We start from the raw sequence: 288,358 nt of genomic DNA on the forward strand, positions 1-288,358 counted from the left end.
AACCGATAACTTCATTTAACATTATATATAAGGTGGAAGTACTGTCTTGATTAAAGGACAACACTGTGTTGGAGTCTGAAACTTGGAGTCCATTTGCTAGGCAGTCAGGCAGGATCACAAGATGGCAGATACCTCAGTAGAAGCGGCCGACACTCCACAGACATGGACTAGATTTATATCTGTTTTGTTACCCCTGATTTCAGAGACTGCATATCTGCTGTATGTCTAGTGAGGTCCTACATCACAGAAGTAAATCCATAGTGTACTGACCAATAGTGATAACGCTTGTTAGTCACTTATGATTTGTAATAAAACTGATGTGATGTACTAACTATACCTTAATCAAAACTATATATTGAGCAGGGTGTGGTGGTGCATACCTGTAATCCCAGAACTTGGGAGGCAGAGGTAGGAGGATCACTGAGAGTTCAAAGCCACCCTGAGACTACATAGTGAATTCCAGGTCAGCTTGAGCTAGCATGAGACCCTACCTAGATAAAACAAACAAGCAAACAACAACAACAACAAAATCAACAACAACAAAAAAGACAAAAACTACATATTGAAGAAAAAAGCTAGAGCAAAAGTTAAGCAAAAAACATATTGAAAAAAAAATATATATTTTAAAAGTTACAGGGCTGGAGAGATGGCTTAGCAGTTAAGGAACTTGCCTGCAAAGATATAGTACCTACCTTGGAGTCCCCAGGACCCATGTAAACTAGATGTAGAAGATGGTGCACAAATCTAGAGTTTGTTTGCAGTGGCTGGAGGCCATACCCATTTTCTTGCTCTCTCTCTCTCTCTCTAACTACCTCTTTCTCGCAAAGAAATAAATAAAACTAAGTTATAAAAAGCATGGAGAAATATAAAGATGCAAGTATATAATATAATATGAATGATATTTCAAGTTAGACAATTATGTGACCTTTCAGTATACATAAAATATACATAACAAACTAAAAATGATACAGAGAAAGACTGAAATTATATCATGGATGTAACTCATGGGTTTTCAAAGCTACTGATATATTCTTTTCCTTTGAGTGGTAGGTAAACATACATTGATTGTATTTATTTTCTAACTTTTGTATATTGACATATTAAAATAATGTATCCCTCATTTCATCATACCAAAGTAAAAGTTTCAGATCAGACTCAGCAAGATTCTGAATGGAAGGCTTTGGACTACAAGAGCACAAGGGTATTCTGAAGGCCTAGCAGAACAGTGGGGAGGCTGACTTCCAACAAGAAGTAATAGCAACACTGATTCCAACAAACCTTTAAACTCAGGCAGCAGTTTCATTTTGTTTTAAATATATATAGATGAGTCTCACCTAAGGAATTTATAAGATACATGTAATGTATGTGTGGGAACTTAGAGATAGTTAGATATTGCTGAAAATAAATAGATCTCCACAGTAGGGCAACATAGATTAGGTATGACTTCCTTCATGATTAATGGCAAGCATAAAGACCATGAAACTAGAATGTTAAGGTTTATTTATTTTTAAACACAAAAATGGTGATTGATAATTTATTAATGGAGTCAATAGATTTTTTTTTATTTTGCATTTCGTAGATTATTTCAAGTCCGTAGTATAATGGAAAATGCCCAAGATTTCCACTTATTCTGAAATATCCTGCCTTGGTGGAAAATATGACAAATAATGTAAGGAGACATTGATTTTCAAATGGAATACACTACCTTCTAGTTTACATAAAAATTAGCAGTGATTTAAGACGGAAAATGTAAAACAATGTTTATGAAAAAATATTCTAGACCACTTTTTAAAAGTAGAAAATGATATTTTCCTATTTGTACATCAAAGGATTTACCTTTAAAGTTTGGGCAGGGTAGAATGCAGGCCATACAGTCATCCCTTTTATCTTCAAATAACATAGTTGCTTTCAGAAGCCTTTTGAAAGGTTACTGGTTTTTGTAAGGTGCAGTAGGCCTTAGAAGCAAAAGTTTGTGTCAAGGATAAAATGAGTTTTACCTTTTATAACAAATCAAAACCTTATGTTTAATTAGTACTCATTTATGAAATATATAAAATGGATATATTATGGTTAGAATTAAAACTATTGCTAACCAGAAAGGGCTCAGGGAGTGCACAGGAGCTGATTTTGTGGCACTTGATTTTGGCAAAAGCAAGTCTTATTGTTGAACAATAAGGATGCCAAGAGTTATGGTGAGAATTTGTAGTAAGAGAGTAGAAAAAAACTGCTTGTTGATTGACTAGAATAATGATTTTGTGTTTGTTCACGCATAAAGCCATCATAATTATTGCAGGTCATATGTGGGGAAAGTTTTATGTTGTGTTCAGGGGATTTTTGAACTTGTGACATCAAAGGGAAACTGACTGGATGAGCTGACTTCTTCCAATGTCCATTCTGGTAAGGATGGTTTTAAACCATATTTGAGTAGATATTCAGGCTTCCTCAAGGAAGGCATGAGAACTTTTGTTATCTAAGAGGTCTACATCAAGGTACGGCTAAGCCTTAGCAGAGACTACAGTATGAGATATCATATGAGAAAGTTTGATTGTATTGGGTTAAATAAAGATGTATGTTTAATTTTTTTTATCCTATACTCAAAGAAATAAAATTTGGTATAGCAAGTAATATCACTTAATTATACTTACAATGTATAATTACATTTCCTATCATTTCTCAAAAGCTCTTAATTCTACAAAATATACACATAAGCGCACACAGAAAATGTGAAAAATGTTTTTCACATATATCATTGAGTTTATTTTGGTAATAGGAAAAGATTACTATCATTTATTAGTTAATATTATAGAGAAGCTAAAAGTTCTTTCTAGTTCTTTTATGTATCTTTTAAAAATGGTACCTTCATATTCTCTAAAATTTGGCACTATGAGGGAACTGGCTTGTATAGCTTATTTTATCCTGAGTTGTCAGCCAAAATAAAAGTCATCTCTTAAGTCACACCTCGGAAGTATTAAATAAGCTTGTCATACACTATCTAAAAATTCAATAAGTCAACTGAAAGAGTTATTTTTCTTTGAAAAGTGGCTTGGCAGATAAAAATGTCTAACTTTTAAATTACTGTCAAGTATAAGAACTGTGTAAAATAGACCATCTACTGATTTCTGTTTAAATGGAACAAAGCGTACAATAGCAGAAAGATGATCCTTTATCCAAATTTATTATAAAAGAAATAGATGTTTAGTAATAGCATAAATAGAAATTATTCTATGTTCCTTTAATTAATCATGAATTATGACACAGCTTCTTTCTTTTATTCCCCTCCTTACTTGACCAAAATATCCACAGAATGTTGGACAAGGCCATTACACTGGTGATTTCAAAGTATGTAATAGACTTTAAAAAATTATACAAACTTAACAATTGTCTCTAAGGTAAATGAGTAAGTAGTGCTTAGAAATAATCAAAGATTGAAATACTCTATCTCTTTTCTTTTAAATCTAATGAGAAGTTAGGAAATGTCATTGTTTGCCATGTTCCCTATCATGAGAGTAGTCAATCTTCAGCATGGAATTACATCTTGAATTTCCCTTTTAATTGATTACTTCTGCTTTCATTTAATAAGTATGTATTATAAACTGTTATCATTTTACCATTGAAGTTGCAGATGTTAATCCCAGTGGAAAATGGCAGTGGTAATGGAAGAATATGACTCTAGAAGCAGATGAAGATGTTTTTGTAGCAGCTACTGACTTGCTGGTAATGAGTCAAAATAAATCTGTTTTCTCACTAGTAAAATAAGTATTAATAATAGACATTCCAGAAAGTGGGATAAATAGTTCAGTGGGCAAAGTACTTGCAAAAGCATAAGCATCTAAGAATGAAATCCAAGTTCACTCAAAAAATGCTGGCTTGGTTATGGTTATATGTGTCTGTAATCCCAACACTAGGAAAGTAGAGATAGAGACAGATAGTGGAGATAGCCAGGAGCTCACTGATTAGCTAGTTGAACTGAACTTGTGAAATCTAATATAGAGATATCCTATTTCTTCTCTCTCTCTCTTTCTCTTTCTCTCAGTTAGATATCACTCTCACCCAGGCTGACATGTGTCCCCCAGGCTGTACACAAACTCATAGCAACACTCCAACTTCAGTCTTATGAGTGCTGGGATTAAAGGCATATGTTACCAAGCCCTGCTCCAGAGACCCTGTTTCAAAGACAACAAAGTGACACCCAACATGGGGCATGGTGGCCCACACCTTTAATCCAAGCACTCAGGAGGCACAGGTAGGAAGATCACTGTCAGTTTGAGGGCACCCTAGGACTAGAGTGAATTCCACGTTAGCCTGGTCTAGAATGAGACCATATCTCAAAAACAAAACAAAACAAAAAAAGTTACACTTGGGCTGGAGATGCGGCTTAGTGGTTAATGTGTTTGCTTCCAGAGCCTAATAACCCTGGTTTTATTTTCCCGTATATACATAAAATCAGATGCACAAAGTAGCACATGCATCTTCAGTTTGTTTGCAGCAGCCAGAGGCCCTTGCATACCCATCCTCTCTAGCTTTCTTTCTGCTTGCAAATTAAAAAATAAAAATTAAAAAGCAAATACAGAAGAAAAAAATACTAAAAAGAAAGAACAAAAGTGGAGATACTTTAAGGAAGACAAATAGTATCTACCTCTGGTCTCCACATAAATGCTCATATGCATGTGTGAGCACACACACACACATACAGAATTTTATTTTTTTAGCCTTCTTTTTTTTTAAATTTTTATTTATTTTTATTTTATTTTATTTTTTTTAATTAAAAAATTTTATTAACATATTTCATGATTATAAAATATATCCCATGTTAATTCCCTCCCTCCCCACCCCACACTTTCCCATTTGAAATTCCATTCTCCATCATATAACCTCCCCATTACAATCACTGTAATTACATATATACAATATCAAACTATTAAGTATCCTCCTCCCTTCCTTTCTCTACCTTTTATGTCTCCTTTTTAACATACTGGCCTATGCTACTAAGTATTTTCATTCTCACGCAGAAGCCCAATCATCTGTAGCTAGGATCCACATATGAGAGAGAACATGTGGCGCTTGGCTTTCTGGGCCTGGGTTACCTGACTTAGTATAATACTTTCCAGGTCCATCCATTTTTCTGCAAATTTCATAACTTCATTTTTCTTTACTGCTGAGTAGAATCCCATTGTATAAATGTGCCACATCTTCATTATCCATTCATCTGTTGAGGGACATCTAGGCTGGTTCCATTTCCCAGCTATTATAAATTGAGCAGCAATAAACATGGTTGAGCACGTACTTCTAAGGAAATGAGATGAGTCCTTTGGATATATGCCTAGGAGTGCTATAGCTGGGTCATAAGGTAGATCAATATTTAGCTGTTTTAGGAACATCCACACTGTTTTCCACAATGGCTGGAACAGATTGCATTCCCACCAGCAGTGTAGAAGGGTTCCTTTTTTTTCCACATCCCCGCCAACATTTATGATCATTTGTTTTCATGATGGTGGCCAATCTGACAGGAGTGAGATGGAATCTCAATGTAGTTTTTAATCTGCATTTCCCTGATGACTAATGACATAGAACATTTTTTTAGATGCTTATATGCCATTCGTATTTCTCCCTTTGAGAACTCCTTATTTAGCTCCATAGCCCAATTTTTGATTGGCTTGATTGATTCCTTATTATTTAACTTTTTGAGTTCTTTGTATATCCTAGATATTAATCCTCTATCAGATATATAGCTGGCAAAGATTTTTTCCCATTCTGTAGGTTGCCTCTTTGATTTTTTCACTGTGTCCTTTGCAGTGCAAAATCTTTGTAATTTCATGAGGTCCCAGTGATTAATCTGTGGTTTTATTGCCTGAGAAATTGGGGTTGTATTCAGAAAGTCTTTGCCAAGACCAATATGTTGAAGGGTTTCCCCTACTTTTTCCTCTACCAGTTTCAGAGTTTCTGGTCTGATGTTAAGGTCTTTAATCCATTTGGACTTAATTCTTGTGCATGGCGAGAGAGAAGAATCTATTTTCATCCTTCTGCAGATATATATCCAGTTTTCAAAACACCATTTCCTGAAGAGGCTGTCTCTTCTCCAATGAGTATTTTTGGCATTTTTATCGAATATCAGGTGGCTATAGCTACTTGGGCTTACATCTGGATCCTCTATTCTGTTCCAATGATCTACATGTCTGTTTTTGTGCCAGTACCATGCTGTTTTTGTTACTATGGCTCTGTAGTACAGGTTAAAATCAGGTATGGTGATATCACCAGCCTCATTTTTGTTGCTCAGTATTATTTTAGATATTTGAGGTTTTTTGTGATTCCAAATGAATTTTTGGATTGTTTTTTCTATTTCCATGAAGAAAGCCTTTGGAATTTTGATATGGATTGCATTAAATGTGTAGATTGCTTTAGGTAAGGTTGCCATTTTCACAATATTGATTCTTCCAATCCAGGAACAAGGGATGTTTCTCCACTTTCTAGTGTCTTCTGCAATTTCTCGCTTGAGTGTTTTGAAGTTGTCATTGTAGAGATTCTTTACTTCCTTGGTTAGGTTTATTCCAAGGTAATTTATTATTATTATTATTTTTTTGATGCAATTGTGAATGGTAGTGATTCTCTGATTTCATCCTCTGTGTGTTTGTTGTTAGCATATATGAAGGCTACTGATTTCTGTGTATTTATTTTGTATCCTGCTACATTGCTGTAGGTTTTGATCACCTATAACAGTTTGCTAGTAGAGTCTTTAGGGTCCTTTATGTATAGAATCATGTCATCTGCAAATAATGATAACTTGATCTCTTCCTTTCCAATTTGTATCCCTTTTATGTGTGTCTCTTGCCTTATTGCTATGGCTAAGACTTCCAAAACTTTATTAAATAAATTGGGGACAGTGGACACCCTTGTCTTGTTCCTGATTTTAGTGGAAAAGCTTCCAGTTTTTCTCCATTTAGTAATATGTTGGCTGTAGGCTTGTCATAAATAGCCTATATTATATTGAGATATGTTCCTTCTATTCCCAGTCTCTGTAGGACTTTTATCATGAAGGGATGGTGGATTTTGTCAAATGCTTTCTCTGTGTCTAATGAGATGATCATGTGATTTTTGTCCTTCAACCTGTTTATGTAATGTATTACATTTACAGATTTGCGTATGTTGAACCATCCCTGCATCTCTGGGATAAAGCCTACTTGGTAAGGGTGAATGATCTTTTTGATATATTCTTGTATTCTGTTTGCCAATATTTTGCTGAGAATTTTTGCATCTATGTTCATGAGGGAGATTGGTCTGTAATTTTCTTTTTTTGTTCTATCTTTGCCTGGTTTTGGTATCAGGGTGATGCTGGCCTCATAGAAGGAGTTTGGTAGAATTCCTTCTTTTTCTATTTCCTGGAAAAGCTTAAGAAGCAATGGTGTTAGCTCTTCCTTAAAATTCTGGTAAAATTCAGCAGTGAATCCATCCGGGCCTGGGCTTTTTTTAGTTGGGAGATTATTGATAACTGTTCGGATCTCCATGTTTGTTATAGGTCTATTTAAGTGATTAATCTCATTTTGATTTAATTTAGGTAGGTCATATAGATCAAGGAAATCATCCATTTCTTTCAGATTTTCATACTTTGTGGAGTATATGCTTTTATAGGATGCCTTTATGATTTTTTTGAATTTCTCTGGAATCTGTTGTGATGTTACCTTGTTCATCCCTGATTTTATTAATTTGTGTCTCTTCTCTCTTTCTTTTGGTCAGATTTGTTAAGGGTTTATCAATCTTGTTTATCCTTTCAAAGAACCAACTCTTTGTTTCATGAATTCTTTGGATTGTTCTTTTTGTTTCTATTTCATTAATATCTACCCTAATCTTTATTATTTCTTCCCGTCTAATGATTTTTGGTTTGCCTTGTTCTTATTTTTCTAAGGCTTTAAGTTGAAGCATTAGGTTGTTTACTTGCGACCTTTCTAATTTCTTAATATAGGCACTTAAGGCTATAAATTTACCTCTTAGAACTGCCTTCATTGTGTCCCAGAGATTTTGGTATGTTGTATTCTCATTATCATTTGACTCTATAAAGTTTTTGATTTCCTTTTTGATTTCTTCATTGACCCATTCATCATTTAGTAGTGTATTGTTTAGTTTCCATGATTTTGTGTATGCTCTATAGCCTTTCTTGTTACTGATTTGTAGTTTAATTCCATTGTGGTCAGATAGAATGCAAGGAATTATTTCAATTTTCCTGAATTTGTTAAGATTTGCTTTGTGTCCTAATATATGGTCTATTTTAGAGAATGTTGCATGTGCTGCTGAAAAGAATGTATATTCTGCAGCCTTTGTATGTAATGTTCTGTATATATCTGTTAGGTCCATTCCTTCTATGACCTCATTTAGTCCAGATGCCTCTCTGTTGTTTTTTTTTTTTTTCTGGGATGACCTGTCAATTGATGAGTGTGTGGTGTTAAAGTCACCCACCACCACTGTGTTTGGTGTTATCTGTGACCTTAGTTCTAATAGTGTTTGTTTGACGAATTTGGGAGCCCCCATGTTAGGTTCATATATGTTTAGGATTGTAATGTCCTCCTGTTGGAGTGTTCCCTTAATCAATATAAAGTGACCTTCCTTATCTTTCTTGACTAACGTTGGAGTAAAGTCTACCCTGTCCGATATTAGGATAGCAACCCCTGCTTGCTTTCTAGGCCCATTTGCTTGAAACACTGTCTTCCAACCTTTCACCCTAAGGTAATGTCTATCCTTTGTAGAAAGGTGATTTCTTGGAGACAACAAATTGTAGGATCCTGCTTTTTAACCCAATCTGCGAATCTATGTCTTTTTGTTGGGGCATTGAGGCCGTTGATATTAAGAGATATTATTGAAAGGTGTGTATTTATGTTTGCCATTTTTTGTGTGTGTGTGTGTGTATTTCTGGTTCTACCTGTGCTCTCTTATGTTAACTAGTATTTGAGTATTACTTGTTTTTTCTAGGTTCCTTATATGAGTGCTTTTCCTTTTCTTCAGCATGGAGGATTCTATCAAGTATTTTCTGTAGAGCTGGTTTTGTCTTCAAATACTCCTTTAACCTGCTTTTGTCATGGAATATCCTTATTTCTCCGTCTATATGAAAGGATAACTTTGCAGGATAAATTAACCTTGGTTGACAGTTGTTATCTTTCAGACCTTGGAATATATCACCCCAAGCCCTTCTGGCTTTGAAAGTTTGTGTTGAATAATCTGCTGTAATCCTGATAGGCTTACTTTTGTAGGTAACTTGATTTTTCTCTCTAACTGCTTTCAATATTTTTTCTTTGGTGTGTGTGTTTGGAAGTTTGATTATAATATGGCGAGGAGAGGTTCTTTCCGGGTTTTGTCTGGCTGGGTTTCTAAAGGCTTCCTGTATCTGTATTGGCACCTCTTTCCCAATTTGGGGGAAATTTTCTTCTATGATTTTGTTGAAGACACCTACTATGCCTTTTGAGTGAAATTCTTCTCCTTCTACTATGCCCTGAATTCTAATATTTGATCTTTTCATAGTGTCCCGAATATCTTGAAATTCCCACTCATACTTTTCTATAAGTTTGTCTTTCTCTTTGTTGGACTGTATTAGATCTGCCACACGGTCTTCTAGCTTAGATATTCTGTCCTCTCCTTCATCCATTCTACTGGAGAGATTTTCTACAGAGTTTTTTATTTCATTAACTGTGTTCTTCATTGCTAGTAATTCTGACTGGTTTTTCTTTATTATTTATATTTCCTTATTTATGTCTTGTATTGCCTTCTTTATTTCATGATATTGGTGTCCTGCATCTTCTTTGATTCCTTTGATTTTCTCTTTAAGTTCCTCTTTGACTTCTTTGATTTGTTCTCTGACTTCTTTGAACATATTTACAATCATTCTTTTGAAATCTTTTTCAGGCATTTCCTCTAACTCTTTCTCACTGGAGCTCATTTCTGATGCATTAATATTTTTAGGTGGATTTATATTGTCTTGCTTTTTAGTGCTTCTTGTGTTATAATGTATATATTTTTGCATCTTGGATTAAGTTAATGCCTGGATTTTCTATCTAGCTGGGTATTCTTAGCTCTATCAATTGATTTGATGTTATATATTTTCAGGGTAGGAGCTTAAGGTGTTAGATGTGTCTCTTAAGTCCCTGAGAGTATCTACAAAGGTGCTCCTAGGGGTTGAGTTTCCCTGCTATGGGAGTATTCAAGTAGGCTTGGATGATTTTGGTCTCAGTCAAGTTGCTGCCTGAGTCGTCGGGCTGCTGTTCTGATTTCTGGAGCTGGGCACTGGCTTTTTTTGCGAGGCAAACCAAGCCTGGCAACTGTGGCCCTGCAGATCAGCACCCCAGCTGCTGGAACTGCTGCTGCTTCTGGGTCTGCTTTTGTTGCTGCTCCTGGGTCTGCCACTGCTGACGCTCCTGGGTCTGCTGCTGCTGGGGATGCTGGTACCGGTTCTGGAGCTGCCAATGTTGCTGCTGAACTCTGCTCCTGCTTGGGTCCCGCTGTCGGCTCACGTTGGCATGGCCGGTCCCGGGAAGCTGCTGTATTTGCTGGAGCTGGGCTCAGGCAGTGGGGGAGGGTAGGGAGCTGCAGCTGCTCTGGTTCTCTTGGTGCTCCGCGTGTTCTTCTACCTCGCGGTCTGCTCCTCCACTGCTCACTGCCGCTCTCCCTTCACGTTTCCTGAGTTGCGGAGAGCACGGTGTGAGGAGAAGCTCCCACACCTGGCTTTTCCTGTGGATGGAGCCGAATCTGGCGGCTTTCTGGTGCGCCCTGCTGCTGCGGCAGTTGGCGGAGCTGCCGGGGCCACTTTTGCCGGCCTGTGCAGGCTCCGGATGCTCTGGATTTCTCCTACTTCTCCGCTGCCGCTTCAGTTTACTATACACCTCACTTTTTAGTAAAAGTGTGTATTTTGCTGAGGTTTTTTGGTCTTTTTTCCCCCCAGGCTGCTTTGGCATGGTACCTACGCTGCCATCTTAACCGGAAGTCTCCCATACAGAATTTTTAAAAGAAGACACTCCACATGGTACTATGATTGTAGTATCAGTGGTTCAATTGCATTTAAGAGAAATGTGTTACAGATGGGAAAGTTTAACCGAGAATGAAGAATGTGCTTTTCAAAAAAGTTTCTATTTTATTCTTTAGGCATTGACAGGTAAAACATGCATTTGAAAAGGTACAAACTTCTATATTTACATTGAAATGGATGACAAGTTGGAAGGTTAGAAAAATATATCAATGTACTTCCAAAATACTACATAACATATCACAAAAATAAGCATATTCATATACATTAAATTATTCAGTATCATTTTCAATATCTTTGCCATTGTTCCACTTCATTGTTGCCACAATAATTTTGAAATTTATAATTCATATAGAACCCTCTATTTAGATGAAATCTTAGCCAAGAGCATAAACAATACAGATAAAAGTAGTGATTTCATTGAAGTTAAAAGTAAATTAGAGGGCAGTTTTGGCTGCAATACTAACAGATCTCTTCCTTCTATGAATTTCAATAGTACTCAGCATCTGTATCTTCTACTTCATGACAAATTGCATCCTCCCTTACATTTTTTTCTTATCTATATGCATAGTATTACTTTAAGTTGTGAGATCTTTGTGACAGGGACCATGTCTTCTCAAATTCTGCAGCTCCCTCAAAATAACATATCCAAATATATCTTTTTCATAGTACTTATTTCCCAGTATGTACATGTTTTCAAACAAATGACTATAATAGTGAATATGATTCCTTACAAGTAAAAACTCAATTCACTTTTAAAGATTTTTATGATGTATTCCCTTAGGGTTCCTAAATCCACACATGTGGGAGGAAAACCCATGAAATGATTTGTGTAAGAAATATCAAGTAATACCTTTTAGGAAAATGAATTGTTTATAACTTTATTGAATGAATCTCTATAGAAAAGCATGAAATTGATATTTTTTTATATAGTGCAGTCACATTGTTAAAATATATTAAGTGCAAAACACACACACACACACACACACATATAACAGCAACGTCAAACCCAACCAATTTGTAGTTCTGTAAAAAGATAGAAGACTGGTACAGTTGGATTAGCATAAGTAATCAGATATTGAACTAAAATGATGAAGGTGTGGGCTGAAAGAAACAGAAAATGTAAGAAATATGTTCTCCTTTATTCCTAACTCTATGTTGAGATAAGCTTGTATACACTCATGAAATCAGTAGAATAACTAGAAACATATCTTAAATGAAAAATTGTCAGGTTAATCATAGCTCTCTCTATGCTCTCAAATTTATATAAAATTAATTTTGTGCAGCACAAAGAAATTACTACATGCTTACTTCAATTACATAAATTCAACTAATAAATCATTAGGAATGTTCTAAAGATATATTCTAAATGGTGGTCTATCACAGAGGAATATGTATATTGCTATGATCTGAATATGATGCTTCTTCTGTAATTAATTTTACTGGAACTTTGTTAATCTTGATTGTTAACATAATTCAGTTCTGAAAAAACTAGGAGATTGTAGAGTATACCTTTAAGTGTGTCTGTGATGATGTTTCTAGACAATCAGATCATGGAGGTAATACTTAGCTGGTGATGTGTTTTTGGGGGGTGTATTGTACCATGGCCTCTTACTGTATGCCTTTATTTTGTACTTTCAGTCACCATGAAGTAAACTGATATGCTCCACCATGCCTTTCTTATAATGATAGACTAAGCTCTGATTCCATGAGAAAAATAATTCTTCCATTTAAGTTATTCATTAGATAGTTTGGACCCAGAAAGAAGGAAAGTTAACAGTAACAAAGAAACCAATGCAGTACAACAATACTGAAGTGAAGTTTTAGGTGGGTTCTTCCCTTATGGGATTAGAACAGTAACCACAGTTTTAGGGAAGAAGTCCCAGCCCCACAAGTGCTGAAAGCTAGACTCAGACATACATCTTAACTCAAAAATTAAAGAAAGGAGTAATAGTCTAAAGCAAAGAAAGGGGAATTAGCCTATGACTTGGGAAGAACAATAAATTAATATTTCCAGTGAGAGGGACTTACTGTAAAGATGGTGGACTCACAACTACACTAGAGCTCTGGGCATGAAGTGAAGCAAGAATTTTGGTTGGGGGGGGGTGGGTAGGGGAGTGAGGGGGGTACTCCAGTACCAGTAGGCATAAATGAAATTGAGCAGAATCATGTCTTATAGCACACAGCTTTCCTCACTAGGCTTAGCAAAGTGGAGAAAACCCAGAGAGTTGTCAAAGGAGAGATAAATGAATTGAGGATGACTCAACAAATAGAGGATATCAATAACCAACTAAACAAGCAAATGAAGACATGTTTAAATGCAAGAATGAACTCCAGGAAGAATCAAGAAAGTCAGATCTTATTGTGAAATTGGGCATCAAAAAATAGATGGCGGGCTGGAGAGATGGCTTAGTGGTTAAGCCCTTGCCTGTGCAGCCTAAGGACCCCGGTTCGAGGCTCAGTTCCCCAGGTCCCACGTTAGCCAGATGCACAAGGGTGCACACGCGTCTGGAGTTCGTTTGCAGAGGCTGGAAGCCCTGGTGCACCCATTCTCTCTCTCTCCCTCTATCTGTCTTTCTCTCTGTGTCTGTCGCTCTCAAATAAATAAATAAAACATTAAAAAAAAAAATAGATGGCTCCTGAGGTTTCACAGGCAAGCACCTTAACTACTAAGCCATCTCTCTATGTTTGATTTCTCTCCTGATCCCACATAAGCCAAGCATAAAAAGGTAAAGCAAGCATAAGGTTTCATATGCCCACTAGGTGGTGCAAGATTCTGGTATTCAATTGCATCAGCTGAGGCCCTGGCACACCAATTCTCTCTCTCTTTCTCTCCCTCTCTCGTTCTCTTGCTCTCACTCTTTATAAAAAAGAATAGAGATGGATATGATGCTGAAAAAAACAACAGATAACAAGCATCAAACAAAGCAAGGCATGGTGGTGCACGCCTTTAATCCCAGCACTTGGGAGGCAGTGGTAGGAGGATTGCCATGAGTTCGAGGCCACCCTGAGATTACCGAGTGAAATCCAGGTCAGTCTGAGCTGCTGGGCTCCTTACCGCTCAGGTAGTGCCAAGGGAAGAACCAGGCCTGCTGGTTCCTCCCTAGGGGTTGAGGGAGGATGATGAGTGTTGGAAGACCCAGAAACCTCTCCTGGCCACCAGTGAAAAACCACACTGAGTCAGGAGTCTTTCAAAGCAGGAACTCACTCTATTGTTACAGGTGGGTGTTTATATAATGTTGAGAATGAAGGCGGAGACTTTAGGGTGGGGTGAGATGTAATGGCCAATAGCATACAGGGACCTCCAAAATGATTGGTTCTAAGCATGCACCAGCGAAAACTCTAACTTCCTGTGTGGAAGGGGCAGGCCAGAGGCCATTTGGCCCCCTGATGAGTCATAGCTGTGTGGAGGCAGTTAGGCTCAGGAAGTTCCAGTAAGGTCTCAGGTGGGCTTCTCAAGGCACAACACTGGGCTATAGTGAGACCCTACGTTGTAAAACAAAACAAAACAATAACACAAAAATGTCAAATAGAGCTTTCAAAAGATAATGGCATTTAAAAAAAAAAGACTAATGGAGAGAGGGGATATGATGGAAAGCAGACTTGTGAAGGGGAAAATGGGGGAGGTGAGAAAAATATCATGGTTTATTGTCTGTAAGTACAGAAGTTGTCAATAAAAAAATTGTTTTAAAAAGCATCTGTGGAAATCCTCAATAACAAAGTCAAACATGTACAGGAAAGACCTCTGTTCTGGAAGACAAGATGGATAATATTGATCAGGCATCCAAAATCTTTGATAAGGTCAAAATATCATATAAACAGAATGTGAGGGAATTCTGTTATACACGAAACAACCAAACATCCAGATCATGGACATACCAGAAGGTGAAGAATTCAGGCCAAAGTAATGGAAAACATATTCAGCAAAATTAATCAAGAAAATTTTCTCACCCTCTCAAAGAAGAGACCCAACCAGATAAAAGAAACTAACATAACACCAAACAGAATGCATCAAAGATGCAACTCTCCAAGACATATCATAGTTAAAACTTTACACAATGAAAACAGTGTGTTGAAAGCATCAAGAGAAATAATTCATTGCATACAAAGGCAATCCTTTCAGTTACCTCAGATTCTTCAATGAAAACCATGAAAGCAATAAGGACTTGGAATGGAGAGCTACTGTGCCCAGCAAAAGTATCCCTCATTATAGATTAATTAAAGGAAAAGTTTTCATGATAAAAGCTATCTCTATAACTATTTGAACACAAAACCAAACCTACAGAAACTATATTAGGGAATAATCCACACATAAGAGTCAACCAATCATTCTGAAGAGCCTTCAAGAGGAAGAACAAAATAACAAAAGCTTGAACAGACACACAAGCATATAAAGTCCAAGAAAGCACCAAACAATATAAAGATCCACAACTGACAGAGATTAAATTGAATCTCATAATTGTAATCTTAAATATTAGTGGTCTTAACTCACACATCAAAGCACACAAGTCAACAGAGTGGATAAAAAAAATGGATCCTTTTATCTGCTGTCTTCAAGAAACCCACATCAACTAAGGATATACCCCTCCTCAGGATGAAAGAATGGAAAATTACATTTCAAGCAAATGGAAATAAGAAAGAAGCAGATGTGGTAGTATTAATATCTGACAAAATAGACATCAAACCAAAAGTAACCAGAAAGGACAAAGAAGGCCACTTTTTATTTATAAAGGGAATGATCCACAAAGAGGACATCACAATGATAAAACCATATTCATCAAATACTGGTGCATCACATTTTATAAGACAAGACATTCTTGACATCAAACCAGAAATAAATCACAATACAATCATATTAGAGAACTTTAATACCTCACTATCATCAGTAGACAGATCATCCAAGCAGAAAATCAAAGGGAAATAACAGAGCTCAACCACAACAACAATAGATCAACTACAACTAAAAGACATCTGTAGGATATTCCACCCCAATTCTACACAATACTACACATTTTTCTCATCAGCCTATGTAACATTCTCCAAAACAGATCATATATTAGGGCATAAATCATGCCTCCATAAATTTGGGGAAATTGGGCTACTTCTTTCATCATATCAGATTACAATTTGTTAAAGCTAAAAATTAACAAGAAGAGACACAGCAGAAATTACACCAGAACCTGGAACTGAACAACACACTTTTAAATAATGAATGGGTTGCGGAAGAAATAAATAAGGTAATTGTAAATTTTGTAGAATTGAATGATAATGAAAACACAACATACTGAAACTTATGGGACATGAAGACGGCAGTCCTAGGGGGAAAATTCATAGCACTAAATGTCTTCATAATAAAGACAGAGACATATCAAATTAATAACTTGGCAATATACCTAAAGCATTGGAAAAACAAAAACTATCCAGTTTTAAGAGCTCCAGACAGAAAGAAATAATAAATATCAGAGCAGAAATTAATGAATTGGAAAGTAAGAAAAAAAATGAGACAATTGAAGAAGAAAAAATCAGGTTCTTTGAAGAAATAAACAAGATTGAAATGGAGAGGTCACAAAAGATATGCATGTAATTGGAAGAATCATAAGAACATATTTCTAAATTCCCTACTTCACAAAATCGGGTAACCTGGAGAAATGGATGAATGTCTAGATACATGCCACTTACCAAAACTAAATTCCAAGTAGATAAATCTCTTAACAAACCTATTATAACCATCAAGATTGAAACTGTAATGAAAAACTTCCTCAAAAGGAAATGTCTGGGACCTGACAGATTCTCAGCCAAATTCTACCAACCTTTATTGGAGTACTGAAACAGTTTCTTCTTAAGCTCTTTCTCATAACCAGACAACAAGAAATACACCCAAACTCCTTCTATGAAGATAGCATCACCCTAATTCCAAAATCCTACAGAGATACAAGAAAACAACAGACTTATATCCCTGATGAACATCTCTGATGCAAAAATTCTGAACAAAATCCTCACAAACCGAATTCAGCAACACATCAAAAACATCATCCACTTCCATCAAGCTGGCATGAAATTCTTCCCAGGGATGTATGAATGGTTCAATATATGGAAATTGATTAACATAATGCATCACTTAAGTAATATTAAATGAAAGAACCACATGATAATTTCAATAGACACAGAGAAGGCCTTTGACAAAATAAAGCATGACTTTATGACTAAAACACTGGAAAGACTAACATGAAGCATTTATATCACAACATACTACAGGCTATCTATAAAGCACCTAAATCCCAATCATCCAAATGGGAGAAGATTCAAGGAGTTCCCACTGAGATTGGGGACAGAAGATGGGTGCCCACTTTCACCACTGCTCTTCAGTATAGTGCTAAAAGTCCTAGCCATCACAAAAACACAGGAGAAAGACACAAAAGGAATACAAATTGGAAAAAGAGAAGTCAGCAAGCACTATTTGCAGATTACATGATCCTATACATAAATGACTCTATTATAAAACTTCTAAATGTGATAAATTCTTCCAATAAAGTGGCAGTATACTAAATTAGCACACAAAAATCAGTAATCTTCCTATATGCAAAGGACAAATATATAGAGAAAGAAATCAGCAAAACTGTTGCATTTTCAATAGCCATGAAAAAAAAAAATCAAATACCTTGGAATAATACTAACCAATGATGTGAAAGAACTAAGTAATGAAAACAGAAAACCACTCACAAAACAAATTAAGGAGGACATGAGGATATGGAAAGACCACCCATGCTTCTGGACATGTAGAATTAATATTATGAAAATGGCTATTCTACTAAAAGCAATATACAGATTCAATGTGATATTAATAAAAATTCTAGCATCATTCTTCACAGAGATAGACAAAATAATCTCAAAATTCATATGGAATACCATATGGTCCCATATATCCAACAATATCTACAGCAAAAGAAACACCTCTTGAGATATCACAATACCCAATCTAAAGCTACACCATACTACAAAGCCATAGGTAACAAAAACAGCATGGTACTGGAATAAAAACAGGTATGTATACCAGTAGAACAAAGCTGAAGACAAAGCTCTTAGTATAATAACTACAGCTACTTAATCTTTGACAAAGATGTCAGCAATATATACTGGAGGAAAGACAGCATTTTTTAAAATTTTATTTATTTATTTATTTGAGAGCGACAGACACAGAGAGAAAGACAGAGGGAGAGAGAGAATGGACGTGCCAGGGCTTCCAGCCTCTGCAAACGAACTCCAGATGTGTGTGCCCCCTTGTGCATCTGGCTAATGTGGGACCTGGGGAACCGAGCCTTGAACTGGGGTCCTTAGGCTTCACAGGCAAGTGCTTAACCGCTAAGCCATCTCTCCAGCCCAAAGACAGCATTTTTAAAAAATGGTGCTGAACTAATTAGATCACTACATGTATAAAAATAAAACAAGAACTAATCTTATCACCATGCACACAAATAAAATCCAAATGGATTAAAGAACTCAAAATAAAACCTGAATCTTTCAAAGTACTTGGTAACAAAATATGGGGAACTCTCCACCATACCCAAGTGGGAAAGTAAAAAACAATCAGTGGGATCTCATGGAGCTAGAAAGCTTTTGTTATATATATATATATATATATATATATATATATATATATATATAACAAAATATATATATATATATTGCCAACAGACTACCACAGAATGGGAGAAGGTCTTTGCCAGATATACCACTGACAGAAGCCTACACATTTTGCTCTTGGTTTGGAGAGATGGTTTAGTGCTTACAGATGCAGGCTTGCTTACCAATGTTACTCATCTCAGGCTTTTAACCAATGCATTGGAATGCTCTAGACAGGCTATGTTTAATTTTACCATTGATGGAGACATATCTCCTGCCTTTTTACTTTCTATTCTTCTTAAGAGGACAAAATGTCAGAGTTACTTGTACTCCAGAACTTAAGTAAAATCATATCTTTGTTTCATAAGCAGTTTTGCTTGCCCACAGTATGTGCATGTCCATCAATATTTTCAGTCAGGAATAAGACAGCCACTAAAATATCCTCTTGAGTTTAACCAAGAAGCTCACTCAATGGCTGTAACATGCATCTCCTTCTTCTAATGGTCTTGAAGTCTTGCCTGCTTCTGAGCATCTGCGTCTCTCTCTTATGTTCAATACATTTGCTTCTGAAACAATGAATTCACAATTCACAGAGTTTTTCTCAGCAACCTTATAAACATATTGCATATATATTATGATCATGATCATAGTAGAAGTCTAATTTCTCTTTGGCCATCATGTTTCAAATGTGTATTTTCCTTCATTAACATCAATTGTAATAACCTAAAATTGGGCAAAAATTCCACAGCTTTTTACAACATGGATTGAGAAACAAGAATAGGTTTTATGGAAAAAAAGTAAAAAGTATAGGTCTTAAGGAGAAACTTGGTAATTAGCATGCTACAAAAATAGAAAACATGGTCTTGGCTCTCACTTTCATGATGCAGACCTGGAAGCATGGTTTTCTACACATCATGTTACAGGTCTACATCTCAGGAAAACAACTGCATCACCTTACTTTACTCTCTCCTTAGCCATTGTCAAATAATCTGACTACAGTGGAGTGAGTCAGTACCGGGAAGATACAGCCAATTGAACTTGAGGATATGGGCTTCTTGTGACTCTTTCTGCATCAGTCTTTTGAAAGGCTCCACTATGGTACATCCTGTTCTTCTGGATGGAGCAGCAATTCATGGAAAGAGGAATGTTCCCAAGTAGCTTAGCATCCAAACAACCAAGTGTAGGTTGTTGAGGTGATTTTCTGACAAATCTGCCATCACACCAGCATTTATGGAGGTTTTGTGAGAGCTTAGCCACCTTTATACTATAAATAGACAGAAAGTTGTATGGAATTAATATTAAGCACACAAGTAGGTCGGACCATTTTTTTTCTGAAATAGAAGTTTTTAACATTTTATCAATAATGAATCTCATTAAGAACCTGCTGAAAGCTTTACATAAAATCTTTGAAATAGGGGCACAAGCAAACTTGCCAAGCCTACCACATTCTGCAATTTCAAGGGTGATTATGACTTATAATTTTATTTCACATTACATTAAAATTTATTAAAGGAAGAAATGAATATATAAGTGGCCACATGTGCTAATCATAAGCTAAAATTTGCCCTTGGTGAAAGTTAATTTCAAATGTTCATTGCATAAATAGCCTGTATTCAAATTTTATAAATTATTTGTAAAATGAAACTCATTATAGCTGTGATATTTATTTTATTAATTTTATTGCATCACAGTGAAAAATAGCATTAGTCTATCTTGAACTACAATATTATTATTATTATTATTATTATTATTATTATTATTATTTCTTTGTTTTTTCAAGGCAGGGCCTCACTCTAGACCAGGATGACCTGGGATTCACTATGGAGTCTCAGGGTGGCCTTGAACTCATGGAAATCCACTTACCTCTTCCTCCCAAGTGCTGGGATTAAAGGCATGTGCCACCATGCCAGGCTTAAACTATTGGGAGAATCATCAGGACTTATTTCAAAAACCTCTACTCCACAAAACTGGATAATGTGGAGGAGATGGATAAATTACTGGACACATACCACCTATCAAAGCTAAACTCAGAGCAGATTAATCTCCTCAATGAACCCATCACACTCCTGGAGACTGAAAAAGTAACAAAAAACCTCCCCCAAAAGAAGAGTCCAGGACCAAATGGCTTCTCAGCTGAATTCTATCAAACCTTCGTAGAAGAACTCAAACCAATCTTCCTCAAACTGTGCCACACAATTGAAGAACAGGGAAAGCTACCCAACTCCTTCTATGAAGCTAGTATCACCCTAATCCCAAAACCAGGCAGAGATGCCACAAGAAAAGAAAACTATGGGCCTATTTCCCTAATGAACATAGATGCAAAGATCCTGAACAAAATACTCGCAAACCAAATCCAAAAACACATCAAAAGCATTATCCACCTTGACCAAGTGGGATTTATCCCAGGAACACAAGGGTGGTTCAACATACAAAAATCTGTCAATGTAATATACCACATAAACAAGGTTAAACATAAAAACCACATGATCATTTCAATAAATGCAGAAAAGGCCTTTGACAAGCTACAACATCACTTCATGATCAAAACATTGGAGAGAATTGGCATAGTTGGTACATATCTTAACATAATAAAGGCAATATACAAAGCTCCAAAGGCCTAAATAATACTTAATGGAGAGAGACTGGAGGAATTTCCATTAAGATCAGAAACAAGACAGGGATGTCCTCTCTCACCTCTGCTTTTCAATATAGTACTGGAAGTCATAGCTCAAGCAATAAGACAGGAGAAGGAAATAAAAGGGATACAATTTGGAAAGGAAGAAGTTAAGTTAGCTCTATTTGCTGATGGCATGATTGTATATGTAAGAGACCCTAGAGACTCCACCCCCAAACTCCTGAAGGTGATTAACTCCTATAGCAAAGTAGAAGAATACAAAATCAATGTATAAAATCAGTAATCTTTCTATATGCAAATGACAAAGATACAGAGAAAGAAATAAAGGAGATAGTCCCATTTTCAATAGCAACAACAAAAAAATACAAAAAAAAATCTTGGAATAACAATATCCAAGGAAGTGAAAGATCTATACAATGAAAACATAAAAACACTCAAAACAGAAATTGAGGAGGACTTGAGAAAATGGAAAGACCTCTCCTGCTCCTGGATAGGCAGAATTAATATTGTGAAGATGACAATCCTACCAAAGGCAATATATAGATTTAATGCAATTCCAATTAAAATCCCTACAGTGTTCTTCACAGAGATAGAAAAAATGATCTCAAATTTTATATAGAAAGGCAGAGGGCCTTGCTTATCCAAACATATCCTCAGCAAAAGAAATACCTCTAGTGGCATCACCATACCTGATCTAAGGCTATATTACAAAGCCATAGTAATAAAAACAGCATGGCACTGGCATAAAAACAGGAGTATAGACCAAAGGAATAGACTTGAGAACCTGGACTTTCGGTCAAGCAACTATACCTACTTGATATTTGCCAGAGGCCCGTATAATATAGGCTGGAAAAAAGACAGCATCTTCAACAAATGGTGCTGGACAAACTGGATAACCACATGCAGGAAACTGAAACTTGATCCACACATTTCACCATGCACTACACTCAAATCCAAATGGATCAAAGACCTCAATATAAGACCAGAAACCCGAATACTACTGGAAGAAAATTTAGGAAGTACTTTCCATGAAATAGGAATGGAAAAAGACTTCCTGAACAAAACCCCAGTAGCTCATGATCTAAAACAGTCACTCAACCATTGGGATCATATGAAGCTGAAAAGTTTCTTTACAGATAAGCATACATTAAACTACAATTTTAAAATAACATGTCTTATGAAAATTTAAAAACAAATTGAAATGGAGAAAAGTGATTAATAGTAGTGTTGCAGTCTGGTTCACATTGCTGGTAGAAATCACCCAACCAAGAGCAGCTTGTGGGAAAAAGAGATTTATTTTGGCTTACAGGCTCGAGGGGAAGCTCCATGATGGCAGGGGAAAATGGCTTGAGTAGAGGATGGACATCACCCCTGGCCAACATAAGGTGGAAAATAGCATCAGGAGTATGTGCCAAATGCTGGCAAGGATAAAGCAGCTATAACACCCATAAGCCCACCCCAACAACACACTCCCTCCAGGAGGCATTAATTCCCAAATATCCATCAGCTGGGAAACTAATTTAGACATCTAAGTTTAAAGGGGACATCATAATCAAACCACCACATTCTGCCCCTGGCCCTCATAAACTGATAACCATACATGATGTAAAATACAATGCATTCCTCTAACTTTAAAAATTCCATACTTTTTATCCATTCCAATGATGTTCATACATCCCCGTAGTCCAAGATCTTTTAACTGAAACAATAATTCCAAAAAAAAACAAAAATAATCTCAAAAAACCCCATAATGGCACAGAATAAACATTCACACTGCAAAAGATGGCATTGGGAATAGCAAAGAAACATTCAACCAATACAATATTTAAAACAACCAGGGCAAACATCAAACTCTAGCTTCAAGTCCAACAACTCTAGCCAGTGACAAATCTCCAAGTCCGATAATTCCAACCGGCAACAAGTCTCTGGCTTTCTGATCCCACCCCTCCAGCTAGGCTACTCACAGTCCTGGGAAACTTCATCAGGGCCGGCAGCTATTCTTGGCAGCCATCTTGTGGTCTTAATATCTCTACTGGGTCTCTACTGCAATCCCATGGTTCATCCTCATTGCTCCATCGGGTCTCCTTGCAGGCATCCAGCAAACCTGCTTCACACTGCCCATGGCCATTTCCAAAACACAAACTGTGTTGTAAACTAAATGACCCTCTTTTTCCTGCATTTCTTTTACTCCACAATACCAGGTAGGGTGCCAGTTTGGTAATCCAGGGGGGAATAAAGCAGACTTTGAAGAACAGGACACTCCTTGAGCACTCAGTCCCCTTCAAAATAATCGGCATTCTTTCTGTTGCCCCAGTGCAGGTCAGCTAGCCCAGTCTCAAAGGTTGTTATCGCTCAGTTGCAGCTGAACAGGCAACAGTTCATCCACAGATTTTTCTTTCTGTGCCATATCCCTCTGCTCATACCAGTTCATTTCTATGCAAAGCAACCCTGCACAACTTCTCAGGACATGGGCACAAGAGCAAGCTTCTCACACAAACTGCTAGCCCAGTCCAGGCACAGCTCTTTCTCACCCTCATAAGCCAAACCTCACAGTCCATAGTTCTTACTGCATTCAGGTCTTTCATCTCTGACCAGAATAGTCCCTCAAGCTGTACTTACAGCACTGCAAGGCATCTCTTAGTCCATGGTTTCAAATCCTTCCACATTCCTCTTGGAAATCAGCTCCAAGAGGCCAAAGCCACACAGTGAGGTGTCTAGCCCTTTACTGTTGCAGTCCAGTTCACATTGCTGGTAAAAAATCACCCAATCAAGAGAAGCTTATGGGAAAAAAGAGATTTATTTTAGCATACAAGCTCTAGGTGAAGCTCCATGATGGCAGGTGTTGCAGTCCAGTTCGCATTGCTGGTAGAAATCACTCAACCAAGAGTAGCTTCTGGGAAAAAGAGATTTTGGCTCACAGGCTCGAGGGGAAGCTCCACAATGGCAGGGGAAAACGATGGCATGAGCAGAGGGTGGACATCACCCCCTGGCCAACAGAAGATGGACCACAGCAACAGGAGAGTGTGCCAAACACTGGCATGGGGAAACTGGCTATAAAGCCCATAAGCCCGCCCCCAACAATACACTCTCTCCAGGAGGCATTAATTCCCAAATATCTATCAGCTGGGAACCTAGCATTCAGAACACCTAAGTTTATGGGGGACACCTGAATCAAACCACCACATTCCGCCCCTGGCCCCCATAAACTGATATCCATACATGATGTAAAATACAATGCTTTCAGTCTGACTTTAAAAGTCCCCATAGTTTTTATCAATCTCAATGATGTTCATATATCCCCATAGTTCAAGATCTTTTAACTGAGCCATAATACCAAAATATAACCTCAAAAAACCCAGAATAGCACAGAATAAATATTCACACTGTAATAGATGGCATTAGGCATAGCAAAGAAACATTCAACCAATACAAGATTTAAAACAACCAGGGCAAACATCAAACTCTGTAGCTTCAAGTCCAGCAACTCAAACCAGTGACAAATCTTCAAGTCTGATAATTCTAACCAGCAACAAGTCTCTGGCATTCCAATTCCGCCCCTCCAGCTAGGCTACTCACAGTCCTGGGAAACTTCACCAGGGCTGGCAGCTCCTCGGCAGCCATCTCATGGTCCCGGCATCTCCACTGGGTCTCCACTGCAAGCCACGGTTCATCTTCATGGCCCCATGGGGTCTCTATGCAGGCAACCAGCAAACCTGCTTCACACTGCCCATGGCCATTTCCAAAACACAAAACCGTGTTGCAAACTCAATGACCCTCTTTCCAGCATTTCTTATACTCCACAATACCAGGTAGGGTGCCAATTTGTTAATCCAGGGGGGAATAAAGCAGACTTTGAAGAACAGGACACTCCTTGAGCACTCAGGCCCCTTCTAAAGAGTCGACATTCTTCTTGTTGCCCCAGCACAGGTCAGCTAGCCCAGTCTCAAAGGTTGTAATCTCTCAGTTGCAGCTGAACAGGCAGCAGTTCACCCAAAGATTTTTCTTTCTGTGCCATATCCCTCTGCTCATACCAGTTCATTTCTACGCAAGGCAACCCTGCACAACTTCTTAGGACATGGGCACAAGAGCAAGCTTCTCACACAAACTGCTAGCCCAGTCCAGGCACAGCTCTTTCTCACCCTCATAAGCCAAACCTCACAGTCCATAGTTCTTACTGCCTTCAGGTCTTTCAGCTCTGACCAGGATAGACCATCAAGCTGTACTTACATCACTGCAAGGCATCGCTTAGGCCAAGGTTTCAACTCCTTCCACATTCCTCTTGAAAATCAGCTACAAAAGGCTGAAGCCACATAGTCAGGTGTCTAGCAGCAACCCCACTCCTCGGTACCACTTTACTGTTGCAGTCCGGTTCGCATTGCTGGTAGAAATCACCCAACCAAGAGCAGCTTCTGGGAAAAAGAGATTTATTTTGGCTCACAGGCTCGAGGGGAAGCTCCACGATGGCAGGGGAAAACGATGGCATGAGCAGAGGGTGGATATCACCCCCTGGCCAACAGAAGATGGACCACAGCAACAGGAGAGTGTGCCAAACACTGGCATGGGGAAACTGGCTATAAAGCCCATAAGCCAGCCCCCAACAATACACTCCCTCCAAGAGGCATTAATTCCCAAATATCTATCAGCTGGGAACCTAGCATTCAGAACACCTAAGTTTATGGGGGACACCTGAATCAAACCACCACAGCAGGGAAAAACAATGTCATGAGCAGAGGGGTGGACATCAACCCCTGGCCAACATAAGGTGGACAATAGCAACAGGAGAGTGTGCCAAACACTGACATGGGGAAACTGGCTGTAACACCCATAAGCCTGCCCCCAACAATACACTCCCTCCAGGAGGCATTAATTCCCAAATATCCATCAGCTGGGGAACTACATTAAGAACACCTAAGTTTATGGGGGACACCCAAATCAAACCACCACAAATAGCATCCAGGGTACTTTTCTAGATTATTTCAAATTTAAGATTCCACAATTAATTTAACAACTCTAAGTTATGAAGAATTGATAGTATAAATGATTGTCTGTGTTAGAAGTACATATATGACTATATTTATGTGCTATTCAGTTTTGTCCAATGATAAATACCAAGGCAATTGGTCATCAATCTGTGGATATTAGTCATTTTCTCATGTTTACAAATTCACTTCACTATATCTTATTTTCTATGAGTGTGCTTCCTTTGATTTCTCTTTCAAATAGTTTTGAAAACTTTGCTGCTTCTTTCAGTAGCAGTGAAAGTGAGTTACAAGTCTACTTTGATGCCTGTAGCAGCCTGAGTACTATTAGATACTTCTTTTTAGATGAAGTACTGCTTCTTGCCTGCTACAGAGGAGAATTTCAGCTCACCATCTCTCTCTCCCTCTCTTGAATAAATAAATATTTTTAAAGGCAGTGGAGAGATTGCTCAGCAGTTAAAGGCATTTTCTTGAAAAGTCTGAAGACCTGGATTTTTTTATCAGTACCCAGATAGAACCAATGGCACAAGTGGCACATGCCTCTGGAGTTCATTTGCTATTGGAAGAAAGATCTGGGTCTCTTTATCTGTCTGCTCTCCCTCTATCTATCTATCTATCTATCTATCTATCTATCTATCTATCTATCTATGTATCTACCTGCCTACCTATCTATCTATTATCATCTCCTACTCTCTTTAAGATAAGTAAATACATAAATATATATTTTTAAATAAGAATTTTAGAGCCAGGCATGGTGAAACAGGCCTTTAATCCCAACACTTGGGAGGCAGAGGTAGGAGGAACACCATGAATTAGAGGCCAGTCCAAGAATACATAGTGAATTCCAGGTCAGCCTAGCCTAGAGTGAAACCTTACCTCAAAAACAAACAAACAAAAAGAATTTTAGGATGAGTCCATATGAAGCAAAGTTTATTAAGAAAGAGTTTTAGTCAACAGCCATACTACCCTAAACATGCCCTATCTCATCTGATTTTGGAAGAAAGAATTTTAGTATAGATTTAAGTATGAGAGATAAAAAAGAGAGAGGGGAGAGGGAGAGGGAGCAGTGTACACCTAGACATGGGTGGTGCAGCCTTCTCAAGGAATAGTCATGGATATGTGTCATGACAATCACTGTACATCCCGGATCCACAGCTGGATAGGATTGTAGGTGGCTTTTCTTCTCCAGTAGTTTTCACAATACCTCGTAGCATGAAGAAAACTCTTCTGCAGGGAAGAAAAGTCCAGTCTATTTCTAGCTTGGTTTATTTTTGTACTGCAACAAAAGTGTGGAGAGGTGTCTTTAACAATAAGGACTTATTATCTAGTTTTGGTGGAGAACCTAGAACAATAGCAATAGCTAATATTGGTTGTAGGGCCTTTCATGCCTCCCTGACCAACAACTCATTGGAAAATATCTTATCTCTAGTATATAATTTTCGATTAGTACCCTATGGCTACTGAGATCATCTTCACCCAGACATGTAGGATACTTCATTTAAACATTGTTTTAAATTTATATTTTAAGTTGGCTTGCCAACTAGTAGGTTTACATAATGCTTGTTTTCTTTGGTTTGGTACATTTTTCCACTAGCCCATCTCTACTTCACAGTCCCATCTCTATCACTGATTAAACATTTTCTCTTACTATTACTCCATGTGATGATTTGATTCAGCTGTCCCCCATAAACTTAGATGCTCTGAATGCTAGGTTCCCAGCTGATAGAGATTTGGGGATTAATGCCTCTTGGAGGCAGTGTATTGTTGGGGGTGGACTATTGGTATTACAGCCAGTTTCCCCTTGCCAGTGTTTGGCACCATTCCTGTTGCTATTGTACACCTTTTGTTGGCCAAGAGGTGATGTCCACCCTTCATTTTACCCTGCCATAGTGGAGCTTCCCATCAAACCTGTAAGCCAAAATAATCCTTCCCCCCCCCCCCCCGACAAATCTGCTCTTGGTTGGGTGATTTTTTTCCAGCAATGCGAACCTGACTGTAGCAGTAATGTTGGTACCAAGAGTGGTGTCATTTGCTGCTAGACAACTAACTGTGGCTTTGGCCTTTTGGAGCTGATTTTCAAGAGGAATGTGGAAGGATTTGAAATATAGGTGGCCTAAGAGATGCCTTGCAGTGCTGTAAGTATAGCTTGTTAGACTATTCTGGTCAGAGTTGAAAGACCTGAATGTAGTAAGAAGACTGTGAGGTGTGGCTTATGAGGGTGGGAAAGAGCTTTGCCTGGACTGGACTAGATGCAGTTTGTATGAGAGGCTTGCTATTATGCCCATGTCCTGGAAATTTGTGCAAGGTTGCACTGTGTAGAAATGTACTGGTGTGCACAGAGGGATATGGCACAGAAATGAAATCTTTGGGCTTAAACTGCTGCCCATTTGGCTACAATTGAGAGATTACAACCTTTGAGATTGGTCCAGCTGACATGCACTGGAGCAATAAAAGAATGTAGACTCTTTTGAAGGGGCCTGAGTGCTCAAGGAATATCCTGTTCTTCAAAGTCTGCTTTATTCCCCCTGGTTTAACAAATTGACACCCTACCTAGTATTGTGAAGTATAAGACATGCAGGGAAGAGAGGGTCATTGAGTTTGCAATGAGGTATTGTGTTTTGGAAACAGTCATGGGCAGAGTGAAGCAGTTTTCCTGGATGCCTGCATGGAGACCCAGTAGAGCCATGAGGATGAACCATGTGTTGCAATGGAGACCTAGTGGAGATGCCAAGGAGAGCTGCTGGCCCAGGATGGAGTTTTCTAGGACTTTCAGCAGCCTAACTGGAGGGGTAGAATTGGAACTACAAAGACTTGTTGCTGGTTAGAATTATCAGACTTGGAGCCTTTTTATTGACTAGAGTTGTTGGACTTGAAGCTATAGAGATTGATGTTTGCCCTGGATGTTTTATATCTTGTATTGTTTCACTATTTCTTTGCTGTGCCCAATGCCATCTTTTGCAATGTGAATGTTTATTCTGTGCAATTATGGGTTTGGGGGGATTACTTTTAGCATTATGGCTCAGTTAAAAGATTTTGGACTATGGGAATGTTTGAACATCATTAGGATTAGTAAAAAAAACTGCAACATTAAAAATTGGATTGAATTCATTGCATTTTTCATCATGCATGTTTAACAGCTTATGGGGCCAAGGATGGAGTGTGATGGTTTGTTGAGATGTCCCCCATAAGCCTAGGTGTTCTCAATGTTCCCAACCGATAGAGGTTTGAGAATTAATACCTCTTATAGGTACTGTACTATTGGGGGTGGGATTATGGGTGTTATTGCCAGTTTCCCCTTGCCAGTGTTTGGCACACTCTCTAGCTGTTGTCCACCTTATGTTTGCCAGGGGTGATGTCCACCTTCTGTTCATGCCATCATTTTCACCTGCCATCAGCGAGCTTACCCTTGAGGCTGTAAGCCAAAAAAATCCCCTTTTTTTTCCAAAAAGCTGCTCTTGGTCAGGTGATTTGTGCCAGCAATGTTAACCCGACTGCAACACCCCATGAGGCCTGCATGTCACAATTGTTCTAATGTTACCCTTGCATAGCCTTCCCCTTCCCCTATGGTTCTCTTCTGGTATCTTGTCTTATACAGATACTCATTCTGACTTATATTCATTGATATAGAAATTTAAAGCTAGGTTCCACATATGAGATAGATCCACATACTTTGCATTTGTGTTTCTGAATCTAGGTCACCTCACTCAGTAAGATCTTGTTCAGTCTGACTGATTTTCTGTGGAAACTTCATATTCACATTTTTCTTTACAGTGGGATAAAATTACTTTGATAGACTTGCAGGCTGGTTTCAGAGATAAGTTAAGAGCAGTAGGATGAGAAGTGGTTCTGCAAAATGCGGTTTGTGTCTACCTCAAATCTGCCACACTCATGAACTCATATTGTACATGTGGTTGCCTGCACATCATTGAACCTGTCAATATTTTACCATAGGTGATGGATGGGTCCATGACACCCCTCATCCCACAGAATAAGTAATGTACACTGGTAACTACTAGAAGATGCAGAATTGTATCCTTTAGTGCTATAACTACTAGCTGGGCTGCCCTTTCTCAAGGAAATAAACTTACATTCATAATTGTACATGTGACCATAATTTAAAGTAGTGCTTCAAAATAAATTAAATAAACAAATAAACAAAGCCTGAAAATGGATGTAAATACAAATAAAAGAAGAAAATATTTAATGGTAGGAGGTTAGGGAAGTAAGTTGGTAATTAAGGAAATAAAAGCATTGTGTACATGTAGGAAAGAAAAAAATAATAGACATATTTGCAATTCTGATGGCTTCTGAAGTTACATTGTATAAAATGGTTTCTACAAAAAACATTTTTTCTTTACTTTCTTCCCTTTGTTACTTCAGTATTCCCTTCTTTCTTCCCTACTTCATTTAAAGGTTATCATTGGGTGATAACCTGAAGTGCATTAGACAGGATCACAGGCCAATAAGACAAAACAATAATCCACAAAGGGTCACAGATGCCCTTACTATACCAGATCACAATGGAATTAAGGCATATATTTTGACTATAAACAAAGGTCACTAACCATTGTTGAGATTCTTCATAACTTCCAGCTTTATAAAATGGAACAGCTCAAAGGTAAACTCAAAAGCAATGGATACTTTGGTCTAAATCATGGATAATTGCTGTTAACATTCTCACTTCAAAGTTTCTTTATGAACAGATTGATTCTGTAAGCAACCTGCCCAGTGAATTTTGTTAGTTCACTTTCAAGTGGCAAGATACTTCACCCAGGCTTCATAATGAGGGTCTCCTTTCCTTTTTCATGTCTCCTTATACTACTCAGCTCTCTTATTAATCACTGTGCTAAATAAAGATGTGGGTAATCTTCAGTTATATTTCTGGGTTTGAATCTTCTCTCTGAACAACTCTTAAGGCAATCCAAGTTTTTTCAACAATAAATATATTTTTAAAGCATATTACATATGATTTCATTTTGTGGAAAAGTGATCTAATTGGACAGTTTCTGTTTAATTATGTAGACTAGACATACAGAAAAAAAGGGTAGAATGTTCAGGTTTTTAAAATTTGAAAGAAGAAAGATTCATATTCTAATTGTAGGATTTCCTAAAGCTACCCCCTATACTTATCTACATTTAGCTAATTGCAATTTTATTTGATATTTTGTTTTTATGTAAAAAGAAAAACACAATTCATTCTTTTCTAAATTCAGTGAGAAATAATACTCTATTTGGAAATAAGAATGCTCTAGGCACCACTGACTTGGGATATCATAAGGAATTATTACAGAACACAATGAACCAAATAAAAACTTTCTTCATAATATATAGTTAGATGCAATACATATTTATTTGAAGATGGAACTTATTTTTAATTTGTACTATTATTACAATTGCATTAGTATTTCTTTTTTTGGCCAAGTTACCCACCATTTTATTTAACTTCACAGCAAAACATTTCAAAGATATTACCATCAAAGAGAAATAGGACAGTCAAGTGAATCAATGGGAACCCCTTGCCTTTGTATATTGATAGGTAGTTGCACAGGTGACTGGATCCTGAGAACCAAAAAGCAGCTGGCAGGAAGGTAACAGGGATGCCATTCTATCTGTCATAGGGATCCAAGCTACACACCCAGCATTCAGAGCACAGCAGCTTGTGAGAAGTATGCTAAGGTTAAAGGTTAGGGTTTGTTGTTTTTGTATTTTGGATATATATATGTGTGTGTGTGTGTGTGTGTGTGTGTGTGTGTGTGTGTGTGTGTTTTCAAGATAGGGTCTCAGTCTAGCCCAGGCTGACCTGGAATTCACTATGGAGTCTCAGCGTGGCCTCAAACTCATGGCAAGCCTCCTACCTCTGCCTCCCGAGTGCTGGTATTAAAGGTATGCACCACAACACCTGGCTATTTATTGATATTTTATAAAAAGCTTACACTCTTATACTCCCTTTCACTCACTCCAATTCTGCTAAGGTTCCTTTTTGGTGGGGATATTTGATATTTGCAATCATTATGAGGACCAAAAAGCTACAGTCAGTCTGCAGGGTCAGAGGACACATGGTGCCTCAAGCTATTCCCACCCACCTTTGACAGAGCTTTTTGAATTCAGAAAGCGTTCTTAAACTTGAAACCCAGAGATTGTGTCTTTTTCCAAAGAATGCAAATAAAACAAGACTGAGAAGTATAATTATTAAGTTATTCCTTCTTCAGGGAAGGGTGGAACCAAGGGAAGGGAAATGGATACACCCACCTGTTCTGAGAGTCCATGTGGGAAGTGATCATAGGCCTGAAACATGAAAATGGATTTAGAGGAGAAAGAGAAGAAAGTTCAGAGAGGTTCTTTTATGTGGAGGACAGGAGGGGTTAGAGAGCCCATGTGGGAGTAGTTATCAGAAGTCACCCCTTGTCTCCTCCTGGCTCATCTTAAATAAAGATCAATGGAGATTTTCTCTGGAGCCAGTTGGTTTCCTGTCTTAGGCAATCTGACTTGGTTCCCAGAACCAGATATGAGTCTGTCCCCACTAAGAGGATCTCATGTCCAATCTGTAACCGATGGTTACCTGCATTGGCTGTGTGCCATTATTGCACAGGTGTATATTTCTTGCTCATCTGGTTAATTTTATAACTGGCAGAATCTCCTGCTTATTCAATCTTTTGGCAACCTTTATTTTCCAGTCACTCTCACAGCATTTTCTAGCACTATGATGGCTAGTTATGAAGAAAGTGGATTCCATCTTAATTCCAGCATGGTCATTTGATGCTCTGTGGCCAAAGGCTGTGGTATATTCAGCAGCAGTGGCTTACATTTAGCTTTTGTAGATAACCAACTGTTTTGGCAATGGCCTGTATTTTTTTGAAAACTAAATTTAAAAATGTATTTTTTACAAAACAGTTTTAATAAAATATTAATATCCCAGGTATTTTTCTCAGTTCAATAAAATCATTATCACTTTAGATATTGAGATAGATATATACCAAAACCCCAGATACTTCATACATATCCTTTGCAATTCATTGAAGAAAATTAGAGAAAATATGTGGATGTGAATTACATTCTACAACAGGAGGCATACTGACAATGATTAATGGCAAACAAAACCTATTTTTACTGGAATGACAGTTGTATGCAAATATCAGAGACCAACTAAAGAGGACCTGGAATGACAATGTACTTAGAAATTATTTTTTTAAGAAATACATATTACGCATTAAGATAGCAAGATTTAGAGTAAAACAAGCTAGTATAATTTACTGGTGGGAAGAAAAGTTCTGTGAAAGAGGATAAGGGACAGTAATGTGAGGTGTATGTAATCAAAATGCATACACACACACACACACACACACACACATATTGTTAAGAAACAAATAAAAAATTAAGATATGAAAAATAATAGACCAAATAACAGTTATATCTATAATTTTTAAGTCTATATATATTATGTGCCCATGCTTTTATATTTTGCACATCATAAAAAAACTGGGTCATAATTGACTGGTCATATAAGTTAAAATTATGAAACCATCTCAAATTTTTCTTGGCTTATATTGTAATTGTAGCTTTAGGGGAAAATTCTAGCTGTTTCAGCCCACAGCAAGTAAAACTTGACCATCTATCCCAATATTCCAATTAAATATTAATAATTGGCATTAAACAATGAGTGTATCAAAACAGAGGATAAGAAATGTGGAAAACTGATCTTGGTCAGGGTGTTTTCTGGTTGATCATTGGCACAATTCTCAAATAAGTTTTAGGACATGATGCTCATGGTTCAAGTACAACCTCATCATCCAAGAGACTTATCCTGTTATTGGTTCACAACAAAAATAAAGTGCAGATATAAATGGTCTTTAAACAAAAATAGTTTATAAATACTTATCATAACAGGAATGAATCCTCCAACAATTTGACTACATTATATTTGTTCCTAAATTAATAATAATGTCTTATGGGTGTTAAAATATCTTTTTATTTTTTAAAAATTTTATCAAGTAGAAATTTTGTATGGACACACGAAGTGTTGGTACCAACTGTGGTAGTTTAAATAAATGTCTCCCAATAGATTCAGGGTTTATTAAAACTTCTTGGATTCCCAGCCACCTGGCTGGAGGAAGTGTCACTGGACAGTTCAGCCCTAAGGTATGCTGATGAATTTAACATTCCAATTTAAAATATGCAAAGTGCCTGGAGATTCTGAAGTGTGCTTGTTTTGTGGTGTTTTGGGAATTTGGCTTGTGGCCTCTATTTCTCTCTGCCTGGTCCTTTAAAAGGGACCCAACTTCTGCGACTATGGAACTTCCCTGGATCTGTAGGCTTCAATAAATATCTTTTCCTCCATAACTGTGCTTGGTCTGGAAGTTCATCTCAGGGAACTTGAAGTTGTCCACTACACTATAATTCCCCTCCTCCCCGCCACCATTCCACTGAGTGCCCTCCTTGGTGGGATTTCTGATATTCACCATGGAGTTGTGGGTTCTGAGATGTGAAAGCAGCAGACAGTCACTGTGAGGGAGGAGCAATGCCTCTGGAGATTCCCTCTTACCTTTTGGCTCTTAAAATCTCTCCACCCCATCTTCACAAAATCCCCTGAGCCATAGTAGGTGTGTTTTAAGTCTACTATGGGGCTGAGCTTTTAGGAACTTCTGGATTTCTCCTTTGGTATGTTTTGTGTATCCTAAGTGTGTGTCTCTTTTTTTTTTTTAATTTTTTATTTATTTATTTGAGAGCGACAGACACAGAGAGAAAGACAGATAGCAGGAGAGAGACAGAATGGGCGCGCCAGGGCTTTCAAGCCTCTGCAAATGAACTCCAGACGCGTGCGCCCCCTTGTGCATCTGGCTAACGTGGGACCTGGGGAACCGAGCCTCGAACCTGGGTCCTTAGGCTTCACAGGCAAGCGCTTAACCGCTAAGCCATCTCTCCAGCCCGTGTGTGTCTCTTGATCAACCTAGTGCAGGTGGTCAGGCTCACAATGGAAGCAGTATTCTTGTGCATCACACTAATTCCTTTGTGGTTTCACATGGGCCCTGGCTGATTTGCAAGGGGTGGTTCATCTCCTGCCAAGGAGTCAATTATTTTGTGTTGTTGATAAATTTTGGTTGTCCTTGGTTCTTGCTTCCTTCTGAAAAAGAAAAACAGATTCTTCAATAGAAAGTGAGATTGGGATAGGTTTAAGAAGATAAGATAAGCCTTATTAATTTAGAGAGATTTTGATGTGTATAGCCTAGTGAGTTTCTTGCTGGAGTCCATAATCTTTGTCTCCATAGGATTCTAACTTGGTGCCCAATTTCACTTATGGGTCCTTTCCACTGAGCACATCTCTTAGGAAATCAGAAAGCCATTGATTAGTTACCTAGGCTGGGTGCCACCATTGAACTGGTGTATATGTCTTGTCAGGTTGGTTGCTTTCATATGTCAATATACCCAGGTTTCTCACAATGTTGGTGAGCATTTTTCCCAGCATCTCATATAGTGCTTTCCAGCACTGTATACTCTCAGCACCTGTGAACTGGCTTCCTTCCAGATTAAGCTGGATCTCTCAATATTCTTTGTTGGCAGAATGCAGTGTATTCAGTAAAACAGTTTTACCTTTTACCTCAGGGATGTAATCAAATGCTTTTAACAGAGGCCTGTCTTGTTTGGGAGACCTCATAGGTCTCTTTTTTTTTTTTTTTTACACTCCCATGCATTAAAATAATTAAAGTATTAGCATTCTAAAATTAATGAGATATTTTAAAAAGAATAATAGAGGGTTCTGTGTAATTTTATACTAAGTTAAAAATGAACTAGAAAGTTTAAACATGTTTACAAAGGATCTAAATTACCCTAATACTACCAAATATAAGACATAAATATAAATATTTAAGCTTGTAAATAGTCTTTCAATACATATTCATATATACATATAAAATATTGAGGCAAAAGCAATCATAATTAATCCTCTTTTGCAAAAGGCAGTTATAGTCATAGGTCTCTTTGATCAACATCTGGATGTGGCTTATAACTGATTTCTGCTAAAAGGTGTTGCAAGCCTGAGCTAAATATTTGAGGGTTAGGCTTCATCTCACTCTTGACAAGGCCTTTCTTAGTAGATGATATCCCCATACTCCTACTGAGTGTTATACCTTTTAGTCTACTATCCAGGGGGAATGTTTCTGTAGTATCAATTAATTTCTCCCCCAAACCCTTCCATTCCTAACAGCTGCCACTCAAGTTGTCTCTCAGATATACCACCAACTCGTGCCGTTCCAAGTTATAGAACACAGATGATGGAGAACACATGACATTTGTCTTTCTGTGCTTGTGTGAGTTCATATTCTCAACTTCAGGTTCCCTGAGATGAACTTCCAGACCAGGCACAGTTATGGAGGAAGGGATATTTATTGAAACCTACAGATCCAGGGAAGTTCCATAGTCGTATGACATGTTCAAAGTACATCCATTTTCCTTCAAATTTCTGGATGGTTAGATGATATTGTATTTTATCATTATCCTTAGTATTAAATAGAATTACATTGTATAAAAGATATATACAACCATATCTTCATTATTCATTCATCAAATTATGGACAAAATGGTTGATTCCAGTTATTAGCTACTGTGAATTAAGCAGCTACAAGCAGGTTGATCAAATATCTCTGCAGTGCAGAGTGGAGATTTTAGGGTAGACTACCAGTATAGGAATAGTTGGGTCAGTCGGTAACTCTATTTTAATCTTTTTCAGGAGATTTCCACAGTGGTTGAACAATTTTGCATTCCCACCAGCAATGAATGTAGGTCTTACTTTTCCCACTTCCTCACCAACATCTATTTTTATTTGACTTTTTTTTACGATTGCCATTTTCATTATATAGGTCTGTCACATCCCAGATTAGTGTTATTCTGAGGTATTTGATGTGTGTGTGTGTGCGTGTGTGTGTGTTTGTGTGTGTGTGTGTGTGTTTATTGAAAACAATATAGCCTTGCTGACTTTTCTCTCTGTATGTTTCTCTTTTGATTGTAGGGAGATTATTGATCTTTGCATGTTGACTTTGTATTCTGTTACTTTGCTGAAGGAATTTATCAACTTTAGAGGTTTTATGATATAGTCTTTTGGGTCACTTATGTGTATAATCATGTCATATGAAAATATGGATAATGGGACTTCTTCCTTTCCAGTTTCTATCCATTTTATATCTTTCTCCTGTCTCATTGCTTGGACTAGGACTTTGAGTCCAATGTGGAAGAGCAGTGGTGAGAGTGGGCACCCTTGTCTTGTTCTCAATCTTAATGGGAACTCCTTGAGTCTTCTCCCATTAAGTATGATTGGTTTTATATACTTTGTATATAGCTTTTATTGTGTTGCGATATAAATCCTCCATGCCTATTCTCTCCGGTATTTTGATCATGAGATGATACTGTATTTTATCAAAGGACTTCTCTGTATCTACTGAAATGATCATATGGTTCTTGTGTTTAAGTTTATTTATGTGGGGTATTATGTTTATTGATATCCATACATTGAAACATCCTTGTATCACTGTGATGAAGCCTGTATGATGAAGTTACATAACGAGTATGATGTGTTGTTGTATTTTGTTCGAATTTTTGCATCCAAGTTCATCAGGGTTATAACTCTACAGTTTTATTACTTTACCTCTTTTTGGTTTTGGTATTAGAATGATGCTAGAATCATAGAAGGAGTTGGGGAGCATTTCCTGTTCTCCAATTGTTTTAAAAAGCTTGAGAAAAAGTGTTTTCAATTCTTCTATTAAGGTTTGGTAGAATATGGCTGAGGATCCACCTGGGCCTGGACTTTTCCTCTTGAGGATGTTTTCGATTACATTATCAAACTGATGGATGTAATATGTTTGCTTAAGAGATTTATCTTCTCAGTGTTCAGTTTAGGTAGGTGGTATGTGTCTAGAAATTAATCCATTTCTTCCTGATTGTCCAATTTTGTGAAATAGACATTTTGGAAATATGTCCTGATTGTTCTTCCAATTTTTTTGATGCCTGTTGTTACCTCTCCCCATTCATTTCTAATTTTGATAATTTGAGACATTTCTCTCTTTTTTTGCTTGATAAAGTTGGCCAGGGGCTTATCAATATTGATTGTTTTCTAAAGAACCAGTACTTCATTTCATCATTTCTCTTTTGTTTCCTTAGTTTCCAATTCATTAATTTCTGACCTGATCTTATTTATTTATTTTTTTTTTTTTGGTTTTTCAAAGTAGGGTCTCACTGTAGCCCAGGCTGACCTGGAATTCACTATGGAGTCTCAGGGTGGTCTCAAACTCACATTATTCCTCCTACCTCTGCCTCCTGAGTGCTGGGATTAAAGGCGTGTGCCACCATGCCCAGCTTAATTATTTTTTTTTTTCCATCTGGGACTCGTAGGGTTGGGTTGATTGTTCTTGTTTTTCTAATGCCTTTAGGTGGATGGTTAGGTTTTTAATTTGAGATCTCTCTGTTGCAGTCAGGTTCACATTGCTGGTAGAAATGGTCTAACCAAGAGGTTTATTTTGGCTTACAGGCTTGAGGGGGAAGCTCCATGATGGCAGGGAAAATGATAGCATGAGCAGAGGGTGGACATCACCTCTTGGCCAACATTAGGTGGACAACAGCAACAGGAGAGTGTGCCAAACACTGGCTTGGGGAAACTAGCTATAATCCCCAAAAGCCCATGCCCAACAATACACCACCTCCAGAGGGTGTTAATTCCCAAATCTCTATTAGCTGGGAACCTAGCATTTCAGAATACCTAAGTTTAAGGGGGAAAGCTGAATCTAACCACCACATTCTGCCCCTGGCCCCCATAAACTGTTATCCATACATGATATAAAATACAATGCAATCAGTCCAACTTTAAAAGTCCCTATAGTTCTTATCAATTTGAATGATATTCATACATACCCATATTCCAAGGTCTTTTAACTGATCCATAATATCAAAAATTGCCCCCCCAATCCCATAATGGGCATAGAAAAGAAATACTCACACAATACATGATTTAAACAGGACAAATATCAAACTCTGTAACTCCAAGTCTAACAACTCTATTCAGTCACAAATCTCCAAGTTCAATAATTGTAACCAGCAACAAGCCTCTGGAGTTCCAATTCCACCCTTCCAGCTAGGCTACTCACAGTCCTGGAAAACTGCATCTAGGGCCAGCAGCTTTCTTTAGTAGCCATATCATGGTCCTGGCATCTCCAGTGCAACCCACGGTCCATCCTCGTGGCTCCAAGTGGTCTCCTTGTATGCATCCATCAGTCCTGCTTCACACTGCCCATGGCTTTTTCCAAAACACAAGATGGCCTTGCAAACTCAATGATCCTCTCTTTCCTGCATTTCTTATATACCACAATACCAGGCAGAGTGCCAATTTTTTTTAATTCAGGGGGAAATAAGGCAGACTTTGAAGAACAGGACACTCCTTGGGCACTCAGGCCCCTTCCAAAGAGTCTACATCCTTCCTGTTGCCCCAGTGCAGGTCAGCTGGCCCAACCTCAAATATTATAATCTCTCAATTGCAGCTGAAAGGGTGATAGTTTGCCCAAAGATTTTTCTTTCTGTGCCATATCCCTCTCCTCACAACAGTTCATTTCTATGCAAAGCAACCCTGCACAACTTCTCAGGACATGGGCATAACAGCAAGCTTCTTACACAAACTGCTTCTAGCCCAGTCCAAGCAAAGCTCTTTCTCACCCTCATAAGCCAAACCTCAGCGTCCATAGTTTTTACTGCATTCAGGTCTTTCAACTCTTACCAGAATAGTCCGTCAAGCTGTATTACAGCTTTGCAAGGCATCTCTTAAGCCAATGTTTCAAATTCTTCCACATTTTTCTTGAAAATCAGCTTCAAAGACCAAAGTCATGTAATCAGGTATCTAGTATCAACCCCACTCATTGGTACCATTTTACTGTTGAGTCAGGTTCATATTGCTGGTCGAAATCACCCAATGAAGAGCACCTTGTGGGAAAAGAGGTTTATTTTGGCTTACAGACTCGAGGGAGAAGCTCCATGATGGCAGGTAAAAATGATAGCATGAACAGAGGGTATACATAACTCCATGGCCAACATCAGTTGGACAACAGAAACAGGAGAGTGTGCCAAACACTGGCTTGGGAAAACTGGCTATAACACCCAAAAGCCCACCCCCAACAATATACCGTCTCTAGGAGGTTTTGATTCCCAAATCTCCATCAGCTGGGAACCTAGCATTTCAGAATACCTAAGTTTACAGGGGTTACCTGAATCAAACTACCATACTGTCATAAAAGAATTTCATGCTATGAATTTTCTCCTTAGGATTGCCTTCATCATGTCCCATAAGTTTTGTTTTCATTATCATTCAGTTCTAGAAATTTTAGTTCCTTTTTGATTTCTTCAATGAACCATTCATTATTTCATAGTGGGTTATTCAGTCTCCAGGGGGTGGTGTCATTTCTGTAGTTTCTTTTCCTAATAATTTCTACCTTTAATGCATTGTGGTACAATATGATGAAAGAAATTACATCAATTTTCCTGAATTTATAGAGGAATGGTTTATAACTTAGTATATGGCCTATTTTGAAGAATATTTCTTGGGCTGCTGAGAACATTGTATATTCTGTGGAATTGGGATGGAATATTCCATAAATGTCTGTTAGGTCTAGTTAATCTATGGTATTATTAAGCTCTATTATTTCACTGTTGGCTTTCTGCTTGGATGTCCTGTCTATTGATGATAGTGGGTACTGAAGTCCTCTACTATGATGGTATTGTGATTTATTTCTTGTTTGGTGTCAGGTAGGTTTTATTTTATAAAATATGGTACACCTATGTTTGTTGTACATAAATTCCTGATTGTGATATCCTTGTGTTGAATCATTGCCTTGATGATTAGAAGCGGTAGTCTTTGTCCTGTTTGATTACTTTTGGTTTGAAGCCTATTTGGTCAGATATTAATACCAGCACACCTGCTTCTTTCTTTTTTCTTTTTATTTTCATTTGCTTGAAATTCTCTTTGAACTTTCAAAGTTTTTTTTTTTATTATATTTTTTATTGACAACTTCCGTAATTGTAAACAATATCCCATGTTAATTCCCTCCTTCCCCCAACTATCTCCTTTGAAACTCCACTGTCCATCATATCCCTTCCCCCTTTCAATAATTCTCTTTTATTTTGAACTAGTGATCTTTTCTTCCTATTATGATAGTCTTTGTAGGTAGTGTTCGGCACTGTGAGGTCATAGATATCCAGGGCTTTTTTTTGTCTAGAGGAGCACCTTGTAAGGAGTCCTACCCTTCCTTTGGCTCTGACATTTCTTTTTCCACTTCAGCAATGAACCCCAAGCTGTGGACAGTGTGATTGAGATATTTCTGTGCTGAGGACTCCTCTGTCACTTCACAGCACCATGGTGCCTTCTGAGTTATCCCAAGGCCAATGCCATCTGAAACAAGAAGCTTCTGTAACCAAGTGAGAGTAGCATTAATAAATTCATATGAACATTAAGAGAAGTACTTACTGGGAAGTTTGGTGAACATAGTATATACTTTTAGCCAGACAGCAGCAGACGGTACACCCCTAGGGCTCATGATTACCCTGTTGTAGTTTTTCAGTATCAGGGATGTATTCCCTCCCATGGAGCAGGCCTCCAGTCAAGTTAGAGGGTGGTTGGTATCCCCCATAATAGACATGCCACCTTTGCACTCATTGGCTCATTTGGCCTGGCTGGCCAACTATAAGGCCTGCAGTGTTCACTGTTGAGTATCTTGACTGGTGATTTCACTCCATTCCATTGAACTGCATGCATCATGGCTTTCTCCAGCTGGTCTACAAGGGGGAGGTTTTCAGCACAGCTCCAGCAGGATTTTTCAGTGACCTTGCAGACCAAATATGTGGAGTCTTTAGCAATAGGGTCTTACCATCTATTCCTGGTGGGAATCCAAGGGCCTTGGCAAAAGCATGTAATGTTTTGGGGACATCAAGGACCTCCATGGCCAGCAACTCACTAGAAGTATCCCATCCCTGGCACTGAAAGTTTGTGGTAACAATCTATGGCTTCTGTGAGTTACCATTGTCCAAAAAAGTAGGTTTCCATATGACTTATTTATATCCTCTTAGATTTTGATTAGCTCTACCTCCACCTTTCTTTTACATGATCTTTTCCCCTGACCGCACTTAGGCCTTTCCACTTTTCTACTCAGTGGTAAAGAAAAATAAAGTTATGAAATTTTCAGGAATATGGATGGATCTGGGAGGTAACCCAGGTCCAGAAAAGCCAAATGTCGTCTGTTCTCTCTCATATGTGGATCCTAGCTACAAATGATTGGACTTCTGTGTGAGTAGGAAGAAAATTCAGTAACAGAGGCCAGTAAGCTAGAAAGGATATATAAAGGGAATGGAATGGGATGGCGGGGGGACTTAATAGGATGGTATTGTATACACACACACACACACACACACACACACACATATATATATATGTATATATACATATGTATATATATATACATATATATAGGATGGTATTGCATATATATATATATATATATATATATATATATATATATATATATATATATATATATAAAAGGCTAATGGGGTGAACTTATCCAAGTTTTTAGACTCCTGAGCAATTCATTCTGTCTTCTGTTCTAGGTCTGATATTCTGTCCTTCACATGATTAATTCTTTCGTAAGCATTTTTAGACAGGCTTTTATAAGTTCTATTTGATTTTTCTTTTCTTTGCATTTTATGTATTATGTCTATTCCCTTGCTAAATTCCAATTAGTAATCATGGTTGGGTTTTCTTGATGCTTCATGGAATTTATTCTTTTATTTATTCATGTTTTCATTAACCTTAATCAACTGGTTATTGAAAACTCCTGTTTATTAACTCACCTTCAATTCATTTTACAGTCTTCTGTGGTCGCTCTAGTTTTCTAGTAAAGAAAACTATGTGCTCTAACAGATGATTCTGTTGAATTTCATTTATGCATTTATTCTTGGTTTTTTGAAGATTTGCTTCCAGTTCAGCAACTCGCTTGGTCAGGGTCAAATAGTTTCTTGTGCTTTCATTTTGGGATTATATTTCTATTGTCTCCTGTATGTTTTCATTGGATACTTCCAAATGTGGATCTAGGCAACTTTGGTGGAGATTTCTCAGTTTATCTTTTGTTGCTTTTTTTGCATGGAGATCTACTCATCTTGCAGTAAAATTAAAAAAAAAAAAAATTGTCCTTGTAGGATCTTCTGTGTGAGTGTTCTGTTTTGGGCTTGAGCCAAATTGGAACGGGATGGTATTATATCCATGGATGTGTAGGTTGTGGATGTTATAACTATGCCAGCAGCTCTGGGCTGGAGGCGGATACAAAAGCTGTGATTGGAGAGAGTGGCGGGGATGGAGCCGGGCACTCTGCCCCAGAGTGAGGCTAAGGTGCCAACCCCTTTTCTATCTCTGCCCTCTCCCCAGCCTGGCAGGGACAGTGATCCTAGAACTGTCCAAGGAGAAGACCAAGGACCAACCGGCTCATGGACCGGCAGGTGGCGGCCTTCACCGCCTCCATGCAGCACGTGGAGGCGTAGCTGTCGGCTCAGATTCGCTACATCACCCAGGTGGCCATGGGGCAACCCCATGAGGGCTCCAGCTACTCATCAAGGAAGGACTGCCAAATGGCTCTGAAGCGTGTAGATTATGCCCTCCTCAAGCTCAGCGATGTGGCACGAACGTGTGAGCAGACGTTAGAAAGGTAAACCAAGAACATGGATCCAGAGGTGACCTACTCGCACCTTGGGACACAACCTGGAGACCTGTGGGATGGGGAGCACAGAGTGACACCTGTCCTACTCGTTTGAGTCATGTAGGACAAAGGAGCAGAAGGTAGCAATGGAGAAACTAAGGTCCACGCCTGCGCCTAGTTCTGCTCTGGCTCCTTCAGTACTGTGTTTCTGCTTTCCGTTACTTAAGCTCAAACAGTAGCCAAGACATTGGGCTGCCCAACCCACCTCCTCACGCAAACCTCTGCCCCCAGAGTCCTTAGCCCAATGAAGATAATGTTCTTTTTTATGAGTTTTAGTTTTTATTTCAATTTCGTTTTTGTGTGTGGAGTAAGAGTGCAGGCATACAAGAGCCGTGGACACGTGGAGGTCAGAGCACAACATTTCAGGTCGAACCTTGCCTTCTACCTCATGTGAGGCAGGGTCTGTCTCTCTGGATCTTGCACTGCTGTTCTTTGTTGCACTGCCCACAAGCTCCTGGGAAATTATTTTCTGCCTTCCAGATCCCTGTTAGCCTGTTACAGAAACCTTCCATGGCCTCCAGCTTCTTACACGGGGTCTGGAGGTCAAGCTTGGGAGCTCCAACTTGAGAGGCAAACACTTTATCCACTGAACTATCTATCTCCTCAGGCCCAACATAATGTTTTTCTAATAAGCTCCCTATTATCCCATCACTCGGGAGGATGAGGCAATAGGATCCCTGTGAGTTTGAAACCACCCTGGTCTATACAGTGAAGTCCAGGTCATTCTGGAGTACACAGTAAGACCCTGTCAAAAAAAAAAAAAAAAAAAAAGGAAGCCAGGCATGATGGCACACTCCTTTAATCCCAGTACTCAGGAAGCAGAGGTAGGAGGATCACAGTGAGTTTGAGGCTAACCTGAAACTACATAGTGAATCCAGGTTGGTCTAGGCTAGAGTGAGACCCTACCTTGAAAAATAAAAATAAATAAATAAAGAAGAAAAGGAAGGGCTCAGAAGACGGTTCAGCAGCTAAAGGTGCGTGCTTGCAAAGCCTGCCAGCTCTGGGTTCAGTCCCCAAGCCTCCCATGTAAACCAGGGCAAAAAAGAGGCACAAGTGTTCCATTTTCATTTGTTGCATCCATGCTTTTGCATGCCCATACACACATCACATACACATGTACAAATAAATGAATTAAAACTTTAAAGAAAAAATACATGTTCGTATTGGAAGAAACAAAATAAGAACTAAGGACTAGAGCACTAGCAGTTAAGTCACTTGTAAACCAGACACACAACGTGGTGCATGCATCTGGAGTTCATTCACAGTCGCTAGAAGCCCTGGAGCACCCATTCTCTACTCCTCTTCCCTCCCTCCCTCCAATAAGCAAATAAATAAAAATTGAAAAAAAAAGAAGAAGAAAACAAACAGCTGTGATTGTAGGTCTGGAATCTCCTCAGGCCCCAATCATAGCAATGCCTTGCCTGTGGGATGCTAGGGGAATAGCACTTGCCCTGCTCCCCTACTGTACACAGTGGAGCAGGTTGTGGAGAACTCACTGATTCTCCCTTGAAGGTGGTTGTTATATATTCCTGTGCTTCCCATTTGGGGAAGAAGTGATGCCTCAAGTAGTAGCTAGGAGGGGTGCAGAGGCAGTGAGTAGGTGGTGAAAATCACAGGGCTCTATAAACCAGGCCAGAACAGCATCTGCAGAGTTGGCCATTGTGGGGGCATTGGTGTGCTGAGGTAGCAAGGAATCAGAGGAGGTGGCAGAGGCCAGAAAGATCTTCTGATGTTGGTTATGGGGCTGTACAGGTGGCACGGGGTCAGAGGATATAGTGGGGTGTGGGGGATGTAGTAGTGGGGGATCTGAGGGTCATGTTTTTGAAGGGTACTGGGTTGGAGGAACCCACTTGAGACAGGCTGGGGTGGAAACTTGGGCCCTGGCACCCGCACTGTGTTTACCCACTCTGTGGGTTAGTCTGAGTACAGGAGTTATTGGGACAGTTGTTGGAACCTCCATGTATGGGGTCACAAACAAGCCCATAAACAGCATTTCTTTACCCAATCAGGGTCAGGCCCCACTCTCTCAATCCTCCCTAGTCTGAGTTCACAGTCCTGAGTCAATCAAGCACCTCACTCAATCCCAAGGCACAGGACTCAAAGATGCAGGCAACACACACTGTCCCAGCACACAGGCCCCAAGCAAGCCAGCCACTCTCCCAGTCCAAGTGCACCTGTTAAAATATTTTTCCTGTGTTCCAGATATAGCTTCCTTTGTTTGCTTTGGTGTATTTTCTCTGAAGACAATAAGACTGGAATGAACCATTAAAAACAATGACATCAGAATTTATTGGCATAGAGCCAGGTGTGGTGGCACATACTTATAAACCCAGCACTCAGCAGAGGTAGCAGGATCATTATGAGTTTGAAGTTGGCATGGGACCACAGAATGAATTGCAGAGCAGCCTAGGCTACAAAGAGACCACGCGTCTTTAAAAAAAATGCTATTGGTAAGGAATATGTTATTGACTTAGAGGATTAATGAAAAAATAAAAGAGAGAGAAATACTTTCAGAAGAAAAAAAAATAGAGGGTAGTTGTTTCCCCCCACCTCAAGAGGTAATGGATTATTCCAAAGCAGAAAGATAAAAGTCTGAATGCTTAAGCACATTGCAGAAGGTCTGACAAAAAGTCACAAAGAGATTTTAGAGATAAAACTTTATCAACTAGAAGTCCAATGTGCTATTCATTGCACCATAGAGCCACCTAAGAGAAAAAAACTTAATGATGGCATGGAAATGTTTAACCTTACTAAAATTAGCAGTTATTAAAATATTTTCTTAGGGTCATATTAGTGCTAGATGTTTATTTCATTAGCACCAGAAATCAGCAACAAGATACAAAATAGTCACAGAAACTCCCAGCTAACTTTAAATTTGGCTTCTGGGGTTCTCAACCACAGATATAAAATGGAGAAAATCCAAAAGACCCAGGGAAAATGATTACAGAAGCAAGAACAAGCCCAATTCATACATTAGCCTTGGGAGTTATGCACTTTTAAGGCTGACAATAGCCTGCTATCTCAGGGAAAAAAAAAAAAAAAAAAAAACAGTCTTAAGAAAATATTTTAAAGGGACTATGCTTGTCATATCTGAGAAACCAGAATAAAAGGACAGAATTTTCTTCACAAGGGTTGTAAGAAGCAAAGTTTTGTCCTTTCTGCAAAGAGGGAATCACATCCATTTCTAGTGATGGATTCCCATAGAGACTGCTGCTGCCCAAGGTTCCCAGATTGCTCAACTCCAATAAGTACAGATGTTCATTAATGCACCTTTGGTAACTTTGTATGACAGGTAAAATGTGTGAATTTTCTTTCTAAGACTAGGGCTTTGTTCTCTGATGCAGTCAACAGCACCTCAATTCTTACCAAATGAATTAATGTACTAACAAACATTGATGGGAATGTGCAAAATCCAAAGCAGTCATTGTTGTCAGCCTCAGCCTTGGAAGATTCCCTATATATGGCTCAATGCAAAGACATAGCAACATGAGTCTTCATCTAGACCCATAGCTAACTTCTCCAGTAGACTCTGCAACAGGTCTGCATTTTGCGTGGTTATAATCCATAACAGCTTTAGAAGCTCTTGTAGATAAAGCCACTTCCTTCCCTCAATCTAGTGTAAAGGACAGGCACATTCTGCCAAAGTTTAGCAGTCAGATCTTATTGATGTTTCTGTGTCCAGGTTATATTTGCTGACAATTTCTCATGGTAGATAGAGACCTAACTTACCTAGATTAAACACCAAACCAAACAAAACCAAAGCAACAATAACAGCAAAAATAAATAAATAAAAGTACTCTGGAATAAAATCTTTAACTTCTGAGACTCCACAGCCTTAAGAACATTTCTAAGTTAAGCTTGCTTATGCACATGAACTGCTAAAAATCTTAATGACTTAAATCCTCTATTCTAACAAGGAAAACAGGATGTCTTAACTTTCTAAACAAAAAGGTAAGTCCTATTATAATCTATTCATAGCTATAACCTCACTTTTTGTTTTGGTCTTCTTCAATGTTTTAATTTTGGCACTGTTAGTATAATATAGACACAATAATTACAACCTTGCACTGTTTTCATTTTTGCCTATTCTGTTGGATTCCTTCCAAAAACAAATCTTTGGGATTTTGCCACATTTTCAACAGATGTTGCCCCTCAAAAGCAAGCTATAATCAGCAAATATTTTCTCCCATTCTGTGTGTACTTTATTGGCTTTGCTTATTGTATGCTTGTCTGTGAAGAAATGCTTCAGCTTCATGTCATCCCATTGTTTGAGTGAGTGTTTAAGATAGTGAGCTACTAGGGTATATCATGGAAAATTCCTCCTATATTTTCTTCCAGTGCTATCTGAGTTTCTGGTCTTACATAGAGGCTTTTGATCAATTTGGACTTGAGTGTTGTGCATGGCAAGATGTGTGGGTCAAGTTTCAATTTCTTGCATATGGTTATCCAGTTTGTCCAGCACCATTTGTAGAAGATGCTTGTCTTTTTTCCCGACTATATTGTTAGGGCCTTTGTCAAATACCAAGTAGCTATAGTTGCTTGACCCAAAGTTCAGGTCCTCAATTCTATTCTATTGGTCTATACTCCTGTTTTTATGCCAACACCATGCTGTTTTTATTGCTATGGCTTTGTAATATAGCTTTACATCAGGTATGGTGATGCCTCAAAGAGGTATTTCTTTAGCTTAGGATATGCTTGGATATCTGAGTCCTTCTGCCTTTCTATATGCAAATTGAGATCATTTTTTCTATCTCTGTGAAGAATGATGTTGGGATTTTATTTGGAATTGCATTAAATCTGTATGTTGCCTTTGGTAGGATTGCCACCTTCACAATGATAATTCTACCTATCCAGGAGCATTGGAGGTCTTTCCATTTTCTCAAGTCCTCCTCAATTTATTTTTTGAATGTTTTTATGTTTTCATAGTATAGATATTTCTCTTCCTTGGTTAACATTATTCCAAGGTACTTTTTTTGTATTTGTTGCTATTGAAAATGGGACCATGTCCCTTATTTCTTTCTTCATATATTTATCATTTGCCTATAGAAAGGCTACTGATTTTTGTGCATTGATTTTGTATCCTGCTACTTTGATATAGGAGTTAATCACCTTCATGAGTTTTGGGATGGAGTCTCTTATGTATACAATCATGTCATCAGTGAATAGAGCTAACTTAACTTCTTACTTTCGAAATTGTATCCCTTTTATTTCTTTCTCCTGTCTTATTGCTTGAGCTAGGACATATTTGCTGATTATCCAACTGACAGAGGCCTAATGTCTAGAATCTACAAAGAACTCAAAAACCGAAACAATAAAAAGTCAAACAACCCACTCACAAAATGGGGCAAAGAGCTGGACATGCAGTTCACAGAGGAAGAAATACAAATGGCAAACACACATTTAAGAAAATATTCATCATCCCTAATCATCAGGGGAACACAAATTAAAACAACTATGACATCCTACCTTACCCCAGTAAGAATAGGAAACATCAAAAAAATCAAATAAAAATAAATGCTGGTGAGAATGTGGAGAAATAGGTACACTCATCCACTGTTGGTGGGAATGTAAGATGGTACAAATACTTTGGAAAGCAATATGGAGACTTCTAAAAAGGCTGACTATAGGGTTACCAACAGAACCACTTATTCCCTTACTGGGCATCTACCATAAAACCTTTAAACCTCAGTCCAGAGAGATTTGCTCAAACATCTTTATAGTGGCTCAATTCATAATAGCTAAGAGCTAGAATCAACCCAGATGTTCATCACTAGAAGAATGGATAACTAAGATGTGGTTTATCTACACAATGGAATTCTACACAGAAATAAGAAAAAACAACACAATGAAATTTGAGGAAAAATGGTGAACCTGGAACAGATCATTCTCAGTGAACTTACCCAATCACAGAAAGATAATCACCACATAATATCACTCATCTACAGCACCTAACCTGAATCTACCCAAGATTCTGACATACCCAGGAAGCACCTTGAGGACTAGACAATAGGGTGGGTGGGGAGGGAGGGTAAAGGAAGGAAGGGGGTGGGGGAGACAAATCTAGACCCAAATGGTAATGATACCATAAAATTCTACACCCTAAAAGGCAGACCAAATGGTTGAACCTTTACCAGGCCGTTAGAGGGAACACCTGAGCCACAAGACACTGGAGAGTGTATGGTGAAGACTGACCTTAATCTTCTACAGCCTCTCTCTCTCTTCTCTCTAACTTTTTTATATTAGTTATCTTTTTCTTCCTTTTCTTAGTGGGCACTGTCCTGTAACTCCCAATACCAGCATGGAGCTATCATCAACAATGAGCTTTTGATCAGAGAGACCTACAAGATTTCATAAAGAAAGACAGATTTCTATCAGAGTACTTGATGACCCACCAAAAGTTAGTGGTAAAACCCTACTGCTGAAGACACCATATGCAGTGACATGAAAAATGGAATGGTGTGGCTGGAATTTGGAGAAGAGTCAGTCTCCAGACAGTGCATCTAGTGCCAGAAGGTGCTACACGGGCCAACTGGGAAAAATGACCAATATCTGTCCAAGCAATTCATGGTCTAATCTACTTAGCAGCAAATAACCTATCATAATGCTCACATAAGTGCAATAGTGGCACACAGCCATGGAAGTCAACTACTTTTAATTTGGCTAACTGATCCCCTCAGTGGAATGGGGCACATAGCTTTAGCTGGGAAACAAGTCAGAACCATATCCAAACATGAGCCTGCTCTCCATTATCAAGCTACCACCAATCATGGGCTACAAGTGGCCCTACACCTATTAAATTCTCTATAAAAAAATATTAGGGGTTATCCCATTTGTCTGGTGCTAACTTTACTCTCCATTGGAGAATCTGCTTCTCTTTTTCAGATAGATGCAGATCCTAAGGAGAGAACCACCCCATCATACCTCAAATAGGCCCCAGTTGAAACTAAGAATGATTTGCAAAACAAGCAAAGGTGCTCTTTCCTTGGTTAACCAGGTACCAGCACAAGGGTGAAGGAGATATTCACAGAGAACAATCAACTCCTACCAAATCAGATATCCAGAGAAACATAGGCTCCCAACACTTCATCAGTGAAGCAGACCAAATATGAGACCAACACGGCTCAGGGAAATTTTGCGGAAGAGGGAGTGGCAAGAATGTCAGAGCCACACTCTGGGTCATGATACACAGAGGCATTTCTCTTACCCATAACTGTGGGCTAACTCCACAATGCATGACCCATATAACTCAACAAGGAGGGGCCAGGGGGAAGGGGTAGGACATGGACGATCCTAACAATGGTACTAACTTGACTGTATTCACTAAGTACAAAACTAATTAACAAAAAAATAAATAAATAAATTATATAAAAAAGCAAGCTATAGAAGGGCAACTCTATTGGATCATTCAATGCCATGGCTTTCTTGGCTCTTACTTTTCTTGGGTCTTTGATTGGGATAAGTGTGTTACACTTATTTGCTTTGCATTTTTACTCTTTTTGTTAAATTTACATCTTCTAAAATACAGTGATTTTAAACTAAATTCCTTCCAATGTAGAGATCCCTACAGGGTACCAATATTCTTCTTTCCTCCCAATTGGTCCAATAGAAAAAGTGTTGGTGAATCGGCACAGAAGACACTACAAGAGATGAATGATCATGATTCAGCTCCTCCAAAATATTTCTGGGCCCCAGTTCTCAGGGGGAGTTGCAGCAGCAGTGTAGACTGAAAACTTAGGTAAAAACTATCATGAGAGAAAGAAGCAGCAAAAAGCCTGGAAGCCCAAACCTCAACTGAGTGCTACATGTAACAAAATATAGCACATACTAAAAAGGACATGCATTCTGCAAATAATGCAATGGTTTCCAATACTTGGATATAAAATCATAAATAATTTGTACGTATTCCTCTGACGTATTCCTCTGAGCTTCTGACGTTTCTTTCATTCTGGTCAATTTCCACTCTTGGAAAGTATCTTATTCCTGCATAAACTGTCTGTTTCAACCATTGTCCAGGAGTTCCTTCCAATTTTTTGTTCTGGGACACAAAAATCCCTATGGGTGCCTACTGGACCTTAATAATTACCTAAGTAATTAGGCTTTATGTGAGTACTAGGGAATCAAACCCAGGCTATCAAGTTTTGCAAACAAGTCCTTTTAACTGTTGAGCCATCTCTCCAACCTTGAACACTAAGAATCTTAACATAAAATAAAACTTGCATACTTTTTATCTTGATAACCTTTGCTTGTCAATTGAGATAATAATTCTCAAATAACATCCTAGGAATGAATATGAAAAGCTTTTTCCTTATCTGAATTTATATACAACTCAATCTTAAGAAGCAACGATTTTCTGTAGTATTTATAATTCAAGTTGCAGTGGGAGAGGGCGAAGAATCACCCAACCAAAAGCAGCTGCTGTGGGAGGAACAATTATATAGTATTTATAATACACACACACACGCACGCACGCACATACACACACATAGAACTTTGCATAGTTTATATTTGCTTATAGTCTCAACGGGAAGCTTCATTATACCAAGGAAACAGAGGCTGGGCATCACATCTTGCCAAAGCAGCTGGTAGAAAGCACCAGGAATAAGCTGAACTGAGATCCTCCTCACAAGAGGAAACTGGGCTATGACAAACATAAGCACATTCTCCTTCCTCTGCCTCCCGAGGGCTGGGATTAAAGATATGTGCCACCTTGCCCAGCTATTTTATTTTAATTTTTATGGACAACTTCCATAATTCTAAAAAGTACCCCATGGTAATTACCTACCTGCCCCACTTTTCCTTTGAAACTCCACTCCCCATCATATCCCTTCCCCCTTTCAATCAGTTTCTCTTTTATGTTGATGTCATGTTCTTTTCCTCCTATTATGATGGTCTTGTGTAGGTAGTGTCAGCACTGTGAGGTCATGGATATCCAGGCCATTTTGTGTCTGGAGGAACACATTGTAAAGAGTCCTATCCTTCCTTTGTCTCCTATATTCTTTCTGCAACATCTACTGCAATGGACCCTGAGCCTTGGAAGGTGTGATAGAGATATTTCAGTGCTGGGCACTCCTCTGTCACTTCTTCTTAGGCCCATGGTGCCTTATGAGTCATCCCAAGGTCACTGCTGTTTGAAAAGTGAAGCTTCTTAAACAAAATGTGAGAGTAACATTAATATAAGTGTATGAACATTAAGAGAAGTGCAGCTTGGTGAGCATAGTATATACATTTAACCCGACACTAGCAGGCATTACACCCCTAGAGCTCATGACCACCCTTGTTGTAAGTTTTCCGTATCAGAGACGTATTCCCTCCTATGGAGCAGGCCTCCTGTCAAGTTAGAGGGTGGTTGGTTGCTCTCATAATAGATGTGCCACCTTTGCACCTATTGACTCATTTGGCCTGGCTGGACAACTATAAGGCCTGCTGGACTGTTGAGTATCTTTACTGTTTATTTCTCTCTGTCCAACTGAACTGCATGCATCATGGCTTTCTCCAACTTTCTGTCAACTGGTCTACATGGAGGAGGTTTTCAGTTCAGCTCCATCAGGATTTCTCAGCAACCTTGATGCCCAAGTATGTGGAGTCTTTAGCAATAGGGTCTTACCATCTATTCCTGGTGGGAATCCAAGGGCCTCGGCAATGGCCTGTAATATTTTGGGGGCATCAGGGACCTCCCTAGTCAACAACTCACTGGAAGGTATCCCATCCCTGACACTGAAAGTTTTGTAGTAACAATCTTTGGTTCCTGAGTGTTCCATTGTCTAAAAAAGTAGGTTTCCATATGACTTACTTATATACTCTTAGATTTTTATTAGCCCTCCCTCCAATTTTCCTTTATACAATCTCTTCCCCTGACCTCACTTAGTCCTTTTCATCACATTAATCTCTTCTTCTGCTTACATATATGCAATATCATTCTATTAAGTCCCCCTCAGTCCCTTTCTATTCCTGTTATAACTCCTTTTTCTTGTTTTATCTATTAAAAATCAACTGAGCTCATACTATTTTCTACTCACTGTTTTAAGTGCTAAGAAAAAAAAAGTGATTGCATTAGAAGTGCTCTTTATTTTTAAGAAGAACTAATAAACATTTATAGTCACTTGATAATACAGTCTACAATAGATTGCTAAGGGAATATGTAAAAGCTTAACATTTATGTTAATAGTTTGAAAACATAGTGTCTGAGGGGAACTTCAAATAATTTATTGCATAATTATTATTTGTGTTCCGTCTAAAGCTTATTAGTGCATTCTTCTAATATATACTAGTATACATTTATTTTACCAGGCCCTAGAGAAAAATTTGCTCTGACAAAGAGTACTTGCTGAATCTTAGGAATGTCAGCTCCCTCAAATTTTTTGTCTGTCTCTATACTCAAAAGGTAGTTACAGAACTATGTAGCTATAGAATGCCCTCCGAACCCTCATTTGAATCATTTGAAGTGTCCAGCTGTCCAGTAACTCCTAAAGTAGACAGGGATATACGTGTGTGTGTGTGTGTGTGTGTGTGTGTGTGTGTGTGTGTATGTTTCAGAAAAATGACTCATAAACTGGGATTATGTCCATTTGGAATAGCTGTATCCTACATCTTTAAAGTATTTATTATTGTCCTGAAACGTAATATTGAATATTTCATACATTTTTTTTTGCATAGATGGTCCTTGCTAAAATATGTTTGGCATTTTTCAAACTCCAGACTTATAAAGCATGCATATCATCCTAAATAAACTCTCACACACTTATTTAAATCTTGAATACAGATGAATTGTGTAAGGGATAAACACAATTGTTATCCTTTTTGTTACTGAATGTATATATAACTAGTTGATGATTTATTTTATTTATTTATTTGAGAATAGAGAAAGAGACAGATGGGGAAGACAATGGGCATTCCAGGGCCTCTAGCCACTGTAAATGAACTCCAGATGCATGTGCCACCTGATGCATTTGGCTAATGTGAGTATTGTATGGAATGGAATCCAGGTCCCTAGGCTTCATAGGCAAACACCTTAAGTGCTAAGCCATTTCTCCTGCCCATAATTGATTATTTTTAATAGATTTATTTACTCTCTGAAAAGCATAAATAATGAAAGAGATCATAGACACTAATAAAAATTTATTGATACATCTGAAACAAAGTAAAGCATAGAGCATAATCCTTTAACATATTTCACTGAAGTTTTAGTTTTTGAAAATTTTCATTAGAGGTTTCTAATGTTTCTTCTTCATATAGTATCAAACCTGTTCTGCACTGGAACAATGCCTCAGTGGTTAAAGGTGCTTGTTTGTAAAGCCTGATGAGTTCACTTTCCCAATACCCACATGAAGCCAGATGCACAAAGTGGCACATACATCTGAAGTTTCTTTGCAATGGCAATGGCTCTGGTGCACCTATTCTCTCTCTTTCTCTCCCTTTCTCTTTTGCTCTTTCAAATAAGTTAAAAGAAATTATAAATTTTTAAAGCCTATTCTGTGTAAGTTTTTAATCTTTTTACTGATATACAAAATACGTGCTTTCTTTCCTGAAGATATTATATACAAAGGTAGGTATTATGTCTCTTACAAATCACACTACAGACTTCCAGCCAAGATGGTGACTGCCTAGCTGCACTGCAGATACCGGGGAAAGAAAGGCAAGTAATTAAGGGTTATCAGGGTCTTCTTGCCAGTGGGAGGCACAGAGTGGTGAAAAACAGGGAATCACGGATCCATTCTCGAGTGGGTAGTCTACTCCCCCCATACAGCCACTGCGCCCTGTGCCCCAAGAGGCTGTGCTCCGATCGCACGCCCACCAGCCCATCTCATGCCTGCCAGCCCGCTGCACTGACCGTGCGGGGACCTCTGCTGTTGTGCTCTGATCATGCGCGCTGGCCTGCCACGCTGTGCTCAGTTCACACACCTGTGGGGGCCACCTCTGCTGTGATTAGGCAGCTGCCAGAACCCCCACTACTGTGCTCCGATCGCTTGCCTGCTGGCCAGCCTCTGCTGTGTCCCAATCCTGTGCCTGCATCAGCTGCCTCTGCACTACAATTGCATTTGCAGCGGGCCCAGTCCCGCAGCAAGGGCCACACAAGCCCACACTGAGTCACTAGTGCCAGCTCAGGTGCCATCCCCTACCTGTCTGTCGCCACCCATTCCCCACTCCCCTGAGGTGGGAGAGCGCAGACTGTTTGCAGGTCCCAGTGTTCCCATCCAGAGTTTAGGCAGCTTCAGGGCTTGCTACCTCAGTCCCCATTCAAGCTTGAAGGAAGGCAGCTATGGTGCATTACTGGGTGAGAATTCAGGCAACTTTGTCGCCCCTGTCAGGCACTAGATAGGCAGCTTTGGCAAGAGAAAGCAAAAACCCAGGCTGCTTGCAACTGCCCCAGGCTGCCTTGGATTCTCATTGAGCTAGAGCCCAGGCTGCTCCACCCACGTACCTGCCCAACACTGATATGGGTAGACCACAGCGCAAAAGAAATAACATGAAAAATAAAATGCAAGAAAATCCAGACAGATCACCCAGTCCAACAAGGATTACATCTAACAAAAACATACAAGAGTGTTTAGGATCAAAACATCAAGTGGAAGCTATGAGCAATGCAACCCTGACCAACCTACTGCTAGAACTCGCAGGAAAGCTACAAAGGACAGATAATCATGTGGATGCTGCCATCACTAAGCTAGAGCAATATGATAAGACACTGGAAGGAATTCAAAGAGAGATAAGAGAGTTGAGGGAGAGTGAAAAAAAAAAAAAAGAGGACCTTAAAAATCAGCTGGCCACACTAAATGAAAACATAAAGAAATGCAAGGATGATTTCCAAGAATCATTAAGAAAATCAGAAAATGAGGTGAAAAGGGAGCTGGACAGAGTGATGGAAGTGATACATAGGAAAGTAGTAGAAAATGCAAACTTAATTGAACAAGTGCAAACCTTGCTCTCAAGAATAGAGTCAGCGAAGTGGAGGATAGAAACTCTGATCTGGAAGACAGGATGGAAGAAACAGTTCGAGTCCAAAAAATTCAGTAAGTTCAAAAGTTCCTATGAACAGAACATGAGGGAATTGTGGGATACATTTAAATGTCCTAATATCAGACACATTAGAATACCGGAAGGAGAAGAATTTCAGACCAAAGGCATGGAGAACTTATTTAACACAATAATTGAAGAAAACTTCCCCTGTCTCTTAAAAGAAAGGCCCATGAAGATACAAGAGGCAAACAGAACTCCTAACCTACTAGACCAAAGGAGAAACTCCCTAAGACATATTATCATTAAGACTCTAAACATTGACACCAAACAGAAAATCCTAAAAGCAGCTAGGGAAAAACAGCACACCAATTTCAAAGGAAACCCCATCAAAATTACTTCAGACTTCTCAATGGAAACCCTGAAATCTAGATGGGCCTGGAATGAAACTCTCCAAACTCTAAGAAACTATGGTTTACAGCCCAAACTACTCTACCCAGCAAAAGTCTCCCTTATAATAGATGGTGAAAGGAAAACTTTCCATGACAAAACACAGCTTCACAATTACATGAACACAAAACCAAACCTACAGAAAGTATTACAGGAAATTCTCCACAGAGAAGAAACAAATAACCAAACACAAATACCTACAAGAAGCAGATCACAACAACCAAACCCAGAGTAGACAAACAAAATTTAAAATTTCATGAAAACACCAAACACCTCTACCACCACAACATGGCACGGATCAAATCAAATCTCACAGTCATCACCCTGAATATTAATGGCCTTAATTCACCCATCAAGAGACACAAACTAACAGGCTGGATCAAAATCTTAGACCCCTCAATCTGCTGCCTTCAAGAAACCCACCTTACCACTAAAGAGAGAAACCTCCTCAGGGTGAAAGGGTTGAAAACAATATTCTAAGCAAATAGGAATAAGAAACAAGCAGGTGTAGCTATATTAATATTGTATAAAATTGACTTCAAACCAAAAATAATCAAAAAACACAAAGAAGGCTACTTCCTACTTATCAAGGGAACAATCCATCAGGAGGATATTACAATCATAAATCTGTATGCACCAAACACAGGGGCACCACAGTTCATAAAAAAAAAAAAAAAAAAAAAAAACATACTTGACAATAAAACAGAAATAACCACCAACACCATCATACCTGGGGACTTTAACACACCATTATCAGTAATAGACAGATCAGCCAAACAGAAGCTAAACAGGGAAGTAAGAGAGCTCAACAAAACCATAGAGCACTTAGACCTAACAGACATCTACAGAACTTTCCATCCCAAATCCACAGGCTACACAATATTCTCAGCAGGCCATGGAACATTCTCTAAAATAAACCGTATACTGAGTCACAAAGACTGCCTCCACATATTTAGAAAATCGACATAATTTTCTGTATGACATCAGATCATAATGCTATATTCCTAGAAATCAACAACAACAACAACAACAAAAACAAAAACAAAAAATGAGAACCCCAATGGCAACTGTAAACTGAATAGTGCACTCTTAAACAATAAATGGATAGTGGATGAAATAAAAAATGAAATTGCAAAATTCCTGGAATTGCATGAAAATGAGAACACATCATACCAAAACTTATGGGACACAATGAAGGCAGTCCTCAGGGGAAAATTCATAGCACTCAATGCCTTCATAAAAAAGACAGAAAGATCCCAAATCAATAGCCTAACCATCCACCTAAAGGCATTGGAGAAACAAGAAAAATCCAACCCAAAGATCTCCAGAAGGAAAGAAATAATTAAAATCAGAGCAGAAATTAATGAATTGGAAACCAAGGAAACAATTAAGGCAACTGACAAAACAAAGAGCTGGTTCTTTGAAAAAATAAACAAGATTGACAAACCTCTGGCCAATTTGATCAAGCAAAAAAAGGAGAGACTCCAAATTAACAAAATTCAAAATGAAAAAGGAGAGATCACAACAGACATAAGTGAAATCGGCAGAATCATCAAGACTTATTTCAAAAACCTCTACTCCACAAAACAGGATAATGTGGAGGAGGTGGATAAATTCCTGGATGCATATCATCTACCAAAGCTAAATGCAGAGCAGATTAATCACCTCAATGAACCCATCACACTCACAGAGATTGAAAAAATAATAAAAAACCTCCCAAAAAAGAAGAGTCCAGGACCAGAGGGATTCCCAGCCAAATTTTATCAAACCTTCATGGAAGAACTCAAACCAATCTTTCTAAAACTGTGCCACACAATTGAAGAACAGGGAAAGCTAACCAACTCCTTCTATGAAGCTAGTATCACCCTAATCCCAAAACCAGGCAGAGATGCCACAAGAAAAGAAAACTACCGGCCTATTTCCCTAATGAACATAGAAGCAAAGATCCTCAACAAAATACTCGCAAACCAAATCCAAAAACACATCAAAAGCATTATCCACCTTGACCAAGTGGGATTTATCCCAGGAACACAAGGGTGGTTCAACATACGAAAATCTGTGAATGTAATTCACCACATAAACAAGTTTAAACATAAAAACCACATGATCATTTCGATAGATGCAGAAAAGGCCTTTGACAAGATACAACATCACTTCATGATCAAAACATTGGAGAGAATCAGCATGGCCGGTTCACATCTTAACATAATAAAGGCAATATACAAAGCTCCAAAGGCCCAAATAATACTTAATGGAGAGAGACTGGAGGAATTCCTATTGAGATCAGGAACAAGACAGGGATGTCCTCTCTCACCTCTGCTTTTCAATATAGTTCTGGAAGTCCTAGCCCAAGAAATAAGGCAGGAGAAGGAAATAAAAGGGATACAATTTGGAAAGGAAGAAGTTAAGTTAGCTCTATTTGCTGATGAAATGTTTGTATATGTAACAGACCCGAGAGACTCCATCCCAAAACTCCTGAAAATGATTAACTCCTATAGCAAACTAGCAGGATACAAAATCAATGCACAAAAAACGGTCGCATTTCTGTATGCAAATGACAAAGAAACAGAAAAAGAAATAAAGAACATAGTCCCATTTTCAATAGCAACAACAACAACAAAAATACCTTGGAATAACGTTAACTAAGGAAGTAAAAGATCTATACAACAAAAATATAAAAACTCTCAAAAAAGAAATTGAGGAGGACTTGAGAAGATGGAAAGACCTCCCATGCTCCTGGATAGGCAGAATTAACACTGTGAAGATGACAATCCTACCAAAGGCAATATATAGATTTAATGCAATTCCAGTTAAAGTCCTTACAGTGTTCTTCACAGAGATAGAAAAAATGATCTCAAATTTCATATGGAAAGGCAGAAGGCCTCACATATCCAAACATATCCTCAACAAAAGAAATACCTCTGGTGGCATCACCACACCTGGTATAAAGCTATATTACAAAGCCATAGTAATAAAAACAGCATGGTACTGGCATAAAAACAGGAGTATAGACCAATGGAATAGATGTGAGGACCCGGGTTTTGGGTAAAGCTAGTATAGCTACTTGATATTCGACAAAGGCCCATACAATATAGACTGGAAAAAAGATAGCATCTTCAACAAATGTTGCTGGACAAACTGGATAACCACATGCAGGAAATTAAAACTTGATCCACACATTTCACCATGCACTACACTCAAATCCAAATGGATCAAAGACCTCAACATAAGACCAGAAACTCGAAAACTACTGGAAGAAAATTTAGGAAGTACTTTCCATGATATAGGAATGGAAAAAGACTTTCTGAACAAAACCCCAGGGGCTCAAGTTCTTAAACAGTCACTCAACCAATGGGATCATATGAAGAGTTTCTTTACAGACAAGCATATAATAAGCAAAGCCAACAGAATACCCACAGAATGGGAGGAAATATTTGTGGGTTATCCAACTTATAGAGGCCTAATCTCTAGAATCTACAAAGAATGCAAAAGTTTAAACAATAAGAAGACAAATACCCCACTCACAAAATGGAGCACAGAGTTGAACAGGCAATTCACAGAATAAAATATACAAATGGCAAACACACACTTAAGAAAATGTTCATCACCACTAATCATCAGAGAAAAGCAAATTAAAACAACAATGAGATTCCACCTTACCCGAATAAGGATAGCCAACATCAAAAATCACATGAAAATAAATGCTGGTGAGGATGTGGAGTAGCAGGAATACTCATTCACTGTTGGTGGGAATGTAGGATGGTACAACCACTTTGGAAAGCAATATGGAGACTCCTCAAAAAGCTGACTATAGAAATACCAACAGACTCAGTTATACCCTTACTGGGCATCTACCCTAAAACCTTCCAACCACAGGCCAGAGAGATTTGCTCAACCATGTTTGTAGTGGCTCAATTCGTAATAGCTAAGTGTTGGAATCAACACAGATGTCCATCATTAGAAGAATAGATAATGAAGATGTCGTATATCTACACAATGGAATTCTAAACAGCAGTAAGAAAAAACGACACAAAGAAATTTGAGGAAAAATGGTTGAACCTGGAACAGATCATTCTCAGTGAACTTACCCAATCACAGAAAAAAAAAAAAAAAAAAATCGACACATAGTCTCACTCATCTACAACACCTAACCTGAATCTACCCAAGATACCTTACATACCCAGCAAGCACCTTATGGACTAAATAGGATGGATGGGATGGGCGGGGAGGGTATCGAAGGGTGGAAAGCAGTAATCTGGTCCCAAACGGCAATGGTACCATAAAATTCTACTTCCTGGGCTGGAGAGATGGCTTAGCAGTTAAGCGGTTGCCTGTGAAGCCTAAGAACCCTGGTTCGAGGCTCAGTTCCTCAGGTCCCACTTAGCCAGATGCACAAGGGGGCGCATGCATCTGGAGTTCGTTTGCAGAGGCTGGAAGCTCTGGCGTGCCCATTCTCTCTCTCTCCCTCTATCTGTCTTTCTCTCTATGTCTGTTGCTCTCAAATAAATAAATAAAAAAGTTAAAAAAAATTAAAAAAAAATTCTACTTCCTAAAAGACAGACCAAATGGCTGAACCTTCACTAGACCCTTACAGGAAACACCTGAACCACAAGACACTGGAGAGTGTAGGATCAAGATTAACCTTAATCTTCTACATTTTCCTTCCCTCCCTCTCCCCCTCTCCCCTCTCTCTCCCCTCTCTAACTCTTGTATATTAGTTATGTTTTTCCTCAATATCTTAGTGAGAACTGACCTGAAACCCCCACTACCAGCTTGGGCCTACCATCCACAACAAGCTTTTGATCAGAGAAACCTACAAGGTTTCTGAAAACAATGACAGACTTCTGTCAGAGTACTTGATGACCCACCAAAGGCCAGTGGTAAGACCCTATTGCTGAAGACTCCATACGCAGCTGACACATAAAATGGAATGGCGTGGCTGGAAGCCAGGAGAGAGTCAGTCCCCAGACAATCAGCGTGTCTAGTGCCAGAAGGTGCTACATGGGTGACTGGGGGAAATAACCAATATCTGTCCAAGCAACTCATTGTCTAACCTACTTAGCAACAAATAACCTGATGTGATGCCCACACAAGTGCAATAGTGGCACTCAGCCATGGTGGGGAACCAACTGCTCTTGATTTGGCTAACTGATCCCCTCAGAGGTACAAGACCCATAGCTGGAGCTGGGAAACAAGTCAGAACCATACCCAAACCTAAGCCCACTCTCCAATATCAAGCTACCATCAATCATGGGATACAAGAGGGCCTACACCTATCAAACTCCCTATCAAAAAAGTAATTGTTATCTCAATTTTCCAGGTGCTAACTTACTCTCCATTGGAGAATCTGCTTCTTTTTCAGATAGATGCAGATCCTAAGGAGAGAGCTACCCCAACATACCTCAAAAGGGGCCCGTCTATAACTAAGGACAATTGGCAAAATAAGCAAGGGTGATGTTTTCCTGATGAACCAGATACCAGCACAAAGGGGAAGGACACCAACACAGAGTAAAATCAACTCCTACCAAATGATAGAGCCAGATCCTCAGAGGCCCCCAACACCTCAGCACCGAAGCAGACCAAAAATGAACCCAACATGGCTCACGGAAATTTTGCAGAAGAGGGGGCTGAAAGAATGTAAGAGTCACATGTTGGGTCATGATATGCAGAGACATTTATCGTACCAATAACTGTGGGCTAATTCCACAATGCATGACCCATTTACATCAACAAGGAGGGTCCAATGGGAGGGGGTAGATCATGGATGAGCCTAAACAATGGTACCAAACTGCCTGTATTTGCTGAAAAAAAAAAAAAAAAACTAATAAATAAATGTAAAAAAAAAAGCAACCACTCCATGGGAATTTTTAAAATTAAAAACAGAAAATAAAAATCGTGACATTTATCCATGACACACATTTAGAATTTAGCCAGAAATATGGCTCTAATGAAGCAAAGAATGACTTGGTAATGCTATTGCAGGCTCTCATGTTTTCCCAGACTTTCAGATGGAAATTAAAATGTGGCGCAATATTTAGCAGTGTTGTATTTGTGAGAAAGTACAGTTTTATAAAGTACAGTTACCACTGAAATCTTTGTACACAATTCTGTACTTGCCCATCAGATACTGTCAATAGTTCTTTCTGAAATTACTTTCCTTGATGTCATCATCCAACCAAAAATATTAATCAATAAACAAATGTGTCACAAAAACAAACAAAAAAGTCACAATAAACATTTTTATGTATAGATTTTTGGGTAATCTTATCACTAATTATATTATTCTTTGTGTTCCAGTATTTGCACTATAGATCTTATTGCTGTGAGTGTTTTCACTATGTAAATATTTCACAGCACCTCTCATTGTTTCATTAGCGATTACTTCCTATAAGATCACTGGCTACAATGGAGTAAATAACCTGAGATACTGCCGTATGCAGATTGCATTCTGTTCCATTGGCAGCAGCAATATATAAGAATGAGTGTTGGAAATACTGAAGGAATTTTCTTGTGTCAAAACTACCGTGTAATTTGTTGCCAAATGAAACATTCCTTGTCTTAATTTGTACTCTTTTTAAGCCTATTTTAAAAAGTAATGAGCTATTTGTGATTTATTTTTTTCTGTTATGAAATTTGTCTTCTTTTTATTAATTTAAGGGATTCCTAAAATAATAGAATTGTCTTATTTATTGTTAATATTTAACCATATTGCTTTTTAAAGCAATAATATAAACATAAATATAATCATACTGATATGATTTCCTCTTGAATTTCTGTGAAGATGACATTCCTTCTAAACAAGGCAAGATTTCTTTAATCAGCAAAAGAATGGAGGTATATAATTACTGTAATAGAGTATTAAAAATGTAGAGCTACTCAAATTGTGTTAACTGAATTTACATTTTTGCTCTTGTAGCAAGATAGGAAGTTCTATTTGACAGTAAGAAATGAAAAAAAAAAAACTCAAAAGATTTGGGGTATTTAATTATATCATATTTAGTTCTGATTTCTAGGATTTTATCTCAAGGCCTGGCATCTTGAATAGAAACTAAACTTGCCTTGGGTCTATAATTTATAGCTGATTAAAAAATACAGAATATTTTGAAAAAAAATTATTAAGATTTTCACAAGGTGGCATGTCCATGAAGCCATTCTGAAACTGACTATCAGATATGGGACATACCAGCACAAAAGGAGGGTGCTTGTTGGTCTGAGATCGCTCATGATGCCCCCCCACGGCCCCGCCTTATATTCAAAGTACAAAGCTTGGGAATATTATCTATAAGTTTAGGGAAAACCTTAAGGAATGGAACCCTTTTCTACTACATCCATTTCCTATGAATAGTTAGGTCTCTCAAAGTTCCTCACATTGTTTCACCCCAGCAGGAGGGACAAAGGAGGAGGAAATATCAAAGTGAAGTCCCCTCATAGTCTAATCAGGAAGAAGAGAGCTGTAGTAGAACTGTCTTGTCATGTGATGCATCAGGAACTCTTTGGGTTCCCAAGAGGAACTAGGTAGCAAGGGAAAAGTTGAGGGTTGTTGAGAACATAGCTGTATATGGGAAGGATATTCTAAGTCCAGTAGAAAGTGTAGGAGGACCAAGCTAGACAAAGCTTGCCACCTTATAGCAGCTCAATGGAGGTCAAGAATCCAGACACTTCACTGACTGCTCTCTATGTAGAAGTCATTGGGTACAAGATCAGAAAATCTTAGTTAATATGCTCCTGCACAAGTCCTTTACATATCACTTTGTCTCGCAAATAAATAACATATTAGGAAAGAAATAAAATCCTATCAAGAACTTTAGGATGTAGATAGCCTGTGTAATAATGCCACAATTGCAACTTTTGAGGTACTGCTTTGAGGTAGAAGGCTAGAAATATGTGAGGACTGAAATGCAATGTAAGTGAAGGAAGAGTTCAATATCTGAATTTGATTGGTGGTGAGAACAGCTTTTTATAAAGTAGTTTAAAATCTATAAACCAAACAAGTTGCCAATCTTAGAAAAACTTTGTCAAAATTGTTTTAGATAAGTGTTGCTTGTCCATTTAAATGATTTATTGTGCTGGGGGGGCTGCTGTGTATGTACCCAAACACATTTTCCCCTTAGATGGAATTAATTAAATTTAAATGAAACAAGCAATGTGGTTATTTACACCATTATGGCATTTATTGCAGTCATATTCACATTGCTGGAAGAAAACACTTGACCAAGAGCATCTTGTGGGGGGCAAAAAAATAAATAAATAAATAAATAAAGGTTTATTTTCACTTACAGACTCAAGGGAAAGCACCATGATGGCAGGGAAAAATGACAGCCTGAGCAGAGGGTGGACATCACCCCCTGGGCGACATTACATAGAAGACAGCAACAGGAGAGTGTGCCAAACACTGGCATGGGGAAACTAGCTATAACACCCATAAGCCCACCTGCAACAATATACTCCCTCCAGGAGGCATTAATTCCCAAATCTTCATCATATGGGAATCTAGCATTCAGAACACCTAAGTTTGTGGCGGACACCTGAATCAAATCACTAAATCTTTTTTCTACAAAGACTTGCCTATAATGAATTAAATCAGGATGGTGGAGGCAGCCTTAATAATTAGGACAAATAGTAAACTTTCGGGCTGTAGTGGTAACCTGACCTTAATAAACTTACAAAAGTAACATCATACATAACACCTACAGAGAATGAGATTTTCCTCCTATCATACAGAAAAGCACAAGACAACTAAATTAATGGCTACCTGTGCTAAACATGGCCACTAACATGGGAGTGTTTTTTTTTTTTTTTTAAGAAAGTTAAATTCTATCCATTCTTTTGTAATTTCAATTTCCCTCTTCTTCAAATTCTCAGTATCCACCTAGCATACTATTTTTTTTTTTCTTATTTCTAAGGACTTAGATACCCCTTCCTGAAGATGTGTCTATAAGACACTGAACTAATTTCAATATACTTTAAGCTTTGGTAAATGTAGAACTCTTTGCTGTCAGATCATTTATTTGGTAGTTGCTAAATTATTTCAATGGATACCTCAAGCATATATGTGCATACATATCTACTTGCCATAATTTTTCTATCAAATAGGAAGACTGACATGAAAAACTTTATTTTGGAAAGGACTAACTACTTAGAACCCATCATACATCATAGAAGTACATACTAACACATACTAACACTAACCTATGACACAAGATAGTAACTCTTCAATATTTTTAGGTTTTGGTTTGTTACCCTCAGTTGCAGTTCACTTTAGTGGAATTTTGAATTGGAGTTCTCAGAGTGAGGTAGATTGCATTACATAATTACACTTATCCATCACCTTTCCGTAGTTATATAGTGCAACACGGGGAGAAGCACAGCACTGAGAGGGAGGGAACCCTGGCTTTCATCTTACTTTTGTCACTAAATGATTGTGTAACTTCATATATCATTTAGTTACCTTAAATTCCAGCTTATTTATTCATAAGTTGAAGGACTGAGAGTGAAGACTAATGTCTGTCCCTTCTTTTTGATGGATGATTCAAAGTCAGGCAGCATCTCCTGCATGAGGCAGCTAGATATGAAAGGTCTATTTTCTCCTATGCCTTTTCCAGTTACTTGTGTATCACTGATTGTACACACCCATTTATCAAGTTATTTCTGTCTTATCCCCTCAGTTTCTCTCTACAACAAGCATTTATTTTTATTTTTTTTATTTTAATTTATTAGTTTTCTTTTCAGCAAATACAGGCAGTTTGGTACCATTGTTTAGGCTCATCTATGATCTACCCCCTCCCATTGGACCCTCCTTGTTGATGTAAATGGGTCGTGCATTGTGGAGTTAGCCCACAGTTATACAACAAGCATTTTATAGGCATCTGTCTATAGAACACTCTGGAAAAAATAAATTTTCTTTGAGAAAAGTGCATTGAGCTTGTTATTAAGACAGTGAAAGTTGTTTGAGAGCTGGGAGGAAACGCTAATTAAGTTATCACATTCACTACACAAGCTCTCCAGGGCGATAACTTATCTCAGAACAATGCTTGTTTACTCAAGTGCCAGTAGTTGCAAGTTAGGAGACAAGAGTTAATTAACTCTGACTACAATATTGCTTACAGTGACTCTTAGGAAGAATGGCGTTGCAATGGTTTGAGATGCTTCTGGAAAACGGTGAGGAAATCAATATTTAAATGAGAAAAGATTACTATCTTCCATATCATTATAAATACTGAATAAAATAGTAAAGAGAACATTGCAAAGCACAAAGATAAATTAAGCTATAGATCTCCTTTTTTATTTTTAGTTTCCTAGTTTGAAACCTGGAACAAATAAGTGTGAGAACTTATTCCTGCCCACTAGTTTGAACTTCCAGCATATATTTTGTTTACAGTTTATTTCATTTGTATTTTCTTTATATTTGAAGTCAAGGGGTTGAATCGCATCAAACTCCATATGCAATAAAATGAATATGAACCTAATGTCATATTAGAGATAAAGCCTAACTAATGTGTCTGACCAATTATTTTCTAAAAATGTAGTGGGTGTCTGTGTGTGTGCACATGCATGCATGCCAGCACAAGTGTAAGTACAGAAGCATGCATACCACTGCCCAATTTTGGAGGTTATAGGAGCACTTTGAGGTGTGGTCTCACCTGTCCACGCATTTGAGGCATTATTTCTCCCTCTGGATTTTCTGCCCTTTGCAGTGCTTGTCATGAATATCCAGGGAATTCTACTCTCTTCATCTCTGCCTCTCTCTGTCTCTCTCTCTCTCTCTCTCTCAACATTCATAGCATTTTGGAATTACAGATGCTCACCAAGGTTTCCAGCTACTTCTTTTGGGTCTGGATATCAAATTTGGGTACTCCAGCTTGAGCAGCAAGTACTTTATTTCCTTATCTTCAGTTATCCCATTTTTTTAAGAGAATTCCACCACCTAAGTATCTAAATTATATTGTGGCACCTTTTATTTACAAACTTTCTCACAGTTCCAGTGGATCACAAAGCCAATGATGGTAGGCACAAATAGTGATGGCTATCACAATGGTGTGATCAGTGATATAGTCAATGTGTGCTCTGGTGCTCTGTCTGCCTCAGGCAGAACAAAGTGCCTTTTGAGAGCAATGATATCTGCTTTGGTTTATATATGATTAGTTTTCTGAAAGTTCACATGTTTTTCTTTCTGCATAACATTGTTGAGAGCTTGCAGGACATTTACCTTAAGACAAGCCAAATGGGTCATGGAGGCACTGACCTTAGAAGGAATGAGTGTGCATCTGTTGGCTGAGGGGAAGGTCTAACAGACTGGATTTCTTGCCAAGAGAGTGAATGGCTATAGAACAAGACATTCCCATGGATTTGGCTTTGTCTGTACCTGTTCAACTGTCTTCCTTGTATAAATCTCTGCCATGTGATAGCATCTATCCTGAGCCTATCATCATGGTCAAAGCAGATGCCAGGAACACTGTCTCGGGACACCAGAACTATTAAATATATAAATCTATGTATTAATTAATTAATTTGCACATGTGTTGTGTGGGGGAGGGCTTGCCAAGGGTCTCTTGTGCCTATGAACAAATTTTACTTTTGGGGGTCTGGCTTTATGTGGGGTGGTTAAGGAATTGAACTTGGCTGACAGGCTTTGTTAGCTTGTATCTTTAACCTATGATCCATTGCCCCAAACTTTAAAACACTTTAAAAAATATTTTATTTATTTATTTGACAGAGAAAGAGGGAGAGAGAATGGACACACCAGGGCCTCTAGCCACTGCAAACGAACCCCAGATGTGTGCGCCCCCTTGTGCATCTGTGGGTCCTGGGGAATCAAACCTGGGTCCTTTGGCTTTGCAGGCAAGTGCCTTAACCATTGAGACATCCCTCCAGCCCTTAAAACACTTTTTAAAAATAAATCACCAGTCTCAGATATTTTGTGACAGCAATACAATGTCTTTAGGGTAATTTATTATCTTTTAAAAGATTTTTTTTTTTTTTCAAGGTAGGGTCTGACTGTAGCTCAGGCTGACCTGTATGTAGTCTCAGGGTGGACTCAAACTCACGGAGATCCACCTACCTCTGCCTTTCAAGTGCTGAGATTACAGGCGTGTACCACCATGCTGGGCAAGATTTATTTTTATTTATCTTAGAGATAGACAGACAGGGAGAGAGAGAGAGCGAGAAAGAGAGGGAGAGAATGAGAATGGGCATGCCAGGGCCTCTAACCACTGCAAACGAACGCCAGACACATATGCCACTATGTGCATCTGGCTTACATGGGGCCTGAAAAATCGAACCTGGGTCGTTAGGCTTCACAGGCATGTGCCTTAACTGCTAACTATCTCTTCAGCCCTTGTTATCTTTTTTGAAGTGAAATCTCATTGTAGTTTTTAACACCTTTGGTTGACACTTTTTATCCATGCCTATGAATATTTTTTAAATTTTTTTTATTAGTTTTCTATTCAGCAAGTACAGGTAGTTTGGTACCATTATTGGGCTCATCCATGACCTACCCCCTTCCCAATGGCCCCTCCTTGTTGATGTATATGGTTCGTGCATTGTGGAGTTAGCCCACAGTTACTGGTACGATAAACTTAGATAAATTTGACCTATCAAAATTAAAACAGGAAGATATAAACTATTTAGTCATAATAACAATCAATGAAACTAAAAGAGTAATATGAAATCTTTCAATAAAGAAAATACAGTAGCAGGTCAAACTCTGGTGAAGATCTAAGACCAATGCTCCTCAAATTGGTCCATAAATAGAAAGGGAAGGAGTTCTACCAGACATATCTTATAAAGATGTTGGAACACTACCAGACACATCTTTTATTTTATTTTATTTTTATTTTTTATTAGTTTTCTATTCAGCAAATACAGGCAGTTTGGTACCATTATTAGGCTTATCCGTGACCTACCCCCTCCCAGTGGCCCCTCCTTGTTGATGTAAATGGGTTGTGCATTGTGGAGTTAGCCCACAGTTACTGGTACAATAAATGTCTCTGCATTTCATGACCCAACATGTGGCTCTGACATTCTGCCCGCCCCCTCTTCAGCAAAATTTCCCTGAGCTATGTTGGGTTCATTTTTGGTCTGCTTCAGTGATGAGGTGTTGGGGGCCTCTGCGGCTCTGGCTCTCTGATTTGATAGGAGTTGATTTTTCTCTGTGTTGGTCTCCTTCCCCCTTGTGCTGGTATCTAGTTTATCAGGAAAACAGCACCTTTGCTTGTTTTGCCAATTTTCCTTAGTTTCAGTCAGGGCCTTTTTGAGGTATGATGGGGTGATTCTCTCCTTAGGATCTGTATCTATCTGAAAAAGAGAAGCAGAATCTCCAACGGAGAGTAAGTTAGCGCCAGGTCAAATGAGATAACCCTTACTTTTTTAATACTTTAATAACAGTAATTTTCCATTATTTTCATTTATGCCCCTTCCCTCATGCCTGTTCCACTGAATTCCTTCTTCTTTCTAGGTAGTTGTTCTTCAATGTTCATATATTCTTTATTGCTGTTACCCATCTTCCATGATGAAATGTTGACAGGCCCAAGGTTATGCATGTGTTTTTCAGGAAATGACAGTCACTTTGAGGTCATAAATGCAACCACCATGTCTAGAAGGTGGCATTTCAAAGCACTCCTCCCATCCTTTAGTTCTTACATTATTTCTACTACCTCTTCCACAATGGTCCCTGAGACTTGGAAGGTCTTAGAAAAATATATTTAGTGGTAAGCACTCATCAGTGACTTATTCTCATCACTTTAATGAGTTTTTAGTTTCCTAAGTAGTTACTACCAACTCATAAATATTTAAAGAGCTCCCTGATGGACAGAAAATATCCATTTATCCAAACAACAATAATGTCTTTCTGACTAAGGTCTATGATCTTCCTAGCCACAAGCTTTTGATCAGTTTTTTATGTGGGTCTCAAATCCAGTAAGAGTGCACTTGGTTATCACCATAACAACCATGTCACTATTTCACTAGTGAACAATCTTGCCTTGCCAGTTGTGTAGCTTATAGGACCTACTGCTGGCTAATACTCCTAATGATGACTTTCCCCCAGAAGACGGCATAGCACTTTCAACTCTATGACAGTTAGTCAGCAGGGAGGAGGTTTCCAGCTCAGTTACAGCTTGATTTCAGTGTTCTACAACTGAAGCATGTGATGTCTTCAGTAACAAGGTTTTATCACCTAGTTTTTGTGGGCAACCAAGAGCATTGGCATAGCCTGTTTTTTTTTTTTTTTTTGGAAGAAGTATGTCTGCTAGCCCAGGCTGACCTGCCACCCATTCTGTAGTCCTAGGGCCTCAAACTCACATTAATCCTCCTATCTCTGCCTTCCAATTGCTGGGATTACAGTCATGCACCGTGCCGAGTTTTGCCTTCACTATTTTGGAGGATTCAGTGGCCTTGCTGACAAACAGCTCATTGGGAATATTCTACCTTTCATATAATTCAAATAGTCATTTTCCTTTTTAATTCTACCATTATTGTTTGAGACATGTAGGAATTTCTCATGGCTTATGAGCTTAGAGATTTTTCTCCCTGTGGTTTTTATTGTTACTCAAGGTTTATTTCCATTAAAACATATTCACAGGAAATAGTCAAATTAAAGGGATAACCTATATCATTTTTTTCCATCATCTTGCAGGCATGATGATCATCTAGATAGATATAAAGTGAAAGTTGAAATTATTTTAAAAGCAAATAAATACTCTGAGAACTCTTTAATAAAGATGAATATACTCAGAACTGAGAGAGAAGAGATATATTAAATCTTACAATGCTAAAATACTACTTCATCCAAACCATTCTATATTAACATAATTCCACAAATAATGTTAAGTGTAATCCTTCCTACTCCTCCACAATATCCTCTTGCTCATGATCACTTGTTTGATCTCAGAATCTACATTATATATCTATAGTGTCTCCATGTGTTCCATTTCACTTGTGGTTTCAACTTTAAGTTGTCTTGAATGAATACTTGCAATTAAGGAAGTGTGAATGCAAAGAATTTGAAAGGGCTCCATCTATTCTCCACAATTCGGGAAACTCTGTGCTGCTGTGACCCTTTATTTTAATTCAGAGTATCTCCTAGGTGAATATATGCATTGTATTGAATAAAAATACCTAAATTTCCTGTTGGAACTTTCCATAATAAAGATACTTACAATATTGAAATAAATAACATGTTGTATACCCCAGTGTATGTGCAAATATACCTACAACTAGATCTGTATGTATATCAAGTCTTACTTGGATATAACTACAACTAGATTTGCACATATATCAAGTCTTACTTGAATTCTGTTGGACAACAGAGCTCTATTTCACATGATGGTTTAATTTTCACAGAAAGATTCTGGAAATCATATAGGATTTAAGATTAACATTTTGGTCTTTATACTGAAAGATTTTAAGTCCTTTAACTGACTACATTGGTATTCTGAAGGAAGTTATATTTCAACACATTGGTTTCAAGCAGAGATTCACTCACCAATTTATTCACCACAACTTCCAGTTATGAAATATCACACACAAAAAAAAACATTGATTGTCTTCACTGTTTGGATGAACCACAAGGTTTTCCTTTGTATTTTATGCCAAACAAGAGTTTTGAGCAGTCAATGTTCTATAGGTGTTGTTAGTATTGAGTGTGGTCCATTTCTGTATACTTCAAAGAAGTCTTGTGAAGAGTCTTTTTATTTTTATTTTTTCCCTGAAGGTGTTTTGCTGTTCTATCTCTCGTTTCTTACTGCTATTTGAGTGAAAGATAAACACACTCCTTCAAAAGTGTAAAGATGCAACTTCAAAAGAATGATTTTCTATTACTGCTTCTCCATCAGCTATCTACCATAACCCCAAAGTCACCATGCATTTCTTATGAATGAGCACAGTAAGCTTGTATTTGTTGCAATTTATTCAATAATCTATATTATCTGTATTACTTGTTACTTTCAGGATTGTACAATTCAATGTATATATCTTTCTATTTGCAAATATTGTTTAGAAAGGGATGGTCCACACTTTACATAATAAAATTAATATAATTGTATGTATTTTCCTAATATTTTCACTTCATGGGCCACCTAGTAATATTTTAGTTAGTACTATACTTAATAAAACAGTGGCCCCATAAGATTATGATGAAACTAAAAATTCCCAACTACCCAACAGTATTATGATATTATAGTGAAACATATTCTGTATGTGTTGGTTGTGACAATGAGAAAAAAATCCTTACTTTAAAGACAGTTGGAAAATATATCACACATAATAAATACTACATAACACTTGACTATGAAACAAATTATTGCTCTGGTGCATATAGTTAGTACACTACACCTTAATCATTACTTTAGAATATTATACTTAGAAAAAAATATTCACTATAAGTGTTCTGTGTTATAGTACCAGCCTCACATACCTCATTTTAATTGTATCTCTTGACTGATTAAAGAGAGAAAGTCACAGCCAAGCATAGTTGCATACACCTTTAATCTCAGCATTCAGCAAGAAGAGATAGAAGGAGTTCAAGGTCAGCCTGAGATACATGGTGAATTCCAGCTCAGTCTAGGCTAGAGCAAAACTCTGCTTCAAAAATATATAATAGTAATAATAATAAGGAGAAGAGGGAGGAGAGATCAACTCAGATGGTTGACCTATTCCACCAGGTTTGTGTAACTAGCCTCTGTAATGTTGACACACAGACAAAAAAAAAAAAAATCACCTGATGATACATATCTTCATACCATATCTCTACAATTTGTTAAGCATATAGATAAAATTTTCCAGAACCAGTCAAATTCCTTAAGTGAAGTGTAAGTACATGTGTTCAACTTATTTCCACTGTCATTATATAGAATATATTAAATAATATTCCTACACTATGGTGGGCAGACCACAGTACAAAAGGAATAACATTAAAAAACCAAATGCAAGTAAATTCCACAAGATTAATCTCACATAATGGATGACTCTAATCAAAATATGGAAGATACAATAGGATCAGAACCCCAACATGAAGATAGGAGCTATATAGCCCTGGCCAAGCAAATAGTGGTGCTTGCATAAAATCAAAATGGGGCAATAATTGTATGAATGCTGTCCTCACTAGATTAGACCTAAAATAAAAGAACCAGGAAGGGTCCCAAAGACAGTTAAATGATCTGAAGGAAAGCATAACTAAGAGGAACTCAATAACCAGCTGACAAAGCTCAATGAAGACATAAATAAATGCAAGGATGAATTCCAAGAAAATCAGAAAATGATGTGAGATGGAACTCGACAGAGGGATGGAAACTATACATAAAAAATCAGGAGAAAATATGAACCAAAATGAACAAGCCAAAAATTCTATAGAAACTCTCAAGAACAGAGTCAGCCATGTGAAGGATAAAAACTCAGATCTGGAAGACCAAACAGAAGAAACAGTTCATGAGTCCAAAAGTTTCAATAAATTCAATTTTTTTTAAACAGAACATGAGAGAACTGTGGGATATCATTAAATGTCCCAACATTTGGATCATGGGAATACCAGAAGGGGAAAAAATTACGACCAAAGGCATGGAGTACTTATTCAACAAAATTATTGAGGAAAACTTTCCCACTCTCAAAAGGAATTCCCATCAAGTTATACAAAGGTAACAGAACTGCAAACAGACTGAACCAAAGGGGAATTTTTCCAAGGTGTATTATCATTAAAAGTCTAAACATAGAGAGCTAGGGAAAACCAACACATTACATATACAGATAACCCCATCAAAATTACTTCAGACTTCTCATTGGAAACCCTGAAAGCCAGATGGGTCTGGAATGGAACACTGTAATGTCTAAGAACTTATGGCTTCCAGCCCAAACTATTCTACCCAGCAAAAGTATCACTCATAATAGATGGTGAACGAAAAACTTTCCACAATAAAACTTAGCTTTACAACCATATGAACAGAAAGCCAAACCAACAGAGTACTTCAGGGAATTCTCCACCAAGAAGAATCAAACAATGAACCTTAAGGTCCTACAAGAAGCTGATTACAATAACCAAAATCAGAGAACTAACTCTCTCTCTCTCTCTCTCTCTCTCTCTCTCTCACACACACACACACACACACACACACACACACACAAAACAAACAAACAAACAAACAAACAAAAAAACTACCAAGTCCAAGAAAACATGAAACCACATAAACCTCCTCCACAACATGGCAAATATTAAATCAAACCACACAGATATTACCCTAAATATTAATGATCTTAATTCACACATCAAGAGAAACAAGCTAATAGGGTAGATCAGAAAATTAGACCATTCAATCTGTTGTCTTCAAGCAACCCATCTCACCACTAAGGACAGACACCTCCTCAAGGTAAAAGGGTGGAAAATGATATTTCAAGCAAATGAGAATAAGAAACAAGTGGGCATAGCTACACTAATATTGGGTAAAATAGAATTCAAACCAAAAGTAATTAAAAAAAAAAAAGGACACTTCCTACTTATCAAGGGAATGATCCAACAAGAGGATATCACAATCATAAATTTCTATGCACCAAACACAGGGGCACCATAATTCATAAAACAAAACCTACTTGACAATAAAACAAAAATAAGCAAAAACACCATCATAGTTGGGGGACTTCAATACTCCACTATTAGCAATAGATAGATCATCCAAACAAAAAAATCAATAGGCAAGTGAGAGAGCTCAACAAAACCATAGAACAATTAGACCTAATGGACATCTACCAAACATTCTACCCCAAATCCACAGACTACACATTCCTCTCAGCAGCTCATGGAACCTTTTCTTTTCTTTTCTTTTCTTTGATTTTTTAAAAATAATATTTTTATTATTTTTATTTTTATTTATTTATTTAAGAGAGAGTGAGGCAGAGAAGAGAGGAGAGAGAGAGAGAGTGGGTGTGTCAGGGCATCCAGACACACGCGCCACTTTGTGCATCTGGCTCATGTGGGTCCTGGGGAATTGAACCTAGCTCTTTTGGCTTTGCAGGCAAGCACCTCATCCACTAGGCCATCTCTCCAGCCCCCTTTTTCTTTGATTTTTAACAGTATCTTCCTGGCTTTTTTTCTGTGTACACATGTCTGACTCTTTTTACAGAAATACCAATATAATGCATGTCATTTTGTCAATTGTAACTCAGTTATTTGGTATCCACAGAAGTGATGTACCATTAACACTATTGCCTTTCAATGTGGATGTACCAAGGATTTACTTAATTTTCTGTTATTGAATGTTTTTTGCTCTAGAAAACCACCTTCATACTTTCATCTCTGTCAGTTGCTTCCCTGGGATAAAGTCCTATAAAGATGGAGTGTGAGGCATAAGGCAGTAACTTTTTTTTTTAGGATGTCTTCAAGATGCGTCTGTTATGTCCTGCTTCCACACAAATTCTTCTGTGTAGCCAGTGCCCAGGCTACAGCTCTCAGCACAGGTGAAGACTACCAAGGCACCCCAGTCTACACTCTAACCCAGTCTGTCTGCCTTCAGGTAATTTAGCATCTGTGGCATGACCTGGCATTCAAATATTCTCTTGGAACCACAGTGACAATCTGGAATATCTCTTGCTTGAGGGATATTTTCACCAGAAATCCAGATAGGCTTAATACCTCTTCTGTATCTGAGAATCTGCTCTGGTTCAAGGGCTATTTGAGTTTTAAACTTCTGGAAAATATAATCTTCCCTGGATTCATGCTTTGCCATAAAATCCAGTTCTTCCTCAAGTGCCTCATCCATGCTTCCTATAACCTCATAATCATCTTCCTTTTCTACAACCTCAGGCAGAATCTCATTTTCTGTTTCTATTACAATTTCAAATTCTGGAAAAAGGTAGTTGTCTGGAACTGTATGGTTCAAAAGATCTGGTTTTGTACATAACTGCTTATGTCCCAACCCCCAGTCTAGAGTTTGATGCTCCTTACTGCAGTAATATGTGTTCTGGCACCTGGAGCATGCTTTAGGTCTGAAACAGCCACAAACCCTGCAGAAATGAGCCCCAGACTAATGTGGAAACACTGAGATTCTATTTCTGAGGAAGATTTCTCAGATGGTGGATCATAAGAGTAAAACTCATTTTTCCTTGGCAGCTGATTCCTAAAAACCCGTAGGCCCACACAACACAGCGGCTTGCGACAGCAGAAGAGGAAGAGACCTGAATGGAAAGCGCCTGGTCGCTCGGCAGCGGTGCATTCACCTGTATCAGGAAGGTGAGAGGCCTGCTGCAGTGCGCACACTCCAGCTCCTCAGTCCCAGGCAGCCCTGCTGTGCCAAGCTATGCCAGCCTCCCGCCCACCTTGCTGGAAAAGTGCTCCCTACGCAACCTCCATGCGGGCACCACCTCCACAAAGCCCAACCCCAGGGCTGGGCACTAGCAGCCATAAGGTCCCCAGAAGGTGCTTCTTCATGGAACCTTTTCTAAAATAGATCATATACAGGGTCACAAAGACTGCCTCCATAATATTTAGGAAGATCAACATAATTTCCTGCATGATATCAGATCACAATACTGCATTATTAGAAATTAACAACAAAATATTTATTAGTAATCTCACCAGCTCCTGGAAACCTAACAACACACTTTTAAATAATAAATGGGTAGTGGACAAAATAAAAAAAAATGGAATTGCAAATTTCTAGAAATGAATGACAATGAGAATACAACATACTCAAAACTTATGGGACACAATGAAGATGGTCCTCAGGGGAAAATTCATAGCACTAAATGCCTTCATAACAAAAGCAGAGAGATCCCAAAGCAATAACCTAACCATCCACCTAAAGGCATTGTAAAAACAAGAAGAATCCAACTCAAAAAGATCTAGACAGAAAAAAAAAATATTTGAGATAAGAACAGAAATCAATGAATTGTAAACCAAGAAAACAATTAAGAAAATGGCTGAAACAAAGAGCTGGTTCTTTGAAACAATAAACAAGATTGATAAACCCCTGGCCAGTTTGATCAAGAAAAAAGAGAGGGAGGGAGAGAGAGAGAGAGGGAGGGAGGGAGGAAGAGAGGGAGGGAGAGAGACTCTTCAAATTAACAAAATTAGAAAAGAAAAAGAATAGATCACAACAGATATAGGCAAAATTGGGAGAATCATCAGCACTAATTTCAAAAACCTGTACTCCACAAAACTGGTTAGTACAGAGAAAATGGATGAATTCCTAGATACATACCACATACCACAGCTATACTTAGAGCAGATTAATCTCCTAAAGAAAATGATCACACCCACTGAGATTGAAAAGGTAATCAAATACCTTCCCCGCAAAGAGTTCAGGACCAGATGGCTTCTCAGCAGAATTCTATCAAACTTTTGTGGAAGAACTGAAACCATTTTTTTTTTTTTTCTCAAACTGGGTCCCATAATCAGAGAACAGTAAAGATTCTCAACTTCTTCTGTGAAGCTAGCATCATCCTAATACCAAAACCAAAACCAGGCAGAAAACTATAGACCTATTTCCCTGGTGAACTTAGATGCAAAGATCCTGAACAAAATCCTCACAAACTGAATTCAACAACACACCAAAAACATTATGCACCTTGATCAAGTAGGCTTCATCCCAGGAATGCAGGGGTGGTTCAACATAAAGAAATCTGTCAATGTGATCTACCACATAAATAAGCTTAAACACAAAAACTACATGACCATTTTAATAAATGCACAAAAGGCTTTTGATAAAATACAATAACATTGGAGATAATTGGCATGGCAAGTTTATATCTCAACATAATAAAGACTATATATAAAGCTCCTTAAGCCCAAATAATACTTAATGGAGTCTGAAGGAATTCCCATTGAAATTAGGAACAAGACAGGGTGACAAATCTCATAGCTGCTCTTCAATATAGTACTGGAAATCCTAGCTCAAGCAATAAGAGAGGAGAATGAAATAAAATGGATACAAATTGGAAAGGAAGAAGTTAAGTTAGCTCTATTCACAGATGACATGATTCTATACATAAATAACCCAAGAATCTCCATCTCAAATCTGTTAAAGGTGATTCACTCCTTCAGCAAAGTAGCAAGATACAAAATCAATGCACTAAAATCAGTAGTCTTTCTATATGCACAAGACAAAGAACAGAAAAGAAATTGTCCCAATTTCAATAGCAACAACAGCAAAATAAATAAAATACCTTAGAATAACATTGACCAAGGATGCGAAATTCCTATACAATGAAACTATAAAAACACACAAGACAAAAAGTGAGGAGGACTTGAGAAAATGGAAAGACCTCCCATGCTCCTGGATCTGCAGAATTAATATTGTGAAAAAGGCATCCTTACCAAAAGCAATATACAGATTTAATGCAATGCCAATAAAAGTCCCAACACTTTTCTTCACAGAGATAGAAAAAAAAAAAAAAGATCTCAAAATTCATTCACATCTCACCATGCACAAAAATAAAGCCCAAATGGGTCAAAGTCCTCAATATAAGACTGGATACTCTGCTATTACTGGAAGAAAAAAATAGGAGGAACTTTCCAAAATATAGGAGTGGGAAAAGACTTCCTGAACAAAACCATGGTAGCTCAAGAAATTAAACAATCACTCAACCATTGGGATCTCAGGAAGCCAAAAAGCTTTTTCACAGACAAATTAGCAGAGCCAATAGATTACCCACAGAATGGGAGAAAATTTTTGCTAGATATACATCAGACAGGGGTCTAATTTCTAGAATCTACAAAGAACTCAAAAAACCTTAACAATAAAAAGTCAAATAACCCACTCACAAAATGGGGAAGAGAACTGAACAGAAAGTTCTCGGAGGAAGAATTATAAATGCCAAATATACACTTAAGGAAATTTTCAACCTCCCTAATCATCAGGGAAATGCATATTAAAAAAAAAAAAAACACATGAGATTCCACCTTACCCCAGTAAGGATAGCAAATATTAAAAAATCTAATGAAAACAAATGCTGGTAAGAATGTGGAGTCTTCATTCACTGTTGGTAATGTAAGATGGCATAACTGCTATGGAAAGCAATATGGAGTTAACTAAAATTGTTGACTATAGAGTTACTAAGAGACCCATTTATTCCCTTACTGGGCATTTACCCTAAAATCTCCATGCCTCAGTTCAGAATGATTTTCTCAACCATGTTTATAAATGCTTAATTAATAATAGCTAAGAGCCGTAATCAACCCAGATGTCCATCATTAGATGAATGGATAACCAAGATGTATATATACACAATGGAATATTTGCACAGTAGTAAGGAAAAATGACACAATGACATTTGAAGAAATAATGGTTGAACTTGGAACATATCATTCTCAGCAAACTCACCCAATCACAGAAAGATAACTATTGCATGGTCTAACTCATCTGTGGCTCCTAACCTGAATCTTCCTGAGATGCTGCCATACCTAATAAGCATCTCAAGGACCTGACACTAGGGGCAGTAGGGTGGTAGGAGAGAGTACAGGTGGAGTGGGGACAAAAAACTGTACCCAAATGAAAATTCTACCATAAAATCCTATATCCTGAAAGACAGACTAAAAGGTTTAACATTCATCAGGTCCTTAGAGGGAACACCTGAACCACAGGGCCCTGGAAAGTGTATGATGAATAATAACTTTAATCTTCTCCTGTTTTTCTCTGCCTACCTCCCTCTTCTCTCTTTCTCTTTTATATTAATTATCTTTTTCCTCCTTCTTTTCCCTTGGCACTGGCCTATAACTCCTAGTATCAGCATTCAGTTAAAATCTACAATAAGCTGTTGATCAGAGAAACCTACAGGTTTCCCAAAAGAAGACAGCTTTCAGTCAGAATTCTTGGTGACCCACCAAAGGTTAATGGTAAAGCCCTATTGTCAATGACACCATATGCTGTTGGTATAGAATATGGAGTAACCTGGCTGGAATCTGGAAGAAAGTTAGTCCTGAGATAGTTAGCTCATCTACTGCCAGAAGGTGCTACTTGAGCTACTGTGGGGAAATGGCCAACATCTGTCCAAGCAACTCATGGTCTAAGCTATTCAATAGCAAACAACCTGACATGATGCTCACACAAGTGCAATAGTGGCACACACCATAGTGGGTAACCAACTGTTCTTGACTTGGTTAATTTATCTGTTAAGTAGAATGAAACCCATAGCTGGAACTGAGAGACATGTCAGATCCACACCTAAAAGATATGCCAGCTCTCCAATGTTAAACTCTCACCAACTGTGGACTACAAGAGAGCCTACACTTATAAAATTCTCTCTAACATAATAATGGTTATCTCATGTATTTGGTGCTGACTTCACTTTCAGTTGGAGAATTTGCTTCTTTTTTACAGATGGACTCAGAACCTGAGGAGAGAATCAGCCTATTGCACCTTACCAGGGCCCCAGTTGAAATCAGAGAGTAATTTGGGAAATGAGCAAGAGTTTTGCTTTCTTAGTGAACCTGGTACCAGCACAAGGAGATAGACACAGAGAACACTCAACTCCTATCAAACCAGAGATCCAGAGACACAGACTTCCAAGACCTCATCCCTGAAATATACCTAAAGCAAACCCAACATAGCTCAGGGAAATTCATGGAAGAGGGGGTGGAATGATTGTGAGCCACAAGTTGGGACATTATGCACAGAGACATTGTCTCTTACCAATAACTGATGGTTACCTCACAATGCATGACCCAAAATCCCCAACAAGGAGGGTCCCTTTAGAGGGGGAAGGACAGGGAGGTGCCTAATGATGATATCAACATAGCTGTATACACACTGTGTACATAACTAATAAAAAAGTAGATATAAATAAAAATTTAAAAAGAAATAAATTATATGCATGACATTTTTCACTTGTTTTGTAATTATTAAATATGTATGTTTAAGTATATATTATACTCATTAAAATATGATAAAAATAAATTATCAACCAGGAATACTGTGTTATGCCTTTAATCCCAGCACTTGGGGCACAGAGGTAGAAAGATCGCTGTATGTTCAGGCCAACCTGGAACTACAAAGTGAGTTTTTGGTCATTCTCTGCTGTAGTAAGACCCTACCTCAGAAAAACAAACAAACAAAAAAAAAAAAAAAAAAAAAAGAAAAGAAAGTGTGATTTCTTTTCTGGGTATAATGGTGCAAATCTTTAATCTTAGCACTCAAGAGTCCGAGGTAGGAGGATCCCTATGAGTTCAAGGTCAGCCTGCAACTAGACAGTGAGTTATAGGTCAGCCTGTGTTACAGTGAAACTTTACCTACACAAAACAACAAAATTATAGTTCAGTTCCTGGTGTCATTTTATCTGATATTATTTAGATCCCTATGTATTCATGTGGTAAAGGGTTGGTCCCCAACTGTTGGCACTACTGAGAGCTAGTGGAAACTGTATGAGGTAGAATCTAGTGGAAGGAAGTTAGATCATCCTTGGCTTGCCCTCAAAAGGGATACTGGGCCCCTTGTTTATACTGTCTTTCTGTTTTCTTCCTAGCCCCTATACAGTGAGAAGTTTCCTTTGCTAAGCATTCTTATGATGTTCTGTATCACAATGGACCCAAGACAATAGGAACACCAACCATGGATGCAACTTTTGAAACCACAAGTCAAAATTAGTCTTTTCTCATTATAAGTTTTCTTCAGTAATTTTTTCATAGTGACAGAAATCTAACATAATACCTGAAACTGCATATACTAATTTTCCAAAAAGAACTGAGAGGGAAGTTAAAGAGTCCTCAAGCTCTGTTGTGTCACTGTCTATCAAATATTTTAATTAGAAAACATTGAATTAGAAGTCTATTCTAATGCACAATAGTGTTTGAGAAATTCTTGACAAAAACTAAATGAAAAGCGTGGTAACTCAGAGAAAATTACATTTATATTAAATCATAAGGAGGCTTATCATATGCCTGAGAACAAAGATGAAGCTAACAGAAAAGAAAGATATCAAGAAGTGACTATTTAACATTTAGAACAAAGTATCACACAGCTAAAATGTAGATTTGATCTCCTGAATCTCCATAATTCATGCTTGTTTTAAAAATTAATCTCCCAGTGTTTTACTTTGTATCATAACTCCACATTCTCTGCTTTTAGGTAGTAAAACTAAATAAAGAAAAAAGTCTTCTTTTCAATTGGTACAGTGATGAAGAATATTACTTTCTGTAATTCGAGTCAGAACTTGCTGTCAGAGGGGAACTCCAGGGTATATGGCTTAACTACACTATCTCTAAAATTGATGATGAAAGCAAGTACCTTATAGTGAGCTAAGCTACATTTTATTAATGTTTTTTTCTTTTTCTTCAGCATTGAGTAAATTCCCAATGCTGTTTGGCCATTTTGATTATCTACTTCCAGAACTGTTTCATCATCACAAATGGCAACACATCTAAGAGTTATGTTCTATCCTCTTCCAGCCACCAGCACCCACGGAAACCTCCACCAGGGGTGGTGTTGTATCTTGTTTCTTTACTTTGCACAAAGCTTCCACAGCCCATCTGTGTTGTGTGCCAGTGCTTTATTCACTTAAGGGCTGAATACTAAATAATAACCTAGTCTATGGATACAGTCATATTTTTTTTATTTATTTGTTTATGGACATTTGGATTGTTTCTATATTTAGGCTGTTGTTAATGGAACTATGAGAACTATTTGTGTACATCTTTTAAAAGATGTTTTTTATGTTATTTATTTATTTATTGAGAGAGAAAGAGAAAGAGAGAGAGGAGAGAGGAGAGAGAGTGTACTAGGACATTTGGCTGCAAAAGAACTTCATACACATGTGCCACCTCATATATCTGGATTATGTAGGTTCTGGGCAATTAAACCATGGTTCTTTGGCTTTGCAGGCAAGGGACTCAATGGATAAGCCATCTCTCCATCCTTGTATGCACCCTTTAAAGAACTATTTTCAGTGGTCTTGGTAGATAAAGAGAGGTGGAATTGTTGGATCCTATGATAATAATATGTAGAAAATAGCAAATTAACTTCCAGATTCTTCCCTGCATACTTCCCCAAATGTTACACATTTTCCATTTGTGTCAGTAGTATATGAGAGTTTCAGTTTCCCCACTCCTCACCAACACTGTTATTTTCGTTTTTGTGTATTTTTAATTAATTATTTATTTTTGAATTAGTTTCGTACTCAGTGAATACAGTCAAGTTGGTACCATTGTTAGCCTCCTTCCTGTCCTCCCCCTTCTCCCTGGCCCCTCCCTTTTGGGGATATATGGATCATGCATTGTGGGGTTAGCCCTCAGTTATGGGTAGGAGGAAATGTCTCTGTGAATCATGACCCAATGTGTGGCTCTGACATTCTTTCCACCCCCTGTCCAGCAAATTTCCCTGAGCTATGTTAGGTTCATTTTAGGTCTGCTTCAGTGATGATGTCTTGTTACCTTCTGTGTCTCTGGATATCTGATTTAGTAGGAGTTGGTTGTTTTCTGTGTTGATCTCCTTCACCCTTGTGCTGGTAATTATAGCAGTTTTCTGGGTGTGGAGTGACATCCGAATTGTATTTCCTAACAGAAAAGGATGCTGAACATGTATCTCCCTGAGGGATTGTTTCAAATCCTTTGTATATTTTATTATTAAGTTATGAATCTTCTTTTTGTTTGCAGTTTGTATTTCTATAAAATTCAAACATGGGAGGAAGTTCAAAGTTATCTTTCAGTTCATTTCAGTTATTCAAAAGAGGAGAGTGTGACAATGGGAAGTTTGATAGCATGACCAAATTAATTCACCCAATGATAACTAAATCCGAGAATCATAAGGTGTTCTGTTGCTTACATGCCCAACCTGTCCATATCCAGTTTCCCTTATATCACATCATAGTAGTTTTTAAAATGTTTGACTGTACTTAGGACAATCTGTAATACTCCTAGAGTGATGATTGCTATAGACAATTATAAATCCTTTAAAAAGTTGTTTTTAGGGCATATACATACATACATATATATATATATATATGTATGTATGTATGTATGTATTATGGGTATATGTATATATAAACATATATATGTTTATGTATGTATGTATATGTATATGTATATACATATATAATGAAAAATAACTCAAAATCAGTATCCCATTATTAGTTTTAATATGCTCATGAGCCTTTTTGTTAAACTTTTACATATTTATTTATAAAGCATGTATGAAAAGCACAAGAAAAAATTAAATGTCTAAGACTTTAAAGTTAGGGTTGATAGTTCTTCAGAGACCAGAATTCTTATGGCATGGTATTAAATGGAATACAAGTTAGTCAGTGATCCTCCCGTGAAGGCTGTAAAGCCACCTTTATTGTTCCACATCAATCAGAATGTAGAGCAAACATCAAACACTGAGGCCAAAGGTCTATATAAGCCACTGAAATGGGAGATAAAAGATCCAGCTAATCAGATGCTTAGATGGTCCCAGAACCAAAGCATGGATTTGGGATGAAAGTGCTCAGCTGTTTCTGACATAGCAAATAGAACAGAGTGTGACCTTCAGCAGGAGACAGGATGCACTAGGCCAAAAGTCTCAAAGGTCAGATTATAAATGAAGGAGCTGTGGTAAAAATACAGACAGGAGTAAATTACCTTTGTGCCTTGTGACCAGAGAAGTATACTGGCCCTGTTATTCTTCTTGTATGAGACTGTGCCTCTTTAGCTCAGCTTCCAAGTAGTATGGAAACTATTCCTTCCAGACTTTAATCTTATTTTAATGTTAACATAATCAAAATTCATGCATCCTCTTACATGAGATATTTTCTTTGGAGTGCATGTGTGTATATATGTGTATGGCTGTGGTGTATGTATGTATAGTGTATGTACATGTGTGTGCTGATGCTCTGTGTCCACACCTGCCTAGGCCAGGTGAGAATGATGGATGTCTTACTCACTTTTCTGTTTTGTTTACCTGAGATGGAGTGTCTTACTGAACATGAAGCTGTGTTTTCCCCTCCTGTTCAGACTGGTTAACCACCAATCCCCCAAATTATCTGATCCCCCAAACAGGTGTGAAGTTGGGTAGTTATGAACATCTTTTTTATACAGGTGGTAGAGATCCAGCACAGGTGGCCTCAGGCCCTGAGAGGGCTTCGTGCTTATGTGACAAGTGTTCACACTTGGTGAGCCACTTCCCCAACCACATCAGCAATATTTATTGACATTGACCTTGTTTTTTTTTTTTTTTTCTCTGTTTGCTTTGGTGTTGTTTTTGAGGGGACTAAGTGGCACCTTACCTAGTTGATGAGGGACAGGGGCTCAGTGAACAAGGGAAGCTATGTACTGTTGCATGTGATTTGGAAGATATTTACAAACATATTTATTTTGGTTAGAGAGCTAATTTGCCTTGAAGACAAGATAGCAAACTATGCACAAACTCAATTTCCCATTGAGCTCCTATAAATTTGTTCCTAAAGAAAATGCAGACCATCAGTTTTAAACAATGGCCTCTACTTAAAAAGTATGAAACATGTCTTCCCTTGTTACCTGGCAATATGAGAACAAAACCATGCATTTTGTTTCGGAAATTAAGATGTAGACACTGTTACTTTACTTTACTACAGAGAATAGTATGATCGATTGATCTATCTATCTATCTATCTATCTATCTATCTATCTATCATCTATTCAGTTACCTTAGCAGGCATTATTTCATATTTAGTTTTAAGTAGTTGTCTTATGTCCAATTGCTAGCTCTAATTCACACGTATACCAGTCGTATCTCCCAGACTCTTCTCCATTTGCCAGATTATTTCTGCAGGTGGGACATACATAAAATTTCATGTAAAATTTGTCTGATAGCACAGCCTTTGTTGCTTAAAAAATGGTGGAGCAGATTCTGCAGGGGCAAACAAATTTCTACAATTGGACTGATATTAGTACTGGACAACATGTTGACCATAACTTAGAAAGAGAATGGTGTTGGCAAATGCAATTGTCTCTTCTGCCAATAGACAAATGCTGTGTCTTTTATTGTTGCCTGGAATTCTCCCATCAATGTTCTGACGTGTCAGTTAGTAACAGCATGGTAAAGCAAGGCTAACCCACAGTTCACTAATTCACATTTGAAGCAGGAACCCTTCACCTTGCTCTGTAAGAAGCACCAGTAAACTCACTGGTTCACCAAGACTGGTTGTGGTACTATTGTACTTTTGTTTGACCTCTGTGCTTTATCTGGGATTGAATAGACATGTGTTTGCAGATTTCCTAAGAAAAGTTGTATGCAATAAAGTATGATTCTAAGATATCTATAAAATGAGGAAGAGGAAGAAAATTGTGTGAACTCATAAAAACAATTATTTACTTGCTTAATTTCACAAATTAAAAATAGATAAGAACTAAAATTTGCTACTATGAAAGTCAATTATTCAAACTGTAGGTCTTTAAAAATGTTTGAAACTATTTTGAACATTTGTAGATTCAGAAAGCCTGCCTAATAATGAGATTGGTAGGATTTTTTTAGCTTCTTCTTACAGCTGTGAGAAGGAATTGTTTTCTTTGCCTATGGGGAGGTGGGAGTGGAAAGATAGAAATTACACATTTTCTAGATTAAGCTTTCCATTTGTGAGACTATAGAAGAGTTGTTGAAAGATTCTATGGATCTTATCTGAAAGAATTTATATTTAGCATGATCATTACATATCAACAGAATAAATGTTTACATGATATTGCACATGAACATGATGCAAGAGAATTAAAAATAACTATTCAAAGTACATTTAACCTTCATAATTTTAACATTTTGTGTTTTACAAACTATGGATAAATATGTTCAAAAGTTTGTAAAACTTAAAACTTCAGCTATTTTAGCTATTATAGTTTACCCAAGAAACTTTATTTAGTTCATATTCAGACATTCCAAAATGCAAATTGGAGAATGACTCAGGCAATGAAAAATGGAAGGAAAGTTATTGCTATATAAGGAGTCTATTTCTGAATAGCATCAAAATGCAGGAAGAATGAACAAAGATGAATAAAAATGATAATAAAGACTGGAGACATAACTACAATGGTTTAATATTTGCCTAAAAACAATAAGACAATGGCTAAAATAGCTTAGTTATTGATTCAGTTAAGTGATTTTTTTCTCAATTTTATTAAACGTTTTCCATGATTATAAAAAATATCCCATGGTAATACCCTCCCCCCCCTTTCCCCTTTGAAATTCCATTCTCCATCATATCCCCTCCCCATCTTAATCAGTCTCTCTTTTATTTTGATGTCATGATCTTTTCCTCCTCTTTTAATGGTCTTGTGTAGGTAGTATCAGGCCCTATGAGGTCATGGATATTGAGGCCAATATTTTGTCTGGACAGAGCACGTTGTAAGGAGTCCAAACCTTCCTTTGGCTCTTACATTCTTTCTGCCACCTCTTCCGTTTTAGACCCTGAACTTTGGAAAGTGTGATAGAGATGTTACTCGGTACTCTAGTTATTTCTTTCCAGCACCACGATACCTTCTGAGTTGTCCCAAGGTCACTGCCATCTGAAAAGAGAAGATTCTCTATCCAAAGTGAGAATAGCATTAATATAAGGGTATGAATATTAAGAGAAGTGCTTACTGGGCAGTTTGATAAGCATAGTATATACACTTATCCAGACATCAGCAGATGTTACAACCCTAGGGCTCATGACTACCCCTGTTTTAATTTTTCAGTATCAGGGATGTATTCCCTCCATTGGAGTGGGCCTCCAGTCCAATTGGAGGGCAGTTGGTTTCCACCATGACAGATGTGCCAATATTGCACCCGTTGGCTCATTTGGCCTGACTGGCCAATTATAAGGCTTGCAGTGTCCACTGTTGAGTATCTTCACTGGTAGTATCTCTTTCTCCTATTGAAGTGCATGTAAAATGGCTTCTCCCAGCTTTCTGTCAGCTGGTCTACATGGAGGAGGATATCAGCTCATTTCCAGGAGGATTTCTCAGTGGCCTTGCAGCCCAAGTATGTTGAGTCTTCAGCAATATGGTCTTACCATTGATTCCTGGTGGGAAACCAAGGGCCTCAGCAATGGCCTATAATGTTTTGGGGGCATCAGGGACCCCCTTGGCCAACAACTCACTGGAAGGTATCCCATCCCTGGCACTGAAAATTTTCTAGCAACAATCTACTGCTCCTGAGTATTCCATTGTCCAAAACTGAAGGATTCCATTTGATTTATATATATCCTCTCAGATTTTGATTAGCTCTTCCTCCACCTTTCCTTTACTCAGTCTCCTCCCTTGACTTCACTTTGGGCCTTTTTACCCCTATTAATCTATTCTTATACTTACATATATACAATACCAACCTATTAAGTACCCTCTTCCCTTCCCTTCTCTTCCCTTTGTATCTCTGTTTTAGCTTACTGGCCTCTGCTTCTTCTTCTCTATGACATATCTGTATGTGGAGTTCAGAGTAAAACTTTTAGGTGTTGGTCCTTGCCATCTACCTTGTTTGAAGAAGGATTGCTTATTACTCACTGCTGGATTTCTACCAGGCTAGCCATCCAGCAACCTTCTGGAATAGGAAAGCACCCTTCCTTTCTCTCATTGTACCAGCAAAATGTATGTATACTGTAATCTAGAAAAGAAGACGGTGCTTCAAATGCCAACTACAAAAAAAAAAAAGAAAAATTAAAGGAGGAAATATAATTAACTGAGCTTCACCAATAATATGAATGAAATTTATCTTCCAAATAAATTACTGTGACATAACAGTAAATGACAGGGCTCCTTCTTCAAGCACCTACACTTACTCTAGCTAAATGGCTTGGTAAACAGTACTCAGATATGAACTGCAATCCAGAGAGGACAATGCATAAGGACATATGCTATAATACCAATTGTATGATTCAGAACAGGTTTGAGGAGAAGCATCACTTTCTCAATGTTTACTAACTCACAGTTGGCTTCTGACTTATGTCCCAAGGCAAATGATTATGCATTCCACTTCATGATTTTACATGTCACCAATAAATTAACTGTCATTAATAATTATTATTGTATACTTGGGCTGAAAGAGGAGAAATTCTACGGCTAAACTCACGAAATGGGTAGTTGGAAGTGAAGTCCAGCCCATGCTCATACTCTGACTGAGACTGTAAAGCAATGCAAACTTTCCTCCCATCAGCTTTGCCCTAGCAGTGATAGTTGAATACTCAATCTGGGATTCTCAATTCGGTATCCTAACACTACCACAGATGCGCTTCTGGAAACCTATGAACACCATGAAATTAAGTACACACATTTATTTATTTATATGGCAGAGAAAGAGGCAGAAATAGAGAGAGAATTAGTGCACCAGTGCCTCTAGCCACAGTAAATGAACTCCAGATGCATGCACCACTTTATGCATCTAATTTACATGGGCACTGGGGAATCAAACCTGGATCCTTAGGGCTCACAGGCAAGTGCCTTAACTTATAAGCCATGTCTCTGGCCCCTAAATACACACTTTTATTGCCAACATTGATGCTTCTTTGGGAGATAAATAATAAGTGTTCTGAGTCCAGTTATATTCTCTAAAATATAACTACAAATTTCAGTTTTCTTATTTATAATGTAAAAGTAAAACTTACATCAATCTCATGATTTTGTTGTTAAAAATTTAGCTTTTAGTACAGAATTTAGGATATAATCAAACATACAGTAGACACATAATAGTTGTCAGTTATTATTAACACTAGTTAGATGATGAGAGATGTTATATAGATAAAATCAATAAATTGTATCTATATCTGTAAATGTGAATGGGTAAAAATAAATTACATTGACTATATTTTAAAAGGATACATTAGATGTGATAGTATTTATGTTATTTAAATACTTGAAAATAATGGTATATATCATTAATTGATGTAAATATATAAAATAAAAATAGATAAATAGGCATAAAATATATGAGGGTGTGGTTTAAATCAGATGTTTCCCATAAAGTATTATATTCTGAGTGCTTGGTCTCCATTTGGTGGCAATTTGGGAGGTGGAGCCTTGCTGGAGGAAGTTGTTGTTGGGCCAGGCTTATGGATATTATAGCCTGTACCCCCTTGTTTGATTGTGATTCCTCCTCCTGCTGGTTTCTACCTTAAGTGTTGGAAGTGAAGTCCAGCCCGTGCTCATACTCTGCCATCATAAATCTTCCCCCTGAGACTGTAAAGCAAAATGCAAACTTTCCTCCATCAGCTTTGTCCTAGCAATGAGAAAGTAACAGCCAGGGGGATGCATATAAAATTGGAATATTTTACATTTTAAAATGGATGAAGAATAATCCATAATATTATACTAGAATAGTTGTTTTACTCTTCATTTTTTTTTAATCAAAACTTAATAAATAAATATCAGACTTTTGGCCCAGATGACAACCACCTAACTGAGCCGCATATCCCAGGGAAAGAAAGGCAAAGCATTAAGGGTTCACTGGGTCTTTTAGGGGAGAGAAATCTCTAATAGATTGCTAGTGGGAGGGCACAGAGGGGAAAAAGCAGGGAATCGCTGATTCCCTGACTCGTCGGTAGCCCACCAGTCCCCAAATCCCCCCAAGCAGCTGCTGTACCTACAGTCCCAGCTTCAGGATACCCTTGCCCTTACAGCAGGAAAGAGGTCCCAGGCTAACATAGCTCTACTTGCCTCACTGCGTAGAGGTGACTGCCCTGCTACCCCTGCCCTCGCATGACCCTGGGCAGGCTCCGCCCACTTGCCCGATGGAGCTCAGGCTCCTTGGGTCCATTTGCCCACCTCATGTATGCTGCTGGTGATCCTTGCTTGTGCAAGCTTAGCCTGCTCGGCCCATTTGCTAACTTACTACTCCAGCAACCACCCATTCACATATGAGCCCAGGCCCATTCCACTACCAAAGGCTCACTCTGCTGTGCGCCTGTGCCAGCTCATGTGAAAGCCAACACCCTCCTTGTCTGCCACTCTGGCTGACAGCCATTGTCCTGTTGCAGGCGAGCTCAGATTGCTTCAGGTCCCAGCGTTCCACCACATGAGTTTAGGCTGCTTCAGTGTCCCTCCCAGCGCCAATGCAGGCAGCTTTGGCAAATCACCTCCTGACAGCTCAGGCAACTTTGGCACACTTGCCATGCGGGAGCTCAGATGGGTTTGAAATTCTGCGAAGTGAGAGCTCAGACTGCTTGGCATCTGCCTAAGGCTGCTTCAGCTTCTCACTGTGCTTCAGCTCAGGCTGATCCACCCGCTGGTGTGTTAGCTCAAGACCACACAGCCCATCTGCTTGCCTGATGGCTAGTACAGGCCAGCTCCCCCAAAAGACACCACTTCCCCTGCCCATTGAGACAACAGTCCTACTCTCCCTTCCCATACACTGTGATGGAAAGACCACAGCACAAAAGAAATAACAGAAAAAAATTTAAAAAAAAAGAAAGAAAATCCATTTAGGTCACCCAGTCCTACAATGAACATCTCTAATCAAAACATAGAAGAGTCAATAGGATCAGAACAGCAAAATGAAGCTATGAGCAATGCAACCCTGACCAAGCTACTGGGAGAACTTGCAGAAAAGCAACAAAGGACTGATAATCATATGGATGCTGCCATCACTAGACTAGACCTAATAGATAAGGAAATGGAAGGAATTCAAAACAGTTAAGAGATATGAAGGAGAGTGAAAAAAAGGGGACCTCAAAAATCAGCTGGCAATGCTAAATGAAGACATAAAGAAATTCAAGGATGAATTCCAAGAAGCATCAAAAAAAAAATCAGAAAATTATGTGAAAAGGGAGCTTGACAGAGGGATGGAAACTACATAGAAAAGTAGTAGAAAATGCAAACCAAATTGAATGAGTCCAAAACTCTTTAGAAGCTCCCAAAAATAAGAGTCAGACATATGGAGGATAGAAACTCTGATCTGGAAGACAAGATAGAAGAAACAGTTCAGGAGTTCAAAAGTTTCAATAAGTTCAAAAGTTTCTGTGAACAGAACATGAGGGAATTGTGGGATACCCTTTAACATCCTAATATCAGGATCATTGGCATCTGCCTCAGGCAAATCATTGGAATACCAGAAGGAGAAGACATTCAGACCAAAGGCATGGAGAACTTATTTAACAAAATAATTGAAGAAAACTCCCTACTTTCTCAAAAGAAAGGGCCATCAATGTACAAGAAGCTAACAGAACTCCAAATAGATTGGACCAAAGGAGAAATTCTCCAAGACATATTGTCATCAAGACTCTAAATATTGACACCAAAGACAAAATCCTAAAAGCAGCTAGGGGAAAACAGCATATCAGTTTTAAAGGTAACCCCATCAGAATTACTTGAAACTTCTCAATGGAACCCTGAAAGCCAGCAGGGCCTGAAATGACACACTGCAAAGTCTAAGAACTTATGGCTTCCAACCCAAACTACTCTACACAGCAAAAGTATCCCTCATAATAGATGGTGAAAGAAAAACTTTCCATGACAAAACTCAGCTTTACAACTATATGAACACAAAACCAAACCTACAAAGAGTATTTCAGGAAATTCTCCACAGAGAAGAATCAAATAATCAAATTCAAATGCCTACAAGAAGCAGATCACAAAAACCAAACTCAGAGAAGGCACAAAAAACTTCAAAGTTCATGAAAACTCCAAATCACATATACCAACACAATATGGCAGGGATCAAATAAAATCTCAGTCATTACCCTAAATATTAATGGCCTTAATTCACCCATCAAGAGACACAAACTAACAGGATGGATCAGAAAATTATGCTCCTCAATCTGTTGTCTTCAATAAATCCACCTCACCACTAAAGACAGACACCTCCTCAGGGTGAAAGGGAGGAAAAAAATATTCCAAGCAAATGGGAATAAGAAACAAGCAGGCATAGCTATATGAATATTGGATAATATAGACTTCAAACCAAAAATAATCAAAAAAGATATTAATTTACTTCTGACAAAGATATTTGCATTTTCTATGCTCTAGAACTTTGCTTTCCTTCATTATATACTTTTGTTTGCAATTGCTTCCATAATTCTTAAAAGTGAAGTTTCATTTCAGTGTTTGAGCCTATTTTTAGTGCATATATATATATCATATATATTTATATATATATATGATATATATATATCATATATATATATATCATATATATATATATCATATATATATATATGATAAATATATATATCATATATTTTTAGTGCATATATATATATCATGTGTCTTAATTGACTTCATCGTACAAAATAAACAATAGTACTGAAATATTTTTCATGTTACCATAAATATTTTGATAAGTATTGACTCCATCAGTGTAGTGATAGTGCCATTTGTAATAGAGGACATAGTGCTGCTTCCCTGATAATCTCTTCTTTCAAAGTTTCCATGGTGCCTGATTTCGGAATATGGTGTGTCTCTTCTAAACAGTTTGACATTGTTCCTCAGTAAATAAATTGGACATTTCTCATAGTTTATGATAAGAAGTTTGAATTGTTTAGACTGGGTATTGCCACGCATTTTCTCTAAAGGATTAGGTACTAAATATTTTAGTTTATACAGTCCATGTGTTCTGTGTATAACTAGACTCTGCTATTATTGTATGTAAGTAAATATGTCCAATATGCACACAAAAGGGAGTAATTCAATGCTTATTATTTGAAAGAATACGATAGACAGAAATTTATAGATTTGATGCGAAGTCTGATCATATCATCATTAACTTTGTCTTCATGAAACCCTATTTGAGAGTTTATGTTAAAAATATGATGCATGAGTAGGGGCATTTCTGGATAAGATGGCAGCATAGGAGCAATACCGAGCCAGTCTAGGGAGGGATTTAAGAAAAACCCCTGCAAGATACACTCTTCTTCTGAAATGTGAAGGAGTATAGGTTATTCTTAGACACAGTGGAGAAGCAGGAGGGACCAAGATCCATCAGAAGTAGGAAAACAGCCGGAATCTCACTGAGGCTTTTGTGGCCTGCTGATCACATGATCCACACACCTGCCTGGCACTACCCACCAGGCACATCAAGCAGCAGCAGCAGAGATCAAACAAGGGAATTTTCCAACCTCATGAGACTCCTTGCAAAGTCAAGAAATCTGAAGAAAAGACAGCTGAGAATAACTAAGGAGCTAGAGAAAGGGGCACATGCAGGGCTGCGTGAGCATCTCCAGGCTTCCTGCATTCTCCCATCCCCGAACAATCAGAATCTTGAACCTCTGGCATTCAGCCCCTGGTGGCAGAGCATCCAGCACAGCTGATCAGAATTCTGGTACCACATCACAACACAGAGGGATTAAGGTGGGCACTCAGCATTGGTGATATTGGAAGCCACCCCAAAAGGCAATGAGGTTGACTGACCAAAAAAAAAAAAAAAAGGTACATAGATCTGCATTGGAAGTGCTAATCTTTCTTTGCATGTCAGGGCAGGTTTAGGTTATGCATTCTTGATTGATTTTACCATCTTCAAATAAACCATATTTGGGGGGGTTAAGTATTACTGCCTTTGCCGTTTTCAGACTTAAAGGGCTTTTGTCTTTTGCTTCTGTGATGATTGGGGGCAGGGTCAGATTCAGATCCAGGCTGACCTGGAACCAAATTCACAATAGAATTCTCTACCTCCCAGCTGATAGGATTAAGGGTGTAGAGCAACACACACCTTTAGAGATTTTGGTTTTGTAAGGCTATTTGTTTATTTTAATCCCCACAATTTCATGCTCTATGCTGGGTTTTGTTGAATATGTATATTGCTCAGTTGAAGTTTAGAATTTTCCAGTGAATTGCTCCACTCAGTCCACTAGAATACTTGTCAGCAAGCAAACTCAACACCTGGGATTACTTCTGTGGTTGGATTGGGGTACAAGAGCTACACTTGTCACCTTAAACTCATATATTGAAAATATAAAATGGAAGATCTCCACATCTAAGAACACTGCAGATAAGTAGAAAATCCAAGCATCAACTCAATGCAGGATGGAAAAGTTACTGCATTATAATACAAGAAACACAAAGAATCAAGGTAATACAATCCCACCCCAAATTATCCATCAGAAATGATTACTAGTAAGACTGTTTTAGATAAATTGCCTGACAAAGATTAAAAAAAAAAAAAAAGTATTGTGTCTACCCTCAAAGAAATGATAGGAATCAAAGGAAAAAATCAAAGAAATTAAAGAATAAAACAAATGACTGAAGGAGAACACGGGAAATCAGCTTAATGAAATAAGGAGGTCATTTTCAGACATGAGTAAGGAAATAGAAATAAAAATAAAAATAATGCATAAAAACCAGGCTGAAATTCTACCTCTGAAGAACAGTCAGTCAAATAAAAAACTGTGGAAAGTCTCACCACTACAATGGATACAGGAGAGAACAGAATATCAAAACTAGCTTTGATAGATGGTATGTGTCCAGGAATTTAACAATTTCCTCCATATTATCCAGTTTTGTGGAGTAGAGTCTTTGAAATAAGTCCTGATGATTCTCCCAATTTCACTTATATGTTGTAATCTCTCCTTTCTCATTTCAAATTTTTGAAACACCTCTTATTTTTGCTTTATCAAATTGGCCAGAGGGTTGTCAATCTTGTTTATTTTTTTTCAAAGAACCAGATCTTTGTTTTGTCAATTTTCTTAATTGTTTCCTTAGTTTCCAGTTCATTAAGTTCTGCTCTGATCTTAATTATTTCTTTCCTCCTGGAACTTTTTGAATTGGATTCTTCTTGCTTTTCCAGTGCTTTTAGGTGGATGGTTATTGATTTGGGATCTCTCTGTCTTTGTTATGGAGGTATTTAGTCGTATGAATTTTCCCCTGAGGACCATCTTCACCGTGTCCCATAAGTTTTGGCATGATGTGTTCTCATCATCATTCATTTCTAGAAATTTCTCAATTTCTTTCCTTATTTCATCCACTATCCATTTATTGTTTAAAAGTGTACTAGAAGTAAACTAGAAGAATATGTGGCAAACCTAATGCAGTCCAACAAAGAGAGTGACAAGCTAATCAGAAGGCATTAATGTGAATTTCAAGATATCCAGAATACTATGAAAAGATTAAACATAAAAATTCAGGATATAGTAGGAGACAAATTTCAATCCAGAGGCTTTTTCAAAAAAAAAAAAAAAAAAAAAAAATCACGGAACAAAATTTCCCCAAAATTGGGAAAGAAATTTCAATGGTGATAAAAGAAACTATTAGTACACCAAATAGACAAAACCTGGAAAGAAACTCTCCTTGTCATGTTATAATTAAACTACTAAACATTCAAATCAAAGAAAATGTATTGAAAGCATTTAGAGAGAAAAAGAAAATCACTTACAAAGGTAAGACCATCAGAATAACAACAGATTACTCAACACAAACTTTAAAAGGCAGTAGAGATTGGAATGGTGTATTCCAAGTTCTGAAAGACAACAATTATCAACCAAGACTACTTTATCCTGCAAAGCTATCTATCCACATTGATGGAGAAATAAGGACATTCCACAATAAAAAGAGGATAAAGGTACTTATGACAACCAAACCACCTCTACAGAAAATACTTGAAGGGATCCTTCACACTGAGCAAAAAGCAAAACACGCCTATGAGAAAACAGGAAAAATATAAACTATACTCAAATAACAGTTAAAACAAGCAAGTAAAGGGAAAACTGGAAGCACTGCAAAATAAGAAGAATGGTGAAAATAAATACATACTTTATAATAATAACTCTTAATATCAATGTCCTCAATGCCTCAACCAAGAGACACAGACTTGTAGACTGGATTAAAAGACAGGGTCCTGCCATTTGTTGCCTCTGGGTAACTCATCTCTCAATAAAAGATAGACATTTTCTTAGGGTGAAAGGATAGAAAATGGTATTTCAAGAAAACGGGTGTTGCAGTCAGGTTCGCATTGCTGGTAGAAATCACCCAACCAAGAGTAGCTTCTGGGAAAAAAGAGATTTATTTTGGCTTACAGGCTAGAGGGGAAGCTCCACGATGGCAGGGGAAAATGATGGCATGAACAGAGGGTGGATATCACCCCCTGGCCAACATAAGATGGACCACAGCAACAGGAGGGTGTGCCAAACACTGGCAAGGGAAAACTGGCTTTAATACCCATAAGCCAGCCCCCAACAATACACTCCCTCCAGGAGGCATTAATTCCCAACTCTCCATCAGCTGGGAACCTAGCATTCACAACACCTAAGTTTATGGGGGACACCTGAATCAAACCACCACAATGGGCTTAGGAAACAATCAGGGGTTCATATCCTAATATTTGACAGGATAGACTTAAAACCAACATTAGTGAAGGAAGATAAAAAATGTTATTTTATACTGATTGATGGAACACTCCAACAAGAGGACATTACAATTCTAAATGTATATGCACTTAACATGGGGCTCCCAATTTCATCAAACAAACACTATTAGACTTAAGATCACAGATAATTCCAAACACAATTGTAGTGGGTGACTTCAATACCCCATTCTCATCAACTGACAGGTTATCCTGGCTAAAAATAAATAAATAAATAAACAAACAAACAAACAGAGAAACATCTGGATTAAATGATGTCATGGAAAAAATGTACCTAACAGATATCTACAGAACATTACATCCAAATGCTGAAGAATATACATTTTTCTCAACACCACATAGAACATTCTCTAAAATACACCATATATTAGTACACAAAGCAAATCTTAAAAAATACAGGAAAATTGAAATAATCCCCTGTACTCTATCTGACCACAATGGGATTAATTTGCAAATAAGCATCAAAAGCCTACAGACATTCATGGAGACTAAACAGTACATTATTGAATGATGAAAGGGTAATTGAAGAAATCAAAAAGCAAATCAATAAATTCATAGAATCAAAAGATGAAGAGATTACAACATACCAAAACCTTTGGGATGCAATGAAGGCAGTCCCAAGAGGGAAATTTATAACTCTACGTGCCTGTATTAAGAAATTTAAGAGTTGGGCTGGAGAGATGGCTTAGCGGTTAAGCGCTTGCCTGTGAAGCCTAAGGACCTCAGTTCGAGGCTTGGTTCCCCAGGTCCCACGTTAGCCAGATGCACAAGGGGGCGCACGCGTCTGGAGTTCGTTTGCAGAGGCTGGAAGCCCTGGCGCGCCCATTCTCTCTCTCCCTCTCTCTTTCTCTGTGTCTGTCACTCTCAAAAAAAATAAATAAAAAAAAAGAAGAAATTTAAGAGTTAACAAATAAACAATTTAATATTTCACCTTAAGGCCTTGGACAAAGAAGAATAAGGCAAACCAAAAATCAGTAGATGGGAAGAAATAATAAAGATTACTAAATTAATTAATGAAATAGAACCCCCCCAAAAAAATCCAAAGAGAGAAGACACTAAAATTAATAAAATTAGAGATGACAAAGTTACCAAAGAAATTCATAAATTAACGACATACTTTAAGTATATATGTATCTAAGCTTGAAAATCTGAAAGAAATGGATGATTTTCTTGATTTATATGACCTACCAAAATTAAATCAAGATGAGAGAAACCATTTAAATAGACCTATAAAAAGTAGAGAGATCCAAGCAATTATAAAAGTCTCCCAACTAAAAAAGTCCAGGCCCAGAAGAATTCACTGGTACATTTTACCAGACCTTCATGGAAAAACTAATACCACTGCTTTTCAAATATTTCCATAAAATTGTAAATGAAAGAATTCTACTGAACTCCTCTGAAGCTAGCATTATCATCCTGATACCAAAACCAGACAAATTCATAACAAAAATGAAAATTACAGACCAATCTCCTGCATGAACATAGATGCACAAATTCTCAACAAAATATTGTCAAACAGAATACACGAATATATAAGAAAAATTATTCACCCAGACCAAACTGGCTTTATCTCAGAGATGTACAAATAGTTAAACATATGCAAATTGATAAATGTAATACATCATATAAATGGTGTGAAGGGCAAAAAATCACATGATCATGTCAATAGATGCAAAAAAGACATTTGACAAAATTCAACATTCCTACAGGGTGAAAGTATTGCAGAAACTGGGAACAGAAAGAACATACCTCAACATAATAAAAGCTATTTATGACAAACCTACAGCCAACATAATACTAAATGGAGAAAAACTTCAAGCTTTTCTACTAAATTCAAGAACAAAACAAGGATGTCCACTGTCCCCACTTTTATTTAATATAGTACTGGTAGTCTTAGCTATAGCAATAAGGCAAAAGACACTAAAAAAAAAAGATACGAATTGGAAAGGAAGAGATCAACTTATCATTATTTGCAGATGATATGATTATATACCTAAAGGACACTAAAGACTCTACTAGCAAATGGTTAGCACTGACACTTTTAGCAACTTAGCAAGATACAAAATAAATGTACAGAAATCAGTAGTTTTCTAATATACAAACAACAAGCATGAAGAGGATGAAATCAGGGAATCTCTTGCACTCACAATTGCCTTAAAAATAAAATAAATAAATACATTGGCATAAATGTAACCAAGGAAGTAAAGGATCTGTATAATGAGACCTTTAAAACACTCAAGCAAGAAATTGCAGAAGACACAAGAAAATGGAAAGACATGCAATGTTCTTGGCTTGGAAGAATCAGTATTGTAAAACTCTAAATCATATCAAAAGTAATCCATACATTTAATGCAATCCCCACTAAAATTCCAATGGCATTATTCACAGAAATAGAAAAAGAAATCTTAAAGTTCATTTGGAAGCACAAAAACCTTCAAATAGCCAAAACAATGTTGAACAACAAAAATAAGACTGGCTGCTTCACCATAACTGATTTTAAGCTATTTTACAAAGCCATAGTAACAAAAACAGCATAGTATTCACACAGAGACAGACATGTAGATCAATGGAACAGAAAAGAGGTCCCAGATCTTAATCCAGGTAGCTATAGCCATCTGATTTTTGACTAAAATGCCAAAAAATATTCACTGGAGCCAAATAGCCTCTTCAACAAGTGGCACTGAGAAAATTGGATATCTATATGTAGAAGGATGAAAATAGATCCTTGTCTTTCTCCATACACATGAATCAAATCCAAGTGTATAAGGGACCTTAATGTCAGACCTGAAACTCTGAAATATCTTGAGGAAAACTTAGGGGAAACCCTTTAACATACTGGAATAGGCAATGACTTTCTGAATATAGCCCCAATTACTCAGGAAACAAACCCACTAATTATCTCCTGAGATCTCATGAAATTACAAAGCTTTGTACAGAAAAGGACACTGTGAATAGAGAAAAGAGGCAACATACATAATGTGAGAAAAACTTTGCCAGCTACACATCTGACAGAGGAATAATATCCAGAATATATAAAGAACTCAAGAGGAGACTTCCGGTTAAGATGGCGGCGTAGGTACCACGCCAAAGCAGCCTAGGGGGGAAAAAGACCAAAAAAACTCAGCAAAATACACACTTTTACTAAAAAGTGAGGTGTATAGGAAATTGAGGCGGCAGCGGAGAAGTAGAAGAGTTCCAGAGCATCCAGAGCCTGCACAGGCGGGAACAGCGGCTCCGGGGCGGCTCGGCCACCCGCTACAGCCGCGGAGCAGCAGAAAACCGCCGGACTCTCGGCTCGAGCAGCAGGACAAGCCAGATGCGGGATTTTCCCCTCACACCACGCTCTCCACAACTCGGGAAACGTGAGGGGAGAGCAGCAGCGAGCAACGGAGGGAAGAGCAGACCGCGAGGTAGAAGCACACGTGGAAAAGCGATACAACCAGAGCAGCCGTGGCTCCCTCCCCTCCCCCACCACCTGAACCCAGCTCCAGCGAACACAGCAGCGGCCCGGGAACCGGCCACGCCAACTTGGGCTGACAGCAGGACCCAAGCAGGAGCAGAGTTCGGCAGCAACTTCAGGGGCTCCAGCACCGGTACCAGTGGCCCCAGCAGCAGCGGACCCAGGAGCGGCAGCGGCGGCGGATCCCACAGCAGCAGCTTCGGGGGGAGCAGCGGCGGTGGACACGGCAGCGGCAGCTTCAGCAGCGGTGGTGGCTCCGGGGGTGGCAGCTACAACAGCAGCCGAGGCAGCATCAGCGGCTCAGTTTGCCCCGTAGGAAAAGCAAGTGCCCAGCTCCAGAAATCAGAACAGCAGCCCGACGACCCAGGCAGCAACTTGACTGAGACCACAATCACCCAAGGTAACTGGGATTGCACCAGGGAAGGGTCTCACTTGGTCACAAGCTGACTTGGATACCTCAACAGACCAGAAATCTAAACCTCTTTGTTGATAGAGGATCTGGTCATTATAATAACTACTCTTGCATACATACTCGGGGCTGTTTTTGATTGAATGTGTACAGTGTTTAGTTAAATTTTAGAATCTACCAGTATTTTATTCCACTCAGCCTGCTTGAATACTCCTATAGCAGGGAAACTCAACCCCTAAGAACATCTTTGTAGATACTCTGAGAGTCCTAAGAGCCACACCTAATACCTTAAGGTCCTACCCTGAAAATATATTACATCAAATCAATTGATACAGCTAAGAATACACAGCTAGCTAGAAAATCCAAGCATTAATTTAATCCAAGATGCAAAAATATATACATTATAGCACAAGAAACACTAAAAAGCAAGACGATATAAATCCACCTAAAAGTATTAATGCATCAGAAATGTACTCCAGTGAGAAAGAGTTAGAGGAAATGCCTGAGAAAGAGTTCAAAAGAATAATTATAAATATGTTCAAAGAGGTCAAAGAACACATGAAAACAATCAAAGAAGAAATCAAAGAGGAAATCAAAGAGGAAATCAAAGGAATCAAAGAAGAGGCAGGACACCAATTTAATGAAATAAAGAAGGCAATACAAGACATAAATAGGGAAATAGAAATAATAAAGAAAAACCAGTCAGAATTACTAGCAATGAAGAACACAGTTAGTGAAATAAAAAACTCTGTAGAAAATCTCACCAGTAGGATGGATGAGGGAGAGGACAGAATATCTAAGCTAGAAGATCAGGTGGCAGACCTAATGCAGTCCAACAAAGAGAAAGACAAACTTATAGAAAAGTATGAGTGGGAATTTCAAGATATTCGGGACACTATGAAAAGATCCAATATAAGAATTCAGGGCCTAGTAGAAGGAGAAGAACTCCACTCCAGAGGCATAGTAGGCATCTTCAACAAAATCATAGAGGAAAATTTTCCCCAAATTGGGAAAGAGGTGCCAATACAGATACAGGAAGCCTTTAGAACCCCAGCCAGACAAAACCCAGAAAGAAACTCTCCTCGCCACATTATACTCAAACTTCCAAACACACAAACCAAAGAAAAAATATTGAAAGCAGTTAGAGAGAAAAATCAAGTTACCTACAAAACCAAGCCCATCAGGATTACAGCAGATTATTCAACACAAACTTTTAAAGCCAGAAGGGCTTGGAGTATTATATTTCAAGTTCTGAAAGATAACAACTGTCAACCAAGGTTACTTTATCCTGCAAAGTTATCCATCCAAATAGATGGAGAAATAAAGACATTCCATGACAAAAGCAGGTTAAAGGAGTATCTGAAGACAAAACCAGCTCTACAGAAAATACTTGATAGAATCCTCCATGCTGAACAAAAGGAAAAGCACACATATAAGGAACCTAGAAAAAACCAGCTATACTCAAATACCAGTTAACAGAAGAGAGCACAGGTAGAACAAGTAACACACACACACACACACACACAAATGGCAAACATAAATACACACCTTTCAATAATATCTCTTAATATCAACAGTCTCAATGCCACAACGAAAAGACATAGATTTGCAGACTGGGTTAAAAAGCAGGATCCTACAATTTGTTGTCTCCAAGAAACTCACCTTTCTACAAAAGATAGACATTATCTTAGGGTGAAAGGTTGGAAGACGGTGTTTCAAGCAAATGGGCCTAGTAAACAAGCAGGGGTTGCTATCCTAATATCAGACAGGGTAGACTTTAGTCCGACATTAGTCAAAAAAGATAAGGAAGGTCACTTTATATTGATTAAGGGCACACTCCAACAGGAGGACATTACAATCCTAAACATATATGCACCTAACATGGGGGCTCCCAAATTCGTCAAACAAACACTATTAGAACTAAGGTCACAGATAACACCAAACACAGTGGTGGTGGGTGACTTTAACACCCCACTCTCATCAATTGACAGGTCATCCAGGGAAAGAATAAACAGAGAGGCATCTGGACTAAATGAGGTCATAGAAGGAATGGACCTAACAGATATATACAGGACATTTCATCCAAAGGCTGCAGAATATACATTCTTTTCAGCAGCACATGGAACATTCTCTAAAATAGACCATATATTAGGACACAAAGCAAATCTTAACAAATTCAGGAAAATTGAAATAATTCCTTGCATTCTATCTGACCACAATGGAATTAAACTACAAATCAGTAGCAAGAAAGGCTATAGAGCATACACAAAATCATGGAAACTAAACAATACACTACTAAATGATGAGTGGGTCAATGAAGAAATCAAAAAGGAAATCAAAAAATTTATAGAGTCAAATGATAATGAGAACACAACATACCAAAATCTCTGGGACACAATGAAGGCAGTTCTAAGAGGTAAATTTATAGCCTTAAGTGCCTATATTAAGAAATTAGAAAGGTCACAAGTAAACGACCTAATGCTTCGCCTTAAAGCCTTGGAAAAAGAAGAACAAGGCAAACCAAAAATCAGTAGACGGGAAGAAATAATAAAGATTAGGGCAGAAATTAATGAAATAGAAACAAAAAGAACAATCCAAAGAATTAATGAAACAAAGAGTTGGTTCTTTGAAAGGATAAACAAGATTGATAACCCCTTAGCAAATCTGACCAAAAGAAAGAGAGAAGAGACACAAATTAATAAAATCAGAGATGAACAAGGTAACATCACAACAGATTCCAGAGAAATTCAAAAAATTATAGGGACATACTATAAAAGCATATACTCCACAAAGTATGAAAATCTGAAAGAAATGGATGATTTCCTTGATCTATATGACCTACCTAAATTAAATCAAAATGAGATTAATCACTTAAATAGACCTATAACAAACATGGAGATCCGAGCAGTTATCAATAATCTCCCAACTAAAAAAAGCCCAGGCCCGGATGGATTCACTGCTGAATTTTACCAGACTTTTAAGTAAGAGCTAACACCATTGCTTCTTAAGCTTTTCCAGGAAATAGAAAAAGAAGGAATCCTACCAAACTCCTTCTATGAGGCCAGCATCACCCTGATACCAAAACCAGGCAAAGATAGAACAAAAAAAGAAAATTACAGACCAATCTCCCTCATGAACATAGATGCAAAAATTCTCAACAAAATATTGGCAAACAGAATACAAGAGTATATCAAAAAGATCATTCACCCTGACCAAGTAGGCTTTATCCCAGAGATGCAGGGATGGTTCAACATACGCAAATCTATAAATGTAATACATTACATAAATGGGTTGAAGGACAAAAATCACATGATCATCTCATTAGATGCAGAGAAAGCATTTGACAAAATCCAACATCCCTTCTTGATAAAAGTCCTACAGAGACTGGGAATAGAAGGAACATATCTCAATATAATAAAGGCTATTTATGACAAGCCTACAGCCAACATATTACTAAATGGGGAAAAACTGGAAGCTTTTCCACTAAAATCAGGAACAAGACAAGGGTGTCCACTGTCTCCACTTCTATTTAATATAGTTTTGGAAGTCTTAGCCATAGCAATAAGGCAAGAGACACACATAAAAGGGATACAAATTGGAAAGGAAGAAATCAAGTTATCATTATTTGCAGATGACATGATTCTATACATAAAGGACCCTAAAGACTCTACTAGCAAGCTGTTAGAGCTGATCAAAACCTACAGCAATGTAGCAGGATACAAAATAAATACACAGAAATCAGTAGCCTTCGTATATGCTAACAACAAACACACAGAGGATGAAATCAGAGAATCACTCCCATTCACAATTGCATCAAAAAAAAAATAAAATACCTTGGAATAAACCTAACCAAGGAAGTAAAGAATCTATACAATGAGAACTTTAAAACACTCAAGCGAGAAATTGCAGAAGACACTAGAAAGTGGAGAAACATCCCTTGTTCCTGGCTTGGAAGAATCAATATCGTGAAAATGGCAATCTTACCTAAAGCAATCTACACATTTAATGCAATCCCTATCAAAATTCCAAAGGCTTTCTTCATGGAAATAGAAAAAACAATCCAAAAATTCATTTGGAATCACAAAAAACCTCGAATATCTAAAATAATACTGAGCAACAAAAAAGAGGCTGGTGGTATCACCATACCTGATTTTAACCTATACTACAGAGCCATAGTAACAAAAACAGCATGGTACTGGCACAAAAACAGACATGTAGATCAGTGGAACAGAATAAAGGACCCAGATGTAAGCCCAAGTAGCTATAGCCACCTGATATTCGATAAAAATGCCAAAAATACTCATTGGAGAAGAGACAGCCTCTTCAGCAAATGGTGTTTTGAAAACTGGATAAATATCTGCAGAATTAAGTCCAAATGGATTAAAGACCTTAACATCAGACCGGAAACTTTGAAACTGCTAGAGGAAAAAGTAGGGGAAACCCTTCAACATATTGGTCTTGGCAAAGACTTTCTGAAAACAACCCCAATTGCTCAGGCAATAAAACTACAGATTAACCACTGGGACCTAATGAAATTACAAAGATTTTGCACCGCAAAGGACACAGTGAAAAAAGCAAAGAGGCAACCTACAGAATGGGAAAAAAATCTTTCCCAGCTATATATCTGATAGAGGATTAATATCTAGGATATACAAAGAACTCAAAAAGTTAACCAATAAGGAATCATACAAGCCAATCAAAAAATGGGCTAAGGAGCTAAATAGAAAGTTCTCAAAGTAAGAAATACGCATGGCATATAAGCACCTAAAAAAATGTTCTACATCACTAGTCATCAGGGAAATGCAGATTAAAACTACATTGAGATTCCATCTCACTCCTGTCAGATTGGCCACCATCATGAAAACAAATGATCATAAATGTTGGCGGGGATGTGGAAACAAAGGAACCCTTCTGCACTGCTGGTGGGAATGCAATCTGGTCCAGCCATTGTGGAAAACAGTGTGGAGGTTCCTAAAGCAGCTAGAGATTGATCTACCATATGACCCAGCTATAGCACTCCTAGGCATATATCCAAAGGACTCATCTCATTTCCTTAGAAGTACATGCTCAACCATGTTTATTGCTGCTCAATTTATAATAGCTGGGAAATGGAACCAGCCTAGATGTCCCTCAACAGATGAGTGGATAATGAAGATGTGGTACATTTATACAATGGAGTTCTACTCAGCGGTAAAGAAAAATGAAGTTATGAAATTTGCAGAAAAATGGATGGACCTGGAAAGTATTATACTAAGTCAGGTAACCCAGGCCCAGAAAGCCAAGCGCCACATGTTCTCTCTCATATGGGGATCCTAGCTACAGATAACTGGGCTTCTGTGTGAGAATGAAAATACTTAGTAGCAGAGGCCAGTAAGTTGAAAAGGAGACATAAAGGGTGGAGAAAGGAAGGGAGGAGGATACTTAATAGGTTGATATTGTATATATGTAATTACAATGATTGTAATGGGGAGGTAATATGATTGAGAATGGAATTTCAAATGGGAAAGTGTGGGGGTGGGGAGGGAGGGAATTACCATGGGATAAATTTTATAATCATGGAAAATGTTAATAAAAATTAAAAAAAAAAAAGAACTCAAAAAAAAGAACAATAAGAAATCAAGCAACCCAATTAAAAATGTGCTAAGGAACTACTAGAGAGTTCTCATCAGAAGAAACACAGATGGCACCTAATCATATAAGAAGTGTTCTACATCCTTAAGCCATTAGGAGATGCAAAAGCAAACTACTTTGAGATTGCATCTCACTCCTGTCAGAATGGCTAACATCAAGAAAACAAAAGACACAAAATGTTAGTGAGGATGCAGAAAAATGGGAACCCTTCTACACTGTTGGTATGAATGTAATCTGGTACAGCCATTGTGGAAATCAGTGTGGAAGTTCTCAAGACAGTTAAAAATAAATTCACCATATTACACAGCTATAGCACTCCTACACATATATCCTAATGACTCTTCTCACTACCTTAGAGATACTTGCACAACCATGTTTATTGCTGCTCCCTTTACAATAGCTAGGAATTGGAACCACCCTAGACATCCCTTCATAGATGAATGGATAATAAAGATGTGGTACATTTACACAATGGAGTTTTATTCAGTAGAAAAGAAAAATGAAATTATGAAACTTGCAGGGAAATGGATGGATCAAGAAAGGGTTATACTAAGTGAGGTAACCCAGGCCCAGGAATTCAAATGTCACATGTCTTTCATTTTTGGATCATAGCTATAAATATATTGTATGTGAGTTTTGTGTGAGCTGGAACCAAAAATTGGTAGCAAAGGCCAGCAACCAAGAAAAAGGCTATAAGGGAGGGAGGAGAGGGAAGAACTTAAGGTGATGTTATTGTATATATGTAAGTAGAAGAACAGATTACAAGGAGGGGAAAGGCCTAAGTGAGGCCAGGGGTAGAGACTGTGTAAAAGAAGTGTGAGGGGAAGGATCAATTAAAGGCATTTAAAAATCTACTTTTCTGAATGGTACATCCAGAAGCCATCGATTTTTACTAGAAAAATTTCAGTCCCAGGGATGGGATACATCCCAGTGAGTTGGCCAGGGAGGTCCCTGTTGCTTTCAAACATTAGAGGCTGTTTCCAACTAACTTGGTTTCTCTTGATGAACGGATGGGAAGACCATATCACTGAAGACTGAACATACCTGTGTGGCAAAGTCACTGTGAAAACAAGCTGGTGCTGATTAGAAAACCAACTGAATCAATCAGCCAACTGAAAGCTTGAAAATGCTCACTGTATGCAGCCATATGGGAGACAGAAGTCATCAGTTATGAAAACAGTGGACACTAGAAGCCTCAAGTTTGGTGATACAAGCCAAATGACTGAATGAGTGCAATAGTGGCATGTCTACTCTGGGGGAAACCAACTGCTCTCTAATTGGACTGAAGGCCTGCTCTATGGGAGGGAATACATGCCTAGTACTGAAAATCTAATCAAAAGCCTATGGCAGGGGAGGTCATGAGCCTTCGGGATATAAAGTCTGCTCTTGTCTGGCTCAGTGAATATATTATTCTCACCAAATTGCTCTGAAAGCACTACACTTGATGTTCATATTAATATATTAGTGCTACTCTCACTTCTACTTAGAGAAGTGTCTCTTTTGAGATGGTGATGACCATTGGGATGACCCAAAAGGCAACAACAGTGCTGATAAAGGGCAGAGGAGTGTCCAGCACTAAAACATCTCTATCACACCCTCCAAGACTCAGGGTCCACTGTGGAAGAGGTGGCAGAAAGTATGTAAGAGCCAAATAAAGGGTACAATGCAACTGTCCAGTTAGAAATTTGCCTCAATATTCATGACCTCATAGTGCTTAGCAATACCTACACAAGACCTTCATAATAGTAGAAAGAGGATGACATTAGATTAAAAGAGATACTAGTGGAGACAGGGAAGGGATATGATGGAAAGCAGAGTTGTGAAGGAGAAAGTGATGGAGGGGACTGAAATATCATGGTTTATTATCTGTAAGTATAGAAGTTGTCTATATATATATATATATATATATATATATATATATATATATATGTTTGTGTGTATATATATATATATGTACACACATATGTGTGTGTGTGTGTGTGTGTGTGTGTGCATGTGCGTGTGAGTGTATGCATATATAATATGATTCATTATGGGGCTAGCATGTCAGAAAGAGCAACCATATAATTAAAGTTCTAGGAAGTTAAGGACATATGATATAAGTTCAACTTCCAGAAATTGAATTCAAACCTGTGGGCTCAATCATGCCTGCCTCTGTGTAAACTCTGGACACTAATGTTAAACTGAACATTGTGGACTGAGAAAATACCATGTGTATATTGCTACAGTTAGATGCTAAATGAGTAATATTTCCCTATAAAACATAAGAGCTTTGCATTTGCAATGTTCTTCTAGTTCTACAATCTATCCTATGTGTTTCTTTCTTTTGTCATTCTTGATCTGTATCCTTTCACTATAATAAATATAATGGTAAGTATAGTGCTTTCTTGAATTCCTTCAGCTACTCTAGTAACTAAGGAGCTTTGAGGGTAGCCATGCAAATTACTGAATTTGTAGCTAATTGATTTGAATTGAGGGTGGCACTTCCAGGACCATGACTTATAACTTGCAACTGAGGTTAAATAGTCTTAGGAATCTGGTGGCCTGTGCCTACACTTTTCAAATGTAGCTTTTAATAGCAAGTATTCTCTCCAAACCACACTAACACAAAGACACGCAGAATTTTACATCACCCTTTAAGTAGTACTAATTCCAATGTTTCTTCCTAAGGCTTAAGTATAGCCATCATGTCCATTACTTTCTTGTTGCTGTGAACAAATGTCAAACAGAAGCAATGTATAGAGGGAGAATATTTAATTTGGTTCACCAAATTTTGTGTCAAGAGGAAATTTCATCATGGTAGGTAAGTCAGAGTAGGCCTGAATGGAAAGCTGGCTTCTCATTGCCTCAACAGTCAGGAAACAGAGAGAGAGAGAAGTGCAGATGGGGCCAGGTAATAAAACCTCAAGGCCAGCCATCAATAAACCACTTCTTCCAGAACGTATCCACCTTGTAAATGGTTCCACAACCTTTTCAAACAGTGCTACCAGCTGGAGAAAAAGAATTCCAACACATGAGCCTGTGGAAGATGACAGTATATATTCAAATCACAATAGCCATGATTACAAAATTATTAAAGATAATAAAAAAGAACAGGACAGTTGAATGCTGTCTAATTGATGATAAATATTGAAAAAGACATGGTCCTTGTACTCTCAGGTTAACACAGACGCAGTAATTTATTCCTTCAGATAAATGGGAGTCTTACATTCCCTAATGCCTATTTGGTAGATGTGAACCTGCCGCTAGTGAATCACCAAGGATGCTAGCTCAAGTAGGAGAAAACAAAGCAAGCTTCACAAAGGCAGGAAACAAACGAGAATAGAGCGGAGTGTAAGAAGCAGAATGGCATACTATCTGATTAGTGATGTTTTACAAGTAAAATATTCAATTGTAAGGCAAAACAATGAGTTTAAATATTCTAATTAATCTCACAAAACAAGGTGAGTGGTAAAAATTGGAGACAAAATTTGATAAGGTAACAATGGTGCAATAATGTCATCCCATGTTACTCAGGCTCCCATCTTTGTAGCCTCAGAAGGCTGACTTCTCAGTCCTAGGTAAGGGCAGTGGCCAGAGGTTTATCTCTTCACACTCAAGGGAAAAGCAGATTGCATGGTTCACAGGTTAGGTCTAGAGAGCTTTTATTGTTGTATCAAGGTATTGAAACTCATTTTCCAGAAAGACAACAGGCCTTACAGACAGGATGATAAAGTGAGATTCAGACCCAAGGGAATAGAAATTTCCTGATTAACTTAATCTCAGTGAAATCCATACCCTGCTTCTAGTGAAGGAGAAATACTCATTTTAAAATCAACTATTTACTTAACTAAGATCTAGCCTTTAGTTAACTAATACTGAATAAATTTAATTATGCTAAATCTGGTAATAGGCTGAGTTAGCTAGACAAATATGGTAACAAAGTCATGAAGGCAGGGTGTCTTCAATAGTGGGAGAAAAAATGCTAAATTCTAGATAGTCTTGGTAAATCCAATGAAATATCAACTTGAAATGACAGTATAAGGAGTAACTACTAAGAAATGGGGTTGTAAAACATTTACTCATGAGCTGAGCTTGGTGGTCCAAACCTTTAATCTCATCACTTGGGAGGTAGAGGTGAGAGTATTACTATTGAGTTTGAGGCCAGCCTGGCACTACGCAGGGAATTCCAGATTAACCTGGGCTAGAGTGAGACCCTACTTCAAAAGAAAGAAAAAAGGTTTAATCATAAATTAATAACAAACTTTTGTTAAAATTACTTAATTATCAAAATAATCAAATTATATAAAATGTATATTTAATGGATTTAAAAAATATTCATTTATTTATTTGAGAGAAGGAGAGAGAGAAAGAAACATATTTAGAGAGAAGAACATGGGTGTTCCATGTCCTTTAGCCACTGCAAAGAAATTCCAGAGACATGAGCAACCTTGTGCATCTGACTTACAAGGATACTGGAGAATAGAACCTTGGTCCTTAGGCTACATAGGCAAGCACCAGTAAGCCATTTCTCAAACACCTTAATGGATATTTTTTGCATGTGAGTGTGTGTGTATGTGTGAGTATAGAGTATATTAATGGTGTGGTGTATGTCATGTGTGGTGTATAAACTTGTGTTCAGATGCATGTATAAGGCCAGAGGAGTATCAGCTGTTCTATTATTGCTCATCCACCTATTTCCCGAGACAGGGTCTCTGTCTCAACCCAGGGCTGCTGTCTATCAGCTCTTATCAGAGATTATCTGGTCTTTGACAGCCACCTTTGGACTAGGGTTATAGACATGTGTGGCCATAACCAGATTTTTACATGGATTCTGGAGAGTATAACATAGTGAGTGCTGATCAAAGACCACCAAGTAGATGGTAGGATAATAGATGCTTAAGGGGGAGGGGCCAACACTCTTAACTAAGTGCTGAGCTATCTCCTTAGCCTAATGGAGAGTACTTTTAAAAGATAAGAAATACTTTCACTTTTGTGGAAATATGCAAAAATTGGGTCAATATTTAAGATAATACACAAAACAGATATAACTATAAGGGATGGTAAGAAGATGGGAAGATTTTTAAAAATATTTTTAACATTAGTGCACTGGTCTATAAATAAATTAAAATCATGTGAAGTTTTATTTCTGTACTTATATATACCTCTCACATTAAGTTTCAAAGCATAATAAATTAATATTTTATTTTCTTCAAATTTCAAGCTGTCACATTTAGTTATATTGACTATGCCCTGTGTTAAGGGGACTGAATATGTTGTTCTATTGCTCTGTCATTCATTCTGCCTGGAAAGATTCTATTATTCATTTCCACTAACTTATTGCCAGACCACTCACCATGGTGGAAGAATACCTTACTAACTGAAATAAGATTTGAAGACATTCATTTTTCCATATTATTTTCTATTTCAACTAGCATAGCTATTCTAAGTTAAATGTAAATCTTATGACCTCACAAAGGGAGCATTCTTGAAATTATACAAAGGCATAATAATAGCAAGGTTCATGCAATAATGAATACCAATATTCTTATAGAGAAATAAAAGGTCTTTTAAAGAAAAAAAATATATATGTCAGGCAACTTTGTTCCCTTAAGTGACCTCTGGAGATTCCTATGGATGCTCTTTGTACAGAGCTTTTTCTATTCATTATTAAATTATTTCTGAAATTTCCCAGATTCTTTGTAATACTGTTTGACCTACAAAAAAATTATTGAAGTAGTTTCTTTTTCCCTTCTGACCAATTGAGAAGGACAAAATTTGTTGAAGATTTTTTTTTTTTTAAGAAGGAATGAACTACTTATTACTGAGAAGTATGTGAAGAAAAAGGCCAAAATGTTATGGTTTCTGGTTTTAATTAGTCATATGAGCTTCAGTTTCTGTAATCTGTTGTGTTTTCCTGAACTGTCAGAATCCCCTATTGTTTGAACTAGGACCATGGCTAGCTGAATGTTATCAAATCACAAAGCACATTTCTTTATTTGGATCTATGTTAACAAAAGAGAAAAAAAAAATCTGCATGAGAAGTACCTTAAAGATTTTATTATCATTGCTCCTCAGGTAGATAGGCCTATAAACTGAGAGGTTGTCCTTGCCTTATAAAATTGCTTTTATTATTACTTGACAGACATTTTAACCAAATATCATAATAAGATCAACTTCTTAGTTGAATTAAATTAAACCTTTCTAGAAACCATGATTATTTTTCTGATTAAACATTTCATCTCAAAACCTAGCCATTTAACTAATGCTCTTACCTGATTTTATCATCCTGTGGAAGAATTAACATCAAAAATTACTACATTTCTTCAAAGCTGTCTATATGATGTGGCATGTTCTTTCTAATCACTCTCTTTGGATTTACTTAGTATTCACAAAATGCGATAAGAAGTAAGCAATATTCTCAGATTGGAAATGAGAAGACTGAGATATTGGCAGTTTAAGTGACTTATCCACCATTAGCTAAATTTTAAGTGACAAAATTAGATTCAAGCCTGTGGGCTCAGGCTCCTGAGGGCATTTTTTAAAATTAGTTATATACAACGTGTATACAGTCATGTTGGTACCATCATTAGCCTCCTCCCTGCCCTGCCCCCTCTGCAGGGCCCCTCCTTGCTGGGGAATATGGGTTGTGCATTGTGGGGTTAGCCATCAGTTATGGGTAAGAGGCAATGTCTCTGTGCATAATGAACCAACATGTGGCTCTAACATTCTTTCTGCCAGGTCTTCCGCAAATTTCTCTGAACCACGTTGGGTTCATTTTAGGTCTGCTTCAGTGTTGAGGTTGTGGGAGTCTCTGTATCTCTGGATATCTGGCTTGGTAGGATTGGAGTATTCTCTGTGTTTATTTCCTTCACCCCTATGCTTGTACCAGGTTCACCAAGAAAGCAGCGCTCTTGCCCATTTCCCCAGTTACTAGTAGTTTCAGCTGAGCCCCTTTTGAGGTATGATGGGCTGGTTCTTTCCTTAGAATTTGCATCTATCTGAAAAAAAGAAGCAAATTCTCCAAAAGAGAGTAAAGTTAGTGCCAGATAAATGAGATAACCATTTTTTTAGAGAAAATTTAATAGGTGTAGTCCCTCTTGTAGCCCACAATTGGTGAGAGTTTGATAATGGAGAGTGGGATCATTTTTGGATATGGTTCTGACTTGTTTCTCAGTTCCAGGTATGGGTTCCATTCTACTGAGCATATCAGTTAGCCAAATCAAGAGCGTTTGGTTTCCCACCATGGCTGTGTGGCACTATTGCACTTGTGTGAGCATCACATTGGATTGTTTGCTGCTGAGTAGCTTAGGTCACAAGTTGCTTGGGCAGATGCTGGTAATTTTCCCCCACTTGCTTATATAGCAACTTCTGGCACTAGACAAAATAACTGCCTCGGGACTGACTCTCTTCCAGGTTCCAACCAGGTCACTCCATGTTCCCGGTAAGAACAACATATGGTGTCTTTAGCCACAGGGTCTTATCACTAACCTTTGGTGGGTCATCAAGTACTCTGACAGAAATATGTCTTCTTTGGGGAAACCTTGTAGGTCTCTCTGATCATCCACACATTGTGGATGTTAGCCACATACTGGTGCTGGGAGTTATAGGTCAGCACCAAAGAAAATAAGGAAGGAAAAGATAATGATACTAAAGAAGTAGAGGAGGGAAGAGAGAGAGAGGGAGAGAGAGAGAGAGAGAGAGAGAGAGAGAGAGAGAGAGAGGAGAAGATTAAGGTCAGTCTTCATCAAACCCTCTCCAGGGCCTTACCATTTGTTTTGATGATGCATGGATCCACTCTGGATAGCAAAGTCAGTTCAAGATGTCATAGAACTCTATAGAATGTCACTTCCTATCTGCTTCTCACTGCTTAAATGGCTTATGCATCAGTTTAATTAACCTCTCAACATCTCAGAGAAAAGAATCTTTAGATTCTATAGATTTTGACGTCTTGAAGTAACAAATTTTTTAACCTTACAAATGTCTTACATTTGGCTTATTTACTTCACATAGGCAAATACTAAAACAGGATTGGCCTGACTGGGTGTGCCTATTCTTATTAACTAAGGAAAATACCTCAGCCATGGGCTACATATTCAACCAGCTGTATTCAGATAGCACATTTCAAGATGAATTTTTTTTTTTTTTTATGATTTGGTGACTACCACTCCTCTTTACCACACTTTCAAATGCCCACATGCTTGAAGGAACATTTGTACATTAGCAGCAACACTTATTCAGAAATGTGGTGAAAACCCCAAGTTTTATATGGACAGTATGAAACTTTACAGTAGAAAAACCGACCAAAGTATGAAGTCACCTGTGAATCACCAGAAGCAGGGCATATTTTAAGAGTGCATAAAATGACAGTAATATTCAAGATTTTGTTTTTGTTTCTTGGTATTGAGCTTGGAACCCACGACTCAAGTATACTAGCAAGTGTTCTACTGCTGAGTTACACCCTGAGTTACAACAAATATCTTTTGTCATACCAAAAGGCTGATATGCTAAGAAAATACTAGCTGTATTTTCAGACTGTTTGAGGATTGTATCTTTGTTAAAAAACATTTCTTCAGAAATCAAGTAGCTATGCATTAAAGTAAGTGGCTATTTTATAACAGATATTAGAATGTCATCAAACCTAAGCCCCACATAAGCATCCTTTCTCTACACTTGCATGGCCTTATGGGTTAAGATTTAACTCTTTTTACATCTTGAGTTCATTCTTTTTCTTCCATGTGAGTTAGTACAGTGGCTTCTAGCTGACTTCTTTGAAATCTGTCTACAAATCTGTTTCAGTTTCTGGACCTTGAATCTTACAGTATTATTTCAGGCCTTAAAATCTTTCAACCAAAGCTTAATTGCCTGATAGGATACCATAGTCTCCATTTCAGTCAACAAGAACACCTTTTAGTTTTTGCTTTCTCTTGGATTCACTGTCTAAAATTCTGTGGAGAATTTCTTCATTTCAAGGAACATTGAACAATATTAAGGCAAAACATAAAATAGGCCAATTCTGTTGAATTCCAAACGAAGCTATGAGGTATTCATGAGTTAAAAGCAGTCATGTAGGGAATTTTATAAGTAGGATTATAAAAATCTATACAATTTTTAGAAAATGAAAAGAAATAAGACACACTTGCAAAACTGTACCCTTAGCCAGCTTCATCATATTTTAATCTAATTTTAAACTTCAACAAAGTCATAACTTAAAATGTTATTAGAATGTGTATTTATATCAACACCTCATCATTTTAAGGCTTTTCATGAAATTAAATAAATAATTGATTCAACTCTACAAAATACTTTCATTTATAACAGCATCAGCAATGTTTAGGAAGTTCTGTTTCCACACACATATTTAGGGATGTAACATACTAGTACATTATTTTATGTTTTCTAATCTTAGAAGCAAAAACATGGCAACATATAGTATTTTAATTTCAAACTTATCAACTGTGAATGAAGCTGTGTACAGAGGTTGTATGTTTATGATTCATTTGTTTGTATTTTTGTGAGTTATCTTCCTATCTTCTATGCTTTTCTTTCTTAGAGCAGCATTCTTTAATGTATTTAAGATATCAGCCTATTTTCTATAATTAATTACCATATATATAGACTTACATTTTTTATTTTTATGTGGTTAAGTTTAGCATTTATTTCTCTTTGATTTCTGTGTTTGGGATTTTAATTTTTCTTCTAGGATTTTATAGTTTGGTATTTTACCTTTAAATCTTTGATATATCCTGAAATTTTATAATCTAGGCCAAGGAATGGAAAACTAAAATCTAGTCATGCAATTAGTTTATAGATTACATGCAGTTGTTTCATACAGCAGAGGCAAAGTTGACCACAGTGACAGCATTGCAAAACTGAAAATGTCCCTATTAACTTTCCCTCTATATAAAAAAATAATATTTCGGATCCTACTATTTTTAAGAAAATATATTGTCTTTAAGAACTTTAACACCAATGAATTCCATCTTTTATCCAGGGGATGGGTACCCCTTTATATTAAATCTTTAAAATTCTTTTTTTGTTGTTGTTGTTTGGTTTTTCGAGGTAGGGTCCCACTCTAGCCCAGGCTGACCTGGAATTCACTATTGAGTCTCAGGGTGGCCTTGAACTTACTGTGATCTTCCTATCTCTGCCTCCCGAGTTCTGGGAGTAAAGGCATGTGCCACCACGCCCAGCACAAATCTTTAAAATTCCTTTGAAAGGGAGCCAATAGGTGACTGAGGATTGCAAACACTCAGGGAGTAAACTAAATAGGTACCTTGTATTCTCTTATGTGAATAATACCAACATTTTTGTTTTTATTTTGGGGGAAGGATTCTTCCCTCAATTCTAAGAGAATGTCATGTTTTATGTATTCCTTTTCTTCTACTCAGGAAATTTCAAATGCTTGACATGAGGTCTAATTTTCCTACTTCCTGTGATGTAACAGAAGACGAGTGCAAAATGTATGTGCAGCACTGCCACATAGCTAGAAGTGTCTCTCTCGTGTCATATCTCATATCAAGATCTACCTGGTTGAATATACATCTTTCACATAGATACTGGCTAATCAATGGGTTCTTCCCTATCTGACAAGGAAACAAGAGAAATGAAGATGGATGTACAGAAGGTAGATTTTGTTAGCTAGCCACACTCCATCCAAAGTTGGTCCTGACTAGGTTGCAGCTGTTTTCAAAGGGGACTCATGGTTTTGTTTTGGAACATCACTCTCATTTCATCCCTTCTTGGATTGGTCTTCAAGGAGTGCAGGCACTATCCACCTCTGTATTCACAATTGGCTCTCACTCCTTAGACCATTTCCATCATTGCTCCATAATGATGATGTGTGTGGCAGGGAGGGGTTGTGGTTTTGGCTAGTCAGACCTCATGTTTTCTTGGGGAAATTGACTGAAACTTATGTCATCCTGCCACTTAGGGCACCAGTTTGGAGTCCCTAAAACTTCAGAGCCATTGGTCTCGTTGGATTCAAGTTGAAGCTATTATTGTATTCTTGAATATAGAAATAAGGTCACTACTGCAAGCAAGCACTTCAAACTGTTTTATTAATAACCATATTGAGTTGATGAAGAACTGTTAAAATGCCTTCCTCTTGCTCCTTTTGACATCCACAGAATCTATTACAACTATGAGCTCAAGTCTGCTTTGGGAAGAGTCAGTCTATTTTTCTGTGATGTAACTATTTTTGCAGGGCATTTTTTTTTTTTCATAAGACACTTCAAAAACATGAGGTAAACCATATGCACATCAGTATAAAGCTTCCCCCAAATTAATAATCAATGAATCATCAGATATTTCAGTAAATATTTGTTACCCAAAAGCTTGTTCCATATCTGATTACAAGAGATCTGTTTATCTAAGTCATCCTCAATTTAAAAAGTAGGTTTAGAGCCATACTAATTTAGGCTGATCCTTAACTTAAAATCTACCTTCATACTATTATAAAAAAATGTCTGAATTCAAAGCTCAAAGCAAACCCACTTTCACCAGAGGAAGGTCACTGGTCAATGCTTGACCAATTTTCTCTTCTGTGTAAATGGGGCGGGGGGAATAAATGTGGTATACTTTAGTGCTTTTGTAGTACTATAGCAAATCACTTATTCATTTGTACAATTTCCAGGAGAAATTTATGGCTACATCATACCAGATATACACTAAGAAATGCCCAAGAAAGTGGAAGACTGGTAAGCTTAACTGTGGTCCTGAGGAAAAGAGGGAAACAGCGTGTCAAGTGAAGCATAGCTCTTTAAACGAGCAGTTAAACTCTGTGGTTTCCAGAAAGCCTGGCAAGGTCTAAATGGCCATTCATTGTGCGGAACTCATCTCGAGTTCATTTGAAAGGCGAAGCATCTGAAGGTGCGGTGGCCTTTCCAACCCGCAGGAACTTTGATTGCGCCCCGACTGCGAAGGAGAAAGCAGAGTCGCCAGCTTGGCTTCTATAGCACCCCGGGGTCCTTTGGAAAACACTCCACTCATCCAACCTCAGTCTGGCAAGGGTTAGAACAGATATGACTCAAGGCAGGGGTCTGAGCTAAACGACCTCCGGAGTCCTGCTCTGCCTCACAGGTCTTTGATTTTGAACTGAGGATGCTCAGCCTGACTTTAACTAGGTCATCCTGAGAGCTCACATCCTGGCATGAAGTTGGCCTTCACTAACATGGCGCAGAGGAAGCAGAGAGGGGCAGAGCTAGTGAGCCAAAGACAAAGCGAACCATAAACGTTTTTTTTTTTCTTTTTTTTAAAGGGAACACTTTCGACATATATTCATATTTTCCAAAATACTGTGTAGCATGAGACTAAAATTGTTTGAATTTTTTTAAAATGACACCTAGGTTCACAAAGTAACGGGGGAAAAGATGTTTCTGACAATTCTTTGATGAGGGCAGACAAACTGAGGTTGATTTTACCTCATGGGCCAATATTTTACGTTAAACCCGTCATTATATCATTAGGTGTTTAAATGCATGGATTTAATTAACTTTGAAAGCTTAGTGACTGACAAGTTCTTGATCTTTTGACTCCTCAATTGGTTTGCAGATTTGTTTGTTTGTTTCAATTCCCCCTAACTTTCTAGAACCTTCTCCTCACTGGAGAAGAAATGTCAGATGCTACTAAGGTTACTGGCACATTTATGATTTCTGTGGCTGTACATGATGCTTCTTTAATACTTCACATGATTTCATGACCATCTGTGTCAATGATTTCATTGACAGCAATGAAGAAATTGAAGTCTTTCTGAGTCAGTATTCCATTGCACATTCCAAAGCTATGTGCTTTCACTTACTAATAATAGTGCCTTTTAGTCTTATGTGTAATGCGATACTTTCCCACTGCAAGCTTTTATCAAAGTAGAATTTTGCACCATGTTGTTTCACCAGTGATTGTCTGTCCTCAGAGGTGATATAAGTCATGTCACTATGGAGAGTAACTTGTGATGAATAGCTGCTATTTTGCTGTAGAAATAGTTTGAAAGCTGTAGCATCTTGCATTTCTTTCCTCTTTGTTATGCATTAACAGGAGGATTGGTTGGGATTGGAGCTGGTCTTTGAAGTTTTTTTCAAGCATAATGCTCACTTCTCTGGTTTCCTCACTACACTCATTTACAGAGACACAGACTTTGGGTAATTTTTCCTTGGTCAAATGTTTTATGTAGGTGACTCTTGTCAGGCACACTACAGATCAGAAGCCTGGATTCACTTGTGGTTCTTTATGCAAATGGACATTTAGCCTCGTAGTACAAGTTTTATGCCTCAGAGGGGCTCATAGAGGCTTCCTTTTCATGGTTGTTGGAAGAAAAATGTCACATTAAATAAAATTCGCGTAAGTCAATATTCAAGCTAATTGAGTGGTTCAACTATAGACAATCATTTTCTTTTGTAAAGAACCTGAAAATGAAGTTATTTTATTCTATATTGCTTTCTAGATCTGTACAAGCTATACCATAGGTGAAAATTATACAACTTTGTAGAATGAAAAAGGTCACATTAAACAAAACGATTTTAGATATTTATTAAATTATCTGTTGTAATAACTCTGATTAAGCTTTGTGTCTTCACTCTCTCATTACATCTTACAGTTATAAATAGTAAAATTTATGAACCTACATTTAAAGTATACTTATCTACCTAGTTTATTCACTGAACCCAGTGTTCTTGTATTAGAGCAGAGTTTTGTTAGACTACCTTCGACAGGGTCATTTCTGAGAAACCTAAATCCCATTAATTTAGGAATAAAAATGGAAAGGTTGAAGAAAGATTGTCTACTAAAGATTATCAGCTATAAATATGATTTGAAAATTGCAAAAAGGACCATAAGTTAATAGCCTTTAATGTTAGCATATTCTATTGAGATGATGCTACATACTGTAAAGCTAGTTTTTTTTTTTTTTCTTACTGTCACTAAACTTACCAGCAAAATTTAAGTGAAAATTATATGTAATTCATGAGGAGACTTTCTTGAGCACCATAGAAGACCCACCTTTTATTCTTGAATAAAGTAATGTCAAATGTGTATCCATCCAACAAACTATTGTATTAGTGTAGATTTTTAAGTATGTTTTTAAAATTTATTTATTTGAGAGAGATAGAGCGAGAAAGAGGCAGAGAGAAAGAGAGAGAGAGAGAGAAAGAATATGAATGGGCACACCAGGGCCTGCAGCCACTACAAACTCCAGATGTATGTACCCCCTTGTGCAGCTGGCTAATGTGGGTCCTGGGGAATCGAGCTTCAAACCGGGGTTCTTAGGCTTCACTGGCAAGTGTTTAACCGCTAAGCCATCTCTAGCCCTTAGTGTAGATTTTTTACTGACAAATACGTGTTGATTATTGTTAGGTGCTCCTGTGACAACATGCTCACAAAAGACATTTTCTCCCAGAGTCAGAAGTACAAATAATAGTGCGCAAATGTTTCTAGAATTAACTGTTCTTCATAAATTTGATTTATTTCATTCATTCCACATGTAGAGTATCTGCATCAAAGAGCACTTTCAATAAGAGAAACAATAGAAATCAATTTCCATCAGAACAGAGCCTCTGGACTCAAGAATCAAAGCACCTCAGTTCATTTTGTTCCTGACCTAGGAAAGCAACACTTAAAGATGTATGTTCAGTTGAGATTACTAGTGAGGGAAACAGCAAGCAAACAAACAAACTATTGCCATCTTCTCTCACTTCAGTCTCAGAGAAGAAAATTCATATAATCAATGTTTATGCTTATAATTAAAACTTCCTTTTAAATCAATTTGTCAAATACCTTCTTACATGCCATCATCTCTTTAAAGAATAACAATCTTTAAAAATTCATGAGACATTTTCTTGTATTTCATTCCAAACATTGTAATACTGATTCTGCTACTAATTATTGTAGGGAAGTATATTAATTTAAACTGTTTTGTGTTATTTAAAGAAAATACTTAACTGGTTATATGAATTTCCTTCTTCCTGATAATTTGTGAAGTGTGGTTATTTAAGAACCATACATCGAGTATAATATTGTTGCTGTTGAATAACTCTGTAGTTTAATTATTTGAGGTTCAGATATTCTGTATGGGGAGAGAGGGAGATTTATTAGGAAACATGCTGTTGTAAATTAAAAAGACCCCCGGGTAGCACATTTTTACAAGCTGACCACTTCCATATTCCACCAGATCAAGCCATGTGCTAAAATGAACACAAAAACTGTTAACTCTACTGATTTTCTTTTTTAATTATTTGTCAATTCCTTAAAAAAAATCAGTACATAAATTCAGTTTGTACTCCTATCATATTAAATGTGTATCCTAATATATCTGAGTATGCCACATGTCCATTACTCTTTTTTTTTTTAATAAATTAAATTTATTAGTTTTCTTTTCAGTAAATACAGGCAGTTTGGTACCATTATTTAGGCTCATCTGTGATCTACCCCTTCCCATTAGACCCTCCTTGTTAATGAAAATGGGTCATGCATTGTGGAGTAGGCCCCCAGTTATTGGTATGATAAATGTCTCTGCAAATCATGACCCAACATGTGACTCTGACATTCTTTCCGCCCCCTCTTCCGCAAAATTTCCCTGAGCCATGTTGGGTTCATTTTTGGTCTGTTTCAGTGCTGAGGTGTTGGGGGCCTCTGAGGCTCTGACTAAGGAGAGTTGCCGGGATTTGGTGGTAGTTTAGAAACTTTTGTTTTAGTTTGCATATTTTTTAAAAAGTTATTTATTTATTTAAGCATGACAGAGAGAGAAAGAGGCAGATAGATAGAGAGAGAATGGGCATGCCAGGGCCTTCAGCCACTGCAAATGAACTCCAGGTGCATGTGCCAACTTGTGCATCTGGCTTATATGGGTCCTGGGGAATCTAGCCTCATACCTGGGTCCTTAGGCTTCACAGGCAAGTGCTTAACCACTAAGCCATCTCTCCATCCCAGTTTGCATATTTTTTTAAGACAGACTCATTCTGTAGCACAGGCTTCCCTGCAACTCACTATGTAGTGCAGGCTAGCCTCTTTCAGCAATCCTCTTATTTGTGCCTCCTATTTGAGAAACATTTTTAAAAGCAAAGCCATCATATGAGTTTAAAAAAAAAAATGTTTGAGGGCTGGAGAGATTGCTTTTGGTTAAGGTGCTTACAAAGCCTAAGGACCCAGGTTCGATTTCTCAGTACCCATACGGTGGTGCATACATCTCAAGTTCATTTGCAGAAGCTAGAGGCCCTGGCATGCCCATTCTCTTTCTCTTTCCCCACCTGTCTCTTTCTTTTTCAAATAAATAACATATTTTTAAAAACATTTGGCTTTTGAAAACAAAAGGGTTTACACCAATATTCTCAAGAAGGAATTGCTAGTAATTGATTAAAATATTAAAAATTTACTGGTCTGTTCACAGAACTGCCACTGTTCCCATAGTAACTTTTAGATGAGCAAAAAAGCAAGGATAATTGTCAGTGTATTGACAAATCTGACTAATGGTATTTTTAAATCTTCACTTTGGTATACATGGATATAGTTCAAGGACAGGCTTCTATTACAGATTGTAAATACATTGAGCCATGGTCTAAAGCAGGGAAATTAAATAATGAGCATTTTCTCCTTTATCTGATTTTTCACTGGATGACTTCTCTGGTAGAAGAAACAGGTGTTGTGGTTTAGAACTCAATAGGGAACAAGATGCAGGACAGTTTGTGTGAAGCAAGATTATTGTGGTACAATCTAGGCAAACCAATTTTTTGGTATCATTTTAGGTAATCTAATTTTATGACAGGGAATATAGTTAATGATTTTATAGCTCTATACCAATGTTTGACTCTTTCAATAAGACTACAACTCTCAGAGAAGTAAGAATGTTAGACACTTAATAATTTGTTTGAAAAATAAATTAGGTAATTAATTTTAATAAGCGAAACAGATGAAAATTAGTAAAATACAAATAATCCAAATAAAACCTTTTGTTTCTAAACTGTGCCTTGCAAAGGTCTTCTGGTGTCTATACATGTCTGGAAGCTCATGTTTCTCCTGCTATTCACTTTGATCAGAACACAGTTTTCTTTGGAATTATGAACAAGAAGCAAAATACTTAAAATATCCAGTTTTACTCCTAGTCCAAACTATTCTGTAGGCTTTATTTCATGCTCATTGTGTTCTGTTTTTAATGTGAGATGCTTGTTTTGTTTTCTCAACTTAATTACTTGATTATACTTTCAGCATGAATTCTATTTTATTTTACACTAATTATTGACACAAAAGGTCTCCCTTCTATTAAACTGAGCTCCAAATAGTGTCACCCAAACATTGTGTAAGGTCGGTTCTCACTGAAGGGCATTGGCTATCAGCTAATGGATGAAAAACCATACATTCTATTATTCATATAAAGATATATATAAGTCAACAATAAAGAGAGTTTAAGTTCATTTTAATTAATTTTTCTTCCTCAAAATACTATTTTTCTTAATTTTTTATTAATTAGTAATTAGTTTTGTATTCAGCAAATACAGTCAGTTTGATACCATTATTAGGCTCATCTGTGACCTACCACCTCCCCTTGGCCCCTCCTTGTTGAGATACATGGGTCATGCATTGTGGAGTTAGCCCACAGTTATGGGTAAGAGAAATGTCTCTACTTATCATGACCCAATATGTAGCTCTGACATTCTTTCTGCCCCCTCTTCTGTAAAATTTCCCTGAGCTATGTTGGGTTCATTTTGGGTTTGCTTCATTGATGAGGTGTTGGGGGCCTCTGGGTCTCTGGCTCTTTGATTTGATAGGTCTTGATTTTTCTGTGTTGATCTCCTTCACCCTTGTGCTGGTACCCGGTTCACCAGGAAAAGAGCACCCTTGATTGTTTTGCCAAGTTTTCTTAGTTTCAGCCGGGGCCCTTTTGAGGTATGATGGGGTGGCTCTCTCCTTAGGATCTACATCTATCTGAAAAAGAGAAGCATCAAAATACTCTTTTAAATAGCATTGTTTTATATTTTGTGCCAAGTTTATATCATTCCATACACATATAGATGTAAGTACAACAATGAATTGAAATCATTGATGTTTATCAAGTAAATTCAAAAAAGAATCTATGATAGTGAATATTAAGATAAATTTCTCTGTTGTGGCTTAGGGTTATTCCTATGGACCAAAAGAGAAGTTATTTTACACTAAAGTATTAAGAAGGATTTAACAAAATACAGTATTTCAATTTTGATCCATTGAACTTTCTAGAACTCTTACCATAACTTATGTCATTGGGAGCTGGTGAAAATTTTACAAAAAATATATATAAACTGAAATGTGTACCATACATTCCAAAACCCTGTTAGGGAATATATGCATTCATATATTTTATATTTCATTGAAAAATTTTATTTTATTTTATTTTTGTTAGCATATGTATGTGTGTGTCCATGTGTTCATGTGTGTGGATTCCAGAAATCAATCATGTGTATCATCCTCAGGAATGCTGTTCATTTCCTTTGAAACATGATCTCTTAGTGATCTTTACCTCATCATTTGGGATATATTATCTGGCCAGCAAGCTCCAGAGATATGCTAGTCTCTATCTGCCCAGCTCTGAGGTTACAGGCTAGTGATCTAAATTCATGCATTCATAATATTAAGGTAAACACTTTACCTACTGAGATATCTCCTCCGTTAACATTTTAAAACATTTTATCATGTAGTATTCTTAGAAATACTTATATAATACTTGCATATTAATTAATCTATGCATTTTTCAAGATAGAAACCAACTAGTTCCATAGGTATTATTCAATTATTTCAACTATTATTCTTTTCACTATCTGTAAAAATAATGATATGCAATAATAATTCAAGGTTTTATTTACTGTCCCAAAGAACCCATTGTCAGGTCAGTTGCATTGGAAGCATCCTGAGTTCATTGTCAGCTAAACTGTCACAAAGAGATGTGAGGATGTTTCTCTTTGGTAGGCTCATAGACAAATACGATATGAGAAGACTTGTCCAAAAGTTAAAAAAATAAAAAATGGCCTCTGGAATTTAGGGTTTTTAAATTGGGTATAGGATCTATCTTAGATATTTTCTCTTACCATTTTTAGTATATTTTATTTATTTATTTCAGAGAGAGAGAGAGAGCGTGAGCGAGCGAGCCAGGGCTTCCAGACACTGCAGACAAACTCCAGATGCATGAGCCTCCCTGTACATCTGGCTTACATGGGTCCTGGAGAATCAAACCAGTATCCTTTGGCTTTGCCGGCAAATGCCTTAACTGCTAAGCCATCTTCCCAGCCCATCTCTTATCATTTTTAAGGGTCAAGTTAAATGAGAATTCAATGACCTCATGCTAGTACTAATTTTATATAGCATTTGTACTATATAATGTTTAACAACTAATAATAACAATGCTACTAGTAATGGTAATTTTTTACTTGAGCAAAGTATTTTTACTTCTACACAGTCACTTATTTTTCATAATCTTGGCATGATGTTGAGAACCTATTCACAAGTTTCTTATGAGGATGAAGTAAAACTGTGTACAGAGCACTTAGCACACAGCCTAACTTATAAACCAATTCAGGATTATTAAAACCTGTTCATGAATTATTCATTAGGGCCACACTTTGCATCTTTCAGGTCCTGGATTGTTGTTGGTATTATTATTTAACTCTTTTTCTTTCTTTTAAGAGAAAAAGTGGTTCAATCCAATCCAATCCAAACCAACTCAAATGTATACATACATAGATCATATATATATATATTGGGTTTCTTCTGTGTGACTGATTTGCCTGTATCTCTAGATGCCTCTGGGGAAAGACCTGTGCATGGGAAATAGAATTTTTTACAAGAACATATGTCCCTGATTCCCTAGCCCCCCCTGTTCATGCACAATTCTCTGCCAACTGTTGCTGCTATTTGGCTCATGTTCAAGATAAACAAACATTATTATCAATTCAAGAGCCTCTTTCTGATATTTACAAACAGAAAAAAAGTGGGTGAATCTTGGTGTATTAGTTTATTATTTTAAAAACAAAATTACCTTGAGGCACTCACCTCATCTATTTACTTCAGAATTTCCACCTTTCCCCTTCTAAGCCATTGATTGCTTGCACCTGTTTATGTTGTCATCAATAGATAGGATACTAATTTATTTTGCATAACACTTAGGGTTTTGCTGCTGTGTTTTGCATTCATCATGGTATTTATGAGAGGGAGTCAATGAATTCCTCTTTGTTGGACTAATGGTACTCTACACATAGTTCCTCCTACAGCATGCAGCTTTATCTGTATATGCCACCACTCACCAGAGTTTTACCATGGTAAGGATTTCTTTGTTGAGCAAATAGGCTAGAATGTTTAATCCTGTATCAGTTTAAGTATCTCACATTGATACATTTCTTCATGCCTAAAATATAGTCTTGATGAATTCTTGAGCTTACTTCCTTTTGAATCTTTTTGAATCTCTAAACTGAAGAAGAATGTTTTATTTTATCTCACAACTACCCTGGCACCTTCATGCCAATGGTTCTGAAACTGAACTTTGCTCTTCTGGTTGGTTTGTTTCAAATGAAGCTTTAATAATATGTGCTCAAAAGGTAGCATCCACAGGTTCATGATGCGCACATTGCAATGCACTTGCCTGTCCACCATGAATCACCCCCATAGCACAGATTTGTCAGTCTCTTACAAAAGCTTTCATCCGTTACCAGTCATTAGTTAATGGGTTTGGTTAGAGGGGATTCATCTCCTTTGTGGGATAGGTCTGTCTGATAATGCTCCGAAGGAGAGTACACTGACCTTGGGGAATAAAAGAAGGTAATAAGGAGTGTATATTGATTAAAGTGCAATATACATGCATGAAAAAGTCAAATAAATAAATAAATAAATAATGTGAAAAGTCCTCATTCTCCAAATTAACCTCATCAGTTATGTACAGGTTGCTAGAAAGTCTAATCCTCTATGTTCAAGAAAAGTCTAATAGTATCCAGTTAAAGCTGTCAGAAGCAAATTAGCAAACTTTATATTAAGTATTCAAATAATCATTGGTACATTGGCACTTGAACATAAGCATAAGATATAGCTTTTTCAATAATTACATACAAGGAAAATCACCACCAGTTATTAGCATTTTAATCAAAATTTCTATTTTTATACACACTAATTTGTTGGCTTAAAATAAGGAAGTTAATTTTTTATTTATTTATTTCTTATTTTTTATTTTTTCCAAGATAGGATTGATCCCAGGGCTTATGAATATGAGGCAAGCCTTTTACCAAGAGAGCAAACTACTTTTTACATCTTCTTTTATGGTTTATTGTTTATTATCTGCTCTCTCACATGCATTTCTCATTGGTTTCTCTTTCCTAGTGTAATTCTACACATTTACAAAGCACTGTTTCTAAACAGCCAATCTACACTATGCTTTTTGTACTTTTTTTTTTAAAGATATAGAATCAATGAAGGGTTTTCTTTTTCTAATTAGGTGTCCAAGATTTATTACCACTTTTTCAGTCTGATTTGCAATGCTAGCTCATTCCACCCACTACAAATGCCTTCTAACTTCTCTGCTGAGCATAAAGGTCCTCTTTCCCTCTGTGCTACAGTGAAGAATATCTTTTCCCATCCAATCTAACCTATGCTAGTTTCCTGCCTGGAAATGAAAGATAAAATCCCCATTCAAATGAAAGCTCATCACAAAATGTTCTTTTTCTCTCTCTACTGCTTCTTTCTTTTCTCTTCCTCTTCCTGCTCCTTCTTTTTTTCTTGCAGGGTCCTACTCATCTTGAAATCTTGATCTTCCTGCCTTATCTTCCCCCAGAAGTTCTGGTGTTGCAGGCTAGCACTAACAAGCTTGGCTTCATTAATTTTTTAAACCAACCAGAGTTTCAGTAGCAACAGAATCATGTTAACTTTTGTTGTTTTCCAAATTCATTTCTTTGAATGAAATAGAAAGACTATGCTTGGATTACCCTAGCACCCTGGTACTAGATGTTCAGTGCTTAGATTTTAAAAAAAGACATTGGTCTTAAGAAAAAATAGAGGATTCAATTAGGAGCAGTAATAAATCTTAGGTTTTTTTAAATTTTTTTTATTTATTTATTTGACAGCGACAGACACAGAGAGAATGACAGATAGAGGGAGAGAGAGAATGGGCGTGCCAGGGCTTCCAGCCTCTGCAAATGAACTCCAGACGTGTGTGCCCCCTTGTGCATCTGGCTAATGTGGGACCTGGGGAACCGAGCCTCGAACTGGGGTCCTTAGGCTTCACAGGCAAGCACTTAACCGCTAAGCCATCTCTCCAGCCCAAATCTTAGTTTTAAAGAAAGATGAATTAGCTTTCATAGGCATGACTCCATGCAATTAATCTATTTTATATTCCTTATTAGATTACCAAATCATGATCAAGACATTTCATTTTACATTTTTCCATTGCACTTAGGTTTTAGCCAAGAACATCGTCAATACTTGAGTTTATCTTCCCATCTAAATGTCCTGTTGGAGCAAAGCTACCAAAAAACAAAAATGTTATAACTTTTTATGACAATTGGTCATGGATATATACTGAAGTTTGGAAATCCCAACAACTTTGCAAATTTTATTAAATATCAATCTTTTACTGAAAAATCTTGTCGACTATTTCATAATAGGAAAATTGTAGGTTCTTTTCATCCAAGTAATTTAATAATTACAAATATTACGTACATCAATGCACACATGTCATATCTTGTTTCATTGTATATGCTTAAGCATTTAAACAGTTAGAAAGCCAAATGTCTCCCCATCTTCTTAGCCACAGATTTGTGAAGGGATCCCATCTCAAAGTTGAAAATTTGCAGCTCATTCCTTCCTTTTGACTCAAGGTTCTTTGTCTTTTCACTACCAGTATGTTCCCAAACTTGTGAATAGTCAGTTTCTTGAAGTGACATTACGGTTCCTGGCACAGTTCTAGCTGTCTGGAAGTGCTCCAACTGGACACTATATATACACTTCCATTACAGATTATCTTTCTGTGAAAATCAAGAAGGAGCTATAGCTTTTAAACTATCCATGTTTGTTGTGATATTTCTTTTTCTTCTCTTTCTCTAGTTTCTAGATCCCTCTACCTTTCTTCTGGCATGGATTATCAATTCATGTGAACTTCCTGGGGACTTCACACTTGCAAAGTATGGGAAATCAATAATGTCATTGAATAAAACATGCATTACTTATCTAATGATGTACTGACTGTGCATGCTTGGGCCCTGAAATATTTCTACTGCATCCACAATCTGCAACAGTGCCATCTCTTGTGTTATGTTAAAGGGCAGGAGCTATCCTGGCGTTTCTAAAATCTCAGAATCCAGAATAACCAGAGTTGCATCAGTACAAGAAATGGCAAAGTATAAAGTTTGAGGAAAGGTGTTGATATCTAAAAGGCATGACCTCAAAGCCTTGGCTTGCCACTTAAGGGTGAGTTATTTAATGTCTATGAATATGCATTTTGTCTGAAAAATTTTATGAATTCAAATTTTAAGGAGAAAAGGAATATAGCAAAGGCAAAATTAAAAATATATTCTTGGCATGTATTGGTTTGGATAGAGCAGGCCATCACACAGCTATTAGTTAATATTATTCTTGTCATTTCCACACAGTGCACACTTCTGTTTGGAAACAGTGATGTAATTTATTTTTTTTTGTTTTGTTTTTATTTTACCATGTTTTCCTCACATTACTGACCAGCAAAGGCAAAGATGCCAATACTCTTTCCAAGTATGCATTCCTATACACATAGTTTAAGTCTGTGCATATGTGCAACTGTGTTTAGAAATAAGAACATAAGGGGCTGAGGAGATGGCTCAGTGACTAAAGGCACTTGTTTGTAAATTCTATGGGCCTAGGTTCAATTTCCAAGGACTCTTGTAAAGCTGGACTCAGAAAGTGGTACATTTGCAGAAGCAACAGATGTTGGTGTGCTTACACACACACATACACACACACACACACACACACACACACACACACAATAAATGTTTTTTAAAAGCTAATAGATACTATAAATTACTCATTTAAAAATTAAAAGAGAATCCATTATTACTAATGTATTGATATCAAAAAGTAAAAAGAAAAAGAACTATTTTTGGAAAATCTCTATGGTCATAAATTAGATAAATTAAATAAAATGAGCTATTTTGTGAAATAGAAGTAACATAAAACTTTCCACAAAAGAAGTTGAAAAGAGACATTAAACAAATATTCTAAATCACAAAATGCAAGAGCTATGTAGGTTCACTGTGTATTCAGTCAGACATTTAAAGGAGACATTACTCCATTACTCTATAATATTTAGATTACAAACGGAGAAAATATGATTTCTCACCCATTCTATGAGAAAAGCTTTTCCTGAGTATCAAAAGAACATAAATGATACCATCAAGGAAATCTATAGCTCAATTACTCTGAACATAAATGCAAAAATCCTAAACAAAATGTAAATATATGGACTCCAGTATATATGTAAAGCAATATATTTTATGACTAAGAAGGATGGTATCAAATATGCAATAGTGGTTCTATATTAATAAGGAACTTGTTTAAATTGTTTATCATATTGATATATAAAAAAATGAGTCACTCATGACTGTATCATTAGATCAGAGAAAAACTCTCATAAGAAAGCTTCTCAACATGATAATGAATATTTATAAAACTTCTGAAAGGACTTACTGGTAAGATGGCCACATGAGAACGAGACTAGGGAGGGATTTAAGCAAAGCCATAGCAAAATACAGTTTTCTTCTGAGAAGTGAAGGTGTATAGGTTTTGATTGACTACAGATGAGAAGCAGAAGACATCAAGATTTACCAAAAAGGAGGAAACCAGCCAGAATCCTGTGGAAGCACTTGTGGCCTGCATGGATTTGCTTAGCCTCCTGGACAGGCACCCAGCTACAGAAGCAAACACCAAACAAATGAATTTTCCAACCTCATCAAAACTGAAGGGGAGACAATGGAAATCAGCAAAGGAGCTGCAGAAAAAGGTATATAAATAGGACCAGCTGAGCAGTTCAAGAAAAACTCCAAGCTTTCTGCACTCTTCCATATGCCAATTGTCAGAACTGCAATCCTCCAGAGAAGGCATTCAGCCACCAATGGCAATGCATCAAGCACAGCTGCTCAGAGCACCAGTTCCACAGCACAACATGGAGGGATAGAAGTGGGCACTCAACATTAGTGAGATTGGAAGCTACCCCAAAAGGTAATGAGCTGACTGACAAAAAAGCAGGTGCATAGGACTGTACTGAAACTGCTAATGTCTCCTTCCATGTCAGGGTAGGTTATGTGTTACATACTCATTGCTGGTTTTGCCATTTTCAATTAACCTGTATTTGGTGTTGACTATTGCTGCCTTTGATGCTATCAGGTTCATAGGGCCCTTGTCTTTTCCTTCTTTCATTTTTGTGGGCAGGGTCTGAATCAGAGACAGGCTGACCTGGAACCCATTGCATAGCAGAAATCTCAGCCTCCCAACTGAGAGGATTAACGGTGTTGAACAACACATACAATTAGAGATTTTGGCTTTCTAAGGTGTTGCAGTTAGGTTGACATTGCTGGTAGAAATCACCCACCAAGAGCATCTTGTGGGAAAAAGAGGTTTATTTTGGCTTACAGGTTCAAGAGGAAGCTCCACAATGGCAGGGGAAAACAATGGCATGGGCAGAGGGTGGACAGCACCCTCTGGCCAACATAAGGTGGACTATAGCCACAGGAGAGTGTGCCAAACACTGGCATGGGGAAACTGGCTATAATACCCATAAGCCCACCCCCAACAATACACCTCCAGGAGGCTTTAATTTCCAATTGCCATCAGCTGGGGAGCCTAACATCCAGAACAGCTAAGTTTATTGGGGACAGGTGAATCAAACCATCATATAAGGTTATCTTTTTTTTTTTTTTTTAAATCCACACACTTGCATACTCTCTGCTATTTTTATTGAATGTATATATTGCAAAGTTGAATTTTAGAATTGTGCTAGTAAATCACTCCAACCAGCCCACTAAAATACTTGCATAGCAGGCAAACACAACACATTGGATTACTTCTGCAGTTGGAATGGAGTACAAGGGTTACACTTGGCACCTTAATCTCCTACTCTGAAGGTACAAAAAGTTGGATTTCCAACTCTAAGAGTGTCACACATAATTAGAAAACCCAAGCATCAAATAAACTCAGGATGCAAAAATTATTACATTATAATAAAAGAAACGCAAAGAATCAAGATAATACAACCATGCCAAAATTATAAATGTATCAGAAATGACACCCAATGAAGCTGTTTTAGATGAAATGCCTGAGAAAGATTAAAAAAAAAATGATTTCATCTATACTCAAAGAAATAAAAGGAATCAAAGAAGAAAATAAAGGAATTAAAAAAGAAAACAAACTACTGGAGTAATTTCAAGACAACACTGGAAACCAGTTTGCTGAAATAAGGATATCATTACAAGACATGAGTAAAGAAGTATAAATACTGAAGAAAAACGAGGCAGAAACTCTAGCACTATAAAACACAGTTAGTGGAAAAAAAAAAAAAAACTCTGTGGAAAGTCTCACCAGTAGAATGGATGAAGGAGAGAACAGAATATCTAAACTGGAAGATCAGGTGGCAGATCTAATACCATCCAACAGAGGCAAAGACAAGCTAACTGGAAGGTATGAATGGGAATTTCAAGATATCCAGGATTTTATGAAAAGATCAAACATAAGAATTCAAAGTATAGGAGAAGAATTTCAATCCAAAGGCACAGTAGACAATTTCAACAAACTCATAGGAGAAGATTTCCCCCAAATTGGGAATGAAATGCCAATGAAGATACAGGAAACTTTTAGAAGACTGAACATACAAAACCTCAAAAAAAAAAACCTCTCCTTGCCATGTTATAAGTAAACTACTAAACACACAAACCAAAGAAAATGAATTGAAAGTAGTTATAGAGAAGAAGGCAAGTGCATGAGGACACAGCAGATTACTCAACACAAACTTTAAAATCCTGAAGGGCTTGGAATGATGTATTCCAAGTTCTGAGAGATAGCAACTGTCAACTAAGATTACTTTATCCTCAAAAAGCTATCCATCCAAACTGAAGAAGAGATAAGGAAATTCCATTTTTAAAAAAAGGCTAAAGAAATTTATGACAACTAAGCTAGCTCTACAGAAAATACTTGAAGGTATCCTTCATATTAAACAGAAAGAAAAGCACAAACAGGAAGAAACAGGTAAAAATAAACCATACTCAAATGACAGTTAAAACAAGAGTAAAGGCAAATCAGGAAGCGCTACAAAACAAGAAGAATGGAGAGAGTAAACACATACCTTTCAAGAATAACTCTTACTATCAATGACCTCAATGTCTCAACAGAAAGATGCAGGCTTGCATCCCACTGTTACAGCCAGGAAACTCATCTCTCAATAAAAGAGACACTGTCTTAGGGCTAAAGAATGGGAAATGGTTTCAAAAGAGTCTAGGAAACAAGCAGGGGTTGCCATCCTAATGTCTGACAGGGTAGACTTCAAACCAACATTAGTAAGGACAGATAAAGAAAGTCACTTTATACGAATTAAAGGAACACTACACCAGGAGGACATTACAATCCTAAATGTATATGCAACTAATGTGGAGGCTCCCAATTTTATTCAACAAACACTATTAGATGACAACAGACACAATGGTAGTGGGTGTCTTCAATACCCCACTCTCATCAATTAACGGGTCAACCCAGAAAAAAATAAACAGAGATATCTGGATTAACTGATATAATGGAATAAATGGACCTAACAGATACCTACAGAACATTCTATCCAAACACTTCAGAATATACATATTTTCTCAGCAGCACATGGAACATGCTCAACAATACACTATATGTTAGGACACAAAGCAAATCATAAGAAATATAGGAAAATGTAAACAATCCTTTGTACTCTACGTGACTACAACCGTATTAAGCTACAAATCAGCGACAAGAAAAACTACAGAGCCTAAAGAAATTCATGGAGACTAAACAGTACAGTATGGAATAATGAATGGGTCATTGAAGAAATAAAAAAGGAAATCAGTAAGTTTATAGAATGAAATGATAATGAGAATAAAATTTACCAAAACTTTGGAACACAATGACGGCAGTCCTAAGATAGAAACTTACAGTTCTAAGTGCCTATATTAAGAAGTGAGAGAGTTCACAAGTAAACAATTTAATGCTTTACCTTAAAGCCTTGGAAAAAGAAAGTCAAGGCAAACCAAAAATTAGTAGATGGGAAGAAATAATAAAGATTATGGCAGAAATTAATGAAATAGAAGCCACAAAATAATTCAAAGAATAAATAAAATAAAGAGTTGATTCTTTGAAAGGATAAACAAGATTGATTAAAACTTAACAAACCTGATCCGAAGAGAGAAGAGATAAAATCTAGTATTGAAGGTGAAATAGGCTCAATTACAACAGATACCAAAGAAATGCAGAAAATCATAAATGCATACATTAAGAATATATATGCCTCTAAGTTTGAAAATCTGAAAGAAATGGATGATTTCCTTAATTCATATGACCTACTAAAATTAAATCTAGATGAGATACACCATTTAAATAGACCTATAACAAGTATGGAGATCAAAGCAGTTATAAAAAGACTCCCAATTAAAAAAAACAATCCAGGTCTTCATGGATTTACTAGTGAATTTTACCAGACCTTCAGAACTAACACCTCTGCTTCTCAAACTTTTCCATAAAACAGAAAAGAAAGGAATTCTACGAAGCCAGCATCACTATGATACCAAAACCAGACAAAGAGAGAAAAAAAAAATTACTGACCAATCTCCCTCATGATCATAGATGCAAAAGTTCTGAACAACAATATACACATATATATGTATATACATATACATGTGTATATATATTTTCTCTTTGCGAATATTTTGTTCAGAATATATACATCAGAGAGATTATTCACCCCAACCAAGTAGGCTTTAACCTAGAGATGCAAGGATGGTTCAACATATGCAAATTGATAAATGTAAACACTAAATAAATGGACTCAAGGACAAAATTCACATAATCATCTCAATAGTTACAGAAAGGGCACTTGAACATGGCTCAGGGAAATTTTGCAAAAGAGGGGGCAGAAAGAATGTCAGAGCCACATGTTAGGTCATGATATGCAGAGACATGTATCTTACCCCTAACTGTGGGCTAACTCCACAATGCATGAGCCGTATACCTCAACAAGAAGGGGCCAAGGGGAAGGGGTAGATCACAGATGAGCCTAATAATGCTACCAAACTAACTGTATTTGCTGAATACAAAACTAATTAATAAAAAAAAAAGGGGGGGAAAAAAAAGAAAATCCAACATCCATTCATGGTAAAAGTCGTACAGAAACTGGGAATAGAAAGTTCATATCTCCACATAATAAAAGCTATTTATAACAAACCTACAGTCAACATAATACTAAATGGGGAAAAATCTGAAGCTTTTCCACTAAATTCAGGAGCAAGCCAAGCATGTCCGCGTTCCCCACTTACTTAACATAGTAGTGGAAGTCTTAGCTATAAGCAGTAAGGCAAGAGTCACTCATAAAGGTATACAAACTAGAAAGAAAGTGATCAAATTATCATTATTTGTAAATGATATTATTCTATACATTAAACACCCTAAAAACTCTACCAGCAAACTGATAGAAATGATAAATGCTTTTAGCCATATAGCAGGATATAAAATAAACATACAGAAATTAGTGTCGCTTCTCAGTCCCACCAGCAGAAAGGAACAACGCCACACAACGTTCTTCTCAAAGCAGTTTATTCAGGAACCTTTTCCGCATGCAAAGAAAGAAAAAAATGAACCCCAAGCCCTTCCCAGTCTGTCCTTAAATCCCTAGCCTGCACCACTCAGAGTCTGCCGCGTAAGTCTCTTCGATAGGCTCACTTCAGTACAAAGTCAGATGGTCTGATCTTGCATAGCAACAAGTCTGGCAGTGCGCACTGTGGAGGTGGCTATTCAGGGGTGTATAAGGAAGTCAGGTGCAAATCATACGACTTGGCAGCCCTCCCAGGCGCCATCTTGGAATGGCTGCCACACCCGCTCCCTACAAATCAGTAGCTTTTCTATATAGTAAGAATAAACATGCAGAGGTTGCAATCAGGGAATCTCAACCATTCATAATTGCTTCAGAAAAATAAATAAAGTACATTGGAATAAAATTAACTGAAGAATTGAAGTATCTCTACAATGAGAACATTAACGCACTCAAGGAAGAAATTGCAGGAGAAGCCAAGTGTGGTGGCACACACCTTTAATCCCAGTGCTAAGGAGGCAGAGGTAGGAGGATTGCCATGAGTTCCAGGCCACCCTGAGATCCCAGCTGTAAGTAAGACACTACCTCAAAAAAAAAAAAAAATGCAGTAGACAGTATGAAATGGAAAGACATCCCATGCTCTTGGATTGGAAAACTCGATATGGTGGAAACACCAGTCCTACCAAAAGCAATAGACACATTTAATGCAATCCCCATTAAAATTCCAATGGCATTCTTCAGGGAAATAGAAAAACCAGTCCTAAAATTTATTTGTAAATACAAAGAAACTTTTGATACCCAAAATAATTTTTAACAACCAAAGTAAGGCTGGTGGTATCAACATACTCAATTTTAAGCCATATTACAAAGCCATAATAGCAAAAAAAGCATGGTACTGGCATAGACAGACATATAGATCAATAGAACAGCATAGAAGACCCTGATCTTAATTGAGGCAGCTACAGCCAACTGATTTTTGACAAAAATGCCAAAAATATTCATTGGAGAGAAGACAGCCTCTTCAACTGAAAGGCCCAAGAATTCAGAAGCTCAGAAATACTATCACGCTCCAAGGGGAGCTTAAGCGGGCTCCCTGCATACCTCAAACTCCAGGCTTTACTCTCTGTTGGAAGCAAGTAAAGAATCCCTCTTCTCATTATATCAGAGCCCACTCCTAATATAAAACTAGGTAAAAGGGCATGAGATAGCCCTCAAGGATGGGAAATGAGTAATGAAGTGAACCACTTATTTGGTTTCTGTAAATAGCCTGCACTATAAGCCTTACACTATAAGCCTTAATAGCCCACACTGTTAACCTTAGTAGCTCGCACCATAAGCTGTAGCAGCCTGCCTCAGACCACCAAGGTCATAGGAGGCTGATACCATACTCTGCTACCCCCACCTAAGGAATTACACAAGTGCTGACCTCCAAGGTCATAGGAGACTGGAACCACACTCTGCTACTCCCACCCAAGGACCTGCGCAAATGCTGACCACCAAGGTCATAAACTAATTGACTTAGAAACTATGGGGTGGCACCAACTGACTGGCTAACACCCTGCGGGGCTCCTAATATTAGAAAATGATTGGTCTAAGGCACAGGCTTCGTTAGAAACCCTATAAAAACTGTCCTGTTCCTGCATTCGGGGCTCTGCAGTCCTCTACCCCTGTGCGGTGTACGACTGTGGGCCCCAGCGCGCTTGGAATAAAATCCTCTTGCAGTTTGCATCAAGACCGCTTCTCGTGAGTGAGTGATTTGGGGTGTCGCCTTATCCGGGCAGAGCGTGGGGAGCCCCCTGCGGGGGTTTTTTCCTACACAACAAATGTGCTGGGAAAACTGAATATCTACATGTAGAAGGATGAAAATAGATCCTTGTCTTTAGGCACAAGAATCAATACAAATGGATTGAGGTCCTCAATGTCAGACCTGAAACTCTGAAAGTGCTTAAGGAAAAATAAGGAAAACTCTTCAACATATTGGCACTGGGAATAACATTCTGAATATAACCTCAAATGCTCAGGAAATAAAACCACTATTAACTACTGAGATCTCATAAAAATTACAAAACTTTTTTTACCATGAAGGACACTGTGAATAGAGGAAAGAGACAACCTACAAAATGGGAGAAAATCTTTGCCAGTTCTACATCTGATAGAGGATTAATATCCAGCATATACAAAGAACTCAAAAAAACAGAACAATATGATATTAAACAATCCAAGTTAAAAAAAAAAAAGGGCTATGGAACTAAACAGAGAACTCTCAAAAGAAGAAATACAGGTCACACATAAACTCTACATCCTTAACCATCTGGGAATTGCAAATTAAAACTGCTTTGAGATTCCATCTCACTCCTATCAGAATGGCAATCATCAAGAAAGCAAATGACAATAAGTGTTGGTGAGGATGTAGAAAAAAGGGAACTCTTCTACACTGTTGGTGGAAATGTAGTCTGGTAAGTCATTATGTAAATCAGTGTGGAGATTCTTGAGACAGTTAAAAACAGATTAAAAACAATATGATCCAGCTACAGTGCTCCTAGACATATTCTAAGAACTCTTCTCAGTACCTTAGAGATATTTACACAACCATGGTTATTGCTGTTCTATTCATAATAGCTAGCCTAGATGTCCCTCAGCAGATGAATGGATAGTAAAGATGTGGTATAGTTACACAAAGGAATTCTATTTAGTGGTAAAGAAAAGTGAAATTATTAAATTTCCAGGTAAATGGATGAATATGGAAAGGATTATACTAAGTGAGGTAATGCAGACTCAGAAAGCCAATTATCACATGTTCTCTCTCATATATGGATTTTAGATACAAATAGACACAAATGTGTAGATTTTTGTGTGAGCTGGAACCAAAAATTAGTATTCCTCTCTATGAGGAATATCTTTCTGAAAAAAGCAAAGATTTTGTGCAAGCCAAGGGTGAGGTCTTTTCTCTGGTCCCTAAGGCAAAAGAACAAAGGCCAGATTGGAGATTTTGCCACAAGGCTTAAAGTGACATTAGTTGTACTGGAGAGGTGGCTTAGTGATTAAGGCGGCTTGCCTACAAAGCCAAAGGACCCAGGTTCGATTCCCCAGGACCCATGTTAGCCAGGTGCACAAGGTGGCACCTGTGTCTGGGGTTCATTTGCTATGGCTGGAGCCCTGATGTGCCCATTCTTGCTCTATCTGCCTCTCTCTCTCCTTATTTCTCTCAATCTCATATGAATAAATAAAAGTAAAATATGTATTTTTAAAGTCACATTAGTAATCAGTGTTAGCAATTGTGTTTCCCTTTCATTTCATTCCACTGGAATATGTTAATTTAAAAGAAAATTCTCTTTTACAAGCTTATGAGATAAGGCTTTAGCATTCTCTATTGACTCATACAAGTGTCACTATTATGGGCCCCAAAGGGGCAAGAATTGGAAAAAAGATTAATTATTTGACCTTTCCCCCTAATTTATAAATTATGGTTTGCCTAATGGCATCCTAGTTTTTGAAGAAATACTGTTAGTTAAGAGTAAAATATACACTTAGTTTTATAAAAATATTACATAATAACATTGGCATCTGACTTTTTCAATCTTTTAATTTCTATAATCAGAACAATTACTTTTTCTTAAGTAAAGCTAAGATGTATTTTGAAAAGATTTTTGTTTTATTGATCTTTGCAGCATTCTTATATAAAAATACTGTTGCCATTTTATATTGAAGAAATTGAAGGCTAAAAAGGTTAAATCACATGAGAAAAGTTAGGAAACATTAACTGGAAAGCAGATTCCCAAGTTTAGTAGTCCAAACCTAGTAACTTTCAAATAAATCATATCTATGATTGCTGGTAACTGTGTGGTCTTGTCTCCTGGTATCCTTTTGAGACCTAGTTCTCACTCATTCATTTCCTTCACATCCTCACTGCTCTTATATACCCCAAAGAAGAACCATTTATATTTTCATCACCTCATTCCATTTTGTGAGATGGCAGGTGAGGACCTGCTCCCAGGAGACAAGAAAGAAAGATAATCAACCCTAACCACATTGCCAATCAGGCCTTTAGGCAAATTGAAAGATGATCTTTTTTAGGTGAGAGAGATTTCTGCTGAAGGGCATGTGCAGGCAGGACCTCTCTCACTAGCTTTAGTAAATGAGATGGAGTAGTTGTGAGGTGTGTGGAGCACAGAGGTTGCAATATAGGCTAGACTGCTCAACAAGGCACTTCTTGCTGTGGAAGAAACCTTACATAGAACCTTACCTGAAATACATATGAAGGGTCTGTCTTTCCACTTTCAAAGTTTCTTTCTGCTTTGTGTGAGCCTCTTGTTTAACAAATATTTTATAATTTCTGCATAAAGCATAATATAGATTTCTGATTTATATGTAAAGTGACAATCTGAACCAGGTTGTTAGCTAACTACTAAAGCAGCATTAAAACAATGATATGAGAACAATAGGTGATATTGTTTATGTTTATCTACATGTAGCTGAAAAAGGCTGACTGCAAAGACCTGGAATGAGATGCGAGCATACAAGTACTGTCCCTGTTCTAGAGCTGGGGATGCCTGGAGCGTCCGTGCCACTAGTTCTGCATCATCTCCTGAAAGCAAAGCAAATGTCTCAAAATGTTTTATTCAGTACTGGAAGTTGGCAATTACTTGGCCAGTAGCCCCAGAAACAAGTGACATTTCACTACCAACAGATGGTGGCAGAAATTGAACAATATGGAATTTAACTCCAAGGGAATTTTACTGAGGCAGGTTAGAGTTATTCAATTATTTTGTGGTAGAAATTAGATTCTGCCAAAAATGATGGGAGTAGATTACACTCTACATCATTCACCTTCAACCACTCATTTCTGAAGGTCTTGTACTCATATCTATTACAGAAAGCTATCAAATTTCCAAGCCATAGAGGGTAGCAACAGCCTTAGTGATCCCAATCACAAAATATGTTACAGAATGGTGCTTAGATTGCCTTAAATATCTTTATTTAATTGAAATTTTGCTCATTATTTCACCTTATCTCACTCTAGTATTAAAATTAGCTCAGTGATGTTGGTTCCTTCAGACAGGACTCCCAATAGGCATAGCAATGACTTTAGTATTCATTACATTATCACTGTCATTTAGATTTTCTGAGGGACAGATGCTGTGTTGGTTTGATTCAGGTGTCCCACATAAACTTAAGTGTTCTGAATGCTAGGTTCCCAGCTGATGGACATTTGGAAATTAATGCCTCCTAAAGGGGGTGTGTTGTTGGGGGTGGGCTTATGGATGTTATAGCCAGTTTCCCCATGCCAGTGTGTGGTACACTGTCCTGTCCCAGTTGTCCACCATATGTGGGCCAGGGGGTTATGGCGCCCCCCTGCTCATTCCATCGTTTTCCCTACCATCATGGAGCTTCCCCATTGAGCCTATAAGCCAAATAAACCATTTTCCCAGAAGCTGCTCTTGGTTGGGTGATTTCTACCAGCAATGCGAACCGGACTGCAACAGTACAGTGGTACTGTGAAGTGGGATTGCTGCTAGGCACCTCACTGTGTGGCCTTGGCCTTTTGGAGCTGATTTTCAATAAGATTGTGGAAAGATTTGAAACCTTGGCTTAAGAGACACTATGCAGTGCTGTAAGTACAGCTTGGTGGACTATTGTGGTTAGAGTTGAAAGACCTGAATGTAATAAGAACTTTGGACTGTGAGGTTTGACTTATGAGAGTGAGAAAGAGTTTTGCCGGGACTGGGCTAGCAGTTTGTGTGAGAAGCTTGCTCTTATGCCCGTGTTCTAAGAAGTTGTGGAGGGTTGCTTCGCGTAGAAATGAACTGGTGTGAGCAGAGGGATATGGCACAGAAAGAAAAATCTTTGGGTGAACTGTTACCCGTCCAGTTGCTTGACAGATTATCACCTTTGAGACTGGGCTAGCTGACCTGACTGGGGCAAGAAGAAGAATGTAGACTCTTTTGAAGGGGCCTGAGTGCTCAAGGAGCGTTTCTCAAAGTCTGCTTTATTCCCCCTGAATTAACAAATTGGCCTCCTACCTGGTATTGTGGAGTATAAAAAATGCTGGAAAGAGGGTCATTGAGTTTGTAGCACAGTCTTGTGTTTTGGAAATGGCCATGGGAAGTGTGAAACAGCTTTGCTGGTTGCCTGCATGGAGACCCAATGGAACATTGAAGATAAACCGTGGTGGACTCCAATGTAGACCCACTGGATACTGGGACCATGAGATGGCTGCTAAGGAAAACCGCCCACCCCTATGAAGTTTTCGAGGACTGTGAGTAGCCTAGCTGGAGGGGCAGAATTGGAATGCTAGAGATTTGTTGCTGTTTAGTATTATCAGATTTGGAGATTTGTCATTGACTAGAGTTGTTGGATTTGGAGCCACAGAGTTTTTTGTTTGCCCTGTTTAAATCTTATATTGGTTGAATATTTATTTGCTATGCCCAGTGCTATCTTTTACAGTGTGAATGTTTACTCTGTGCCATTATGGGTTTTGTGAAGCTATTTTTTGGTATTATGGCTCAGTTAAAAGACCTTGTATTATGGGATATATAAACATAATTGCAGTTGATGAAAACTATGAAGTCTTTTAAAATTGGATGAATGTATTGCATTTTACATCATGTACAGTTATCAGTTTATGGAGGCCAGGGGCGGAATGTGGTGGTTTGATTCAGGTGTCCCACATAAACTTAAGTGTTCCGAATGCTAGGTTCCCAGCTGATGGATATTTGGGAATTAATGCCTCCTGGGGGGGGGGGTGTATTGTTGGGGGCAGGCTTATGGGTTTTATAGCCAGTTTCCCCATGTAGTGTGTGACTTGCTGTCTTGTCGCTGTTGTCCACCATGTGTTGGCCAGGGGTTATGTCCCCCCTCTGCTCATGCCATCATTTCCCCTGCCATCATAGAGCTTCCCCCTAGAGCCTATAAACCAAAATAATCCTCTTCTTCTCAGAAGCTGCTCTTGGTTCGGTGATTTCTACCAGCAATGCTGAACCTGATTGCAGCAGATGCCAAGGTAAAAGTAGACTTCAAGTTCTTTATTGAGTGAGGCACTCCTGAAAAGCATGAGTAAACAAGGAGAGGGTTTAAGACCACAATGCAAGACTACCTCTGTTAGTGGTGAAAGTGAAGGAAAGGTTAGATAGTACTTTCAGGCTTCATCACATGTCTGGAAGTCAGTCAAGGCAATGGAAACCATCAGGCCAAACATTCTTAACGGAATCTCATTTGGTAACAGCAGGAAACAGTTCACCTTTGGTGTACACAGTTGTTGGTTGGGAAGAGGCAGGTAAATGGTGGTAATTAATTACCTCTTCATTTGACAATTGACCATATTGTCTTACTATAGAAGAATACTATAATTATTTATTCAAACCTTCTTTTGTGTGTTTTGATAGTGGTTTAAAATATTCTACATATGATCATTTACATATTTACTGTCATTATGAGTTTTATTTTTATTGCTATTGTCATGGCCAATGATTTTCTTGAAATTTTCCTTTCAAAGAGTTGCTGATGATAATGTATACACTAATGACTCATTAAATAGCATGTGAAATTTTTGGTTTTCTTACTTATCACAATTATAAAATTATAGAATCTATGAAAACAGTAAGATTAAAGGATAATTTTATTATTTAAAAATAATAAAAAGTAAATACTTATTTTTTTTAATTCTAATGTTCAGTACTTTACATAGTACCTTCAGTATGATGTTATAAAAATAGCGTCTTTTCCTTGTTTCTGATTCAACAAGTTATGATATGTTGTGGTGGCACTAGCCATGCTGAGTTGGCAAATCATATATATATGGCTTAAGGATTCCTATTTCTTGGCTATTTTATATTTACTTTTTGATTATTAATTCTTTAAAGTATAATGTAAGCATGTGAGATATAAACTCGATATGGGTAAGCGAGGGTCCACACTCGATATGGGTAAGCGAGGGTCCACAAAACAAAACAAAACCTATGTAAATATTAGTAAGACCAAACCTGCATGGATGGCTCCACTTGGCCACTCATTACCTCTCTTTTATCCCAAAGGCTGAGCTTCAGTTTCAGTGTTAACATAATTGTGTGGCGTAGTGTTTGTTATGCTTTTTTTTTGGGGGGGGGGGGCTTCCTCAACATTAATTTTGAAAGATTCATAAACATAACAGTTTACTTTATGGCATTATAATATTATTTGCATAAATATAGTATACTTTGTATACCTCATTTACTTGTGATGGATATCTGGAGTATTTCTAATTTGAAGATATTATAAAATGTTACTATAAATATTCTTATTTTCCTTGTCTTTTTTTTTTTTTTTTTCTTTTTTTGGTTGCTGTTGTTGGTTTTTGCAAGGCAGGGTCTTGCTCTAGCCCAGGCTGACCTGCAGTTCACTGTGTAGTCTCAGGGTGGCCTCAAGCTAATGGCAGTCCTCCTACCTCTGCCTCCTGAGTGCTAGGATTAAAGGTGTACACCATCACACCCATCTATTTTCCTTGTCTGAAAAGTCATGTGCATAGCAAATGTACATCTGGGAATGGAATTGCTAGTTCATAAAGAATGAATATATTTAGATCTAGTAGTTACATTTAAAGGTTTCTCTTCATAAACAGATCGCAATGTATGAGGATCCCAACTGCTTTACATCCATTGTAAAATTTGGCTTTGTTGAACCAAGTATTACTTTTAAAGCTAAAATATTCAGGTAGCATAAACCAAATTAATAATTATGATGAAAAGAGAAAATTGTCAGGAATATGTTTATCCCATATATGCTGTACTCAATGACATAAGTGCAAACGTAGGAAATAAAAGTAATAATAATAAATTAGCTATTATGTGCTGACATTTTGTCATTTTTCTCATAACCTAGTGGATTGGAAAGCCTACAAATGAATTGAACCATAGAAATTTTGAATAATAAGATTATTATTTTATCCAATAGATAAATACATACACCTCATGCACACACACACACGCACATCTACCATAAGATAATGGGTGGAAGCATTTAAAGAAAGTTATGTAGAAGGTAGTAATTTTACTTTATTTTTATTTTTTGTTTAATTTATTTATTTGCGAGTGATAGAGAGAGAAAGAGGGGGAGAGAGAGAGAGAGAGAGAATGAGAATGGGCTCACCAGGGCCTCCAGCCACTGTAAACGAACTCCAGACATGTGCTCCCACTTGTGCTTTTGGCTAAAGTGGGTCCTGGGGAATCACGCCTTGAACCAGGGTCCTTAGGCTTCACAGGCAAGCACTTAACTGTTAAGCCATCTCTCCAGCCCAGTAATCTTACTTTATTACTTAACAGTTTTCCCTAAAACCTCAAGTCTGAAATAAATCCACAAAGAAAATCTGAGTCATTCCCTTCAAACTAACTATAGTTTCACACATGTCTATAACATATGTGCAATATTGTCTATATAATACATAGGGTAAAACAGAACCATGATATGCCACCTTCCAAATGAAGTCTTTCCCATTAGTCATACTGTTTTTGAACAATCAATGTATAAACGTAATTAACATTTTGAGTGCCAGTTTACATACACTACACATTCATAGTCTGTTGAGCCATCAGATATACACAGTATAAAATCCATTATGTATGTGTATGTGCATATATATATATATATATATATATATATAAAGTTAATCTACATCAAAATCCAATAAATTGATGAATTTGATCAGAGACTAAATAGGATGATTTTCTTCCTTTACTATTTTGCTATTATTCAGATACAGTTATGATTTCATGACAGACATTCTCAAATTTATTTCACTTTAGCTGATTTCAACTTAAAAAAAATAACTTATTTATTTGAAAGAGAGGGAGAGAGAGAGAGAGAGAGAGAGAGAGAGAGAGGGAGGGAGGGAGGGAGGGAGGGAGAGAATGGGTGTGCCAGGGCCTTCAGCCACTGCAAATGAACTTCAGACACATGTGTCACCTGTGTTTCTGGTTTACATGGTACTGGGGAATAGAACCTTGTGCCTTGTGGTAGTTTGAATAGATGGCCCCCAATATATTCAGTGTTATATTTGTTTGTACTTTGAATCTTCAGCCACCTAGCTGGAGGAGGTATCACTGGGCAGATCTTAGGGTCCAGCCCTAAGGTGTGGTGGTGGCTTTGCAATTCCAATCTAAAGATACATAAAGTGCCTGGAGTTCCTGAAGTATGTTTTTGGTGTGGCTTTTTCTATCTGTGCTTTTTACTTTAAGTGGGGCCAACTTTTTCTACCATCATGGAACTTCCCCTGAATCTGTAAGCTTCAGTAAATATCCCTTCCTCCTTCCTGATTTGGAAATTCATCTCAGCAACCTGAAGCTGTCTGCTATATGCCTTCACCACTAAGCCATCTCTCCAGTCCTGATTTGAACTTTTGACACAGTAAGGTAACCATATTTTAAAGATATAAAACAAGCATAAATATCTCAGGTTAAGCTTTAAAACATTATTTCAAAATTGAACCCATTTCTGCTATTTCAGAAATATATTCCTGTGATTTTTGTAATATATACATTTAAAAGCTTTAAGTTCCTTTCATGAGCTTGCAAACAAAATATCTGCAATAACTAAAACTTTTCACCTTAGAAATGGTTTTACTCAACCCTAGCTGAGAGCTAATGGGGGTTTATGAATTATTGTAGTTATTATTTACTTAAAAAACAAATCCCATGCTGCACAATTATAGAAAACATTAATACTTTTTTGTTTACTTATTATGAGGGAGGATAAAATGTTTCTTATCATTAAACCTAAGTTCATTTACATGTGCACAAGCTTCTTATTTTAAAACAGGTTAAATTCTGCCGGCATTCTGTGTTCCAGCTATGAATTTTATTGTTAACATTTTATTGCTGTGTGCTGTAAAATTCCATAAGCTGCAGAACTACTAGCCTGGGATTTGCTCTCCTTGAAGCAAAGGAATCCAGATGGCATATAGTGAAATTTGATGCTGGCTTCTTGAGGAGAAAAAGAAACTTTCTCCTTAGTACTGATTTGGCTCAGACTAACATTTCTTACAGTTGGATTGGAGCTACATTATTACTGCTAGCCAATCAACTGCTAACTGAACTGATATTTCTTCTTGGAAGATGTAAGCAAGAACTTCCTACATCTCTGTTCCTTCCATAATGGCATAAACTTTGGCCTGTATCACTTCAGATGGCAGAGTAAAATAATGGAGAAAGACTGAGTGATCTATAGCCACTTTTTACTGACACCAAAGCATATCAAACTTGCCCTAACATGTCATACTGTAGAATTAGTATGTCCATGTCTTTTGCTTATTTTGGTGATGCTTATAAAGAGGGTGACTTTTTAAATTTAAATAAGGTCCTGCCAAGAAATAATTGACTAGGGCTGGAGAGACAGCTTAGCAGTTAAGCACTTGCCTATGAGGCCTAAGGACCCTGGTTTGAGGCTCGATTCCCCAGGACCCACACTAGCCAGATGCACAATGGGTCACACGCGTCTAGAGTTTGTTTGCAGTGGCTGGAAGCCCTGGTGCATCCATTCTCTCTCTCTTTCTCTCTGTCTCTTTCTCTCTCTCTCTGTCACTTTCAAACAAATAAATAAAAATAAAACAAAAATTAAAAGAAGTAATTGACTAAAAAAAGCATATGTAAGGCCAGATAAAGTCATTCTCCAAAATGTGGTTGCAAATACAGTTTACCAAAATGCTTTTACCATTTACTCAATTTTTATAATGTAAGTAACTAAGAATCCTTGGAAAGTGAAAATACATAGGAAAAAAGCATTCTTGTATGCAGTTTTGGGTACACATTTAGGTAGATAAATCCTCTAATATGTCACTAATCTGCAGTGTAATTAAAAGAAAACTCCAGGAAAGGGCACTGTAACACTCATTCTTTCAAGGAATAAGTAACTTTTTCCTTTCCACAGATAAAAACCTTCAGGAACAGAGGAGCAAAGGAATTGGGTAAAGATCACACAGTTACAAAAATATCAGTGTGCCCTACATGTAGAGTTAATTATACACAGCGCCAGTAGGAATCCACCTGAGCCAGAGCACACCAAGCTCCTTTGAACTTGCTGTAGCAAGTAACAGCTCTGGTGTAGGGCTAATACGAAACACACAGAGAGAACAGATGTGCTTCCAGAGAACATGCTGTTTTTATAGGCACTAATGTTTCTCTTAAAATAAATATAGCCATTTAAAGTCTTTGAGTCATGACAGGAGAAGCGGCCCATGGAGGTGATCGAGCAATTAGGGGTCCTGTGGGAATGGGAAAGACATGGAAGAGGTTTTCTATAAAGCAAATCATGGACATTCAGATGAAATTGTCTGTAAATAGTAGATTGAGAGCTGTTTGAAATTGCTTCAATAAACATAGGTTTCCATTCTACACTGGCCATTGCTCAAGCCGTATCTTAGGTGAGTACAGAAGATCATAGTCTCAGTGTAATTCCTGTTTACTTCCATCATTCTTTCTTAGTCTAGTGTAACCTAGTGTATTTCATAACTCTATGTGCAAGCAGATGGGAAAATTTTAGAGATTTTTAAAACCTATTTCTTCATGTGTGGGGGGGGGCAGAAGGAGGGGAGCATGCCAAGACTTCTTGTACAAACGAACACCAAACAGTTGTGCCACTTTTTGTATTTGTTTACAATCATTGCTTAGGAATTGAACTTAGGTGGGCAGACTTTCAGTCAGAACCCTTTAACCCTGGGAACATCTCTCAAGCCCCTAAAAGAGATTTTTAAAATATGCAATAAATCATAGTCACTTTTAGATTTAAACTCTGGGTCTGTTTGTTAATTGAGTATCTTTGGTTAAGTCCTTTAATTAATTAAAAGCTATTCCCTTATTTTTCAAACAGAAATATTTATTCTTTCTGATAAGGTTTTTCTGATATTTAAAGGTTCCTAATTTTGCAAACCCTCAGCCACACAATAGCAGCTCAATATTATTGTTAGCTCTCCTTATTATCATAGATACTTTTTTATATGTGATGCTGGGATCAAACCCAGACCTTTAGATATGAGATACATACTCTGTTTTCTGAAAGGAAGGCACAACATAGGATCAGTTTTAAATATCATTGAGTCAAACCTTGAAGTAATTTTTAAAATATTTTGATTCTGAAAGGTACACAGGGTGTTGACAGGGACCCTAGTGAGAGATACGTTATGTTATATATCTTTGCAGACATTTTATATTTCATTGAGAATTTAAGACTATATTTAATATTAGCCTTGCTATTATCTACCTGTACATAGAAACTTTTCAAGGTAAGTTTAATGTATTTATTCTAGTCAAATATACTTTTGTATGTTTAAAATATATCTGAGATTTTAAAATCCAAACCAAACATGTTTTTCTTCCTCCTTCAATAAAACCCATTTTCTCCTTAATCTTTCTAAATGTCAACTCTAGCCTAGTATTTGTTTAGAACAAATTTTACTCTCTCCCTTCCCCCCAAAAAACAAAATAAAATTTATTTTTCTAACTTATTTCAAAATATATGGAGTCTTAATACTCTCTACTAACTTCTGCCCAGTAAAGTACAAATCACTGCTAGATTTCCTGAGTGTTAGTGCAATGTCCAAGTGACCATTATTACTGCTTTGGCTTCTCATATAGTATATTCTCAAACAAAAAATTAGAAGATTATTTTAAAAACATGAATCAGATTATATCAGGCCACTACTTTAAAAGGTCTCCCTCATATTGAGTGTAAAAGCTACTGTCATTAACATTGCCTAAGAGATCTTCATTAATCTTGTCCTCTTTCACTCTAGACTTTTGTCTCTTCCTGTCCCACTTAGTCCAATCATTCTTCATTCCTTGAAGAGCCTCAAGAAAAATAATTTTTATCCCAGGGAAGTCCTGAATGTTTTTGCCCACGCTGATACAATATTCTTCCTCCCAATTCCTCTACTCACATATTGTCTTAAAGGTGCCACTCCCTTACCATGCCCTGTGAAATACCAACAGCAACAATCCCATCCAAGGTTTTCCTACTCTTCAAAACCTGCTGTATATTTATACCAAGTACTTATCACAGTTACAATGTTAGATATTACGTGCTTATTCACTTAATCTCTGGAGCCTCTAATAATAAATTTATTTACAATTATTTTGTTGGTCCCTATTTTCTCAGTATCTGGAATAGTATTAGGTCCATGTATCCTGAAAACATATCCACTGAATGAAAAGAAAATGGAAAAAGAAATTATTTGACTTACTTTTCTGTGTCTGCAGATTCTAAAGAGAAATTTACCATGTAGGTCAAGATCCATTTTAACATAGTTTCTATGATTTCTGTTGTGTGTCAGAGAGGGAGAAGAGGGGAGAGAGAAAGATTATTTATTGCTTTAATTAATTAATTAATTTATTTATTTGAGAGGGACAGAAACAGAAAGAGGCAGGGAGAAAGAGAGAGAGAGAGAATATATGGGTGAGCCAGGGCCTCCAGCCATTGCAAATGAACTCCAGATGCCATGTGCCCCCTTGTACATTTGGCTAATGTGGGTCCTAGGGAATCGAGCCTCAAACCAGGGTCCTTAGGTTTCACAGGCAAGAGCTAAAATGCTAAGCCATATCTCCAGCCCCTGTTCATTGCTTTAATAAAGGTTCCAAACTATATTTGGAATAAATTGAACCTTGAAGAAATAATTGAGCCTTAGCAATCTGCCAAGGTGTTTTGCTGATTCTACAATGCACAACCCACCATATAAAGTGGGCATTGAAGTTTTCAAGTCTAGATTATTACCTCATTGTGCAGTGTTACCTGGAGAAACAATATCAATTTTGTGTCTTTAGAAATGTGAAGACTAGTAATTATTTTCCATTCTGGTATAACTCTGCCAAGGTCAATAGGGATTATTTATATTTACAATATTAATCAAAATTATTAAAAATATTTTTGGGCACACACATGTAAAAGTGACATAACAATAATAGGAGGGGACTGGAGAGATGGCTTAATGGTTAAGGCACTTGCTTGGGAAGCCTAAGGACCCAGGTTTGATTTCCCAGATCCCATGTAAACCAAATGCACAAGTTGGCACATGCATGGAGTTTGTTTGCAGTGGCTAGAGGCCCTGGCCATGCCTATTCTCTCTATATATCTCTTTATCCCCTCTCCCTCTCTTGAATTAATAAATAAAAAATATTTTCAAACATTTAAAAATAATAGGAGAAGAAGCCTTAGAAAGTAAACAGCTCGTTTTTCATCTATGTGCTAAAAGGATAACTATTGTTTTTGAGGACCTACTATGCTGTAGGCCATTTAAAAATCTTATTCCAATTCTGTTTGGTTCCACAATTATGATAAATGAATATGGGGCAGGACACCAATCCTGCATCTATCTGAATGTCAGTCTGTGAATTCTTGTGAAAGTACTGCCTTGTTTTAAGAAAATTTTGGCTGTAGCATTCCTTTAAACTTAATGGAATAATTGGCTTCAAAAGGTCACCAGAAAGTATATTAGAGAACATATTGTTTGATTACTAGAATGAAAAATCACTATACTTGTACACAGCAAAATACTCCACAGAAGGGTGTCCCAACACAGTAGACCAGGGCAGAGCAATTCAATCTTCTGTCAGGGATAGCACAGCCATCACTTTCATTCTTTCAAAATGTAGAATTATGTAAATAAGCTTTGAATTACCCCTCATTGTTTCATAGAGTGAGCTGCAGAGTTCCTGCTAAAGCAGAGAATGAACTCTACAAGACACTCATTAATTTTAAGGGTTATTGCAGTCATTAGTTTCCCTCAATTCACAATTGCTTTAAGTGAGTGGAAGATAGTTGGGTTTCTCAGGTTGTGGTACATCTCCATTTGTCTTACAATGCAGCACTTTATCATTCTACCTGGCAGGTACTTGGCTGCCTCCTTGCACAGCATTTGGCAGTGCTCACAGGGGTAGTAAGTCTTTGTTTGAAAAGAGTTGATGATTTCTTGATCCTATCAGTATGACAGAATTATTTTTTTCCTTTGGAGCACCTAATAAACATTTAAAAAAAAAACACACTAACATGTTTAGCTCTTCATTTGACATAATTCACATGGCATACTTTATGTATATGGGTTATTTGTATTTTCTGAGCATTTCAGGTTATATCTTGGATAATGTTAACAACTATATCAGTCAAGTACTACAATCATATTATGTTTGTCCTTACTCTGTGTTCTCTGCCAAAGAAATGTGTGCACTCTCATTTCAGAGAGGAAATGAAGGAAGTTCTAACAGACTGTGACTGGCTCCAAGAGAACTGACAATTAGCCAAGCCACATCTGTCTGCTCCAGGGCCTGCATTCTATTTCCTACCCTTGGCCTCACTGTGACTTAGGGTTTTTTTTTGTTCATCAAAATTAAATAATGCCTGCTTCATTTCATGTAGAAGATTGTTATGAAGCTAAAGTTACAGTAAAACCATTCATTTTGTTAACAAGTGAAAGACGCTCACAGTAACAAGGAGGCTGACATCACATTAAAGAGTGGTATTGATTAGGCTGCTCATAGAGCTCCATGTGGTGGAGCACTGGTCTGGCCCTGCACAGTGCCTTTCATCTCCCTGAAAACTGTTCACTTGCCTTGCCTCATGCAAAGAGAGCAACCCAGAGAGAGTCCGCATTTGGCAAATGAAATTGCTAGTTAAAAGCCTTGCATTGTGAAAACAAACTCTCATTATGTAATAATGCCCTGAGTGCAGGCCCTTGTTCCCAAAAGTTACTAGATCCTGCTTTTTCTCAAATTACCATTTTTATGGATTTCACCTACGTAGCAGATGGCTTCAGATGATGGGATCTTATCCGCATGGCTCAGAATAGTAACTGTACCTCAGCAATGAATATCCATGACTAACTAGTACACTGCTATTCAGTCTTCCTGTGAAGTGGGGGAGCTACACTCAGATAGTGTCACATATTACAAGCTACAAAAACAATTTTTTTAACATAGTAATTTTGAGAGAAAATAACTTGGCCTAGTAGCACAATTTGAGGGTTAAGTGTGACAGAGTTTCATAAATTATTTGTGTCTTTCTTTTTTGTAAGTAATGGGGAAAGACCTGGGAAGAAAGTTACCACACTGAACACAAAAACTCACCTGACAGCACCAAGCAAAACTAAATTTATTTTTACAAATATTTTATTTATTTATTCATTTAGAGAAAGAGATAGAGAGCCAGAAAGAGGCAAATATAGATAGGATGGGTGCACTAGGGCCTGTATCCACAGCATACAAACTCCAGATGCAAGTGCCACCTGTGCGTCCGGATTTACATGGGTACTGGGGAATTGAAACTGGGTTATTTGGCTTTACAGTTAAGTGCCTTAACCACTAAGCCATCTCTCCAACCCAGAAACTAAGTTATGAATGAATGCCAACAGGTGAGATGTGTATACAAATATAATTCATTAATTTTAAGAGTACAATTTCACTAAAAGATGTATACTAGTCCTAGAGTGATCAAGATGCACACTATTTCATATTATTCCAGAACTTTCTTCTTGTTACTTAGCAGTCTATTCTTATATTATTCCAGACACAAGAAGCCAACTATCTGCTTTTCATCACTATAGGTTACTTTATAGATAATATATATGTACATAAATGGGATCATTTATCATATACTCTCTTAAGCCTGTCCTCTTTCACTCTGCTGATTAATTTTTAGATTTATTCATATGGTTGTATGTACCCACAGTTAATCCTTTTAATTTTATCAGTTAGAACTCTACATGTTATTTTGGCATTCAACATTTAAGAGATATTCACTCACTGGACAATTATTTCCAGCTCTTAATTATGAACAAAGTGATAAGGAAATACATACATATATATATATATATATATATATATATATATATATATATATATATATGTGAGCATAATCAATGGAGGAAATATCTGAGTATAGAATAACAAGGAGAGGTTAACCTATTAAGATATTAAGAAACAGTAAAATAATTTTTAAAAGTTCCTGAATAATTTCCTTGTACTCAAAACTTGGTATGAACAGGGACTGGGGAGATAGATCAGTCAGTGGTTTAAAGGCATGTGCTTACAAAGGCTACTGGCCCAGTACCCATGCAAAATCAGGAGCACAAAGTGGCACATGTGTCTGGGGTTCTTTGCAACTGCAAAAAATCCTAGCAGCCTCCCTCTTTTCTCTCTCTCTCTCTCTCTGTCTCTTTTGTTCTCACTTTTATTCTCTAATTTTCTCTCCTTGCAAATAAACAAATATATTTTTTAAAAATAGTATGAACAGTGTTTGTAATTCTTGTCATGCATATATACACATAAGTATGTGGCTATACCTTGTTATGGTTTATTATTCAAATATTTTATTGAATTTGATCGCACATATTGAGTCTAAAAATGATCATGAGGGTGGGAGAGATGGCATAGCCATTAAGACACTTGCGTGCAAAGCCTGAGGACCTATGTTTAACTCTCCAGGTTCCACGTAAGCCAGATGCACAAGGTGATGCAGGCGCCAGGTTGCCCATGAGCACAAGGTGGTGCACATGTCTGTAGTTCAATTAAAGTAGCTGGAGGCGCTGGCATGCCAATTCTCTCTCTGTCCCCCTCATTGAAAAAAAAAAAATTGATCCTGAGATTATTCTCTTAATTCAGATAATTAAGGAAAGTATACCTAAGGAAAGCATGTTGGAATAAAGGATACCTGCATGGAGTAATGGAGCAAGCAACTTTAACATATGGTGGGAGAGCCCCAGACAGAATAGATGGCAACAGCCAAGGCCCAGAGGCTGGGATTTTTTTGAGGTGTTCCATTGAGACTAACATCACCCAGTGCTGTTCCCCATGGTTGTTGTTCTTTTTTTTTTTTTTTAAATATTTTTTATTTTATTTATTTGAGAGCGACAGACACAGAGAGAAAGACAGATAGAGGGAGAGAGAGAGAATGGGCACACCAGGGCCTCCAGCCTTTGCAAACAAACTCCAGACGCGTGCGCCCCCTTGTGCATCTGGCTAACGTGGGACCTGGGGAACCGAGCCTCGAACCTGGGTCCTTAGGCTTCACAGGCAAGCGCTTAACTGCTAAGCCATCTCTCCAGCCCATGGTTGTCGTTCTTTATCTGCATTTCAATACCCCATCATTTACATCACACATAAGACTTCCTTTGATATGTTTCACTGTGTAGACCTGATAGTGATAGATGCTTTCATTTTTCCATATCTTGAAAAGTATTTTTTTTCTTAATTTATTTGAAGCTTCTTGCTGAATTTGGGCATCAGTATTGACAGTTTCCTTGTGACAGTGTAAAATTTTGTTTGTTCTTTCTCGTTTGCAAAATTTCCAGCAATCACATTGATGTTATGTTTGATTCTCTGTCCCTAAACATGCATCATTCTGGTGTTTCTATGGTTTCTCTGTAACACAAACAATGTGCTACTATGAGGAATGGAGTGATGATTACCCCAGTGTCTTCATTCCCTGTTGTTTGCTGTGCTTTTATGGTCTATGGACATAAAGTTTTCACCTAAATAGAAACAATTTCTTCAAGCTTCCTTTCGCTCTACTTTTTAGGATATTTAATTGCTTTTCCACTGAAGTGCCTCTTTTCAGCTAGTCTCACCTCTATTTTGATATCATCACCTTTTTGGCCTTTTACTACCATCCATGGCATGTTGACAAGTCCAGTGTTACATAGGTCTTGTGTGGTAACGACAGCTGTTGTGAGGTCATGAATGCACAAGCCTCTTTGTATCTGGAGTGCTTCTGCCCACTCTTCAGCTAGTACATTTCTTCTGCCACGCTTTCTTCAGTGGTCCCTATGCCTTGGAGTGTGTGATAGAAATGCCTCATTCCTTGCTAGACACTCAACTGTCACCTCTGAGCATATAGAAATGTTTTGAGTCTTAGTAGTCACCACCATCTGAAAAGACAAACTTCTCTAACCAAGGGTGAGAGCAGTGTTCATATGTAATATAAATATTTAGAAAACATTTTGGTAGATATATTATGTTTATTTAGTTTAAAAACAAATAGTAGCTTCCCACTGGGGTTTTTAACTTTCTTGGTCATTGGTTTTTGACTAAGTTTTATGTACCAGGCATGAATTACCCCCCATGGAGGGAGCGTCAAATCCAATCATACAGCAGTTGCTTTCCCCAGTATCCGACATGCTACCAGTGCACTAGCGGACATTATTTATTGCATAAAGTTGCATGTTCATTTAAAGTACAGAAGTGACATCATGTTTTCCACTAATTTTAACACTGGTACCGAGGTTAATTTTACTTACCAGTGATAATGCTTTTTGTAAGTTTTTTCTCCAGTTTGTATAACTTTGCATTTTACATAACTGAATGAATGTCAAATATTATTCATAATTTTGTTATCTTTGTCCCATTTTAATGGTTAATCAGACAAGATATATATATATTTCTCAGTGTTTTTCAAACTAATATACTTATTTTTTTCTAAATTCATTTACCAGTTTTTTTATGTTTCTAAATCTATTTATAGATTTCCTACAGTCCTATACACCCCATAGATGTACATACAAGCACATACACAAACACATATGTATACACACCAGGTTGGTATTGAAGCTGGTTGTCTTTTTTTTTTTTAATTTGATTTATTAGTTTTCTTGTCATCAAATACAGGCAGTTTGGTACCATTGTTTAGGCTCATCTATGATCTACCCTCTCCCATTAGACCCTCCTTGTTGATGTAAATGGGTCGTGCATTGTGGAGTTAGCCCCCAGTTATTGGTATGCTAAATGTCTCTGGAAATCATGACCCAACATGTGACTCTGACATTTTTTCTGCCCCCTCTTCCGCAAAATTTCCCTGAGCCATGTTGGATTCATTTTTGGTCTGCTTCAGTGCTGAGGTGTTAGGGGCCTCTGAGGCTCTGGCTCTCTGATTTGGTAGGAGTTGATTTTTCTCTGCGTTGGTCTCCTTCCCCTTTGTGCTGGTATCCGGTTCACAGGAAAACATCACCCTTGCTTATTTCGCTAGTTGTCCTTAGTTTCAGTTGGGCTCCTTTTGAGGTATGATGGAGCAGCTCTCTCCATAGGATCTGCATCTATCTGAAAAAGAGAAGCAGATTCTCCAATGGAGAGTAAGTTAGCACCCAGAAAATTGAAATAACACTTTTTTGGTAGACAGATTGATAGGTGTAGGCCCTCTTGTACCCCATGATTGAAGATAGCTTGATATTGTAGAGTGGGCTTGTGTTTGGGTATGGCTCTGACTTGTTTCCCAGCTCCAGCTATGGGTCTAGTACCACTGAGTGGATCAGTTAGCCAAATCAAGAGTACTTGGTTCCTCACCATGGCTGTGTGCCACTATTGCACTTGTGTGGGCATCACGTCAGGTTATTTGTTGTTAATTAGATTAGACAATGAGTTGCTTGGACAGATATTGGTCATTTCCCCCAGTCGCCCATGTAGTACCTTCCTGCACTAGACATGCTGACTGTCTGGGGACTGACTCTCTCCTGGCTTACAGCCATACTGTTCGATTTTGCATATCAGCTGCATGTGGAGTCTTCAGCAATAGGGTCTTACCACTGGCCTTTGGTGGGTCATCAAGTACTCTGACAGAAGTCTGTCCTTGTTTTGGGAAACCTTGTAGGTTTCTCTGATCAAAGCTCATTGTGGATGGTAGCCCCAAGCTGGAAGTGGGGGTTGCAGGCCAGTGCCCACTAATAAATTGAGGAAAAACATAACTAATATACAAGAGTTAGAGAGGAGAGAGATAGAGGGGAGAGGGGGAGAGGGAGGGAGGGAAGCTATAGAAGATTTAGGTTAGTTTTGATCCTACCCTCTCCAGTGTCTTGTGGTTCAGGTGTTGCCTGTAAGGGTCTAGTGAAGGTTCAGCCATTTGGTCTGTCTTTTAGGAAGTAGAATTATATGGTACCAATGCCGTTTGGGTCCAGATTACTGTTTTCCACCCTTCAATGCCCTCCCTGCCCTCCGTTCCATCCTATTGTCTAGTCCATGAGGTGCTTGCTGAGTATGTAAGGTATCTTGGGTAGATTCAGGTTAGGTGTTGTAGATGAGTGAGACTATGTGTCAATTTTTTTTCTGTGATTGGGTAAGTTCACTGAGAATGATCTGTTCCAGGTTCAACCATTTGTCCTCAAATTTCTTTGTGTCATTTTTTCTTACTGCTGTATAGAATTCCATTGTATAGCTATACCACATCTTTGTTATCCATTTTTCTAATGATGGACATCTGGGTTGATTCCAGCTCTTAGCTATTACAAATTGAGCCACTACAAACATGGTTGAGCAAATCTCTCTGGCCTTTGGTTTGAAGGTTTTAGGGTAGATTCCCAGTAAGGGTATAAATGGGTCTGTTGGTATTTCTATAGTCAGCTTTTTTAGGAGTCTCCATATTGCTTTCCAAAGTGGTTGTACCATCCTGCATTCCCACCAACAGTGAATGAGTGTCCCTGCTTCTCCACATCCTCGCCAGCATTTATTTTCATTTGAGTTTTTGATGTTGGCTATCCTTATTGGGGTAAGGTGGAATCTCATAGTTGTTTTAATTTGCATTTCTCTGATGATTATGGATGATGAACATTTTCTTAAGTGTGTGTTTGCCATTTGTATTTCTTCCTCTGTGAATTGCCTGTTCAACTCTGCACCCCATTTTGTGAGTGGGGTATTTGTCTTCTTATTGTTTAGACTTTTGAGTTCTTTGTAAATTCTAGAAATAAGGCCTCTATCAGTTGGATAACCTGCAAATATTTTCTCTCACTCTGTGGGTATTCTATTGGCTTTGCTTATTATATGCTTGTCTGTAAAGAAACTCTTCAGTTTCATATGATCCCATTGGTTGAGTGATTGTTTAAGAACTTGAGCCACTGGGGTTTTGTTCAGGAAGTCTTTTTCCATTCCTATATCATGGAAAGTACTTCCTAAATTTTCTTCCAGTAGTATTCGAGTTTCTGGTCTTATGCTGAGGTCTTTGATCCATTTGGATTTGAGTGTAGTGCATGGTGAAATGTGTGGATCAAGTTTTAGTTTCCTGCATGTGTTTATCCAGTTTGTCCAGCACCATTTGTTGAAGATGCTATCTTTTTTCTAGCCTATATTGTTTGGGCCTTTGTCAAATATCAAGTAGCTATAGTTGCTGGACCCAAAATCTGGGTCCTCAAGTCTATTCCATGGGTCTATACTCCTGTTTTTATGCCAGTACCATGCTGTTTTTATTACTATGGCTTTGTTGTATAGCTTTAGATCAGATCTGGTGATGCCACCAGAGGTATTTATTTTGCTGAGGATATGTTTGAATATGTGAGGCCTTCTGCCTTTCCATATGAAATTTGAGATCATTTTTTCTATCTCCGTGAAGAACACTGTAGGGATTTTAATTGGAATTGCGTTAAATATATATATTGCCATTGGTAGGATTGCCATCTTCACAATGTTAATTCTACCTATTCAGGAGCATGGGAGGTCTTTCCATCTTCTCAAGTCCTCCTCAATTTCTTTTTTGAGAGTTATTATATTTTCATTGTATAGATCTTTTACTTCCTTGGTTAACGTTATTCCAAGGTTTTTTTTTTTTTTTTTTTTTTTTGCTATTAAAAATGGGACTATGTCCTTTATTTCTTTTTCTGTGTCTTTGTCATTTGCATACAGAAATGCTTCCCATTTTTGTGCATTGATTTTGTATCCTGCTACTTTGCTATAGGAGTTAATCACCTTCAGGAGTTTTGGGATGGAGTGTCTCGAGTCTCTTACATATACAATCATGTCATCAGCGAATAGAGCTAACTTAACTTCTTCCTTTCCAAATTATATCCCTTTTATTTCCTTCTCCTGTCTTATTGCTTGGGTTAGGACTTCCAGAACTATATTGAAAAGCAGAGGTGAGAGAGGACATCCCTGTCTTGTTCCTGATCTCAAAGGGAATTCCTCCAGTCTCTCTCCATTAAGTATTATTTGGGCCTTTGGAGCTTTGTATATTGCCTTTATTATGTTAAGATGTGAACCGGCCAATTCTCTCCATTGTTTTGATCGTGAAGTGATGTTGTATCTTGTCAAAGGCCTTTTCCGCATCTATTGAAATGATCATGTGGTTTTTATGTTTAAGCTTGTTTATGTGGTGAATTACATTGACAGATTTTTGTATGTTGAACCACCCTTGTGTTCCTGGGATAAATCCCACTTGGTCAAGGTAGATAATGCTTTTGATGTGTTGTTGGATTTGATTTGCGAGTATTTTGTTGAGGATCTTTGCATCTATGTTCATTAGGGAAATAGGCTGGTAGTTTTCTTTTCTTGTGGAATCTCTGCCTGGTTTTGGGATTATGGTGATACTAGCTTCATAGAAGGAGTTGGGTAGCTTTCCCTGTTCTTCAGTGGTGTGGCACAGTTTTAGAAAGATTGGTTTGAGTTCTTCCATGAAGGTTTGATAAAATTTGGCTGGGATTCCATCTGGTCCTGGACACTTCTTTTTGGGGAGGTTTTTTATTACTTTTTCAATCTCTGTGAGTGTGATGGGTTCATTGAGGTGATTAATCTGCTCTGAGTTTAGCTTTGGTAGATGATATGCATCCAGGAATTTATCCATCTCCTCCACATTTTCCAGTTTTGTGGAGTAGAGGTTTTTGAAATAAGTCCTGATGATTCTGCCGATTTCACTTATGTCTGTTGTGATCTCTCCTTTTTCATTCTGAGTTTTGTTAATTTGGAGTCTCTCCTTTTTTTTGCTTGATCAAATTGGCCAGAGGTTTGTCAATCTTGTTTATTTTTTCAAAGAACCAGAAGCTGGTTGTCTTAAGAGTACTTCCCACAGTCTGTTTTTGTGTGTATGTTGAGGGAAGTTCTCACTCTAGCTTAGGCTGGCCTAGAACTTTGTAGCTCAGGCTGGTCTTGAACCCCAGCAATCTTCCTACCTCGTCCTCATGGGTATTTGGACTAAAGGCATGCACCACCACACCTTAATCACTATCTGCATTTTGATAATTATAATCTAATGATGTCTTTTTGGTGAGATTAGACAGGGTGGTCTTCTTCCATTAAGAGATTAATAAAATTTATATGTTCAGAGCTGGAGAGATGGCTCAGTTGTTAAAGGCACTTGCTTGCAAATCCTGGTGACCCTGGTATGATTTCCCAGATCTTACATAAAACCAGATGCACAATAGCTCTTAGTTATCTTTCTTTTCTGTTCATTTATGCTTGTTGTCTACAGCCATGAGCTGAGAATCATATAGTAATGATATACTAATTCTATCATATTTTTAATTTTTTTTTTTGAGGTAGGGTCTCACTCTAGTCCCGGCTGACCTGGAATTCACTATGGAGTCTCAGTGTGGCCTCGAACTTATGGCAATCCTCCTACCTCTGCCTCCCGAGTGCTGGGATTAAAGGCGTGTGCCACCACGCCCGACTTTGTTTGTTTTTTTGAGGTAGGGTCTCTCTAGCTCAGGCTGACCTGAAATTCACTATGTGGTCTCAGGATGGCCATGAAATCATGGTGATCCTCCTACCTCTGCCTCCCAAGTTCTGGAATTAAAATTGTGCACCACTACACCTGGCTTAAATTTTTTTTAACATTTAATTTACTATTTATTTGAGAGAGAACAAGAAGCAGATATCTAGAGACAATGGATGAATGCTTTCTGTTCTTTTGTCCTGTACATTTTCTGGCTTTGCATCATTATGTTCGAGGCACACTTCAATTTACTTCATTGTGTACACAATGTTTAGAGAGGGTGGGACTTCATTTTTAGTTTTATAAATGTAAGTGCTAGCATAATTTGTTGAAGTATTTTCTTCCACTATTTAATTGCCTTCATATTTCCCCTCCAAAAAATCAATTGGCCATAAGTATATAGTTCTATTCTTGGACTCTTTTATCGGGTCCATTTATTTATATGTTTATGTTTTACTGTTATCATAGTATACTTATTAATGTAGCCTTACATTGAGTCTTGAGTTAAGATGCTAAAGTAAGTAAAAGTTAATTGAGTAAAAATTATTTCAGCAATTGCTATGTGCATCCCAGAGCAACATATGAAAATTAATAGCACTTGGCTCTTTTTACTTTATGTTTTATGCAACCCAGCTTTTAAACGTACTTAAAAAAAAAAAGTCTCCACTATTACTATCCCTTTTCATCCCTTTTGCTCTTCTCACTTGTCCCATGCCTACCCTAAAATAGTGCCTTTTCTGCTTTCACATCTATATATATGTACACACTCACACAAATACCATAAGATACATATATACATATATGTATGTATGTCTATATATCACAAGATATACACACATATATATATACCCATATATGTATTTATGTACTCATGTGTGTGTGTATATATACATATATATGACACAAAATACAAATATCCATATATTGTCTTAAAATTGGTACAGAAAATAAAATTCATTTATTAATATAATTTAAGCCTATTCATTTAGCATTATTTTAATGTGCAGTTTTATTTTTGTGGCTTGTAGCTAAACTAGAACTTTAAAATTCTAAATATTTGTAGGCTCTTTGAAGTATTGGGTGTTATTATTAAGTATTATTAAGTAACAAAATAGACTTCCTACATTATTTAACAAGGATTTAGGTGATCATTCTTTCCTCAGCAGCAAGAAAATGAATAGATAAATAAAAGTCAAAAGACATAATATAATATAGTTGCTAAGTGATTAGTAGGAAATAGAAAAGATCCTCATAGGTTAGAATGATTTCAAAAGAAAAAATACGATTAAAGTCTTGATAGAAAAAATTTGGTGGAGAGATATAAAGGTAAAACAAAGTTGTATAAAGTGTTTGTATATACATTGTGTTGGGGTATAACTGGGGATGTGATGACAGTGTACATGGTAATAATAAAACAATAGTCTCATCCAAGTGAATAAAATAAGTGGGGGACTGGAGAGATGGCTTAGTGGCTAAGGCACTTGCCTGTGAAGCCTAAGGATCCAGATTTGATTCTCCAGGTCCCACGTAAGCCAGATGCACATGTTGGCTCATGCATCTGGAGTTCATCTGCAGTGGCTACAGGCCCTGGTGTGCCCATTCTTTCTCTCTCTCTCTCCTTCCCTCCCTCTGTCGCTAATAAATAAATAATAATAAATCAGAACAAAAGAGTAAAAAAAAAATGACTTCCTTATCCTATTTAAATATATTTATAAAATACAAAAATAATACCATCTATATGTAATTTTTATGGTATAATTAACAGTAAAATTTTAACTGTAGAATATAGAGGAACTATGGATAAATACAGGCAGAAATTTGTTTTATAGGCATTACCTACTGTAACTACCCGAACAGTACAAAAATATTCTCAAGCAAGTCCAGACAAGTTGTACTCATTGCTCATCCAATTACTGAGATTTTGCTACCCTGTTAATGTATCCTTCCTTTTCTGTAACCACTACTTATTGATTCTGTATCTCATCACTTATCCTGAATGGGATGATTCCTCTCCCTCATTGTCTGATTTTGGAAAATATTTATCATAAGTCAAATACCTTCTATGATCTGACAATTAAGCATATGTTCAGGATTCTCAAACTTTGTTGGCATTCTCCCAACAATTAAATTTTTTTGTCTTTTTAAACATGCCATATATACATGCATTTATTATTCTAGCTATAGCCAGATCAGTACAAATCAAGGAAAAATTATTCCCTCTATTAATCTGATCACTAAATATATAGTAATGTAGCAGAAGCCAGTATTTTTTTATAATTACATTCTGTTTTTGATCTGTATTTTTAGATAACTCATTATAGTAAAAAGTCCATAAACTTTGTAATTATGCAAACCTAACTCTGCTAATCTAACACTAGATCTGGGAGAATAATTTCAACTGAGTTCCAATGTCATTTCCTGTAGAATAGAGATAATACCTTGTACCTTGTAGTGCTATTGTAAGAATAAATTTAACTAAGGTATGCCAGCCACATTGTATCTAGTTAGGAAGAAAGAATGAACAGAAAGTGGGGCTAGGTTTTAAAATGATGTCTTCTCACAAGGAAACACTTCCTCCTATAAGAATTTTCTTCCTAAAGGTTCCATAACCTCCCCAAATAGCACTACCATCTGACCACCAAGTGATAAAACACATGAGCCTATGTGAGACATTTTACATTTAAATCACAAAATTAACCCTTTCACCCATATAAGATAATTATATACTCTCATGAGACAAAATGTATCTAGTTCCCATAGTCTTCATGCTTCCTAATGCATCTCAAAAATCTAAAGTCTGATGAGAATCAAAGCAATCTCTTAAGTGTGACACCCTATAAAATCAAAGAACAAAGTACTTTCAATATAACACAGAATAAACACTACTATTTCAAGGGGACATAACAAAGAAACATTTAAACAAAACAACACTAAGACCCAAAAGTAAAATGCCAAATCATGTAGCTCACATTGGGGTATCTTGGACTCCCAATGAAACTTCTGGGCTCTTCAAAGCTTTGGGTAGCCCAATGCTGCTAGCTCTGCTTATAGAGTGCTTGTAGTACACATAGTCTCTCTCTTTATTGTGATCTATTCCAGGCCTATAACACCCCTTGGTAGGTGACCATAGTCCTGACATTTTTCAACATCCTGGTATCTTCATTCCAACTTAGGCTGCATCTCCATTGCCTTATTCAGTGGCATCCCAGAGCTTCCTTTCAGGGAATCAAACAGTGCCAACTTTTCACAGCCTTAAGAGCACTCTGAAACTGTAGAGCAAGATGTCATGGCTCCCTCAATATTTCATTCCCCATAACCATAAAACTGGTACCATAGGGATGATGCCATCAGGTTCTGTTGCCAGCATAGCCCCATTGGACCTCAGTTATAGGAGGGTACACGTGTTTAAAATAAGGAAGCACTTCTGTAGGCTACTTTCCCTAGGTCTCAGGAGCAGAGAATTCCTTCATTATTCCTCCTTCATACCTTCTCCTTTCAAAAGAATGTGCTTTCTTATATGGGTGAAGGTCTTAGATTTTACGCTCAGACCACCTTTTCCATTGTCCCATTGTAATATGTTTCTCCTTAATGGTGCTGTTGCAGTTAGGTTCACATTGCTGATAGAAATCACCCAACCAAGAGCAGCCTGTGGGAAAAAGAGGCTTACTTTTGCTTACAGGCTTGGTGGGGCGGGGAGCTCCGTGATGGCAGTAAAATGATGGCATGAGCAGATGGTGGACATCACCTCCTAGCCCATGTAAGGTAGACAACAGGAACAGGAGAGTATGCCAAACACTGGCAAGGGAAACTCTCTATAATACCCATAAGCCTGCCCCCAACAATACTCTCCCTACAGGTGGTGTTAATTCTCAAATCTCCATCAGCTGGGAACCTAGCATTCAGAACACCTAAGTTTATGGGGGACACCTGAAGCAAACAAGCACAGGTATTAACCACTTTAACAATTGAAACAATCTGTTTTCTCAGCAACATGCTCTATGGGAAATTTCAAAGTTGTACTTTTCCTTGCTGAATGACACATGTTAATATCTATTTGCACTGTTTGTTACTCTATTTCATTATAGATCTTAATAAGTACATTCAACAGAAGCCATGTCACAGACTCAATAACTGTTCTGCCTTGAAATTTTTCCATAAAAGAAATTGGTCCATTACCAGAATGTCTCCTTAATCTCTACTTACAGCATGGCAGGGCTTCTCTAGTCCAAATTTCCAAACTCTTCCATATTCTTCCCACAAACCTGTTCCAAATGTCTCTAAACCACATAGTCAGGTTTTATCATAGCCATGACTCCACTCATAGTACCAATTTCTGCACTATCTACATTATTCATTGCTGGGACAAAATATTGGCAAGACTCATCTTAAGAGATGAGGATTTATTTTGGCACATTGTTTGAGCTGATACACTCCACCATGATAGGAAAGGCATGACAGCCAGTGCACTAGGCAGCTTGTCACATTGTATTTGTAGTCAAGAAGCAGAGAATAGATATGAGGTTGTTCCTGGCTATATAACCTCAAGGCTCACCACAGTAACTCACTTTTTCTAGCACGTTTCTGCCTTCTAAAGGTTCCTCAACCTTATAAACATCACCAACAGCTGAGGACCAACTGTTTAAACTCGTGAGCCTATGGAAGCTATTTCACATTCAAACCACTGCTCTGAAAGTCATGTTTTGGCTACTGAATAAACATGGAAGAATCTCTCTTGTACTTTGATACACTTATAAACAGCTAGCTGCAGCAAAATCTCAAATAGATATTTATTTAAAAAAAAAAAAAGGAATGAACAAAGCCAGCATTGGTCATGGGCAGAGACAGCTTCCACCTGCCTCCAACTGATCCATAAATCACCACCATAGGTGTGGGCACACAAGTCAGCTCATATCTAGGCAGTGCACTATCGTTGGCCCACAGTATGCTGGCTTGTCTGCACAGACAGCTGAGGCACTTGTCAAATGCCTTTCCAGATGCACTATTTTCTGGGGCATTTCTCTGATCTAGCAGTCTGGTAGCTGTATCAGAACAGAAAATAAATTGAGTTTGTTGTGTTTCATTTACTGACATCATGCTGAGCCCAAATGCTATGTGCTTTCTTTTATAACTGTTCTCAGACCATCTGTTTTGTAATATGGACTACACATTTTGGGATGCTTGCATTAGGTGCTATAATCTTGGGCAACTTTTATATTTACTTTTTTGGAAATTGAGCAATTGATCCATCTACAGGATTCTAGTTCTTTTTGATGCTTTCTTGCTGGAGACTTGCAATATTCCTTAAAACATTTCTAGTTTAAGAAGAATTTCCAGTTAAAGATTATTCTCCTTGAACAATAAAATGGGGGATTTAGGAGATGGCTCTGTGGATGAAGTGCTGTCTTCTCAAGCCACAAACCACGCTCTAGAACCCCAGACTCAATATAAATAGTCAGAAGTTGTGACAGACTTCTGTAATCCTACTTCCACAGAGGCAGAAGAGGACCAGCTCCTGAATGTTGTCCCCTGAACTACACATGCATACACCACAGTCACACACATGGATACACACACACGCATGTACCCAAAATCAAAGAGAAAACCAGAAGGAAAGAGAAAATATGAGTGTAATTAGAGTCACAGAGTTAACACAACTCAAAATATAGATCTGTTCCTTGTTGTAATCTTCCAAACTTAGGGTTTAAATCCTTAGTTTATTTTTAGTATGCTCTGTTACCATCCATTCTTTGGTGTATTTTATTTTTGCTATTATGTACCACTTATATTTGATGTCACAGCTTAAAAATTCTGTGGACAAATTATTTTTGAAAAATCTATAACAATACTGTTCTTAGTGGGACCACTTTTGATTTCACCTGCTTTCTATTTATTTTCTCTAGGAAAGGAACACAAGTCCCGTGAGCCACAATTGCTTGTACAGCTTATTCCAAGAGGAACAACACTTTCCATCATGACAATGACAATTATTTTTCTAACATAATAGATATAGCTGCAACATGGGAATAGTATTTTTCCTTGAGGATTGAGAATTCTCAAATAAGATCAATTTTTATTTTTTACTAATGTAAGGATTCCCTAAAATCAATTTTATCAACCAGTTTTTGGCCAGAATACCCGTATAAATTTATAAGAACAATAATGTTAATACTAACAAAATAAATTGATTATTGCCTTTGTTCTATAGATGTTTTTAAGCATTTTACATAGATTTCCACCTTCTTTTTCCATCCTATACACAACTGTATTCAACAGACTCTTTAAAAAAAAAATTTTTCAGTCTATTGAGGCTTCACACATATAGTAATGTGACTTAAGTAATAAGTACACATGGTGAGATAAATTCCAAATAAATATGTCCCCAAAAGTAGAGTTCACCATGTTCTGATTTTTTGTTTGTTTGTTTGTGGAGGTAGAGTCTTTCCCTAGCCCAGCCTAATCTGCAGTTCACGATGTGGTCTCAGGCTGGCCTGAAATTCATAGCAATCCTCTTACCTGCTGCGTGCTGGGATTAAAGCTCTGTGCCACCACATCTGGCAAATTCTTATTTTCAACAGAGTAAAACTATAAGTATATTAAACCTCTAATAATTATCACTTGATTTTTCTTCAGTTTATAACTGAAAATTGCTGTTATTTTCCTACACAATCCATTGTATGTTTTATAGTCCATAAATTTATATTTACTGTGTTCAAAAACTGATGTTTTACTGATATCTCTGTAGTACTTTGATTCTAGTGATATTCTAGATTATTTTCAATATTGATTTCACATACATCCTCTTTGATTTTCATCCCTATGAATTTTTTACAATGTGTGGGAAAATATTTTTACCTGCTAGCTTTCATTTGAAAATACTGCTTCAAAATTATTCTCTGTTTTCTATGTAATATAAATATATATGTATATATTATATATTTATTATATATATGTATAATAACTCTAGATGTTTTAAGTTTTTAACTTATTCTCCTGAATTCATATGCAGCATAAATTATCTCAATTTTTTTCCAGCTTTCATGTCTGTTTTGTGTGATATTGAAAAGTGAAACTAAACTTCTTATAGAATACATTTTATAATTCATAATTTAAATTTTCTTATATGTCTCTCAAACATGTTGCTTAGGACTTTTACTATTAAACATACACTAAGATTTACTTTTACATTGGCATTTTAATCCATTTATATTTATTTTGATTAGATATTTGGATCATTTTAATCTCAAGCTATTTTTACTGAAGGATAATTCATACATAATAAAATCCAATAATTATATCTGTATAATTCAATAGCATGGAAATATTAGAAGCTTGTTGCTCCTTCCTAATTCTCACTTATAATTACTAAACTTAATATTTGTTCTTATTTCTATTACCACATACTAATGTTCCTCATCATAATAACAAAGTTTGCCTATTTTCATCTGATTTGAATTTAAATACACTTTCAAGTTCATTCATATGTTATAAGACTTTCCTTTGTATTACTATTGAGTAGTTCATGATATGAACATAGAAACAGTTGCCTGTATAATTTTATTTTTTTACTTGTATTTATGCCAGATGTTTGTACTCATTTTTCATCTGGCTTACATAGTTGGTTTGGGAATTGACCCGGGGGCCAGTAGGCTTTTCACCTTTACATTAAAGTCTTACACAGAGGTACTTCTCATATCTAACAGGTATCTTATGTTATTCCAGCTTTCCACTAGAGCTATATACTAGAGCTATTTTTGTTATTGTTGTAGTTTGCTTGCTTTTTGGTTTTTCGAGGTAGGATCTCACTCTAGCCCAGGCTGATCTGGAATTTACTGTAGCCTCAAAGTGTCCTTGAACTCACGGCAATCCTCCTACCTCTGCTTCCCAAGTGCTGGGAATAAAGATGTGTGCCACCACACCTGAATGGAGTTATTTTTTTTTCCTTTTTATTATTTATTTTATTTTATTATTTTATTATTTTTTATCAACAACTATATCCCATGGTAATGCCCTTTTTCACCCCACTTTCCCCTTTGAAACTCCCTTCTCCATCATATCCCCTCCCCCTCTCAATCAGTCACTCCTTTATTTTGATGTCATGATCTTTTCCTCCTATTATGATGGTCTTGTGTATGTAGTGTCAAGCACTGTGAGGTCATGGATAGACAGGCCATTTTTGGTCTGAAGGGAGCATGTTGTAAGGAGTCCTACTCTTCATTTGGCTCTTACATTCATTCCCCCACCTCTTCTGCATTAGACCCTGAGCCTTGGAAGGGATAATAGAGATACTGTAGTGCTAAGCACTCCTGTCACTCCTTTCCAGCACCATGATGCCTTCTGAGTCATTCCAAGGTTACTGCCATCTGAAAAGAGAAGGTTCTCTGCCAAAAGTGAGAGTAGCATTAGTATATGTGTATGAACATTAAGAGAAGTGCTTAATGGGCAGTTTAATAAGCATAGTATATACATTTAGCCAGACATTAGCAGACATTATACCCCTAGGGCTCATGACTACCCCTGTTTTCAGTATCAGAGATGTATTCCCTCCCATGGAGCTGGCCTCCAGTCCAATTAGGGGGCAGTTGGTTTCCACCATGACAGACATGCCACTGTTACATCCATTGGATCATTCCACCATGACAGACATGCCACTATTACACCCATTGGCTCATTTGGCCTGGCTGGCTAAATATAAGGCTTGCAGCGTCCACTGTTGAGTATCTTCACATGGATTTCTCTTTCTACCATTGAAGTGCATGCAGAATGGCTTCTTTCAGTTTTCTTTCAGCTGGTATACATGGAGAAAGTTATCTGCTCAGTTCCAGCAGGATTTCTCAATGGCCTTGTAGGCCAAGTATGAGAAGTCTTCCAAGGTTCTTACCATCTATTCTTGGTGGGAAACCAAGGGCCGCAGCAATGACCTATAATGTTTTGGAGGTATCAGGGACCTCTCTTGCCAAGAACTTACTGGATATCCCTGGCACTGAAAATTTTCTAGCAACAATCTATGGCTCCTGAGTGTTCCATTGTCCAAAAAAGTAAGTTTCCAAATGATTTTTTTATATCCTCTTAGATTTTGATTATCCCTTCCTCCACCTTTCCTTTACTCAATGTCTTCTGCTGACGTCATTTTGGGCCTTTTCACCCCCAATAATCTACTCTTCTACTTACATATATACAATACCATCTTACTAAGTATCTCTATCCCTTCCTATTCCCTTTATATCTCTTTTCTAGACTACTGGCCACTGTTGCTGAGTTTTATTCCTACTCACACAGAAGTCCACTCATCTGTAGCTAAGATCCACATATGAGAGAGAACATGTGACACTTGGCTTTCTGGGCCTGGGTTACCTCACTTAGTATAATACTTTTCAGATCCATTCATTTTCCTGAAAATTTCATAAATTCATTTTTCTTTACCACTGAGTAGAACTCCATTGTGTAAATGTGCCATATCTTCATTATCCATTCATCAGTTGAGGTATCTAGGCTAGTTCCATTTCCCAGCTATTGTGAATTGAGTAGCAATAAATATGGTTGAGCAAGTATCTCTAAGGTAGTAAGAAGGGTCTTTAGGATATATGCCTAGGAATACTATAGCTGGGTCATATGGTAGATCTATTTTTAGCTGTCTCAAGAACCTCAACACTGATTTCCACAATGGCTAGACCAGATTGCATTCCTTCCAACAGTGTAGAAGATTTCCTCTTTTTTGTACAGCTTCATCAGCGTTTATCGTCATTTGTTTTCCTGATGGTAGCCAATCTGACGGGAGTGAGATGGAATCTCAATGTAGTTTTAATCTGCATTTCCCTGATAACTAGGGATGTAGAACATTCTTTTAGATGCTTATATGCCATCCATATTTCTTCTTAAGAACTCTCTATTTAGTTCCATAGCCCATTTTTAATTGGCTTGTTTTATTTCTTATTATTTAATTTATTGAGTTCTTTATATATCCTAGATATTAACCCTCTATCAGATGTATAGCTGGCAATGTTTTTTTTTTTTTTTTTTTTTTTTTTCCCATTCTGTAGGTTGCCTCTTTACTTTATTGATGGTGTCCTTTGTCATACAAAATCTTTGTAATTTCATGAGATTCCAGTGGTTAATCTGTGGTTTTATTGCCTCAGCAATTGGAGTTATATTCAGAAAATCTTTGCCAAGACCAATAGGTTGAAGGGTTCCCTCTACTTTTTCCTCTAACAGTTTCAGAGTTTCAGGTCTGATGGTAAGGTCTGTAATCCATTTGGACTGAATTCTTGTGCATGGAGAGAGAGAAGAATCTATTTTCATCCTTCTACAGATACGTATCCAGTTTTCCCCATACCATTTGCTGAAGAGGCTGTATTTTCTCCAATGAGTACTGTTAGCATTTTTAGCAAATATCAGGTAGGTATAGCTAGTCAGACTATTCTGTTTCTTTGATCTACATGTCTGTTTTGTGCCAGTACCATGCTGTTTCTGTTACTGTGGCTCTGTAGTATAGTTTAAAATCAGATATGGTGATATCACCAGGCTTACTTTTGTTGTTCAGTGTTGTTTTAGATATTTGAGATTTTTTTTGTGATTCCAAGTGAATTTTGGACTGTTTTTTTTTTTCTATTTCAGTGAAGGATACCATTGGAATTTTGATGGGGATTGCATGAAATGTGTAGATTGCTTTTGGTAAGATTGTCATTTTCACAATATTGATTCTTCCAATCCATGAACAATGGATGTTTTTCCATTTCCTAGGGTCTTCTGCAATTTCTCACTTGAGCATTTTAAACTTTAATTGTAAAGATCTTTCACTTCCTTGTTTAGGTTTATAACAAGCTACCTTATTTTCTTTGATGCAATTATGAATGGGAGTGATTCTCTGATTTCATCCTCTATGTGTTTGTTGTTAGCATATAGGAAGGCTACTGATTTCTGCGTAATTATTTTGTATCCTGCTATATTGCTATAGGTGTTTATCAGTTATAACAGTTTGCTGGTAGTCTTTGGGGTCCTTTAGTTATAGAATCATGTCATCTGCAAATTATGATACTTTGATGTCTTCCTTTCCAATTTGCATCCATTTATGTGTGTCTCTTCCCTTATTTCTATGGCTAAGACTTCCAGTATGATATTAAATAAAAGTTGGGACAGTGGACACCCTTGTCTTGTTCCTGATTTTAGTGTAAAAGCTCCAAATTTTCCTCCATTTAGTAACACATTGGCTGTAAGCTTGTCTTAAATAGCTTTTATTCTGTTGAGATATGTTCCTTCTATTCCCAGTCTCTGTAGGACTTTTATCAGGAAGAAATGTTTGATTTTTGTCAAATGCCTTCTCTGCATCTAATGAAATGATCATGTGATGTTTGTCCTTCAATCCATTTATATAATGTATTGCATTTATTGATTTGCACATAAGGAGCCATCCCTGCATCTCTGGGATAAAGCCTACTTGGCTGGGATGAGTGATCTTTCTGATATATTCTTATATTCTGTTTGCCAATATTGTGTTGAGAATATTTGAATCTGTGTTCATGAGGAAGATTGCACTGTAAGTTTCTTATTTTTTGCTCTATCTTTGCCTAGTTTTGGCATCAGGGTGATGATGGCTTCGTAGGAGTTTTGTAGGATTCCTCCTTTTTCTATTTCATGGAAAAGCTTAAGAAGCAATGGTGCTAGTTCTTCCCAGAAGGTCAAGTAAAATTTACCAGTGAATCCATCTGCACCTAGATATTTTTAGTTGGGAGATTTTGGATAATTGCTTTGATCTCCATATTTGTTATAGATCTAGCTAAGCTATTAATCTCATCTTGTTTGAATTTATGTAGGTCATATAAATCAAGTAAATCATCAATTTCTATCAGATTTTCATACTTAGTGGAGTATATGGTTTTATAGTATGTCGCTATGATTTTTTTAAATTTCTCTGATATCTGTTGTGATGCTGCCTTTTTCATCCCTAATTTTATAAATTTGTGTCTCTTTCTTTTGGTCACTTTTGCTAAGGGTTTATCAAACTTGTTTATCCTGTCAATGAAGCAACTCTTTGTTTCATTGATTCTTTGGATTGCTACTTTTGGTTTCTACTTCATTAATTTCTGCACTAATATTCATCATTTCTTCCATCTACTGAAGCATTAGGTGAAGGTGAAGCATTAGGTCGTCTAATTGAGACCTTTCTAATTTCTTAATATAGGCACTTAATCTATAAATTTACCTCTTAGGACTGCCTTCATGGTGTCCCAAAGATTTGTGTATGTTGCATTCTCCTTATCATTTGACTCTATGAATTTGCTTGACAGAGGGATGGAAGCTATATATAGAAAAGTAGTAGAAAATAAAAACCTAATTGAATAATCCAAAACTCTCTAGAAGCTCTCAAGAACAGAGTCAGCCATGTGGAGGACAGAAATTCTGATCTGGAACACAAGATGGAAGAAACAGTTTGAGAGTCCAAAAATTTCAGTAAGTATAATGTTTCTGTGAACAGAACATGAGGGTATTGTGGGATACACTTAAACGTCCTAATATCAGGATCACTGGAATATCAGGAGAAACAATTAAGACCAAAGGCATGGAGAACTTATTTAACAAAATAATTGAAGAAAACTTCCCCAGTCTCTTAAAAGAAAGGCCCATCAAGATACAAGAAGCTAACAGAACTCCAAACAGACTGGACCAAAGGAGAAACTCTCCAAGACATATTGTCATTAAGACTCCAAACATTGACATCAAAGAAAAAATCCTAAGAGCAGATAGGGAAAAACAGCATACCACTTTAAAAGGTAACCCCATCAGAATTATGTCAGATTTCTCAGTGGAAACCCTGAAAGCTAGAAGGGCCTGGAATAAAACACCACAAAGTCTAAGAACTTATGGCTTCCAACCCAAACTACTCTACCCAGCCAAAGTATCCCTCATAATAGATGGTGAAAGAAAAACTTTCCATGACAAAACTCAACATTACAATTATATGAACACAAAACCAAACCTACAGAGGGTATTTGAGGAAACTCTGTACAGAGACTAATCAAATAATCAAACCCAAATGCCTACAAGAAGCAGAACAGAATAACCAAACTCAGAGAGGCACAAAAAATTTCAAAGTCCGTGAAAACACCAACCCACATATACAATCACAATATGGCAGGGATCAAATCAAATCTCATAGTCATTACTCTAAATATTAATGGCCTTCATTCACCCATCAAGAGACATAATGGTAACAGGATGGATCAAAAAATTAGACCCCCTCAATCTGTCGTCTTCAAGAAACTCACTTCACCACTAAGGACAGACACCTCCTCAGGGTAAAAGTGTGGAGAACAATATTCAAAGAAACAAAAAAATGGGATAAGAAACAAGCAGGCAGGGCTGGAGAGATTGATTAGCAGTTAAGCGCTTGCCTGTGAAGCCTAAGGACCCCGGTTTGAGGCTTGGTTTCCCAGGTCCCACATTAGCCAGATGCACAAGGGGGCGCACACGTCTGGAGTTCAATTGCAGAGGCTGGAAGCCCTGGCGCGCCCGTTCTCTCTCTCGTTTTATCTGTCTTTCTCTCTGTGTCTGTCATTCTCAAATAAATAAATAAATAAATGATTTAAAAAAAAGAAACAAGCAGGCATAGCTATGTTAATATCAGATAAAATAGACTTCAAACCAACAATAATAAAAAAGACAAAGAAGGCCACTTCCTACTTATCAAGGGAACGATCCATCAAGAGGATATTACAGGGCTGGAGAGATGGCTTAGCGGTTAAGCGCTTGCCTGTGAAGCCTAAGGACCCCGGTTCGAGGCTTGGTTCCCCAGGTCCCACGTTAGCCAAATGCACAAGGGGGCGCATACGTCTGGAGTTCGTTTGCAGAGGCTGGAAGCCCTGATGCACCCATTCTCTCTCCCTCCCTCTGTCTTTCTCTCTGTGTCTGTCGCTCTCAAATAAATAAATAAATAAAATATTTTAAAAAAAAAAAGAGGATATTACAATCATAAATCTGTATGTACCAAACACAGGGGCACCACAGTTCATAAACCCAAACCTACTTGGCAATAAAACAAATAACCACCATCACCATCATAGGTGGGGACTTAATACACCATTATCAATAATAGACAGATCATCCAAACAGAAACTCAACAAGTAAGAGAGCTCAACAAAACCATAGATCACTTTGACTTAATGGACATTTACAGAACTTTCCATCCCCAATCCACAGACTACACATTCTTCTCAGAAGCCCATGGAACATTCTCTAAAATAAAGCATACATTCTGTAACAAAATCTGCCTCCACATATTTTGGAAGATTGACATAATTTCCTGCATGATATCAGATCACAACGTTATATTGCTAGAAACTGACTACAAAAGACTGACCAAGAATCCCAACAGCACCCAGAAACTGAACAGCACACTTTTAAACAATAAATGGGTAGTGGAAGATATTGAAATTTTTTTAGAAATGAATGATGATGAGAACACATCATACCAAAATTTATGGGACACAATGAAGGTGGTTCTCAGTGGAAAATTTATAGCACTCAATGCTTTCATAACAAAGACAGAGAGATCTCAAATCAATAATATAGCCATCTACCTGAAGCACTGTAAAACCAAGAAAAATCCAACCCAAAAAAAATGCTCCAAAAGGAAAGAATTAAAATCAGAGCAAAAATTCATAAATTGGAAACTAAGAAAACAATTCAGACAATTGACAAAACAAAGAGCAGGTTCTTTGAAAAAATGAACAAAATTGACAACCCCCCTGGCCAATTTGATCAAGCAAAAAAGGAGATGCTTAAATTAACAAAATTAAAAATGAAAAAGGAGAGATCACAACAGACATAAGTGAAATTGGGAGAATCATCAGGACTTATTTCCAAAACCTCTACTCCACAAACTGGATAATGTGGAGGAGATGGATAGATTCCTGGACACATACCATCTGTCAAAGCTAAACTCAGAGCAGATTAATCTCCTAAACAAACCTATCATACTCATTGAGATTGTAAAATAATAAAAAAAAAACCTCCCCAAAAATAAGAGTCCAGGACCAGATGGCTTCTCAGCTGAATTCTATCAAACGTGCATGGAAGAACTCAAACCATTCTTCCTCAAACTGTGCCACACAATTGGAGAACAGGGAAAGCTACCCAACTCCTTTTATGAAGCTAGTATCACCCTAATTCCAAAACCAGGCAGAGATGCCACAAGAAAAGAAAATTTCCAGCCTATTTCCCTGATGAAATTAGATGCATAGATCCTGAACAAAATGCTCACAAATCAGATCCAACAACACATCAAAACCTTTACCCACCTTGATCAAGTGGGATTCATCCCAGGAACATAGGGTGGTTCAACATACAGAAATCTGTCAATGTAATAAACCATGTAAACAAGGTTAAACACAAAAACCACATGATCGTTTTGATAGATGCAGAATAGGCCTTTGACAAGATACAACATCATTTCCTGATCAAAATATTGGAGAGAATTGGCATGGTTGGTTCATATCTTAACATAATAAAGGCTATATATAAAGCTACTAAAGCCAAAATAATACTAAATGGAGAGAGACTAAAGGGATTCCCATTTAGATCAGGAACAAGACATGTGTGTCCACGCTTATGGCTGCTTTTCAATATACTATTGGAAGTCTTAGCTCAAGCAATAAGACAAGAGAAGGAAATAAAAGGGATACAATTTGGAAAGGAAGAAATTAAGTTAGCCCAATTTGCTTATGACATGATTTTATATGTAAAAGACCTGAGAGACTCCATCCCAAAACTCCTGAAGGTTATTAACTCCTATAGCAAAGTAGCAGGATACAAAATCAATGCTCAAAAATCAGTAGTCCTTCTTGATTTCTTCATTGACCCATTCACCATTTAGTAGTGTATTGTTTAGTTTCCAAGATTTTTTGTATGATCTGTAGCTTTTCTTGCTATTGATTTGTAGTTTTTTTTTTTTTTACTTTTTTTTTTTACATTAAAAAAAAAAAATTAATTTATTTATTTGAGAGCGACAGACACAGAGAGAAAGACAGATAGGGGGAGAGATAGAGAATGGGTGCGCCAGGGCTTCCAGCCTCTGCAAACGAACTCCAGACGCGTGCACCCCCTTGTGCATCTGGCTAACGTGGGACCTGGGGAACTGAACCTCGAACCGGGGTCGTTAGGCTTCACAGGCAAGCGCTTAACCGCTAAGCCATCTCTCCAGCCCGATTTGTAGTTTGATTCCATTGTGGTCAGATAAAATGCAAGGAATTATTTCAATCTTCCTGTGTTTGTTAAGATTTGCTTTATATCCTAATATATGGTCTATTGAGAATTTTCCATGTGCTGCTGAAAAACATGTGTATTCTGCAGCATTTGGATGAAATTTTATATATATATATATATATATATATATATATATATATATATATATATACACACACACATTATATATATATATATATATATGGATATCTGTTAGGTCCAATACACACACACACACACACACACACACACACACACACACACACACACACACACACATATATATATATATATATATATATATATATATATATATATATATATATATATGGGTGTCTGTTAGGTCCAATTTTTCCATGACCTCACTTAATCCAGATGCCTCTCTGTTTATTTTTTTTCTGGGAAACCTGTCAGTTGATGAGAGTGGGATGTTGAAGTCACCCACTACAATTGTGTTTGTTGTTATCTGTGACCTTAGTTCTAATACTGTTTGTTTGATAAAGTTGGAAGCCCCCATGTTAGGACCTTATATGTTTAGGATTGTAATGTCCTCCTGTTAGAATGTACATTTAATCAATATAAAGTGACCTTCCTTTCATAACTAATGTTGGACTAAAGTCTACCTTGTCAAATATTAGGATAGTAACCCCTGCTTGTTTTCTAGGCCCATTGGCTTCCAACCTTTCACCTAAAGATAGTGTCCTTCCTTTATAGAAAGGTGAGTTTCTTAGAGGCAACAAATTGAAGGATCCTGCTGTTTAACCCAGTCTGCAAACCTACGTCTTTTGGTTGGGACATTGAGGCCTTTGATATTAAGACATATTATTGAAATGGGTGTATTTATTTTTGCCATTTTTTTTTGTAGTTCTTCCAGTTTTACCTTTGCTCTCTTGTATTAACTAGTATTTGAGTACAGTTTGTTTTTTCCAGGTTCCTTATATGTGCTTTTCTTTTTCTTCAGCATGGAGGATTTTTTCTGTAGAACTGGTATTGTCTTCAAATATTCCTTTTGCCTGCTTTTGTTGTAGAATGTCCTTATTTCTCTGTCTATTTGAGTGATTAGTTTTGCAGGATAAAATAACCTTGGTTGACAGTTGTTATCTTTCAAAACTTATACATCACTCCATGCCCTTCTGGCTTTTAAAGTTTGTGTTGAATAACCTGTTGTGATCCTGATGGACTGGCCTGTGTAGGTAACTTGATTTTTCTAACTACTTTCAATATATTTTCTTTGGTTTGTGTGTTTGGTAGTTTACTTATAATATGGCAAGGAGAAGTTCTTTCCAGGTTTTGTCTGGTCGGTGTTCTATAGGATTATTGTATCTGCATTGGCACCTCTTTCCCAATTTGGGGGAAGTTTTCTTCCATGGTTTTGTTGAAAACACCTACTATTCCTTTGGAGTGTAATTCTTCTCCTTCCTCTGTATCCTGAATTCTTAATGTTTGATCTTTTCATAGTGTCCCAAATATCTTGAATTTCACCTTTATATTTTCCTTTTTTTTTTTTTTTTTTTGGTTTGTTTTTGGTCTTTCTCTTTATTGGACTGCATTAGATCTGCCACCTGGTCTTCATTCTGACTGTTTTTTCTTTATTATTTCCATTTCCTTATTTATGTCTTGTATTGACCTCTTTATTTCATTAGATTGGTTTCCTGTGTCTTCTTTGATTCCTTTGGTTTCCTCATTCATTCCTTTGATTTCCCCTTTGAATTCTTTGAGCATATTTGTAACTGTTACTTTGATTTCCTCCCTGATTTCTTTGAACATATTTTTGATCATTCCTTTGAAATCTTTCTCAGGCATTTCCTCTAACTCACTCTCACTGGAGGTCATTTTTGATGCATTGATACTTTTTGGTGGACTTACATTGTCTTGAGCTTTTGGTGTTTCTTGTGTTATAATTGTATATTTTTGCATCTTGGATTAATTTAAGGCTTGCATTTTCCAGTTAGCTGCAATATTATTAGATGCATCAATCAATCTGATGTTATATATCTTCTGGGTAGAAATTTAGGGTGTGAGGTGTGGGTCTTAAGACTCTCAGTATCTACAAATTGACCCTTGATGTTAGTTTTGCCTGCTATGAGAGTATTCAAGTAGGCTGAGTGGAACAGAATATAGGCGGATTCTAAAATTTAACTAAACAGTGTACACATTCAATAAAAAACAGCACAGAGTATTTATGCAAGAATAGGGATTTTTGACTACCAGATCCTCTAACAAAGTCACAGTCACTTAGGGTGTATCTTGCCCCACACTCTTAAACCTGTGAACTATGAGGTTAAGATTCCTGATCTGTTGAGGGTTCCAAATCAGCTTGTGACCAAGTGAGGCCCTTCCCTAATGAACAACAGAAGAGGAAACAGAGCCTATAAGTCAGGAAGCAACAAATAACAAGCCTGAAATATAGCTTATGTATATTATAAATTATATAATATTATAGCTTATATATATTATATATTATAGAATGGCAAATCCAACCATCCATCAGATTTAACATATAATTTATCCTGATATGGAAAGTTCAATTAGCATTCCCAATTCAGTCCTATATGCCAGGCTTATTTGGCAGGTACTGACCTGGTATAATCCCAGTTACCTTTTAGGGTGATTTTGGACTCAGTTTCTGTGCTCCTGCTTGGGTCCCTGTTTGCTGCCCTGTGGGGTCAAGTAAGCTGGCTGGGTTGCTGGATTACTGCTCTGGTCACAGGTGCTGTGAGCGCCCTTCCCCAGGTCTCTGGAGCTTGCTATCTCTTGTGTTGGTGGTAGAGGAGGGTATGGTTGGTGACTCTAGTTCTCCCATTGGTCCACATGATCCTGTACCTGGTGATCTGCTCCTCCGTTGTTCACTGTGGTCCTATCTAAATATTTCTTGAGTTTGCCAGGAGCTCCAGTGTGAGTGGAAAATTCCCTCCACTTGTCTTTTCCTGCGGCTCAGGCCAAGCCTTGCAGCTGTCACCCTGCAGACCTGCTGCCACAGCAGACATGGTGCCCCCACTGCTAGAGCTGCTTCGGCCTGCCTATGAGGGCTCTAGATACTCTGGATCTCTCCTACTTCTCTACTGCCATTGGTAATTTCTTATACACCTCACTTTTTAATTGGAGTCTATTTTGCTGGTCTCCCCCCCTTTGGCTTTTTCTCCCCTAGACTGCTTCTGTGTGGTCCTTCCTCTGCCATATTAACCAGAAGTCTCCTTGTAGCTATTTACAAGAGCTAGGTTTTATTAGAATCTTTTTCTAATTGTTCTTTTGTTATCAGGAAATAGCTTTCCCTATTAGCTATTTGGATTTGAATTTTTTTAAATTTATTTATTTATTTATTTATTTATTTATTTATTTATTTATTTGAGAGCGACAGACACAGAAAGAAAGACAGATAGAGGGAGAGAGAGAATGGGCGTGCCAGGGCTTGCAGCCTCTGCAAATGAACTCCAGACTCATGCGCCCCCTTGTGCATCTGGCTAACGTGGGACCTGGGGAACCAAGCCTTGAACCGGGGTCCTTAGGCTTCACAGGCAAGCGCTTAACCACTAAGCCATCTCTCCAGCCCTGGATTTGAATTTTAATGTGCCTCTTTGTTCCTGAAAACTGGACATCTTAAGCAAGAAAATAGCAACTTAGGTAAACAGTTTTTCATACCTAGAAATGGGTATGTTCTGATTCCTCTTTGGCTTAAGTACAAGCCATTTAGTTGTACAAAGTACTATTATGTTTGAGGCTTTTAATAAAACTTGGTGATGACTGGCTTGTGAGAGAGCATGTTTTCTCTTAACATTGATAACACCTTCAGTTTTGGATGTTGTTCCTCAGAGAGGTTATGTTTCTATGCACTTGCTCCTCTTCTTTCTCTTGTCAAGCTTGGTCAGTTGATACATGTAGATTGAAAGTGAGATTAATAGCATGTATCCATGGATACTTGAGAACTCTCAGTTTACCTCATCTCTCCAGGCTTTTCTAATCCAATATATGTTTTTTCTCTACTCATAAGGAGTGATTCTGTGCAATGACTCAGAATATTTCTCAAGGCTTTAAGGCATTGATGTAAGGTACTTGTTTCCCTATAGATGAAAGCTTTGCTCTGTAGAAATGATGACAGAGAAATGTCTGTAAGTTTGTTTTACTCCTCTTAGCATGGTAACTCTTTTTTACTCATGGATTTGTACCAAAAGGAACATTTTCTTTTTTCTTTGACTGTACAATGGAGATAATGAAGGGGAAAAGTCTTGACCATAGCTTAAGTCCCCTAAATTCCATGGCCCTCAATTACTCAAACTTTTGCCAATATTAGAGTAACCTCTTATAACTCTGGCCTTGCAAGACAAACTCTTGTTATTGATGTCTTTTTAAATCTACCCAATAAAGTACATAAGGATTCCATAGATGTTGGTCTTTGCCTCTACCTGGATTCTGGACCAATTTACTAATTGGTATTTCTTGTTTTAGGTTTGAGAAATTTCATAACTTTGCATGTTCCACCATGCTTTTTTTTTTTTTTTCTTTTATGAGTGGCTAGCATTTTTTTTTTTTTTTCCAATCTGGCTAGACTAAACTCTGACTCAGCCCATGCTACATAGCAGAACTATCAGAAGGAGAGATAGATATGGTGGATGAGGAGGAAGAAGAATACAAAGATGAATCATAAAAAAGGAAAAGGAAGAAAAGGAAAGAAATATAGGAAGGAAGGTTAAAGGAAGGAAGGAAAGGAACAAAGGAAGGGACAAAGAAAGGATTGATAAATATAGGTACCATTGGCTGATGATAACAAATTTTAAAGAATACACAATACTTTGAGTCCTTATGAAAATTTGTAAAAACACATTAGAAAGGGAGTGATAGTGATTACCTTTATCAATTTACCATTAGCTTATTTTTGTCTGTGTTTCCTGACAAAGGAAGCAATACAGAAATATTTCTTTTTATGATTATATACCTGTCCCCTTTTGCTGGTTTTGCTAATGCCCAAATGGTGAATGAACTCATGTCTATTTAAGTTTTTTGCTTCATCATCTATGAAAGATGTTTGATTAATTTTAGAAATGATATTTATGTGCTTAAAAATATAGAGTTAGTGATTACATGCCATGTATTTTTAGAAATAATGTCATAAACTTTATATTTTTAAAAACTTTGAATCAGAAGATGGCGACCGCCTAGCTGCACTACAAACAACGAGGGAAAAAAAGGCAAGTATTCAAGGGAAATTAGGAAGTTTCTGAAGAGGGAGGGCACAGATTGGGATAAAAGAGGGAAGCACACACCCCCGCGACCCACGCCCCGCCACCCCGCCCACCACGAATAACTGCATCGGGCGCAGCCCCGCGCCCAGCGGCCCGGCGCCCTGTGCACACCAAGCCCCACGCGCCCCGGCGGCCCAGCGCACCCCACAACCCCTGTGCCCCACACCCGCCACACCCCCCGCACCCCCCCAGCACGCCCCTCCCCACCAGCGCGCCCCACGCTCCCTATCCACACAGGGCAGACGCGGCCCAAGCGAACCAAGGCTTCCCGCGCCCCCAGCACCCAGGCCTGCCCCGCGACCCCGCGCGCCCAAGACCCCTGCGCCCCACCCCCGCGTACCTCGAGACCACCCCACGCACGCCCCATCCTCCCGCACGCCCCACCCCCCGCGCGTTCCGTGCTCTCTATCCACACACAGCAAGCACGCCCCAAGCGCCCCGCGCCCCGGGCGCCCAGGCGTGCCCCACAACCCCGCGCCCCCCGAGCACCCTGAGAACCCCACACCCCACCCCCACGCGCCTCGAGCCCCCCCCCGTGCGCCCCGCCCCCGCCTCCCCCCCAGCGCACCCAACGCTCCCTACCCACTCGCGACAGGGGCGTACAAAGCGCCCTGCAGCATCCAGCGCCCGGGCGCCCAGGTGTGCCCCGCGCCCCCTGCGTGCCCCGAGACTCCCCGCGCCCCACCCCCACGCTCCTCGAGCCCCCCCCCATGCACCCCACCCCTGCCGCGCATCCAGACTGCCCCGCAGCGTCCCGCAGCATCCAGCACTCCATCTTACCTCAGCGTGCTCCACGCCCCCTGCGCTACCCGCGACCCCCTGGACCCCCTCCCCCACTCCCCCGCGCGATCCGCCCCCTCCCCCCCTGCGAGTCCAGAGCACCCCAAGGTATCCCACAGCGCCCCACGCTCCTAGCTGCCCCCCGTCCCCTCACGCCCTGCTGTTCTCACATCACTTGCTGCCAGTCAGTTTCTGCTGTGTCCTGATTCCATACCCACATCATCTGCCTCTGCACTACAATTGCATGTGCAGTGGGCCCAGTCCCACAGCAAGAGCCACATAAGTCCACACTGAGTCACTAGCACCAGCGCAGGTGCCATCCCCTACCTGTACATCGCCACCCATCCCCCACTCCCCTGAGGCGGAAGAGCACAGACTGTTTACAGACCCCAGTGTACCCAGCCAGAATCTAGGCACCTTCAAGGCTTGCTACCTCAGTCCCTTTTCAAGCTCAAAGGCAGGCAGCTTAGGTGCATTACTGGGTGAGAATTCAGGCAACTTTGGTGCCCCTGTCAGGCTATAGGTAGGCGGCTTTGGCAAGAGTGAGCAAAAACCCAGGCTGCTTACAACTGGCCCAGGCTGCCTTGGATTTGCATTAAGCTAGATCCCAGGCTGCTCCACCCACCTACCTGCCCATACACTGACATGGGTAGACCACAGCGCAAAAGAAATAACACGAAAAATAAAATGGAAGAAAATCCAGACAGATCACCCAGTCCAACAAGGATCACAACAAACCAAAACATAGAAGAGTGTTTAGGATCAGAACATCAAGTGGAAGCAATGAACAATGCAACCCTGACCAAACTACTGCTAGATCTGACAGGAAAGCTACAAAGGATAGATAATCGTATGGATGCTACCATCACTAAGCTAGAGCAATATGATAAGACACTGGAAGGAATTCAAAGAGAGCTAAGAGAGTTGAGGGAGAATGAAAAAAAAGAGGACCTTAAAAATCAGCTGGCCACACTAAATGAAAACATAAAGAAATGCAAGGATGATTTCCAAGAATCATCAAGAAAATCAGAAAATGACACAAAAAGGGAGCTGGACAAAGCGATGGAAGTGATACATAGGAAAGTAGTAGAAAATGCAAACTTAATTGAACAAGTCCAAAACTCACTAGAGGCTCTCAAGAATAGAGTCAGCGAAGTGGAAGATAGAAATTCTGATCTGGAAGACAGGATGGAAGAAACAGTTCGAGAGTCCAAAAATTTCAGTAAGTTCAAAACTTCCTGTGAACAGAACATGAGAGAATTGTGGGATACACTTAAACGTCCTAATATCAGAATCATTGGAATACCAGAAGGAGAAGAATTTCAGACCAAAGGCATGGAGAACTTATTTAACACAATAATTGAAGAAAACTTCCCCCGTCTCTTAAAAGAAATGCCCATCAAGATTCAAGAAGCAAACAGAACTCCTAACCGACTAGACCAAAGGAGAAACTCCCCAAGGCATATTATCATTAAGACTCTAAACATTGACACCAAGGAAAAAATCCTTAAAGCAGCTAGGGAAAAACAGCACACCACTTTCAAAGGAAACCCCATCAGAATTACTTCAGACTTCTCAATGGAAACCCTGAAAGTTAGAAGGGCCAGGAATGATACTCTCCAAACTCTAAGAAACTATGGCTTTCAACCTAGACTACTCTACCCAGCAAAAGTCTCCCTTATAATAGATGGTGAAAGGAAAACTTTCCATGATAAAACTCAGCTTTACAATTATATGAACACAAAACCAAACCTACAGAAAGTACTCCAGGAAATTCTCCACAGAGAAGAAACAAATAACCAAACACAAATGTCTACAAGAAGAAGATCACAGCAATCAAACCCAGAGTAGATACAAAAAAAAAAAAAAAAAAAATTCCATGGAAATGCCAACACACCTCTACCACCACAAAATGACAGGGATCAAATCAAATCTCACAGTCATCACCCTAAACATTAATGGCCTTAATTCACCCATCAAGAGACACAGGCTAACAGGGTGGATCAAAAAATTAGACCCCTCAATCTGCTGCCTTCAAGAAACCCACCTTACCACTAAAGACAGAAACCTCCTCAGGGTGAAAGGGTGGAAAAAAATATTCCAAGCAAATGGGAATAAGAAACAAGCAGGTGTAGCTATATTAATATCAGATAAAGTTGACTTCAAACCAAAAACAATCAAAAAAGACAAAGAAGGCTACTTCCTACTTGTAAAGGGAACAATCCATCAAGAGGATATTACAATCATAAATCTGTATGCACCAAACACAGGGGCACCGCAGTTCATAAAACAAAACCTACTTGACAATAAAACAGAAATAACCACCAACACCATCATAGCTGGGGACTTTAACACACCATTATCAGTAATAGACAGATCATCCAAACAGAAGCTCAACAGGGAAGTAAGAGAGCTCAACAAAACCATAGAGCACTTGGACCTAACAGACATCTACAGAACTTTCCACCCCAAATCCAAAGACTACACATTCTTCTCAGCAGCCCATGGAACATTCTCTAAAATAGACCATATACTGGGTCACAAAGATAGCCTCCACATATTTAGGAAAATCGACATAATTCCCTGCATGATATCAGATCACAACGCTATATTCCTAGAAATCAACAACAAAAAATCCAACAAGAGCCCCAACGGCAACTGGAAACTGAATAGCACACTCTTAAACAATAAATGGATAGTGGATGAAATAAAAAATGAAATTGCAAAATTCCTGGAATTGAATGACAATGAGAACACATCATACCAAAACTTGTGGGACACAAAGAAGGCAGGCCTCAGGGGAAAATTCATAGCACTCAATGCCTTCATAAAAAAGACAGAAAAATCCCAAATCAATAGCTTAACCATCCACCTAAAGGCATTGGAAAAACAAGAAAATTCCAACCCAAAGAGCTCCAGAAGGAGGGAAATAATTAAAATCAGAGCAGAAATTAATGAATTGGAAACCAAGGAAACAATTAAGGCAATTGACAAAACAAAGAGCTGGTTCTTTGAAAAAATAAACAAGATTGACAAACCTCTGGCCAATTTGATCAAGCAAAAAAAGGAGAGACTCCAAATTAACAAAATTCAAAATGAAAAAGGAGAGATTACAACAGACATCAGTGAAATCGGCAGAATCATCAGGACTTATTTCAAAAACCTCTACTCCACAAAACTGGAAAATGTGGAGGAGATGGATAAATTCCTGGATGCATATCATCTACCAAAGCTAAACTCAGAGCAGATCAACCACCTCAATGAACCCATCACACTCATGGAGATTGAAAAAGTAATAAAAAACCTCCCAAAAAAGAACAGTCCAGGACCAGATGGATTCCCAGCCGAATTTTATCAAACCTTCATGGAAGAACTCAAACCAATCTTCCTAAAACTGTGCCACACAATTGAAGAACAGGGAAAACTACCCAACTCCTTCTATGAAGCTAGTATCACCCTAATCCCAAAACCAGGCAGAGACACCACAAGAAAAGAAAACTATCGGCCTATTTCCCTAATGAACATAGACGCAAAGATCCTCAACAAAATTCTCGCAAACCGAATCCAACAACACATCAAAAGCATTATCCACCTTGACCAAGTGGGATTTATCCCAGGAACACAAGGGTGGTTCAACATACGAAAATCTGTCAATGTAATACACCACATAAACAAGCTTAAACATAAAAATCACATGATCATTTCGATAGATGCAGAGAAGGCCTTTGACAAGATACAACATCACTTCATGATCAAAACATTGGAGAGAATCGGCATGGCCGGTTCACATCTTAATATAATAAAGGCAATATACAAAGCTCCAAAGGCCCAAATAATTCTTAATGGAGAGAGACTGGAGGAATTCCCATTGAGATCAGGAACAAGACAGGGATGTCCTCTCTCACCTCTGCTTTTCAATATAGTTCTGGAAGTACTAGCCCAAGCAATAAGGCAGGAGAAGGAAATAAAAGGGATACAATTTGGAAAGGAAGAAGTTAAGTTAGCTCTATTCGCTGATGACATGATTGTATATGTAAGAGACCCGAGAGACTCCATCCCAAAACTCCTGAAGGTGATTAACTCCTATAGCAAAGTAGCAGGATACAAAATCAATGCACAAAAATCGGAAGCATTTCTATATGCAAATGACAAAGACACAGAAAAAGAAATAAAGGACATAGTCCCATTTTCAATAGCAAAAAATAAAATAAAATACCTTGGAATAACGTTAACCAAGGAAGTAAAAGATCTATACAACGAAAATATAAAAACTCTCAAAAAAGAAATTGAGGAGGACTTGAAACGATGGAAAGACCTCCCATGCTCCTGGATAGGCAGAACTAACATTGTGAAGATGACAATCCTACCAAAGGCAATATATAGATTTAACGCAATTCCAATTAAAATCCCTACAATGTTCTTCACAGACATAGAAAAAATGATCTCAAATTTCATATGGAAAGGCAGAAGGCCTCGCATATCCAAACATATCCTCAGCAAAAGAAATACCTCTGGTGGCATCACCATACCCGATATAAAGTTATACTACAAAGCCATAGTAATAAAAACAGCATGGTACTGGCATAAAAACAGGAGTAGAGACCAATGGAATAGACTTGAGGACCCGGATTTTGGGCCAAGCAACTATAGCTACTTGATATTCGACAAAGGCCCAAACAATATAGACTGGAAAAAAGATAGCATCTTCAACAAATGGTGCTGGACAAACTGGATAACCATATGCAGGAAACTAAAACTTGATCCACACATTTCACCATGCACAACACTCAAATCCAAATGGATCAAAGACCTCAACATAAGACCAGAAACTCGAAAACTACTGGAAGAAAATGTAGGAAGTACTTTCCATGATATAGGAATGGAAAAAGACTTACTGAATAAAACCCCAGTGGCTCAAGTTCTTAAACAGTCACTCAACCATTGGGATCATATGAAGCTGAAGAGTTTCTTTACAGATAAGCATATAATAAACAAAGCCAATAGAATACCCACAGAGTGGGAGAAAATATTTGCAGGTTATCCAACTGATAGAGGCCTTATCTCTAGAATTTACAAAGAACTCAAAAGTCTAAACAATAAGAAGACAAATACCCCACTCACAAAATGGGGCACAGAGTTAAACAGGCAATTCACAGAGGAAGAGATACAAATGGCAAACACACACCTAAGAAAATGATCATCATCCCTAATCATCAGAGAAATGCAAATTAAAACAACTATGAGATTCCACCTTACCCCAATAAGGATAGCCAACATCAAAAGGTCAAATGAAAATAAATGCTGGCGAGGATGTGGAGAAGCAGGGACACTCATTCACTGTTGGTGGGAATGCAGGATGGTACAACCACTTTGGAAAGCAATATGGAGACTCCTGAAAAAGCTGACTATACAAATACCAACAGACCCAGTTATACCATTACTGGGCATGTACCCTAAAACCTTCAAACCAAAAGCCAGAGAGATTTGCTCAACCATGTTTGTAGCAGCTCAATCCGTAATAGCTAAAAGCTGTAATCAACCCAGATGTCCATCATTAGAAGAATGGGTAACAAAGATGTGGTATATCTACACAATGGAATTCTATACAGCAGTAAGAAAAAACGACTTAAAGAAATTTGAGGAAAAATGGTTGAACCTGGAACAGATCATTCTCAGCGAACTTACCCAATCACAGAAAAAAAAATCGACACATAGTCTCACTCATCTGCAACACCTAACCTGAATTTGCCCAAAATGCCTTACATACCCAGCAAGTACCTCATGGACTAGACAATAAGATGGATGGGAGGGCGGGGAGGGAATCAAAGGGTGGAAAACAGTAATCCGGACCCAAACGGCAATGGTACCATAAAATTCTACTTCCTAAAAGACAGACCAAATGACTGAACCTTCACTAGTCCCTTACAGGAAACACCTGAACCACAAGACACTGGAGAGGGTAGGATCAAGACTGACCTAAATCTCCTACATCTTCCTTCCCTCCCTCTCCCCCTCTCCCCTCTATCTCTCTCCTCTCTAACTCTTGTATATTAGTTATCTTTTTCCTCAATTTCTTAGTGGACACTGACCTGTAACCCCCACTTCCAGCTTGGGGCTACCATCCACAATGAGCTTTTGATCAGAGAAACCTACAAGGTTTCCCAAAACAATGACAGACTTCTGTCAGAGTAATTGATGACCCACCAAAGGCCAGTGGTAAGACCCTATTACTGAAGACTCCATACGCAGCTGACACGTAAAATGGAATGACATGGCTGGAAGCCAGGAGAGAGTCAGTCCCCAGACAGTCAGCGTGTCTAGTGCCAGAAGGCACTACATAGGCGACTGGGGGAAGTGACCAAGATCTGTCCAAGCAACACATTGTTTACCCTAAGTAGCAACAATTAACCGGATGTGATACCCACACAAGTGCAATAGTGGTACATATCCATGGTGAGGAATCAATTGCTCTTGATTTGGCTAACTGATCCACTCAGTGGTACTAGACCCTTAGCTGGAGCTGGGAAACAAGTCAGAACCATACCCAAACATAAGCCCACTCTACAATATCAAGCTACCATCAATCACGGGGTATAAGAGGGCCGACACCTATCAAACTGTCTATCAAAAAAGTAAGTGTTATCTCAATTTTCTGGGTACTAACTTACTCTCCGTTGGAGAATCTGCTTCTCTTTTCCAGATAGATGCAGATCCTAAGAAGAGAGCTGCCCCAACATACCTCAGAAGGGGCCCAACTGAAACTAAGGACAACTGGCGAAATAAGCAAGGGTGATGTTTTCCTGTGAACCAGATACCAGCACAAAGGGGAAGGAGATCATTGCAGAGAAAAATCAACTCCTACCAAATCAGAGAGCCAGAGCCTCAGAGGCCCCCAACACCTCAGCACTGAAGCAGACCAAAAATGAACCCAACATGGCTCAGGGAAATCTTGCGGAAGAGGGGGCGGAAAGAATGTCAGAGTTACATGTTGGGTCATGATTCTCAGAGACATTTATCATACTAATAACTGGGGGCTAACTCCACAATGCACGACCCATTTTCAATAACAAGGAGGGTCTAATGGGAGGGGGTAGATCACAGATGAGCCTAAATAATGGTACCAAACTGCCTGTATTTACTGAAAAGAAAACTAATAAATTAAATTAAAAAAAAAAAGATGATGTGAATAACAATAATAATAATAAAGATATGGAAGGCAAAAAAAAAAAAAAAAAACTTTGAATCAATGAATATACGATGGACTTATATTTAACTTCTGTTTTTCCAGGGACCATAATAGTCAGTTCAGTGGTTACTCAGATAGATAGGATAACTGGCCAGTTATGGCTTCCATTTTAATTTTTCAGAAAGATTGATGGAAAAAGGCAATTAAATATTTAAGATCCTCTTAACAAGAGTTTAGCTCAACTAATAAAATAAAATAAAGTAATTCTCAGAATTATTACTTAATTAGTATATTATGTGACTTTTCCTGGGAAAATCTGAACGGGGCCTATTCATTTCAGATAGAGCAGACCAAAGAGAAAGATTCCTCTTGACTAGCTTATTGAACTGGTGAGTTTACAAAGATATTAGTGAAGTATTGCTTATAGCAGCATGAGTATCTCATGCAGCTGCATCACTGGAAAGCTCACATGAATATAAATGATGATTCCAAAAACTAAATTTCTGGAAAGAAAAGGAACAACAGATACACATATACATATACGTACACATGTATATGCAATATGAATTATGTGTGTGTGTGTGTGTGTGTGTGTGTACATACATTTAGTGAAAAGTGATAATGTATACACCATGACTGCTGTACAACTATCCGCATATAGAGCCATGTTTTCTCTATCCCCATTTGAAGTCATTTAAGTCTCTTCAAGACTATTCATCTTAATTCAGAAATATGTTATTAGGGAGTGCAGTTGACAGAAAGCACTTTCTTTTTTTGAGGCAAGCCCAAAAGATTGTCTTTGTTTTTAATGTGAGAGAGTGAGAGAGAGAGGTACAGTGAATGAGAGTGAGAGAGGGGATAGGTGCATCATGGTCTCCAGCCACTGCAATCAAACTCTAGATGTGCATGCCCTCTTGTGCACATGTGCAACCTTGCACACTTGTGTCACTGTGTGTCTGGCTAATGTAGGATCTGGAGTGTTGGGCATGAGTCCTTAGACTTTGCAGGCAAGCACCTTAACTGCTAATCCATCTCTTCATCCTGGAAGTACTTATTATTTTTTTTTCACCATTTTAATTGATTCAAAAAAAATAAGACCAATTAGATGCAGATTCTCCATTCACTTAGTAAACAACTCTGAGGCTGCCATCAATCAGCATACTCTATCACCCTTTATTTCAAAGAGGGAAAGAGATGCAGCTTCATGGTCCATGGTCCATGACTAATGGGTTTTCTACTGTTGTTGTAAATGGAGTTTCTTCTACATCTAAATTAAGGTTTCTGAATTAAATAGGTCAAAAGATTAGTGAGAGTTCAGTGATGTCTTAACATGTGTGTAACCAATTATATACATTTTCTCTGCATTTTATTATACTTTAGTAAACTAAGTTTTATTAGAAAACTCATAATTTGGATTAGAGAGGTCAATTGTTTAATTTCATTACTATTGACACAAGAAATTGTATCTTGGGATAATATGTTTCTACTGCTATCTGATTTCCTGAGTTGCCTACCAAAGCTAGTATAGTAAAGACAAAGAAATAGATAAATATATTAGTGTTATTTGTGCAGAATAGAGATTTAAATTCTAGTCTCAAATATTCTTCCAGATAATTACTTGTCTCTTGTCAGTTTGCCTCATAATTCCTGTTTAATTTCCTATTTAACTAATATTATTCTTTTGGACTCCCCAAATCATTAGCTTTATTAATCATAAATTCTAAGAGTCTAACACAATTCAGAAAAATGAACATCTTAAAGTAATTTTGTTAGCAACATATAAATAAATATATTTTCCACATGGAATATTGTATAATTATATAGATAAATAATATTATGTTTCATAGCTGACTCAGATATAACTTGATAAAAATTCTCTATAAATACTAAACTTCAAAAAAAATCTTGCAAATGAGTGACATGCTCTTAGCAGAGAATTGCTACAAGATTCATAATTTTCCTGAGAAGTTTGATAATCAGTGGAGGCATATCCAACTCTCTTGACACTCTAGGCCATAAACATCCATTTTTAATTTTTCTCAATCTATAGTCAATTAGCTTTAAGTGAAAGAAACAGAGAAAATCCATTATGCAGGTGTACCCATTACAGGTCATCTTTTTTAAAGGTCATTTGGGATGGGGGAAAAATTGCCTCATCTGACAGTTCTGCTTATAATTAATGTCAAGATTCATTTTTATGCATATAATAGCTCAGCATATCAAAGCCTGAGAGTCTGTGGTTGTACAATTTTGTCCTTACCACAATATTTATAGAGCATCTATTATATGCAAGCTCTTGCACTTAAAGATTCCATATTGCTATACTCACATTATCAAGAGTTATTCTTGAATAGAACAATGTCATCCACCCAAATAATTCAGAAAGGTTTCCAGATATGTAAGAGCACTGAAAAACATCATTTTTTTTTCATAAATTTCAGTCAACTCTTAGTATCTGATCTGAGAGTTTTGGCATTTTTGTCTTACAATGCCTCAATAGTTTTATTGTTGTTGTTGTTAAAGTAGGGATTTAAGAAAACAGTAAAAGGGATTATTCATGAGGACAAAACAATTAGAAGAAAACTGACAAATGGGTTTACTTAATGGATATAAATTGCTTTCTTTTGAAACAGTGGCTGGCCTTTAGCAATGGTTAATTATAGTACAGAACTTTCCTGACACAAAACATGGATTACTACTTTATAGTTACTTTCTTATCTTTATTTTAAAATGGTAACATGAAATTCTCAATTAATTTACAATGCTGGCTATTATTTAACTATTTTTTAACTTTCAAATTTTTCTTTCTTGAGAGATGCCATTCACTTCCAGTTTTTTAACTCACATAATGCGCTCATGAGAACGCCATGTATATGGAACACTCCCCAGCCTGTATTTCTAGATTGGGCTTTGCTCAGAGATGAAATTCCTTAGCACCATCTACACATTCCTACTTGTATCTCACTAACATTTCAAACATGACTAATATCAACTACATTCATGATTCTCCTCCAAACATTCTGTGTTGTTTAATTTAGTAAATTTCCTACTACCATATTAGCTATGCACAATGACAGCCCTTTCATCTGCTGTCATTGTCCTTGCCTTAAAAACAGATGTATTCTGTTACTTCCCAAATGTTTTCTCTCTTCTTTTCTTAACGTACTTATTTATTCTTGTTTGGAACCTTGCAATGATAATCTACTTGCTTTTTGCTTTTAACAGAAAAACAGTGCAGGACTTTTCTTACACAAAACATGTTACTACTTTACAATTACTTTCTTACCTTTATTTTAAAATGGTAACACAAAATTCTCAATCAGAATAAAATGCTATATAATTCTGCCACCTTAATCTTTCTACATTGGAGAATTTATCATATTATTTGATTACTTCTAATTTTTCAAAAGCTGCTCATTTCTCCTAGAAAAATGTGCATGTAGCATTTTATACTTGGTGAAATTTTTCTATGAAGGAAGGTGAGTCTGGTTTCAACTAGGGCTTCATTTATATCTGATTCTTTGCTATCCGTGAAGACTATATGGTCCTCAAAACTTCTCCATTTATCCATTTAATCCTACTGTAATGTTTTCCTTTCTTCTTATTTAGTATATCTACCTATCTCTACTTATTTATTAAGTTCTGTTTAATTAACTTCTTACCTACAATGCCAAAAAGACTGATAATCTGCAAGAGAATAACAGAAGAACAATGTGCTCTCCTCCAGGCTAGTGGAACATAAAATTCTGTTCTTTAGGCCTCCATACTATAATGTACCTTCCTTCATTTTGGCATATTGTCAAAATGCAAAATACTACTTCAAAAACATTGGCAGAAGATGCACAAAGTAGTGCATGTATCTAGATTTCATTTTCAGTGGCTAGAGGTCCTGGTGTGTCCATTCTCTATTTGCCTCTATCTCTCTCTCCTAAATAAGTAAAATATTTCTAATTGGAAGAATGAAGTTCATTTGACTGGAAAGCAAACAATATTGATGAAATACATAAGAATCATAGAACAACTTGTATCCCAAGAGAATTGTACTTCACACTGCAAAGAAAAGCTACTCAAAATGTGCACAAAAGTAGAGCCCACAGTCAGAGAGTATTGGTAGACTACTTTACCTCCAACAAGTCTTATTAACTCAGTGCACATGTAAATAATTATTAACTAAAGAATTACATAAAATGATTTGCTTGAATATAACTTCTTAATGATGATAATATAAAATTGTTGCTATGGTCTGCCTCCACAGCTCCACTTAACAGTGTCATTCTGTATGTATGCATGATTGGTCCTAAAAAGATTTTTGCATATCTAGTCAACCTTTTGCAAAGTCTTATTGTTTCATTTTTTAAAATAGTTTTGCTTGTCTCATTTTTATTTGCCATATATATACATATATATATATATATATATATATGTATATATATATATGTATATATATATGTGTATATATATATGTGTATATGTATGTATATATATATGTATGTATATATATATATGTATATATATATGTATATATATATATGTATATATATGTATATATATATATGTATATATATATATGTGTGTATATATATATTGCTTATATATGTGTGTATATGTATATATGCTGTTTTATATGTGATATATGAAATAAAAGACAACTCTCACTTCAAAGGGGTACAAGATAGTTTATTATGGAGACAAAAATGAGTGTAAATGGCCTGAGAACATAGATTAGGATAGTCCAACTTCGTGTTTCAATGTGTTAGCAATTTCATGAAGGTTTTGTAGGTATATAACAGACAAAAGTCATAAATCAAGGCATTTTTAAAATATAATGGCTGGCCATCAGGTAGAGTGGTTACAGAAAGATGGAGTAATCTGCACCATAGGCCTTAGACGCTATCTGATGATATTGTTAGCCGTTTGGGTTGGTGAAAGCTGGTGAGCTGCTAGTACATTCCATAGTTTTCACCTGATTAATTGTTAGTTATTAGGATGTTAGGTCAGACACAGAGGTGGGCAGTAAATGGCTATTGGGGTCATAAAGATAGTCCAAGGTAATTTGGCTCTGATTTCCAACATTCCATCTCTCACTGATTACAGTTTTATCAGCCCATTTGACTTTGATGGAAGTAGGCACAGCTGGTACAGTCCTTTTCTGATAACTATTTCACAGGTATATGCACAGGTGTATAAAGTGCCACATGCCCTATACACACTTGTGCAAAAGCTAGGAGAGGACATCAGGTGTCTGCCTGTGGTGGTTTGAATGAAATATCCCCATAGCCTAAGGTATTTGTGATTAAGCTTCTTACTTGGACTATGGCTGATGGAGTCTTTGGGAGGCAAACCTTGCTGTGTAGGAGGTGTACTGCTGGGGGTGGATCATGGAGTTCAGGATTCCAGCCCTATTGTCTGTTCAGAGGCAGCTTATGATTGCTGTTTGCTCTCGGCTGTGTATGTATGATGAAGTGTGCCAGCTTCTGCTGCCATGATGAAGCTTCCCCTAGAAATTATAAGCCTGAAATAAACATATTATTTCCATAAACTGCGCCTTGTTGGGTGTTTTGACCCATCAAGGAGAAGGCAACTATAATGGAAAGTTGGTAGCACTGGAATGGGATCAGTACCACAAGACATATGATTGTATGGCTTTGAGCATTTCGGATATGATTTGTTGGAGAAATGTGTATTTGAAAACTTGGCCAAAAGAATACTTTGCAGTGCAGTAGATTTTGATGGACCATTCTGGTCAGAATTAAAAGATTTAAATGCAGAAAGAATTGTGAACTGTGAGGTTTGGTTTACCAAATGAAATATGAACTTTGGTGGAACTGTAGTATGACAGAAAAGCTGGCTGCATTTTACCCATGTCCTCAGAATTTGAGCAAAGTTGAATTTAAAAATAATGGGATGAAGTACTTGGCAGAAAGTATAAAACAAAGATTTCAAATATGTACAGTTTATCACAGAAATTAATGTAAACAAGTTTGAAGTGATAGACATAGAGACTTGCCACTTAAACTATAGTTGTTAACAAGATTACCACCAAAAAAGGTAGGCTAACTGTTTTGTATTGGGACAATAGAAAGAAACCTTGAGGATAAAACCCAACTCATGGAAGACTAAAGCTAGTAAGAATGGAAATTATTCTTTTGAAAGGAGGATGGCTGAAGAAAGAATGCTGAAGGAATATGATGCTCCCATTTAAAAACAAATTTCCTCTTGATTTACAAATTTGTCTATGATACTCTCCTGCTACTGATTTTGGAAGCATGAGAAATGTAAGAAAGAAGCTCATGAAGCAGACTTAGTTCCAGGAGTCACTAAAGTGTGGCTATGTGAAGTAGAATATAAATCCCTGTAGAGTAGATGAATCATGCCATTGTATAGGGCTATGAAGATGAACTGTGAATAGCAATGGAGACCAGAGGAGTTTAGAATATCAGGACTATGGTATGACCACAAAGGAAAGCTTCTAGCTCTATCTTGGGTGAATCTGCCTGGGAAGCAAGCAGCACAACAAGATGGGAAAAAAGTTGCTAAAGTTTTTGGAGCTAAAGGATTTTATCATGGGACTCAGGTGCCATATATGAAATTGCAGATTTTGATGTTCTCCTCACTGCTTATTGATCGTGCATTGGTTTAGCTATTCCTTATTACACCTTATTTTTATAATGGGAATGTATATACTCTGTGCCATTATATGTTTAAAATATGTAACTTGGGACTGGAGAGATGGCTTAGCGGTTAAGTGCTTGCCTGTGAAGCCTAAGGACCCCGGTTCAAGGCTCGGTTCCCCAGGTCCCATGTTAGCCAGATGCACAAGGGGATGCATGCATCTGGAGTTCATTTGCAGTGGCTGGAAGCCCTGGCACGCCATTCTTTCTCTCTCCCTCTATCTGTCTTTCTCTCTATGTCTGTCGCTCTCAAATAAAAAAAAAAAAATTGAATAACAAAAAAATTTAAAATATGTAAGTTGAATTTTGATTTTACAGGTCTCACAGTTAAGAAGCTGTCTTGAATCTCCAATGGAACTTTGCACTTTCGAACAGTGTTAAAGTTGATAAAGACTATGGGGACTTTTGAAGTAAGAATGATTGAATTTTGCATTGCAGATGATCATGAGTCTGTGATAGACAGGGACAGAATGTGCTGATTTGAATTTAAATGTTTCCCATAGCCTCAGTAATTTGTAGTTAAAATTCCTATTTAGATACCAGTGGAAGACTTTGAGAGGTGGAACCATACTGTAGGTGGTATATTTCTGGGATGGAATTTGTTGGTGGGGAGTCCAGCCCTCCAGTGTGTGCATGCTATTTTCTCTCTGCTATGGGTATATAATGAAATAACCAGCTTTCTTCATATGATCAAACTTTTCCTCAAAACTAAGTATGGAATAAATCCTTCCCTCCCATAAACTGCTTCTGGTCAGGTGTTTTATACCAACAATAGGAAATTAAACACAACACTGACTTGATCTGTCTCTGCCTTCTTCTGCCCTAGGGTTACAGACATGTGCAGCCATGCCTAGTTTTTTTTTTTTTTTTTTTTTTTTTTTTCTACATGGGTGCTGAGAATCAAGCTCATGTTCACATGCTTGTTCAGCAAGCACACTTCAACACAACCTCCTACCTCTCATTGTTTCATGTGTGTGTGTGTGTTTCCTTGGCCTTATTTGTTTGCATTTCTTTTAGTAACAGTTGGGTTTATTTTGGTTAAATTAATATGTTATTATTTTATAGGAAATTAACTCAGCAATAGTACAGAAAATTCATGAAACTTGATATTCTGCATGAAATATCTGACTGTATTCATCTTTGTTTACTTTGTTTTCTTATATTAGTCTCTTGTATATATATCTATACATAAAAAGATCCAAGGTTCAAAGTTCATAGAAAATGTTGCAAAGTTACTGTTGTTAATTCTGTACTTTGTGAGTTACCCTATAGATGTTTCAAGACAAGAAACATGTTAAATTTTTATTACTTCAACATGGGCTTATATTCACTTATTCTTTATATTTTATCCCACATATGATCTATATTTGTGAAATTTTGCATAAAAGAACCCCTCTTGATGCTTTAGAAGCAGGGCTGCTACTTATTGCTATGCATATTGGGTACTTCTTAGTCACAAAGACTGTGATATGACTAGTACCCTTTAAGTCATACACATCAAAAACATAGCTTACAAACCTAGTTTAAATGATCAGAGTCACTGGTTGAGGTTAAAATGTGTTTCAAAATATCTCAAGAAAATGATTTTATAAAACTGGAATAAAACAATGTGTGATGAATTTTAAATCCATTCTCCTCCAGTCTCTATGCCCTCATCTTTCTCCATCACTTCATGATTCTTATGATGCCATATCCTGTATTCTAGGTTTTTAGGCTACTGAGGATTGACTCTGTCAGGATTCCCTTAAGAATATGTGTGGTGACTCAACATGTCTTGTGCCATTTTCACTGTGATCATTGAAGCTTAAACAGTGTAGTATAGCAACTTAAATTAGCCTTATTCTACATAAATCTACTTAAGATAGAATATTGAAAATAATATTTTACATGTTTTTATGTTCTGATTTCCATATTTAGTGACAAAGCATTAGATATGATTATCATCATAAATGTCAAATTTATTCTCTCATCTTGTTACTAACAACTTGCTCTTATTAATATCTCTCTAGAACTCTTCAAATTTTGTCTTTGCAAACCTCCCTTCTATAGTCCCTTAAACTTCTAACCCAGCATGTAAACTACTTCATGAACAATTTCTCTCAAAAACAAACCTATCAGTACTCTCAAATTTAAAATAATGATTGGTCTGTCCATAGTTCTAAGCCAAACCCTATGGAATAAAATTTAACTTCATGCTCTATCTAGTTCCATTTACTTATATTTTATATCTCTGAATAATCTGTACTTTGTTCACTGAAAGCTACTAGTCACTCATTAATTACATTATTCATTCTCCTCTTTCTTTATGCTCTTTACTTTGAGTAAAAGCCATATATATATATGGTTTTGTAAGGTGAGGTCTCCCTCTAGCCCAGATGGGCCTGGAATTCATTATGTAATCTCAGGATAGCCTTGAACTCATAGCAATCATTCTACGTCTGCCTCCTGAGTGCTGGGATTAAAGGTGTGTACCACCCCACCTGGCTCCAAAGCCATAACTTTAATAATCCATCCATAATGGATCATGAAAGTGTTAACACTGTTTGTCTGCTCCAATCTACATTTTCTCATGTTATTATTTGTTTATTTATTTGGTGATGAAATTTTTCATATGGGTAAATGTAATTTGTTTTAAACTATACACATAGATTTATTATTCTATTTTGTAAAATTCCTTGCACATATAAACACAGATACACAACTCAGTGAACTATGCTGTCAGTGGGTGTGCTGAAGTAGTGGATCTGGGATCATGAAAGAATCGCTCACGGCTATCTGGTAGAAGTACTAAGGAAAACTGGAAAGCAGTGGTGAGCCTGCTATTCTTCCATGGGCTTATTTCTTCTGCAGTAATGGACAGGTATAGGTTTATTGGCACTTTTCAGATTTTCTTCTCTGTCTAACTTCTGTCTAGACACTCTGTGCTTGACTCTCCTGATGACTGAGTGACTGTGAGCTTAACAGCAAACATTTACCTGTGAATCCACAGAGGCAGTTGCTATATGCAAACAGCTTCCCTTGGCCTTTACCACAGTCCCTCACTGCAATCCCATTTCAGTAGTTGATGATTTCTCAACTCCTAGTTTTCTGACTGAATCTAGTCCCATCTGGACCTTTAATTACGCTTCTTCATTCTAGTTTTGTAATGCTCAGGTTGATTGCATCACCATTACTCACTTTGAATGATGTGTGTGTGTGTGTGTGTGTGTGTGTGTGTGTGTGTGTGTGTGTGTGTGTGTGTAATCTGTATCTCTGTGATAAAGCCAACAGGAATGAGTTCAAAAGTGGTTATGTGAAAAATCTGTGATTTAGACATTCATTCACTACTATGGTTCCTTTGAGTCTTAGTTTGCTTGTTTATTATTTATTTTATTTTATGTTTTGCTTACCTGGGGGAGAATAATTCCACCAGAAGACTTTCAATAACTCCATCAAATTGGAAATTTAGTCTGTCAATCTGGCCTTTTGAGGATCTTCAGAATTGCAAGAATACATAACCTTGGTTTGGAATTTTTTATTATCTTTAATAAATATTACTGTTTCTGTACAGTGAAGGTTGAGAGACAGGTAGTATAACAGATGATTCTCCCAGTAACTTGTATCACTATGAGCTCACATGGTCAGGGGCTTTCAGTATTTGGAACTCTTGGCAAATAAGGCTTGAATCACTAGGAAAAAAAATCCAATAAAATGAGGACTTAGCTAAAGGGAAAAGCCTGTATGTTTAGGAAAGGTCACTCAAGCATCAGATCATAAGTACAGCCTCAAGATAAGGTGAAATAATAAAAGATTTAGTGGCTAGTGACTTTCATTTTCTTGATATTTCTTCTCTTACTAAAATTTTTAATCCAGGTAGTGTCCCTAAAATTTAGCTAGCCATTAGTTTATAAAAGTTCAAAGAGAGATGATAAAATAATAGATACAGGAATATATAGGCCCTAGAATCAGAGTCCTGAATTATACAAATGACCTAAATAAATTTGCTATTTTGTATTTGCGGGGATGGGATGAATATGCTTTTAACTTTTTGTAAGAATAGGTCAGGGTCATTATGTAATACAGGGTGAGTTTTGTTCTTCTAATCTTCAAGTATGAAAATAAATGAATGCCTGCATTTGGAGAATGTGTAAGACATTGACCATGAAATATATGACTCAAGCCTTAAGTGCTCCTCAGGCTCAGCTTTGTCCCTGATTTAAAGGAATCTTTCCTTGTGGTTATCTATGTAAACTACTAAAGATAAATCTATAATTTCCATAAGTCCTGGGATACTAAAAATGTGATTCACATCAGAAAGATGCAATGACTTTTTAAAAATGTCTCAGCACTAAAAACATTTAAGAAATTTAAGTATAATTTACTATAGCCTGACCCAAAAATCTGTACCAAAAGTCTAGTGCTTATGGTCCTGGGATAAAGATCACAAAGATAAATTCTGACCAAATTCTTCCTGCTAGACTCAAACTTTTTTTTCCCTAAGTTATCTGTGTTTCTTACCTTTGTTTTCTGAGGCCAAAATATTGACCCTTCCCAAACATTTTGTGAGAAATCACCTACCTCTGTACTGTTTCTTTTCTGAGTGTTAATTAAAATTAACCAATGTCCCTTGTGCTATTTTCCATATTTGGGTGATATGTATGTATACACCTTTCTGCATTTGAAAGCCTTACCAATAACATGCCCCTTTATTCAATGTTATCCATTTGTGTGCCTTTTATGCACTGAGAAAAGAAGCATGCATGGATTAGATCTTCTGTTTGCCTGGTATTTGTATTACACTTGAAGGAGGACATTTATTTAAAATCTGTACATAATTTAAAGATAACTGCCATATTGAGAAAGTCAAGTAGAGTTGTGCTTAACATTTTAGCTCTGTTGTGATTTTAATGTAAAATAGTAACATTCATTTTACAGTTATCTTTTGAAAATACAAATAATTTAGGTTTTAGTTCTTATGCATTAAAATATGCATATGTGTGTGTTTATATACAAGAGCATATTGAGATACAGAATATAACCAATAGTATATGGTTCCTGAAAAATATTTCTAGATATATGTGTATATATTACTATGTAGACTACCCCTGTTTCCACTGCTACTTAGTATAGAAATTACACTAAACAAGAACATTATAGTCAAAATCACACCTTTTAAACATTTATGTATTTATTCCTTTATTTATTTATTTATAAGACAAAGAGGTAAATAGAGAGAATGGGTATGTCATGGCCCAGAGCCACTGCAAATGAACTATAGATGCATGTACCACCTTGTGCATCTGGTTTACATGGGTACAGGGGAATTGAACCTGATTCCTTAGGCTTTGTAGGCAAGTGCATTAATAGCTAACCCATCTCTCCAGGCAAAAATCACACTTCCTATAAATTAAATGCTTATAACTTAAATTTAACCATTTTACTATTAGATACACAAAGATGTTTTTCTCTTTATAAGGTAATTACAGCACATAACTTCAACTTTATATTTTTCTTAATATAATTAAAGAATATTCCTATGTCTTCCACATTTATACACTTGATGAAAAAAATCCCTATTTTTTTCTAATCACATAAATATAATTTTGAGAGTTTTACTTCTTTTCTGGCATGTTGTAATCCAAACTTTTTTTTTTTCCATCATTTGCAGAAGACACTGGACTAACGTTTCATGTAGAAAGAAGCTTTGATTAGTTCCACTCTCCAGGGCTCCAATCTTTAAGTTTCTTACACTGTTTGAGACAGGGCTGGGAAGTGTTTGGGTGACTTCGTTCCTATGTAGGTGATGCATGCTCCTGTGTCAATACCATTCTCAGAGCATAGCGAAGAGGGGTCTCAATGACATATTCACCAAGATCAAAAAAGCCCAGGGTGCTGAGAAGAGTTTTTTCCCAAGCTGTGGGAGTTGAAGTCCCTTTCAAGGAAGCACTCCCTTCACCTGAACAGTAACAGAATACAGGGCCCAGGTAGAAATGGGAGATCACAATGGCAAAACAAAAATGATCATGTTTTGTACTTCTGATAATTTAAACATCATAACTACCTAGCAGATTTTTTTAAAAGTGTTTTACCTCAAAACAAAAAGATTGTCCTGTAATGCTTCAACAGAGAGCATTATCTGACATTGAAATCTAGGACTTTGGAAATATTTGGTCATCAAGCCCCACCACCATCTTTTCTGAGTGCTCAGTTTTTGCCTTAAAGCAAAAGCATTGCCTACACAAAGTCAGAGTTGCTTGCAAGTGAAGTTAGGACCCAGAGACAAGCAAAGCTTTCTGTTTAGACTTTTATTTCTCTGGTATGAGTTCCTATTTTCTATTCTCACCTTTACATTTTAGTAAGCCCTGTCAAGGACAGGGTCATAAAAACTAAAATTGAAATTGCACTCGCAAAGCTACCTGGACCTTAAATCTCTGTAGGGATGATAGCATTTGTGACATTAAGGTTTACACATGTTTGTGGAAATTCCTCATCTTTTCTGAAACTGCCCCTCGAATTTTTTTTTTCTTTTAGTCTTCCTGCTCTCTTATTCCATCCTTAAACATTAACATACAAATTCATCACATGGAGTTTCTCCTTCCACATGAAATGTGACACTTTGGAAGTATTTTTTCAATACTGGGCATTGACAGAAGGTTACATCAGCATTGGAAGTGGCACTGACTGGGTGAGACCAGTCTTTTTCTTTTTTTTTTTATTCTAGACAAAGGCAGGTTCCCTTTCAAATCCTACCTGCTGTGCAAACATACAAAATATTGAATGGGTGAGAGTGAGACTGCACTGAGCACTCTGCTATTCATCTTTTGACCCCCATCCTCAAGTGCCTGTCATGTACAAATCTGACTTTGCAAGGAAGTTCAATGTTCCTGTCCATCAAAGGGGAAAGTTAATAGGCCTGAATGAGTTGAGAAATGCTTAAGCAAGGCTGGAGAGATGTCTCAGTGGTTAAGACACACTTGCACACAAAGCCAGACAACCAGGATTCGATTGCCCAGTACCCACATAAAGCCAGATGCACAGTGAGGCACATGCATCTGGAGTTAGTTTGCAGTGGCTGGAGGTCCTGGCATGGCTATTCTCTCTGTCTCTCTTTCATCAATCTCTGCTTGCAAATAAATAAGTATATTTTTTTAAAATGTTTATGTGATTCTTCCTCAATGGCGTACAGCAAGAGGCTGGGGATGTTGTTTACTGGTAGAGTACTTATCATGCATGTGCAAGGCCCTGTGTTTGATCTCCAGTGCCAAAGGGAAAAGTATGTGCTGTACAGAAAATATGGGAATTTTCTTTTCAATACATATTGTTTGGGCAGTCTGGTGAGTGAAAAGAAACTTTATTGCTTTAGAAAATAAAAATGTGTTACAGAATGTAACCATAGGGGACCATATAGGACAGTGGAAAGCATCTTCAATTCAGAATTTGAAGATATAGGATAAAATTATAAAATGATACTGTGCTTCTTTACCTCTTAGTAACTGAGTGTCATCTTTTTCTCAGCTTCAGTTTCCTCCATGTGTAAACATCCATTAGGGTTATGAATCATCCTGTTCAATTTGTCTTCTCCACACAAAAGGAAATTTCAAACTGCTTTATCCAGAAGGACTGAGAACAAGTGAGGGAAACATTTACTTTAATCTGCTACATTTTAATTTGAGTTTAAAAAGAATATGCACATATAATTTCTAAAAGTTGTCCTATAATATTTTCTGAAATTCCACAATAAAGAAAACTTCAAGGTAATGATTTAAGACAAGATAAGGAGAAATCGGGTTAAGGGAATGAGGGAAGACTTCATAAGGAAATATATATATATATTTTGTCTTAGGTTGTTGGTGCAATTTTCTAACCTTAGTGAATGAAGTAGCTCATATAACACTGACATTTAGGGAAAAATGTTAGCCATGTTGGAAATATAACACAACACACATTGATATTAACTTTTGCCTTCTGCTAAGTGAAATAACAACAATGAAACAACCTTTATCATAACATAATTGAGAGTATTCCAGTATATACTGAATATGAAAGAGATCATTGCAGTGTCTGGCACACATTGAGTGCTCACTCACTTGATAATTGGCAGCTCTAGAAGATAGAAGTAAGGTATAGAACCAAAAATGTAGTGTGGTGATAAATGTGACATGTTCAGAGGAGGGTGCAGAAAACAGGCTGGTTTAAACTTACTCATTTTAGATAGCGAGCTATTCACAAAGAGAGGTATTGATATTTTTGTATGTGGCCACTCTGTCCTAACTCTGTTAATTGATAATTTTAATAAAATTCCCATTACAATATATGTGTTTCTATATTTTCTACCTAAATTTCTACCCTTGATACTTATTTGTTGAATTCACTTAAACTGGTCTTAGTGATGCCTGCATCAGTATAGACAAATGGGAAAATACAGCCTAAAAATTGTTAAAGACTGAAGGGGAAATGCAAATGAGAGTTGACTGTGGGTTTCTGAATAAAAATAAGGGTGTATTCAATAGATAATTAGGCACTCTAGAGAAGTATATTGTGGTATGTGATATTATAAGTATACTTTTGGATTTGCTGTTTCCTTCCATATGACTCCTAACATCCTTAACAGAGCCAAAGAAATAATAGTATTGTATTCTACTGATTTGATTGGGAAGTGGCAGGCACTGAACAGTCTTAAGATAGAGTGTGTTATTGGAAGGCTAAAGAAGAATTAGAGAGTTAGGATCTGCCCATCCCCCAGAATCCCAACCTCATGGATAGTTGAAGAGTTGAAGATTAAATTGATCAGTAATGTCAAATGATACTATAAATTATTTCAATATAATAAAGCCTCCACTGAAATTCCAAAGGACAGGGTTTGGAGAGGTGCAGGTAGCTGGACACAGTGCTTTGTGGAGGTAAATCCATAGAGGTAGAACACAGAACTATGTATACTTTTCTATATCTCAGCCTATGCATTTCTTCATCTGCATTTTTGGTAATATACTTCACAAGCAACACCTAAAATTAGATTAAAATGTTTTGAGTTTTGTAAGCTATTCTGGCAGGTAAATTGAACCTCATGATATATACATGTAAGTCAAAAGTTCACGTAAAATAACCTTGGATTTGTGACTACCATCTCATGTAAGAAAGTAGGGGCATCTTGGGGATTATACTTTAACCTGTGAGGTCTGACTCTATCTAACTTAAATTAGAGGACACTTAGCTGGTATTCACTGTAGAAATATTTAATCGATTGACTGTTGATTATTGTAGAGTGAGAACAAACTGATATTCTTCTACATGATGCAGTTTAATTATAGACATCCCAAGATCATATTAATTATTAAATTAGGCAATAGTAAAAAAAAAATTACTCTCAAATATCTGGGGTTAGAAGAGCATTTATTTTTCAGTGATAGATATCTGGTACATATTGATTTCAGTTTCAGTTCTGCTTCCATGATGGAGATTGCAAAAGTTGTCTTGTAGCAGAGAGAAGAGGGTTGGTCACATTGTGACCAGTACTAGAATCTCCATTATAAAGGCCTGGGGCACTTTTCTTCACTTTTCCAAGGTCAAAGATAGTCATGGGCATCATGATGTGTATTCCACAATAGGAGGTGCTTCAAGTCACTTACCAGATGAGTTTCCTACAGATAAGGAAACCATAGAGAATAAACTTGATCCTGACCATGAATTCTAGTTATCTAAAATGTAGCACATAGTTATTTTGCTATTTTTGTCAATGAAAAATGAATTCTGGAGCTATTATGTCATTTTCACTCTCAAAGTCCATGTTGTATCACAGATGTATGAAAACTTCAATTATATATCATATGCTCGCTTTTTCTTGTGTGGAACACTTGAGAGGTAACCATCTGTTCCTCCCATATCTCAGTCACATAAAGTGGTAGGTCTCCTATCATTTTTTGGTGCTCCCTCATGGATATTAATATTAATATTGGAAACATTTTGTGGGCTTCATACAATTTAGACTTATTGGTAAGGCTCTATGTTCTTCTAATATATGTTAAAAGGTATGTGGCATGCAACATAGTGACCTTGCATTTAAAGAATTGTCTCAGGTAAGACAAAGACTGTGTAATGGATAAATCAGTCACCTTGAGGTGTCTTCAGAATGCATGGCCATCATTACTGCTGGAACAATGTGTTAGCTGGGTTTCAAACACTCCTTGTCTGCAGGTAATATTATAGAACTGGGGTCTCAGACATTTTTGTTTTTATTGTCGCAATATATCTAAGTCAACTTTTATCTTAAGGAATCCAGCAAGATGATGCTGGGAGGCTAAAAGAAAAAGAAAAAACAGACAAGATAAGAGCTTATAGTGGCATTTATATAATTGTGCCAACAGAACTCATTTCCAGCTGCCTATGTGGGAGCCTGCTTCAGTGCTGTAGCTAGGAGACAGGAAAGGCAAACCTCAGCTTCTTTCTGGTGCCAGCCCATGAGCTATTCATGCTTTGCAGAAAGCACTCCAGCCAGTAATTTGGAACTTGCAATCACACAGATGTACTTCCTAAGCCCATAATTATTTTTGAAAGATAATTAAAGGGATATGTGACTGGAGATCAGATGATCTGTACTTGATTTTAACAGGAATCAAATTTATAATGAGCATAATTCTCCTCTCTTAAAATTTATGTATTACAGACATTCCCAACACTGTTTTAACTGACCTTTTAATCTAAAATATGGAGTTAATGGTAGAATAGCACCTTGCATTCTCCTCTTGCATTAGTGTTAGGGAGATGGTTCTGTGGATAAAAGTGCATGTTGCACAAACATGAGAGTCTGCATTTCATCCTAAATACACATGTCAAAAGCTGTGTGTGGCTCCATATGTATCTATAATCCCTGGACTGAGGGAGGGACAGAGATAACAGGGTGACTGGATTTCACAGGTCAACAAACCCAACTGAAAAAGGATGACCTCTGGTTTCAGTGAGAGACTATGTCTTAAAGAACTAATGTGGAAGAGGAGTGCCCCTGCTGTCTTCTGGTCTATGGACACATGTGTACATATAAACATACACATGAATACACCAAATACATACATGAAAATAGTCACACACACACACTATCACCTTCACCACCACAGACATCAAGCATACACAAAACTTATGCATTCAGTAAGATTTTCCTAGAATGTATTATAATAAATTCCTATGTAAAAATTTGAGACATTGTTCCCTCCTTCTGCTAGTCAATATTCTTTTTTTTTTTTTTTTTATCAAATGGCAGACCTGTGCTTTTGGTATTTTGTCCAATCCCCTCTTATTTTATTCAATATAATCCTTGATTTTCTTTATGAGCTTTGTTATTTTTGTTCTATTAATATCCTTTATTTTCATGTTATTTTAAGAACTTAAGTATTTACTTATAGTCTTTCCCTTCACAGAACTTTTGGAGAAATGCTTTCTCCCTTACTCTTAGTTAAGATGCAGCCTGCATGCCCAAGCAGCATAGCAATTGTCCATACCCCTAGCTAAGCCAATTGAGTGAAAGGTTTATAACATCTTTTAAAAATTGGAGCCCTGGGTAAGGGAGATGGCTCACTGGATAAAACACTCACCCAAAAGCTGAGCTTCCATAATCCCAGCACATTTATGAAGGAATGGGAGGCAGAGATGGAAATTTCTTGGAAGGTGGTGGCAGCTGCAATAAAGAATAGCATCAAAGCATGAATCCAGAGAGAGAGGCTCTGCCTCTCATGAGCTAGAAAGGCAAGGACCAACCTGAATTCTCATCTGATCTCCGCATGGGTAGGGTAACATACACTTGCATGCATGGACACATACAGACACACACCCCACACGCACATACACATAAACATCAAATTTAAAAGCATTAATAAAAAAAAAAAACTGGAGTCCTGAAGAAAAACTCATCAGATAAAGGGTGCATAGAAATAAACTAATGACTATATGCTCCATTTTCCACTGTGGTGCCAGGTCTAACAGAACTTTACATTGTAGTAGCCCATAGAGTACTGCCTGGACCACAGTGATTTCTCAATAAACACTTGTAGTACAACAGGTGATAAGATGCAAAAAGAACAGGTTATAATACTTTTCAAAATTATCATTTACTAAGTCAGAAGGCCATACAATAGTGTAAGAGCTTGAATTTTATTGTTTTGTAATGCGTTAAATATTCTCATGTTTTGTACAAGAGAACTATTATTATCTTTATTTTCCATTGATTAAAGACTGACTTTATAAATGAGGTATGGTGGCACACACCTTTAATCCCAGCACTTCGGAGGCAGAGGTAAGAGGGTTGCTATGAGTTCATAGTCAGCCTTGGACTACACAGTGAATGTGAGCCCAGACTGAGCTAGAGTGACACCAAGCAAGAAAGAAAGAAAGCAAAGAAAACCAAAAGCAACGACAAAACCTGAGTAATGAGGTTTTAACTTATTGGCATAAAATGTGGAACAAAACTTTATATGTTTTGTTGTTGTTTTTTAGTAAACATGTCTAGATAAAAGTCAATTAAAAACTTAATATACAGTAAAAAAAAAGGCTGACAGTTACGTATGAGTAAAACATGCTCCTTTTCATGACTGAAATATCAATCAACCTTCAGAAAAGATCTGCAAATAAATACCAATGATGGCTATCTTGTTCTTTACAAATTTCCTTCCCGTCTTTTTTCCTTTTTTTAAAAGGAAAGTTTACATTTATCCATTTCCCATCTTTCTCTTTCAAAACTCTCCTTTCAAACAATTATTACAACTTATTGACACACAATGCTTATTTTACTCATTGTGTACTTCTTTGAGGTAGGTGAACACAAAAATCCAATCTCTGTGGAATTCAAGGCATGAGTAAGAAGGTAGATGATATTTATATGTAACAAACATTTGTCTATAGCACTGAAGATGTCCTTATGTGTCATTATTCCCTGCTAAAACAAAGCCTGAACTTACCTGAGACAATGCTATGTAAAGCAGATGGCTATGACCAAATACTTTTGATTTTGATTCCCTAATGCCTATTCCTCTAGTCTGCAGTTTATCTAACAAAACTGACAATACTGACATGTATGTAGGAAACTACTGCTGCTTTGTTATAAGCTTGCATTAAAGTTTATGTATGCCTATGACATATATCTATACATCTATGTATACATATCTTGCTGTATTATTAAATTTGTTATATAGAAATGCTGTTTTTATCATCATAATTTTAGTAGTTGAAAGTATTTAATAACATAAACACAATTTATTGTACTAGCCCACTATTGGTGTTTGCTCAGATTGTTTTTACAATTTTACATAAAACTGAAATTTTCATCTTTATAGATAAATCCACACACCTGATTATTACTTTTTAAAAAATTTCTAGGCAGAGGGAACTAGAGAGATAGACAGTAAACAGAGAGAATGAGCACACTAAGGCCTCCAGACAGTGTAAATGAACTCAAGATGCATGCACCACTTTTTGCATCTGGCTTTACATGGGTAGTGGGGTATTGAACTCCAGTCATTAGGCTTTGCATGCGAGTGCATTAACTGCCAAGACATCCAGTCCCTGACTATTTCCTTAATATGCATTGCTAGATGAATGGTACATGCAACACATTGGGAAATATAAAGTTATTAAAAAATAATAGCTTAAAAATAGTGCCAGATCAAATGTATTTTGGTGTGTATGTAGAGATATTTATACAAAAATGTCTCTAATATTTTCTGATACTTTTTAAATTTTTGCTTCTAGACTTCTCCTAGAAGAATTAAATGACAATAATGCAGTCTCACAGGAAATAGTCAAAAAATTTGAAGAATGATGAATAATTAAATCAATAAAGAAATGAATTCTGTTCACATTTACTTGTCTTTCTTTCTGCCTTCTCCCTCTAATTGGTGTAGGCCTCCTTGTTCTAATCACCCAAATAAAACTTATGGCCTATAACTAGAATTCTTCCTGTTACCTGCTTACTTCCAAACTGAATTTTACCAGAAAAGGAAAATTAGTGACAAAATTATTGCTGCTTATGCATTCAGGTTCACATTGCTGCCAGAAAAACACCCAACCAAGAGCAACTTGTGTGTGAGGGGGGAGTTTTATTTTGCCTTACAAAATTAAGGGAAAGTTTCATAATGGCAGGGGAAAACAATGGCTTGAGCAGAGGGTGGACATCACCTCTAAGCCAAGATAAGGTAGACAACAGCAACAGGAGAATGTGCCAAACACTGGCAAGGGGAAACTGGTTAAAATACCCATAATCCCACAATATACTGCCTCTAGGAGGATCCGATTGCCATCAGCTAGGAACCTAGCATTCAGAACAGCTACATTTATGGAGGATGACTGAATCAAACCCCCACATTCTACCTCTGGCCCCCTTAAACTGATAACTATATATGATGTAAAATGCAATGCAGTCATTCAACTTTAAAAGTCCCCATAGTTTTATTTTCAAATCTATTAATCCTGATGATGTTCAAATATCCCCTTAGTCCAAGGTTTTCTAACTGAGCTATAATACTAAAAAAAAAAAAAAAAAAAAAAAAAGTCCCCCAAACCTATAATGGCACAAAATAAGCATTCACACTGCAAAATATGGTATTGTTCATAACAAAGACATATCCAATCAATACAAGATTTAGAAAGGACAAACATAAAACTGTGTGATTACAAGTCCAACAACTCTATCAGTGATGAGTCTCCAAGTCCTATAATTCTAACCAGTGACAAGTCTCTGGAGTTCCTATTCTGCCCCTCCAGCTAGGCTACTCACAACACCAGAAAACTTCGTCCAGTGCTGAAGCTCTCCTTGCCAGCCATCCCACAGTCCTGGCATCTCTGCTGGGTCAGTGCAGCCCACAGTTCATACTCATGGCTCCATGGAGTCTCCACAGATAGAACTCACCAGCCTGCTTCACACCGCCCATGGCCATTCCCAAATTACAAAACTGTATTTCAAATTATATGACCATCTTTTCCCTGAATTTATTATACTCCATAATACTAGGTGGGCCACCAACTTCTTAATCTGGGGTAGGTGGGGGATAAAGCAGACTTTGAAGAATAGCAAACTCCTTCAGCATTCAGGCCCCTTCCAAAGAGTCTTCATTCTTCCTGCTGTCCCAATGCAGGTCAGCTGGTGTTGCAGTCCGGTTCGCATTGCTGGTAGAAATCACCCAACCAAGAGTAGCTTCTGGGAAAAAGAGGTTTATTTGGCTTACAGGCTCGAGGGGAAGCTCCACGATGGCAGGGGAAAACGATGGCATGAGCAGAGGGTGGACATCACCCCCTGGCCAACAGAAGATGGACCACAGCAACAGGAGGGTGTGCCAAACACTGGCATGGGGAAACTGGCTATAAAGCCCATAAGCCCGCCCCCAACGATACACTCCCTCCAGGAGGCATTAATTCCCAAATATCCATCAGCTGGGAACCTAGCATTCAGAACACCTAAGTTTATGGGGGACACCTGAATCAAACCACCACATTCTGCCCCTGGCCCCCATAAACTGATATCCATACATGATGTAAAATACAATGCATTCAGTCTGACTTTAAAAGTCCCCATAGTTTTTATCAATCTCAATGATGTTCATACATCCCCATAGTTCAAGATATTTTAACTGAGACATAATACCAAAATATAACCTCAAAAAACCCAGAATGGCACAGAATAAATATTCACACTGCAATAGATGACATTGGGCATAGCAAAGGAACATTCAACCAATACAAGATTTAAAACAACCAGGGCAAACATCAAACTCTGTAGCTTCAAGTCCAGCAACTCTAGCCAGTGACAAGTCTTCAAGTCCGATAATTCTAACCAGCAACAAGTCTCTGGCATTCCAATTCCGCCCCTCCAGCTAGGCTACTCACAGTCCTGGGAAACTTCATCGGGGCCGGCAGCTCCTCGGCAGCCATCTCATGGTCCCGGCATCTCCACTGGGTCTCCACTGCAAGCCACGGTTCATCCTCATGGCCCCATGGGGTCTCTATGCAGGCAACCAGCAAACCCGCTTCACACTACCCATGGCCATTTCCAAAACACAAGACCGTGTTGCAAACTCAATGACCCTCTTTCCAGCATTTCTTATACTCCACAATACCAGGTAGGGTGCCAATTTGTTAATCCAGGGGGGAATAAAGCAGACTTTGAAGAACAGGACACTCCTTGAGCACTCAGACCCCTTCAAAAGAGTTGACATTCTTCTTGTTGCCCTAGCGCAGGTCAGCTAGCCCAGTCTCAAAGGTTGTAATCTCTCAGTTGCAGCTGAACGGGCAACAGTTCACCCAAAGATTTTCCTTTCTGTGCCATATCCCTCTGCACACACCAGTTCATTTCTACGCAAAGCAACCCTGCGCAACTTCTCAGGACACGGGCACAAGAGCAAGCTTCTCACACAAACTGCTAGCCCAGTCCAGGCACAGCTCTTTCTCACCCTCATAAGCCAAACCTCACAGTCCATAGTTGTTACTGCCTTCAGGTCTTTCAGCTCTGACCAGGATAGACCATCAAGCTGTACTTACAGCACTGCAAGGCATCTCTTAGGCCAAGGTCTCAAATCCTCCCACATTCCTCTTGAAAATCAGCTCCAAAAGGCCGAAGCCACAAGTCAGGTGTCCAGCAGCAACCCCACTCCTTGGTACCACTTTACTGTTGCAGTCCGGTTCGCATTGCTGGTAGAAATCACCCAACCAAGAGTAGCTTCTGGGAAAAAGAGGTTTATTTGGCTTACAGGCTCGAGGGGAAGCTCCACGATGGCAGGGGAAAACGATGGCATGAGCAGAGGGTGGACATCACCCCCTGGCCAACAGAAGATGGACCACAGCAACAGGAGGGTGTGCCAAACACTGGCATGGGGAAACTGGCTATAAAGCCCATAAGCCCGCCCCCAACAATACACTCCCTCCAGGAGGCATTAATTCCCAAATATCCATCAGCTGGGAACCTAGCATTCAGAACACCTAAGTTTATGGGGGACACCTGAATCAAACCACCACAGCTGGTCTAATCTCAAAGGTTGTAACCTCTCATATAATTGTAGCTGAATGGGCAAAAGTGTTAAAGATTTCATTTCTGTGCCTTATCCCTCTGCTCACACCAGTCCATTTCTATGCAATGCAACCCTGTTCAAGTTCTTAGGGCACAGACATAACAGCAAGCCTCTCATAGAAAGTGCTTTTAGCCTAGTCCAAGCAAAGCTCTTTCTCACCCTCATAAGCCAGTCTCACAGTCCATAGTTCTTATTGCATTTAGCTCTTTCAACTCTGACCAGAGTTGTCCATCAAGCTGTACATAGAGCACTGCAATTTTTTTCTTAGGCCCTGATTTCAAATTGATCCACATCCTCCTGCAAAGCAGTTCCAAAAGTCCAAAGCCATTAAGTCAGGTTTCTAACAGCCACAATTGCACTTCTTAAAGTTGTAGTCAGGTATGAACTGTTGGCACAAAGCACCCAACCGAGAGAAGCGTTTTGGGGGGTGAATAAAGGTTGTTTTGTTTTAGATTGAAAACTTGAAGGGAAGTTCCATGATGGCAGGAGAAAATAATGACATGCACAGAGGGTGGACATCACCTGCTGGCCAACAGAAGGTGGATGATAGCAACAGGACAGTGTGCCAAACACTGGTAAGAAGAAAGTGGTTATAACACTCATAAGTCCTCCTCTAACAATACACTGCCTCCATGAGAATGCAATTCTCACACTGCCATCAACTGGGGAACCAAGCTTTAAGAACACTCAAGTTTATGGGAATACTTGAATCAAACCACCACACTGCTTAAGTTTTATATTGAAGTTTTCTCACCTTCTGTTGGGGGAAAAAATCCGGTGTCATTATATAAGATACATTCTTTCTCTTTGCTCGGTGTGAAATTTTTATCTGAAAATTTCTTTCATTTATATTAAAGAGAGTTTTAAGTAGAACATCTGACCTAGTCTATAAGAAAAAAAAGTAGTATCACAACCTTTGTAATACTGTCAAAAGCTCTTTGGGTTGCTAACATGAGAGTTGCTTATGAAATATGTAGGATTCTTTCAGACAGTGTCAGAGGAGTAAGCTAGGCACTATCCATAGAGGCCAAAGGACAAGTCTCCTGATTTTCAAATCTATTTCACTGGCCCTTGGATAGATACCCTTAAATACTGAGAAATATTTCTCCAAAATTTTTCCTCATCAGTAGTCTGATTTCAAGCTCTCAAGCCTGCAGTCATTTTACAGTGGTCTCTGATTTTTTTCTTTTGCCTTTTAGAATTAAAGGGTGAGTCAGGTATTAGTTGGTGAGGGAAAAAATGGAAATAGATTGCTTACCATAAGAAAGCACATGCCATAACATGTCCCCATCTCCCTGTCTTTCAGAAGAGGGTCAGGATCTCTGATGTTCTGCCAAGTTAGATACAATTCTTCCACTTATGTTTAATTCCTTTTATGGAAGAAAATGTTCTTGCTACTTCAAAACAACTTCCTTTATTTTCTACTACATATAAGGCAACAGGAGAAATCCATATGGAAATCTAGTAACTAAATGAATTAGAATGACTACATGCCTGGAAATAGATAAAAGTTGCTTTTCAGAAATATGGTTAGAGATATTTGGTATGGATTTCTTCCTAGAATGTTTTTATTAAATATAAGCACACATTTATTTTTCTGTACAAATGAAAAAACAAAAACTTATTCTTTCCTCATTGAAGTCAGTAACACCAGGCTTATATCTTGTAAGAAACCTGAGAAAGCCACTTGGGATTCTTTTCTTACTGATATATACTTCCCATTTTTAAAGACAGAGCTGACTAAGAAGCAAACCTGTTGAGGTCTCATCTCAAATAATCTATTCTTTACTGACTATGCCTGTGGAAAGAAATTTAAAGACTTCCAACCCTGATCTTAAATAGATGAATTATTAATAGCCTTGACAACTTTTCAGATTTATTTTGATTTTATTGTAGCATTCTTTGATGTGATAGTGTCTTTAGTGGATATCTGCTTTATTCCTGTCTAGAATTCACCCATTCTTTCAATCATTGCACCTAATTTTTCTCTGCAGAGCTACCCTTCTCTGTATTCTTACCATGTTTGCCTAGAGAGATTTAAGTCACTCTTTGCTTCACAGAGAAACATTTCACCATCTTAGCAGTATAGTATCTTGTTCACACTAATTGTTCAATGACAAATGCAAAATGCAATCAAAATAAATAGAAACAATTTATTGGCTGGGAAATTTATACAGGGATGGCCACTTAGTTCCTTAGGGGTTGAGGTTGATAATTTGTGAAATGAAATGGCAATCTTTGAACTGTGGTTGTAACAACTTCTTGAAACCAAAAACTCAACTAAACTCAGTATGGATTGATGAAACCAATCCTGAAAGTCTTCATTTGAGTTCTTATATCCACCAATGCTAGCAGATAGAATATTTGGTAATATGGCAGTTATATCAATCAAAACTTGCTTATATTTTTGGTAAATCTAATTATCAGTTAAGGGCGTAGAAATGAATAAAAATACATATATTGCATTCATGAGTCAGTTTTGCCTTACTCTGGTAAAATATATCATAGAAATCAACAAAGGGGGAACTGGAGAGATAGCACAGTGGTTAAAGATACTTGCTTGCAAACTCTTAAAGCCTGTGTTCAATTTTCCAGTACCCATGTAAAGCCAGATGCACAAAGTGGTACATGCATCTGAAGTGTGTTTCTGAAGTGTGCACTCTCTCTCTGTCTCTCTCTCTCTCCTTGCAAATAAATCATAAAAGTATTTTTGAAAAAAAGTCAGTAAAGGAATGATTTATTTTAAGGCACAGTTTCAGTCCAAGATCACTTGTTTACAGGTTTGGCTGACTGGTGTGGGCTTTTTACTTATCTCTCCAACATCGTTTTTACCCTTTCTCTGTCATGTATCCCTCATGGAATGTGAATGCATTGACTCATTATAGACTTTAAGTAAATCCTCTCAGACAAGCTATGCCATAAGGCTGCAGTTATGGCTTTGAGAAATCTGTTACTAAGCCCATCAACCTTCATTTTGGTCCAGCCACAAAAGTTGTGTAAGAATAAGCATTTCAGCAAAGTTGATCAATAAGACATAAAGATAGCATTTCATAGGAAAAACAATACCTTTCTGGCATGTTTACTAAAAAAGATGATCACTTTTGCTATGGAGAAGGAAATGTACATCAGAGTTAACTGGAAATCTTGTTAATATGAAGCATCAGCTTTATATGAAGTGAGTATTAAAGAAATAATATAGGAAAAATCAAAAGAGTGAGTTTTGATTAAAACATTGACTATCTTCACCAATTTTCCCCTACCCTAATATTTGTTTTAACCAAACACTAAAGATTTTTTTTTTAATTCTGGAAGTATGTTTATCATTACATGATTGCTAATACTCTGAATAAAAATTTGATGGCTTTATGTTTGTTAATTAGAAGAATTTTAGAATATCCTCCTGATTGCAAATGCAAGAAACAAGCATAAAGGGAATTGATGTGTCCTTGTAACAGAACTTGGACAGTCCTAAAGGGGAAAGTAGCACTCAGAATCATAAGAACCTGGGGAGAAACTCTTAAAGTCCTAGGAATGATGTTCTGAAATGAACAGCAACAAAACTACCCCAGTATTTACTCTGCCCATAACATTTCATATGACCTTATTTAATCCTCATAACGACCATATGACATATACATTATGATATTCATTTTTATAGACAAGAATCTCACAGTCTTCATAACCTCCACTGAACAAAGTGGTAAACTAAAACTTCCATCATGCTAGAGGAGAAAGATTCTTTCTTTCCTATACACATTTTATTCCCTCCTGCATTTCACCATGAGGATTAGGAATCTTCATATACGTTTTATTTTTATTTTGTTCTGTGTGTGTGTGTGTGTGTGTGTGTGTGTACTCACACGCGCACAGCAACCCAAGTGTTTGGACTTGCACAAGCCATGGCAAGAATGTGGAGGTCAGAAGGCAACCTCAGGGCATTATTCTTAATTTCCTTCTCTTTTGAGAAAAGGATTCTCTCTCTCTCTTTCTTGCCACTATGAATGCCAGATTAGTTGACCTGTGAGTTTGGGGATTCTCCTGACTCACCCCACACCCCCGTCATAGGTGCTCAATTACAGATGTTGCACTACTTCTGTTTAGCTTCATGTGAGTACTGGGAATCTGAATTCTGTTCATCATGCTTGGACAGCAAATGCTTTAAACACCTAACCATCTTCCAGACTCATAAGAATCTGTGTCCAGCCACATGCACTTGATATGTACAGGAAATTTTAATACTAGAAATAATTATAGAAATGTGAAGTGACATTCCAGAAAAAGAAAATAGAAAACCCAAAGGCACAAAGATGTGTGGGGACCTGATATTTGAAGTAACTGTCCATAGTTCTAATCCTAATGTACGAGCTACCCAATACAGAGAAGTTCCTTGTGACATGAGGGAGACAGAAAAGGATCAGTTCATGGAGTGCCTTTCAAGAAATTATTTTAAAAAAGACTCATCAACAAGTGACACCAGCTCCCTAAGAATTTAAAGCAAAACAGTAGGGGCTGGAGGTGTAGCTCAACTATCAAATACTTGTCTAACATGTGCTTAACCCCAAGCACCACCAAAACAAACAAAAAAACACAACAAATAAAAAGGTGGAGGCAGGAGATTAAAGAGTTCAAAGTCATTTTTAGCTATCTAGTAAATTTGAGCTGGCCAGATTATCACAAGTCCTGTCTAACATAATATAAAATGACATAGTGAAATAAAAGAGCATGTAAAGGAAATGCCATCAAAGGCATGGACATCTTTTTTCTGAGCTACAAACCCTATAGCACATAACAATAAAGACATAGAAAAAAGAGATCTAAATCATCCTTGTCTCGGTACTTTGTGATAAGAAGTAAACAAATATAAAGTTATGTAATCCTATATATCCAATTTTATTTTTACGCTTCTGGGACTAAAGGCCACATGTGATGTTAGAATATTCATAAACAGGGCTGGAGAGATGGCTTAGTGGTTAAGCGCTTGCCTGTGAAGCCTAAAGACCCCGGTTCGAGGCTCGGTTCTCCAGGTCCCACGTTAGCCAGATGCACAAGGGGGCGCACACGTCTGGAGTTCGTTTGCAGAAGCTGGAAGCCCTGGCCCGCCCATTCTCTCCGTCTCCCTCCATCTGTCTTTCTCTCTGTGTCTGTCGCTCTCAAATAAATAAATAAATAAATAAATAAATAATAAAAAAAGAATATTCATAAACAAATCTAAACTATTTTTTAATTTTTATAAAACTCTAATATATATATGTGTATATATATTAATTTTTATTTATTTATTTTATTTATTTATTTGAGAATGACAGATAGAAAGAGAGAATGGGTGTATTAGGGCCTCCAGGCACTGCAAACAAACTCCAGATGCATGTGCCACCCTGTGCATCTGGCTTACGTGGGTACTGGGGAACCAAGCCTTGAACCAGGGTCCTTAGGCTTCACAGGCAAGTGCTTAACCATTAAGCCATCTCCCCAGCCCCATATATATATATATATATATATATATATATATATATATATATATATATATATATTTTTTTTTTTTTTTTTTTTTTTACAAATTTACATGATGAGATTGCTAATAGAAGGACTACCTGATGGGACCATGTGAGAATATCGTTGTCTGAGACTAAGTAACCCCAGGCATTAGGTTAATACTCAGTATGAAAGCTGATTCCTTGGGCACTACTGTCTAGACATTTGCTGGTGTAGAGATGGATGGTATTAATTTCAGATTGAGAAATCCACTAATACTGTCCTGAACTCTTGAAGCAAGGACAGACATTTGTTCAAGCAGCTATCCTCCAGAAAAATGCATTTTTATTTATGTTATGTGCCTTGTGTTCCTTTTATATTTTATCTTGAGATTATGCATGGATTTTAAATAAATTGAATGCATGCTAGAATGTGTGTATTTCTTTAGTTTGATTAGAAAGCAAACTATTCTCAAGAAAGCATGACTTATGAGGGACATAATTCAGAGTGACATATGTTTATGACAATTGGTCAGGAAGGTGTTTAAGCTTTTAAAGTTCTTACTGTAGTAACACTTGTAAAGTGTGTGACATGTCTTCAAATGCCTCCTAACTTCCTTTCACTCCCAATTATCCTATGATGTTTCTTCCCTCTCCTTGTATATTTATTCTAAAGCAAGTAAAGGACTTTATAATATTTGATGGAAGTTCTCCACAAACTGTTCTAGATCCTTCTGGGGAATGAGTCTCAGTCCTTCAAGAGCTTTAATATAGATAAGGAGACAAATTGTTTCAAAGAAAACTAATTACTACATGAGGGAAAAGACACTACTAGACAGCTATTATGTAGTTTGATTACTGTTAAGAATTTTTCAGATATTCACTAGGAAATGGTGACATGGAGCAATCAAAATGTATATGTACACCCCTGACCCCTGTGTCACCAAGGCAGAAGCTGACAGAAGAGAGATTCAGAAATGTCCAAGATATTAGAGATAGGTAACAGAGTCAAAGATTGCATTCTTCTTAGAGATAGGAAGCAAAAAAGGAACTATCTTTGAAAAGTAACCAAATGTTTGTAAAACAGCTCAGAAAGCATCAACATCCTGTTCAGAATATGTCCATGACTTCTTGCTGAGTTTGAGCAAAGATATTGCCTTTACTTTCCTTATTGCTAGGGAGTATTGTGTTCGCTACCCTGAAGTTCAGTGTAAGTAAACTCAGGAGAGTGGATGAGGTCTTTAAGAAATAGAATGATATAGGTAGAGCAAAGATGAATTATCAGGAAGTGTACACTCCAGCCTTCTGGGATGGTATTAATGGAAAAACAGAAGGAAAAAACAGTAGCAGGTACAAAGGCCACTATGGCTTTTTGCAATGTATGATAACACAAAGACATTCATCAGACCCTGGAGAGGGCCTTGTGTACTTGGTCTGAGGAATTAGTTCCTTGGATGACAAGTTAACAGTTTTTCTGTTTTATGACCTGGCACTGAGGTTCCATCGAAGTGTAAGATGGCAGAACCTGAGTTGTAAACTTATTCTGACATACAAGCACTGACTGACTTAGATAGCAACAGAGCACACTGTCATAGAACAATCAAGAAGCTTAAGCAAGTTCTTGAGATTACAGCTGTGAGACAAATGGCATTCTGTGGAATCATGTGCTTTCTGCTTTCATCATCAGGTTATGAAACTGTAATCCTGTAGTTCTGGCTGTGATACCTGACAGGCCATTACCTTCTGGTTGTGGCTTTTGTGGAGGGTTGATTCCATTATCTCCAGTGTCTTGAGTTTCTAGGAAGCACTGGAGTAGCCTACTGAGAGAGAATAAGTCTTCAAATATTAACCCTAAACTTCAAGTATCAAAACAATAGACATGTAATTTTAAAAGTGCCAAGTTTAGGGCAAAGAAGACAGAATTATCCAAAAAGAAAGGACTATTATTCAAAGAATTACAAAGTAAATGAGCAAATCCAGGGCTAAGGAGACCAAGAGAGAAATGGACATCAGATTAAAAAGGATAATTTACAGGATTAAATGACTTTGAGCTAAGGAAAAATAAAGTATCAACAAAAGATGTACCACATTGAAAGTTTAAAAATGAACAAATAATAATTAAAACACCATTGAGAGAGGAATCTAAGGACACTAGCTTGAGCAGAAGAAACTGTAGCAACAATTTTTTTTCATTTTTCCAATCACTATAAATCCTAAGTGTTTATGAGGAGACTTCTGAGGCTACACAATATTAAGATTATTAGAAATTATATTTTCTGCCAAATAGTTTCTAGTTTCTAATTTATATGAGGTAATAGGTAATAGGCATTGGAATTAAAATATTTTTCTTTCTTTCTTTTTTTTTTTTTTTTTTTTTTGGTTTCTCAAGGTAGGGTCTCACTCTGGTCCAGGCTGACCATGAATTAACTATGTAGTCTCAGGGTGGCCTCAAACTCACAGGCAATCCTCCTACCTCTGCATCCCGAGTGCTGGGATTAAAGAAGTGTGTGACCACACCCAGCTGGAATTAAAATACTTCAATGAAAATTTATAGTCGATGTTAGTTTTCATTTGATTAATATTATTCTCATGATGCTATACTTGAATTCATGAGAACACCATCAACTATGACTTTCTCATCACCAAGTTAAGCTGAGAAAATTGCAGTCTGGCAAAATCACTTCTCCATGATACTCCATATTTCATCTATAACCTACCCTTATCACACATCAAAAACCTCTTTCTCTGTGTGGAGAGATGGCTTAGCAGTTAAGTTTTTGTCTGTGAAGTGTAAGGACCCCAGTTCAAGGCTTGATTCCACAGGACCCACGTTAGCCAGATGCACAAAGGGGCACATACATCTAGAGTTCATTTGTAGTGGCTGGAGACCCTGGCATGCTCATTCTCTCTATATATGTCTGTATTTTTCTCTGTCTGTGTCTGTTGCTCTCAAATAAATAAATATAAATTAAAATTAAAAACCATCTTTTTAAAATAAGATATCGATCACACATGCCACATCTCCTTTCCTCCCTCAAGCATTAGTCACAATGACTGTCAGAGTCTATGACAGAGGAACTGCATGAGACCTTTGCCTTTTTTTTCTCAGAAATCTCATTTATAACTAATATGTATTTTAAAGGTGTGAATCAGGACATAATAACTGAAAGTTTTATTTATTAATATGCTTATGATATAGGTTCAAAATTATAAAAATAGAATTTTACATTTGCATAGATATAATTTTACATTTGTAGTATATTTGCAGTGTATCATTCAGTTAATAAGAAAGGAAATGGTGGTATGGGAAACTTAAGAAAATTGTTAATATCACATGAAAGATGAATAAGGTATCACCTCTAATAGCTAGTTATCTCTGGTCCTCTCATCTAGGATTTTTAACCTTTTCTGTTGATATGGAGCTGAGTATGGTTCATTTATTGGGTGTAAAACCATCTTATCTTAAAGTTTGAGCTTTCTGTATTTGATGAATTCTTTTTTTCCCATTCTGAGTATTTCTATTTTGAAACTTAATGGTCTTTTTTAAAACATTCCCAGGCAATACCGCTGCAAATAGGTAGCCTAGGGACTTGAGTGTCAATGTTAGTCACAAAGATAGCCTTGTGATGTAGAGACAATAACTAGCAGAATGAATGTTTTTACTTCCTTCCCATTCAACATAAAACATGCACACACACATGCACACGCATATCTACAACTTATTTAACAGAAAATTTCACTAAATATCATCATATAGAACAGACAGCATTGATGCTATTTCGTGCTGTCTGACTACTTGTATCTTTGTTATACCATTAGATGTTTTCTAGAACATACCAAGGTCTCATTAGTTTATAACTGGAACTTAGGCAACATTAGCTAGAACCATAATAATTATAGTTAGGAACTAGTATTTGATTTAATTCACACCATAATTTTTGTCAATGTTGAAATATGCCAAATGTTTATAGTACTTGATGGTTTAGTTGATGATTTCCTGCCTTTCTAGCTTGTAGGTAATGGGCTTTTGGCTTGCAGAACTCAGTACTCATGAATATGTTATGAAGTTTTCATATACCATTGATTTATCTCAGAATTTCCAAACTGGATGTGGTATGCACTCTTCCAATTCTCGCACTTTGGAGGCAGAAATAGGAGGTTTGAGAGTTTCAGGCAAGTAGAGGTCAGATGTGAAGAAAATCTTCAGTGACATGATTTTTTTTTATTAGTTTTGTAAACAGTGAATACAGTTAAGTTGGTACCATTTTCAGCCTCCTCCCTGCCTGCCTACCCCCCCACAGGGACTCTCTGTGTTGTGGAATATGGGTTGTACTTTATGGAGTTAGCCATCAGTTATAGGTAGGAGGCAATGTCTCTGTGCATAATGACCCAACGTGTGATTCTGACATTCTTTCTGCCCCCTCTTCCTCAAATTTCCTTGAGCCATGTTGGGCTCATTTTAGGTCTGCTTCATTGATGAGGTCCTGGGAGCCTCTGTGTGTCTGGATATCTGGTTTGGTAGGAGTTGATGGTTCTCTGTGTCTATCTCCTTTACCATTGAGCTGGTACCAGGTTGACCAAGAAAACAGCACTCTTGTTTGTTTCCCCAATTATTTTCAGTTTCAGCTGGGACCCTTTTGAGGTATGATGGGGTGGTTCTCTCCTTAGGATCTGCATCTATCTGAAAAAGAGAAGCAAATTTTCTGATAGAGAGTAAAGTTAGCACAAGATAAATGGTATAACCCTTGTATTTTTTTTTTTCTTTTTAAAGAAAATGTAATATGTGTAGGCTCTCTTGTAGCCCATGATTGGTGGGAGCTTGATAATGGAGAGCAGGCTCATTTTTGGATATGATTCTGACTTGTTTCCCAGCTCCAGCTATGGATTCCATTCCATTGAGCAGATTAGTAGGCCAAATAAAAGCAGTTGGTTTCCCACCATTGCTGTGCAACACTATTGTACTTGTATGAGCATCATGTCAGGGTGTTTGTTGGAGAGTAGCTTAGACCATGAGTTTCCTGGACAAATATTGGTCATTTCCTCCCCAGTCACTCATGTAGCACCTTCTGGTACTAGACATGCCGTCTGGAGATTGACTCACTTCTAGATTCCAGCCATATCTCTCTATGTTATGTGCCAGCAGCATATGGTGTTTTCAGCAGTAGGGTCTTACCACTAATCTTTGGTGGGCCATCAAGTACTCTGACAGAATTCTGTCTTCCTTTTGGATACCTTGTAGGTTTCTCTGATCAAGAGCTCAATGTGGTTGATAGTCACCTGCTGGTACTGGGAGTTATAGGTCAATGCCCAAGGAGTGTAAGAAGAAGACAAGTAATATAAAATAGAGTGAAGAGACAGAAGAGAGGGAGTAAAACAGAGAGAGAGAGAGAGAGAGAGAGAGAGAGAGATTGAAACAGAAGGAGATTAAGGTCAGTCTTCATCATACCCTCTCCAGGGCCTTGTAATTCAGGTGTTTCCTCTAAGGGCCTGGTGAAGGTTCAACCATTTGGTCTATCTTTTAGGATGTGAAATTTTGTGGTACCATTGCCATTTGGGTCAAGTTTTGTGTCCCCCTCCCCTCCTTCCCACTCCCTTCCCTTCTTCCCACCTATTGTCTGGTCCTCAAGATGCTTGCTAGGTATGTCAGCATCTTGGGTAGATTCAGGTTAGGAGCTGTAGATGAGTGAGATTATGAGGTGATTATATTTCTGTGATTGAGTGAGTTCACTGAGAATGATCTGTTCCAGGTTTGGCCATTTTTCTTCAAATTTTATTGTATCATTTTTCCTTATAGCTGTGTAGAATTCCATCATGTAGATATACTACATTTTAGTTATCCATTTTTCTAATGATGGAAATCTGGGTTGATCCAAGCTCTCAGCTATTACACATAGAGCAGGTATAGACATGATTGAGTAAACCTCTTTGAATTGAGGCATGGAGCTTTTAGGGTCAGTGACTAGTAAGGGAATAACTATGTCTATTGGTAACTCTATAGTAAACTTTTTTAGGAGTCTTCATATTACTTTCCAAAGTGGTTGTACCATCTTATGTTCCCACCAACAATGGATGAGGGTTCCTATTTCTCCATATCCTTGCCAGAATTTATTTTCATTTGATTTTTTAATGTTTGTGATCCTTACTGGGGTAAGATAGAATCTCATAGTTGTTTTAATTTTCATTTCCCTGATGATTCTGGATGATAAACATTTTCTTAAGGGTGTGTTTGCCATGCGCATTTCCTCCTCTGAGAACTGCCTGTCTAGTTCTTTGCCCCAATTTGTGAGTGGGTTGTTTGACATTTTATTGTTTAGGTTTGTGAGTTCTTTGTAGATTCTAGGGATTATGCCTCTGTCAGTGGATATTCAGCAAATAATTTCTCCCATTCTATGGGTAATCTGTTGGATCTGCTTATTGTGTGTTTGTCTGTGAAGAAGCTTTTCAGCTTCATGTGATCCTATTGGTTGAGTGATAGTTTAAGATCCTACTCTACTTGGGTTTTGTTCAGGAAGTCTTTTCCCATTCCTATATCATGGAATGTTTCTCCTATATTTTCTTCCAGTAGTAGCTGAGTTTCTGGTCTTATATTAAGTTCATTGATCCATTTGGACTTGATTGTTGTGCATGGTGAGATGCCTGGATCAAGTTTCAGTTTCCTGCATATGGTTATCCAGTTTGTCCAGCACCATTTGTTGAAGATGCTGTCTTTTTGTCAGCTTATACTGTTGGGGCCTTTGTTAAATATCAAGTGGCTGTAGTTACTTAATCCAAAGTCTGGGTCATCAATTTTATTCCACTGGTCTATAATCCTGTTTTTTTTATGCCAATACCATGATGTTTTTATTACTGCGTGTTTATAATAAATCTTTAGATCAGGTATGGTGATAACTCCAGTGGTGTTTCTTTTGCTGAGGATATGCTTGGATATCCAAGGCCATTTTACTTTCCATATGAATTTTCAGATCAGTTTTTCTATTCTTCTGTCTTATTGCTTGAGCTAGGACTTCCAGTACTGTATTGAAGACCAGCTGTGAGAGTGGTCAGCCTGGTCACCCTTGTCTTGTTCCTGATATCAGTGAGAATCCCTTTAGTCTCTCTCCATTAAGTATTATTTGGGCTTTAGGAGCTTTATACACAGCCTTAATTATGCTGAAATATAACCCAACCATTCCAATTCTCTCCAATGTTTTGATCATGAAGTGATGTTGTACTTTGTCAAAGGCATTTTTAACCTTGTTTATATGGTGTATTACATTGACAGATTTCTGTATGTTGAACCACTCTTATGCTCTTTGGATGAATCCCACTTGATCAAGGTGGATAATGCTTTTGATGTGTTATTGGATTCAATTTCTGAATCTTTGCATCTAGGTTTATCAGGGAAGTAGGCCGGTAGTTTTCTTTTCTTGTGGCATCTCTGCCTGGTTTTGGTATTAGGTTGATACTAACTTTATAGGAGTTGTAGAGCTTTCCCTGTTCTCTGATTGTGTGGCATATTTTGAGAAAGATTGGTTTCAGTTCTTCCATGAAGGTTTGATAGAATTCAGCTGAGAAGCCATCTGGTCCTGGACCCTTCTTTTTGGGGAGTTTTGAATACCTGTTCAATCTCGATGGGGTTATAGGTTTGCTTAGGAGATTAATCTGCTCTGAGTTTAGCTTTGGTAAGTGGTATGTGTTCAGGAATTCATCCATTTTCTCCATATTTTCCCATTTTGTGGAGTAGAGGTTTTTGAAGTAAGTCCTGATGATTCTCCCAATTTCGTTTATGTCTGCTGTAATCTCTCCATTTTTCATTTCTAATTTTGTTAATTTGAAGCATTGCTTTTTTGCTTGATCAAATTGGCCAGGGGGTTGTCAGTGTTTTTTATTTTTTTCAAAGAACCAACTCTTTGTTTGATCAGTTTTCTTAATTGGTTTCTTAATTTCCAATTAATTAATTTCTGCTCATATATTATTTCTTTCTTTCTGTATGGAGCTTTTTTGGTTGGATTTTTCTTGCTTTTCTCATGCTTTTAGGTGGATGATTAAGTTATTGATTTGGGATCTCTCTTTGTTATAAAGGCATTTAGTATTATGAAATTTCACCCAATAACCACCTTCATTTGTCCCATAAGTTTTGGTATGAAACATTCTCATTGTCATTCATTTCTAGAAATTTTGTAATTTCATCTTTTATTTTATCCACTTTCCATTTATTGTTTAAAAGTGTGCTATTCAGTTTCCAGGAGCTGATGTGATTCCTGATATATCTTTTATTGTTAATTTCTAGCAATATAACATTGTGATCTGATATAATGCAGGGAATTATGTCAGTCTTCCTAAATATATGGAGGCAAGCTTTGTGACCCAGTATATTATCTATTTTAGAGAATGTTCCATATGCAACTGCAAAGAATGTGTAGTCTGTGGATTCGGGGTGGAATGTTTGGTAGATGTCTATTAGGTTTAATTGTTCTGTGGTTTTGTTGAGGTCTCTCACTTTCCTGTGGATTTTCTGTTTGGATGATCTATCTATTGCTGATAATGGAGTAAGGAGTAATGAAGTCCCCAACTATGATGGCATTGTTGGTTATTTTTGTTTTATTGTCAAGTATGTTTTCTTTTAAGAATTGTGGTGCCCCTGTGTTTGGTACATAGAGAATTATGATTGTGATAACCTCTTGATGGATCATTCCCTTGTTAAGTGGGAAGTGACCTTCTTTGCCTTTTTTTATTATTATTTTTGGTTTGAAGTCTATTTTATCTGATATTAGTATAGCTACACACTCTTGTTTCTTATTCCCATTTGCTTGAAATATCATTTTCCACCCTTTCACCCTGAGGAGGTATCTGTCTTTGGTGGTGAGGTAGGTTTCTTGGAGACAACAGATTGAGGGGTCTATTTTTCTGATCCATGCTGTTAGTTTATTTCTCTTGATGGGTGCATTAAAGCCATTAATATTTAGATAAGGACTGTGAGGTTTGACTTGATCCCTGCCATATTGTGTTGGTTTATGAGGTTTGGTGTTTCCATGGACTTTGATAATTTTGTGCCTTCTCAGAGTTTGGTTATTGTGGTCTTCTTCTTGTAGGCACTTGAGGTAGATTTAGACTATTTGATTCTTCTGTGTGGAGAATATACTGAAATTTTATCTGTAGGTTTGGTTTTTGTGTTCATATAGTTGGAAAGCTGAGTTTTGTCATGGAAAATTTTTCTGTCACCATGTATTATGAGGGATGATTTTGTTGGTAGAGTAGCTTGGGTTGGAAACCATAGGTTCTTAGACATTGCAGTATTCCATTCCAGGCCCTTCTGGCTTTCAGAGTTTACACTGAGAAGTCTGAAGTAATTTTGATGGGATTACCTTTAAATGTGATATTCTGTTTTTCCCTAGATACTTTTAGGATTTTCTATTTGATGTCAATGTTTAGAGTCTTAGTGACAATATGTCTTGGAGAGTTTCTCTTTGGTCCAGTCTGTTTGGAGTTCTGTTAGCTTCTTGTATCTGGATGGGCTTTTCTTTTGTGAGAGTGGGGAAGTTTTCTTTGATAATTTTGTTAAATAAGTTCTCCATGCCTTTGGTCTCACTTTCTTCTCCTTCTGGTATGTTTATGATCCAGCTATTAGGATGTTTACAGGTATCCCACAATTCCCTCATGTTCTGTTCACAGATAACTTTGAACTTATCAAAACTTTTGAATTCTTGAAGTGTTTCTCTTATTTTGTCTTCTAGGTCTGAGTTTCTATCTTCCACATTTCTGACTCTGTTCTTGAGAGCTTCTATAGAGTTTTGGGCTTGTTCAATTAGGTTTACATTTTCTACTAATTTTCTATGTATAGTTTTCATCCCTCTGTCAAGTTCCCATTTCACAGCATTTTATGATTTTCTTGATGCTTCTTGAAATTCATCCTTGCATTTCTTTATGTCTTCATTTAGCTTAGCCAGCAGATTTTCGAGGTCCTTTTTATTTATTTATTTATTCATTTATTTATTTTTATTTGCTCTCCTCATATCCTTTAACTGTCTTTGGATCCCTTCCATTTTCTTATCTATTAGTTCTAGTTTAGTGCTGAGAGCATCCACATGACTATTGGTCCTTTGTTGCTTTTCTGCAAGTTCTACTGTTAGCTTGGTCAGGGTTACATTGCTCATAACTTCATTTTAGTGTTCTTATCTTAATATATCTTCTGTGTTTTGATTGGAGACATCCATTATAGGACTCAGCAATCATATTGGATTTACTTGCATTTGATTTTTCATGTTATTCCTTTTGTACTGTGGTATGCCCATCACAGTGTAGGGGCAGGCAGAGCAGGACTATGGTTCAGGTGGGTGGGTAGAGTGGTGATGCTTTCACATGGGGCAGGGGAGTGAGGGGATTTGGCCAGGGTGGGGAAGTGAATGGGGTGGGGGTGTGAGGGACTTTGGCACAGGCAGGGGAGCAAGTGGGGGGATCAAGGGGCTTTGGCTAAGGGCGGAGGAGTGAGGGGTTTTGGCATGTGTTGAGGGGAGCAGGTCAATCACATGTGCACAGCAGTACAGGTGGTACTAGGCTGGCCTATGTCCCCTTGCCTGCTGTTAGTGCAGGAGTTACACGAGTCTCGTCGACTGCTAGGACGGCTGCTTCATGGGGTTGGGGGCCTGGTGGGCAACCCAGGAACGTGGGAATCAGCCAATTCTCTCTTTTTTTTTCTCTCTCTCTCTACACCCTCCACTGGAGGTCTATTAGAGATTTCTCTTCCCTCTAAGTTCTAGTGAACCCTTTATATCTTGCCTTTCCTTCCCCGAGGTGGTGTGGCATGGTTAGGAGGATGCCATCTTGACCAGAAGCCCCACTTTTCTTGTTTTTCAGTGACATTATTTATCATTTTTTTTTTTTCTTGTTTGTTTGGTTTTCATTCTGCATGCTGGAGAACAGATCTGTTGCCCTAATATAAAGCAATTATTTTTATCATATTTTTTTTTTTGTATTTTTGTCTTAGACCTCCATTAAATGTTAGGACATGAAAACCTATTTTCCTCCATAGAGAAACATGTTGTCTTAAACATGAGACCTTGTCATTTCTAGGAAATGGGGGTCCACTTTTTGTTTTATTTTTATTTATTCAATTCATTCATCTTATTTTGTTTTTCCCCTGTTACATGTCATGAACAAATCTGCTATCTAAAGAACAAAAAGGAAACTAATTGATTTCATATATAGATCCCTATATCTCATTTCTATAAAGGCACTATTAAGGACCAACAAGTAGAAATCATTAGATCACAGACAGGCCACTAAATTGAGGAGCGTTGATGCATGGGCTTACAAAGTCAAATACAGTCTACCATTATGAGACAAAATTAAATTTGTATTTCATTTAAATCACTGTTATTTTAGAGTTTATATTTTAACTAAATTTGGAAGCAAATGTCAAATATATATCCAATTTTGAGTGATAGTTTTTTACCCATTTTGTCATTTTTTAACCCTCTGTTGTCACATTTAATTTTATTGATAAGAATGTGAAAAGAGGATACTATAGAAGATGTATAAGGAAGATAAACATACATTTTTTCAATAAAAATAAAAAAATATGCATGGAAAAAAACTTTAAAATCAAGAATGCCACAGAAAATTGGACATTTGGGAGTTTAAATTCATCATAATAATCCTTCATGAGAAATGAGTTCCAATAAGGCAGATGTTTGATAATGTCTCATAATCTTCATCAATCACTAATCTCCCCTTATCTTTACCAATCCTCATACCTAACCTGAATCCCACACATATTATCTGGATGCTCAAAGCATGTAGCTGTGGTCTTCAAAATAACACAGAAATGCTTTGAAAATGCTATATGAAAGACTTTCTTGTTATTTCTTCCATTCAATCATTATTTTTAAAACTTTTGTGATAGTTAATCTTGTCAACTTCATCAGATTTAGAATCACAATGAACACAAATCTCTGGGCTAATTATTTTCCCCTAACTGTGGGAATCACCATCCTATGAGCCTAGGGTCCTGGACTGAATACAAAGGGGAAAGTAAGCTGAACACCAGCATCACTCCTTCCTTCCTATTTGCAAATGCAAGGTGACCACCTGCTTCATGCTTCTGCTACCATGCCATCCCCATCCTGAGGGCTGTACACTTAAATTGTAAGCTAAAAACTAAAACCAAGCTTTAATTCTTAAGTCCATCTTTCTCTCTCCCTTCCTCCCTTCCTCCCTTCCTTCCTTCCTTCCTTCCTTCCTTCCTTCCTTCCTTCCTTCCTTCCTTCCTTCCTTCCTTCCTTCCTTCCTTCCTTCTTTCCTTCCTGTCAGGTATTCTGTTCCACCAATGAGAAAGGTAACTAATACAAATGGAATTCAAAATAATCCACATAAGGTGAGGGAATGGCTAGAAAAACAGCCTAGTATAAAAAATGGAGATGAAAGGTTTGAGGAACAGAAAGATGATTTGTTATGGCAGAAAAAAAAGTGAGCTTGACCAATAATGTTACCAAATGACATTGAATCAAAAGAGTCAGGTTGTGCAAGACTTTGTGGGCCATAGCTATCAAAGAACCCTCAATTTCTCTGAGACTATGTAAGTTCCAAAAAGAAAACCTCTTTCTATTTTGATGAAGCTTCAATTTCTAAAAGTAAGTAAGAAAAAAAAAAATCCCTCGTTATTACTTCTAGAAATCTTCAAAAATCTAAAAGCAGAGATTATTGTTTGATAACCAAATAACTTCAGTTCTAATGAAAGAGGGAATGGAGCCATACTGTATTACTTACATGGACAATGGCGATTATTAAGTAAACATCATCTTCTTTCCAGAGATTTTCATTCTTTATTTATTGTCTGTAAGACATGAGGAAAGTTTTTCTGCTTTTAAATCTCAGAAATTTAATAGATGAATGTTTATCTTTTACTCATACATCCCAAAACGGCATTTGAATCATATATTCCATTTAAATTATAGGAAGAAAATGGCTTCAATAATGTATCGACATCCTTAAAAGGAAAACTGATAGTTCTAGCATCATCACACAGTCATCTTCAGCAACATATATGTGGGCATTTTCTTTTCAAATCACTTACATCATTGGGAAATCTGTTCTTAAACAACAATTCAAATTATTATGTACTGCAGATTTTCATCAATTCATCAGTTTTATTATGATTTACTTGTAGTTGAAAGAAATTTATAGTTTACAAAGTGAATTTTGGCATGTTCCTGGTATGATGGCCACATGTTTAAGAGAACAGACATTCATAATTGAGGAAGATAATGTCACTAGTAATCAGAGCTGAGTCCTTTGAAATATTTCTCTTATGCCAGTATCATACTCAGCCTTCATCACATGTTCTGCCTTCTAAATGAAATATTGGCCATTAACCTTATAAACTTATTTTCTAAATCACTATCTTGGTTGATAAATGCAGTCAAGGACAAAATCAAGCAAGGTTATTGAATAACACTCAGTACCTCCAGAATGAAAAATAACCTACTTCCTTCTCAAATAAGATATGAATATACTTTACTCTTATAAATAATATTATTTCATTTTGTATAAAGTTCAGAAATTTTTCTTTTAAAGCCCATGTGGTAAATTTTGTTCATAGATAAATCAAAAAATACCTTGACTCTGTAACAAGACCTGCAGTATTTTCTTGTAGTTCAGTCTTGGGCCTCAGCCAATGCAGTTTTTCTGTATTTGGACTGTTATACAAGGGTGGGAGAACAGAGACAGAAATTCACTTTGATTTCAATCATCTCCAGATTAAAAGAAGATACATAAACGTCAAAGTGCTTTTCCTAATATCAAAGCATATGTTAAATACTCATTTGAGAAACAAAGAGCCATAAAAGTCTGAATTAATGACAGCTCAAGATAAAAACCATTGTAGGAGAATGATGCCTCGGACCAACCAGTGCCAAGCCCTGACATTTTACAACAATCTTCTCAAGGCACAGCGATTTGGAATATACAAATAACTCTGGACATTTAATTAGAGACCTGGATTCCAGTCCAGTTCTGCACCTGCTTGGTGGTAAAGAGCTTAAAAATCTTATTAAATTCCTAGGAACCTTATTTTTTTAACACTCAAAATGGTTCTACACAAAATAAAATTTGTATGACTGAAAAATTCCATTGTTTTCTTTTTAATTTAGAAATTAAGTGTTATAAATGTTTTAATGATTACTTAAAGAAAGAATAAATATGTAAATGATCCTATTTTAATTATTGAATTTATACTATCCATGTAATAAATATAATAGTATGTGTCACATGAACCTTTAAAATCAAAGTAACTCATATATATCTCAAGTGCCCATATCTAAGCACACAAAACCTGTTCACCTTTGCCTACAGATCTTCATATTGTATCAAAGATATTACAACTATATACTGCTTCCTGACTTGATATTCTGTTTTACTTGAGGGACAATAGCCTTTCTCCTCCTGGAGAATCAAACATAGGTCCTTTGGTTTTGCAAGCAAATGCTTTAACTGCTAAGCCATCTCTCCAGCCCATGTTTATTTTTTTTAAAGGTCAAACTTGTTTTTTCATTGATTCTTTGTATCTTTCTTTTAGTTTCTATTTCATTTATTTTCACACTGCTTTTCTTTCTTTTTAACATTTTTGGTTTGACTTTTTATGTTTCTAAAACTGTGACATGTAATTAAATTTTTAAAGTTTTTTAAAACTTTTTATTAAAAACACCATGTATGTAAACAGTACCATGATCATAATCTTTTCTTAGTATCCTCTCTATTTCTGTTCTTGAATCCCCAATCCACTGAATCCCTTTTTCTTTCCAACTAGTCTATTTTCTATTTTGATTCCATTTTCTTTATTTTTCTTTAAATATTTTTTATTGACAACTTCTATAATTATAAACAATATCCCATGGTAATTCCCTTCCTCCCCCAATTATCCCTTTGAAACTCCACTCACCATCATATCCTCCCCGCTCTCAATCAGTCTGTCTTTTATTTTGATGTCACAATCCTTTCTTCCTAATTATAATGGTCTTTTGTAGGTAGTGTCAAGCACTGTAAAGTCATGGATATCCAGACCATTTTGTGTCTGAAGGAGCTTGTTTTAAGAAATCCTACCCTTCCTTTGGCTTTTACATTCTTTCCCTCCTCTTCTGCAATGAACCCTGAGCCATGGAAGGTATGATTGAGATATTTCAGTGCTGAGCATCCCTTTGTCACTTCTTCTTAGCACCATGGTAACTCCTGAGTCATCCACAGACACAGCCATCTGAAAAGAGAAGGTTCTCTAATCAAAAGTGAGAGTAGCATTAGTATATGGGTATGAACGTTAAGAGAAGTGCTTACTTGGCAGTTTGTTGAGCATAGTATATACTTTTAGCCAGACAGCAGTAGATGTTAAATTCCTAGGGCTTATGACTAATCCCATTGTACGTTTTCAGTATCAGGGATATATTCCCTCCCATTGAGTGGGCCTCCAGTCAAATAAGAGGGTAGTTGGTTTTCCCCATAACAGACATGCCACTATTGCATCTGTTGGTTCATTTGGCCTAGCTGACCAAATATAAGGTTTGCAGTGTCCACTGTTGACATGTATTTCTCTTTCTCTCATTGAAGTGCATGCAGAATGGCTTCTTTCAGTTTTCTGTCACCTGGTCTACATGGAGTAGGTTATCTGCTCAGTTCCAGCAGGATTTCTCAATGGCCTTGTAGGCCAAGTATGTGGAGTCTTCCAAGGTTCTTACCATCTATTCTTGGTGGGAAACCAAGGGCCTCAGCAATGACCTATAATGTTTTGGAGGTATCAGGAACCTCTCTTGCCAAGAACTCACTGGACATCCCTGGCACTGAAAATGTTCTAGTAACAATCTATGGCTCCTGTGTGTTCCATTGTCCAAAAAAAGTAGGTTTCCATATCACTTATTTATATCCTCTTAGATTTTGATTAACCTTCCAACCACCTTTCCACACTCAATCTCTTCCCCTGACCTCACTTAGACCTTCTCAACCCCCACCCCATTAATCTGTTATTCTACTTACATATATACAATACTACCCTATTAACTCCCCCTCCCTCCCTTAATATTCCCTTTATATCTCCTTTCTAGCTTACTGGACTATGATACTGGGTTTTCTTCCTATGTACACAAAAGTCTAGTCATTTGTAGCTAGATCAACATATGAGAGGGAACATACAGCATTTGGTTTTCTGGGCCTAGGTTACCTCACTTAATATAATCCTTTCCAGATCCATCCTTTTTCCTGCAAGTTTTATAACTTCATTTTTGTTTACCACTGAGTATAACTCCATTGTATAAATGTGCCTTATCTTCATTATCCAGTAATCCACTAGTTCAATTTACTAGCTATTGTGAATAGAGTGGCAATAATTATGGTTGAACAAGCATCTCTAAGGTAGTGAGATGAGTACTTAGGATATATGCTAGGAGTGCTATAGCTGGGTCATATGGTAGATCTACTTTTAGATGTATCATGAACCTCCACACTGATTTCCATAATGGCTAGACCAGATTGCATTCCCACCAACAGTGTCAAAGGGTTCCTCTTTTTCTGCATCCACACCAGCAGTTATGTTCGTTTGTTTTCATCATGGTAGCCAATCTGACAGGAATGAGATGGAATTTCAATGTAGTTTTAATCTGCATTTCCCTGATGAGTAGGGATGTCAAAAATTTTTTAGATGTTTACATACCATCTCTTTTTCTTCTTTTGAGAACTCTCTATTTAGTTCCATAACCCATTTTTAATTGGGTTGTTTGATTTCTTATTTAATTTTTTGAGTTCTTTGTATATCCTAGATATTAATCCTGTATCAGATATATAACTGGAAAAGAGTTTCTTCCATTCTGTAGGTTGCCTCTTTGCTCTATTCACACTGTATTTTCCTAAACAAAAGGCTTGTAATTTCATTAGGTTCTACTGATTAATCTGTGGATTTATTGCCTGAGCAAATGGGGTTACAGTCGGAAAGACATTGCCAAGACCAATATATTGAAGGGTTTCTCTTCCTTTTTCCTCTAGCAGGTTCATATCTGATATTACGTTCCTTGATCCATTTGGACTTAAGCTTGTGCATGGAGAGAGATAAGGATCTATTTTCATCCTTTTACAGATTCATATCCAGTTTTCCCAGCACCATTTGTGGAAGAGGCTGTCTTTCCTCCAATGAGTATTTTTGGCATTTTTGTCCAAGATCAGGTGGCTATAGTTACCAAGACTTACATCTGGGTCCTCTATTCTGTTCCATACCTGCTTTTGTGCCAGGACCATGCTGTTTTTGTTACTATGGCTCTGTAGTATAGGTTAAAAGGTATACTGATACCACAAGCCTTATTTTTGATGCTCAGAATTGTTTTAGATATTCAATGCTTTTTATGCTTCCAAATGAATTTTTGGAGTGTTTTTTTCTATTTGCATGAAAAATGCCATTGAAATATTTTGATGGGGATTGCATTAAATGTGTATATTGCTTTGGTAAGATTGCCATTTTCACAATATTGATTCTTCTGATCCAAGAACAAGGGATGTCTTTCCACTTTCTAGTGTCTTCTGCAATTTCTCGCTTGAGAGTTTTAAAGTTTTCATTGTAGAGATCCTTCACTTCATTGGTTAGGTTTATTCCAAGTTACTTAATTTTGTCTGTTGAAATTGTGAGTGGGGGTGATTCTCTGATTTCATCCTCTGTGTGTTTGTTATTAGCATATAGAAAGGCTACTGATTTCTGTGTGTTTATTTTGTATCCTGCTACATGGCTATAGGTATTTATCAGCTCTAACAGTTTGCTGGTTGAGTCTTTAGGGTCCTCTATGTATGGAATCATGTCATCTGCAAATAATGATAACTTGATCTCTTCCTTTCCAATTTGCATCCATTTTATGTGTGTCTCTTACCTTATTGCTATGGCTAGGACTTCTAGTACTATATTACATAAAAGTGGGGACAGTGGACACCTTGTCTTATTCCTGATTTTAGTGGAAAAGCTTCCAGTTTTTCTCCATTTAGTATTATGTTGGCTGTAGGCTTGTCATAAATAGTTTTTATTATATTGAGATATGTTCCTTCTATTCCCAGTCTCTGTAGGACTTTTATCATGAAGGGATGTTGGATTTTGTCAAATGCTTTCTATGCATCTAATGAGATGATCTTGTGATGTTTGTCCTTCAGTCCATTTATATAATGTATTACTTTCACCAATTTACATATGATGATCCATCCCTGCATCTCTGGGATAAATCATACTTGGCCAGGATGAGTGATCTTTCTTGTATATGCTTGTATTCTGTTTGCCAATATTTTGTTGAAAAATTTTACATCTATGTTCATGAGGGAGTTTGGTCTATAATTTTCTTTCTTTGTTCTATCTCTGCCTGGTTTTGGTATCAGGGTGATGCTGACTTCATAGAAGGAATTTGGTAGGATTTCTTCTTTTTTATATCAAGGAAAATTTTACAAAGCATTGGTGTTAGTTCTTCCATGAAGGTCGGGTGAAATTCACTGGTGAATCCATCTGGGGCTGGACTTTTATTAGTTGGGAGATTTTGGATAACTGCTTGGATCTCCACACTTGTTATAGGTCTATTTAAGTTGTTAACCTTGCCGGGCGTGGTGGCTCATGCCTTTAATCCCAGCACTAGGGAGGCAGAGGTAGGAGGATTGCCGTGAGTTTGAGGCCACCCTGAGACTCCATAGTGAATTCCAGGTCAGCCTGGGCTAGAGTGAGACCCTACCTCGAAAAACCAAAAATAAATAAATAAATAAATAAATAAATAAATAAATAAGTTGTTAACCTCATCTTGATTTAATTTAGATAGGTCATATAAATCAAGGAAATCATCCATTTCATCCAGATTTTCAAACTTAGTGGAGTATATGTTCTTATAGTAAATTCCTATGATTTTTTTAAATTTCTCTGGTATCTGTTGTGATAGTACCTTTTTCATGTCTAATTTTATTAATTTGTGTCTCTTCTCTTTCTCTTTTGGTCAGATTTGCTAAAGGTTTATCAATCTTATCCTTTCAAATAACCAACTCTTTATTTCTTGATTCTTTGTATTTTTTTTCTATTTCATTAATTTCTGCCTAATGTTTATTGTTTCTTCCCATCTACTAAATTTTGGGTTGCCTTGTTCTTCTTTTTCCAAAGCTTTAAGGTGAAGCATTAAATTGTTCACTTGTGACTTCTAAATTTATTAACATAAGCACTTAATCTATAAATTTCCCTCTTATGACTGCCTTCCTTGTGTCCCTAAGGTTTTGGTACATTGTGTTCTCATAATCATTTGACTCTATGAATTTTTTGATTTCCTTCTTGATTCCTTCATTGGTCCATTCATTGTTTAGTAGTGTATTGTTTAGTTTCCTTGATTCTGTGTATGCTCTATAGCTTTTCTTGTTATTGATTTGTAGTTTGATCCCATTGTGATCAGATAGAGTACAAGGAATTATTTCAATTTTCCTATATTTGTTATGATTTGTTTTATATCCTCTATATGGTCTATTTTAGAGAATGTTCCATGTGCTTCTGAAAAGAATGTGTATTCTGCAGCATTTGGATGAAATTTCCTGTGTATATCTGTTAGGTCCATTTGTTATATGATCTCATTTAATCCAGATGCCTCTCTGTTTATTTTTGCTGGAATTACCTGTCAATTGATGACAGTGGGGTGTTGAAGTCACCCACTACAACTGTGTTTGGTGCTATCTGTGACCTTAGTTCTAATACCATTTGTTTGACGAAGTTGGGAGCCCCAGTATTTGGTGCATATATGTTTTGTATTGTATTATTTTCCTATTTGAGTGTGGCTTTAATCAATATAAAGTGACCCTCCTTATCTTTCCTAACTAACGTTGGACTGAAATATACCTTGTCAGATATTAGGATAGCAACAACTGCTTGTTATCCAGTCCCATTTACTTGAAACACCATTTTCTAATATTTCTTCCTAAGATAGTGTCCATTCTTTGTAGAGGCAACAAATTGAAGGATCCTGCTTTTCAACCCAGTCTGCAAACCCATGTCTTTTGTTTGGGGTGTTGAGATTGTTGATATTAAGAGTTATTATTGAAAGGTATATATTTATTTTTACCATTTTTATTGTTTTATAGTTCTTCTGGTTTTACCTTTACTCTTATATTAACTAGTATGTGAGTATGGTTTGTTTTTTTCCAGGTTCCTTATATGTGTGACTTTCTTTGTCTTCAGCATAGAGGATCCTTTCAAGTATTTTCTGTAGATGTGGTTTTGCCTTCAAACATTCCTTTAGCCTGCTTTTGTTGTGGAATGCTCTTATTTTTCCATCTACCTAAATGGATAGCTTTGCAGGATATAGTAACCTTGGTTGGCAGTTATTATCTTTCAGAACTTGGAATAAATCATTCCTAGCCTTGCTGGCTTTGAAAGCTTTTGTTGTGTAATCTGATGTGATCCTGATGGACTTGCCTTTGTATGTGACTTGATATTTCTGTCTAAGTGCTTTCAATATATTTTCTTTAGTTTGTACATTTGGTAGTTTAATTATAATATGGCAAGGAGAGGTTCATTCCAGGTTTTGTCATTTTTGTGTCCTAAAGGCTTCCTGTGTTTGCATTGGCATTTGATGCCCAATTTGGGGGAACTTTTCTTCCATGATTTTGTTGAAAATGCCTACTATACCTCTGGAGTGAAATTCTTCTCCTACTATACCCTGAATTCTTATGCTTGATCTTTTCATAGTATATTGAATATCTTGAAATTCCCATTCATACTTTCCTATTAGTTTGTCTTTCTCTTTGTTGGACTGTATTAGATCTGCCACCTGGTCTTCTAGCTTAGATATTCTGTCCTCTCCTTCATCTATTCTACTGGTGACATTTTCTACAGAGTTTTTTATTTCATTAACTGTGTTCTTCATTGTTAGTAATTCTGACTGGTTTTTCATTATTATTTACATTTCCTTATTTATGTCTTGTTTTGAGCTTCTCATTTCATTTAACTGGTTTCCTGTGTCTTGCTTGGTTCCTTTGACTTCCTCTTTCATTCCTTTGATTTCCTCCCTGATTTCTTTGAACATATTTATAATAATTCTTTTGAAATGTTTCTCAGGCATTTCCTCTAACTTATTCTCACCATAGATCATTTCTGATGCATTAATACTTTTTGGTGGATTTATATTGTCTTGATTTTTTGGTGTTTCTTGTGTTATAATATTTGTATTTTTGCATCTTGGATTAATTTAATGCTTGGATATTCTAGTTCGCTGTAGTATTATTAGATGTATCAATCAAGCTGTTGTTATATATCTTCAGGGTAGCAGTTTAGGGTGCTAGGTGTGGCTCTTAAGACTTTCAGTATCTACAAAAGTGAACCTTGATGTTGGTTTTGCCTGTGATGAGAGTATTCAAGAAGGCTGAGAGGAACAAAATACAGGCAGATTCTAAAATTTAACTAAACAATGTACACATTAAATGAAAAATATCACTGAGTATTTATGCAAATGTAGGTTATGACTAACATATTCTTAAACAAAATCCCAGTCTCTTAGGGTATGTGTTACACCATACCCTTAATCCTGACAACAAGGAGGCTAAGATTTCTGGTCTGTTAAGGATTCTAATTCATGTGAGACCATTCCCTGGTGTAATCCTAGTTACCTTTTGGGATGATTTTGGTCTCAGTTATGCTGCACTCCTGCTTGGATCCCTCTTTGTTGCACTGTGGGTTCAGATAGGCTGGTTGGGCTACTGGATCACTGCTCTGATTGCCTGTCAGGTGCTGTGTAGATGAGCTCCCTTCTCCAGGACTTTGGTGTTTGTTGGTGCTTAGGCTGCTGGTTGGTGATAGGAGGCTGTGGATGGTGGCTGATATTTTCCTGCTGTTTCTCACAATCGTCTTCTTCAGAAGCTGCTCCTCAGTTCTTCCCTGCTGTCCTCCATTCAAGCTTTTGAGTTTATGAGCAGGCCAGTGTGAGTGGAGAGTCTCCTCTCCTGGTTTTTCCTGTGTCTCAGGCTGAGCCTTACGTCTGGAGCCAAGTGGACCTGATGACACTGCTGCTGGATCCAATTCTGCCTGCTTCTGTGGGCTCTAAATGCTCTGGATCTCTCCTACTTCTCTGCTGCCATTTGTAATTTCTTATACATCTCACTTTTTAGTAGGAGAGTTTATTTTGCTGTTTTTTGGGGGGAGGGGGAGTTTCTTCCCTAGGCTGCTTTGGTGTGGTTCCTATGCTGCCATTGTAACTGGAAGTCTTATTTTTCTTCCTGTTATGTGGTTCTTGAGTAGGTAGTGTCAGCCACTTTGAGGTCATGAATACCAAAGCCACTTTATGTCTGCAAGGCAATAAATTTATCACATTTTTAGGCACAAATACATTGAACTTTCCTCTTAAGTCTGCATTTGTCTTATCATCCACATTCTTTGAAGTTAGTATTTTGTTGTCACTTGACTCTTGTCACTTGCTGTCTGTATGCTGAAAAAAATCTATGTCTGCTTCTTGTCTATTTATGCTCACTTGCTATATTGTTTTCCACTTTAACACTTTTACTCTTTGTATACATTTTCCAGTGAAATCTCTCCTTCAGAAACTTTTCATTTATTTGAGAGAGAGAGTGAGAAAGAAAGAAGCATAGAGAGGGAGATACATCTATATATCTACCTATCTATCTATCTATATATATCTACATATATATATGGAGAGAGAGAGAGAGAGAAAGAGAGAGAGAATGAGGGATAGGCATTTCAAGGCCTCTAGACACTGCAAACAAATTCCAGATACATGTGTGCCTTTGTGTGGAAAGTGGGGAATTTAACTTGGGTCCTTAGGCTTTGCAGCCAAGTCCCATAACCACTTAGACACCTCTCTATTCCCAGATCTGTTTCATTCAGAATTGTAATAAGACATTTAGTAATAAGGAGTGTAATAAGAAGTGTAGTTTACTTACTAATTTGCAATTACTGTTTGCCACTGCAAACAGACTCTAGACACATGAGCCTTGTGCATCTAGATTTATGTGGGTACAGAGAAATAAAATTTTGGCCCACTAGACTTTGCAAACAAGAGCCTTGAACTGATGAGCCACCTCCCCAGTCTCCACCTATATATTTTAATGCCTGAAACTCCTTGGTAGTTAAACTCATATTCATATTTGCATATCATTTTTTTCTGTTGTTAGACTTTATAGTGATATTCTACCCACTGGCTTTCTTTTAATATGTGATCAAATGAGAATAAGTTATCAAGAGATAGAGTCCAAAATGGAATGTTATGGATAATCTTCATTATCAACTATGCTGGATCTAAAATTACCATGGAAACTCACCTCAGAATCCATGAGAATATTTTCAGAAAAGTTTCACTAAAGAGGGAATACTCACCCAAATGTAGGTGTCATCATGAATTGGGATCCAGGAATGAATAGGGAAAAAGTGAACTGAACATACACATGTATCTCTCTCTGTTCCTTGACTTCAGATACAGTGTGACCAGCTGTTTCAGGCTCCTGACACCCTGACTTCTCCACCACAATGGACTGCAACTGCAAACTGTGAGCCAAAACAAACATTTAATTCCTGACACTGTATTTATCAATTTTTTCATCACTATAATAAAATAATTACTACACATAGATGATGCCATTGCAAGACTTTCAAGATAGTATACCAAATTTTAGCAGTCATTTAACTGAAACTGTAAAGGAAAAAAAAAAATACAATGAAGAACAAATGGTACATAACATGATACTGATTTGGAGCATCTCATCAAAATGGCATCCCTCTAACCATGCTTTAATTCCTGGGGTAATATTAGGCAAGATAAGTGGGGCTCCAGGTTAAGTAGGTCTTAGCAAACTTCCAGTGGGCAACAATAGAGGGGCACATTTGGGAATCTGTAGATTGCCACACTCTCAGGTAGCCCACAAGATCTTCAGGTACCCCCAAATCACTTGTCCCTGCTGCTACACCTCTGAAATCCTAACCAGGTTATCTTCTGTACTAACTGCAGGCTCTAGTACCATGCCCTGAGCACCTTTACTGCCTCTCAGAGGCCCTACCCCATTGTAACTGCTATGACCTGCATGCCTTCCCTGTCTCCCAGAGACCTCCATCCCAAAGCATCTGTAAATGGATAGAAAATAACATTACAAGCAAATGGATAAAAGAAATAAACGTGTTGCTATATTAATATCCAATATAATAGTCTTCAAACTAAAAATAATCAAAAAAGACAAAATGACCACTTCTTACTCATCAAGGGAATGATTAAACAAGAGGATATCACAGTCATAAATCTATATATACCATACAGAGGAGCACCCCAATTTATTAAACAAAAATAAACACCAACACCATCATAGTTGGAGATTTGAATACTCCACTATCAGCAATGGATTGATCATCCAAACATAAAATCAATAGAGAAGAAATCTCAACAACACCATAGATCAACTAAAGCTGAAGGACATCTACAAAGCATTCCATCCTAATTCTACACAATACAAATATTTCTCAGCAACCCAAGAAACCTTTTCCAAAATAGACAATATGTTAGGCCATAAAGCATACCTCTATAAATTCAAGAAAATTGATGTAATTTCCTGCATCAAATAAGATCACAAAGCGTCAAAGCTAGAAATTAACAACAAGAAAAGCTTCAGGAATTCCATGAACTCCTGGAGACTGAACAACACAGTGTAAATAATCAATCAGTAGTAGAAGAAATCAAAACAAGAAATTGTAAAATTTCAAGAATTGAATGACTATAAGAACACAACTTACCAAAACTTATGGCACATAGTGAAGGGAATACTTAAGGGAAAATTCATAGTGCAAACTGCTTTTGTAGCAAAGACAAAGGGATCTCACATTAATAACCTAACCATCTAACTAAAGACAATGGAAAAACAAGAATCCAACTCAAAGTGCTCTAGAGGGAAAGAAATAATCAAGATCAGAGCAGAAATTAATGAATTGGAAACTAAAAAAAAATTTAAAAAATTGATGAAATGAGGAGATGTTTGTTTGAAAAAATAAACCAGATTGATAACACCCTGGCCAATTTGAACAAGTAAAAGAAAGACAAGTCTCAGATTAATAATATCATATATGAAAAAGGAGAGGTCACAAGAGACATCAATGAAATTGGTAGAATCATCAGAATTTACTTCCAAAACCTCTACTCTACAAAATTGGATAATCTGGAAGAAATGGATGAATTCCTCCTCACATACTACCTACCAAAACTGAACTCCAAGCAAATTAATCTCCTAAACAAACTTATCACATACATTGAGATTGAAAAAGTAATCAAAAACCTCCCCCGAAATAAAAAGTCCAGGAACAGATGGCTTCTTGGCTGAATTCTATCAAACCTTCATTGAGGAACTGAAAACAATTTTTCTTATCCTGTTTCATATAATAGGATAACAGTGAATCCTGCACAATGCCTTTTTTAAAGCAAGCATCCCCCTAATACAAAAACCAGACAGTCATACAACAAAAGAAGAAAACTATAGGCCTATTTCCATGATAAACTTAGGTGTGAAGATCTTGATAAAAATCCTCACAAACCAAATCAAACACCCATCAAAGCATTATTCACCTTGATCAAGTAGACTTCATCCTAGGGATGCAGAGATGCATAGGTCTACAGGATATACCACATAAATAAACTTAATCACAAGAACCACATGATCATCTGAATTGATGCAGAGAAGTCCTTTGAGAAAATACAACATCACTTAATGATCAAAATGTCAGAGAAAATAGGCATGGAGGATTTATATCTCAACATAATAACGGCTATACATAAAGCACCTAAAGCCCAAATAACACTTAATGAATGGGGAAAGACTCAAGGAGTTCCCACTGAAATTAGAAAAAAAGGACAGGTGTGTGTACTCTCACCATTGCTATTCAGCATTGTACTAGAAGTCCTAGCCCAAGCAATAAGACAGGATAAAAAAATTAATTACCTTGTAATAACACCAACCAAGGATGTGAAAAACCTACATAAGGAAAACATAAAAACACTCAAAGAAATTGAGAAGGATTTGAGAAGATGGAAAGACCAACCTCCCATGCTCCTGGATATATAGAATTAATATTATGAAAATGGCAATTCTACCAAAACAATATTAAAGTTTAATGCAATAACTATAAAAATCCTATCATTATTCTTCAGAGATAGAAAATAAATCACCTCAAAAGTCAAATGGAATGGAAGCTGCCTCAGATATCCAAACATATACTCATCAAAAGAAACACCTCTAGAGGTATCATCATACTGATCTAAAGCCATAGTTACAAAAACAGCATTTTACTATCACAAAAGCAGAATTATAGATCAAAGAAAAAGAACTGAATAACCAGACCTTATGTCAAGTAGCTGCAGCAATCTGTGGTCTTTCTGCCCAGACGCAGATCTTCCCTGGCTCTTACCCTCCCCCAACCACTGCTGCTTGGTGTCTGGGCAGATTTAAACATTCAAATAAAATCAAGCTGGGTAATCATGGCAGAAGGTGGCTTCGATCCCTATGAATGTAACCCTACTGTACAGACACAGAATGTTCCTGGGGAATTGCCAGGACCCTCTGGTGACAATAGCAACAATATCACTATGATCTTGATGGCCAGGATGGTAATTGCAGTGATATTGTTCTTACTGAAACTGCCTAAAATAAGAGGATTCCAACCTATCCAGGATGCCAGCCAAACCTCAAAATGGACAGGATTCACCAGGTACTCCTGTGGACTAATTTTATGATATGGGAAACAAAGACAGCAAACACCTTGTAAGATCAAATGACTGAAGATGACCACAGTACTCCTAACACCATTAGAACTGATTTCTTTTTGCACATGCAGTATGGGATGGCACTGTTTTCATGAGCTTCTAGAAATTTCACTTGCAAACTTCGTTTTGCTTTCTGTGTTGCCACCATTCCTATTTACAGTATATTTGAGTAAATGATTATATTGAGAAGCTATATGGGGCATTTTTAGATGGCCTGAACTTAAGCATTTCATTCATTCTGTTTGTGTGATCATCATTTTTGTGGTGGTTTCTGGCCTAATTGAAGGAAGGTTGAGATTTCTGTATTTAAATATTTAATATTAATAGGGTTTAAATTTTTCTTTCATCATGTATTTATAAATTTATTTGGGATTATCTGGGCTTAAGAGACAATTAGAACAACCCTATACTTCCATTACTGTGGCAATTTATTTCTGGTGGCAATTTTCTCTAGTTCTTGGGACTATGTCAGATTTTTAAATATTTTAAAGGTTATAGCTGAAATCTGTGTCCTTCACTACAACTGGATTTTGTGGCTAGAATGGAAAAGGGGAATTGGTTGCTGACTACTTTTTTACTCCCATTAAACATGTCTAATGTGAAGAATGCTTTAAATAAACATGATTGATTAATGTAAAAAAAATTACATTTCAAACCAAAATTACCCTTTCCTACATTTGTTATGCTTCCAAAACTTTACTGACAAATTGTTAATCCAGAAAGGAATAAGGCCAATTTAAAGAGCAGGAAAATGCCTTCAACATTCTTCCTTCAGATTCCCTACTTTCAAAACAGTTAACATTATTTTAGCTCTCCCAGGCCAGAACAGCTGGCTAAGTCTCAATGTTGGTTATTTCTGAAACAATTGCAGCTGAGGTGGGATGCTATCTCTTGACCAAAACTTTTATTTATCTCTCTGCCATATCCTTCTGCACTGTGTCCTGCTTCTACTTGTAGATTTAGCTTTATTTAAATTCTCAGGGCACAGGAAGAACACAGCCAGCATCTCACAGAAACTACCTCTAGCCCAGTCACAACAAAACTCTTTGCTCCCCTCATAAGCCAAGCCTGAAAAGTCCAAAGTTCATTCTGCATTTATATCTTCATTGTCTGCACAGAGTGGACCATCATACACTTCTTATATCACAGCAAAGCATCTTGTAGGCCAAGGTTTCAAATTCTTCCACATTTTTTTTTTCTCAAATCAGTTGCAAAAGGCCAAAAGTCACACAGTCAGGTTTCTAGCATGAAAACCCCACTCCACTAGTACTAATTTTCTGTTGTAGTTAATCTTGTTGCTAGAACAAAACACACACCTACAGGCAGCTGAAGGGAGGAAAGGATTCTTTTGGATTATGGTCTCTAGAGGAAACTCCATGATGTCAAGGGAAAGCATGGCATGAGCAGAGACTGACCATCACCTCCTTGCCACAACAGATAGAAAACATCAGCAAGAAAAAGAGCTGAACTGTAGTATAGGGGAGCTGCTTATAGCACTTTCAAAGCCCACCTCCAACAACACAGTTCCTTTAGCAAGTCTTCACCTCCCAAACTGCCATCACCTGGGCTCCAAACATCCAGAACATTTGAGTTTTCATGGCACATATGATTCAAATCATCACATCAAGTAAATACAGAAATGTATGTTTTTATTTACATTCCCTTTTATGTTAGAGAAAACACATTGTTAATTAAAACAACCCAAACACATTATAATGTAATGCACTTAAGTTGTGGAAAACCTGCACATTAACCGACTTAAAATTTTCCAATTGATATAACATGAAGAAAGTCTCAGTATTTTAATATACTATATTTAATTTTAGATTTTCTGGATTATTCCAATAAGTTATACTTCTATGTAATAGATTAAATCAATTTTTAAATGACTTTAATGTCACAGATATTTGTTGCCATTTTTATTAACTTTGCTACATAATTTTACAATTGTGATTATTGGAGAGCATATTTTCACTTTTCTTCTCCCCAACAGGAGGTTATATGACATTGCTGTTACAAGTGCTTATCTGTATAGGGAAAGGTTTTACATTTTTCCTCATCAATTTATTCTATATAACATATATTTATATAAATAAAGCATTTTACAATACAAGTATTTGTTCTCCATCCCTCTTGTTCTAAATCTGCTTCTTTTCTTTTCTCAGTTTGGGAACCTCATATATATGCTTGGTGTCTGGGCAGATTTAAACATTCAAATATATATATATATGGTAAGGCATCATTTTTTTAGTCACAGTCTTAGAATGATCTAGAAATTCATACTTACTTGTGTACACATTCTAGTTATTAAAACACATATATACTCACTTTTAAACATCTCATACATTTGATATAAGCAACTATTATAATAGAGATTTTAAAAAATTTACCTACTGCTTCATCCTGGTCATACTAATTTTATTCAAATTGTTTTGACCTTCTATGTTTTGTTTATAGCTTGCACATTTTATTGTCCAATGAACTAAACTATTCTTATTCTTATTCTAGTATAAACTAGACAAAGTCATCAATCCCTAAAAGGAAAATTCATTGAACAAAACCCTTTAAATAATTGATATTTTACAAATCCTTTTATTCTACTTTTTCCCACTAGGTAAGTACTAAAACCAAGAACAAAAGAATTATCAACACACTTTCCCAAATAGATGAAACTACATAATAGTTTTAATGGTGCCACAAAGAGTAATTGAGATTTAATATCACATTGTGGTCTGAACCTTTATTGACTTTCTCCCAGCATATACTGGCAGAGATATTTCTTTATAATGTGCAAATGTTCTGCTGCTGCTTGGTTTTTTTTTTTTTCAGTTTTACATTAGGCAATGATTCTGTTATTACAGACAATATGCTCGTAACATTTATGCTATTCAAACTATTTTAGGCTTAACAAATAAATCTATAATCTGTCACTCTTTCTATTTTTTCCTCTGATTTGAAAATTCTAGCAGGCTTATGCCTTATTTATATAGTATTGACAGAGGTCATTCTCTTTCTGCAGCTTTGGACATTTATAAATTATAGTAAGCAGAGTTTTGTAATGAGATATCCTGAGAAAGGGAATCTTTAATGGGAATTTGAGATGATTTTGTTCAGAAAATCAGGTTGTGCATTTATATTACAAAAAGAAATAAAAAACTTTCTTAAAACCTAAAATGTATTTAACTAGATTTTCTCTTGATTTCCCTCTCTCACTGCTATATTTTATTTAATAGCATTTTAATCAATTTTTCAAACACAGAAATCCAAGGATACTTTCTCAATTTCTTGTTCTATCTGATGCTACTTTCCACATGTAAGTTTGAAATCTGTCTTAAAATACATTTTTTTTGGTGATGCTGCAAATATTTTATGTAATATCTACAACATTTTAATCTATTCTCAACTCACCTTTTGTAATATTTGCAATGGTGGATCCATTTTCAATTCTGCCTATATGGTAGACATATAAAATGTAGATATTGAGGGAATAGTAAAGTTAAAAAGTCTCAAGAATTCAAAGATCCTTAGGCATGAAAGAAAATAAGAACAATAGAGTTTGTCAATAATGGGTGCTGTTCCTCAATGAGCCAATTTTCAAAGCAGCTACTGAAAAATCTGCTCATAAAATTAGCAGTAGGTTTTGAAACATATGACTCACTTTCTTAACTTCAAATTATTCCATATTCATGTACATAATTTATTTATAATGTGTGCACTGCAGACCATCTTAATTGGGCATTATAAATAGTAGTGCACTCATGTTTTACTGTACTGAAATGCTTTAGTCTAGTGATATGCAAATGGAAAACTCTAATGTAGAAAGATCAATTTTAGCACAAATAAGTTAGCTGTTTACTTCTTACAAGCAGGTAATATACTAAGGAATGAATAATATCACTGAGATTAGAGATAAATAATTTATTCTATTTGTTATATTAATAAATAATTTGCTTTGTGGATTCCAACTGTCATGTGACAGATCAGTTTCTTCCTCCAATCCCAAATGTCATTCTCTTGTAAAACATGATAGTCACCAGTGTTAGACATTCCTTCTAAGAACCAATTTTTTTCAGCAATAACAGCCCATCTTTTTATCCAGTTTGCAGATGATGTCTGCCTACATTATCATTTACCTAAATAAGCTTGAAATGATCTATTTCATAAGACAAAATGTTATAGATCTTCAATTTAAGGAATAAACCAGAATTTTAAAGCGATGCAAAATTTATTCAACATTGCTAAGTGCCAACTCAGTTTGAAAAATTCTGAGTCATGGGCTGGAGAGATGGCTTAGCATTGCTTTTGGGCTGGAGAGATGGTTTAGCAGTTAAGCACTTGCCTGTGAAGCCAAAGGACCCCGGTTCGAGGCTCAATTCCCCATGACCCACGTTAGCCAGATGCACAAGGGGGCACACATGTCTGGAGTTCGTTTGCAGTGGCTGGAGGCCCTGGAGTGCCCATTCTCTCTCTCTCTCTCTATCTGCCTCTTTCTCTCTCTGTTGCTCTCAAACAAATAATAAAAAATAAAGAAAGAAAGAAAAAAAAAAAAACACTTGCCTTTGAAACCAAAGGACCCAGGTTTCATTTCCCAGGTCCCACATAAGCCAGATGTACAAGGTGGTGCATGTGTCTGGAGTTTGTTTGTGGTGGCTAAAGGCCCTGAAGCGCCAATATTCTCTCTCTTTCTCTCTCTCTCTCTCCCCCTCTCCCTTTCTTTCTTTCTCAATCTCTCTCAAATAAATGAAAAATTTTTTAAAAGTTTTAAAATTCTTAGTCATACCATGGGGATACTTCAGAGATGAATGATGAAATCTCAGCATTTAGTAAAAATATGATTGTTTGACATAAGAATTATCTACTATCATATATTTATAATTTTGATTTTAAAAATAATGTTTTAAAATAATTTAACAATCACTAAATAAGTAATATGTATTATTATTGTTATAGGTACTAAGTAAAAGACAATACATAAAAATTTCTAGTAATTGAAACCTAAAGGGTTAGTACCATATAGGTAAAAGATAAAGGCTAAAAAAGCAATGATTTATATACATTAAATACAATTGTAATATACCCATTAACAAATATTAGTGCTTAGCATTCAGAATGATGCCTTCTACACATTTATCTACAAAGATTTTAGTAATAGAAAGGTTTACATTTATATGTTCCAACATAGACTATAGCAAATAAATTATGTGTCTTCATTATATAATATTAAATATGAGCATATATAAATATAACTTGTAATCTTCCTGCAGCAGACAGCCTCATGTCTCTGTGATGAACCTCAGACTGCACATAGTTATGGAGGAAGGGGTTTATTATAAGCTTACAGTTCCAATGGTAGTTCAGTAATAACAAAAGAAGCTCTGTTTCACAGGCCCAAGCAGAGAAAGAAAAGCCTCAGGTCACCACTAGCACCAAAAACAAGCACAGTTCAGTGGCACCAGACAGAACTTTGCATTATCTTTTGTCTGCAATTCCAAATCCATCCCCACACTTTAGTGCTGGATCCTAGGATCTAGCCATAGTCAGCTGGAAATCCAAGAAACTTTAGTAAAACTGAGTGTATCAGGGGACATCCTTTTAAGTAACCACATTCCACCCTGGCTCCCCATAGACTCATAACCATCTAACATGGTAAATTTTATTCAGTCCAATTTCAAAGGTTTCCACGGTCTCTATCAGCTTAAGATAGGTCTAAAGTCCCAAGACTCATCTTAGATTTAAGATAGTCTCCTAGTTGGGAGTCCTATAAAATCAAACAGGTTATACACTTTTAACATATAAAGACAGAGCATAAACATTTTCAATTGCTAAAAGGCATAGCAAAAAGAAATGAGAACAATGCAAACTCAAAAACCACCAAGTAAACATCAAACTTTTGCAGTTCAAATCTGATATAAACCATGCCTGACAGTCTACAGACTTTTCCAATTCTGCCTGCTACAGGTGGCCTGAGTAGCCAGGGAATACTTCCATCCTGAGCCAATAGCCTTCATGGTAGCCTTTGCACATTCCTGGTGTATCCTAACATCCTTGAATCTCCATGCAAGCCATGGTCCATCTTCCAATGGCTTTTCCAGCCTCTTGAGAGTTATCACACCCTGTCTAAATACCATGACTCAGTAGTGATTCCTGAAACCATGCTTTTTATGATCACTCTACACATTTTTCATGCTTCTGAAACCAATACCGGGTGTATAGGACACATCCATATTCTTAAAAAAAAATTCAAGATGTTTTTTTTTATTAATTATGGAAATTCTTAGTATTGAAACATCACATGTTGGTACATTCCTTTTCGTTATCCCTACTCCCTTTCCTAAGGAGCCCCTCCTCCTTGGGTCACTGTTTACTACCATGGAGATTTTGGGTTATGCATTTTGAGACCAGCAGTCAGTTGCTGGGGGAAGCAGTGCCTCTGGACATGATGTCCAAACTTGTGGCTATAACAATCTTTTTGCCCCCCTTCCAAAAAATTCCCTGAGCCATGCTGGGTGTGTTTTAAATATACTTCAATGATGGGCTCTTAGGATCCTATGTGACCCTGCATTGTTAGGTGTTGGGGATCTTCAGTGTCTGTCACCTTCACCCTAGAACAGCCATGTTCTTAATTCAGGGACAAGACAAATTGTAACCTTGAGAGGCAGGTTTCTTCTCAAGTCTACTCTTTTCCAAAAGACTTTGCATTTCTATCAGTCTTTCTTTGGGCAACCTTTCAATTGTTTCAATGTAAAATAGTTGGGTCATCTCCCTTCCAAATACTAATATATTTAATGACAGTAGCTTCAGCTTCCAGTCTCTGTGCCAGTAAATGTTAAACTTGTTTGAGGTTTTCCAACTTAAAATATTAAACCTCTCAATTGAATATCTTTAGCCAAGCACATCAGTTCATTACAAATTTAACTTTGATCAAACTCTCTGGGTCTGGGCAGCAGAATGCAGCCAGCCCTTGTGCCAGTAGCCCAGATCCAACAAAGTCCTCTGCCGTCTTTCCTTCCCCTTAGAAAGTTCACAAGCCAAGCCTCCAAGTCCATAAACCAAGCCTCCAAACATCATTCTATCTGAACTTAGCATTTTCAAACTCTCATAAGCAAAGGATTAATGACCTTCCCTGAAAAATAGAGGGATCTAAAGAGTTAATAATTAACCTTAAGATGAGAAGGCCATAAAGAATTGAGACATCCAGTCCTTCCTAGTCAACTCTGCTAAAGAGCCTATTCCGAGCAAATAACTTTGATGCCTTCCCTATGCCCTTAGACCTGCAGCTAATTCAGTAGTTTGCCTTAGGAGCCTCCTTATAAATTAAAATCCCAGCCTGACTCAGGGCTTCAGCGTTCGTCCTGCAAGGAAGCTGTTGGCCCTCGCTGTACCCCTTAATAAGCAATCTGTCTGTAGAGATCAAGTCATGTGTTCTTTCTTGCTTTTCTCTTATTCTTTTCTTACAATAAGAATAGTGCATACTACTTGGCTTACCATTCCAGAAGGAATCTTAAGTTGCAAGCAGCAAGTTTCACATTACTCTAGCATACAAATTCCAAAAAAACCAAAATTCACATGGTCGGATTCATTTCGGCATGATATCCCACTCCTCAGTACCAATTTTGTAGCAGATAGCCTCACATCACTGGGATGAACCTCCAGAACTCAGACACTTTGCATATCTTTAGACTGAAATACCAAATCTAATCCCACACCTTAGGGTTGGACCCTAAGATATGTCCACAGGAAGCTGAAAATCCAAGAAGCTTTAATAAATCCGAATATATTGGAAAACATCCATTCAAGGTACCACTACCCCAAATCCAAAACGCATCAAAGGGGAAGAAATGCTAGAAAAATTGGTCCACATTATCTTGGGTGATAGGACTATAGATTATTTATTCTATTCTATGTTTTTAACATCTTTTACAATAAATTGTAATAGCAAGTGCACTGCACTATGCATCGTGTGGTCTTAGGTTTGACCTACCTGTGCTGATGTTTCTGTAAGCAGGGATGATAAGCCTCCACAGTGACAGAAATGCAGAGAAACAAAATGACTTCTCTGGTAGAATTATTCTTATAGGACTTATTAAATAAAAGCAATATTTTAGATTTCTACATATTTCAACACTTTTGAAAAATATAACCCAATATTGTTTTCAAAATATTGTTTTACCCTGGATAATAATCTAATCCCTATTATACAGTTTGGAAATTCTAACTAAGGTTAAAAGATCACAGACCAACAATTTAGTAAATGTCAGAACTGAGCTTTAGATAAATTCTTGACTCAAAAGCAATGCTTTCTCAGTCACAACTAGAGACAGTGTAAGGAGGGCAACACCAGTAGTCTCATGTAACTTATTAAAGATAGGGACACCCTATAACTTTCAAATATTCAAGGCATGAGAATCCAGTCATGAGCTCATGCCAACATTCAAAAGGAAAGGATAACCATAAAAGGGAGAAACAGGAATGTGTGGCACAAGGCTACCACATTATTTCATTATGATGCTGTACAAACAGGAATATTTGAGTTAAAATGGCAACGAAATGGCTAGAAGAAACTCTCTTTTTGCTAAGAATTTAAATGGACAATTTTAAAAATTACAAATATAATGATATCTACCACTTACGAAATAATGCTATTTAGGTTTGTGCTAAAAATTGACATATGTTGTTGTAAGCCTTTGAAGTTGTTTGAAAATAGACAGCATTACTCATGCTTTACAAATGGAGAAAATATAGTTCATACAAAAATGACTTCTTCAGCATCATTTGCTATTAAGTGTCATGAGCAAAATTCAAACTCAAACTGCTATTCCTCAAAGCTCCACAACTCAACGTAAATATACAACACAGCCAATGTAAAATTATATCATTTTACTTTTAGCATAATGTGGGAAATATGTTTTCACTGGATATCTGCAATGTTTTTCTTCCTGTTTATATTATAATGCAGATTTGTTATAGATGTGATTGGCTGGAGAAATGATTTAATGGTTAAGGCACTTGCCTTCAAAGTCTAATGACCCAGATTGATTCTCCAGTATCCATTTAAAGCCAGATTCACAGAGTGGCACTTGCATCTGGAGTTCATTTCCAGTTCATCTGGAGGTCCTGGAGCAGCAATTCTATGTGTGTGTGTCTCTCTTGTCTGTCTCTCAGCTTGCAAATAAACAAAAATATTATTGAAAATATGTGATTGTTCTGTAAAATGTAGTATGTTGGGCTGTTATTTGGATCTTGATTCTTTACTTGGAAGTGGTTCTTAATGTATCTTAATAGCCAAGATTTTTGGAAGATTAAACCAGTGACATTTCACTAGGATGTTTGACCAATCTCTCTCTGTGTGTGTGTGTGTGTGTGTGTGTGTGCGTGTGTGCACTCCCTGAAGACAGCTCTTGCATTACACAATGGGAGAAAACAGTACATACCTAAAATTTATGGTTGTAAACCATTCATTTCACCATAATTTTGGCATTATTGAACCTCTAGTGTATGATTGGCATACATCAATAGCTATAGCTTACTCACAGTTATATCATCTATCTGTGGGTATAATTAGAGTCATCTCACAATCAGATATTGTCTACTATCTACTATTTTATTAGTCTTATGTTTGTTTGGAAAGTGATCACATTATACCTTTGAAAAGTTTCACAGTATGCATTCTTCTCTAGGCTTCATTTTCAATAATATAATAAATTTATATGTCATGATATCACTTTTGAATATCATTATGCATGTCTAGAATTGTGTATTGTACAAGATATTGCTTTAATAATTGCCTAATGGTACTTACATGTATCCAATTATCAGCATGACTGGTCATTTACCATCAACAGCAAAAATTAGCTGCATGTGTACTTATCAGCATGCTTAATTCAGTTTTCAATAGTTATTTCACTCAGGCTTTTCAGATTGACTTCAAATGAGGAAGCACAAAGAACTGGTAAGAATTAAAACAAATTTGGAATATGGTTGTATTTCAGTTTTCCTAAGGTACCAATAACTTAACTTATTTCTATAATTTGTATTGGTTCATTGTAGGATATATTTTATATATGTATACATTATATAATACATATATTTTAATATTTTCACATAACATGAACATGGGTTAATGAAGTTTCAGAATGCAATGTGATATTCTTATTTGTAGATAACAAATAATTTTGTTATTTGGACATAGGTCATGTACATTGTGATATGGTTTCAGAAATTTTAATGGACCAGAGTAACCTAGATAATAAGATTTAGAAATTTGAAGAAAAAAAAGACATAAATATACCTCGTTAATATTTTATGTTAGTGACAAGTAAGGCAAGTTTAGAGATGAGATTTTTATATTTATTGTGTATATAGAAACAGGATAATGAAGTAGATTAATGATGTTTTATGAGATGATTGGGATGATGAGATCTCTAGAATTTATGGTATTTGCTTGTATCAGGAGGGTGTATTAGAGATGCTGAAAAGTCAACAGTAGAATAGTTGCAATGAATTTAATGTAGATGTTGGTTAAAGTTGACTCTTTGAGTGAAATGGTCAATGTGCCATTTTCAGGGGAGCTGGGGATGCTGATCAGTAATGTCATCAGAGGTGCCTACCATATGGAATAAAGTAAAATCTCAGGTTTTTATTGATGATTTCATGAGTACTGTTGGACTAAAATATTTCTTTTTTTAATAAAGTGTTAGGAATATTCTCTTGCAAATACAATTAGTTCTCTGGTTACTATAGGCGAGTGCACCCTTCATAGGCAAGAACATGGGTGCCACAAGGGTACATATGTGTGCATATGCAACACACACACACATAAATGCCCCCCAAAAAACAGTTATGGAAAACTGAGACAAGGAAGTAAAATGCACAAACATGTAATTCATATACCCCAAAGTATGTGTGAACGGAGAAGACGTCTTAAGATTCATCTTTTCACATAAATTTTCTTTTGCACTAGTCTTCATGGGATGAGAAAAAAGTCTGCTTTTATCCAAATGTAATTTTTTTTTTTTTAATGAGAAATAGAGAGACTTGGCACATCAGGACCTCTAGCCACTGTGATTGAACTCCAGATGCATGTTCCACCTTTTGTGAATGGGTGACCTTGTGTGCATGAGTCATCTTGACCATATGGCTTATGTGGGTTCTGCAGAGTTGAACCTGGCCCTTAGTTTTCACAGGCAAGTGCCTTAATTGCTAAGCCATATCTCCAGCCTCTAATGTAGAAGTTTTAGTAAGACATTTCTAAGCATGCAAGGAAACAAAGTCCAAGTAAAGTGATGAAACAAAAAATTATCCACTTATTGCTTAAAAGCACATTGGCCTTAGAGGAAAGCTGCCACTGTTCTTCTGCTGAATGGGTATCTTGAGCACATTAACTTCCCTTCCAAATGTGCTCATTTATACCAGTCAACTAATGCTATTCTCACTTCTGTTTAGAAAAGATTCTTTTTACAGATGGTGGTGAGTGCTGGGGAAAGTCAAGACTCAAGGTGAGGAGAAGAGAAACAAGGACATTTGTCAGGGTGCAATGAACATTGTAGAGGAAATGGTGAAAAAAAAAATTGTGTTGGTTTCATGGCTGGCAAAAGAAACATCTGTGTGGAGATGGCACCAGACACTGAGAAGGGTCAAAACCCATCAAATCTGAAAATAAGTGGCTACTGTGAGCTCAAAACTATGCAAGACATCTCTAACATGGCCTCCAAGGCTCAGGGGATTTTGAGGAAGTGGGGTGGAAAGAATATAAGAGGCACCGAGTGAGAAGGAATACTTTGGTGCATTGTGATTTCACAATGTGAAAAGCTGGTGCATTTATGACCTCATAGTGGCTGTTAGTTATCCCCTCAAGACCTGTACTGTTCTAAGCACAGCAACATTTTGACAGGAAGGACAGAAGAAGACAAAAGGAATGAGAAATTAAAACGAGGAAAGGTCTGTTTGGAAAGAGGAGGGTTCTCAATGGCATTGGGTAGGGGACCAAAGAGGGTAATGGGACAGTAATGCAATCCAATTTTAGCATGTTCATGTAAATTATCAAAAAAATTGTTACAAAAATCATTCCTGAAGCTGCATATATATCAAACTTACAAGGTGATTTTAAAAAAGCAGTTGTCTTAAATGTACTTACAGAGCTAAAAGTAAAAAACACAAGTAAGGCAAATCACGCAAGTGATAACAGAACAAACTGAGTATATAATTAATAAGATACAAACCATAAGAACATAGTATAATCCCTGGAGTTAAAATATATGATAGGTATACTTAATAATTACTAGAAGAAATCAACAGAACACTGAAGAAGTAGAGGAAATAAAATTACATATCAGTTGTCCTTGCAAATATGAATCCAAAATGCTTAACAAAATACTAGTAAAATAAATTTAAGAAATATTAAAGTAATTATCCCTGAAAACCTAGAAATATTTATTTTGGAATGCAAGGATAATTTCAAATACAGAAACCAATCAATGTATATCTTACCTTTAAAGAATAAAGGAAATAATTTGATATAGGGAAAGGATATGGCAAAATTCAACAAACATATTTTATAAAATATTCATCAAATGAATAGAAGGATACTACCAACAATAATAAAATCAATGTATGAAACGCCAAAGGCTAAAATTAAATTTACTGATTAAAGATTGAAAGCCTTTCTTCTATATCAGAAAAGGATAAAAACAACTTATGTCTATTGTATTTAACCTTTAACATTAAAAGCACTAATGAGAATAAGAAAAACCTAGTACATTTTTTAAAATCAGGCTATGAATATCAATAATCAAAACTTAGTCATGTTTATATAGAACACTCATAACTTAAAAAGTATAGCAAAGAAAATATCCATTTATAATGTCATAAAATGTATTAAGTACTTAGAAACAAACTTATTCAAATACATGAAAGACTTGGAACTGAAAGGAATCAAATGTTGAAATACAATAAAGAATATACCCACAAACAGAAATACATCCCATGAACATTTTCAATTTCAGTGTTGTTAAAAAGTCAATAGTAAGGTGGGCGTAGTAAAGCACACTTTTAATTCCAGCACTTGGGAGCAGAAGTATGAGGATCGCTGTGAGTTTAAGGCTACACAGTGAATTCCAGGTCAGCCTGGGCTAAAGGGAGACTCTGCCTCAAAAAAATAAAAAAAAATAAGAAATATAAATATAAATAAATAAATACCCAAATGTTCTGTAAAATCAATAAAACATCCAATATTTTCAAAGATAAAAATGTTTTAAAATTTATATGAATCTCAAATGATCTGCAATAGCCAAATGAATATTAAGTAAACATAAAAATGTTGTCAGTCTCAGAATTTTTATTTCAAAAATTATACTAAATCTATCTTTAAAGTATGATATATTTTGAAAGCAAACATATGAAACAATAGCCTCAACATATATCATTAGATAGATTTTGACATTCACCACCATGGTAATATTAAGACATGGATTATTTCAGAAGGATGTATGATAGGAAAGTAGATTTCTTATGAATGGAATTAGTGTCTTAGTAAATGAAACTATGGAGTTATATCTTACACATTACACTGTGTGAGGACACAGTGAGAGGATGCCATCTACAAGCAAGGAAACTGGGTCTTCTCCAGATACTGACTCTGTTTAGGCATTGAGATTGGGCCTCAAAACTACTGCAACTATGACAATTTTCATAAGTTATCCACATAGTAGTCTAAATGGACTAGGACAATAATGATTATGGAAATGTAAATGAAAACCACAATGAAATTCTTTTCTACACTAATTATGTTGTCTATCAATAGTTTTTTTGGCACAAGTGAGAAGGGATAATAAAGTAAATTTTTTTATATCTGAATTTATAAGCATTAGTCACAGAAACACCAATGGGGAAAGGGTAATAAGCAATTAATTAGTATAGATTCAGTTCAAGATGATAAATGTTTTAGGAATGTGGCTACATAACAACATGAATATATTTTATGCTACAAAATCATACATGGGAAAATGACTTAATGGTCATTTTCTTTCATGGTCAATCTTATTTCATATATAGTTACGAAAATGTAAAATTCATAGTTGCAAAACCTATGAATAACTCAATGTCTTCCAATCTAAAGGACATAAAAATATTTATACTTCAATATTTCACTTATTCCCAGGAAAATAATTATAAAAGGGAGGAGGATTTTTTCATATATTTTTACTCTTGAAATAAAGACGCTTATGCTATCATAATAGCAATTATGTATTTCTTTGTGTTTTATAAGTTAGCATAAAAGTTATTTTCTATTTTCACTCAGGTAATATATTTATGCATAAAATGTAAAAATAGTAAATGAGAATAAAAAGCTATTACTCAATAAAAATGATTGAAACATGTTTATCTTACAAAAACTGATTATTTTTAATAAATAGACTTGTAAGAAGAGAGGAAGATAATACATGAGAAAAGAATTCTAAAAAGTCCTATAAAGTAGACTGATAAAGAAATTTAGAGGCTAAATAAGAAATTACTATATTGAGATCAATTTCTAATAGGAATAGTTAGAAAAAAATTGTACAAAGTTTGATACCATAAGAGAGTTGTCAGATAAACCCTCTAATATTTAAATGATGATTCAGGGAATCTGCACTGAAATATCCTCGAAACAAACAAAAAATTCCAAATAACTGCAAGATCAATGAAAAATAAGTAGAGAGAACTGTTATATTCATACCTTGGAAGATATAGCAATGCAAATTTGCCTTCATTAAACTATTTATCAAAAAAGTACAACACAATCTTCATCAAAGTCCTTATATCATGTTCTTGAAAACTGACAAAGATTGTTTTTGAAAGTACATGGCTATTGATACAGTTAGCTTCTTTGTTGCTGGGGTAAAGAACCTGCCCTCAAACAACTCAAGAGCAAGAAAGTTTTTATGTGGCTTATAGTCTTGAGGGGAATCTTTATGACGGCAGGGGAAAGCATGGCATTAACAGACACTAAATATCACCTCTGCCACAGTAGGAAGAAAACAGCAGCAAGAGAGTGAGCTAAGCTCTGCATGGGGAACTGGCTCTAAGCCTGCCTCCAATAAATATAAAGCTGCAAAAACTAAGCAGTATGATATTGGTACCTCTTTATGTAAATCAAAGAAATGGAGGAAAGAGTAGCCTTGTGACAAACTAGAGATAATAATTTGCTCTATAACAAGGTCATTGTTTTGTAACATAATGGTAAGAAGATGAAATGTGATATTAATGAATTATACACAGCCACTAGAACTTCCATATAGAAAAAACAAATGAATCCATATCTGCCTCTCACATCATAGATAAAATGAGTTCTATTATAGTTTGGATTTTGAATGCTGCCTCTGGTGCTATTAAGAACAGGTGGAAAGGTCAGTAGCTGGGGCCTATTGAAAGGAAATGTAATCAGTGGGTAGAGAATAGGCCATAAAGGGGATATTGGAACTCTAGCCCCTTCCTTTCTCTTTCTTAGCTAGCCACCAATAATTAACTACTAGCCTTTTCTGTCATGTCATCTACCTCTACCATTCTATACTAGATCACACAAACTAAACTCAAAGCAATGGAAGCAAGTGATGATAGAATAAAACTATAAGCCTTTTCTCTTAATAATTTATTTATTCCAAGTATTTTGGTAAAGTAACAGGAAGCTAACATATGTTATAAATGGATGATGGATTTGCAGGCAAGGGCTTAACAATTAGCTGTTTAGACATAACTAGGATAATAATCTCACAATCATAAATAAATCATATCCTTACATAGGTTATAAAACATAGTATTTATTGATGAAGCCAAAGTCATTAAATAGAATAACTGAGAATGACAATGAACATCACATGTTAGAGTGGTTACTTTCAACACAAAGATGACACAGCAGCCTCATATTCATTGTGTTAATGGAACATTCACAAATCCATAGGAAAATCAGACTATCAAAAAAATAGGCAAAATCATTAATAGACACTTCTCAAAAAATGTTCAAGTAACTTTGAAATAGATAAAAATTTGTTCACTTTTATAGGACAGAGAAATGTGAATTCATATCAGAATTGTTAATACTTCAGAACTTGACAATGCTGCTTTTATGAGCCTGTGGAAAAACTGAAACATACATTTGCTAATGGACATGATTTAAACCAGCTAGAACAAGAACATTTGGAAATGTTTTTTAATTAAGTTCATCCTTCGAAAAGTTATTCTTAACCTCCTTTCTCTTAAACTATATAACCAGCATAAACCTATTCATCATAGATTTAAAACAATATTCAGGGAAAACACTAATTATAATAACTACCTATTGTTAGTTCAAAGCAGAATTGGTTAGTATTGTGGCACAGTCTTACAGTATAATGCCACATATCAATGACAACAAAACAAGCTTTCTAGAAACAATAATAACTTCATGTCACAAACAGACTTTGGAGACAAAGTCAAGGTAAAACTATGGACAACCGTGATCACATTTATGTTGGTTTCAGAAGAATGCAAAGTTAGTATACTGCGTTAACGTTTGGATCATCTCGGTTCTTTTCATTGGGACAGAGAAGCAAATGAGGGGTCTTCTGGACAGCCAGGAGTATGGTCTCTCTTGATCAGGGTGGCATGGAAGGTAGCCTTTCTTTAAGCAAACCCACGAAATGAAGTGCTATTATTTGGATGTTTCTCTATTATTTGACCTTCAAATACATTATAAACTAAAAATGGAAAGATGTCCATCTTTTCCTTTCCTGCTACTTGGAATATGAATGTGACAGAGCTTAAATCTTAAATCTGGTTTGAGCTAGCAGTCACTAGACAAAATTGTTAGGATGACAAAGGATTAATAAAGAGGATCCTAACTCACAGATGACATGAGGGAGTTACCAATACCAGTCCTGCACTGGAAACTTCAGAGCTTCTTTACAGGAGAAATTTATCCCATGCAAGGTGAGAAATCAGTGAAGCATGTGACAAAAATCAGTCTACCCTACAAGAGAGTTCACACTGAATACTTCAGTTCTTTTTTTTTCTTGATAGAAAGAAATTATAATAGAGATATAAAAGATAGCCAGTCCCAATATCTTCACTATCCTATTGAAGATAGTCTCCCATGCAGATTAAGGCAAAACAGGACGATTTCATTTACATTCACATCCACATTGACATAATCATTAAAAGGTATTTGTTAATTGGACTATTCTACCCCATCACATTTCTTCTCAGAACTTTTCCTCTGAGCATCCTCTGAAAAAATGGTGACTTTTCTGCTGAAGTTAGTATAATTCCTCAGCTCACTTTGGAGAACACTCCTTAGCACATTAATATTTGTGTATTAGGAAACGTGCTCCAGAGACAAAATCAAATCAAATGGGCTAGGATGTTCATAAATTCTGACACTTCTAAGCTCTCTGCGAGAAACTGCTCTATAATGAATAGCAATACTTACATGCATTCAACCAGGGGACTTAAAGCTCTGTGGTGCTTGAATAGAGTGGAATTTAGTTAAGGATAAAAAGCAACAACAATTAAGAATTTTCAAATCCACAAGGATTCTAATTAAAGTTTGATTTTTTTTTTTGAACCATCAGCTACATGCATTCAGAGTTGATTTAAACCACCTAACCTTTGGCAATGTTTTTCTATGTACTTTGATACACACATTATTCACAGTTTTATATTTCTCTCAACCTCATGACTTAAGGTGAGGGTCTTCCAGGATGCAAGAATGGAGATAGAAGAGTCTTCACAAAGGTGACTTTGAGATGAAGTAGATCTCAAGTTATTAGCAAGGTCACTGCCTCTTAATACAAGAAGATGGAATTTTCTAAAAATAAAACTAAAATGTAAAAGCCAATCACTGACTACAGTTTTGGTATTTCTCTGGTCTTCATTTCTTCGTGTAAATTTATTCTTTTTTTTTTAAATGTGATTCTCATATTTTCAAAACAACATATTCATACCCTTTCTGACTTCTCTTTCAACTTCTCATCCAAATTCTTAAATGAGATGTCTGTATTTGACTTCTGCAATGTATATTTTAATTATCGTCTTTTTTCTCAATTTTTTGTTAACATATTACATGATTATAAAAAATATCCCGTGGTAATATCCTCCCCCCCCCCACTTTCCCATTTGAAATTCCATTCTCCATCATATCCCCTCCCCATCTTAATCAGTCTCTCTTTTATTTTGATGTCATGATCTTTTCCTCCTCTTATGATGATCTTGTGTAGGTAGTGTCAAGCACTGTGAGGTCATGGATATCCAGGCCACTTTATGTCTGGAGGGAGCATGTTGTAAGGAGTCCTACCCTTCCTTTGGCTTTTACATTCTTTCCACCACCTCTTCCACATTAGACCCTGAGCCTTGGAAGGTGTGATCGAGATGTTACTCAGTACTCCAGTCACTTCTTTCTAGCACCATGATAGCTTCTGAGTTGTTCCAAGGTCACTGCCATCTGAAAAGAGAAGATTCTCTATCCAAAGTGAGAGTAGCATTAATATAAGGGTATGAATATTAAGATAGGTGTTTACTGGGCAGTTTGATAAGCATAGTATATACATTTATCCGGACATCAGCAGATGTTACAACTCTACAGCTCATGACTACCCCTGTTTTAAGTTTTCAGTATCAGGGATGTATTCCCTTCCATGGAGCAGGCCTCCAGTCCAATTAGAGGGTAGTTGGTTTCTACCATGACAGATGTGCCACTATTGCATCCATTGGCTCATTTGGCCTGACTGGCCAATTATAAGGCTTGCAGTGTCCACTATTGAGTATCTTCACTGGTGGTATCTCTTTCTCCCAATGAACTGCAGGTAGAATGGTTTCTTCCACCTTTCTGTCAGCTGCTCTACATGGAGGAAGTTATCAGCTCAGTTCCAGGAGGATTTCTCAGTGGCCTTGCAGCCCAAGTATGTGGAGTCTTCAGCAATAGGGTCTTACCATCTATTCCTGGTGGGAAACCAAGGGCCTTGGCAATGGTCTATATTGTTTTGGGGGCATCAGTGACCTCCCTGGCCAACAACTCACTGGAAGGTATCACATTCCTGGCACTGAAAATTATCTAGCAATGATCTATGGCTCCTGAGTGTTCCATTGTCCCAAACTGGAAGATTCCACATGATTTATTTACATCCTTTTAGATTTTGATTAGCCCTCCCTCTACCTTTCCTTTACTCAATCTCTTCCCCTGACCTCACTTTAGGCCTTTTCACTCCCTGTTTATCTAGTCTTCTACTTGCATGTATACAATACCATCCTATTAAGTACCATCCTCCCTTCCCTTTATATCTCTTTTTTAGTTTACTTGCCTCTGCTACTGAGTTTTGTTCTTTCTCACACAGAATCCCAATCATCTGTAGCTAGTCTTGAGTGCTTCTATATCACCAGCTAAAATCTCAACTAATTTTCATTTTCTTCCATCTCTTTTTTTCTAAACACAATGGATAATTTTCAGTCTTAAACTTGTACTAAGAAATATTTAACCAAATGAATTTTCTTTTGAGTACGGACTGTTGTCTTTTGGCCTCCCACTGTTTTAATGTACTGACTTTCTTGGGATGGGTGTCAAATCATATTACCTGATCTAACATTTTGTTTTTATTCAAGGTTCCATGCTTATCCCTGGTTGCCTCACTCTAAGAATACTTATCCATTTGCATGACTTCAACTATATACATGCGTCATATTCAAAATTTCAGCTTCTGGCCTCAGTTTTTTATGTATCCTTAGCTAAATGCCATAGACTAGATAATTTATAAAAAATAGTTTGTGTGCTTGAGTTTGAAAGAACCAGAAGTAATAAAACTTGAACTTACATTTTTATAACAAAAAAAATCCTTTGATAAGCATCTCATTCTTGATGGAACCAATCCATTCATGAGATGAAAACCCTCCTCTCTTGCAAGTTCCACTTCTTACTGCCATTACATTGGCAAGTAAGTCAATAAAAGCTTTGGAGAGGATTTTAAGACAAGGCTCTTAGGGGTTCAGGACTTTATAGTCCTTGAAACCCAAACCCTAGACTTTGTCTTTTAACCAAAGAATTGGATAAAATAAGACTGAAAATAATAATTAATTATTATATTTTTTTGAGAGAAGTACAGAACCAAGGAAAGGAAAATGAATACATGTACATGGTCTGAGATCTCACATGGTGGATCTGACAGAAATGTAAAAAGAGAGTTAGACAGTAAGGAAAAGAAGATACAAAGAGCTCCTGTCACATAGAGGGCAGGGTTGGGTAAAGAGCCCATGTGGGAATAGAGGTCAGGGGGTTCTACCCACTGGTCTGAGAAGGGGAGACTCATCAGAATCTAGAAGTTCACAAGTGATGAACTGGCCATCAGAAAATGTTGCTCTTCCCTGCAAAACATATTTATAAACTTATGGTTGTAGGTCCTACCTTCCAGCTCAGATGAGCTATAGAGATAGCTGATTGGTCTGGGCTACAGTTTGCCTCAGGAAGAGAGTTGCCCTGACACTAAGTTCTGAGGGCAGAACTTGACTAGCCACAATGTTTGAAATAGACATAGACCCTAGGAAAGAAGGCTACCCTGCCAGGAGGGCCCAGGTTGTTTGTGGAAAGACAGATCTATGGAAGCAATAAGAAGTCAGATCATTTACAGTCGTGGAAGTTGTTAATAAAAAAAAAAAAAGTCAGATCATACTTTGATCTTTAGCAAAGTGGAAACTGCAAGAATACTGTTAGGGGCCCAACACCAGAACTGCCTAACAAACCTATCTGACTTGTTTTCATTTCCATTCCCCTTTTACTCCTCTGTACTTTGCTTGACTGAATACAACTCTTTAAAGAAATGAGATGTAGACATCTCCACTTGGGTGACTTCCAAAGCCTTAAATATTTAAAATATAGGGTTAATAAATGTTCACTCTTTAATCTTCATTTGAGTATTAGGAGCTGTGTGGTGGTGTGAATCAGATGTCTCACATAAATGCATGTGCTTTCCGTGCTTGGTCTTCAGCTGTTGGCAGTTTCAGAGGTGGAACCTTGCTGGAGGAGGTGTGTAACTGGGGGAGGGCTTTGGGGTGTTGTAGCCAGTTCTCCTTGGAGAGTTCAGCTTACTCTCTTCCTGCTGCTTCCACCTGCTGTGGCAAAGATGATGTCTAGCCTCTGCTCACGCCACCTTTTCTCTGCCATCATGGAGCTTTTTCTTGATACTGTAAACAAAAATAAAACAAAAATTCCTCTCATCATCAAATTTGATACCTTCTGGTACATCTAAGACTTCCAGTTTGAGCAGACAATACTATATCTGACTATAATAAAAGTCATAAAATACGGGCACATCCTTAGCTTATACCTCTTCCCAACACTACATGTAAGTGTATCATATCTAGATCACCTTAATTCTGAATTTTAAATAGCCTTTAAAATATCTACTCATTATCGTCTCAACCCATTTTAGCCTGATATATCACCTTGTATCTAGAAAATTATTATAATTACCTATTAAAAATGAGGTTGGGCTGGATAGACAGCTTAGCGGTTAAGCGCTTGCCTGTGAAGCCTAAGGACCCCGGTTCGAGGCTCGGTTCCCCAGGTCCCACGTTAGCCAGATGCACAAGGGGGCACACGCGTCTGGAGTTCGTTTGCAGAGGCTGGAAGCCCTGGCGCGCCCATTCTTTCTCTCTCTCCCTCTATCTGTCTTTCTTTCTGTGTCTGTCGCTGTCAAATAAATAAATTAAAAATTTAAAAAAATGAGGTCAATTAAAGAAAAATTCTAGTAGAAAACATGATACTTAACATATGGTCTGTACTCCTCCAGAGATACCTAACCCACTCTAGCTCACTTCAACAGTCAGGATTACGATTCCAAATGCAACCATGCCAAGTCTCCATGCCAAAATTATTTGTTGAAAGATTCTTTTCCTTAGGACCACAAGAATTTATTTTTTTGCTACAATCATTCTTAAGGTAAATTAACTTTAGCATAACATTCTTTGGTGTACTATTAACATTTATTTTAATGTGTTCAGTTAGAGGCCTTACTCAAATCTGTGTACTATTATATGTAATACTTACCAGTTTTGTATATATTACTTCCTGATATTATTCATGCCCTGGATACATTTAACATTATACTTTTAACTGAGTACTTTCAATGGCCTTAAAATGTTATTTCCCATTTCCCATGTTTACTCCTAGACCCCAAAATTACTAAATATGTCTTTCCTATAATCCAACAAAAATTGTATTTATTTTCCTAGGGCAAACACCAATTCAGAACATTGTACTTTTCTGATTTGATAAGTCTTGAATCTCCTCAGTGTCTGCCACCGTCTCCATAGAGAAGGTTCTCTGGCTAGCAGTGAGCTTAGTACTCATATTAATTTGACCACCTCTTTTACAATATTCTCTGAGTTCTGGCAAGTGAGATAAAGATGACTTATCTAGTGTTAAGCACAGGCTTTCTCCTTTTGCCATTTTCATGAGCTGCGGATCTTCCTCTTATTTATATCCATTTGTAAAAAGGAACCAACTGGTACATTCATGACCTTAAGTGGTTTTCAGTATCCCTGGAAAATGCAGCACAAACATTTTGCCATGAAGGATAGAGAAAGACAAAAGGAACGAGACAACAAAACCAAGGATGCACTCCCTTGAAAAAGGAGAGTCCTCAAGGGATTGAGTATAGGAGAGAAATGCATGGAATGGAAAGACAAATTATTGCATGTTATTTGTTAAGATTTCCAATATTTTAAAACATCATCTTTTTTGCCTAAGGGCAGCAATAAAGTGCTTGTTGTTTGTACATTTAGATACCTAACACCCATGTAAAAACCAGGCATGATGGTGTTTGCCTGTAATCTCAGTGCTCAGCACACACAGACAGAATCCCCAGAGTATGCTGAATCAGTGGGCTCCAGGTCTAATGAGAGACCCTATCTCAACAGAGTAAGTTGGATAATAATTGAAGGAGACACTGCTTGTTAACCTCTGGCCTCCACTGTATCCACAAACACATGTTGTGGGTACATACTCCCCTCCACACACACACATACATGCACACTTTTGTGCTATTTCACATATACATTCATATATACTCACATAATTGAAATATTTCCATAATCATTTTATTTACACTTCAGACAAGGGGGCTCTTCTTCCTTTGTGCCACTTCTCTATCAACAAACTTCTCATTTAGTCAATCATCATGATTTTTATATATCTCTATAGATATGTAAACTTTCTTGATTTTCTTATACTTCTAAAGCTTAGCATAATATTTGTACATAATGGCCCCTCACAAAAGTACATGACTAAGTAAGATAGAAATGTATCATTCATCTGCTTTTCTTGTTCTTTTCTCCCTAGGATTTTAGTAAAATCTTTTTATTATCTTAAGCTCCATCTACTGGCCACTTCTCTGAGCTACAGACTCCTAATTCCAGTTTCTGAGGAACAGTGCAGGATTTTGCTAACAGAGTCCTTTTATAATAGATTTCTCATAGCCATGTCATTCCTAGCAGGTATTCTAAGTGAAAGGATAAATGCCCCCAATTAAATAACTCGCATGTCTTTAAAAACTGAACTCCTTTAGCAGGAGTAATTATTTAAAAGTCTTCAAAATTGTGGGCCATAGACCAGTTAAGTATGCCAGGATTTTACAACTTAATTAGACTCTGTGTGAAGAAAGAACATCTGAAGGTTTTCTGATAGCTGCTAGCTGATGGAGGATATCATTTGCATTGTTGGAATGATGTCTCTTAGAGCAGTGAGTAGTATCCAGTTTCATGACTTCCAGACATATTTTTTATTATTTTCCTCATAGAACCTTCATACATACCAAAATAAACACTCTGCCTTACTCATTTACTATTAACCAGGGAATGTGTAAACTTAGGATCGTTATCTAATCCACTGTTTCCAAATCAGTTACCACATTTTTGTGACTTATTTAGCTCTGAGCTTATTTCTTCAAAAATAATGTCCTACGTAATCTCTCAAGTTTCTGTAAAAGCAGAAAGCTAATTAATTTGAAAAGTACTCTGTGGCTATGCATTCCATGTGACCTGGAAACCCTTCCTGGAACTCAATTAGTCTATAAAACACAGGATTAATCTTGGAAAATAAACATGAATGTAATCCTTCTTCCTAAATATTTCAGGTGTATAGTTACTTGTTTTTCTGTTTCTAATGCCACCTACTCTTCACAGGCCAACTTAATCTTTTACTTGATACTGCATTCATCTGCTTACTGGTATCATTACCAATTATTTTCTCTCACAACCCATTATGCAATAATTGTGGTGTCCTACTTAGGATTCTAAAGCCATTCTTAAAGAGCATAGACCTCAAGCTAAAGTCCAAGCTCTGGGAGGAACCACTTAGTTTTATGACCTCAGCTTTGTGCCCTATTCTTCCTTCTTTGGAAGCTCTGCTACAGTACTGATTTGATTCAGGTGCCCCTCATAAACTCTGGTGTTCCAAATGCTAGCTGATGGAAGTTTGGGAATTAACGCCTGCTGGAGGCATTATATTGTTGGAGGTGGGCTTATAGATATTATAGCCAGTTTTACCTTGCCAGTGTTTGGCACACTCTCCTGCTGTTATTGTCTATCTGATGTTGGCCAGGAGGTGTTGTTCACCCACTTCTCAAATCATCATTTTCCCCTGTCATCATGAAGCTTTCCCTTGACTCTCTAAACCAAAATAACCTTTTTTTTCCCCCACAAGCTGCTTTTTTAGTAATTTCTTCCAGCAATGTAAATCTGACTGCAACAACCATCTTGGCCTTTCTTAAAGTTCACAAAATTTTTCAGGTCCATTATCCAATCAGGCATCTTGCTTTGCTTCTGTTTCTACTTACAAGCCTTTTAGAAATCAGTACCAGAAGAGTTGGAGTCACTACAGCCAGAAACTGAACCATATGGTTTGATCTTTTGGTCTTTTCAGCAGGAAGATGGACAAATTTAAAACCTTGAAGGAAGAGAACTCTTACAGGGCTATAACTAGAGTTTATGAACTATGCTGTTTAGTGTTGAAACACATAAATGCAGAAAGAACTCTGGACTGCGAAGCTTGTCTTACAAAGGAAAAAAAGAACTTTGTCCAGACTAGACTAGAGGTAGTTTATGTCAGAGGCTAATTGCATTCTGCTTACATCCTAAGTTGAGCAGGGTTGAATCAGACCTGCTCAGTGGGAGAGAACTCATAAATGTTCCTTGGAACCAAGTCAGAATCCCATCGCCAAGAAACTCAGACCCCAAAGCAAAGTTCTCATTTCTCTCTGGATATGCAGAACAAGAATACACATCAAAAGTGTGTTCAAATTTCTATGCCTACCCACCTTAATGAAAGTTGCTCTCACTCTTGGTTGAAGAATCTCTTTTATTTTACAAATAACAGAGAATACTGGGGAGATCTAAGATCCAGCAGTATGTCAAGTAAAGGGAGGTGACTGTCCACCATGAAATTTGCCACCTCTACTACATTTGCTTGGGACAAGGAGTAATTGTAAAGGAAGCAGCAACATGTTTGATACTCCCAGTGCTAGCCTGACAACCAGCTCCAGGAAACTGGCAACGTATACTGTGGTGAATCAAAATACTGAATCAGAAGTACACAGGGTGCAGAGAGTTCAACATGAAACCAAAATGCTAACAGACTGCCAAAGTTCAACGATTATTGTGGAAGAGGGGATGGAAAGATTGTAAGAACAAGAGATGGACAGAGTCCCTAATTATGCTAGTGAATACCAATAATCTTACTGAGGAGGGTCTTCAGAGAATGAGGATGGGGAGAGGGGATACAAGATTATATATAACCTATGTAAAAACAGAAAAAAAAAAGAATGGACTAGTGTGAGAAGATGTGTATATCACAGGGGGAAATGAAGGTTTTGTGCAGGAAAGATAGCAGCCTACTTCAGCTGTCATTGTTTCAGAGATTCCCACCATTGAGGCTACGGCAGCTGTTCTATACTGGACAGTAGGCACAATGCACTCTCTTGAATAGTAGCTTGAAGAAAGAGTGCTGAGCTTTCCTGCTCTTCAGAGTCAGCTTTATTCCCCATTAGATTATCAAATTTGGTAAGACACCTGGTACAATGGAACATAAATGCAGGAAAGAAAGGGCCCATAGATTTGCATCCCACTTGCTGCCACCACCCACCCCTGTGCATGGACCCAGGGCAACAGAATAGCATCCCTCCCTGCCCCAGGTATTCCCGCCAACACAGAGCTCCACAGGAGAACTCGGTCATTCCGGTAACCCAGTGTGTGGACACAGGCCAGCAGACTAGTGTTCTTTAGAAATGGGCCATTGGGTGAGGTTAGACAGGATTTCTTGAATTACTGTGTGGAGACCTAATGGAGCCATGGCATGAACCATGAGTTGCTGTGGAGACCTGAGGATTTTCAGAGATGCCAGGAGTATGAAACAGCTTCTAAAGAAGATAGATACTGGCTTGGAATGGAGTTTTCCCTGAATTTTATGCAACCCAGCTTATGGGGTAGAATTAGAATGCCAGAGACTATGTTTTGGGTCTTATATGGACATGGAACTGCAGGAGTTTAGATCTTGCATTGGTTCTTTTCCTTCCTCCCTATGCCAAGTACCACATTTTGTAGTGTGAATGGTTACTCTGTGTATTTACCTTGCGTTTTAACTTTACAGGCTTATAGTTAAGAGGCTGTCTTGAGTTTCAGTGGAGACCTTACAAGTTGGAATTATGAACACTGTTGTGATTGATATAGGGATTTGCAAGTTGGACTGAATTCTTTTTATATTTAGATGGTCATGATTTGGTGGGAAGTATGGCAGAATGTGGTGGTTTGAATTAGATATACTTCAAGACTCATGTTTTGAATGCTTAGTTCTTAGTTGATGGCAATTTGGGAGGTGGAACCGTCTGGAGGAGGTGTGCTTGGTGGCAGGAGCTATGAGGAGTTAAAGCCCAGCTCTCCCTTTGCTTACTCATTTGCTGCTACTTTCCACCATCTACTATGACAGAAGTGATGTGCAGCCACTGCTCATTTCTTTGTTTCCCCTGCCATCACGAAACTTTCGTCAAGACTGTAAGACAAGCCAATAAATAAATAAAATAATATATATATTTTTTCTCATTAGCTGCTTTTGGTTGGGTGCTTTACCCTAGCAATGAGAAGGCAACTCCAAAAATGTACTTCTAATCCTGTGACCCAGTTCATATTTTTCACACTGCTGTCTAAACTCTACATCATTATTAATACTTTCTTTATCCTCTAATAAAAGCCTCTTTGATTTACTGCTACTTCTGGGACAATGAAAAGAACTATATGGAAGTTACTTTAGAAAGAAGTACAAAGTTAATCATTAGTATGAGTAGTGTTTAATACAGAAGCTCTTTTTAAAATCATCAACCTGGGGATTTCCGGCCAAGATGGTGACTGCCTAACTGCGCTGCAGCTCCAAGGAAAGGAGAGGAGAGGAGGGGAGAGGGGAGAGGGGACGGGAGGGGAGAGGGGAGGGGAGGGGAGAGGGGAGGGGAGAGGGGAGGGGAGAGGGGAGGGGAGAGGGGAGAGGAGAGGGGAGAGGAGAGAGGGGAGAGGGGAGAGGAGAGAGGGGAGAGGAGAGAGGGGAGAGGGGAGAGGGGAGAGGGGAGAGGAGAGGGGAGAGGGGAGAGGGGAGAGGGGAGAGGGGAGAGGAAAGGAGAGGAAAGGAGAGGAAAGGAGAGGAAAGGAGAGGAAAGGAGAGGAAAGGAGAGGAAAGGAGAGGAAAGGAGAGGAAAGGAGAGGAAAGGAGAGGAAAGGAGAGGAAAGGAGAGGAAAGGAGAGGAAAGGAGAGGAAAGGGGAGAGGAGAGGAAAGGAGAGGAAAGGGGAGAGGAGAGGAAAGGAGAGGAAAGGGGAGAGGAGAGGAAAGGAGAGGAAAGGGGAGAGGAGAGGAGAGGAGAGGAAAGGGGAGAGGAGAGGAGAGGAAAGGAAAGGAAAGGGGAGAGGAAAGGAAAGGGGAGAGGAAAGGGGAGAGGAAAGGAAAGGAAAGGAAAGGAAAGGAAAGGAAAGGAAAGGAAAGGAAAGGAAAGGAAAGGAAAGGAAAGGAAAGGAAAGGAAAGGAAAGGAAAGGAAAGGAAAGGAAATGGGAGAGGAAAGGAAATGGGAGAGGAAAGGAAATGGGAGAGGAAAGGAAAGGGGAGAGGAAAGGAAAGGGGAGAGGAAAGGAAAGGGGAGAGGAAAGGAAAGGGGAGAGGAAAGGAAAGGGGAGAGGAAAGGAAAGGGGAGAGGAAAGGGGAGAGGAAAGGAAAGGGGAGAGGAAAGGGGAGAGGAAAGGAAAGGGGAGAGGAAAGGGGAGAGGAAAGGAAAGGGGAGAGGAAAGGGGAGAGGAAAGGAAAGGAAAGGGGAGAGGAAAGGAAAGGAAAGGGGAGAGGAAAGGAAAGGAAAGGGGAGAGGAAAGGAAAGGAAAGGGGAGAGGAAGGGAAAGGAAAGGGGAGAGGAAAGGAAAGGAAAGGGGAGAGGAAAGGAAAGGAAAGGGGAGAGGAAAGGAAAGGAAAGGGGAGAGGAGAGGAAAGGGGAGAGGAGAGGAAAGGGGAGAGGAGAGGAAAGGGGAGAGGAGAGGAAAGGGGAGAGGAGAGGAAAGGGGAGAGGAGAGGAAAGGGGAGAGGAGAGGAAAGAGGAGAGGAAAGGAAAGGAAAGGGGAGAGGAAAGGAGAGGAAAGGGGAGAGGAAAGGAGAGGAAAGGGGAGAGGAAAGGAAAGGAAAGGAAAGGAAAGGAGAGGAAAGGAAAGGAGAGGAGAGGGGAGAGGAGAGGGGAGAGGAGAGGGGAGAGGAGAGGGGAGAGGAGAGGGGAGAGGAGAGGGGAGAGGAGAGGGGAGAGGAGAGGGGAGAGGAGAGGGGAGAGGAGAGGGGAGAGGAGAGGGGAGAGGAAAGAGGAGAGGAGAGGGGAGAGGAGAGGGGAGAGGAAAGAGGAGAGGAGAGGAAAGGCATTGAGGGTCCATTGCGTCATCTAGGGGTGTAGACTTTAATAGGTCTCCAGTGGGAGGGTGCAGAGGAGCAAAGAAGTGAATTGTGGGATTCCCACACTCTTGGGTAGCTCACCAGTACCCCAGCCCCCAACCCCCTTAAGCAACTGTCCCAGCCACAGGATCCTCTTGCACTAACCGTAGACAAACACACCCAGGCCAGCAGGCCAGCGTGGCTCCACATGTGTGCCTCCACATTCCCAAATGCCGCCCCACTTGCTGCCGCTCCTCACCTCTGCATACGGACACAGGTCAGTAGGCCAGTGTACTCCACATGTACCTCCAACCTTGCGAACCCCATCCCACTGGCTGCCACTACCCACCCCTGTGCATGGACCCAGGGCAACAGAATAGCATCCCTCCCTGCCCCAGGTATTCCCGCCAACACAGAGCTCCACAGGAGAACTCGGTCATTCCGGGAACCCAGTGTGTGGACCCAGGCCAGCAGACTAGTGTTCCCCCACGGCATCTGCAACTAGGATCACCATCCCACTAGCCCCCAAACCCTACTCCACCCCAGTGTGCCAACTCAGGGCAGCAGGCTAGCATTTCCCCCCTGGGACTTCCACATATGAGCACCTTCCCATTTGCTGCCATCCCCCAACTCCCTACTCAGAACCAGGTCAGCAGGCAAGCACCCCTCCTCCGCCCATAGCCACCAGGGATCTCCACACACCACTGCCGAACATGCTCAGACCCAGGCCAGGAGACTAGGGTTACCCTCTCTCTAGTCTCTTCCACCACAGTGGACCTCCACAGCCCCTCAGCATGTCACCTGACCAACATTGTCCCTTATCCTTGCCCTCCCCTGTCACAGGACCCAACAGGCCTGTCCACCCTTGTTACAGGGTCCCAAGGGACCCACTGTCCCATCCCTTCACCCTTCAGCATCACAAAACCACTGCTCATTCCCATTCTCTCGCCCCCACAGCCCAGCCACAACACCACTCTGCTTTGTTCCAACTTTCCCCCTACCCATTCTGAGCAGCCCATGAAACCTTCTCTAAAGTAGGTCATATACTGAGTCACAAAGCCTGCTTCCATATATATAGGAAGATCAACATAATTTCCTGCATGATGTCATATCACAATGCTATATTGCTAGAAATTAACAGCAAAAAATGTACTGGGAATCTCATCAGCTCCTGGGAACTGAAAACCACACTTTTAAACAATAAACCGGTAGTGGACAAAATAAAAAATGGAATTGTGAAATTTGTAGAAATGCATTACAATTAGAACACATTGTACAAAAATTTATGGGACACAATGAAGGCATTCCTCAGAGGAAAATTCATACCACTAAATGATTTCATAACAAAAGAGAGAGATCCCAAATCAATTATCTAATCTTCCACCTACAGCCACTGGAAAAGCACATAGACTCCAATGCCAAAAGCTCCAGATGCAAAGAAATAACTAAGATCAGAGGAGAAATTAATGATATGGAAACTGAAAAAATAAAAAAAATTGATGAAACAAAGAGCTGGTTCTTTGAAAAACTAAACAAGATAAACCTCTGGCCAATTTGATGAAGTAAAAAAAAAAAAAAAGAGACACTTCAAATTAACAAAATTAGAAATGAAAAAGGAGAGATCACAGTAGACATAAGTGAAATTGGGAGAATCATCAGGACTTATTTCAAAAACCTCCACTCCACAAAACTGGATAATATAGAGGAAATGGATGAATTCCTGGACACATACTACTTACCAAAGCTAAACTCAGAGCTGATTAATCTCCTTAACAAATCCATCACACCCACTGAGATTGAAAAGGTAATCAAGACAAAAAGAAGAGTCCAGGGCCAGATGACTTCTCAGCTGAAATCTATCAAAACATCATGGAAGAACTGAAAACAATATTTCTTAAACTATGCCAGACAATCTGAGAAAAGGAAAAGCTCCCCAATTTCTTCTATGAACCTACTCTCATCCTAATACCAAAACCAGGCAGAGATGCTGCAAGAAAAGATAATTATAGGCCTATTTTCCTTATGAACTTAGATGCAAAGATCCTGAACAAAATCCTTGCAAACCAAATTCAACAACACAATAAAACATTATTTACCTTCATCAAGTAGGCTTCATCCCAGGAACGCAGGGTTTGTTCAACATACAGAAATATGTCAGTGTAATATACCACATAAATAAGCTAAAACACAGTAACCACATGATCATTTCTATAGGTGCAAAAAAGGCCTTTGAGAAAATACAACATCACTTCATGATCAAAAGATTGGAGAGAATAGGAATGGACAGTTTATATCTCAACTTAATAAAGGCTATATATAAAGCTCCTAAAGCCAAAATAATACTAAATGGAGAGTGACTGAAGGAATTTCCATTGACATCAGGAATAAGACAGGTGTGTCCACTCTCACGGCTGCTCTTCAGTATGGTATTGGAAGTCCTAGCTCAAGCAATAAGACAGGAGAAAGAAATAAAAGGGATATAATTTGGAAAGGAAGAAGTTAACTCTATTTGCACATGACATGATTCTATACATAAGAGACCTGAGAGCCTCAATCCCAAAACTCTTAAAGGTGATTAACTCCTTCAGCAAAGTAGAAGATGTAAAATCAATGCACAAAAATAAGTAGCCTTTCTATATGCAAAAGACAAAGATACAGAGAAAGAAATAAGTGACATTGTCTCATTTTCAATGGCAACAACAACAAAATACCTTGGAATAACATTAACCAAGGAGGTGTAAGACCTATACAATGAAAACATAAAAACACTCAAGAGATAAATTGAGGAGGGCTTGAGAAAATAGAAAGACCTCCCATTCTCCTGGATAGACAGAACTAACATTGTGAAAATGGCAATCTTACCAAAGGCAATACACAGATTCAATACAATACCAACAAAAATCCCAACATTGTTCTTCACATAGATACATCCTTATAGTCCAAGATCTTCTAACTGAGCTGTAATACCAAAAAAATCCCCCCCAAACCCATAATAGTAAAGAATAAATGTTCACATTGCAAAAGATGGCATTGGGCATAGCAAAGAAACATTCAACCAATACAAGATTTAAAACAACAAGGGCAAACATCAAACTCTGTAGCTTCAACTCCAACAACTCTAGCCAGTGACAAATCTCCAAGTCTGATAATTCTAACCAGCAACAAGTCTCTGGAGTTTCAATTCCACCCCTCCAGCTAGGCCACTCAGAGTCCTCAGAAACTTCACTTGGGGCTGGTAGCTCTCTTCAACAGCCATCTCATGGTCCTGGAAGCTCCACTTAGACTCCACTGCAATCCATGGTTCATCCCCATGGCTCCATTGGGTCTCCATGCAGGCATCCATCAAACCTGCTTCACACTGCCCATGGCCATTTCTAAAACACAAGACTTTCTTGCAAACTCAATGACCCTCTCTTTACTGCGTTTCTTATACTCCATAATACCAGGTAGGGAGTCAAATTTTTAATCTGGAGGCAGGGGGGAATAAAGCAGACTCTGAAGAACAGGACACTACTTGAGCACTACAACCCCTTCCCAAAGAGTCTACATTTTTCCTTTTGCCCCAGTGCAGGTCAGCTGATCCAATCTCAATGGTTGTAATCTCTCACCTAATTGCAGCTGAATGGGCAGCACTTCAACCAGTTTTTTTTTTTTTCCTGTGCCATATCCTTCTGTTTACACAGTTCATTTCTACACAAAGAATCCTGCACAATTTCTCAGGATAGAGGAATAACAGCAACCTTCTCACATAAACTGCTAGCCCAGTCCAAGAAAAGGTCTCTCTTACTCTCATAAGCCAAACCTCAATGTTCATAGTTCTTACTGCATTCACTCTTTCAATTCTGACCAGAATACTCCATCAAGCTGTACTTACAGCACTGCAAGGCATCTTTTAGGGCAAGCTTTCAAATCCTTCCCCATTCCTCTTGAAAATCAGCTCCAAAAGGCCAAAACCACACAAACTGATATCAAGCAGCAATCCCACTCCTTGGTATCACCTTACTGTTACAGTCAAGTTCCCATTGCTTGTAGAAATAACCCAACCAAGTACAGCTTATAGAAAAAAAGAGGTTTATTTTGGCTTACAGGCTTGAGGGGGAAGCTTCATGATGGCAGGGAAAATGATGACATGAGCAGAGGATGGACATCACCCCCTGGCCAATATAAGGTTGACCATAGCAAATGAGTGTGCCAAACACTGGCATGGGGAAATAGGCTATAGTACCCATAAGCCCACCCCCAACAACACTCCCTCCAGGAAGCATTAATTCCCAAATCTCCATCAGCTGGGAACCCAACATTCAGAACACCCAGGTTTACGGGGAACACCTGAATCAACCACCACAAAGTAGAAACCTACAAGTGATATCTAATATTCTCTATAACAAAATTCCTTTCTAGGAATTAGGAATTGTAAAAAAAGGCGTTCACCTTTTTTAACCAATGATGCTGATGGTGATATTGATAGTAGAGAAAGAAAAGAAAAGCAGTGCTTACTCTTTATTAAGTGCTTACCATGATCTCTTACACAGAACTTTACTGCTGTAATCTCATATATCCACTAGCAATTTCAAGGGACAAGAACTTCTATGCCCCATTATATAGAGCAAGAAATTACTGTACAAAATATTTAAGAAACTTGCCCCATGTCATGATAATATATGTGAAAGCTAGGGTAAAGTTCCAGGTGGACCTGATAAATAATCCATGCTCCTTGCTGATAAGAAATAATGGTAACACTGAAAAGAAAGAGATTATATCAATTATGTTTACCACCACAATCTCAGTGCCTGATCTCAGGCTCTCTAAGTATATTACTGGTTCTCCATTAGGAAGGTCACACCTGGGAATATTACTTTTCTCCAGAACTGGTAAAAGACATTGGGATGGGGTACCCACTATGGAAGCCACATTTCATTGTGACTTTATTGGGTGAGTGATTTCTTGTGACTTTTGGTGAATTATAATTACTAGAATCAGCTCTCAGCCCAGTTGACACTCAGAGTGGAAGAACTGATGTCATAGAGTGTGAGTGCAAAGAAGCAGAGATCCTTAGGAGCCATTTCTGAAGGCACACACAGCAATGGATGCCAAGATCTCTCCTTTCTGTTGCTGACAGTATTGCTTCTACCTCAAAGCATAAGGTACCTTCTCTCCTGTTCATTCTTCTGTGCTCAGCAGAATAGAGATGGGGAAGTGATTACCTCTAGGCAGCTCTGAATTCATTTACTTTCACAATGGACTTACAAGGCCCTGGTTATACTAATTTTAATTTCTCTCTCCCCTGTCATGTCATGGCATGTCTCCCATGCCAGTGTTTGGCACACTCATTTGCTATGGTCAACCTTATATTGGCCAGGGGGTGATGTTACCTTTTTTGGGGGGAGGGGTGTTGAGTTAGGGTTTTGCTCTAGCCCAGGCTGACCTGGAATTCACTGTGTAGTTTCAGGCTGGCCTCGAACTCACAGCAGTCCTCCTACCTCTGCCTCCTGAGTGCTGAGATTAAAGGCATGCACCACCACGCCCAGCTGTAGTTACCATTTTCATGCACTGAAAGGACAGGATTATGGTACAGCTCAGTGGCAAAGCACATGCATATCATGTAAAAAACCTAGAGTTCAGTACCCAACACTGCAAAAAATGTTTACTTTTACATGAGCAATATATCCAAGTTATCTCCCCCCGACCCTTCCCACCACCACCAAAGTAGAACCTTGCTCTAGGCCAGGCTGACCTGGAATTCACCATGTATTCTCTGGCTGGCCTTAAACTCATAGTCTCCTACCTCTGCTTCCCAAGTGCTGGGATTAAAGGTGTGTGCCACCACAACTAGCTCTAAGTCACTTCTTCAATGACTAAAAGATACTTAGTTATTAACTAATAAATAACATTGGCTACAAAGCCAAAATATTTAAAAAAATTTAATTTGGTAGTAGTAATGCCACAGAAAAGCTATATACATTACAACTGAAAGCATGAGCATGGACTCATGAACAGCTGTCTATGTGAAGTAACAAAGTATATATTGCCCGGTCAAAAATCTCTCACTAGGGTCCTTCATCTCAGCATAGACAATTCAGTGTGACCTTTTACAAGCACTTCATTTTCCAAATACATAATTTCTGTAATGAATTTCATTATATATTTTAGACAAATATGTTATTTATTGTGATCATTATGTCTTTTTGATATCCAGTTATATAATTTTCTCTTTACAATAGAAATAACACAAAGGAAAAAAAATTTTAAAGTATATAAGGCACTCTGGTAAGGTTGAATTTTAATTTTGTTGTCCATGTTATCCAGTTTCTTTGTTTGCTAGCTTTTAAGTAAGAGAACTTTATGCAACCTAAAAATGCATAATTCTGTGAGCCCTGTTGTTTTAATTTTGAATAAGTTACAAAAATGCAGAGATGTACCTTAAAAATTGGAGTATTTGGTATAAGCTTAAAGGTAATGCACATCTAAGTGTAATATGTGTAAGATATGCCAATCTTCTTGTTTTCTAGTCACCTCTCATCATTATCATGAAAAGCTGCTGAAAAATGGTCCTGGAAACCAGACTGGTGAACCAGCAGTCAACTTTACTTTTCAAAGAATAAAATAAAGTAAAACTTCATTGTTATGAAGTAAGTTTGTGAAACTAAATAGTTGTGGAGCCAGTTGTTCATTTTATTTTTTAATCATTTCTGGGATATTTTCCAGACATAGGCTACTCTTAAAATACTGAAGATTTAATTATCTCAAGTAACTATCTTTCCTTTAAGTGCCAATAAAATGAAATTTCACAGCAATTTTAATTACACTTATTTTCATGCACTAATATGACAAAATGCCAACAATCTCAAAATACACGAAGATATAGAAATTTTTAATGCATTCATTCTGTAAAAGCTAATAACTTAATCTACATAAACTTTTATGGTTGAATAAAGAATAAAAACAATAAGATGCATCTTTAAGAAACTTACAGTCCAACTAGGGGAAGAAATACACACAAATAATTGTTTTCTAGGAAACTTTTCTAGGCAAAGTCAGCAGGAAGTTTTCCCATTTATCAAGTCATTTTGATTATATGGGATTGGACAAGTTCTAGATTCTGTTTCATAACTACTGTTCAGAATTCATTCATTAGTTTTAATGGTCTTGTTAGCATATTTAAAATTTCCTATATACAAGATCATGGATCTGCAATCAGTGATTCCTCTTTTTTTTTTTTTTTTTGAGACAAGTTTTCACTATGTAACCTGGCTGTCCTTGAGTTCAGTAGGTAGCACCAGGTTGGTTTCAAGCTCTTAATCCCTCAGCATCACAAGTAGGAAGATTACTGACATATGCCACCATGCCCAACTCTAGGGATATATTTATGTCTTTATTTCCAAATCATATAACGTTTATTTCTTTTTCTTATTTAGTTGCTCTAAAACTTCTGGTACTATATGAAATACAGTGGATATCTTTGTCTCATTCCTGATTTTAGAGGAATTTTTATTGCTGTGTCATCTTAGTTGTGGACTCTTTACATAAGACCTTTATTATATTGAAGTACATTGTATGTCTAACATGTTTAATTTTGTCAAATGCATTTTCTGAATCCATTGCAATAAGTGTGTTTTGTCCTTTATTCTGGTAAATATTTTTGTTTATTTTTATTTATTTGAAAGTGATAGAGAGAGAAAGAGGCAAATAGAGAGAGAATGGGCGTGGCAGGGCCTCCAGCTACTGCAAACAAACTCCAGATGTGTGCGCACCCTTGTGCATCTGGCTAGCGTGGGTCCTGGGGAATTGAGCCACAAACTGGTATCCTTAGGCTTCAAAGGTAAGTGCTTAACTGCTAAGCCAGCTCTCCAACCCAAATTCTGGTAATTTTTTTATAGCATACTTATTTTCATACATTGAGTCATCCTAGTATGTTATGGATAAATCCTACTTGATCATGTGATATGATCCTTCTAATATTTTGCTCAATTTATTTTGCCAATAAATGTCTTAATGATTCTTTTTGGTTGAAAATATTAAGTTTTGTAACCTAATTTAGGTGAAATAGCATTATGCCAACAATCCAGTTGTAATGTATTATGCTAGAAGATATATTTTCACTTTTCACCTGCAATGCCAGTAAAAATGAAAGAGCCAGTGTGGTGGTAAAGAGACTTTTAGGGAACACAAAATCAGAAAACTCTATTAATGGACATGTAGACATGGAGAGTTTATACTGAAGTATGATATCAAATAGAATCTAAAATAATAAGAATTTCCTGGTCAATGACTTTTAGAAGTATGCTTTTTATTCATTTATTTTAGTAAAGTTATCCTAATGCTATTATGTAATCTCCAAAACTTCAATAATTGAAAATTGTTATATCTATGCTTCTGTTGAAAGGAAAATGAAGAGCTCATTCAAATGGTTCCCATTGATGCAATGGTGGCATTTCCTAGAGGCTGATGTCAAGCTTATATGGTAGGAAATTACAGGAGATCCTATTGAAGATGCTCTGTAGTAGACACAGGCAATCCCGCTTCCTACAGGACACTGAGGAGGAGATAATTAATTGATGATTTTGTGGTGGGTAATAGATCTTACATAAGGTAATATTTAAACTTTCTTTTTACAATTTTTGTCAACAGAAATTCAGATTTTAAAGATTTAATTTATAAATTCTCCATGGATGTATCATGGACAAAAACAGAACTATGCCCCATAAGGGCAGTGTGGTGGTTTGATTCAGGTATACCCCATAAACTTAGGTTTTCTGAATGCTAGGTTTCCAGCTGATGGAGATTTGGGAATTAATGCTTCCTGAACTCTTTTCATTTAGCCCAAGAATAGTGGAAGCTTCCCTTTAGGGTCTATGATCTTCCAACTCATAGAATTTTGACTTGATTCTCAGCACCAGGAATGTATCCTCTCCCACATAAGAGGTCTCATATCAGAGAGAAGTTGATCATGCCCACAACCTACTTGTTACTAATGCACTGGTGGATACATCTTGCCTGGCTGGTTGATTTTGTAGCTCACAGGATCCATCGCTTGTTCAAACTGTTAGTGACTTTATCCCCCAGCAGCTCACAGAACACCTTCCAGCACTATGACAGCTAGCCAGCAGGGAGGTGGCTTCTGTCTCAGATCTAGATTGGTTTATCAATGTCATTCAGCTGCAGGAATTAGTAAATATCAAGCATCAATGTCCTACTCCTATCATAAAGATGTACTTCAAAAGCATCCTAGACAATTATAGTGATTTATGAAGAGTTCAAAACTAAAAGTGGATATAGGAATATGGAAACAGAGTCCCTTACCTACTTTCTAATCAAATATGGCATCTATCTCAACAGAGAAAAAGAGGAGAGGGAAGAAAAAGTAAGAAAAGAGGGAAAGGGAGGGATGGAAGATATCTGAAAGCTACAAATACTTGGAGTGTCTCAAAATAAGAAAAAGAAAACCAAAACGACCTCTAGCTATCAAGACTTTTACTTCCTGATAGAAGAGTCCCTTAAACTTTCATTTAATAAACAGGTACTAGTAGTTTTATTCTATACCCACTTCTAAAACGCTTGTGTGGTAGTTTGAAAAAGTGCCCCACAGTAGATTCAGGAATTTATTGAAACATCTTGGATTTCCAGTCACCTGGCTGGAGGAGGTGTCACTGTGCACATCTTAGGGTCCATCCCTAAGGTATGGAGGTGGATTTGAAATTCCATAAAGATACAAAGTGCCTGAGTTCTGCCTGGAATTCCTAAGTGTACTTGTGTGTGGTATGACTTTTGGGTTTTTTGCCTTGTGGTTTCTCTCTCTCTGCTTAGACCTGTGAAAGCAGGCCAGCATCTTCTGCTGTTAGAATCTTCTTCTGGATCTATGAGCTTCAATTCATATTTTTCCTCCATAACTGTGTCTGGTCTGTAAGTTCATCTCAGCAATGTGAAGCTGTCTGATACAGTTTGGAAAACTGATTTTCAGCATCAGAAAATTTCACATTTAGGATTGAAGACACTTCATGTGACTTCCAGTTTCACAAGTGTCCTGAAAAGTGATAGCCATGAGCAATGGAGAAACTTGGAAACATGCAAAAGCACAAAATCAAGTACATACATAACTTCTTATGCCACACATCCTTCTAATCTCTACATTTTGAGAATAGAAATCCTAAACAATGCACATAATTGAAATACTTATCCATGGCAGCCTGTCTAAAGACACCAGTTCCTAATTATGATCAAATAATTTTCTCTTATTTTACAGCTGCATATGCCAAGTGGTACATTGCTTAAGTTTTACATGACATTTTTCTTAATTTGTCAGTATATTTTTATAATTAAGTGAGAAATAATGTATCAATATTTGCTAACAAAAATGCCTACAGATTGAAATATGTTTTGTGAAGACTAGTGTTGTCAGACAAAGGTAAGAAATCTACTTCAGGCTTAATGTAGATTCTTCAACAAATGACATTTTTGGAGTAGGATTTCCATTGGAATTTTATGTAAAATTGGTTCTTAGATCCATAGGAAGTGACTATTTAGATATGATACTGTCACTCTCATTATTTAAATAAAGTCCTCAGAGTAGGGCCACAACTAAACACAGCAGTCTGTGTGGAGACAAAGTCTTTGATTGAGTCTTGGGTGTCTGTCAGTTCTAATCTTTACATTTTGTGTCCTAACCTAATAATACATTGCCCTTGAAAGCTCCACTTGAAGAGTAATCCCCTGAATAATAGATGAGCAGATACTTACAATGTGTATATTCATTTAAAGTTTAAAATTCCTTTCCTGTATGCAGTTATTGGATACTTAACATATTGCTTAAATGGTATTAGTTATTTTTATTACTTATTTTATATGAACATTAAGAGAAAATTTCAAGTA

At 37.4% G+C, this 288,358-nt stretch overlaps 1 pseudogene; it reads right to left on the minus strand.

Annotated features, from left to right (window-relative positions):
- Positions 1-76,754: 76,754 nt before the first annotated feature.
- Positions 76,755-214,224, minus strand: LOC101604427 (annotated as a pseudogene).
- Positions 214,225-288,358: the final 74,134 nt, after the last annotated feature.

The sequence above is a fragment of the Jaculus jaculus genome, chromosome 4, assembly GCF_020740685.1.
Source record: "Jaculus jaculus isolate mJacJac1 chromosome 4, mJacJac1.mat.Y.cur, whole genome shotgun sequence".
Classification (NCBI taxonomy): Eukaryota; Metazoa; Chordata; class Mammalia; order Rodentia; family Dipodidae; genus Jaculus; species Jaculus jaculus.